At 42.9% G+C, this 288,358-nt stretch overlaps 2 protein-coding genes, 2 long non-coding RNA genes and 1 pseudogene across 7 annotated transcripts; 2 read left to right on the top strand and 3 right to left on the bottom strand.

Annotated features, from left to right (window-relative positions):
- Positions 1-26,882: 26,882 nt before the first annotated feature.
- On the bottom strand, positions 26,883-146,497 carry LOC136794648 (uncharacterized). Of its 2 annotated transcripts, none has more exons than XR_010841723.1 (3): positions 146,368-146,497; positions 145,199-145,357; positions 26,883-27,190 (listed from the first exon to the last, which is right to left on the bottom strand). It is a non-coding gene; the product is annotated as an uncharacterized lncRNA (long non-coding RNA). The 2 variants fall into 2 exon arrangements; XR_010841724.1 differs by lacking the exon at positions 26,883-27,190 and adding an exon at positions 144,291-144,436.
- KLF4 (KLF transcription factor 4) lies at positions 35,358-40,087 on the top strand. 2 transcript variants are annotated; one of them, XM_059073400.2, is made up of 5 exons: positions 35,358-35,842; positions 35,955-36,075; positions 36,727-37,717; positions 37,808-37,972; positions 39,013-40,087. In XM_059073400.2, the coding sequence occupies exons 1-5, from the start codon at positions 35,838-35,840 to the stop codon at positions 39,186-39,188; spliced, it is 1,458 nt and encodes a 485-aa protein (XP_058929383.1). In that variant the 5' UTR covers positions 35,358-35,837; the 3' UTR covers positions 39,189-40,087. The 2 variants fall into 2 exon arrangements, with proteins under 2 accessions (XP_058929383.1, XP_058929382.1); XM_059073399.2 differs by having other exon boundaries at positions 35,649-35,842; positions 36,727-37,972.
- LOC131762046 (small nucleolar RNA SNORA70) lies at positions 72,089-72,230 on the bottom strand (annotated as a pseudogene).
- Positions 146,498-158,654: 12,157 nt separating the features above from the next.
- RAD23B (RAD23 homolog B, nucleotide excision repair protein) lies at positions 158,655-204,192 on the bottom strand. 2 transcript variants are annotated; one of them, XM_059073401.2, is made up of 10 exons: positions 203,384-204,192; positions 189,937-190,018; positions 186,770-186,849; positions 183,379-183,647; positions 178,268-178,323; positions 171,764-171,891; positions 168,147-168,279; positions 166,661-166,788; positions 164,920-165,090; positions 158,655-160,010 (listed from the first exon to the last, which is right to left on the bottom strand). In XM_059073401.2, exons 1-10 carry the CDS (start codon positions 203,447-203,449, stop codon positions 159,897-159,899), a joined length of 1,227 nt encoding a protein of 408 aa, XP_058929384.1. In that variant the 5' UTR covers positions 203,450-204,192; the 3' UTR covers positions 158,655-159,896. The 2 variants fall into 2 exon arrangements, with proteins under 2 accessions (XP_058929384.1, XP_066897111.1); XM_067041010.1 differs by lacking the exon at positions 203,384-204,192 and adding an exon at positions 196,087-196,167.
- Positions 204,182-234,134, top strand: LOC131762007 (uncharacterized). Its single transcript, XR_010841896.1, has 3 exons — positions 204,182-204,362; positions 231,599-231,713; positions 234,062-234,134. It is a non-coding gene; the product is annotated as an uncharacterized lncRNA (long non-coding RNA).
- The last annotated feature ends 54,224 nt before the right edge of the window (positions 234,135-288,358 follow it).

The raw sequence follows: 288,358 nt of genomic DNA on the forward strand, positions 1-288,358 counted from the left end.
CACCTGAGTGCAGTGGTTTGTGGAAATAGCCAGAGTTTGGGGGTCCACACATCTGGCTTCAGTCCTATTTCACCCATCACTTTCCTTAAGCAACTCCCCTTCCCCTCTCTGTGCCTCAGTTTCCTCATCTGTAATCGGAGGGACAATGAGAGTAATGATTTTCAAACTGCAAGTTTTAATCCAATGATATGTAATGAAACCAACATTTTTTAAAAGGGAAATAGAAGAGTTTAGAATATAAAATATCTGGGTACATTGCAGTTAATAGGTAAGTACTGCCTTGTGAAACTTATTTCATCTATCGACATGCCTGTGCTGAGATCAAAACACAATTTATTTCTCACTGTGGATTACTGTTTTTTAAAAAAAGTTCAAAACATACTATGTTTAGTTTTCAAGGCCAGTAGCAGAGACAGACCCACTAATAGGTCCATTCTACTCCTGGCCTAATTGCCAATTTCCCATTGTTTGCCTGCAGGCTGAGTCCGGCTCCAAGTGAACCCATGATTTGGCTCATGAATATATAGACCTAATCCCCTAAGTCAAAGAGGGTGGGCCCAGAAGGTCTGCACCAGGACCCCTCCTCCCCAAATGACAGGACTTTCCTTACCTCTCATGGTGCACGTTAGCTGGGCTTGTTTTTTGAACTTTGTATAAATGGAATCACAGTATGAACCCTAACTGTGGACACGATGACCTAGAAAGGAGATGCTCAACGCTGCATTTATTGTCTAGCATGACATCAGCCAGAAAGCATTGCGAAAATAATATTATGATTATTGAGTGAAGGCCTGTTCACTCCGGTCTTAGAGCCAGACTCTGCCAGACTCTGTGCTGACTTAAAAACATTCAAATTCATGCTCACAAGGTCTATGGGATTGGAGGTGTAGGTTACGACCCGCATTTTTTAGGAAAGGAAACTGAGGCAAAGGGAAGTTGCAGATGTGGCACCCGCAAGGTCATGGAATCTGCAAATGGCCATGGCAAGGTTGGAACCTTTATCTGTCCGCCTACAGTCCTTTCCATTACACACTTTTTCCACAGGGCTGAGATGCTTCGCAACAAAGTAGCTTGGAAACTGCGCAGAACCAGTCCATTGTACAAGGAACCGAGTCCTCCCCTGCCTGGCTCTCACCACACTTGGAGGAATCGAGTTCGTTTACATTTCTAAGGAAGCAATCAAACTACCCTTCACAAGCCAGGGAGTTCCAGAAGGCCTGAATTAGCCGAGGGGTTTAATTTGGGGACATTCTTACTACACAAAATTTCTTCCAGAACATTTGGTCCTTTGGGACTTCCTCAAATTGCCAACGATTAGACAGAAAATTCCATCTCCCTCTCCCTGGTTGCTTCATAGTATCGGACATTTCCTCTACCTTACCTACAAGTAGATTTCCTACTTTGGCAACTCCTTACTATCCGGAGAAATTTGGATGTTTTTGTTTTGGTGTTTCCTTTTTTTAACAAATACAACTACATTTCACTACTTCCTTGGTGAAGCCACAGTCTAACCAATGAGATTGGTTAGCAATTGTTCAGTATACCCAATAGAGGATAAAGGGATCCATGTATCAATTTTCTTCATATTAAGAGATTTTAAGAGTTGTTTTATTTTTTTTTACGTTAGCCATCCTGATTACAACATACCTATTACTCCAGAATTCCAAGGAAATTAGTCAGGCCTTAAATTAAACTTTAACCTTGTTTCAAATTAAAAATACAATTTGCCACATTAGTTTCATATGTTTCTATTTCCTGGCCTCAAAAACACTAAGAGCTCCTTGACTACAGTAGTTGAAATCCTACTTAGCACTCAATAACCGACATACCTTCCCCCACCCCCAGGCAAGGCTACAAGAATGGTCCCTTTGCTCCCATAATGCTTCATAAAATAGAAGTTTGTGCCTCCAACCCTTCCCACCACCGCCCCCAAACCCTGAACTCTCCCCAGGGCAATAACCACATTGTATTTATATTTGTCCTGATATTTACGCCCTGCTCAGGAAGGATCAGGTTCCCAGCATACAGTAAGCCTTCACTGTACGTCATTGCATTGAGTCAATTTCTAAGTAAACTTTTTATTGAAGTATAATGTGCATATGAAAAGGCGCATGATCATAAGCCTTTGAATGTTCACAAAGTGAAAGAATATATATTCAGCCCCCCAGAGTCTGGCACCATGACCCTTCCTCCCCCAAAGACAAGACTTTCCCGACCTCTAACACCATACATTAACTTTGCTTGTTTTCTTGCATGTTGTATAAATGGAATCACTATGTGACCTCTCTTGGTTTGGGCTTATTGTATTAAACATCATGCTTGTGAGATTTAACCATGTCGTTTTGCAGAGCGCTGGTTAATCTATTCTCATTTGCTGCACAGCATTCCACTGTGGTTGTGCAGTTATTTATTTATCCATTCTACTGTTGATGGACACTTTGTTTCTAATTTGGAGCTCTTATGAATAGAGTTGCTATGAACATTCTTGGATATTTTTCTGTTAAGTATTTACCTAGGAGTCCTATTGTTTAGCTTTGGTGGATGCTGCCAAACAGTTTTTAAGGTGATTGTGGAAACTGACAAGCTGCCTCTAAAATTTATATGGAGGGGACACGGGTTAATGCCCTGGTCCGGGAGGATCCCACATGCTGTGGAGCGGCTGGGCCCGTGAGCCATGGCCACTGAGCCTGCGCGTCCGGAGCCTGTGCTCCGCAACGGGAGGCCACAACAGTGAGAGGCCAGCGTACCGCAAAAGAAAACAAAACAAAACAGGGTAGTTTGGGCACAAATAGGCCAATAGCTTGAAAGAGAGCATTCAGAAATAGATTCACAAATATATGTTACTTGATTTATGATAGAGGTAACATTGCCATGCAGAGGGGAAAGAACCATGTTTTCAATAAATGGTGCCAGATCAATTGGATAAACACATGAAAAAGAATGTTTAACCACACATTAAAATCAATTCCAGATGGATTATAGATCTAAATGTTAAAAGGAAAACAATAAGTTTTAAATATATATATATAAAATTCACTAGAATATGAATATGACTTGAAGTAGGCAAAAATTTCCTATAAATAAGACATAAAAAGCGCTAATCATAAAGGAAAATTTTGATAAATTGGACTACTTTAAAAATAAGAATGGTTCCTCAGAAGAGACCATTAGGGATTGAAAGCACAGAACTGATTGAGAAAGAAACTTGCAAAAACATACCCAGCAAAGGACTTGTAAACAATGTATACAGAACTCCTACATGTCAATGACAAAAAGAGAACCAATAGAAAAATGTGCAGAAGGGGAAGGAGAAGGAAGAAAAGGAGAAACTTGAATGGGCACTTTATACACACACACACACACACACACACACACACACACACACACACACACACACACACACACACTATGGCCAAATGGCCAATAAACATATGTAAAGGTGCAGAAGGGAAATGCAAATTAAAACTACCAAGAGACACTTCTGGACTCTTGAGAAAAGGGCTAAAATGGAAAGTCAGGTGACAGCCAGTGTTGGCAAGAATATGGAGTAACCAAGCTCTCCTACACTGCTGGGGCTAGGTAGTAAATACTGGTCCGTCCACTGAATTTTTACCAGGGTCTGCACCAACTTTTCCCTCCTCCCTGGTCCCAGAAGAGTGGATTGGAGTGGGCCAGTGTGGCTGGAAAGCATGTACCAACCTCTATTTATTCCTTTTCTTCGTTCTGTCCACTCACCCAGGTATCACGCACTCCCTAAGCTGTATTTTCCACTTGGCCCTTCGCTAGAACCTGTGTGCACCGTTAGGAATAAGATTCATTTCTGGGACTTCCCTGGTGGCACGGTGGTTAAGAACCTGCCTGACAATGCAAGGGACGCAGGTTCGAGCCCTGGTCCGGGAAGATCCCACATGCAACGGAGCAGCTAAGCCCGTGCACCACAACTACTGAGCCTGTGCTCTAGAGCCCACGCGCTGCAACTACTGAAACCTGTGCGCCTAGAGCCCGTGCTCTGCAAAAAGAGAAGCCACTGCAGTGAGAAGCCCGCGCACCGCAACAAAGAGTAGCCCCCGCTCGCCACAACTAGAGAAAGCCTGCGCACACTAACGAAGACCCAATGCAGCCATAAATAAATAAATAAATTAATTAAATTTAATTTAAAAAAAAAAGATTCATTTCTGACCAGGCTGGCCTCCCTCACGAACTCCTGGAGAAACAAACAGGCACATACTACAAACAACATGTAATTCTTATCTCATCCAAAGACCCAAAGCTTTCTGATGCCTCTTAAATATGTCCCCAAAATGAATTCCTAGAACTCAAGGTTATGCTCATTTTTATTTCCATACAGGTTCAAGCTGCAAAATCATCCTCCTGAAAGTTTGGATCAACTTTCACTCCCACAAGAGGCGGACACATGTCCCATTTATCAACACGATCAGTGAAAAATAGTATCTTGTTTCATTTATCTCTTTGATCACTAATAAAGCTGAACTTCAAAAATCTGTTTATTGGTCACTTTTATTTCTTCTTTTGTAATTAGCAGTTCACATATTTTGTCCGTGCTGTCATTAAATTTTTCATATAATTCTGAAAGAAGGCTCCATGTAGCAAGGATAGTAACTTTTCAGTGTTACAGACACTGCAGATATTTTCCCCAATATTTCGTGTTTCCCCTTTAATTTTATTTATAGGTTTTTTTTCCTACACAAATGAATTTGAAATGTTTATATAGCAAAAAATCTGTCCATCTGTTATAACTTCTGTATTTTTGCAAAGTACTTAGGAAAGCTCTTTCTATTTCAAAATTATAAAAATGGTTATACATTTTTCTAATATGGTTACATCTGTTAGCTTTAAATACTTAAATCACTTGGAGCTTATTTTGCAGAGGTTAGGGCTCCAGTCCTGTGGGGGGGGGGTAAATTTTTTTTCATGAATGGCAGCCAGTAGTTTCAGCACCATTTATTGAAGAATGCATACTTTTCCCTACTCATTTGTCTGGTTTTGGATGATATAGTTGAATAGTGAGGTTCACTGTCAGAAGTATCTCCTTGGCTGTCCAGGTGGCAGGTTGACCCCGAGCAGCCGGAATGGAGGTGTGGACCAGTACGAGGCTCAGTTGCGGCAACAGTGTAGGAGAACAGCTGAGCACCGGAATTACAACAGGCACAGGGGGAGGTGAGGAGGGGGAATTGACTGCCCTTGTCCCCTCCCTCTGGTCCCCTGTAATCACCTCATCTAGCTGCCTTTCCCCACCTGTAAGCTTTATCAACTGTCAGGCGAGGGAATAATTAATCCCAGTAGCTAATCTTGGGGAATCTGGAATCAGGTTCCTGCATTTAAATCCTGACTTCAAAACGTACACCAGCCTTGTGATCTCAAGCAAGCGTCCCTCAGCCTTCCCACCTGTGACGTGGGGATCATAGTAACACCTACTGCAGAGCACATCAAGGAGATTTCAAGGAACTAAGTCATATGCGGCTCTTAGCCCGGCGGCTGGCACAGACTGAGCTCCTGTAGGCAACGTCGCTATCACCTGGTTTTCAAGGGAAGTTGTGACCATCAGTTTCCTCAGTAGAACAAAACTTCAGTCCTCCCTTTGCATGGGTCTGAGCCTGAGCAGAGCAGTTAGGGGGATGGGTGGAACTGGCAAGCTGATGGGAAGGTTTCCAGGTCAAGTGGTTGAAGGCACTTGTCTAGAAAATGTTTTCTTTAGGGAGCCTCTATACTTTAAGGTATACTTATGTAATAAAGCCCACAAACAAAGGGCTACCATTAGTAAAATACATTAACATATTAATTAAGGTTGACATGTATTCCCCCACTCCCACCCCACTTTTTTTTTTTTTTTTAAATATTTATTTTATTTATTTTTGGCTGCATTGGGTCTTCACTGCTGAGCTCGGGCTTCCTCTAGTTGTGGTGAGTGGGGGCTACTCTTTGTTGCGGTGCGTGGTCTTCTCATTGTGGTGGCTTCTCTTGTTGCGGAGCACGGACTCTAGGTGCGCGGGCTTCAGTAGTTGTGGCTCGTGGGCTCAGTAGTTGTGGCTCGCAGGCTTAGTTGCTCCGTGGCATGTGGGATCTTCCCAGACCAGGGCTCGAACCCATGTCCCCTGCATTGGCAGGTGGATTCTTAACCACTGCGCCACCAGGGAAGCCCTCCCACCCCACTTTTAAACACAACTGTTTATTTGTTTTTGTTAAGCTTTGGTCAGAAGCGGAGTCAGAAGTGTTTGTCTTTCCTTCTCTACAGCTGTTGTCTTAGAGAATGAGACAACAGCTGTAGTTGATTGACTCCATCATAGGCAGACCTTTAAAAATTATTTCATATAATGCTCTGGAATGTATCTGAGGTTGTTATTATCATCCCCAAGGTCCAGACAAGGAAAGGGAGTTTCCCAGAAGTGAGGAGGTAACTTGCATGCAGCCGCCATTACTAAGGACCAAGATGCAACCCAGGTCTCCACTAACTCCAGCACCCAAGCTCTAAACCCAACGATGAACACATGGGCGTTGAGCTGGAATTTTGGAGGCTGGGAAGTCCAGCTTGGCAGAGGGGAGAAATTACTTTCTGAAGGATTTAGTGCCTCCTATTTATTTATAAAATGGTCATGCCTGGAAGGACTTCGGAAGGCATCTATCCAGAGTCTTCATCGTGTAGATGGAGAAACTGGAGCCCAGAACAAGATGTGTCCAAGCCGACTCCACGTGGAGTTCTCTGCCGAGTCCTGGGTCTCCTCACCCTGTGCAGTACTTGTAATCTCCACGTGGCCTCAAGATCGAAGGGGAGACGTGCTTGGTGCTGCACAGCCTGCATGTCACCCTGGCCCAAAGAAGCTTGCAAATCAGCAAGAGAGAGGATTCATGCCCACAAATAAACACCATGAGTAAGAGAGTGAAAAGCACTTTGGGGTCTTTGGAGCACTTTATCCCTCTGATCAGAATCAGGGAAGACTTCTTGGAGGAGGTTGTGGGAGAGCTGGGTCTGCAGCAGAAATGACAGTAAGGACATTGCAAATGGAGAAGGGACTACTAATAATGTAAGCTGACATTTATTGAGCCACAGCATACAGATTCTATGCTAAACACTTTACACTTATTAACTCGTTTAAATCCCACAACGACACTATAAGGTGGGTACAGTAATCATCCCCATTTTAGAGAAGAGGAAATTAAGACACATAAAGGATAGATGACTTGCCCATGGACATATGGCTGGGAATTGACAGGTTCCAGAATGAGAATACCAGCTGGAGTGACTCCTCATTTCTTTTTCTTTTTATTCATTTGTTTATTTACTTATTTATTTATTAACTTTTTGGCTGCATTGGGTCTTAGTGGCAGCATGCGAGGTCTTTCGTTGCGGCATGCAGGCTCTTTGTTGGGGTGCACAGACTTCTCTCTAGTTGCAGCACGGGGGCTCCAGAGCATGCAGGCTCGTTAGTTGCGGTACACAGGCTCTCTAGTTGTGGCGCGCGGGCTCAGTAGTTGCGGCGCGCAGGCTCATTTGCCCCGCGGCATGTGGGATCTTAGTTCCCCAATCAGGGATCAAAACGGAGTCCCTTACATTTCAAGACAGATTCTTAACCACTGGACCACCAGGGAAGTCCCACCCCTCATTTCTTGATGCCTGAGGGGAGGACCCAGGGGCAAACATTGGGAAGAGGACATAGGATGAGAGAATAGGAGATAGATTCTTTTTCTAGCACAAGTCAACTTCCAATTGACCCTCAGCTTTTCCACGCCATCTGGGGCCTCCTGAGATAGGCAAGGAGTACTCAGTTAATGAGGGTCAGCACCCAGACCCATTGGCCTCTCTGGACCTTCCAGAAGCTACCAGGGCTGAGCAAAGGGACTCTGGTTGAAGGGCCACAGAAGCTGTCTGGCTCACTCTGGGGCCACAATGTCCAAGACCCCATCCTGACTGATCTTACACCAGCCCCAGGGGTTTTCCAAATGCCAACCATAGCTATGGCTCAGCCCACCTGGAGACAGTGGGGTTCAGAGGCAAGAGCAAAGTACACAGCAGCAGCCCAAGTCCAGCTGTAAGAGCTGTGTGACCTTGGGCCAGCTCTGACCCTGGCTGGGCTTCAGGGAGCACCTGGGGGGGAAGGAACAGCCTGACCTCACAGGCTTGTTAGAAGGAATCTGTGAAGCCAGTTGGATGAGGGCCCGCACAATGCCTGGCGCCCATAGGTGCTCAATAAATGCTAACTTCTTGCCCTTGACCTTGAGGCTCCTCATCTTCTTGGAGCAGGCTAAAAGTTGGATAGACTCACCCCATTACTCAGTTCCTTGTCATCCCTTAAAACAGATCCACAGGCCCTCTGAGTGTTGACATTGTGACTGCTAATCACTGCTAGAACAGGAGACAACGGCCACAGACATGGGAGGTGACAAAGGTCTCAGAACCTGTATATATTCATTCATCAGCATCACCCTGCTCTGAAGTGACAGCAGCCTTCCTTGGACAGCACCCTCTTCTTCAGGGGGGGGGGAGATTTCTTCAACTCTCCACCACCCCAGACCTTCTCAAGGTGCTATTTGAGCTTCGTTCATCCATTAACTGCTCATGAACACCTATCCAATATTCTGGACATAACTCAAAGGCGAATGGGAAAGCAACCCAAGTGTCCATTGATAGACGATGGCTAAACAAAATATGCTGTATACATACAATGGAATATTATTCAGCCTTAAAAAAGAATGAAATTCGGACACATGCTATAATACAGATGAACCTTTATGAAGACAGTAGGCTCTGTGAAACAATCCTAACACAAGAGGACAAATATTGTACGATTCCACTTAGGTGGGGTACCTAGAGTAGTCAGATTCATAGATACGGAAAGTCGGAGTTACCAGGGGCTGAGAAGAGGGGAGAATGGGGGGTTAGTGTTTAGTGGGTATAGAGTTTCAGTCTGAGAAGACGATAAAGATCTGAAGATGGATGGTGGTGATGGTTGCAGAACAATGTGGATGCACTTAATGCTCCTGGACTGCACACTTAAAAATGGTTAAAATGGTTTTACATCAATAAATATACGTCTACAGCATCCTTTAAAAAGTGGTTAAAATGGAAGTTTTATGTTATATATACTTTATTACAATTTTTTAAAAAATGTGAATGGATTAAAAAACTGTGGTACATCCAGACAATGGACTATTATTCAGTGCTAAAAAGAAATAAACTATCAAGCCATGAAAAGGCAGGGAGAAAGCTTAAATGCATATTATTATGTGAAAGAAGACAATCTGAAAGCCTACATACTGTATGACTCCAACTACAGGTACAAGACATTCTGGAAAAGGCAAAACTGTGGAGATACAGGAAAAGAATCAATGGTTGCCAGGGCTTGGGGGAGGGGAGAAGGATGAATAGGTGGCGTGCAGAGGATTTGTAGGGCAGTGAAAATACTCTGTATGATACCATAATGATGGATACATGTCATCCTACATTTATGCAAACTCACAGAATGTACAACTCCAAGAGGGAACCCTGATGTAAACTATGGACTTTGGGCGATAACGATGTGTCCAAGTTGTTTCATCGATTGTAACAAATGTACAACTCTGGTGGGGATTTTGATAATGGGGGAGGCTGTGTGTACAGGAGGCTCATGGGAAATCTCTGTACCTTCCCCTCAATTTTACTGTGAACTAAAACTAGTCTAAAAACAGTCTTCACAAAAAAAGAGGGCAGGGTGCAAATGGAGTCTCCTGTCCCCAGAGATCTCTTTGTCTGGTTGAGGACACAGAGAGACAAACCAGCAGTTACAAAGCCACGTGTTAAGAGATCTCAAAAACGTCGGCAGCCTCGGGCATCTCGGACTGCCCTTTCTCCAGCCCAGAGGGTAGAAGATTCTCCAGAGGCAGTGAGTCCCTTCCCCGTGGGGAGGCCTGCAGCCTGGGTGTGGCCATCTCAGTGGGTCCCCTGACCCTCACTGGAGAAGTCCCTTCAGGTAAAGCTTGCAGGCCACTAGGCCCAACCGCTCCTGCCCTCACAAAGCACATCAACTTCAGCTGCTCTATTCGAATTCATTCTGGTAAGTGAGCTTGGCCTTCACAGAAATGAATGTTGTGGACCCAGCACTCTCCGAATGACCTGCCCGCTGCTCCTGAATCTCTAACCCAGCCCGGCTCCCTGTTACTCGGCTCTCCTCTTTCTACCCCACCTGCCCTACCTTCTTCCTGGAGCTGTCGTTACAGCCACCTTGACTTCTGTTACCCACTTCCAGGGCCCTAGGCTGCATGGGTGTCAGAGGGCAGCTATCCTCTCACTCAGGTCAGTCCTAGGACTGGAGTTAGAGGTGACAGTGAGATGCCCTAAAGCATTAGGACAAGGATAAGCAAAGCTGAAAAGAGCCAGGATGGCTCTTCCAGAACAAAGCTAAATTTGATTCAGGATAAAGACATCTAAAGAAGGAATGTGCCCTTCAGAAGCGGCTGGATGCAAGAAGGGAAGGCATGTCAGCCTGAAGGTACAGGAAAAGCAAAGTCATTCATTCATTCATTCATTTACTCAACAAATAGTTTCTAAGCCCTTATCATGTGCCAGGCACTGCTCTAAGCATGAAGATGCAGACTAAAGGAAACACACAGGAGTCCTGCTCTTGTGTAGCCGACATTCTAGGGACACAATAAAAAAGATAACTGAGACAAAGAAAAGATACCGCAGATGGTGCCAGGAAAGAGCTCGGCAAGGGGAATGGAGATTTCCAGGTGCGGGAAGAAAAGACTACAATATTTTAAAGGCCAGTTATGCTGATAAATTGGTACTTGAGCAGACTTGAAATTAGAGAGTCTGCTATTTGGGCGTCTGCAAGAGCATTCTAGCGAGAGGACATTGCAGGTGCAAAAGACCTGAGATGGGAGGAGGCCAGGAGTGCTGGAGGAGCTGCAGGGAGGCCAGTGCTGGAAGGGAGTTTGCAGGTGAGGAGCAGGAGACAAGGTCAGGAAGGAAACGGTGCGCTGGATTGTCTCAGGCCTGGTGGAACACAGCAAAGACTTGGTGAGACACACAGGTAGGTCCCAGCGCTGTTCAGTGGCGAGGGAGGCTCACCAGTGCACTCTGAGCCTTTTCCTCCCAGTGGCAGGATGGATGCACTGGGCTCTCAGGGGCCGATACCTTTAAAGAGTAAAGACCCATAACTGGCCTCCTACTTGGATTCCTGGTCATACCCTGGTCTCCTACAGACAGGTCTTCTAGAGGGAGAGAACCTGGGTGTTGTCCTCATGGTGACACTTCTACTTTTCATTGTAAGTCAATATATTATATGGTTTGGTATGCTATGTTATGGTATAAGGTAAACCAATATGATATAATACACATCCCTATCTTGGAGCTTGTATAACGTGACTCTAGCTCCTAGAGTTGAAGCAGCCCTGCAGGGGGTGTGTGTGGGGGGGGGGGGAGATGGACTAATCCAGTCTCTAAACCTGCCAGACTCCTGGACTAGGCCCCAAGGCCACAATGTCCCCTCCACGGCTGTGCCATTTTGTGAGGCTGCCTGACAGCCAGTCAGCTGCCTTTCTCTTGGTACTAGTCTGATCTCACCACTCAACTTTTGATCCAAACCACTGAGCCTCACCCAGCCTCAGTTTATTCAACTGTAGAATGGGCATGATACTTCCAATCTCCAAGGTTGGCTGTAGGAACCAAATGAGATAAAACAACCTACAGCCAGTAAGGCTCCTGGCTTCCCATCTCACCCTTCCTGCCCTGACCCAGACTCTCACCCCTCTTTTGCTGGGCCACTCCCAGCAGCACCTCCCCAGCCTCTCAGCTTTCAACCGTCAGCACACTGTAGACAGATATGATGCTCCAAACTCCTTTAGCTGCATCTGGGAGCCCTCACTCTCTACCCCTGACCTATAAAGACAGTATTCATCCTTCACCCAATGGGATGTGCATCTTTGCCTTTGTACATCTCCCTCTGGTTAGAACGCCCTTCCTCTTCTCTACCTGATGAGGTACCAGGCATCCTTCAAGTTCTAGCTGCAATGCCACCTCTCCGTTAAAGCCTCCCCAGCTCTTTCTGCCTGGTCAGTTATCTCTCCTGTCTTCCCACAGCACCCTATGCTTTCCTCTATCATAGCACTTACTGCTACACTGGCTTTAACTACCTGGGTTTTAATTTTTTATCCTGATTAAAGCACAAGCTTCTTAAAAAAAAAAAAAAAAAAAGCACAAGCTCCTTGAGGACAAAGAGAGATCATCTTCTCTTACGCCATATTTCACCAAATTTTGTCTGCCAACAAATTTTTAGATTCACCACTGTTTTACGTACCATTAAGAAACAAAGAAGGGCTTGCCAATTACCTCTTGACACCTTGCCTTCTTATTACTTGGAATTTCTATTTTATGCTTAGTGAAAGAATTCTTCAGAACTTAGAAAGAGTTTCGATATCATTTATTACCTCTGTGCATATTACATGTATTTGTCTATGAAATCAATTGGTTGAGGCATTAATGCTTCCATTGTGACTAGTACCTGTCCAACAGCAATTGGAAGAGACATTGATTGTAACAACTATCCCAGTTTTAAAGATGTTAAAAAATGAGAAAAAAAAAAAGTGTCCTAACCACCCTCCCAATGCGTGGGGCTCGGGTTCGATCCCTGGTCAGGGAAGTAGATCCCACACGCATGCCGCAACTAAGAGTTCACATGCCGCAACTAAAGATTCCATATGCTGCAACTAAAAAGATCCCGCATGCCGCAACAAAGATCCCGTGTGCCACAACTAAAACCCAATGCAGCCAAATAAATAAATATTTAAAAAACAAACAAACAAACAAACAAAATGTGTCCTAAACGCAAGGAAATACAGATTATGCCTTTCTCCTAGACGAGTATCTGGCACCCACTGGATGTTCAATCAATGCAGGCTTGCTATTGCTTTGTGACATGACCCAGGCCAATCTACAGTGAGAGTGGTCATTTCTGTATTGCCCTGAGTGTCTCACATGTGTCCAAGCCATCTGGAAGGATGGGCTGGCACCCAGGCTGTGCTGCAGGAGGTCATTTAGGGAGGAGCTGGAGGCGGGGGGACAGCCTCGTTGGAGGTACTGGTTTCCCGGTGGACGAGAGGACCAGGGATGGGGTTTTGCTGGGCAGAGAGGAGGTGGATGTGAAGTCCTTCAAACCCCTACAAGTTCAGCAGGGTCAGGCTGGGACTATGAAATTTGGAGCACAAAACCTTAGTTGTTAGAAGTATGTTTTTATTTATGTATAAATGTTTGGACCCCATATCCAGAAATAACAGTAAATCTTGGGCTCTGCCCTCTGTCTCCTGCTGCCCCACTCTCTCTAAGTGATGTACAAGCTGGAAAAGGGACTCTGTTTTTTGGATAGCGAGAGACGGGGAAACAGAAAGTTATAACCTAAGGAAAATAATAACGCATTAGGGCCAGAAATGCCCCTACTGTGTCTCCACGTGAATGTAATTTTGTCTGAAGAAGTTGAACTGAATTTTATCTGGCTGATCTTGAATGTGCAACGCACACACACATATAGAATTTATGCGAGGGAGAGAAAGAAAGACCCCTGTTGCTTGGCGTCATATTTTAAGCTTAGATAAACTTGGGAGGCTGTTCTCAAGCCTCTGACATTTGGCTACCCAGAGCCTCACTCTGTGCATGGACGAGCTTGTCAAAATTCAAGCGGGTTCGGTCAGCCCAGATACTTGACGTCACACAGAATAGGAGAGGTGGGGGGAAGAGGCTTGACTGTGTCCTGCGAAGAGGCCTGGATGCAAAGGCAGGGCCATCCCATGCCTGCTGGGTGACACCAGCATGTATAAAATGGGGCCTGTGGACTTCCCTGGTGGCGCAGTGGTTAAGAATCCACCTGCCAATGCAGGGGACACGGGTTCAAACCTTGGTCCAGGAAGATCCCACATGGCACGGAGCAACTAAGCCTGTGCACCACAACTACCGAAGCCTGCATGCCACAACTACTGAAGCCCGTGCACCGAGAGCCCATGCTCTGCAACAAGAGAAGCCACCGCGATGAGAAGCCCGCGCACCGCAACGAAGAGTAGCCCCCGCTCGCTGCAACTAGAGAAACCCACACACAGCAACAAAGACCCAACGCAGCCAAAAGAAGAAATAAATTAAATAAATAAATTTTTTAAAAAATAAAAAATAGGGCTTCCCTGGTGGCGCAGTGGTTGAGAATCCGCCTGCCGATGCAGGAGACACGGGTTCGTGCCCCGGTCCGGGAAGATCCCACGTGCCGCGGAGCGGCTGGGCCCGTGAGCCATGGCCGCTGAGCCTGCGCGTCCGGAGCCTGTGCTCCGCAACGGGAGAGGCCACAACAGTGAGAGGCCCGCGTACCGAAAAAAAAAAAAAATAAATAAAAAAATAAAAAAATAAAATAAAAAAAAATAATAAAATGGGGCCTGTGAAGCCTCCCCTATGGGCAGGGGTGAGAGTTCACCAGGCATTTAACAACTCATATGGCAGGGAAACTGCAATGGGTTCTCAGTGGTCCCCACAGTGACTGGAGTTAACCCTTTAGTTGCTGGATCATTAGGAAGGACCAGAGGACAGTGTGGTGAGGGACACTCAGGACAGTTGCTATTTATTTACAATATTGATATAATATCGTAACAAGCCATTTGACTGTACCTGTGTGCATCATATGACTGGCAGCCTGTCTGTGAAGATTAAATGAGATCAGCAGATGAATGAATAAGTGAGTGCATGAGTGTGAGTGACTGGGCACCACGCACTGTGCTCATGAGTCAAGAATGCTCTCATCGGGCTTCCCTGGTGGCGTGATGGTTGAGAGTCCACCTGCCGATGCAGGGGACGCGGGTTCGTGACCCGGTCCGGGAAGATCCCACATGCCGCGGAGCGGCTGGACCCGTGAGCCATGGCCACTGAGCCTGCGCTCCGCAACGGGAGAGACCACAACAGTGAGAGGCCCGCGTACCGCAAAAAAAAAAAAAAAAAGAATGCTCTCATCCAGTAAATATTTCTTGGACATCTACAATGTGCCAGTTTTCATGCCAGGTGCTGAGGATGAAAAGCTGATTCAGAAGGAACCCTTCTTTGGAGAGTCCTTCTTGCGGCAATAAGTGATGGGTGGGAAGGGCATCTCCTGTGGAGGCAAGACACAGAGGCAAAAACAAAAGAAAGCAAAAGCAAGCAAGCAAACAAACAAACAAAAAACAGCTTATCTTGTTCTGGAAGCAACAAGTTGTCGTTGTGTGCAGTATAAAGTTTGAGGCTGGAAGCATCTAGAGATGGGGCTCCTGGAAGCATAACTAAGGGCCAGCCTCATGAGGGTTGAACACTGCTGGGTAGGAGAGTGAAGGACGGGCAGCGGCAGGTAATTTTCACACTGAAATAATCACTAAGCAGCAGTGTGAAGCCTGGCATCCAAGGGCTGAGACTGGAGGCAGGGAGGCCACTTGGGGAGCTATTGCAATAATCCAGGTAAATGATGATGCACTGGGAAAATAAATTAAAACTATTAAGTTTGGGGTTTTTTTAAGTGGAAGAGTGAGAGAGAGAGAAATAGGGCCCAAACCTGATCGGCAAACCTAGTGAAGAGAAAGTAATATATTACAGAAGTAGAGTCAATATTTTATGATAACTTTGTATGGAGTGTAATCTATCAAATTACTATGTTGCACACCTAATATACTATTATAATATTGTATATTATGTAATATACAATATTGTAACATAATATTGTAAGTCAACTACAATTTTAAAAAAGAAGTGGAAAAAGGAAACATACTTAGAGGGTAAGGTTAGCAGGACAGGAAGTCAGGGAGAAGGAGTAGCCAAGGAAACTCCCAGGTTCCTGCACTGAGTTAACCAGAGGTGACAGTGTTACCAAGACCAGAACCAGGGAACAGGCAGGTTTGAGAGGAAGATATGGGGGACGGTTAAACTGGAGGAATCTAGATCATCCAAGAGGAGAGCTTCAGTAAGCAGGTTTTCCTTCTAGTCCCAGAGGTTTTCCCAAGGTTTGCTTTGGCTCACACTCTCCAAGCCCTGGGACAAGAAAGATAATTCTATGGATTCCAGTCACTTTACCATCATCCTCGTTTAAATGAGCTGACACCTTGTAGTTTCAAAACTTGGCTAAGGATTCTGCCCAGCCTTTCCTCTTTCCCCTTGAGTACTGAGGTGTAGCCTACATACAGAAAAGGGCACAAACCGGAAGTGTACAGCTCAACAAGCATGCCCTTTGGACTCTATTAAAGACTTTAAAAATACTCACAAACAGACACACACACACACACACACACACACACACACACACACACACACACACACACACAAATATGAAAATAGAGGTCAGCCTCCTCTCTAAGAACTTTCATTTCAGAATGAGGGGCTTTGAGCAGGCATGGCCATGACAACATCTCAAGCCCAAACACCCTGCTTTGCATGGAATATAAGATCCTCTGGCATCTGACCCCTGCCCACTTCTTCTCCCTCATCTCCTGCCAACACCACCACCATCCCCTTCCCAAATCCAGCCCCGGCCTCGCTGAGCCTTAGCGTCCTGGATACCGACCTCTCACCCATCCATCCACACCTACTATACTGCTCTTGCCTTTTCCCACTTCCTCCAGGTCCATCCAGCAAATTACCTCTTGGGTTTTCAGGCTCATTCCAATGCTTGCTCTTCCGTGAAGGCTTCCTTTTGTATTCTCCTATCCCCACCCCTACTGCAGCTCATTTCTATCGCTACTTCTTTTTTGATTTTTCTTCCTTCCTTCCTTGCTGCGTTGGGTCTTCATTGCTGTGCACGGGCTTTCTCTAGTTGCAGTGAGAAGGGGCTACTCTTCGTTTCAGTGTACGGGCTTCTCATTGCGGTGTCTTCTCTTGTTGCAGAGCACAGGATCTAGGGGCGCGGGCTTCAGTAGTTGTGGCGCACGGGCTTGGCTGCTCCACGGCATGTGGGATCTTCCCGGACCAGGGATCAAACCCATGTCCCCTCCATTGGCAGGCGTATTCTTAACCACGGCACCACCAGGGAAGTCCCCTTTTTTGATTTCTAAACTCTATCAGCACAATTCCATGGTTGTCTCTCCGGACTGAGGTTGAGTACACCTTAACTCTATTTGGATGCCATTACCATCACTGAGCTCTCAAAAAATGTCTGTCTTGACTTGTGATTGCCAAAGGGGAGGGGGTGGGAGAGGGATGGACTGGGAGTTTGGGATTAGCAGACGCAAACTATTAAATATAGGATGGATAAACAACAGGGTCCTACTGTATAGCACAGGGAACTATATTCAATATCCTGTGATAAACCATAATGGAAAAGAATATGAAAAAGAATGTATATATATATATATATATATGTATGTATGTATGTATGTATGTATAACTGAGTCATTTTGCTGTACAGCAGAAATTAACACAACTTTCTAAATCAACTATACTCGGGACTTCCCTGTGGCGCAGTGGTTAAGAATCTGCCTGCCAATGCAGGGAACACGGGTTCCAGCCCTGCTCCAGGAAGATCCCACACGCCACGGAGCAGCTAAGCCCCTGAGCCACAACTACTGAGCCTGTGAGCCACAACTACTGAGCCTGCATGTGCCTAGAGCCCGGGCTCCACAACAAGAGAAGCCACTGCAATGAGAAGCCCATGCACAGCAACAAAGAGTAGCCCTCACTCGCCACAACTAGAGAAAGCCCACAAGCAGCAACCAAGCCCTAACGCAGCTGAAAAGATAAAAAAATAAATAAATAAATGAACTATACTAAAATAAAATATATATTTTTTAATGTCTCTTTTGAAGAAAGGAAGGAAGGAAAGACTAGAAGGATGGAGGGAGGGGAAAAGGGAGGGAGGGAAGAACCAAGGAAGGATGGAATATATGAGATAATTCACTTTTATTCTCAGTTCCGAGCCTGACAAAAATGTGTTGGCTACGGAAGAACAGGAATCAGAGGCCCAGGCTGGAGTCTGAACTCTACAACTGACCAACTGTGGACCATGAACAAGCCAGTTAACCCCTCTTCCTGATTCCTTCCACTCTGCAAATGTCCGTGATCCTCAAGCCAGGAGTTTCAAGTCATAATAAACAGTATGTTAGTGATCTCATTTCTCTATTTCCACCATCTTTCATTCGGTCTCCACTCATGTGAATAGAGACTGATGCAAAACATATTTCTTTTCATTTCTACCCTCTGAAATGTAAAACTGAGACAGAGAGGGAGAGAAACAAGAGATGCTGAATTCTTTCTACATGTGATACAATAAAGTTAAATAATATGGGTTTTTACTGTCCTATAAGGGAGCCAGATCAATAGCTTGGTTGGCAACTCCACACTGGCCCCCTCTCTTTCTCCACAAGGGCAGCAAGATGCGTACATTCTCAAGGGCAAACTGGCCAACCATTCCACATCAGTCATTCTCTTTAATGAGGCTCCTCCATCAGACCCCATTCTCCTGTACACAATCCATTTTATTAAATGGCCACAGCTGCAATTAGGAGTGGGCGAATCCAGGCATGTGTTTGGGTTCGAGATGTGTCTTGTGTGATGTTTCAAATACTTTGGGTTTGGCAAAAGTCAAGACACATTCTGTCAAGTTCTTTTTCCCCTTCGTTTTTTTAAGCCCGTGTGGATTCGAGAGAAATGTGGTCCATCTGATTCTCATTCATTTTTGCCTAACTCAACAAAAAACTGTCTCAGAAGAGCTAGAAAAGGTCCAAGTAGCAAATCCAGCCTCTTTCACCAAAGCCTTCTTAGAATCTCTGTCTCTCCACCCCCAACATTTTGACATTCTCCAAGCAGGCCAAGCATTTTCATTTCTTTGTGCTGTTGCACTTGCTCCCTGGAGCCTGGAATGTGCTTCCCTTTTACCCCCTCCTCTGCCCATTGATTCCTCCTCCCCAAGCCCAGTCCAAAGATGGTCTCCTTCATGAAGGTTTTCTCCATCATCCAACTTGCAAATAATCACGCGGTCCTCTGAGCTCCTGCAGGACTTCACCGGGAGCCCTAACTAGCGCTCTGTTCGGTTCTGCTTTGTGTTACATTTGGTTGTTGAACCAGGTAAGTCAAACCCTCACCGCTGTCCACCTGGGTGTGAAGCCCTTGACCTTAATTAAAGGCCTTCACAAGGAATGGCAGACAAAAACTGGCATTTGTGGGAAAGCTGTTGCCCCAAACATTAATTATTGTGTCTATCAATGTCCCTAGGTGGGCTTCCAGGTGAGAAGTGAACTTGAGGCTTGAGGACCGGAAATCACAATGGGCTTTTTCCTCTACGATAATGAGAGCTATGAAATTCAGCTTGTTCTCTTTTTCTCTCGGCTGCCAGGAAGCTAAGAAGCAGATCTGATGTTCAGTCCTAGCAACCGTATCACGTGCCAGCTTCCTTCTTTTTTTCGTGGACCTGGTTTTCTATTTCTACATTATTAGCGTATAAAGGAAAAGAAAAACCGGCATTCATTGTGAGTCACTTCAAAGTCTCTGTAGAGTGGCTAAGCAAAAGTAAAAGTAATAAAGAGCTATTCGTGATGATTTCACCTGCAGAATGGATCTAGGATTTAGGAAAAGGTTTTGCTTTTAGTCTTAGGGTTTTCAAAAAATATTTGAATCGTTTACCAGGTCCAGTATTAGTTAATATCAAATCCGTTTTTTAACTTAAAAATTAATTAAATTTAATTGTTAAAAACAGGACTGTTTACAATTCTGACGTCCCCCGGAACACAGCCCATGTCATTCACATTCTTCTCTGAATCCTCCTTCATATGGTAGAACGCACTGTACGTAACTGGCATTTGGCAAATATCTATTAAGTGGATGAGGAAAAAATTCTCCCAGGTGAATTTAGAAGCCAGAGAAGGAGCTGTGGGCCCTGTATCTCTAGACAAACCTGGGTTCAAAGCCCAGCTCTGGTTGACCACGCAGCCCTGGAACGGGCAGTGACTTGGATCCATCTGAATCCCAGTTTCTTCATCCGTAAAATGAGGCTTTAACCACTTCTCTTTCAGGGTTATTTTGAGGATTAATTCAGACATGAGATGCCTAACACTGAAAATTCCCTTCCTTTTAGTTACATGCGCTCGTGGGCAGAAAGAAACATTGTATTTTAACATTTCATTTATTTATTTATTTATTTAGGCCACGCCGTGAGGTTTGCAGGATCTTAGTTCCCCGACCAGGGACTGAACATGCACCCTGCAGTGAAATTGCTAAGTCCTAACCACTGGGCCACTAGGGAATTCCCCGTCGTATGTTTTAAACAGGCAACTCACCACCACCAGACGCTGCACTGCTGGGGAACACAAGAGGAGGTATGTGGGCGAATGTCATTAGCTGGATAATGCATGCTCTTCAGAACCACAGAAATGGTAAAATCTTAGATACAAAATAGAATCCAAGCCCGTAGCCTTCTTCCAAAGGAGGCAGCGGCCCTTGCTAGTCATAGAAATCAGCAGTTTAGACAGAAGAGATTCTGCTCAATCACTAAATGTGAGACATGAGTGATAGAAGAAATAAGTAAACTTTTTGTTTTTAACATCTAAATTGCCCTGATAAACAAGGTCCTACTGTATAGCATAGGGAACTATATTCAATACCCTGTGATAAACCATAATGGAAAAGGATATGAAAGAGAATGTATATATATATATATATGTGTGTGTGTATAACTGAATCACTTTGCTGTACAGTAGAAACTAACAGAACATTGTAAATCAACTATACTTCAATAAAATAAATCTTTTAAAAATACAAAAAATGGAAGAAAGAAATTGCCCTAGAATTGTTGTGGAATGGTTTTCATCGAAATGGAATACAAGTATCACTGATAGGACTCAAGGTGATTTTATATGGCATATGGAGAAACATTTATTATTTTAATCATTATGCATTTATTGTACGATGTGTTATAAAACATTAGCACAGCCAAACTGTGATATTGCACAGATTATTATGAAGTGTACTTTGAAGTTTTAAATTTTTTTTTTTTTTTTTTTTTTTTTTTTTGCTTTTTTTTTTTTGCGGTATGCGGGCCTCTCACTGTTGTGGCCTCTCCCGTTGCGGAGCACAGGCTCCGGACGCGCAGGCCTAGCAGCCATGGCTCACGGGCTTAGTTGCTCCGCGGCATGTGGGATCTTCCCGGACCAGGGCACGAACCCGTGTCTCCTACATCGGCAGGCGGATTTTCAACCACTGCGCCACCAGGGAAGCCCTAAAATATTTTTTAAATGAGTGGATTTGAAGAAAAAGTGATCATATCATGACTGGTAGAACCTATCTATGCCAAAAAAATTTAACATAGTTCTAGAATTACTGCAAGTATAGAAAACACAACTTTAACCTGTGGGTCGTGAACAACTGTTAGACTTAAGGGCAGTCATGACACCGGGCCCCTCAGTTTTTGTCCCCAAATGACTTTCCAAAGATTCCCAATCCCATCTACACACTCTACTTCGGCCCCACTGGATTTCACACCAGTCCACCTACACACCCTGTGCTCTCCCACCTCCATGCCTTGTTTTGCCTGGACACACCTTGTCTTCTCTCTCCACCAGGCCAACCTCAAGCGGAATCAATCTCTCTCTCCTCTGGTCTCCTGCACAGTCTTGTGCACGATGTTTGCTATTATGACCTCGGCACCTTGTGTTACAGTTTCTTTCAGGGGTGGTCCTAGGCAATGCCTTGGGTTTTTTAAATTATTTTTTCCTTTATTGAAATATAGCTGACGTGCCACATTATGTCAGTTTCAGGTGTACTACATGGTGATTTGACATTTGCATACATTATGAAATGATCGCCACAATAAGTCTAGTAACTATCTGTCCCATACAAAGTTATCACAGTAGTATTGACCGTACTCCTTATGCTGTATATTACAACGCTGTGGCTTACTTATTTTATAACTGGAGGTTTGTCCCGCTTGATCCCCTTCACCTATTTTTCCCAGCACCCCCCTCCTATTCTCGTATCTATGAGTCTTTTTGTTTTGTTTGTTTTGTGTTTTAGATTCCACATAGGCAATATCTTGTTTGTCTACATGCCTCAAGTCCCTAGCCTAGACCATTAAACAACTTTAAAATATTAATAACTTAGAAATACCATTGAGGCATGCTAGGCTTAGAAATTTAAAGGCATAAATACTTGTCTTAATCATCGGGGATCGTAGGCCACAAGGAGAACATGACTTTCCTCTCCCCACTGCAGCCCTTGTACACCCCAACTAGACCAGTTCCCCTTTTATAAGCTCCCCTGCACAGTGTCTTCTCTTTCATAGCAGTGTTTGCGGTTTGCTATTATTTTTTGTGATTATTTGGTTAATGTCTTTTCCCGGCAATAGACTGTAAGCTTCCTGTGGGCAGGATCACATCTACCCGTGTTCACCATTGGCCTTTCAATCAATGCTCAGCACTGAGCCAGACACATAGCTGGTACTCCCTAAATATCAGTCATATGAATGAATGAGCTTTTCTCCCTACACACACACACACACACACACACACACACACACACACAGGCTTCTAGCACCTACATTGTTGTATAGATCACTGTGTAGGCAGATGGTTGACACAGACCAGTGTAAACTCTCCTGTTTGTTTTTCGGACAGACTACAGTGGAAACATGATGCTTGCCAACTAGAAGGGGAGAAATTCAAAATGGTAAACGGAGCGTTCTCGCTCACGGGGCTCGATGAGGGCTTCACAAACAACAGGGGAGCCAAAATAAATGTGTCAAAAGTCTACTCCAGCAATAGAGAATTGATCATGTCCTTTCAAGAATTTTCCCAGCCAGCAAGAATAAAAAGACTTTGAAGAGGACTCAGGAAACCAGGGAATATATTATCTGTGCCGACAGCTTCTCAGAACTGGGAGGACACTGGGACCGTAGAAAGAAAGAAGAAGGAAGAATTGGTGTCCTACTAAAAGGAAGGCAAAGCCACTCTAAGAATTGCTTTTGTCCAGCCAGACAACAGATTTTCTAAAACGATCAAAGCTACTTTACCAGCTCGGTTTTCAGCAGAGTTGCAGGGAGGGTGAAGAAGAAGAAATGTCTCAGCCTTGAGAGCTAGCAGATTTGTTGCTTTTTCCCTTTCTTACTTGAGAATATCTAGGCTGATGCCATCCAGACAAAGTCAAGAATGGACCCAACCATCCAGATTAATCCTGATACTTTGGAGTCACAAGGGACTGGCTCCACTCCCTCCTTCTTGTGACAGATGAAGAGCCCAACGTGCAGACGGAGCCAGTGATTGACCCCAGCTCACGCGAGCGTGAACTAGAGGCCAGACTGCCCAGTTTCGTGGTCAGGCTCACGTCCCTGCCCACCTTGCTCTGTGGCTGCCCCAGACCATACACCAAGCCTCTTCCTGCCCCCAGCCCGCGTGCCAAACATAGCTGATTGGCTGCAAGCTTTGCTTTCAGATCAGCCAGTTGAGGGCCATGTTTTAGCTCGTCTGTGGTCTTTATCAAAGTGTTTTTTCTATCCCGCAGGCATTCCTGAGGCATCCGCACTCAGTGCCACCTTGTAAACAAGCAGTGAGCCTCTTGGTACTATCTTTTCTTGAATATCTACTGGTTTCAGGCAACCTAAAGTAATCAGGTCCCAGTGGTCTGGAATACCAGACAACATATGTTGACTGGTCCTGGAGCTCCCTGAGGGCAAGAACCATTTTTTACTTATTGGTGCAGCTGCAATGCCAAGGCTAGTGTCTGGCTCACGGCAGGATGGCAAAATGGGAGGATATCCAAAAATTGCACAGAATCTGAAATTGAAGCCAGAAAGAACTGTGTTAGAATCCTTGGCCAGAAGCTTACAAAGATGCCCGACCTCTGGGGGCTTCAATCTTCTCATCTGTAAACGAACACAAATACCAACTACCTAACAGAATTGCTACAAGGACAGAAGATGATCTGCGTAGAGCATCAAGCACACGGGATGCTCCCTCAGTAGCCCTTACAATGATGTCCTTCATCACCGTAGATGCAAGGAAAAGATGAAGTAAGGCAAATTTTTGTTTTTCGGCTGCGCTGTGAGGCATGCGGGAACTTTAGTTCCCCAACCAGGGATGGAACCCATGCCCCCTGCACTGGGAGTGCAGAGTCTTAACCACTGGACTGCCGGGGAAGTCCCGTAAGGCAGATTTTTAAGTTGGTTCTTTTCTAGAAGCAAGAAATAAAGAAAAGGAAACAACAAATGCCATTACCCAGCCTGTGAGTGGTCAGACTTTCCTCTGCTCTTTATTGTCTGAGCTTAGGGCCCTGCTTTAAAGCCAGCCTTGCCTTATCCCAGCTTCTGCTTCATCTCCCACTGAAGTCATGACGCTGGGCTCGCTCTGTCTATTGACACAGAGAGCCTGTGAGTCATAAATTCAACAGGATGACTTTGCTGCAGTGTGATTGACTGGAAAATGTTCCCTCATCTGAAAAACTTTTTTCAAGCAAATGGACATGCTTATTTTTGCAACATGGAGCGCAAGCTCTGTTGTTTATTTGACGTTGGTCTCTGTGACATTCCAGCTGGGCATGGGAGGGCTCACGACCTGCCTTGCAAAGTGACATATATTTTTCCTTCTCCTTCTTCCTCGCTGCTGACTGTTATATCTAAAGCAAACAGTCGCAGCACAATAGTTAGACTGCACTTCAACTTGGTGTTTACTTGACATTTACACACAGGCCATGCTGGAGAGTTCAGTCATTCCAGTACGGGGGCCCAGGCAGCAAGCACTGGATTCCACTTGTGCTCAACCCCAAGCAACACAATCCTGAACCAGCTAGATGACGTCTTGAGAAGTGCTTGTGCGGCTGGGTTCTACTCTTATGGCTGAGTTAGTCTATGTTAGGGGAGGAGGTGTCAGAAGGTCCTCAGCCATCCCAGAAAACATCTCCTTGATCCAGGCAGGGCAGATGGGTCTTGCTAATACCACCCCACCTCCCTTTAAGGCCAGCGCACACACTGTCTCCTCATTCACTCTAAGACAGATCTAATTTAGTCGCCAGTGCGAAATCTCCTCAGGACTGGGAACAGATTACTCATTCGATTAACTTCATCTCCAGTTCATCCATTTCCTTCTCTGTGTAATGGAATGAATGATACCTACCTCACCGGATTATTGAGGGCACACATAGGCAAAGTACCTGAGGCAGGTTGAAGTGCTTAGAAGGTGCACTGAAAATGTCGGTTCCCATGCCCTCCTGAGGTCTGTGCTTCTGGTTGCAGGAGGGAAAGGGGCTCAGGGAAGGGCAAGTTATGGGGGTTCCTGTCAGTGCAGTCTGATGCAGGGAGGGAGGCTGGGACTTGCCTGGGAGCCAGGACACGTGTTCTAGGGTCCCAACTCTGCCAGTGTGTGGCACGGACAGTCACCTCTGCTCCCTAGGCCTCTGATTCCATACGTGCAAAGTAGAAGCCTCTGATTACATTCAAATATTGTCCGATTTCCACACCCACAAAATCTGGAGGCAGTCCAAACAAACTGCCCTACAAGGTTGACTAGCCCCAAAGCTGATATATGGAGGTGCCAGTATTTCAAAGGAGTAGCAGGGAACTATACTCAGTATTTTGTAATAACCTATAATGAAAAAGAATCTGAAAAAGAATATATATATATATATACACATATATATAATACTGAATCACTTTGCTGTACACCTGAAACTAACACAACACTGTAAATCAACTATACTTCAATGAAAAATAAATAAAAAGAAATGAACTTATTTACAAAACAGAAACAGACTCACAGACTTCAAAAACAAACTTATGGTTACCAAAGGGGAAAGTGGGGGGGGAGGGATAAATTAGGAGTTTGGGATTAACAGATACACACTACTATATATAAACTAGATAACCAACAAGGACCTACTGTAGGGCACAGGGAACTGTACTCAGTACTCTGTAATAACCTATATGGGAAAAGAATCTGAAAAAGAATGGATATATGTATAGCTGAAGCACTTTCCTGTACACCTGAAACTAATACATTGTAAATCAACTATACTCCAGTATAAAATAAACATTAAATTTTAAAAACAAACAAACAGAAAACATAATACATACATACATAAAGGAGTAGCAAGAGAATAAGATGGTAATACTCAGTGCTGGGCAGCATGTAGTACCTTCACACCTGGCTAATGTGAATGGAAATGCTGATGGGAATGTAAATTGATGGGAATGTAAATTTTTTGAGAAGCAATTTGATAACAGGCGATAATGTTAACCTAGTAAAACAATCTGTATAAATTGAGCCTAAGGAAATAAGCGAATACATCTAAGGGTGCACAAGGAAGTTCTGGAATAGTGAAATATTGGAAACAATCTACATGACCATCAAAGGGAGACTGATTAAATACCAATATTAGGAACTACTAGGATGTGTTTAAAAAATAAGGTGTATCTATGCATTAACATGTACAGCTGTCTGTGGTACAGTGCTAAGAGAAAATAAAAGCAAATTTACAAAGCTGTGTGCAAATGATAATTGGTATTTAAAAAATAAATTTTAATATTTCTATAGATGCATAAAAATCCTGAATATTTGTACACCAAACCGCTAATCATAGTCATATCTGGATTAGCAGGATGTGGATTCATTTTTCTTGGAACCACATTTTTTTGTTTTGTTTTGTTTTGTTTTGCAGTACGCGGGCCTCTCACTGTCGTGGCCTCTCCCGTTGCGGAGCACAGGCTCCGGACGCACAGGCTCAGAGGCCACGGCTCACGGGCCCAGCCACTCCGCGGCTTGTGGGATCTTCCCGGACCGGGGCACGAACCCATGTCCCCTGCATCGGCAGGTGGACTCTCAACCACTGCGCCACCAGGGAAGCCCTTGGAACCACATTTATTGATTGATTTTTTTAAGTAAGCAAGCATTAATTTTTTAAATAAATGTATTTATTTATTTTTGGCTGTGTTGGGTCTTCGTTGCTGCACGCGGGCTTTCTCTAGTTGCGGTGAGCAGGGTCTACACTTCGTTGCGGTGCACGGGCTTCTCATTGAGATGGCTTCTTTTGTTGCGGAGCATGGGCTCTAAGTGCACGGGCTTCAGTAGTTGTGGTGCGTGGGCTCAGTAATTGTGGCTCACGGGCTCTAGAACTCAGGTTCAGTAGTTGTGGCGCATGGGCTTAGTTGCTCCGCGGCATGTGGGATCTTCCCGGGCCAGGGCTCGAATCCGTGTTCCCTGCATTGGCAGGTGGATTCTCAATCACTGCGCCACCAGGGAAGTCCTGCAAGCATTAATTTTTGAAATCAGAAAAAAAAACTACTTTAAAAAAAATAAAAGGAGCAAAGGATTTTTTATTAAACATAGTGTATTCAACAAAATACACTATGTATTCTGAGTCTCCTTCTGATGCCTTGTTCAGATGACAGTAAAGGAATTGAAAAGGCAAAACCTACCAGGACAAAGAGAATGGGAGCTGGGAAGCAATGGACATACAGTCACAAACTTAGATCAGAGGAAGTGAAAAACGAGGCACGCTGATTCCAAGCTGCAAGACCCTTGGAAGGCTCAGGATGTGGAGACACCAAGTGACTCAGAAAGTAAGGTGCATGTGGGGATGGAAACAGGACTATTGATAAAGCCTATATAAGTAGCTGTTGGAAAATCCATTAATCTATCCATCCATCCATCCATCCATCCATTCACCCACCTACCCACTAATCCATCCATTCATCCATCCAAGTAGTCAAGCCCTAAGATTCCCCCGCTACCCGATGCAACAGGATGACTACTTTTCCCCCAACTTGAGAAGAAGATTAGAGCTTTATTCACTGGGGAAACTGATCTAAGAACTCTGGATGGAGGGAAGCCCTGCACAGCTGAGGACAGGAGCAAACAAGGATGACAAAAGGTCAGGCCAAATAAGGAGAAGTGATGCCATAGGCCTCTTTCCCCACGTGGGCTCCAAGAACACTGGCTGCCTCACTTACTTAGCTCCACAACCCTGGGCTAGTCAGTTTTGTTTGAAACTGTAAAATGGGGTTCACTTGTTAAACAAATATGTATTGAGCACCTACTATGGGCCGGCAAACTGCATTACATTCTGGAATAAGAATAAGTCAGCCAGGGCCCTTGTCCCTTGAAGCCTGCATTTCTAGCGCATCTCCAGCAGTGCCGACCTCAGAAAGCGCCCAGCGCAGTATCTGGTACCATGTCTGATAGTCGTGATGTTAATTATTACTTTGAATGTCCCCACTTCTTCTGATATCTGGAGGGAGACCATGGCAGACCCTTCCAGTACTCCCAGGAAAGACAAGCTTAGAACTTTGCCAAGATTGTTTACCAGTATATAACTCTCCGGTGGTGAATTTGACTTTGAAACTCCCTGCTTTCCAACCTAAGTCTTGACTGGCTTATGAAGGGTCAAGATCACTGTCTTTCTAGATCCGATACAGCCCAAAAAAGGCCTTTGCAAGTCATGGCACGAATCCAAAAAGTGTGATCCCCAAGTTAATTTATACCTGGCCCTACTTAAAACAGTGTCTTTGTGAGGTTTTAGGTGAGCTTGGTCCTTAGTTGTTGCATCTGCCATGATGCTGGGATATCTGGTATAGGGGGGTGGGTAGAATTTGGGGAAAAAGCATTTTGGTCTTCAAACCAAGATACTGCATCATCTCCCAGTGTTGGGTACAACAGAACCAATTTCAAGCTTATCAAATGGGGATAACTGTGTCAGGTTTCATTGCTAGAGTGTAGAGGCTAACACTGATGGTGCCTTTCACACCCAGTGTCTCAGTGCTCACAACAGCTTTGTGAGGCAGGTACACTCATAGCCCCATTTCACAGACAAGGAAAGTAGAGGGCGGCTAGATGACATGCCCAAGTTCATCCAACTAGTAAGAGGCAGCACAGGGCCTGGAATCCAGATTCTTGGGTGGCCGTCCCAGCCATCTCCCGCTGCGTGTCTGCACTTTCATCCCAAGTTTTTCCTTCATCCCCCGTAAGCCAATGAATTCTGCCAAGACCTCTCCTTCACTGAGTTGAAGCAAGAGGGGGCAAAGAATCAAACTCAGATAATGATACTCTAATCCGCACTCACAAGGACCAAAGATACTGTCTTGCCTTTAAAGAAACCCAAAAGAGTCTCTATTTTAATGGAAAACCGAGTTTGCTGAATGAAACACAGAACATTGAAATTCAAAAGTTCAGTGTTTCCCATAAACACTTGACTCTCAAAGCTTTGTTGGGTAAGTGTAGCAATCCGAAAAATTCATCAGTAACTGACAACACAGACTGAGTGAGTCTCTGCATAGATTACCTTGTTGAATCTCTATTATGATGCTGGAAATTCCTCTAAGATTAGGTAACTCTTCTAGGGCTTTCTCTTTCAAGAAGCTTCTGATCATCCCTTGATATAAGAAAAGGCTGTGTCTAGATTTGAGCTAGCAACTTTGAAAAATACATCAAGCACAATATGAGATATTTGAGGGCTGCCAGAAATGTATTTTGACCTTTTTTCTTTAAACACTGACACTGGCCATCCTCCCAGCACTCTTCCCACCAGCCAGTATATTAAAATTCATTAACAAACACAATGTTTGTGAGAAAGAGTGAACCGCAGGATAATCAAATATATTGTTATTATTATTTTTAAATCATTTCCTTGGCCAGGAGAACATAATGTCAAATTGGCAAAAATAACCTATCCTCTTGTCTGGCCCACAAACTGGGAAGAAAATTAAACACAGAATTGTTTGTTTCTTGTTTTCATTTCTCAGGGTGTGAAACACTCATTTTCAAACACTCAAAATCCCTACACTTTCCATAGTGCAAAAATTTGACTTCCATTCTGATTTAAACCAGGGAACCGTGTTTTCCTCAGAAGGGCGACATTGTACTGGTCGAAGAATCTGAGGTACAGAAACTTTTTTTTCATTCAGTTTTCCTGAGATACAATTGCCATGCAGCCCATGGAGGCTTTTAAATTAAGGAGATAGACTCCTCCAGAGTATAATAATGTTTTGCTTCCCTTTTCAATGCTAATTTTCCCTGGGGAAATTCTTTACCAGGCCAGGAAAATTTGGTGAACCAAGTCAAGGAGAAAATTTCAGGAACAGGTTTCTCTGCTGATTTGCCTTCTTTCCTGATTCATTTACTTTAAAAGCTAGATTTCTTTCCAAAAGCATATAGTATCAGGATTCTTCTTGTGGCCTTGAAAACAATCATAGTTGATAAAAGATGGTAAATGTTAGACCCTAATAATTTGTTAAGATAAATATTACTATTATGTATCTTACTCTTAAAAGATATTACACTGTACTTAGACATTTAAAAGTAAACAATCTAAAAAGAGATTTGGGTTTTTGTTTGTTTGTATCCTCTTAACATCTCAGAACAAGCTGAGGACACTGAGTTTAACATATTGCTGTCAGACTAGTTCAAGTCTTTAAGATAATCCCATTAGGTGTAGAATTTCTTTTTAAATAGCTTAAAGAATGTATGGGCCTCACATTTTGGGGCTAAGAATGTAGCTTAAGTGATCAAATCTAAAGGTTCATGAAAAAGATTTTAATTAAATTTCTGAGAATTGATTTTTTTAACGTCTGCGATTCATTCTCTGCTCTAAAAACTTCAAAACCCAATGTTTGGGTTTTGAAAGGCAATGGATTTGGCCCCAGGAAAGAGTGGACACTTTCTCTGTCTGGTTTTGGTTTGGCTTTCGGTTATTTTTGTTTGTGTTTTCTAGTTTGTTTTATTACAATGCCTTGGCCTGGGCTGTTCCCTCGCTTTTTGTCCAACTGTTTTGAGAACAGAATTATGAAGGACTTTATTTTCTGTCTCCTTCATATTTTTCAAAGAAGAGAAGTGGGTGGAAGAAAAGAAGGGACTGGAAAGCAGAGGACTGAGCCAGTGAACTCTCCACCAAGAGACACGGGTTACTGACAAGATAAGGGCAGGGCTCAGGGCAGGGCTCCCAGTTGAATCCTTTTACCAAAGCAGCTTTGCTGGCTCCCTTCATGCTACAATGTATACGCGCTGGGCATTTGTCCTAAAGACGCCCCAGTGGAACGGGAGCCACAAACAAGTAGCCAGGTAACTGTAGTCCGCTGGGTAAGTAGCATAGAGCTAATGGCCACATGGCTTTATCAGAGCTCAGAGGAAAGAGGATGAATCTAGACAGGGACTAACAGACCAAGGGACAATTAAGAGGAGCTCAGGAGTTTGAGGCCCTTGAGATCCCGAGGGGAGAAAAGGCATTTCAGACGAGAAAACGGAGGAAAAGGCACATTGTGTATTCAGAGACTTGAGAGAGCATCCAGTTGAAGTTGAGGGAGGGTGGGACCAGAGTCTGGAGATGATCCTGTTAGTCTGTTAGCCAGAGTAGGAAGTTTGGTATATCAGCCTAAGGAGTTTGGTTTTGCTCCTTTAGGCAAAGGGGAGCTGATGGAGGGCAGCTGGGCAGAAATGGAACTGGTGGTGATTTGAACAAACTCGATTACATCTGGCAGGGAAATTCCAGGGGGACTATGTTTTTTTTTGGGGGGGGCACGTGGCATGTGGGGTATCTTAGTTCCCTGCCCAGGGATCCAACCCGAGCCCCCTGCAGTGGAAGCACGGAGTCTTAACCACTGGACCACCAGGGAAGTCCCTCTAGGGGGACTATGGGGGAGGTGGAAGAAGAGGACAACAGTTTGGAGGCTTACAGCAGTAATTAAAAGTGATAAATGAGGAGGGCTTGAACCAAGGCAGCCCAACTTGATCGTAGGAGGATAACAGAGATATTTAGGAATAGAAATGGTTGAACTCTGGGGATGCCTGGATGCCTGGTCAAAGAAAATGAGGCAGGAGTGGAGGGGAATCTAGGTTTCTAGCTTGGGAAGCGGGGGAAGGGTGATGAAATAAGGTGGGGAAAATTATGGTACGAGTCTGAGTGGATTGAGGTTCTTGACCCAAAAGGGGATTAATGAGCATACAGTTGAGAGCTGAAAGGGAAGTCCTGCACTAAATACCTTACTTGGATGATCCCATTTATAATCCTCTTTATTTTAAGCAGTAGATACTATTAATATCCCCATTTTGTAGGAGAAAAAACAGGGAAAGTGAGGTCAAGGAACTTGCCTAGCTAGAAAGCAGCAGAGCCAGAACACGAACCCAGGAAATCTAGTGTTACAGCCCACTTTCTTAACCTCTGCACAAGACTGAGATGGAAAAGAGGCTGAGAGTTTACCAGGACATGGGAGTCACTCAGAGGCTGAGAAAAGCTTTGCCACCTTGAGAAAGTTGCAAGACCCTCTCCCAGTTATTTATCCGCAGGGATTTCATTTCAAAGCAATGGTTGCTTAAAAGCATCTCTTGCTTTCACCTTCTGAAAAAGCAGCTTTTCCTGAGTTCTGTGGCGTTTATGCACAGACACCAGGCCAGGGTGCTGCCAGGTACCCAGATCCAGTGTCCAATTCTGGCTGCAGAGTCCTTCCCTTGAAACATTATGTAGCCTCTTCAATCTATCACATCCCTCCATGGCTCCTCATTAACCCCTTGGCACTAATGGTTTCCATCACATCTTCTGCCAACTAATGCAATTTCTGCCGGAAAAAAAATCTATTTTATAACTCCAAGGACATTAAGAATTAACTTCCATACCACAAAACTTGTAGTATCAGTTTGCTGAAATAAAGTCACCAGTAAGTATTTAATTCTCCTTTAAAGGGTGTCTTCCATTATTATTTCAGAGTGCAATTTAGTCATCAAACGTTTACTCAGCCTCATGTTTATAAATTATATAGGGCAGGGATTTAACTCTTCTGGACCTACCTGTTCTGAAGAGGAGAGGGAGGGTCATAACCCTGTCACAATGGGCACCTGCCTTGAAAGGAGATGATTTGTGGACTTGAAGTTCCTTACCTCTTTTAGAAATCTGGAGCAAATCTAGAGATTTCCCTTTATGATGCAATCAGAGGAATAACCAGAAAGTCGCCTGCCACAAAGAGACACTGGCTTCCCTCCTCCACAAAGCTGTTTGGAAACTACAAGTTGGTCTTTTTAATTGAGTTTCAGAATCTTCTCTTGATTATATGACACAATAATAGTGGTTTTCCAATTCATCTGTGTAATATTGTTTTTTCATTGCGGTGGTTACTTCTGTCGAAGGGGAAGGGCTACTGCCTTAGATAAATGGGAGAAAAGCAGAAAACTCCTCATGCACTGGCTACCTAAATAGGAAATTCCAAGTCCTGACAAACATTTACATCATGAAGGTGATGGCTGCCAATCAAGGCTTATCCAAGTTCGATGCAGTTTAGGAACCTTGGCCTTGATGGTAAAGTGGATAACTTCTCCATGCAATCCTCAAGTCCTAGTATCCCAGGAAATGTTTGCCATCACAATGAAAGAACAGCGGGAGGAGGTAGCAGGTATCTTTCTTTCTTGGTTCCTCCTTTTGAAAAGGGCAGTATTTTCAGAGTTAAAGTAACTAGCTGGCTCCTACGGGGTGGGGTTGAAACCCTCCAGGCCGCGGGAGGAGGTTGGGGGGGGTGGGTTCCTGCCAAAGCATGCCCTTCCCCCAGCTGCAGGATCTCGCAGCCATTGGCCAAAGCCGGGCTGGAGGATGGAAGTCATCCTTCAAGGGCTTCCAACTCTCCGAACTGAGCGGGATTCCGGGCCTTGGCATAAAGGGTCGAGTGGATTCATTCGGTGAGCGATGCATTCCAAGAATGCTTCTGTGGTTGGCAAGGAGTGGAAAAATCAAGGATAACAAATATTCTGAGGAAACCTAATAGGTACCAGGATCGCAGGACTCAAACAAACAAGGTGACAACGACTTAAAGTACGAGGTAACTGGATCTCGATGAGGGTGAGCGCACACTGCCCAGGTCAGGGGCTTCGATCCTTTTCCCGGCCCGCCTCCTACCTTTTCTCTCCTGGGCTGACGCCCGGACAGGACCGGCCGCGTTTACTGACGAGGGGGCTCAGTGGAGAGGGCGGGCGGAGCCCTATGCTCGCCTGAATCCAAACAAAACACCTCGCAAGCCTACGTTTAGAAAGCGATACCGAACACCACGCTCACGTTTAAAAAAAAAAAAACAAAAAACGGCGCTGTTCGCAGAGAAGATGAGGACGAAAACATTTCCCGGCTGGAAAATTACTGATCACTAACTAAGGGGGAGTGGGGGAGGGGAGGCAGTTACAAGACTGAAATAACGACCGCCGTTTCCTCTTCTCTACCCTGCGGGCAGCCACCGCTGCCGCGAGCTCCGTGTGCCCTTTTCGGGAATCGGGGTCCCAGCGCACCGTTCCACTTTCTGGCACAGGGACACTTTCTTTCCAGCTAAGTCCCTTTCGGTGGGTTTGACCGCTCAGAGCCTAAGCCAAGGGAGAATTGCCGTTTGACCTTTCCCTCGCCATTTCACCTCTCTCTGACTCAGTTTTCTCATCCATAAAGTGGAAAGGAGAGTTGCGTGACTTGCAAAGTGCTTTGAGATTCCAGCTTGAAAGGTGTGCCCACGCCTCACGCCCTTCTCCTCTCCCCCACCTCACAAAGTGACTCTTGAGCCCTTTCACTCCCTTGCTCGCTCCTTCAAATATCAAAACTGTAGCTCCATTTCCAATTCCGGCCTCTTTCCGCCCTTTCCAGGCGGGGTCCGGCCTTCTCAGGCTCCCGGTCCCATCTACGCAGCCCTGGGCACCCGCCTCCTCTCTGTTCCTCCACCCCATCCGGCAGAAGAGCCCGCGAAGAACCGTGCGAGGCAAGGCCAAGCGCCCGCACTGGAGCTCGGGCCCTAGAGCCGCGGTCCTGAGTGCGTATAAGAGGGACCCGAGCTGGAGGAGTCACGCGGATAATCGCGCTCTTCTCTAGAGCGCAGACAGCTCGACGAGCGCGTCCCGGGACTGGGGTGGGGGCGCGTTACCGTCCCCCTTCGCCCCTACCGGCCTTCTCGACCGTGGGCTTCCAACCCAAGGAGCCGCCCGTGGCGACACCGACCGTCCTGGTCTTGCGGCAACCGGACCCGCGCCCCGTACCCAGAGCCCCACGCGGGCCCGCTGCCGCCACCGCCGCCGGCGTCAGCGCGGCTCCTGCCCGCCAGCTGCCGGGCTGGCGTCACGGCCCGGCGGGCCCCGCCCGCGCCCCTCCCTCCTCCCCGCCCCCACGTGCGCCGAGTTTGTTTATTTAGCTGCCACGGCAACGCGCGGGGGGGCAGCGGGAGGGAGGAGAGAAGAAAGGGAGGGGGCGGGGCCTGGCGGTGGGCCCCGGCACACAGCGGGTAGGAGGCGGGGGGGAGGGCGGGAGCCAAGAAGTTATAAGTAAGGAGCGCGCCGGCGGGCGCCGGCAGTTCCCCGGCCCGAGAGAACGAGCGCGGCTGCGGGCGCGCGGGGAGCAGAGGCGGTGGCGGGCGGCGGCGGCCCCGGGAGCCGCCAAGTGCCCCTCCCCGCCCCTCCGGCCCCCCACCCAGCCACCCGCCCGCGGCCAGCGCCCATGGCCGCGAGCGCCCCGCGCAGCCCCCCGGACTCCGCGCCCCGCGCCGCCGCCCAGTTCGCAGATCCGCGCCACCGCGGCCAGTCTCACCTGGCGGCGCCGCCCGCCAGCCACCCCGGCCACAGCCCCAGCGCCCACGGCGATAGCCGCGGCGACCGCGACAGCGGTGGCGGACGCTGCTGAGTCGAAGAGAGCGCAACCCGGCCACCGGACCTACTTTTACTCGCCTTGCTGATTGTCTATCTTTATGAGTTTACAACTTTTCTAAGAACTTTTGTATACAAAAGAACTTTTTTTAAAAAGACATCTCTCTTTTATATTTAATCCAAAGAAGAAGGATCTAGGGCAATTTGGGGTTTTGGCTTCGTTTCTAAGTCCTTTTTTTTCCCTCCTCGTTGACTTTGGGGTTCGGGTACCCCACTGCTTCGGACTCCCGAGGATCTTCTGGGGCCCCACATTAATGAGGTAGGTGCGGCGCGGGGCGCAGGGAGGGGCGAGGGCCGGTGGGACGCGCCCGAGTGGCAGTCGTGAGTGGCCCCTGACTCCTGCCTCCGTGTGCTCCCCACCCGGCCCGCAGGCAGCCACCTGGCGAGTCTGACATGGCTGTCAGCGACGCACTGCTCCCGTCCTTCTCCACGTTCGCGTCCGGCCCGGCGGGAAGGGAGAAGACACTGCGTCCAGCAGGTGCTCCGAATAACGTGAGTGTTGCTCCGGGCCTTTGGGATCCTCCGGTGGGCTTCGTTGGGTGGGGTGGGGACGGGCGGAGCCCTGGGGTCACCGAGAACCACCGGACGACGGGATTGGAGTGGCCACCGCACGGGCTCCGCAGTCTTCCCGGGATGGCTTCCGCGCCGTTGTCGCAGCTGTACATGCGTGTGGTCCCGACGCTGTGGAGCCGCCGGGGGTGCACGCCGAGTCCGCACATATCCCGGAGCGTGCAAGCGTCAGGGCGGGAGGTGTCTGTGTACCCAGACGCTGGCTGGGCCAGAGTGAGCTTGGCGCGTAGGCGTCCCCTTGGCGAGGGCGCACCGAGAGAGCCTCGGTGTCCCAATTCCGGGGCGGCGGGAGCGTCCCCAGGATCTGGCGGGGGAGGGACCCAGGCTGGCGAGTTGCGGCGCTGGCTAACACGCAATCGGGCAGACACAACATAACATCCTCCATATCGACACACCGCCTCTCCTCGGACCCGGGTGTGGGCCATGACTGCAGCGCTGGCACCCGTAGTCCCGGGGCACTTCCTGCCTGCCCGGTTCCCGTGTCTAGGCGGTGTAGGCGCGGCGGGCCCACCACTACATTGGGTGGTAGTTAGGGACAGCACTGACGGTCTCTCTCGCGTCCTGTCTCCGCAGCGCTGGCGGGAGGAGCTCTCCCACATGAAGCGACTTCCCCCGGTGCTTCCCGGCCGCCCCTACGACCTGGCGGCGGCGACCGTGGCCACTGACCTGGAGAGTGGCGGAGTCGGCGCGGCTTGCGGCAGCAGCAACCCGGCTCTCTTACCCCGGAGGGAGACGGAGGAGTTCAATGATCTCCTGGACCTGGACTTTATCCTCTCCAACTCGCTGTCCCATCAGGAGTCAGTGGCCGCCACTGTGTCCTCGTCGGCATCAGCCTCATCCTCGTCCTCCCCGTCGAGCAGCGGTCCTGCCAGTGCGCCCTCCACCTGCAGTTTCAGCTATCCAATCCGGGCCGGGGGCGACCCGGGCGTGGCGCCGGGCAGCACGGGTGGCGGCCTCCTCTACGGCCGGGAGTCTGCACCCCCTCCGACAGCTCCCTTCAACCTGGCGGACATCAACGACGTGAGCCCCTCCGGCGGCTTCGTGGCCGAGCTCCTGCGGCCCGAATTGGACCCAGTGTACATTCCACCGCAGCAGCCGCAGCCGCCAGGTGGCGGGCTGATGGGCAAGTTTGTGTTGAAGGCGTCGCTGAGTGCCCCTGGCAGCGAGTACGGCAGCCCGTCGGTCATCAGTGTTAGCAAAGGCAGCCCGGACGGCAGCCACCCGGTGGTGGTGGCGCCCTACAGCGGCGGGCCGCCGCGCATGTGTCCCAAGATCAAGCAAGAGGCTGTGTCTTCGTGTACCGTCGGTCGGTCCCTAGATGCCCACTTAGGCACTGGACCCCCTCTCAGCAATGGCCACCGGCCTCCTGCGCACGACTTTCCCTTGGGGCGGCAGCTCCCCAGCAGGACTACCCCGACCCTGGGTGCCGAGGAACTGCTGAGCAGCAGGGACTGTCATCCTGCCCTGCCGCTACCCCCCGGCTTCCATCCCCACCCGGGGCCCAACTACCCTCCCTTCCTGCCCGACCAGTTGCAGCCGCAGGTCCCACCGCTCCATTACCAAGGTCAGTCCCAGGGATTCATAGTTGGGGCTGGGGAGCCCCGCCCTGGCGGGGCACACGGGATGACGCTGACCCCACCTTCTTCACCCCTAGAGCTCATGCCACCCGGTTCCTGCATGCCGGAGGAGCCCAAGCCAAAGAGGGGGAGAAGGTCGTGGCCCCGGAAAAGGACGGCCACTCACACTTGTGATTACGCAGGCTGCGGCAAAACCTACACGAAGAGTTCTCATCTCAAGGCACACCTGCGAACCCACACAGGTAGGAGGCCAGAAACCGCGGAAAGGAGGGGGGCTGGGGTCCAGCCTCATCGGCTGACTACGGACACTCCTCAGGGCCTCCCTTGGGATGTGGGGCGCAGTCTATCTCCTCCATCTCCTGGATCACAGGAGAGAAAGCAAACCGGCGCCTACTGTTTTGCTCAGGAGCCTTTTGCTGGGCGGATGGTATCAGTACTTGAAAATGCAGTTTTGTTAGGCCTTTGAAAGGCAGGGAGATTCCAGGCTGCATGTGGGCCTCTTCTAGCTTGAGCAAACCATTGCCCTTGTAATCAAGAAATTATACTTTGCAAAAAAAAAAAAAAGAAAAGAAAAAAAAGAAAAAGAAAAGGAGAGAAATTATACTTTGCAGTGCAAAAGCATGGTATTTTTTTAAATTAGTTTTTTGTTTTCTAGGCTATTTTTATTGATTTTTCCTTTCCCAGTTTCACCCCTCCCCCTTTCTAGTCCTAACAATTAGGTTTTATTTAAATCCCAAGGACTTAATGGTTAGGCTTGCTGAGATTCTGGTTTAAGATCGTCACCGCAAAGAATTTGTTTGTGGATGTAACTAGGTATATAAGGTCACTAAGGCATAGCAGTCGTGAATAATGTTGGTACAGGAAAAGTAGTAGCCTCCTGTCACTTTTTGTAACCAATTATAGTGGGATAGGATATTACTGATTTGGACTGGGAGAGGCACTAGCAGCCGTAATTTCTAAATTCATTCCCTCCACAGCGATATCTTAGCTCAAAAGAATGAAAACGTTAGTCCAACAGAAGTATAGGTTTAAGTGGTCTTTGTTTTCCGTGATAAGCTATCTAACTTCCCCTAAAAAAAAAAACAAGAGCAAAATATTCCTATATTCCTGCTTTACGATCTAAAATTTAATCTGACCTTAAGAGGTACAAAGATGTTCCCGGATCCTTTCGGAATGGGGTGCTTGAGGAGTTGGTTGAATGTTCGGCCTCTATAGCTTAAAAAAACGGCCAGTTCTTAATGCTTTCACAATCGCTTCCAGTGGCTTTATTTTCCTTTTCCAGGTGAGAAACCTTACCACTGTGACTGGGACGGCTGTGGGTGGAAGTTCGCCCGCTCAGATGAACTCACCAGACACTACCGCAAACACACCGGGCACCGCCCCTTCCAGTGCCAGAAGTGCGACCGGGCATTTTCGAGGTCGGACCACCTCGCCTTACACATGAAGAGGCACTTTTAAATTTCCCCAAACAGTGGATATGACCCACACTGCCAGACGAGCATTCAGTATTTTTTTTTACCTTTCACACTGTCTTCCCGGTGAGGGGAAGAACCCAGCTGGAAAGCACTACAATCATGGTCAAGTTCCCAACAAGTCAACTTGTGAATGGATAATCAGAAGACATGAGGAAACCAAATGACAAAGAACAGATGAGGTCTGTGACTGGATCTTCTATCATTCCAATTCTAAATCCAACTTGAATATATATTCCTGGACTTACAAAACGCCAAGGGGGTGACTGGAAGTTGTGGATATCAGGGTATAAATCAGATCCGTGAGTTGGGGGGAGGGGAAGACCAGAATCCCTTGAATTGTTGCGATGCAATATAAGTATAAAGATCACCTTGTATTCTCTTTGCCTTCTAAAAGCCATTATTACGATCTCAGAAGAAGAGGAAGAAATTCAGGTACAGAAAATATGTTTTAATAGCCTAAACGATGGTGCTTGGTGAGTCTTGGTTCTAAAGGTACCAAATGAGGCCAAAGTTCTCAAACTGCTGCATACTTTGACAAGGAAAATCTATTTTTGTCTTCCGATCTACATTTATGACCTAAGTCAGGTAAATACACCTGGTTTACTTTAACCTTTTTTATGCAGACAGTCTGTTATGCACTGTGGTTTCAGATGTGCAATAATTTGTACAATGGTTTATTCCCAAGTATGCCTTAAGCAGAACAAATGTTTTTTTCTATATAATTCCTTGCCTTAATAAATATGTAATATAAATTTAAGCAAACTTCTATTTTGTATATTTGTAAACTACAAAGTAAAAAAAATGAACATTTTGTGGAGTTTGTATTTTGCATACTCAAGGTGAGAATTAAGTTTTAAATAAACCTATAATATTTTATCTGAACACTGTTTTTGGTTTTTGTTTTTCCCCTTGAAAAGCACATAACAGAAATTGCAGTTTAAACCCAGTGGGTAGGCATGTGAAAAGCACACCAAAAATCCAACTTTATCTCGACAGATTAAAAGAAAAGACTTTTTAAAGACTAAAACTTACCTGGTTCAGGTTCCTCTTTCAAATGTACTTTAACATTCATGAAAGCAGTTTCCCTACCTATGAACTTCCAGGTAGAAATGGCTCAATAATTCTTAAGTTTGCTCAGTTTAATATAAGGGTAGTTATACATGTTCACATTTTAAAAGATCTTTGTGGTTTGTCTTTAAAATTAAATGAAAATATAAAAATCTCTCTTTCGAGGCCTGCCTTTGCACTCAGAACAATTTATGTAACAAAAGAACCTCCCTACAGCGGGAAAACTCCAAAGAACGTGGTTCCACAGTGCCCTCCTGAGGATTAAAGGATTCACTTAGCTTTGTGTAACAGATACATTACTTTTAGTTATAGCCCCCAAAGAGGGCAGAACCAAACTTCCTAGCAGATTTTTAAAACTTCATCAGCCCTCTGAAGATAAGCCAGCCCCATTGTTTCAGCTGACTGAAACTAAGGAGGCCAAAAATGACTCAGTCACAAAACCAAGTGTAAAGTAAATTCAAGTAGATTTTCAATGGTGTTTTTGTAGGTTGGTAGCATATTTCTCAAATTATTAAAGCTTAAAACTTTGCGGTGGATACCCAAGAATCTGAAGTTCATTTGTGGCTGTCACAACATGGAAAAAGTATTTGTGACACTTGTTGACACTATATTTGTAATGGCAATGTGGGTGACTTAATTAACATTGTCAAGCAGACAGAAGCTGACTGACATTTTCTTTACACTGCTTATTACCTATCCATTATAGCTAGTGTTCAGAGGTGTGTTTGCACTGTGGGTACATTTTATAAATGGAATGAAAAATAGAAATTCATAAGAGACTCATGGGGGATCAACAGAAAGTATTTTCCTTGGCTTTTAAGAGTCCAGCATGACTGGAAAACATGGCATGTGTCTTAGCTTAAAAGAAAACAGGTGCATCAATAGGATGGAATTTGATGTGGCCAAGAGCATATTCAAAGCATATTTAATGACATGAAAAATGCTCATGGTATGTTAAGTGGAAAAAGCAGGATATAAGACTAAACAGTATGATTCCAATTGTATAAGTTCAAATGTGTGTGTGCATTGAAGGAGAGAGAAGGAATCGAAAATTAAGAGAAAAGACTGGAAGGAAACACCAAAATATTAATACTGGTTTTCTCAGATTAAATTTTCTAGTTTCCAAATATTCTCAAATAAGTGTCTATTTTAAATGGAGAAACTTTTTTAAAAGAGTACTGGTTCAATTAAAAGCTATTTACTTTAAAAAGTGCAATTAAAGCTATTTAAACAAAAAGCCTACATTCTAATACATTTTTTTTGTATTAAATTGTGGTTCCTGCTCTTGGAATCCACCTTTCCCTTATACAGAGGTTTCTGGCACATAGTTTATGTATGGAAAGTGTTTATAAAAAAGTTCTACCGTTTCCATATTCACTAGGTGCCTATCATATCAGGTAGAAGAAACGTCATTCATAAAATATCAAGACATTTTAAATGTATTCAAATTTTTCTGATGTCATAGGGAAACATCACTTGCATTAACTTTTTCTAACCTGAATAAGAAAGCTTCGGCATCTAAAATGAGGAAGATTTTCCAAAAATGTAACAGGACAAAACTATTCAAGATGCACAAATAGCTAAACTATTTACTTTAGTACCTATCAGTTCTGAGCTCCTAGGTGTACTGTCATTACTGCATTACAGAGCCATTTATACTGTATAATAAAGAGTACCTAATAATTGAGATGCCTGCTTATTACATTTTTCTCATGACATTTAATTTTATATGTCCTAGATTTTAACTTGTGCGTACACACACACAGGATTAACAACGGTGTTTCCTACACATCAACAGACTTTGTCTCTCTCTTTTCCAACAAAGTGCCTTTTCCAGCAAAATATTCTTTCAATCTGAGAACCTGTTTGACTCCTACCGTCTTGTTTGGGTTTGTTAAAACAAAACAGGAACCTTCACCATCTCAAGTAGGATAGTTGGGGATTAATCCTCTTCCTTTCAAAAACTGTTCCAGTTTTTAGAAATAAGCAATGTTATTTCATATTTGGAGATTCACGATTTTTACATATAATTTCTTTATGTATAAGAAAGTCCAGGTAAGTCAGTCTTTATGCTATGGAAGCAAGTCTGCAGGGAAAATACTAAAACAAGCCGTGGTGGTACCCGCTGTACTTTGATCTATGGGGATATCTAAATTTAGCAGCCTATGTAGCCACCTGTTCTATGATACGTTCTGGTTTCTGAAGCTCCATGCAGCACAATAAGAATTTGTAGTTATTCTCTCTCTTTCTCCCCACCTTCACCCTTCTCCCTCTCTTATAAAACGCATAGACACCATCCAGACCTACATAAACCTTTTTTGTGTGTTTATTATTTTGTCATTTTATTTATTATTATATATTAACCTTTTATGTATTTTATTTCCTTGTCTTAGCACCTTTTACACGCTATTGTATAGTGACATGTTTTTATAGCGATAAGCTGAAGCTATGTACTTCCTAAAGGTCGTTTATGAAACTATCATTCACTGTTCACATGCAGAGTACTCAGTCAGTAATATTTCATACAAAACCACCAAGAACTCTCTACATAATGAATGCTGTGGAATATATCACGGAATGTTCTCCTTGTGAAAATGCAGAGAATACAGTTGCAATCAGAATGTTGAATAAAGTTTTTTTTTTTCACATTAAGTGAAACTAAAATGAAAGTTGAGAACAGACACCCTTTGGAAGGCTTTACCTTAAACAAAAAAGTAAATTTTGAGTAAATTTCTCACCTTCTCCTAAAAAGCTAACAAATTCTTAAATCCTTCTGAAGTACCTAGGGGTTCAATGCCCTGGTCACAGTCAAAACACAAAGGAAACCAACTGCTAAAATGTTAGCATAAACACAGAAAATCTTTCAGGCTGGTCTCTAGGCTACCATAGCCAGCTGACTTAGTTGAGGGGGAGGAAGTACACGGGGTAGGAATATCAGTCAAATTGCTTCTCTGGAAATATGCACATCGGGAGCCTATCTTTTTCATTGTTTTCCACGATGCCAGTGCTATAATATCACTTTTTCGAATTGCTTCAGTCTTCTCAACACCCTAAATGAGTCAGCATGTTGCAACCCGTCTTCCCAAATGTCCTGTGCCACTTGTTCTTAAAGGAAAAGGAGGAAATAAATAGAAATCTAATTTAATAGCAACGACAGGAAATAAATTCACACTTCCAGAATCCCTTTGACATGTGAGTATACCTCCTAGAACATTTTTCATTGATACAACACAATAATTATAATGATATCCCAGAGTATGAGGGCCATTTGCTATCCTTTTGTGTTTCTTTTCATGTCTATGTTACATGTCATCATCTAAACAATAAGAAACGAGAAGTAGCTCTTTACGGAGAGATAGATAAATAGACGGATAGATGAAGCCACAGGTGGAGATTTGACAATTATCTAAAATCAATTAGGACAAACAGTCAACCATGTCCAGTTCAAGGTATCTGAGGCCAGGAGGTCGAGTGGGGTTACAACACCTATCTCACCTATAATATTTGAATCTGTACTAATTGGCACTAAATAACATATTACTGAATGGTGGTCAGATCATCATGACACAAAGCCAATGCACTCAGGCACTTTACCCTGCATACCCCCTTAAAAGCTAAAATGGATAAATAACTTCACAGGGAAATTGAAGGAACTCTTAGATACACTTGCTGAAAGCCAAGGAGATACGTGAATTGCTGCAAACCGTAAGCAGAGCCTCTTAGACATGACACATGGAAGGGATTTTTTTCAGTAAAGACAAGCATACCTCTTTGCTGATCGGGTCACTTTTTGCTGGTGTATAGTCACCCCTTACTTCTGCACAAGTCTGTGAGGTCGATGAAGCATTTACACACTCCATTACCTCAATTAAGCCTCACAACAAAAGGTAGGGGTGGGATTTCCCTCTCTCGTCCCCATTTTATGGAGGAGGAAACCGAGGTTCCCTTCACCGATTGGTGTTTTGTTTTTGTTTCTCATTCTTGCTGACATACTCAAAGTACTCCTCTTCTATTGCTTTTGTCCTCAGTCTGCTGGGCAAGTAGGGCTACAGGCAAATGGATACACCCCATTTCAGAAGGATTTACTAACATCCACGTTCTTCCAGTAAACCTGTTTAGAAGTTAAAAGCCCCAGACTTTCCGTCTTCCAGTTAATGTGCTATTTCCTCTGTCAAGGTAGACAAGATGCGGAAGTTTCCTGCAGAAGTTTTCTGAGCTGGTCACTATGCCATGAATATGATCTATACTTTTAGTTTGAGGTGGAAGAAAAGCACCTCTTTCTGTCCCAGCACACAGCTCTCCTGGTCAAACAGATCTGGTCAAGCCCCTCCCCTACTCCTTACCTTCCCAAGGTCCCTAGGGCGTAGTGGATAAAGAGTTAAATTGTGGTCCTCAGCTATCTGTCCAGTATCATCTCCTTAAGTACCCAATCACACCTTAAGGGTACCAGCCATGCAAAACTACTCTGGACCCCCCAACGCACTATGCCTGCTTCAGCCTTTGAGCCTTTGCTGGCAGATGTTGGTCTCTGCTGCTTCTGGAAAGATCCATATTCCCCTGACAAGCACTTATATAACCTTCATAGCGAGTTCTTAATAAGCCCTCCCAACCCCTCGATCTAGATTTTTTGTTAAAATCATATCCTGGACTTCCCTGGTGGCGCAGTGGTTAAGAATCCGCCTGCCAATGCAGGGGACACGGGTTCCAGCCCTGGTCCGGGAAGATTCCCACATGCCGCGGAGCAACTAAGCCCGTGCGCCACAACTACTGAAGCCTGCGTGCCTAGAGCCCGTGAGCCACAACTACTGAGCCCACGTGCCACAACTACTGAAGCCTGAGCGCCTAGAGCCCGTGCTCTGCAGCAAGAGAAGCCACTGCAGTGAGAGGCCCGCACACCGCAACGAAGAGTAGCCCCAGCTCACTGCAACTGGAGAAAGCCCGTGTGCAGCAACAAAGACCCAAGGCAGCCAAAAATAAATAAATTAATTAATTTTAAAAAATCATATCCATATAGATTACAAGATTTTATGCACACCACTATATATAAAGTAGATAACCAACAAGGACCCACTCTATAGCACCAGGAGCTATATCTAGATCTTGTAATAACCTATAATGGAAAAGGATCTAAAAAAGAATATATATACATGTATATATATCACACATACAAACTTATATATATAAAATGTGTATATATATAACTGAATCACTTTGCTGTATACCTGAAACTAACACAACATTGTAAATCAACTATATTTCAATAAGAATTTTTTTAAAAAAAGGCTTTATGGGTTTGGCTCCCCCAACAGACACGAGCTCCTGAAGGGTACTGAGAGCTTTCCTTCTTTGCCCTTGAATACCCACAGTTACTGGATCTAACTGATACAACTAATCGTTTATTGAATATTTAGCCCAAATCCTGGCATTTCTTCTTAGAGGACTCCTCCTTGCCAGGTGATTTTCAGCGTTGATTCTGGAAAGAATTTTCTTCATATGGGCGGGGGTTGATGTGTATTAGGGGAGGCAGATGGGTGTCAGGTGACCCACTGGAAGCAGTTAGGGGACAACTGGGCATGGCCTTCAGGAAGCCAGAATTTGGGAAAGGGAAATATTTTATTCTTCCCTTTGGAAAACCCATTTGTGCCTCCCTTCAAGGGCAAAAATATAAGTGTACTGTGAACATATGACAAAGTGTGAAGGTTTTTTTGTTGTTGAAAAAAACACCCTTTAAAAGCTTCAAGAAGGCACTTTCCATTCTAGGATCCTGGGTGGGCAGGCTAGTCTGCCCGAATGAGGAAGGGTCACCTATTCTTCAAGTTTGCTGCTCTTCAAGCTTGAGACTCTCCTTGCTGCCTGGATGACAGAAATTTTCTGACTTCTGAACATGTCTAAACTGTTCTAGAAAACTGACTCTAGAAAACAGTGCATGGAATTGACAAATGCCCCTGCCTTTGAGGCATTGTTACCGCCTCACAGATGAATGAGTAACAGATGGCAGGCACTGAAAAAAAGTTACACAGGCTGTCTGAGCAGGAAAGGGTCTTCAAGACCTTTTAACTCAAGGAGAAAACTGAGGCCTGGATAAAAGACTGGACTTGCCCAAGGTCACATCAGGTGGGGATCTGAATACCAGCCAGGGCCTAGGTCTCGCTTAACAAGCCAACTGGCTGATGGTTCTATCCTGAGAACCCAAGGGAACATTAGGGACTAATACAGATTTTTTTAAGACACATGCAAAAGGATGGTTTCAAAAGGAAAGTTCTAAATTCAATGTGATGTTGTGCTCCAATGTCCAAAACAGTGTTTCATTGATCTCTATTGTGCTTCTATTATAGTATTGTGTTACCAGCTAAAACAAGGCCTATTCACTTACCTCGGTGCCCCTCTAGGGAAAACATAGGAAAAAAAGTAAAAATATCATTCTGGCTTTGTTCTGCTTTCTATTTCCATGCAACTTCATTCAAACATATATAATCTGTTCAACACCTACCTTAACAGCAACTGTGCAAAGAGTGACGGAACCAAAAATGAATAAGAATATATAAATATGCCTGTCTACAGATTTTTTTTCCTAATGCAATTGCTCTGCTAAGGGTATAAAGTGTAAGTTAAATGAAAATCAGCATCCTAACTCAGTAAAACTTGTTTACTTGTCTTGGAAAAGTGATCGGATAGTTCTTTGAGAGACTCAACCACATTGATTACAACCACATGAACCATTTTTTTCCCTTCAGTTTTCTTGATTGCTTATTATTTTAGATACCTCCAACTTGTTTATCAGGCGCATGTCAAAGCATGTTAAAACGTGTTATTCAGGTTCAGCGTGAAGGATTTAGCCTTATTTGACAAGATATCACAAACTTCTGTTGAAATGAATGATTTGAGTAAAATGGAGCTTAACCTGCAAACCCAGGTAACTTGGGTTTCTATAGATTGGAGATTGCATATCTAGACCGGGGGAGCAACCTGATTTTGCTTTAAGCACAATTAACTTTATGGCTAGGCAGCATAACTGACTTCATAGGCTATTTTGGTGCCAGGTGCCAAAGCTTGTAGAAAACGGGGAGGCTTTGGGATCCTAAGGGATTCTTTGCATTAAAGACTTTGTTAGGCAAAACCGCTCTGGCGTGGGAGTCTGATTTGCAATTTGTGCCTTTGTAAAAGGATTGAGATCCCTATTGTTTAATGTTTGGATCTCAATTTGCATTTGGAAGCACATGACCTCTTCTAGGTTTAGAGTTTTTTATTTTCATTTTCTTGTTCTGATATACAATCAATACTGCCTGTGAAAAAACTGATAAAACTGCACGGCCAAATGTTTGCACTCATTAAAGAAGTCAGGTAGATTGGTTTTCTCTGTGAATGGTGGAGTCTACCTGGGCTCCAGCAATAGTGAGCCAGTAATCTATTTAGCAACTGACAAATAACTCATAGGTATAGGTAAACAAACATTTTCACTTATTATATCCTTAATTAGAATGCATGGCACTTTGTTAAAAAACAAACAAACAAACAAAAAAAATCACTACAGAGGTCTGACCAGACAGTGGATCTACAAAATGAAATGAAAGAAAAAAATCCTCTGACCACCTCAGGACATATCTGAATACATCCATCCAATGTCTTCCTTTATAAAGAAAGGTTTGAGAAAAATTATTTTAGGTTTGTGATAACAAAATTCTCAGCTGTACATGATACTTAACTACCTGTCCTTTGGTAAACAATTTTTTTTTTTTTTTTTTTTGCGGTATGCGGGCCTCTCACTGTTGTGGCCTCTCCCGTTGCGGAGCCCAGGCTCCGGACGCACAGGCCTAGCGGCCATGGCTCACGGGCTTAGTTGCTCCGCGGCATGTGGGATCTTCCCGGACCAGGGCACGAACCCGTGTCTCCTGCATCGGCAGGCGGATTCTCAACCACTGCGCCACCAGGGAAGCCCGGTAAACAATTTTTAACATTTGCTTTGACAGTGTTCCCAGATTGGCCACATAAAACTTGGAATAGAAATTGCATGAGGAGGGACTTCCCAGGTGGCACAGTGGTTAAGAATCCACCTGCCAATGCAGGGGACACAGGTTCGAGCCTTGATCCGGGAAGATCCCACATGCTGCGGAGCAACTCTGCCCGTGTGCCAGAACTACTGAAGCCTGCATGCCTAGAGCCCGTGCTCCGCAACAAGAGAAGCCACTGCAATGAGAAGTTCTTTCACAGCAACAAAGAGTAGCCCCAACTAGAGAAAGCCCGATCACAGCAACAAAGACCCAACGCAGCCAAAAATAAATAAATAAATAAATTTGTATATTAAAAAAAAAGAAATTGCGTGAGGAGGAACAATTTCTTAGATTGTGGGTTTAGGAAGTATGGTTTATTTGTTTGTTTTCTTCATCCTTTGTCTTTGCCATTGACCACAGGAAAACATTTCTTGCATGTTTGGAGGAAGGTCCTGGGAACTCGGAGTTGCTAGTTGAGCAAGCTGGAGGGAGAAGGAAAGCATTCACATTCATGGAGCACCTATGGCATGTCAAGGACTTTGCTAGATGTTTAGGGATTTGTGATTATGCCCATTTTGTGGTGGAGAAGACTGAGGCCCAGAGGAGGCAAGTGACTTACCCAAGGCCACACAGCTGTGATGGGAAGTCAGATCTACCCGATTCCTAAGCTCGGGCTCTTTCTGCCACATCACGTCACCTCCCCGGTAAACTCAAGTTAACTTCATTTTGGGGTTTTTCTGTTCCTCACCTCTTTGGAATGTGTTTGTTTTTTAAACTAAACAGGGGTTAATTTGGTGCACAGGAAGCTATAAGGACAAGACTGACCTAATCTACCCTTCTTTCTAATAGAAACAAGTAATCTTATCTGTCATTCCATTAAAAATACACCACATTCTTCTGTGCTCCAGTTTGGATAATGACTCAAGAAAAGGTAGTCCATTTTTACATTATAGCACCACCACAGCCTCTATAAAATCATCAAAAGTGAATAAGCCATGTTTTCTTCCTGGGTATTTCATTCACTGATTCCAAAGTACTTCACACATGTATTCATTCTATTAGAATAAAGAACTAGCAGCCCTTTTGATAGTTGGGTCAACTGGAGGTTAGCCTAATAGAGTATCTTTTGCTGAAGACTATACACTCTGAGGCCCCCTTGAATGGAGAATGCCCAAGAGGAAGTCAGCCAAAAGGAGTGGCATGCTGGAGTGTTGTACTTTGAGCCCACATTCTCAGCCACATCCCATGGGAAACGCTCTCTCTCTGCCATCTTCCAAAACGCTCTGCCAACATTCTCCTAATGTTCCCAGTATCTGAAGAGAATCCCTTTTCCCCTAAACGGGACCTCAACCTAAAATAGATCTGGGTCTGTGCCTCGGGGAATGGACAAGTGACTCAGAGGACCATTTCAGATCTTGGAAGCAGGGAAGTCTCTTCAGAGCACAGGAGCACAGTCTGGGAGCTGGTTAGTACTCAAGGAACAAATGAATAACAGAGCTAGAAGGAGTTCCAAGAAACATTTCACCTGAAGTCTCCTTTGCACTCACGAAGAATCTGAGGCCCCCAAGTCTCCCACAGTTATGCTGCTGCAGAACCTCATTCCAGCCTAAGACTTTTCCAGACCCTTCTCAGCCTGTATCAGGCCATAGACTGACTTGCTAAGCAAGACCCAGAGGTCCCCAAACCTTTTTTTTTTTGGCTGTGCGGCATGTGGGATCCTAGTTCCCCGACCACAGATGGAACCCGTGCACCCTGCAGTGGAAGCACGGAGTCCTAACCATTGGACCGCCAAGGAATTCCCAAGGGGTCCCCAAACCTTAAGTGTAGATGGTAAATGGACAGATTTTTAATGTGTGTGATTCAGCACCCAGGGTGGCAGAAGGAAAAAGAGTCTCAACTAAAAGAATGTGTTGATTTGGCACATTTCCTACATTTGGGTTTTGTTTTGTTCCTGTTTTATTTTTCTCCCTTAGCTAATTCATGTCATCTGAGTTAGGTTTACATACAAATCTTTCTGTCCAGCAGTACGGCATTGGTTAAGTAAGCCCTAGTTCTCCTTAGAATAGACTACCATGCTCCACTAAAATTATCTGGTAAACGGTAATAAATAAGGGCTAACCTTTATTAAGGTTTACTATATGCTGTCCCTATACTCAGCATTCGACATGTATTTTTCTCATTTAGTCCCCTCAATAACCCTATGAGGCAGACATTATTATTCTCCACATTTGAAGGATGAGGATCTGAGGCAAAGAGAGCTTAGGGAACATGCCAGGAATCACAAAACCAGTGAGTGGTGAAGCTGGAATTAAACCAGATTCTACCCAGTCCCAAGCTCTCAAGCCATATACTCTTCATATGCAGAAGAATGTTCAGGAGAAGTTAACTGCAGGGGGAGACACCTATATAGTATGACCCAACTTGGTAAAAATATATCTACGTTTATGTGTTTGGGGGTATATTTGCATTGGGACAGTTATAGAAGGACTGCTCAAACGTCAGTTCCTTAGAGCAGGCTTCCCTGACCATACTAAAAGAGCGCTCCCTTTCTGTCCCTGGTATTATCTTTTAATGTGCTTGATTTTTCCTCAGGGCACTTAGCATTACCTGAGATGTAACATGTACCAGATACATTTATTGTCTAGCTCCCTTACAGAAGTAGGGGTAACAATGCCTAACAAACTGCCTGGCATGCAGTAAGTGCTTAATATTTGTTGACTAGAACAAATGTACTAAACCCTTAATGGTTTTTTTGTTGTTGTTTTTTCTCCTCATTTTTTAATTCCACCTGGTCACAATGGCAGCTCTGAAACTAACATATGCACCTTTTACTATTTGGCAAATATTTCTCCAACAAATATAAGATTATTTTAGTTTTTTGTTTTTTTAAAACATCTTTATTGGAGTATAATTGCTTTACAATGGCGTGTTAGTTTCTGCTGTATAACAAAGTGAATCAGTTATACATATATCCCCATATCCCCTCCCTCTTGCGTCTCCCTCCCTCCCACCCTCCCTATCCCACCCCTCTAGGTGGTCACAAAGCACCTAGCTGATCTCCCTGTGCTATGAGGCTGCTTCCCACTAGCGACCTATTTTACATTTGTAAACCCTTAATGTTGATGGTTATTTTTTTCTCCTTCGTGCTGTCAAACAGAAACAATTTAGATTCTTGATACTTAAATGGATTTGATTTTTTAGAATGTTTCCTCCGAAATCCTATGAGTAAAAAAGAAAAAAAAAAAAGCACATTCCAAGTAAAGGGTAAGAACCTAAAACGGTTTACTTGAAAATGCAAAATGATCTCCTCCATGCTGGACATATACTTTCTCAAGAGCAGAAAGTTCTTTGCAGAAGAGGAGATCATTGGAAATCCACTTAGGTGAACTCGCCTTGAGTCAAATGAGATTCATTAATGTTTCAATTGCTAATCCATTTAGTGTCCTATTCACCCAGATCTGGTGGTTTTAGAAAGAAAACCCTTCCAGTCACTAGGCTCAATTGAGCAACAGCAAAAGACAATTGACTGCAGATGAAGGGATTGATCGGAAGTGTTTGCGATGAATGCAAGACCACCTATCTGGCCCGTGTGAAAATGAAGGGAACATTTGAAATGAGCTGATATGAGTTGGGCAGGTTTTATCCCCAAAATAAAGTCTCTCCTTTCTCCTCCCAAAAGGATTAGGCCTGTGAATGGGAGTCTTGTCTTCAAGTCCCATGGCCTTGACCTTCCTTTGTATTGTTCTACTCACTTTCAACCACGGGCGGTAGTGGTTTGTGATGTTTTTCATTCTCAGCCATGTCCTTCTGAAAGGGGACTTTTACCCCATCAGCAGCTTCAAGAACCATCTACAAGTCAGGAGCACAGTATCCCTGCATTCCAGGCAGAGGAGGGGGCTGCTTTGGCTCTCTCCCTTCCTCTTCCCCAAACAGAATCCAGCTCCTATATAAAATTCATAAATTCTTGGCAGGAAAGAAATCCTCCCATTGGAAGGAACAGATGTTCTACAAGTAACTTTTGCCATCATGACTCTGTTCCTAATATCATAGTTTTAAAGTGTGGGGGGATGTTAATTTTTTTTAAAATGTCAACATGTTCTGGGCAGCTTTTCCATCTCCATCTGTGGCATACACATCACCAATCCTCCCACCGCCCCCTTTTAAAATTTCCAGAGACTAGTTGGGAATTGGAAAGATATTAAAAAGTGAAAGCGGAAAATTCAATTCAACAAGTATGTTAGTGTATAACCTAATGCAAAGTAATATGATATTTCCCTCCCAGTTGTAAATCTCAGATACATTCTTTTTCTCCTCGTCTTAGACCTTGGAGGGGTCTGCAAGATTTTTAACCGGCAAAATGACCAATTAACATTCAGGGGTTATTACTGGTAATAGAATTCCTTGAGAGTAACCTATTCATAACATTCCCTTTCTAAAGAAAGCCTCAATTGGGGCTTCAAATTCGGGAGGCTACCAGGCCATTTTCACTTTGTTATCACTTCGTTAAACTGCCCACCTTAAATGCCTGTATCGCAGGTGACCGCGGAGAAGGGTCACGGTCGGTGGATGCCTCTAACCTCGCCTGGAAATAACTGGAAAGCGCGACCCGACCTCGGTCCGAGGCGGGGTCCCCTCCCCAGGGACAGCGATGCCCTCTTGCAGCTGCTTTGGCGAGGGCCAGAGCGCCTGCTGGCTGTGGCCTGGCCCCAAACACGCCCGACCACGTTTGAGCTCAAAGTCAGAATTCGGTGAGCGGACTGGGTGGGGTGTGGAATCCGCAGGGCAGGAAAGGAAGGTGACAGCGTGGGCGGGGTGGGGAAGCAGCGGCCCGACATTCAAATGTGCCGGCCATCCTCCCGCCGCTCTCGGTCCGGTTTTCCTCTTTCTCTGCCCGGTCGGAGCCAGTCGGATCTAAATCCCCAGATCCCCGGCGGGCCCGTGCCGGGACCGCCCGAGTCCACCCCGGAAGACGCGGCCCCCGCAAATGCTCCGTGCGCAAGTGGAGGTGTGAGTGAGTGCGCGTATGGCAGGGCGCCAGGGGGTGTCCTTGTGGACCCCGATCGGCTTCGTTGGCATCCCCTGCGGGAAGGTTGGTCCGCGCTAGGGGGCCGGGTCTGGCGGGGGCCGAGGTAGGGGCGAGAGCGGCGCACGAGGGCGCGGCTGCCCCAGGGCGTCCGTAGCTGGAGGCAGGCGTAGCGCAGCGCGCGGTCTGCAGTGCCCCCAGCCGGCCGGCCTGGCTCAAGACGGCACCCGGCCGCAGGTCCCGGAGCTGCGCCGCGCCTCACCTCTGCGTTCGAGACTCACCCCTCTTCCTCCCTGCTGAGGCTGACCCAGTGTTAAGAAATTGAAAATCAAGTCGAGGTGGATTCTCAGCCTGATTCTATCATTTACTGGCTTCCTACTCCCGGGAGCTCTGGACGTCTGCCTCCCTTTGGCTAATGTGCGTAATATACCAGACAAAGTTTATGAAATACAGAGAGCGTGTCTGGTATATAGTAAGTCCTAGGTAAATGGCGATCACCACCACCACCATCATCGTCATCATCATTAGCTGGCTAGGCTTTGGAAGGGGGTCTCACTGACGTCTCTGCTCTTCTATGGTGGGTCTGAGGGGAGGACAGGGAGAGAGGGTTTCTGCCTCCCCTCTGAAGTGGAGAAGGAACCTAAGCACCCAGCTGGGGGCCAGCTTTGCTGTGCCTTCAACTCCACCTGTAAATGTGGACTCAGCCGGCCTCTCTTTGAACTCACATCCTCATTGCAGAACAGGAATAATCATACCCAACTCACAGACTTGTTTCAAGACAAGAAATGCAGAGCTCCTGGTACATAGTCAGTGCTCAGAAAGCCTCACCCCTCCACGCCTTCCCCGTGGCCCCCAGCCAGCAGGTCCCAGGACACTTGTACCTGCAGCACATGGTAGGTGCAGTGCAAGCCCCTTTCCGCTACTTACTAGCAGTCCGCCTGCGCAGTCTCTTTCCTAACACATGGTAGGTGCTCAGTGCAAGCCCCGCCCACCCTCAGCTATCAGTCAGTATGCCATTTATTGAGTCCTTACTCTGTAGGTCTTCTATCCTCGTCTGACTGGGACAGCTTGGGCTGCAGGAGGCTTTAACTCCGAGGTCCTTCTCTTTCACGTCCCCTGGAAACCCTCTCCTCCAGATGCCTCAGATCCCTTCCGGAAATTAGTAGTGTTGGAAATAATAAGAACACACACCCCTGATCTTGGAGTAATGGAATGTACAGTCAGAGGACCTGGCTGTCAAGAGCAGCCCTACCAGTTCCTGTCTTTATCTTGTAAACTCTCTGAATCTCAGTTACCTCATCTTTTAAAAATGAGGCAATAACACCTTCTGGGGTGGACCAGTGTGAGGGTCAATGGATACATGTGTATAAAAGCACCAAGCACGAGCTTCCCTGGTGACCCAGTGGTTGGGAGTCCACCTGCCAATGCAGGGGACACGGGTTTGAGCCCTGATCCAGGAAGATCCTACATGCCGCAGAGCAACTAAGCCCGTGTGCCACAGCTACTGAGCCTGTGCTCTAGAGCCCGCGAGCCACAACTACTAAAGCCCACATTGCAACAGGAGAAGCCGCTGCAATGGGGTGCCCGCGCACCACAGCTAGGGGTACCCCCGCTTGCCACAGCTGGTGAGGGCCCACACGCAGCAGCGAGGACCCAACACAGCCAAATATAAATAAGTAAAAAAAAAAAAAGCACCAAGCACACAGTAAGTATTCAGTAAATGCTAATTTATTATTTGTTTCAAGCGCAAAGCAGGCGCCCAGTGAATATTTGTTGGACTGAACTGGGCTTTACCCTTTTCTGAGTTCTACACCTAGGAAAGCTTCCCTTTGAGCTTTCTCCCTGTCCTTGGCCTTGTCAAATGTCATGTCCTGTGACTTGCTGCTTGTGACCTCTTTCTAGAGGTTGGTACTTTGCATGTAGGAAGAGTGATGGATCTTTCCAGAGTTCAAAGCCTAGTATTGCTGAGATAAAATTCAACATGGAAATCTCATATATTTGTTTTGTTTTTCGTGGCCAGTGTGCCTTTATCTGGGGGATGAGGGTAGAGCGTTAGTTAAAGTCATCCTGAGGGGAATTCTCTGGTGGCGCAGTGGTTAAGAATCCACCTGCCAATGCAGGGGACACGGGTTCGAGCCCTGGTCCAGGAAGATCCCACATGCTGCGGAGCAACTAAGCCCGTGCGCCATAACTACTGAGGCTGCGCCCTAGAGCCCGTGAGCCACAGCTACTGAGTCCGCGTGCCACAACTACTGGAGTCTGCGCGCCTAGAGCCCGTGCTCCGCAACAAAGAGAAGCCATCGTAATGAGAAGCCTGCGCACCGCAACCAAGAGTAGCCCCTGCTAGCCGCAACTAGAGAAAGCCCACGCGCAGCAACTAAGACCCAATGCAGCCATAAATAAATAAAGTAACAATTAAGAAAAAGAAGTCATTCGGAATTGTCTGAGCGTTTGTATAACCATATTTTCTGCCAGCCATTCACATGTGATTGATTTTGTGGGACTGTGTGATAAGATGCCAGCAACGTCAGGGTCCCGTCCCTGTGACTTCTCTAGCTCTTGAATATGACAGACTCCAAATGGGAAAACAAACCAACCAGTGTCCAATCTTTAAATGGGCCTTAGCAGTCACAGGGCATTTCTGTGTCTGTTACATCCATATAATCCTCAGTACAGCCCATTTTCCAGATGAACCTCTTTGAGGCAGATGACTGGCTCAGTGCTCCTTTCTATGACACAGACTTGCCTCTGAGTCCTGCCTCATCTCCATGCTGCTCTCCCAGGCTATGACGCGGGGCTTTTCACGGGCCATCTGAACAAGCGTTCTTGGAGACACTTTAGAAATGCTAGGGCATGAACTTTATTAATACAGAGCACTAAACAAATCAGAGAGTTTCCCCATAGTATGACAAGGTATGAGACAGCTGTTACTTTACCAAAACTATTCATTATGGGGCTGTTTGTTTAAAGGTTACCCTGGTGGCTTGGGGACAGTGCCTTTTGCTCTCTGACTCACAGGAAGCAAAAATAAGTTACTATCAGGTGATGGTCATACGTAGAAGCCAAGCTAATAATGAGAAGGTTTGTCATCCCCAGGAGCAAGGCGGTTAGCTTAACTTTTCAAACTGTTAAGTGCCAGTCAGTTCAAAATTTAAGATTTTCTTTGTGTCATACTTGGTTCTTGAAAATCTATTCAAACATTTGCTGAGTAATTCCAGTGTGCCAATTTCTGTGCTTGGAAACACACAAAGGGATATTCTGTGGTCTCTGTCATCCAGTGTATCACAGTCTGGAAAGAAAGATGCATATATGAAGTGCATCCAATTGTCACCTCATCTGTGAAGTGGGGATAATCACAGTACCTGCTTCTTGGGGGTTTATGAGGCCAGGCCGTGGAAAGCACAAGTGAGAAGCAGTTGCTGAGACCCCAACCCAAGGCAGGCTCTTATATACATAGAGGTTGTATTAGCTCCATTTTCAGACAAAAAAAAAATGAGGCTCTGAGAGTGGAAGAGATTTGCTGGTTCACAGCACAGCCAGGATTCAGATTCAAAGATTTAATTCAAAGCAACTTTGTATTTCCCTTCCAGGCCAGGGCAACTCCTCAAAGAGCCTTTGCAGAGCCTTCTCTTTAACTGGTCTCCGTATACTGTGGAACTTAAAGGTTGCCCAAGTGTTTGCTAGCTCTTTGGCTTATGAGATTTCTTGACCATGTCAAATGCATTCCCCGTCCTCCACTCTATTTCAGTTTTCCACAGAGAAGTATGCCTTCCTGTCTCTATTTGTATTTATCCTAGAAGTTTACATGCAATGACTTTCTTCACTCCCTCCCAAAAGGATGAAATTTATTTAATACACAAATATATCAGTGATCTCACGTTCTTTGAGGACAAGTTTTTTTATGTGTTTGTTTTCTTATTCAGCTTTACTGAGGTATTACTGTATACCCCCAAACTTCATTTTTTTCTTTTTCTCCTTTTAAAAAATTTTTAGTTATTTATTATTTATTTGGCTGTATTGGGTCTTCGTTGCAGCACGTGGGCTCTTCATTGTGGCTAGAGGGCTCTCTAATTGTGGTGCGTGGGCTCCAGAGCTCTGAGGCTCAGTAGTTGTGGCGCACTGAGCCCACGGCATGTGGGATCTTAGTTCCCCAACCAGGGATCGAACGCACGTCCCCTGCATTGGCAGGCGGATTCTTAACCACTGGACCACCAGGGAAATCCCTGCATTTGTTTAATGTGTACAGTTTGATGAGTTTGGACATATGCATGCACCCATGATTCCACCTCCACAGTGAACGTCATAAACATATCCATCACCTCTAAAAGTTTCCTTGTGTCCCTTTGTGTTTGTGTGTGTGTGTTTGTTGTTGTAATAAGAACACTGAACATGAGATCTACCCTCTTAACAGATGTTTAAGTACACAACACCGTATTATTAATTATAGGCACTATGTTGTATAACAGATCTTTAGAACTTATTCATCTTGCATAACTGAAATTTTATACCCACTGAGCAATAATTCCCTATTTCCTCCTCCCTGCCCCCAGCCCTTGGCAACCACCAATCTATTTTCTGCTTCTATGAGCTTGACTATTTTAGACACCTCACAGAAGTGGAATCAAGCAGTACTTTTCTCCTGTGATTGGCTTATTCCACTTAGCATAATGTCCTCCAGGTTCATCCATGTTTTCTGAAACGGTAAGATTTCCTTCTTTTTGTGTTTAAGGCTGAATAATATTCCACTGATTTATCTTTATATTTTATCTTTATATTTTTCTTTATCCATTCACTTGTTGATGGACACTGGGTTATTTCCATATCTTGACCATTGTGAATAATGCTGCAATGAGCATGGGAGTGAAGATATCTCTTTGAGATCCTGATTTCAGTTCTTTCAGATATACACCAAGAAGTGGAATTCCTGTATCATATGGTAGTTCTATTTTTAATTTTTTGAGGACTCTCTGTACTGTTTTCCTATTGACTGCATTATTTTACATTCTCATCAATAGTATACAAGGAGGGGGGGTTCCCTGGTGGCGCAGTGGTTGAGAATCTGCCTGCCAATGCAGGGGACACAGGTTCGATCCCTGGTCTGGGAAGATCCCACATGTCGTGGAGCAACTAAGACCGTGAATCACACCACTGAGCCTGTGCTCTAGAGCCCGTGAGCCACAACTACTGAGCACATGTGCCGCAACTACTGAAGCCTGCATGCCTAGAGCCTGTGCTTCACAATGAGAGAAGCCACGGTAATGAGAAGCCCGTGCACCTCAGTGAAGAGTAGCCCCTGCTTGCTGCAACTAGAGAAAGCCCGCATGCAGCGACAAAGACCCAACACAGTCAAAAATAAATAAATAAAATAAATTTTATAAAAACGGTATACAAGGGGCTTCCCTGGTGGCGCAGTGGTTGAGAGTCCGCCTGCCGATGCAGGGGACACGGGTTCGTGCCCCGGTCCGGGAGGATCCCACATGCCGCGGAGCGGCTGGGCCCGTGAGCCATGGCCGCTGAGCCGGTGCGTCCGGAGCCTGTGCTCCGCAATGGGAGAGGCCACAGCAGTGAGAGGCCCGCATACCAAAAAAAAAAAAAAAAAAAAAAAAAAAAAAACGGTATACAAGGGTTCCAATTTCTTCCCATCCTTACCAACATTTATTATTATTATTTTTTATAATAGCCAATCCTAACAGGTGTCAGGTAATATCTTATTGTGGTTCCGATTAGTGACGTTGAGCACCTTACCTAGAGCCATATATATGTCTTCTTTGGAAACACGTGTATTCAAGTCCTCTGCCCATTTAAAAAATTGGGGTATTTGGTTTTTGCTATTGAGTTTTATGAGTTCCCTGTGTATTTTGGATATTAACCCCTTATCAGATAAATGGTTTGCAAATATTTTCTCCATTTTCACTCTGTTGATCGTTTCCTTCACTGTGCAGAAGTTTTTAATGTAGTCATGATATAATCCCGTGTGTCTATTTTGTTGCCTGAGCTTTTGATGTCATACCTGAGAAATCACTGCCAAGGCCAATGTCAGGAAGATTTTCCCCAATGTTTTCTTCTAGGAGTTTACGGTTTCAGATCTTACATTTAAGTCTTTAATCCATTTTGAGTTGATTTTTGTGTATGGTGTAATATTGGGGTTCTGTTTCTTTCTTTCTTTTTTTTTTTTTTTTTTTTTTTTTTTTTGCATGCATGTTGATATCCAGTTTTCCTAACAGGATTTGTTGAAGAGACTATCCTTTCCCCACTGTGTATTCTTGGCACGCTTGTCGAAGATCAGTTAACTATACATGCATGGTTTATTTCTGGGCTCTCTATTCTATTTTATTGGTCTATATGTCTGTCTTAATGCCAGTACCATACAGTTTTAATTATTATAGCTTTGTACTATATTTCAAAATCAGAACGTGTAATGTCTCCAGCTTTGTTTTTCTCAACATTACTTTAGCTATTCTGGGTCTTTGGTGGTTCCACTGAATTTTAGGATTTTTTAAAATTTCTGTTAAAAACACCATTGGGGTTTTGATGGGGATGGCATTGAATCTGCAGATCACTTTGAGTAGTATGGACATTTTATCAATACAGTCTTTCAATGTATAAACATGGGATATCTTTCCATTTATTTTTGTCTTCTTTGATTTCTTACATTAATGTTTTATAGTTTTTAGTGTACAAGTCTTTCATCTTCTTGGTAAGTTAATTCCTAAGTTGTTTTTTAGGTTTTTATTTTTTAATTTTTAGTATTTTTTCTTTTTGATGCTATTGTAAGAGGGATTGTTTTCTTGACTTGTTTTCAGATAGTTTGTTTCTGTACAGAACACAGGTGATTTTTTTTTTTTTTTTTTTTTTTTTTTTTTTTTTTTTTTTTGCGGTATGCGGGCCTCTCACTGTTGTGGCCTCTCCCGTTGCGGAGCACAGGCTCCGGACGCACAGGCTCAGCGGCCATGGCTAACGGGCTTCGTTGCTCCGCGGCATGTGGGATCTTCCCGGACCAGGGCACGAACCCGTGTCTCCTGCATCGGCAGGCGGATTCTCAACCACTGCGCCACCAGGGAAGCCCCACAGGTGATTTTTGTGTGTTGATTTTCTATCCTGCAACTTTACTTAATTTGTTTATTAGTTCTAACAGATTTTTAGTGGAGTCTTCAGGGATTTCTATTTATAAGATCATGTCATCTGCAAACAGACATCTTACTTCTTCCTTTTATATTTGGATGACTTTTATTCCTTTTTTTTTTTTTTTTCTTCTGTTTTTGCCTAATTGCTCTGGCTAGGACATCCAGTACTATGTTAAATAGAAATGACAAGAGTGGGTATCCTTGTCTTACTCTTGATCTTGGAGGAAATGCTTTCAGTTTTTCCATTGTTGAGCGCAATGTTAGCCGTAGGCTTGTCATATATGTTTTTTATTATGTTTAGGTACATTCCTTCTGTACCTAGTTTATTGAATATTTTTATCATGAAAAAGTATTTTTTTCAAATGCTTTTGCATCTACTGAAATTATTATATATTTTAATCCCTCGTTCTGTTAATGTGGTTTATCACATTTATTGATTTGCGTATATTGAACCATTCTTGCACCCCAGGGATAAATCTCACTTGATCACGGTGTATGATCCTTTTAATAAGCTGTTGAACTTGTTTGCTACTTTTTTTTTTTTTTTTTTTTTTGCGGTACGCGGGCCTCTCACTGTTGTGGCCTCTCCCGTCGCGGAGCACAGGCCCCGGACGCGCAGGCTCAGCGGCCATGGTTCACGGGCCCCGACGCTCCGCGGCATGTGGGATCCTCCCGGACCGGGGCACGAACCCGTGTCCCCTGCATCGGCAGGCGGACTCTCAACCACTGCGCCACCAGGGAAGCCCTGTTTGCTACTATTTTAAAAATAAATTTATTTATTTCATTTATTTTATTTTTGGCTGTGTTGGGTCTTCATTGTTGCACGTGGGCTTTCTCTAGTCGTGGCGAGCAGGGACTACCATCTTTGTTGTGGTACATGGGCTTCTCATTGTGGTGGCTTCTCTTGTTGTGGAGCACAGGCTCTAGGCGCACAGGTTTCAGTAGTTGTGGCATGCAGGCTCAGTAGTTGTAGCTCACAGGCTTAGTTGCTCCACGGCATGTGGGATCTTCCTGGATCAGGGCTTGAACCCCTGCATTGGCAGGCAGATTCTTAACCACTGCACCACCAAGGAAGCCCTGGTTTGCTACTATTTTGTTGTGGTTTTTGCATCTATGTTCAGGGATATTGGCTTGTAATTTTCTTTTCTTATAGTGTCCTTATCTGGCTTTGATATCAGAGTAGTCCTAGCCTTGTACAATGAGTTTGGAAGTGTTCCCTCCTTTTCAGTTTTTTGGAAGTGTTTGAGAAGTATTGGCATTAATTCTTTCACTGTTTTGTAGAATTCACCAGTGAAGCCATTTGGTCCTGGGATTTTCTTTGTTGGGAGGTTTTTGATTATTGCTTCAGTCTTCCTAGTCATTATTGATTTGTTCACATTTTCTATTTCTTCATGTTTCTAGGAATTTATCCATTTCTTCCAGGTTATCCAATTTGTTGGCATATAATTGTTCATAGTAGTTGCTCATGATCCTTTGGTTTCTGTCATCAGTTGTAATATCTCCTATTTTATTTCTATTTTTTAACAAATTCGAGTCTTCTCTCTCTTTTTTTCTTAGTCTAGCTAAAGGTTTGTCAATTTTGTTGATTTAACTTTTCAAAAAAAACCTCAGTTTTGTTGAGCTTTTCTATTGTTTTTCTATACTCTATTTCCTTTATTTCTGCTCAAATCTTTATAATTTCCTTCCTTCTGCTAACTTTGGGCTTTATGTGTCCTTCTTTTTCTCATTCCTTTAGGTGAAAAGTTAGGTTGCTTATTTGAGATATTTCTTCTTTTTTAATGCAGGTGTTTATTGCTATAAACTTCCCTCTTAGTACTGTTTTGCTGCATCCTATAAGTTCTGGTATGTTGTGTTTTTATTTCCATTTATCTCAAGATATTTTTTGATTTCCCTTTTGATTTCTTCTTTGACCCATTGGTTGTTAGGGGTGTATTGTTTAATTTCCACATATTTTTGAATTTTCCAATTTTCTTCCTATTATTGATTTCTAGTTTCATATTGTGGTGGTTGGAAAAAATACTTTATATGATTCCAGTCTTCTCACATTTTTAAGACTTTTGTGGCCTAACATGATCTATTCTGGATAATGTTATGAGTGCTCTTGAGAAGAATATGTATTCTGCTGCTTTTGGGTGAAAAGTTCTGTATATGTCTGACATCACTCCTAACAAACAAATATATGAGCAAATAAAGAGAAGAACTTTTATTACCTACTGTCTTTTAAATGCATAAGCTCAAAAGCATTCTCAACACACACCCCTATGTTCATAGAAGCACTATTTACAACAGTCAAGACATGGAAACAACCTAAATGTCCATCAACATATGAAAGGATAAAGCAGATGAATGGATAAAGAATGGAATATTACTCAGCCAGAAAAAAGAATGAAATAACGCCATTTGCAGCAACATGGATGGACCTAGAGATTATCGTACTAAGTGAAGTAAGTCAGAAAGAGAAAGACAAATACCATATGATATCACTTATATGTGGAATCTAAAATACGACACAAATGAACATATTTACGAAACAAAAACAGACTCACAGACATAGAGAACAGACTTGTGGTTGCCAAGCGGGAGGGTGGTGGGGGAGGGAAGGACTGGGGATTTGGGATTAGCAAAGGCAAACTATTATATATAAGATGGATAAACAACAAGGTCCTACTGTATAGCAGAGGGAACTATATTCAGTATTCTTTGATAAACCATAATGGAAAAGAATATTAAAAAGAAAGTAGATATATGTATAACTGAGTCACTTTGCTGTACAGCAGAAATTAACACAACATTGTAAATCAACTATACTTCAATAAATTTTTTTAAGAAAAGCATTCTCAGAGGAAAACGTTAATAAAGAAACTAATATAAATTGAAGGTCTTTTATCATTTAATTCTCACAAATCCCTGGATAGGAGGTATTATCCCAATTCTAGAACTCGGGAAGCTGAGACTTAGGCAGCATAACAAGCCTGCGATTCCAGTCTCTGCTTTATATCATAGTCACCCCAGGAATTTTAAACAAATATAGAGACCCCTGGGCTGCCTGGTGTCCCAGAGAATGAACTCTCCTGAGTGTGTGGCATGCTCTCCTGTTGTTCTGCAGGCAAACCTACACCAGTCATTCCAGTTACTGTGGCTCAGACTCTACTCCACTACCCTCCAGTTATTAATGTTAGAATAGAGGAGACAAAAGATGGGAAAATAATGACACTACCATTCTTACCTCTATTTGCCTTTTGCAACTGTGCGAGTTTGGCATTTCACAAACTCAAACGTAGGAGGGACTTGACTTACCTTGATTCATTGCTGTATCAGCATCTAGAACAGTGCCTGGCATGGAGTGGATGCTTAATAAATATTCGGAAAGAATGGGTGAATGACTAAGGACACCAATGTAGGAGAAGTCAGGTGATTCAGCAGGTTGTCACTGATCAAATCAAGCCCTCCTGCTACCGTGCCACAGCCTAGTGCACAGCTGAAAGGCTGTTGCTTCCTAAAATTAGCCCCCGACTGCTGACTATTGCTGATGGTGGCAGCTATTGAATAAAAAGGTGATGTGTTAAATGTGAGATGATCTGAAAACTTCAGGACTTGGAGCAGTAACCATTGTCCTGGTATGCCATTTAAGAAATAGTGTTGAAACCAGCAAGCGGCTTTCAGGTTTGCCCAGGTAACACAGTTGTTTGGGCTTTCTTTACAAAATGCCAAGCAGGCTGATCATCATAAATATGTCATTCTCTGCCTGATCATGTATCGCATGCCTGCTTGGGTAGCAGAATAAAAAAACTGGCAGCTCTGGGTCAAATCTCTACTTAGTCAGAGTAGCCATGGAACCTTGTGGAATTCACCAAACCACTTTCAATCTCATGTCTGTACTTTTTTGATGGGCAATTCGAGGGACAAAAGGAGACAACCAATGGGAAGTATCAGTGCACACCTGGCTGTTTTGCTATGAACTTTGGAGCATATTTGAGAAGCTCTACGTGACCCTCTCAAACGTCTCCAAAACACTGGCCCCCAAAGGCCCATGGTTCCCACTCTCTTCCTCATGGTACTGTGGTTAAAGAAATCCAACACTGGAAGCCTAGACACAAGTGCTGACAGATTTACTTGCTAAGGATGGGACCTTGGTTAGGTTACTTAACCTGGCTAAGCCTCAGTTTCATCATCTGTAAAATGGGGGAAGACAATAGGGCTTGTTAAAAGTAAGACTACTAATAAGAATTAAATGGGATAATTCATTGTCTGCCTCATAGCAAGCATTCCATAAATGTTGGCTATTTTTATCACCATTATCAATTGGGTCCAATTTCCTGGGTGTTGGGAGAAAGAATGCAAGCTGAGGTTCCATTACTAAATAATGCTCATAATGCCATCTCAGAGAAGAGATTGCTGGAGTGAAATGCTTCAGGCCTCCGATGTTTGACGGTTTCCGGCTCTAGCTCATGCAGTCACTGGCCCCGTGACCTCGGGATCTAAGGCAAGCCCCTCCCCGTCTTTTGGCCTTGGTCTCCCACCCACCATCCCCATACTGCTCATTAAAGGAACCGGTCTAGGTCTCTAACAGCGCCGAGCATGCTCTCTGCTACAATTTGGAGAACCTCATAAAAAAGATTCTTCATTTCTCTCCTATCCTATTCCAATTCCTTGCCCTGAAAGCAGGAAAGAATCCAAATTAACCTTACCATGGCTGCAAGCTGCGAATTCCAAGCACCAAACCTGGCACCTTGAGACAAGACTCCATACAGCCAAAACCTAATATAAAGTGACTGACAAAACTTGACATATGTACAATCTAGCAGGCAAAGTCCTGTACGGAAATATGTGTAACTGATCATTGAAGTTGAACGGTGTTGAATGTCCCCAACCTTAGGAAATACGCACTGAAGTACTTAGGGGTAAAAGGCCATCATGCATGTAACTTCATCTCAAACAGTAAAATCTTAACAATAGGTGAATCTGGGTAAAGGGTATGTGAGGTGACTTGTACTTTATTTTTTTTGGTAACTTTTGTAAGTTGGAAATTATTTCCAAATAAAAATTAAAAAATAAAAGCCTAACAATGGGGGATGTAATGTATAAAATGATAAATATAATTAACACTCCTTTATGTTATTTATGAAAGTTATGAAGAGAGTAAATCCTGAGAAGGTAACACAACATTGTAAAGCAACTATACTCCAACAAAAATTAATTAATAATAAAAATAATATGCCCCAGTTTATTCATTCATCTCTTCCTAAACATGTGGATAATTTCTCTTTTTCAACTATCAAAAACAATGCTACAGTGAAAAATACAAAAAAAAAAAAGAGAGAAAATCCTGGAGGGTGGGGAGGGAAGGCAGCCATCAAGGAGCCAAGGAATGAGAGGAGAAAAAGACATGGAGCATGTGAGCGTAAAATGCTTCCCCAAAACACACCCTGAAAGGCAGGGGAGAACCAGGGTACTAACTGTAGCATGGGCTATGTTAAGGAGTACTGAACTGAGATGAGAGAGACGGAGCATGGAAAATGATGGGCGGGTTGAATTTGAAGACACAAAAGAAGAAATTAAAATGGGGAAAGATGGGAAAATGCATACAGACGGTCCTCGACTTAGGATGGTCCAACTTACAATTTTTCCACTTTACGATGGTGCAAAAGTGATACACATTCGGTAGAAAGCGTACTTCGAATTTTGATCTTTTCCTGGGCTAGCGATATGCGGTACAATGTTCTCTCATGATGCCGGGCAGCAGCAGCCACAGCTCCTAGTCAGCCACGTGATCACAGAGGGGAAAAAAGATACATTTACAACCATTCGGTAACCACACAACCATTCTGTTTTTCACTTTCAGTACAGTATTCAATAAGTTACATGAGATATTCAACACTTTATTATAAAATAGGCTTTGTGTGAGATGATTTTGCCCAACTGTAGGCTAACGGAAGTGTTCTGAGCCATTTCAGGTAGGCAAGGCTAAGCTATAATGGCTAGGTGTATTAAATGCATTTTCAACTTACTTACAATGGGTTATTGGGGCATGACCCCATCGTGAGTCAAGGAAGATCTGTAGACAGACAGAGAAATCAGTCTCATATAAAAAGGCACCTACTTCCCCTCCATAATCAGATGTGATAGATGAACCCAGCACTGTGCAACCAACTAACAGATAAGGGAACGTGTCTCCTTCTAAGATTTTCTAATGTGAGAACAAAATGCTGGAATGAGGATATCATGAGTTTGCAACCCCCAGTGAATCAACGGATCTAGGCATTGAGCATCAATGTCTGCTAACATCAGAAAAGGAATGAAAGCAAGAAATCATGTGTCCTCTGATGAAAGAATGCAACGCCACCCATAGGATTGCTAAAGGGATCACTCCTGTGTCTGATCAAGCCTTTGGGTCCAGCTGTCACTTTGGAGGGAATACAGAGGACAGAGGGAAATGCTGAGCTGCACCCAGAGCGTTCAACTGGCCAAATTCAGACTGAGAAACTTTATAGGTCAACCTGTAGAGTTCTTCAATATATAAAGTGTATGGAAAGGAAAGAATGAATGGGAAACCCATAGATTAAAATAGACTTTAGAGATAGAGCAAGATTTTTTAAAAAGGTAAAACTACTATAATGTTTAGATACGCCTAATTGGATGATAAATTCAAGCAAGTAACTACTCTAAAAATCAAGAATTGTGGTTACTTTGGAGGGAGGGCTTGGCTATGAATAGAATGAGGCATGTAGAGGGCTTCTTGAGGTTCTGGCAAAGTTCTACTTCTTGACTTGGGTGAAGTTTGAAAAGATCTGTGCCTTATAATAAGAATTCACTCAGCTATACATTTGTGTGGCTTGCTCTACTTGAGCTCTATGTTACAAGGTTAAAAATATCAGAGGCAGCATTCTCCAGTTTACATGCAGGTAGCTTTAAGCTCTGGCATCCAAAGCAACAGTCAAGGAGTCAATGACTGTGATCCTTCAAAAACCCTCACCATTTCACAGGTGTTGTCTTTTCTCACAGCGTCACCAGGAAGGAGAATGTGTAGCCTGACACAGAGAAATAAGGGATTTGGAATGAGACAGACCTAGGCTAAAGCCTGCTGTGTCTGCACTTTTTACTTGTTGCTTTCTACTTTATAGCCCCAATGTTGTGTAAATTCCCCAATCCCACAGAGCTTCAATTTCCTCATGTATCAAATCAGGATAAAATATGGTGAGGATTAAATAAATGTGGGCAGAAATTAACACACCTTTGTAAAGCAATTATACTCCAATAAAGATGTTTAAAAAATTAAAAATAAAAAATAATAAAAAAATAAAAGTAAAACTAGATAAATGTAGGCAATGGTATACAGCAGATGCTCAGCTGAGGCTATTACTATACTTATTCCTATGAGTAATAATAAAGAATAGGTTGGCAGAGTTCTAGGACCTGAAGTGTGTTTGCGTGCACTGCCGTGTTGGGCAGCCTTTCTAATTGTTCTCACACTTGCTCCAAGTCCAGTGGTCTTGCTCTAAGGCTCCTGTGGCCTGCCTTACGCAGGAGGACAGGCCCATGCAGGGAAGCTCTGGGTCACACCTTCGAGTGCTGGGAGCATGTGACCCTCTTTGGGGTATCCTTCCCTGGAGACCTTACATAGAGAATCTATGTAATCCATGTAAGGGTGAATCAATCCATGAGTGACCCTCTCAGTGATAAAGTCAATGACAAAAACTCCTTCATCAACTATTGCTTCCCTATCTGAGGTTCTGAACTTGGGGGGGGGGTGTAGGCTCATCTGCAGGAAGACTTCTACTCTCCAGGCTCCATCGTTAGCCAACACTCCACAGGACCACATGCCACAGGACCTGTCCGACACTCCACCTTCCTAAAGACAAGTCTGGGTGACATCCTCCTCCTCCAGGGGACATTTGGCAATGTCTGGAGATTTTTGTTATTGTTGTCATAACTGGGAAGAGGCTACTGGCAGCTAGTGGGGAGACCAGGGATGCTGCTAAACATTCCACAGATTCTCGCAGCAAAGAATTCTTGGGTCCAAAGTGTCAATACTGCCAAGGTTGAGAAACCCAATCTAGAGGGAGATGGGCAAGGAGGCTGCGACCTGGAGGGTCTGCCCGGGCAACCTGGCATGTGCCCAATGTACAGACGGAATGCTTGAGGCTATGAAAGGTTATAGGACTTGCTCAAAGTCATTGAGCTGTCAGAGAGACGGTTTTCTTTTCTTTTTTGTTAAGTATCTCATTGTGATTTATTTTTTAATTTTTAAATTTTTTTGAATTTTATTTATTTTTTATACAGCAGTTCTTATTAGTTATCTATTTTTTATATATTAGTGTATATATGTCAATCCCAATCAGGGAGATAGTTTTCTGACTCTAAGGCTCATTCTGTTTAGAGATCCGCCTCAAGGTTTCCTGATAATTAGGGTTTATGGGAACCCTTTAAAATAAGACCTCTAAAGGACAAGGTGAGCCACAAGAAGGAGGTGATGGTTTCCCCCTGCCTTGTGAGTTGTTCATAGCACAGACTTTCAGTGGTTGCCTATTCTTGACTCTGAGATGATCCGGTGTGGCTCCTTAGCCAGGCACACAAGCCCTTTCAAGTTCAGGCCCCATTCAGTCCTCCAATCTTACATCACAATCCTCCCGCCTCACATTTACTCTTTCAGAGTTTCCTCCACACCCCACATTCTTACTCACAGCCATGCCTTTGTTCACTTGTTTGCCAAATGTGGTACCCATTCTACCAGATGATTTCAGGTGGATAAAAGGATGACCGTTTTTCACTTGAATACCTAGGTATTTATTTTTATGTGTATTAGGAAAAAACAAACTAGCAAGCAACCCCACAACATAGTGTTTCCCTTATTTTTTTTAATTTTTAAAATTTTTTACATTTTTTAATTGAAGTATAGTTGACTTACAATATTATATTAGTTTCAGGTGTATGACAAGGTGATTTTATATTTTTATAGATTATGCACCATTCAAAGTTATTATAATATTATTGACTATATTCCCTTGTGCTGTACACGACATCCCTGCGACTTATTTATTTTATAACTGGTAGTTTGCACCTCTTAATCCCCTGCACCTACTTCATCCATCCCCAACCTCTCCCCTCTGGCAGTCACTAGTTTGTTCTCTGTATCTGTGAGTCTGTTTTGTTACATTTGTGTTTTGTTCTTTAGGCTCCACATATAAGTGAAAACATACAGTATTTGTCTTTTTCTGTCTGACTTACTTCATTTAGCATAATACTCTCCAGGTCCATCCATGTTGTCGCAAATGGCAAGAATCATTCTTTTTTATGGCTAATATTCGTGTCCGTGTGTGTGTGTGTCTGTGTGTGTGTGTACACATATATATATGTCACATCTTCTTTATTCATTCATCTGGCAATGTAGTACATCCTTTTTTTCCATAAATTTATTTATTTTATTTATTTTATTTTTGGCTGCGTTGGGTCTTCGTTGCTGCGCACAGACTTTCTCTAGTTGTGGCGAACAGGGGCTACTCTTCATTGCGGTACAACGGGCTTCTCATTGCGGTGGCTTCGCTTGTTGCAGAGCACAGGCTCTAGGCACATGGGTTTTAGTAGTTGTGGCACACGGGCTCAGTAGTTGTGGCTCGGGGGCTCTAGAACGCAGGCTCAGTAGTTGTGGCGCATGGGCTTAGTTGCTCCGTGGTATGTGGGATCTTCCCATAGCAGGGCTCAAACCCACGTCCTCTGCATTGGCAGGTGGATTCTCAACCACTGCACCACCAGGGAAGTCCTAGTGCATCCTTTTTAACTACGTGCATTTAAGAAATAGTTGATTAAAAATATTATCTAGATATTGGATAGGTGGTAGTCAGAGGAAGTACAGATCGTGAAAGTGATGTACACACGCCTGAAATAGGTCTTTACTCTTTCTCCGTCTTGATGCCTTTCCTCTGCCTGGTCCTCCTGTCTTCCCAGCTTGCCTCCTTCTCTCCTCAGCCTTGGCACCCTTTGCCCCGCAGATGCCTACTCCTGCTTGAAAACCCAGCTCAGGTTTTCATTCCTACAGAAGCTTCTCTGACCCCCACCCCCTCTTCGAGCCTAGGCTGGGTCAAGCATTTCCTCTGTGAATTCCAGGAGACTGGGACACCTAGCTACGTGAACCCTGGAGTAAAACTGCCTGGCAGTGCGGGACAGAGTGGATGCTCTGAGGAGTCATCGTCATTGAATGGCGCACACAAAGCACTGCTTTTCACCATGAGGCTGCTGTCTGGGGTTCAGCCTGTCCTGAGAAACGAGCTCTTGATCAAAACAAAACCTTAGCAACAAGCCAGGGCTTGGGAGCAATTCGACTTCATCTCCACGTTCACCTTGGACAGGCACCAACCACCGTGTGCTGTTGGACCCCCAACCTGGTCTGTCCGGGCCATCGCTGTGTGCCAGGAAGTCTCTGAACTCGGCACCGGGAGACCTGGATCTGTTTGCATTTGGCCAAATCAGTTTTCCTCTCTGAGCTTCAGTTTCCCCTTCTGTAAAGTGGGAGAGGGGAGTAAAACCCACCTCCCAAGGTGGCTGTGAGTTTTGCCCTGAGTGAACAGCTGCAGAACTACTTTGGAAACCATAAAACACTTGTGAATGAATGGAAAGGGTTGTTATTTTTAAACTCATAAATGAGGCCAGCCTGGTGCTCTGGGGTTTTCAGTATGATGCTGTGTAACTAGAAGAACCGGATTGCACGGTCCTGTATCTGTACCTACATGCGTACACACACGCACACACCCTGATTACAGAAGGTGGCTTTGAGGCCTCTCGGAGATCCAGCACATGCAAGTAGCTCAGAGAGGACAATTAGGACTCTACAGCTTGGAAGGGCAAAGCCTGAGAGGAGAGACACATGATCAAAATCCAGAAACAGTTTCTTCCCTTCTGACAGTCAACAGCACTTGCTTGAGCAGCTCTTGTGAGCCAGGCCCTGGCAACAGGGAGATACAGAATATGTCTCTGCCCTCAACAAGCATCTATTTCAGCAGGGAGGACCTGCTGTGAATAAGCCATTCCATGCCCAGCGATGGCAGTAGGATTCACGGCACCCAGGGTACCACAGGAATTCCCAGATGTAGCCCCCAAATCCTGGGGTGCCAGAGCTCCCTACAAGGCAGATGAGAAAGCTGTTTTAAGATGAAGGAAATGAAATACTACCTTACTAATCATTTTATACATGAGTTACAAAGAAATATAGAACGTCTTTATTTTCCAGAGGTGTTTTTTTTTTTTAATTTTTATTTATTTATTTATTTTTGACAAGAAAGTAGGGTTTATTGGTGGGCATGGATAGGGAGGGGGCAGCTCCAAGGCTCTCACGAGTGCAGGGCCTGCCATTTGTCCGGGGGCCACGATTAGGGATGTACTTGACCCCACAGCCATCTGGGATGAGCCGCTTTTCTGCCACCATGTTTTCAAATTCATCTGCATTAAACTTAGTAAATCCCCACTTCCTGGAGACGTGGATCTTCTGGCGGCCAGGGAACTTGAACTTGGCCCTGCGGAGGGCCTCAATCACATGCTCCTTGTTCTGCAGCTTGGTGCGGATGGACATTATGACCTGGCCAGTGTGGGCCCTGGCCACTGCGCCCTGGGGCTTTCCAAAGGCACCACGCACACCTGTCTGGAGCCTAGACTGGGGACAGCGTGCCAGTCATTAATGTCCACTGGAAAGGGCTGTCTCCAGGGTCCCTTAGGGCAACCCATACAGGCAACAGGCTGCATACACTACCGAGGAAGCTTCTGTTTGCAGCCATTGCGCACCGGGCCCCCATGGGGAAAAGAGCTGCAAATCCAGAGGTGTTTTAAAATCGCCTAAGTGTTTGGGTAGAGCAACAGATTGGCAGCATAAAGGCACAGCTAAATCATGAGCCCAGCTTAGGGCTGGAGCTGCGTCTCCTGCTTCCCAGCATCACCCCGGGTTGAGCAGAGTGTTCTGCACAATGATCTAAGCTACCAAGAAATTCAGAGTCGACATCAGCACAGTCTGACAGTCAGCAAACACTGCCTGTCAAGTGCTAGGCAGGGCCTGGGGGTTGGAGGAGGATGAGAGCGTGTATGCAGCGAAGAGTCAGGAAGGCAGACTGTGATGATGCCTGATGCCAGGACTGCCTCTGCCTGGGTCGAGAGCCAGAAGGGAGAACTGCACAGAGGAGGCCATCCACGCCAGTGATGAAACCAGCTCCATTCCCACCAACCATGACCGCTTCTGAAGCACATCCTTGGGGCCACCAACCAAGGCCCAGAAGAGCCAGTGCCTGATTCCATGACTGCGGCTCCCTACAGTTCACACCCTCCCAAATCTTTGAGCAACTCCAGACCACGGACCAATTCCTCTCCATCTCTAAAGCCCTGGCACGATGTAGGGACACAGAAAATGGTTGTTGAATGAATGAAAGGTTAGAAGATTATTCCATATCCATAGAAGACCACATGCCCTGAAACCCTGTATCTCAAGAGTTACACGTGGCTCTAATTTAGAACTCAGTTAATTTATTTGAGCATTTCTGTTGGGCACCTCCGCATTTTCTTTTTTAATAAACGTATTTATTTATTTATTTTTGGCTACATTGGGTCTTTGTTGCTGCACGCGGGCTTTCTCTAGTTGTGGCGAGAGGGGCCTACTCTTCATTGTGGTGCATGGGCTTCTCATTGTGGTGGCTTCTCTTGTTGCAGAGCATGGGCTCTAGGCCCGTGGCCTTCAGTAGTTGTGGCACGTGGGCTCAGTAGTTGTGGCGCATAGGCTTAGCTGCCCCGCGGCATGTGGGATCTTCCCGGACCAGGGCTTGAACCCGTGTCCCCTGCATTGGCAGGAGGATTCTTAACCCCTGCCCCACCAGGGAAGTCCCTGCATTTTCTTATTAAAATTATTACTAGTATTAGGAGGCAAAATGCATACAAAACATTTATACACTATATATGTAAATTATGAAATATAGTTTAAAAATGAATACCTGTAGTCTACCACCCAAGTTGAGAATAGAGCATTTCTAGTACTGCTGCATTCACCTGGGTGAGCCTTTCCTAACTCACCCTCTTGCAGACTGTCACAGACCTCTCATGGCATTTCTGTTGAACTTTCTGTTCCTTATTCCCTTTGTTTTATAATGACTTCACTCCCAATGAATAAGAAACAATCTATTACTTAGTTTATTTTGTTTTGCTTGGTTTGCTCTTCATGAAAAGGTGTCCTACTCCATCAAATCCTACACAGCGTGCTTTCTTTACTCATTAATTCCATGTCATTGCATATGGCTATAACTCATAATGCCCCTTGTGTGAATATATGGTCATTGTTATTCACTCACCTGTGGATGGACATTATGCCTGTTTCCAGTTATTGGCCCTTATTTCCAAGGCTGCTGTGAACATTCTGTGTGTAATTTCTGGTGTACGCAAGCAGGCTTCACCTAGGGTATAGACCAAGAAGTGGATTGCTGGGTTGTAAGGTTCTGACTCGGCCCAGACTATCCTCTAGTCTGGCCCCCATGACCCCCGCCAAGCCCACCCCTCTGTGTTCCATTCCCAGAACGCTGATTTGCCACGTACTGATCCTGTTCCCTCTCCTCTCTTTTTATTTATTTATTTTATTTTATTTTATTTTATTATTTTTTTGGCGGTACGCGGGCCTCTCACTGCTGTGGCCTCTCCCGTTGCGGAGCACAGGCTCCGGACGCGCAGGCTCAGCAGCCATGGCTCACGGGCCCAGCCGCTCCGCGGCATGTGGGATCCTCCCGGACCGGGGCACGAACCCGTGTCCCCTGCATCGGCAGGCGGACTCTCAACCACTGCGCCACCAGGGAAGCCCTCTCTTTTAAAAAAAATATTTATTTATTTATTTTTGGCTGCGTTGGGTCCTCGCTGCGTGCAGGCTTTCTCTAGTTGCAGCGAGCAGGGGCCACTCTTCGTTGTGGTGCGTGGGCTTCTCATTGCGGTGGCCTCTCTTGTTGCAGAGCATGGGCTCCAGGCGCGTGGGCTTCAGTAGGTGTGGCGCACGGGCTTAGCTGCTCCATGGCATGCGAGATCCTCCCGGACCAGGGCTCGAACCCGTGTCCCCCGCATTGGCAGGCGAACTCCTAACCACTGCGCCACCAGGGAAGCCCTCCTCTCTTCTCTTTGAAGTCCAGCTCAAAGCTCCACCTCTCGGGCGGCCTGACAGCCAGTCTCCCCTGCATCTCTGCATGCTTCATTTGGGCTGAGGGAGGAAATATTCAACGCTAAGCCCCACTCTACTGTCTCCTGGTGTTGGGATTTAAAAATATGTTTTCATCTCTCCCAAGCTCAGATCTGCATCCCTAAAACAGAAGGGAAATGCTACTACTCCTGAATGTTTACTGGGGCCAGGCTTCCATTTCTTACAGTCATTGGGCAATTAATACACTGTGGTGTCAGGTTGTGGTTAGGATCTTATATAAGCTTTGGAATGAGATCATCCTGGGCTTGAGGATTAAATGAGTCAATGTATATAAAAGACTTAGCACAACGCCTGGCACATCGAAGATGTGGAGTAATTTCCAGCCATTGTTAATACGCCCTGATGAAGGAGTCACTATTTTTATTCCCAATTTACAGACAGGGAAACCGAGGCACAGAGAGATGATACAGTTTGCCCAAGGTATATGGTCAAGTTAAGATTTGAACTCTGACAACAAGCCCAAGCCCCTAACTGCAGTTTGAAGGTGAGGGGCTAAAAACAAAGCATTAAAATCAGAAAGCATTTTCTCCGTTTTTGCCTGCTGGATATTTGGCCAAATCACTTTGACTTGTGCCCGAAACTCTATTTTTCTCTCTCTGATGATAGAAAGTTTCAGATGGAAAAGACTGGCCGTTTTTGCATCTGGCACCTTCCCGGGATAGCTGGGGCAAAAGGATGTATTTAAAAATGATCAGAATGGTTCATTATGAGGGAATCTCCTTGCTAGGAGCTATTGCTTCTCTCTCTGTCTTTCTCTCACCTAGAAAACTCCCAAGTTTATGAAGTAATAAGCCTAAACTGTAAACATGTTTTTCAATTCACTACCATCTGTCTGGTGAGTCATAACGCTCCTTGAAAATGAGGTGTGAAAGAGGACCATCCCGACAATGACAAGTTTAAACTTTAGGTTTTAAAGTTGTAAACTGGTAACTGGAAGTCTTCAGACCATTTAGGTCCTTTGAAGAATAAACAACCTGCCCTGTGCTTCTCTGGCCCGTTCACCCAGGTACCCCAAGCACTTCGCTTGTCAACAGGATTTGGTGTTCTTTCAACTTTGCACTAAGAGGCAAGGATTTTATTGTATGCCTTTTTTTTTTTTTAAGATGAACTCTTTTTTTTGAAGTCTTTGTTGAATTCATTATAATATTGTTTCTATATTATGTTTTGTTTCGGGTTTTTTTTTTGGCTGCAAGGCATTTGGGATCTTAGCTCCCCAACCAGGGATCGAACTCGCACCCCTGCATTGGAAGGCAAAGTCTTAACCACTGGACTGCCAGGGAAGCCCCTGAACTTTTTTTAAAAAATAAATTTATTTATTTATTTATTTTTGGTTGCGTTGGGTCTTTGTTGCTGCATGCGGGCTTTCTCTAGTTGTGGCGAGTGGGACCTCCTCTTTGTTTCGGTGCGAGGGCTTCTCACTGCAGTGGCTTCCGTTGTTGCGGAGCACGGGCTCTAGGCACGTGGGCTTCAGTAGTTGTGGTTCGCGGGCTCAGTAGTTGTGGTTCGCAGGCTCTAGAGAGGCTCAGTAGTTGTGGCACCTGGGCTTAGTTGCTCTGTGGCATGTGGGATCTTCCCGGACCAGGGATCAAACCCTGCATTGGCAGGCGGATTCTTAACCACTGCACCACCAGGGAAGTCCCTACGTCATTTTTAACTGTGATAAAGTACACATAAAATGTACCGTCTTAACCATCTCAAAGCATACAGTTCAGTGGTGTTAAGTACATTCACATTGTTGTGCAAGCGACACTACCATCCATCTCCAGAACTTCTTCATCTTCTCAGACTGAAACGCTGTACTCATTAAACACTAAGTCTCCATTTCCCTTTCCTCCCAGACCCTCATAACCACCACTCTGCTTTCCGTCTCTATGTATTTGACTATTGTAGGTACCTCACAGAAGTGGAATCACACATTATTTGTCTTTTTGTGACTGGTTTGTTTCACTTAGGATAATGTCCACAAGTTCATCCATGTTGTAGCATGTGTCAGAATTTCCTTGCTTTTAAAGGCTGAATAAAATTCCATTGTATGTACAGACCACATTTGGTTTATCTACTCATCCACTAACGGACATTTAAGTTGCTTCCATCTTTTGGCTACCATGAATAATGCTGCTATGAACATGGGTGCACAAATATCTGTTTAAGACCTTGACTTCAGTTCTTTGGGGTATATACCCGAGAGTGGAATTGCTGGATCCTATGGTAACTCTATATTTAATTTTTTTGAAGAGCTATCATACTGTCTTCCATAGTGGCTGCCCCTCTTTACACTCCTACTAACAGTGTACAAGGGTTCCAGTTTCTCTAGGTTCTCATCAACACTGTTATTTTCTGGTTTTTTTTTTTTTTTTTTTTTGCAGGGGTGGGGTTGTTTTGTTTTGATGGCAGCCATCCTGATGGGTGTGAGGTAGTATCTCATTGTGGTTTTGAAGTCATTAAGTCTTTGTTACCTCTTGTATTAGTCCAGGACCTCCATGAAGTAGGTGCTAAGGTGGGATTAGACATGGAGGGATTTTATTAGGAAAAACACCTGTGAGGAGAAACCAGGAGGGTGCAGTGGGAGGCTGAGGAAGCTGGGAGGGGTGGGGGGATGTGAGGAAGGGAAAAGAGTTGTCTACATGCTATCTTAAGAGGTGGAACAAGGGTGGACACAAGTCTGACCCCAGTGAAGGAGACAAGGATGGAAGCTTGTGTAGACCTATCTCTACTATCACGCATCTACACTATCTAAGGAAGATTCAGCAGGGCTGTGAGGAATCCTTGAACCAATGTCACCTCACAGAAGAGTCCTGTATCTCCCAGGAACAGGGCTGCCTTGGTATGCCTGTTGCCCTCAGTGAACGGTTGAGAGCCACCTGTGGCAGATGCAGCCAGTACAAACACAGTGATGGATTTCAGAGCAGCACTGGGTCAGTGACGGCCAGTTACTCTCTCTGTAGTTGGAAGTCTAAGTGAAATGAGGTCATACAGGAGTAGGGTGGGCCCCTAATCCAATATGACTGGCGTCATATAAAAAGGAGGAATTTGGACCGGGACATGCACACAGGAAGAATGCCATAGAGATGGGTGATGCTTCTACAAGCCAAAAGACGTCAAAGACTAGCAAACTGCCAGAAGCCAGGCGAGAGACATGGAACGGTTTCTCCCTCAGAGCCCTCAGAAGGAACCAACCCTGCCGACACTTTAATCTTGTACTTGTAGTCTTCAGTACTAGGAGACAATACATTTCTGTTGTTTAAGCCATTTGGTTTCTGGTATTTTGTACAGCAGCCCTAGCAAACTAATATAGGAGAGGACGAAACAGGTTATCACGATCATCACGTAGGCTATTTACTGTTTAAGGAGCATCTATACCACTATAATGATTACATTAAAGAAAATTATGTTACTAGAAAAAAAATAGTTGCTTATCAGGAGATTATTCTGATGTGGCAATACACAAATGTCTTCAAACAGCTGGTACCTTGTAAAAAGAGGCTCTTGTAAACAGGATATTCCTGTTGGCATGGAACTGCATATTTGCTTAGAAAAACAGTGCCCTATTTCTGCAACAATCAACCAATGCAAACAAGGAAATATAGCTGGAGAAATAAGAAAATGTATACATCATAGAAAATCCCCTGGACATGAACGTAGACAAGACCAGCTGAAGAGTGACAAAAGATGTCTGGCAAACTTAGAAGCTTGCCCTTTGAAACGTCTGACATTCCCCTGGAAAAGTCACGCTCAGGTACTATGAAAAGAAAAAGCATAGGATGTCAAAGCGGGAAGGGAGCTTAGGGATAATCTAATCTATCTACCTAATTGTACTGGTTGAAGAAATGGAAGCCCAGAGAGGGGAAGGGACTTGTCCAGGGTCACACAGCCAGCTGGGACTCCTGAACTCAGCTCTTCTGTCTCCAAGTTCACAAGTCCTTCCCTCTCTGCCATCCTTTCTTTCATTCTTCCACATCTCTCCCTGTGCTTGCTTCCTTACTGGGTTGTTTGAGTGCATCAGAAAAAAAAAAAAATCACGTTCTACCTGGCAAGTGAACCCTCCTCACTGCTCTCGTTATCCCTGGGATTTTGGCAGGGCTGGCTTTATGCTCTCTCCCACTGACCTGGGAATGCCTGAGAATTATTCCAAGTTATGTCAGTAGAGCTGACAGGCAGGGTGATATCCTGATTTATTGCCCCAGGGGGGCAAGGAATCGAATGCCCAGCAAAGTCCTTTCTCCCTGGCTCTCTCCATCCCCATGAAGACATCCAAGGAGACACTTTACCTTGTGACAGGTAGGAGGGGAGGTGCTGGGGGCAACCACACCACAGCATCCAGCACATACCACACAACAGACTGAGCTCTTACAACACACAGCAACAAAGCCCCCGGAGGAAAGAGGCAAGCTCCTGAGGAGTCCAGACGTGGGGAAATGTTTAGAGGGAGAGAGAATGGGCTTCAAACCCTTGGGTTTGAATCTGTCTCTGTCTTAACCTTGGGCAGGTTCCTGAATTTCTCTAAGCTTCCTTTTCAATGCGTGAACACGGGGTGTTCGGAGGATTTGATGAGATGATGCACCGAAAATGCTGGGTCCCGTGCTTACTGCTGACGCGTGGTTGTCCACGTGGCTCTTTTTAGATGAACGGCTGCTTGTCTAGGTTTCTGATCACTTCCACTCGGGAACTTTGGGGACCAAGAAGACCAAGACTAGTGGCATCTGACAGGCTCGTCGTGCCAGCCTCCTGAGGAGTCTCTCTGCCTCAATTCTCTCCTCTCCTCCCCACTCCACCTGCCCTCCCAAGGGATCTCGATGAAGGCCCAGTCTGTTCATGTTCTTTCCTCCACAAGAACCTCCTACGGCTGCCCTTCATTTCCAGGATCAAATCCAAACTCCGGACTTTGGACACGAGTCCACCATCGGCTGCACCTGGCAACCCACCATGTTCGAGCCTCCCGAGATTGCCTGCCGCCCTCTAGACACCTGCTGCTTTTTCACCCCTCCACGTCTTTGCACAAACCTCCCTTGCCTCCTGGCCCACCCTTCCTCCCCTTCTTGATCTAGCCTGGTGGTTCCCAAAGCGTGGCCCCTGGACCACAGGGACCACCGCATCACCAGGGAGCTTGTGAGAGATGCAGATCCTTGGGCCCCACCTCAGACCTACGGAATCAGAAACACTGAGCATGGGAACCAGCAATGTGGGTCTCACCAAGTCCTCCTGGGGATTCTGATGCACCATTACGTTTGAGAACCGCTGACTAGTGAAAGCGGACTCAACTAAGATCAGGTGTTGCTTTTTTTTTTTTTTTTTTTTTTTTTTCTGTGGTATGCGGGCCTCACTGTTGTGGCCTCTCCCGTTGCGGAGCACAGGCTCCGGACGCGCAGGCTCAGCGGCCATGGCTCACGGGCCCAGCCGCTCCGCGGCATGTGGGATCTTCCCGGACCGGGGCACGAACCCGCGTCCCCTGCATCGGCAGGCGGACTCCCAACCACTGCGCCACCAGGGAAGCCCAGGTGTTGCTTTTTAAGGATGTCCTTCCCAACTCCCTGTCACCCTCTGCAGAGGGAATGCTTCCTTCTTCAAAGCTCCTCGAAGTGGTCACTGAACACACCTCTTAGCGCTGCTGATCACCTCCAGTGTCTGTAATTGTTCCCTCTTAACACTTATGTTCCCACATTAGCCAGGAGAGCCTTGAGGTCAGGGACCTGGTCACACAAGTCTGTGTCTGCCCCAGTGCCCAGCGTAGGGCCAAAGACACGTGATGAATGTGTCCCTGAACCTTCATGGCCTGAAGATCTGTAAAACTTATATTTGCCTACTTTTTTTTTTTTTTTTTTTTTTTTGCCTACATTTATAAAGCACATCAAACCCTAGAACCCTGGACCAATTTCAGGAGCATGGGACAAGGCCTCTAGGAGGGTTTCTCATACTCATTAATCGGTGATTCGTGAACTTTGCCTCTCTACCTTCCCCACATTCAATCCCTATCCTCCCCTCCCCCACCCCGCAAATAGCCAGAAAGTCATTGCCATCTCCTATATTTTATTCATGTACTTGTGCATTTTATTTCCTCATATACTTGTGCCAGGTTAGTTTTTTTTTTTATCTTAATTTTTAATTGTGGTAAAATACACATAACATAAAATTTACCATCTTAACCATTTTTAAGTGCACAGTTCAGTGTTGAGTATATTCACTTCAGTTGAGTATATTCACTTCTGTGACAGTTTTAAGAGCGAAAAAATAATGATTTCAATTACTAGGAAACAAGGGAATTCCAATGGTTAGGACTCCGTGCTTTCATTGCCAAGGGCCCGGGTTCGATCCCTGCTCAGGGAACTAAGATCCCACAAGCCGTGCAGCACAGCCAAAAAATAAGATGAAATGAAATGAAATGAAATAATAAAATAAAATTAAACAATATTCTGCCTTTATTTGAAAAATAAATTAAAATAAATTACTAGGAAACAAGCAAAACTGGCAATCCAAAAATATTCTCACATCCATACTGAGATCTAGAACTCTCTGAGAGGTGTCCACACCCCATTTTGAGAATAACAGTCACAGCTAACATTTATTGAACGCTTAGTAAGTTCCAGGCACTATGCTAATTGCTTTCAAGCATCTCTTATCTAATAGCTACACCAAATCTAGGAGGCAAATATTATGATCATCTCCATACTACAGAAGAAGAAACTAATACATAGAGAAAAAGAGTAATTTTGCTAATGAGCTGTGGATCTTTGGATCCAGACCTCAGGGCTGCTGTGCTGAAGCACCTGGCAGTGCCCAAAGCCTAGGTCCCAGCCTTCTAGAAATACCAAAGCCTCTCAAGTGTACAGCGGTTCCCCTTGACTTCCAGATTCATTCTCAGCTAGTTGGTCTTTGCATCTGTAGACCATGAATGACCCATGCGATCTTCTCTCCAGTCAGGTCATTTCACTACCATTCAGGCTCAGCCTTTGCTTAGCCTCATGGAATCACAGTCCCTTACTTGAAACGGGACCAGAGCTGGAATCCTCAGACTGTCACCACTTGGCACCTCTGTGGCCTAAGACAATTGGATTCTCTTGCTAAGCCTCAGCTCTTTCCCTCGTAAACTGGGAATCATCTAGCATCACAATCTCCTACCTAAAACCCTCCAGGCCAGCTGTGTCTCAGAGCTCAGCATCTCAGAGTTTCAGATTTTAGAAAGGTGACAAGCATACACACTGTGTATTATATAACACCCCTTTGGAGTCTGCAACACAAAATCAAACACACTACTATTTTTGCAGCAAGAGTCTAAATAATACGGGATAAAGACCCGTATTATTTCAAATTAGATTCCACCACTAAAGAAGTTACAAAAGTGTTTTCATTTTTTAAGCTTTTTGGATTTTGGAATGGAGATTATGGATTTGTACCTGCCTCAGAGGGTTTCCACAAGGACTAAATACACTCGAAGTACATGCAAATACTTTTTTTTTTTTTTTTCCCTCACTGTTGTGGCTTCTCCCGTTGCGGAGCACAGGCTCCGGACGCGCAGGCTCAGCGGCCATGGCTCACAGGCCCAGCCACTCCACCGCATGTGGGATCTTCCCAGACCGGGGCACGAACCCGTGTCCCCTGCATCGGCAGGCGGACTCTTAACCACTGCACCACCAGGGAAGCCCTAGAAAAGCAGTCTTTTGATCTCATCCTCCAGCTTGGAAACGTCAACTTGTACGCCCTCCAGTCAGCTGGCCTGTACCATTTTTCAGGGCTTTTGGAGGTAAGCTAGGGTGCTTTCTGGCAAAAGCATGGTCACATGTAACCCAAGTTTTTTTCGGAAAGATGAACACGATCACTCTCCTACCAGAAACCCAAAACAGCCCTCTCTTGCTGACAAATGTTTGAGGGAGGGTGAACCAAGAGGTGATAAGCCAGCTGGGCTAATCTCTTAGCCTTCTGGGGATCGGCCAACCCTAGGCCCCTTCAGGGTCTAGCACTTGCCAGCAATCAGGGTATGTGACACACCATGTGCGGGGGATAGCTTTGGAGTACACAGAAATGTGGTGAGGTCAGAGGCAAGGCATCCGTTGAGGACCTACGTCAGTGCGCAGAGTGATGTTGTTGCCCTGATGACGATATTGCCCCACGGAATGGGAAAGGCTCTTCCCTGATCTAAGCCATTATTATGTGGGTCCTATTCTGGCCACAGACACCACGTGTGTAGTCAGGCCTCTGTTGTTATTTCAGCCTCCGGGGTGAAAACACCCGAACCGTGGAATCTTTTTTGTTCCTGGCTCCTGTTCAAACTGCGCAGACTCTGGATTCACCACTGTTTGTCTCCGCCAATCACTGCAGCAGGCAGAAGGGCCTCCTGAGGTACATCTACTCTCCTGCATCCTGTGATTCTGGCTGATTCACAGCTGGCACCCCTGCCGCCATTTTGGCAGAGGCCCAAGGCCTAGAAAATGAAGGAATCTGGCAACCGCTGGGGACGTAGCCCTGCCGGGTGAGGCTGGTGGAGGGAACATCGTGCTGGAGGGAGGTGGGGCCTGAGTCGCGCTGGCCGGCCTGCGTTAGACGCGGAGGTGGGGAAGGAGAGGCTGCCGAGGGGGCTGGGGGGCAGCCGGCGCCGGCCTTAGCTGCTTGCGCCCCTCGTGGCGCCCGCAGGAACTGCAGACCGAGGTCCGGGCTTACTGTTACTGTTGATTTCAGCAGCTTTGATGATGCCTGGGCTGGCCTCTTCGGAGGAATGTAGACCTGTCTGCACCCGAAAACCAAAACCGAGTCCAAGGGGCGTGGCCGCTGGCGGAGAGGCCCCACCTCACTTGGGCGGACACCGGCGGCTGGAACTAGGCCTGGCAGAGGGGGCCCAGGTGGTGGCTCCCAGCTCAGGGCCAGCCACGCTGCTTTCCCACGTGGGCAGGCGTTCGCTTCCCTAGAACGAGCGGACTCCAGGAAGGGGGGAAGTCTCCCCAAGAGAGGAAAGCTGGGGACTTTTCCCTCTGTGTGCAGCGTCCTGCCCCAGGAAGCAGCTGCTCCAAAAAGCCCAAGTGGGGCTTTCGCAGGGATTCTAAGGATTAGTCGTGAGATACTCAGAATCATTAGAACCCATGAGTGTGATCCCTGGTTTAAAGCCCTCCCAAGACTCCCATCACCGACCACAGGCCTGCCCAATACTAGCCACTAGGAGTGTGTGGCTCTTGAATACTCGAAATGTACTCCCAATCCATCAGAGTTCAAAGAATCAGTATGAAAAAAGTAATTATTTTATTAATAAAAACGTTTGTACCCTGAGCTAAATAAAATATATTAAAGCTAATTTTACCTTTTTGTTTCACTAAAAAAATGTGGCTACTAGAGAATTTAATTACACTCATGGCTCAGGTTGTATTTCTATAGTCCAACATGCCAAGCTTCTTTCCTGCCTCAGGGCCTTTGTACTTGCTCTTCTCTCTGACTAGAATGATTTTCTTCCAGCAGGACACCCTTCTTTCTCCTTATTCAGATCTCAATTCAAAGTTCTCATACCTAACTGCTAAACAGTCCCCCCTATCCTCCTTTCATCATATTATCCAGTCGTATTGTCTTCACAGCACATAACACTCTTTTCATATTGTGTTTACTGTTCCCCCCAACCCCCATCCCCCCAAAAAAGAAAACAACCCAGTGTCTCTTCATCCTTAGAACAGAAGCTCCTTGAGAGCTGAGACTTTGAACAGCCTGGTCACAGTGGTCTCCTCGGCGCCCGCAGTAAATATTTATTGAGTGAATGTTGAGAGGGAGATATCCTTCAGGTGCCTTTGTTTGCCTTCAAGATGGCCAAAGCCAAAATTCTCATCTGTGTGTCTTAAATAGACACTCTCATTGCTCCTTTGTTTTGCCTTTTCTGCTTACTTGTCCTGGGAAATGGAAAAGCAAATTTGAATTTGCATTTCTGTCATAGTGTTTTCCTTTGCTGGTTTACAGTTGAGCTTCAAGGTTAAGAGTTCAGGATTTAGGTACACGGGGTACTAGTTTTGGTTCTACTCATCAGTTCTGTGACCCTGGATGGGTCACTGTCTACCTTGGAGCCCCAGTGCCCCCTAAGCGCTGATCTCTAAGGGGCCTTCCTGCCCCAATGTGAGGATTTGGGTGTTTGGATTTAGGCCCCTGCGAAGGGCGCTTCATCATGTCCTGCACTCCAAAGCCACTTTGCTGGCACTGCAGTCTCCATTAACCAACTAGCCAGAGTGCTTGGGGCAAGAGGTGTCCTGGTTCATTTAACTTCCTGGCTAAGTGTCAACTAACAAAAATATCCTTACTGAAAATATGAATAGTATATGAATCCATTTTCCAGCTCTAGGAAGTTACTTCGTTAAATACAATGACATATTCTTAGAAAGTATTAAGGAGGCATTGCTGTTTCCCTCTCAAATTTAAAACTAAGTACTGGGGCTGAGTCCAAGAGACCTTTGGAGGTCCCAGCTGTGTGACTTCAGGCAAGGCATGGCCTTAACCTTCAGGGCATCTGTTTTCTTGTGAGGGTGATAGTACCTAGCTTCCAGGGATGTTATGAGGATGAAAGGAGACCCATATAAAGTGCTTAGCAAGGTGTCTGGCGTGTAGCAAGTTCTCAGTATTTATTATTATTGTGTGCAATGTCTCTCACCACTGCAATGTACTGAGCCCTACACTTAATAAAGGAAGGGCAAGTGCCAGGACAGAGCTGGCCTCCAGTCCTGACCTGCCCCTGAAATACTCTGGGGCCCTGGGTGAGCCCCACCACTCCCAGGCCTCAGTTTCCTCTTAGGTAAGATGAGGCATCTGGTTAATCTGTGATTTCCACGCAGGTGCTGGAAGCAGCCGGGCTCGGGATGCCCTGGGGTCTTTGCTTCGGGCAAGCTTGAGTCTCCGCCCTGCTCTGGAAGGTGGAGCCCTTCTGGCTGGCCCAGCTCCTTTCACGGACCTCCCAGCCACTCCGCCCCAGCCCCCTGCCCCCAAAAGTGGTCCTGTGACGCCCTCTGGAGGAAGCAAGGCTCCCTTTCCTCTGCGGCCAAGTGCTTGGCCTCGAATCCCGGGCCCCAGCTGCAGACTTGTTCTCTTGAGAAAAGTGTTGAGCCTGCAAATGCACGCCAGCTCGGGGAGATGTAGACTGTTCTTTCTAATCTTGCCTCTCAGGCCCTGCCTGGGCCTCCTCTCTGGGCTCCCTGCCTCCAGACTCCCTCACCGATGCCCTTCTAGGCTGCCCCTGCCTAAAACCCTTCAAGGCTTCCGGTGCAAAGCTCCCCCCAGGAAGCCCAAGGCCCACTGGGATGGCAACTCACACACAGCTCCACACTCACTTTCACAGCGATCCCTCTCCAGGACTAATTGATCAATTAGGTATTGCAGATGTAGCTACAGAAAGATTTATTTCCAGAGCCTCTCTTTCTATATAGAGGTACAATCACCAAAAATGATAAAAACAAGAAGGCTGGGCTTCCCTGGTGGCGCAGTGGTTGCGAGTCCACCTGCCGATGCAGGGGACGCGGGTTCGTGCCCCGGTCCGGGAAGATCCCACATGCAGCGGAGCGGCTGGGCCCGTGAGCCGTGGCCGCTGAGCCTGCGCGTCTGGAGCCTGTGCTCCGCAACGGGAGAGGCCACAACAGTGAGAGGCCCGCGTACCGCAAAAAAAACCCAAAAACAAACAAATAAAAAAAACAAGAAGGCTACCACGTTTAATACATGTGTAATTAATTGTCTACAAAATGTAACTTTATGTCAACTGTCTTTGCAGCTGGCCTCATAGCTAGATGTACCTCATATTTAATATGCAGTGTGGGTGAATTTTAACATGCATGATATGGTGTGAGGACGGGGCCTTGGAAAATAACCACGCCTGGGGCCTCCAAGGTCTAACACCATCCCTGTCCTTCACACCCCCTGCTGTAGCCATTCTGAAGCTCTTGCTGTTCCTCCCGCAGGCTCACTTTCCCTGGATTCCAGGCCTTTGCACCTGCAGCTCTCCTGCTTGGAATGCCCTCTCTTTTCCGTCCGCACCCCTCACCCTCTCCACCTTGCCTGGCTGACTCCCATGAATCCCTCAACACACATCTCAGGAGCCATTTCCTCTGATGAGCTTTCTGATACCCAGGCAGAACCCCTACTACAAGCTCCCTTTGGCTCACGTCTGTGAGAAGAACATGGCAGGAAGGCCCAATACCAGCATCTTTTGCCGCCCCACTTGTATCTACATTGGCCCTGACTACCCCGAGGACCTGAAGTGGGTCCGATTCTTCCCTGTGTCTCTAGCACCTGGCTCAGTGCCTGAGTCATAGTATCCTCTCATTGAATGATGTCTGGTGGATGGACAAGGAAAAGGGTGATGGATGGATGGATGGATGGGTGGATGGGTGGATGGATGGGTCAATATATGGAAAGTTCCAGCATTTTAGTGTAGGAAAGGAGATCCATCATCTGGTGTCTGAATTTCTTCCTGGGCATCCCTGCCAACTGACACTTTAGGCTTTGCTGGGTGTTTTCAGAGGGCAGGAAACATTTGGCCTCACCACTCAGTCTGTGATCTTGGTCATGTTGCTTTCCTTCTCTAAGTTTGTCTTTTCATCTGTAAAATAGCCTCATAACACCTAGATCATAGGACCACATGGGGTTAAATAAGATGACTTACCTAAATTGTAAGGTCATTTTCACACCTGACATTATTATTGCTTTGGTTCAAATTCCATTCAGAAGCTTACAAGCAGCTTCTTCCTCAAGTTGATCCAAAACTTTCTTCCCCATACTGCACCGGCTCAGTGACCACTCTGGAGTCTTGCATGCTGAGGAGGGCCAGACCATTTTAGTGGCAAGCCTGGTCAGTGGCACTGATGTAGCAAGGGACAGAAAAAGCAGCAGCACTGCACATTCCTTGAGCCGACTGCCCTCTCCTGCCTGAGCACTGGACCAAAGGCACCAAAGAACCAGCCTCCAAGTTTAATGATATCCTGGGGTTGCAATCAGTGATCTCCAGAATGTGGCCAACTCTAGATAGTTGGACAATACTTGCCAGAGAAAAACAACAACAAGCAAATTTCAAGATGAAGAAAAAAAGACAGAGAAGGAAATTTTAGACTAAAAAATGCAGAAAAGACACAGCAATCAAATGTTATGCATGGATTTTGTCTGCATCTTGATTGGAACAAACCAACTATTTTTTAAAAACAGTGAAGCAATCAAGCAATGTAAATACTGGATGGTACTAAGAAATTGTTCTTAATTTTTTCGGTGCAATTATGGTATTCTGTGTGTGTTTAATTCTTATCTTCTGGAGGTATCCACTGGAATATTTATGAATGAAATCATTTGAGATTTGGTTCAAAATGATCCTATATGTATGGAGAGTGGGATATGGGGAATGCATGAAGGTATAGATAAAATAAATTTGCCTAGGGCTTCCCAGGTGGCACAGTGGTTAAGAATCTGCCTGCCAATGAGGGGGACACGGGTTCGAGCCCTGGTCCGGGGAAGATCCCACATGCCGGGGAGCAACCAAGCCCGTGTGCTACAACTCAGCCTGTGCTCTAGAGCCCGAGAGCCACAACTACTAAAGCCCTCGAGCCTAGAGCCCGTGCTCCACAACAAGAGAAGCCACTGCAATGAGAAGCCCGTGCAACCCAACGAAGACTGAATGAAGCCAAAAGTAAATAAATTAATTAATTTTTTTTAAAAAATAAAAAAAATAAATTTGCCTATGAATTGATACATGCTATAGCTGGGTCCATGGAGGTTTATTATACTGTTCTTTCTAGTTTTGTGTATGTTTGAGATTTTCCATAATAAATAGTTTTTAAAAACTTCATGAACTATTCTGATTCCTGGAGACACCTTGAATTCAGCTTTGGTGTGAATGCCTATATAACCCTTCTTTGAGGGTGAGAGATGGAAGGAGTCAAGTCCTGGGCGTGGTGGGAGGAACAGAAAGGATGAGCGCCGAGCACCACGCTACCTACCTCAGTGGTTAGCTCCTGCCTGGCACCATGTTTGAGCCCCCGCAACATGCCAGCCTCTGTCCTAAGCCCTCTTCATTCCCTCATCTCAATTCACCCTATAGGGAAGGCGTTTTCCTCACAGGCAAGAAAGCTGAGAGCCAAGGAGGTCACGTAACTTGCCCTAAATCACAAAGCTCCAAAGAGTCCAAGTTCTCTCAGGGGAGTAGGGGGACAAAAAGGAAATACAACAGTAAAATGAGGGAGAAAAGAAACAAAAGACATGGGATCCATGAATAGTTCCATCAACCCAGGAAAGCAGTGAAGGAAGTTCCCAGGTAACAAGAGGCCTGGAGAGGCAAGACCAGATTGGAGCAAGAGAATGAGAAGTCTCAAGAGAGGAGTTTCTGGAAACACTTGAAGGAACACCCTCTTTTATTACATAGAGGTTACATTATATGTGATGTTATATTTCTTGCAAAGAGTGTAAGAAATTATTAATTTAAAAGTTCAGCAGAGGGCTTCCCTGGTGGCGCAGTGGTTGAGAATCCGCCTGCCGATGCAGGGGTTGCAGGTTCGTGCCCCGGTCCGGGAAGATCCCACATGCCGCGGAGCGGCTGGGCCCGTGAGCCGTGGCCGCTGAGCCTGCGCGTCCGGAGCCTGTGCTCCGCAATGGGAGAGGCCACAACAGTGAGAGGCCCGCGTACCGCCAAAAAAAAAAAAAAAAAAAAAAAAAAGTTCAGCAGAAAACATTTTTTGCAAATGTTCTAGAATAAAATATGAGGACATTAAAAAATGTTGTAAAATAAAAATATTCTAGGAAAAAATACATAATTTGGGGGGGTAAATCTTTGAGTTGGGAAGGTACGTGCTCACAAAACTAAAAATCATTTTTTTAAAATGGGCTTGGTAGATTCAACTATATGAAAACTGATATTTTTCCTTTGCATGGCAAAAAATACCATAACAAATTTAAAACATTTGAAAATTGTTTTATGGAAACAATTGGCAATTGGAAAGATTATCTGAACACATAAATCAATAAAGGGCTAATTTCAGTAATATACATAATGTAAGCAGTGCTAAAATTTAATAAGTAGACCAAAAAGCCAATAAAAAACTGGCAAAGAACTTGGACAGACGAGTCACAGAAAAGGAAAATGTGCTTAGAAATATATGAAACGATGCTCACCCTTACACCTAAGAGAAATGTGAATTAAAACTATAGTGAAAAAAAAAAAAAAAACTATAGTGAGACACTTTGAGATTCATAAGGACTAAATTGTTTGATAACACCCCCAGGTGGCAAAAAGTGTGGAGCAAAGGCACTCTTATGGATTGCTGTAGGGAGTGTAAATTGCTCCAGCTTCCATGGACAGTCCTTTGACAACATCTATCAAAATTAAAAATGTATATCTTGTTTGGAAAATTAAGTTATTTGTCTTTTATTGTTGAGTTGCAAGAGTTATTTATATATTCTGGATACTAGACTCTTATCAGATATATAATCTACAAATATTTTGTCCCATTCTGTGTGCTGTCTTTTCACTCTCTTGATGGTGTCCTTTGAAGTACAAAAGTTTTAAATTTTGATGAAGTCCAACTTATTTGTTTTTTCCTCTGGTTGTTTGTGCTCTTTGTGTCATATCTAAGAAATTATCACTTAATCCAAGGTCACAAAGATATATGCTTATGCTTTCTTCTAAGTATTTTGTAATTTTAGCTCTTATAGTTAGGTCTTTGGTTCACTTTGGGTTAATTTTTTGTATATGGTGTGAGGCAGGGGTCCAAATTCATTCTTTTGCTGTTTGATTTTTTAACTTTTTTTTTTTTTTTTGTGGTACGCAGGCCTCTCACTGTTGTGGCCTCTCCCGTTGCGGAGCACAGGCTCCTGATGCGCAGGCTCAGAGGCAATGGCTCACGGGCCCAGCCGCTCCGCGGCATGTGGGATCTTCCCGGACCCAGGCACGAACCCGTGTCTCCCACATTGGCAGGCGGATTCTCAACCACTGCGCCACCAGGGAAGCCCTGATTTTTTAACTTTTAGAATCAACCTGTACTCAAAATATGGCACACTTAATCATGATTACTGAACCTGGACCAAATACATTCAACCTGAAAATATGAAGTAAAAGTGCCCTGGGAGGGGACTTCCCTGGTGGTCCAGTGGTTAAGACTCCACGCTCCACTGCAGGGGCGCGGGTTTGATCCCTGGTCAGCCCATAGGCCAAGTGGGCGTGGCTGGGGTGGGGAGTGCCTGTGGGGTGGGAAGTGCCCTGGGAGCAATCAGCACACCTAGCACCCAGATCTTGGTTTTGAATGCCATTCTCCAAGAAAAGGAATCAGAGCTCCTTGGAGAAATGTTGGTTATCGGACTGGGGTAAAGATATACAAAATGAGTCTGAAGTATCTTGTAGTGCCAGAAAGTAAGGGAGTGCTCAAACAGCAATAACAACCATGATGGGGGTATGTCAAAGGGACACAGGAGGAGCCAACTGAAAGAGCTCCCAGGGGCCAAAGCTGGAGCAATTTGAGCAAGAAATAAAGTAGCAGTGAATTATAAACCAAAGTGTAAAATAAATATCTATGAGTCCATACTGATATAAATAAATGACTGAATAAATAAACAAATAAATAGGAGAGAAGAGACAAATATTCTATGCAGTAGAATTCCAAATAAATTTTATAGTTACTCCATCCTAAAGGAGGAGGAAACGTAACTCCCATTCCTTAAGTGTGGGCTGTGTATAGTGACTTCCTTATATATAGTACAGTGTTGAGTGGGGAAAATATGTTTATACACATTAAAAAATTTCTTTTCTACCAGAGCAGTGAATCAAAATGAAATATTTTTATAGTGCAAAAAACATAGACTTTGAAGCTAGACAGACCAGGTTCAGATTTTCACTCTTCCCCTTGCTCACCCAGATGCTGATTGGGTCTTTTAATCTCTAGATATATCACTGAATCACTGCTCTAAACACCACTACATATAATGTAAGCTCCTTTTGTTTGTTCTTTTCATTGATGTATCATCAGTACCTAGAATAAGACCTGGTAGAGAGAAAGTGATTAATAAATGTGTTTAAAAGAACTACTCTCTGAACCTGAGTCTTGGTTTCCTCACCTGTGAAATGGGTATATTTTAAATATATACATTGCAGGGTTGTCATAAAGACTGAAAGAAATCCTATGTGCCAAAGCCCTTTGTGGACTCTGCAACTTTATATAAATTTAAGGGGAGCTGAAGAGGATAAGGAAATAGCTTGGTGGGTGGTTTCTGATACCTCCTGAGGTTATGTTCATCTGGTTACCCCTTAGAATACTGTTTTCCTCTCTAGATTTTTTTCTTTAACAGATCAAATTTACTTATCTATTAAATTGTTTTTCTATTGCTGCATAACAAATTATCACAATGTAGCAGCTTAAAACAACACCCAATATTATTTCATGGTTTTCCCAGGTCAGGAGTCAAGGTGTTGTCTGACTTGTGTTCTTATCTGAAGGCTGGACTAAGGGATGATCTGCTTCTAAAATCCCTTAGGTTGTTAGCAGAATCCACTTCCCTGTGACTGTAGAATTCATAGCATCCTGCTTCTTCAAAGCCAGCAATGAAGAAAGAGAGGGAGAGGGATAGGGAGAGGGAAAGACAGAAAGAGATTGGGAAAGGCTTTGCTGGTTGGAGTGTCTGGGTCAGGCCCACCCAGGACATTCTTCTTTTTGCTTCACTCAAAGTCAACTGATTAGGGACCTTAATTACATCTGCAAAAGCTCACCACCTTTGCCATGTAACACAATGTAATCACAGGAATGCTATCTCATCACCTTTATCATATTCCATTGGTTGGAAGCAGATCACAGGTCCTACCCAACTCAAGGGGTGGGATTATACTGGGCATAACACCAGAGGGGCCATCTCAGAATGATAGCTACACTCTTTATATCAATGATAACTCTGGTTTAGGTCAGAATGTCTATATTGCAAATTTACAATGTAATGTGTCAGAGAAGACCAATAAGCTGTTTGGGACCTCAACGTTATAGTACCTGAGAACAGGTACTAAGCGCCTTGGACCTGGGCCAAGAAAACATGGTTCTGGGTCCAACTCCATTGCAGCAAAATGGATGAGTTCCTTCCTCTCTAAGCCTCACTTTCTTATCTGACTTATGGAGATAGTTATAGTCATGTCCACCTTCCAGGGTCAGTATGAGAATTTCTAGATTGGAGCTCTTGTAAACATGTACTACCAGCTCCCCACCACCTCAGCAGTCACACTCTATCACTCTTAGTCACATGGCTGTCTCATCTCATACGCCCCCCCATCTCACAGAGTCATACGATAGGCCTCGGTAACTTATCCCATCCCTCAAAGCCACCTAAGGGCCTTGGTTCTTAGGTACCTCCCACCCTGTGCAGTGGTTATGCCACCATATGCAATTCCACCTTTGCATCAACACAGGCACATGGATTTAACACATGACTACCCCCTAAGGAGAGAGAGAGAAAAAAAAGCAAAGAAGAAAAGCATGACCTTTTAAGGGAAAATGAGCACAGCATACACTTGTCAACTTGAATGTGAATTCCTATCCTTCTGACAGCCACCAAAGCAAGAACAAAGAGCTGCACTCAACCTGACTAAAGCTTATCATGCTTTTACTCCCTCTGAATTTATGATGACATTTGGTCCAGAGTGGCATAGAACCAGCTTTAATGCCTGCTGTAAAACTTCACCCACATGACCCCATCCATTAAAAGGAGGCTGAAGCCTGAATGGCAGCAGATGAAAGACCAGGGCCTTCAGGGGTGACTCTGGCTTTCTCTGCTGCATCGCTTTGCCACCACAGTGGCTTTTGCTGCCCTGGGTATTACCCCTCTTCCTGTTTTCGGTTTTTTGGGTTTTTTTTAGTAATATATATTTAACATGAAATTTACCATTTTAACAATTTTTAAGCATATAGTTCAGTGACATTAAGTACATCCACACTGTTGTCCAACCATCACATGTATCTATCGCCAAAATTTTTCATGTTCTCAACTTCCCACACTCTGCACTTATTAAACAATAACTCCCCAAACTTTGTCCCTGCAATACCTATTCTCCTTTTTGTCTCTATAAATTTGACTATCGAGATAGCCTCATCCACCAGAGGGCAGAGAGCAGAAGCAAGAAGAACTAGAATCCTGCAGCCTGTGGAATGAAAACCATATTCACAGAAAGACAGACAAAATGAAAAGGCAGAGGGCTATATACCAGATGAAGAAACAAGATAAAACCCCAGAAAAACAACTAAATGAAGTGGAGATAGGCAACCTTCCAGAAAAAGAATTCAGAATAATGATAGTGAAAATGATCCAAGACCTCAGAAAAAGAATGGAGGCAAAGATCAAGGAGATGCAAGAAATGTTTAACAAAGACCTAGAAGAATTAAAGAACAGACACCTAGAATAATTAAAGAACAAACAAACAGAGATGAACAATACAATAACTGAAATGAAAAATACATTAGAAGGAATCAATAGCAGAATAACTGAGGCAGAAGAACAGATAAGTGACCTGGAAGACAGAATGGTGGAATTCACTGCTGTGGAACAGAACAAAGAATAAAGAATGAAAAGAAATGAAGACAGCTTGAGACCTCTGGGACAACATTAATTGCAACAATATTTGCATTTTAGGTGTCCCAGAAGGAGAAGAGAGAGAGAAAGGACCTGAGAAAATATTTGAAGAGATTATAGTTGAAAACTTCCCTAACACGGGAAAGGAAATAGCCACCAAAGTCCAAGAAGCGCAGAGAGTCACAGGCAGGATAAACCCAAGGAGAAACATGCCAAGACACATAGTAATCAAACTGACAAAAATTAAAGACAAAGTAAAATTATTAAATGCAAGAAGGGAAAAATGACAACATACAAGGGGACTCCCATAAGGTTAACAGCTGATTTCTCAGCAGAAACTCTATAAGCCTGAAGGGAGTGACATGATACATTTAAAGTGATGAAAGGGAAGAAACTACAACCAAAATTATTCTACCTGGCAAAGATCTCATTCAGATTAGACAGAGAAATCAAAAGCTTTAAAGACAAGCAAAAGTTGAGAGAATTCAGCACCACCAAACCAGCTCTACAACAAATGCTAAAGGAACTTCTCTAAGTAGGAGACACAAGAGAAGAAAAGGACCACAAAAACAAACCCAAAACAATTAAGAAAATGATAATAAGGAACATACATATCGATAATTACCTTAAATGTGAATGGATTAAATCCTCCAACCAAAAGACACAGGTTTGCTGAATGGATACAAAAACAAGAGCCATATATATACTGTCCACAAGAGACCCACTTCAGACCTAGGGACACATACAGACTGAAGGTGAGGGGATGGAAAAAGATATTCTATGCAAATGGAAATCAAAGGAAAGCTGGAGTAGCAATACTCATATCAGACAAAGTAGACTTTAAAATAAAGAATGTTACAAGAGACAAGGAAGGACACTACATAATGATCAAGGGATCAATACAAGAAGATATAACAATTATAAATATATATAGGAGCACCTCATAGGAGGTGCACATAGGAGCACATAGGAGCACCTCAATACATAAGGCAACTGCTAACAGCTATAAAAGGGGAAATAGAAAGTAACACCAAAATAGTGGGGGACTTTAACACTTCACTTACACCAAAGGACAGATCATCCAGGCAGAAAATTAATAAGGAAACACAAGCTTTAAATGATACAACAGACCAGAGAGATTTAACTGATATTTATAGGACATTCCATCTGAAAACAGCAAATTACACTTTCTTCTCAAGTGCACAAGGAACATTCTCCAGGATAGATCACATCTGGGGTCACAAATCAAATCTTGGTAAATTGAAGAAAACTGAAATCATATCAAGCATCTTTTCCGAACACAATGCTGTGAGTTAGAAATAAATTACAGGGGACAAAACGTAAAAAACACAAACACATGGAGGCTAAACAATACATTACTAAATAACCAAGAGATCACTGAAGAACTCAAAGAGGAAATCAAAAAATACCTAGAGACAAATGACAATGAAAATACGATGATCCACAATCTATGGGAAACTGGAACCTGGCCCTGAACCAAGATGGCAGAGTAGAAGGACGTGCTCTCACTCCCTCTTGTGAGAACACCAGAATCACAGCTAGCTGCTGGACAACCATCAACAAGAAGATACTGGAACTCACCACCAAAAAAGATACCCCACATCCAAAGACAAAGGAGAAGCCACAATGAGAAGGTAGGAGGGGTGAAATCACAGTAAAATCAAATCCCATAACTGCTGGGTGGGTGGCTCACAGACTGAAGAAGACTTATACCACAGAAGGCCACCCACTGGAGTGAAGGTTCTGAGCCCCACATCAGGCTTCCCAACCTGGGATCTGGCAATGGGAGGAGGAATTCCTAGAGAATCAGACTTTGAAGGCTAGTGGGATTTTATTGCAGGACTTCAACAGGACTGGGGAAAACAGAGACTCCACTCTTGGAGGGCACACACAAAGTAGTGTGTGCATCAGGACCCAGGGGAAGGAGCAGTGACCCCAGGGGAGACTGAACCAGACCTACCTGCTAGTGTTGGAGGGTCTCCTGCAGAGGCAGGGGGTGGCTATGGCTCACTGTGGGGACAAGGACACTGGCAGCAGAAGTTCTGGGAAGCACTCCTTGGCATTAGCCCTCCCTGAGTCCACCATTAGTCCCACCAAAGAGCACAGGTAGGCTCCAGTGTTGCGTTGCCTCAGGCCAAACAACTAACAGGGAGGGAACCCAGCCCCACCCATCAGTAGTCAAGCAGATTACAGTTTTACTGAGCTCTGCCCACCAGAGCAACAGTCAGCTCTACCCACCACCAGTCCCTCCCATCAGGAAACTTGCACAAGCCTCTTAGATAGCCTCATCCACCAAAGGGCAGAAAGCAGAAGCAAGAGGAACTACAATCCTGCAGCCTGTGGAACAAAAACCACATTCACAGAAAGATAGACAAGATGAAAAGGCAGAGGGGTATGTACCAGATGAAGGAATAAGACAAAACCCCAGAAAAATAACTAAATGAAGTGGAGATAGAAAACCTTACAGAAAAGGAATTCAGAATAGTGATAGTGAAGATGATCCAGGACCTCGGAAAAAGAATGGAGACAAAGAACGAGAAGATGCAAGAAATGTTTAACAAAGACCTAGAAGAATTAAAGAACAAACAAACAGAGATGAACACTACAATAACTGATATGAAAAATACACTAGAAGGAATCAATAGCAAAATAACTGAGGCAGAAGAAAGGATAAGTGACCTGGAAGACAGAATGGCAGAATTCACTGCTGTGGAACAGAATAAAGAAAAAAGAATGAAAAGAAATGAAGACAGCATAACATACCTCTGCGACAACATTAAGCACAACAACATTCGCATTTTAGGTGCCCTAGAGGAGAAGAGAGAGAGAAAGGACCCAAGAAAATATTTGAAGAGATTATAGTCGAAAACTTACCTAACAAGGGAAAGGAATTAGCCACCCAAGTCCAGAAAGCGCAGAGTCCCATGCCAGATAAACCCAAGGAGAAACATGCCAAGACACATAGAAATCAAATTGGCAAAAATTAAAGACAAAGAAAAATTATTGAAAGCAGCAAGGGAAAAAAAAAAAAGTAATATACAAGGGAACTGCCATAAGGTTTACAGCTGATTTCTCAGCAGAAACTCTACTAGCCAGAAGGCAGTGGCATGATATACTTAAAGTGATGAAAGGGAAGAACCTACAACCAAGATTACTCTACCCAGCAAGGATCTCATTCAGATTTGTGGAGAAATCAAAAACTTTACAGACAAGCAAAAGCTAAGAGAATTCAGCACCACCAAACCAGATCCACAACAAATACTAAAGGAACTTCTCTAAGTGGGAAACACAAGAGAAGAAAAGGACCTACAAAAACAAACCCAAAACAATTAAGAAAATGATAATAGGAACATACATATTGATAATTACCTTACACGTGAATGAATTCAATGTTCCAACCAAAAGACACAGGCTCACTGAATGGATACAAAACAAGACCCATATATATGCTGTCTATAAGAGACCCACTTCAGACCTAGGGACACATTCACACTGAAAGTGAGGGGATGGAAAAAGATATTCTATGCAAATGGAAATCAAAAGAATGCTGGAGTAGGAAAACTCATATCAGATAAAATAGACTTTAAAATAAAGAATATTACAAGAGACAGGGAAGGACACTACATAATGATCAAGGGATCAATCCAAGAAGAAGATATAACAATTACAAATATATATGCACCCAACATAGGAGCACCTCAATACATAAGGCAACAGCTAACAGCTATAAAAGGGGAAATCGACAGTAACACAATAATAGTGGGGGACTTTAACACCTCACTTATCAATGGACAGATCATCCAAAATGAAAATAAATAAGGAGACAGAAGCTTTAAATGACAAAATAGACCCGATAGATTTAACTGATATTTATAGGACATTCCATCCAAAAACAGCAGATTACACTTTCTTCTCAAGTGTGCATGGAATATTTTCCATGATAAATCACATCTTAGGTCACAAATCAAGGCTCAGTAAATTTAAGAAACTTGAAATCATATCAAGCATCTTTTCTGACCACAACACTATGAGATTAGAAATCAATTACAGGGGAAAAACCGTAAAAAACAAAAACACATGGAAACTAAACAATATGTTACTAAATAACTAAGAGATCACTGAAGAAATCAAAGAGGAAATCAAAAATACCTAGAAACAAATGACAATGAAAACATGACGTTCCAAAACCTATGGGATGCAGCAAAAGCAGGTCTAAGAGGGAAGCTTATAGCTATAAAAGCCTCCTTCAAGAAACAAGAAAAATCTCAAATAAATAATCTAACCTTACACCTAAAGGAACTAGAGAAAGAAGAACAAACAAAACGCAAAGTTCGCAGAAGGAAAGAAATCATAAAGATCAGAGCAGAAATAAATGAAATAGAAACAAAGAAAACAATAGCAAAGATCAATAAAACTAAAAGCTGGTTCTTTGAGAAGATAAACAAAATTGATAAACCATTAGCCAGACTCATCAGGAAAAAGAGGCAGAGGACTCAAATCAATAAAATTAGAAATGAAAAAGGAGAAGTTACAACAGATACCGCAGAAATACAAAGCATCCTAAGAGACTACTACAAGCAACTCTATGTCAATAAAATGGACAAATTCTTAGAAAGGTATAACCTTCCAAGACTGAACCAGGAAGAAATAGAAAATATGAACAGACCATTCACAAGTAATGAAATTGAAACTGTGATTAAAAATCTTCCAACAAACAAAAGTCCAGGGCCAGATAGCTTCACAGGTGAATTCTACTAAACATTTAGAGAAGAGCTAACATCTGTGCTTCTCAAACTCTTCCAAATAATTGCAGAGGATGGAACACTCCCAAACTCATTGTATAAGGACACCATCACCCTGATACCAAACCCAGACAAAGATACTACAAAAAAAGAAAATTACAGACCAATATCACTGATGAATATAGATGCAAAAATCCTCATCAAAATACTAGCAAACAGAATCCAAGAACACATGAAAAGGATCACACACCATGATCAAGTGGGATTTATCCCAGGGATGCAAGGATTCTTCAATATATGCAAATCAATCAATGTGAGACACCATATTAACAATTTGAAGAGTAAAAACCATATGATCATCTCAATAGATGCAGAAAAATCTTTTGACAAAATTCAACACCTATTTATGATAAAAACTCTGCAGAAAGTGGGCATAGAGGGAACCTACCTCAACATAATAAAGGCCATATATGACAAATCCACAGCAAACATCATTCTCAATGGTGAAAAACTGAAAGCATTTCCTCTAAGATCAGGAACAAGACAAGGATGTCCACTATCGCCACTATTATTCAAGACAGTATTGGAAGTCCTAGCCACGGCAATCAGAGAAGAGAAAGAAATAAAAGGAATACAAATCGGAAAAGAAGTAAAAGTGTCCCTGTTTGCAGATGACATGATACTATACATAGATAATCCTTAAAAACTACTAGAAAACTAGTAGCCACCAGAAAACTACTAACAACCAGAAAACTACTAGTGCTAATCAATGAATTTGGTAAAGTCGTAGGATATCAAATTAATACACAGAATCTCCTGCATTTCTATACACTAACAACAAATATCAGAAAGAGAAATTAAGGAAACAATCCCATTCACCACTGCAACAAAAGAACAAAATACCTAGGAATAAACCTACGTAAGGAGGTAAAAGACCTGTTTTCAGAAAACTCTAAGACACTGAAGACATGAAAGAAATCAAAGATGTCACAAACAGATGGCAAGATATACCATGTTGTTGGATTACAAGAATCAATATCGTGAAAATGACTACCATACCCAAAGCAATCTACAGATTCAATGCATTCCTTATCAAATTACCAATGGCATTTTTTATGGAACTAGCATAAAAAAATCTTAAAATTTGTATGGAGACACAAAAACCCCGAATAGCCAAAGCCGTCTTCAGGGAAAAAAACGGACCTGGAGGAATCAGACTCCCTGACTTCAGACTATACTACAAAGCTACAGTAATTGAGACAATATGGTCCTGGCCCCAAAAAAGAAATATAGATCAATGGAACAGAATAGAAAGCCCAGAGATAAACCCATGCACCTATGGTCAACTAATCTATGACAAAGGAGGCAAGGATATACAATGGAGAAAAGACAGTCTCTTCAATAAGTGGTGCTGGGAAAACTGGACAACTACATGTAAAAGAATGAAATTAGAACACTCCCTAACACCATACACAAAAATAAACTCAAAATAGATTAGAGACCTAAATGTAAGACCAGACACTATAAAACTCTTAGAGGAAAACATAGGAAGAACACTCTTTGACATAAATCACAGCAAGATCTTTTTTTGATCCACCTCCTAAAGTAATGGAAATAAAAACAAAAATAAACAAATGGGACCTAATGAAAATTAAATGCTTTTGCACAGCAAAGGAAACCATAAACAAGACAAAAAGACAACCCACAGAGTGGGAGAAAATATTTGCAAATGAATCAATGGACAAAGGATTAATCTCCAAAATATATTAACAGCTCATGCAGCTCAATATTAAAAACCAAACAAACCAATCCAAAAATGGGCAGAAGACCTAAATAGACATTTCTCCAAAGAAGACATACAGATGGCCAAGAAGCACATGAAAAGCTGCTCAACATCACTAAGCATTAGAGAAATGCAAGTCAAAACTACAATGAGGGGGCTTCCCTGGTGGCGCAGTGGTTGAGAATCCGCCTGCCGATGCAGGGGACACGGGTTCGTGCCCTGGTCCGGGAAGATCCCACATGCCGCGGAGCGGCTGGGCCCGTGAGCCATGGCCGCTGAGCCTGCGCGTCCGGAGCCTGTGCTCCGCAACGGGAGAGGCCACAACAGTGAGAGGCCCGCGTATCGCAAAAAAAAAAAAAAAAAAACTACAATGAGGTATCAACTCACACCGATCAGAATGGCCATCATCAGAAAATCTACAAACAACAAATGCTGGAGAGGGTGTGGAGAAAAAGGAACCCTCTTGCACTGTGGGTGGGAATGTAAATTGATACAGCCACTATGGAGAACAGTATGGAGGTTCCTTAAAAAACTATAAATAGAACATATAACCAGCGAAAACCATAATTCAGAAAGACACATGCACCGCAATGTTCACTGCAGCACTATTTACAATAGCCATGTCATGGAAATAACCTAAATGCCCATTGACAGACGAATGGATAAAGAAGATGTGCTACATATATACAATGGAATATTACTCAGCCATAAAAAGGAATGAAATTGGGTCATTTGTAAAGAAGTGGATGGACCTAGAGGCTGTTATACAGAGTGAAGTAAGTCAGGAAGAGAAACAAATATCATATATTAACATATATATGTGGAATCTAGAAAAATGGTACAGAAGAACTGGTTTGCAAGGCTGAAATAGAGACACAGATGTAGAGAACAAACGTATGGACACCAAGGGGGGAAAGCGGCGGGTGGTGGTGGTGGTGGTGTGATGAATTGGGAGATTGGGATTGACATATATACACTAATAGGTATAAAATAGATAACTAATAAGAACCTGCTGTATAAAAAACAATAATAAAATTCAAAATAAAAAAAGAAAAGAAAATGATGCTGGAACAGGATGAAAGACTTTCCCAGGGACACAAGAACCAAAAATTTACATTTTATAAGTTGCAATACATGTTTTTACTCATGTTTAAAAATACAGCTCGGGCTTCCCTGGTGGCGCAGTGGTTGAGAATCCGCCTGCCGATGCAGGGGACACGGGTTCGTGCCCCGGTCCGGGAAGATCCCACATGCCGCGGAGTGGCTGGGCCCGTGAGCCATGGCCGCTGAGCCTGTGCGTCCAGAGGCTGCGCTCCGCAATGGGAGAGGCCACAACAGTGAGAGGCCCGCGTACCACAAAAAAAAAAAAAAAAAAAAAAAATACAGCTCGAATAAGACTAGAGAAATAAAGCAAAGTAGAAAAAATATTTGACTATCTGAGATATCTCATGCAAGTGGAATCGTACAATACGTCTTGCATATTTCATTTAGCACAATGTCTTCAAGGTTCTGCCATGTTGTAGCATGCATCCGAATTTCATTCCTTTCTAAGGTTGAACAATACTGCATTGTATGGATATACCACATTTTGTTGATCCATTCATCTGACCATGAACATTTTTGTTCCTTGCACATTTTCACTATTGCCATGAATACTGGTATATAAATATCCATTCAAGTCTCTGTTCAATTCTTTTAGGTATATACCCAGAAGTGGAACTGCTGGGTCATATGGTAATTCTATGTTAAATTTTTGATGAACTGCCATTCTGTTTTCCACAGCAGCTGCACTATTTTATATTCTTGCCAGCAATGCACAAGGGTTCCAATTTCTCCACATCCTTGCCAACACTTGTTACTTTCTGGGTGTTTTGCTTGTTTGTTTTTCTTTTTGTTGTTGCTATTTTTTGTAATCACCATCCTAGTGGATGTGAAGTGGTATCACATTGTGGTTCTGATTTGCATTTGCGCCACCCCTCTTCACTCAGTCAAAATATGGTCCCACTGCTTTGGCTGAGCCTCTTTGCTGGGGGCAGCCTGCTCACTGGGCTTGTCTTGGTGTGCTAGGGACACAGGCCTTCCTTTAGATATCAGGCTACCCCTAAGGCCAGGTCTAGACCAGAGAGTCTGCGATTTGATAAGCAGCACTTCCCTCCTCTGCAGGTCAACTTCAGACACCAGGTCCCAATCTTGTCTTGGACAGCTTGGATCAGAGGCTCTTGCCAGATGTGGAAATACCCAACCAGCCTTTCCTCAGGCCAGCCTCACATGGATCCAGGCATCTGTCTACAGGTGAAAGGGGGCTGGCAGCAGCCAAGGTTTCAGTGTTCAGCCTCTGAAGGAACGTGAGGGCCAGCAGGCAGCACAGCTCCACAGAGCAATGGCCTCTGAGTGCTGTTTTCAACTGGGCTGCCATTATGCCATTTGGAGCTGAGATGGAAAACTTGGATAAATTTCCTTCATGCTCTGAAGCCACAAGAATTTATATTGGTCAGAAGTCATATATTATGGAGCCCTGTTTGGGGACACAGAATTCCAGAGTATATTTTTGGCAAATTTGATGTATCCTTGATCTGTAGTTGCTAAGAAACAGCAATTTGTATAAGTTATACAGTGACAACATTTTCCAAACCTAAGTCTGGCAAGAATGAGTGTATTTATTGGGACATAGAATATTTGAAATTGGAACTGAACCAAAACTGCTCAGAGGTATGGACTCCCTAGAAATGCATGAAACACTAAGTTCACAAACAAAATGTGATTCAGGGTGATTGATTTCTCCATACTCGCAGACTTGAGCATAGGAGTGAGCTACTGTACAGAGCACAAATTATATTTTTTAAAATTTTATTTATTTTTTTATACAGCAGGTTCTTATTAGTCATCCATTTTATACACATCAGTGTATACATGTCAATCCCAATCTCCCAATTCATCACACCACCAGGCCCACCCCTGCCTCTTTCCCCCCTTGGTGTCCATATGTTTGTCCTCTACATCTGTGTCTCAATTTCTGCCCTGCAAATTGGTTCATCTGTACCATTTTTCTAGGTTCCACATATATGCGTTTATACAATATTTGTTTTTCTCTTTCTGACTTACTTCACTCTGTATGACAGTCTCTAGATATATCCATTTCTCTACAAATGACCCAACTTCGTTCCTTTTTATGGCTGAGTAATATTCCATCGTATATATGTACCACATCTTCTGAATCCATTTGTCTGTCGATGGGCACTTAGGTTGCTTCCATGACCTGGATATTGTAAATAGTGCTGCAATGAACATTGGGATGCATGTGTCTTTTTGAATTATGGTTTTCTCTGAGTATATGCCCAGTAGTGGGATTGCTGGGTCTTATGGTAATTCTATTTTTAGTTTTTTAAGGAACCTCCATACTATTCTCCATAGTGGCTGAATCAATTTACATTCCCACCCACAGTGCAAGAGGGTTCCCCTTTCTCCACACCCTCTCCAGCATTTGTTGTTTGTAGATTTTCTGATGATGGCCATTCTGATCGGTGTGAGTTGATACCTCATTGTAGGTTTGACTTGCATTTCTCTAACGCTTAGTGATGTTGAGCAGCTTTTCATGTGCTTCTTGGCCATCTGTATGTCTTCTTTGGAGAAATGTCTATTTAGGTCTGCCCATTTTTGGATTGGTTTGTTTGGTTTTTAATATTGAGCTGCATGAGCTATTAATATATTTTGGAGATTAATCCTTTGTCCATTGATTCATTTGCAAATATTTTCTCCCACTCTGTGGGTTGTCTTTTTGTCTTGTTTATGGTTTCCTTTGCTGTGCAAAAGCTTTTAATTTTCATTAGGTCACATCTGTTTATTTTTGTTTTTATTTCCATTACTTTAGGAGGTGGATCAAAAAAAGATCTTGCTGTGATTTATGTCAAAGAGTGTTCTTCCTATGTTTTCCTCTAAGAGTTTTATAGTGTCTGGTCTTACATTTAGGTCTCTAATCCATTTTGAGTTTATTTTTGTGTATGGTGTTAGGGAGTGTTCTAATTTCATTCTTTTACACGTAGTTGTCCAGTTTTCCCAGCACCACTTATTGAAGAGACTGTCTTTTCTCCATTGTATATCCTTGCCTCCTTTGTCATAGATTAGTTGACCATAGGTGCGTGGGTTTATCTCTGGGCTTTCTATTCTGTTCCATTGATCTATATTTCTTTTTTGGGGCCAGGACCATATTGTCTCAATTACTGTAGCTTTGTAGTATAGTCTGAAGTCAGGGAGTCTGATTCCTCCAGGTCCGTTTTTTTCCCTGAAGACGGCTTTGGCTATTCGGGGTTTTTGTGTCTCCATACAAATTTTAAGATTTTTTTATGCTAGTTCCATAAAAATGCCATCGGTAATTTGATAGGGATTGCATTGAATCTGTAGATTGCTTTGGGTAGTATAGTCATTTTCACAATATTGGTTCTTCCAATCCAAGAACATGGTATACCTCTCCATCTGTTGGTATCATCTTTAATTTTTTTCATCAGTGTCTTACAGTTTTCTGCATACAGGTCTTTTGTCTCTTTAGGTAGGTTTATTCCTAGGTATGTTATTCTTTTTGTTGCAATGGCAAATTGGAGTGTTTCCTTAATTTCTCTTTCAGGTTCTTCATCATTAATGTATAGGAATGCAAGAGATTTCTGTGCATTAATTTTGTATCCTAAAACTTTACCAAATTCATTGATTAGCTCTAGTAGTTTTCTGGTGGCATCCTTAGCATTTTCTATGTATAGTATCATGTCATCTGCAAACAGTGTCAGTTTTACTTCTTCTTTTCTGATTTGTATTCCTTTTATTTCTTTTTCTTCTCTGATTGCCGTGGCTAGGACTTCCAATACTGTCTTGAATAATAGTGGTGAGAGTGGACATCCTTGTCTTGTTCCTGATCTTAGAGGAAATGCTTTCAGTTTTTCACCATTGAGAATGATGTTTGCTGTGGATTTGTCATATATGGCCTTTATTATGTTGAGGTAGGTCCCCTTTATGCCCCCTTTCTGGAGAGTTTTTATCATAAATAGGTGTTGAATTTTGTCAAAAGATTTTTCTGCATCTGTTGAGATGATCATATGGTTTTTATTCTTCAAATTGTTAATATGGTGTCTCACATTGATTGATTTGCATATATTGAAGAATCCTTGCATCTCTGGGATAAATCCCACTTGATCATAGTGTGTGATCCTTTTAATGTGTTCTTGGATTCTGTTTGCTAGTATTTTGTTGAGGATTTTTGCATCTATATACATCAGTGATATTGGTCTGTAATTTTCTTTTTTTGTAGTATCTTTGTCTGGGTTTGGTATCAGGGTGATGGTGTCCTTATACAATGAGTTTGGGAGTGTTTCTTCTTCTGCAAGTTTTTGGAAGAGTTTGAGAAGCATGGATGTTAGCTCTTCTCTAAATGTTTAGTAGAATTCACCTGTGAAGCTACGTGGCCCTGGACTTTTGTTTGTTGGAAGATTTTTTTTTTTTTGCTGTACACAGGCCTCTCACTGTTGTGGCCTCTCCCGTTGTGGAGCACAGGCTCCGGATGCGCAGGCTCAGTGGCCATGGCTCACAGGCCCAGCCACTCTGCGACATGTGGGATCCTCCTGGACCGGGGCACGAACCCGTGTCCCCTGCATCAGCAGACAGACTCTCAACCACTGTGCCACCAGGGAAGCCCAATTGCATAATATTATTATATTACCTAGTAACTTACTATTTTCAGTGAATATATACTTGAGATTTTTCCAAGTCTGAACATATTTGATTTCTCATTATTAATTGTTGTTGTACTTTATGGCTGCATAGCACTCTGTGACCTGCAGATACTGTGGTGGACTTAGCAACTCTCCAATAGCCAGCCATTTAAGCTATTCCTAGATATTCATTATTATAAGCAATGCTGTGATGAAATATTTAATTATGCTATTTAGAACACATGTGCAAGTGTTTCTTTAGGATGACTATTTAAAGGTGGTATCCAAAAATGATGAAGGAATTTCCTAGGCAGTTTTCAAGTTGCCTGTTGGGGTGTGGTTACCTTGATCTTGGCTGCAGATGAACTGTTTATGTACAAGGGAGGCCCTGATGAACAGAGCAGAGGTGGTAGACCCTAATGCCTATAGGGACCAGGTATTAAATTAAATGAGGTGAGCCAGTGAGTGTAAGACAGTCAGGAGAGGTGCGGAACATGGTGACCAGCAGACCACTATGCCCCTGTGTCTGGGGTGGCCTCTACTCAGCTCTAGCCAACTCTTGGAGTACAGGAATGAAGACTTGGTATTGCCAGATGTTCCATAAGAACCTGGATTTTTTTTAATAATATAAATTTTATTTAATTTATTTTTTTATATAGCAGGTTCTTATTACTTATCTATTTTATACATATTAGTGTATATATGTCAACCCCAATCTCCCAGTTCATCCCACCCCCTGACACTTTCCCCCCTTGGTGTCCATACTTTTGAAGAACATGGATTTCTTAAATGTGAAATCTTCAGGTTTTTAAATGTTGGCACTAATTCCATTAAAATTATTTTTTATTTTTTGGCCGAGCTGTGTGGCTTGTGGGATCTTAGTTCCCCAACCAGGGATTGAACCCAGGCCCTCGGCAGTGAAAGCGCCGAGTCCTAACCACTGGACCGCCAGGGAATTCCCTACTAATTCCATTTTTTAGAAAACACTGTGAGGGCAGAAACAGAACAAAAGAAAAACAACCCACATTTGCAGACCAGATTCAGCGGTCTGTGGGCATCGGACTCCTAGGGGGTAGGTACGTGGGGAATGGCTTCTCTGGACCCAATTTTGACCAGTGGGAATGGATCATCTGGTGCCGTCATCTTGGCAGAGAGCATCTCTCCTCCAGGCAGCCGGAGACGGAGTGGGCTGGGGGGCAGAGCTCTGCAAAGGGCTCAGAAGTCGGGGAGACAGCGCTCAAGCAGTTCAGAAAATGCTACAGACTGGCTTCTGGGAAGAAGCTCTGAGGAGCAGATTTCAACTCAGCCTAGAAGAAAACAGTAACAAGCAGAGCTGTCTAGAGCTTGAAGAGGTGCTTTGTGCATAATGAGTGTCCCCTCCAGAGAGTGGACAGAGAGAGGCTGGCAATCCACCTGATGGGAAATTGCAGCTGAGATTCTGGCTTAGATGTCGGCTGGAACAGAGGACAATTAAAATTCTCGTCAGTCTTGAGATCACCATTTAGATTTAAACTGAAGAGTTACTTAATGAGACCTTACAGGGTGTGAGAAGAAGAGACAAGGGCCTACATTTGTAGAGCGCCTACTAAGTGCCACACAGGCTGTGCTGGCACTTCACAGACAACATCAAATCCAGGCCTCCCAACAATCCTTCCAGGCTAGCATTAAGCTCATTTTGCTGATGAAGAAAATGAGACTCAGAGCTAAGTGACTTGTCCAAGGTCACGCGGCCAGGAAGTGGTGGGGCCAGGCCTCCAACACTGGTCCTTCTGGCTCAGAATTCAGTGCTTTTCCCACCATGGTTCTCTATTTTATTTATACCATGTAGGAAAGAGTTTAAAACAATGATAACCAGCCATCCAAGTGCACAGTGCTCTGTTGCTTACAAAGCTCTTCTACATTCATTTTTGCACGTTCCCAGTGAACTCTGTGCCTCAGACTCACATGCCTGCATCTCTGCTATCCTTAAACATTTGCTCCATACCATCAGCCAGTAAAACCAGGAGAGCCTAAACCTAACCCTAACCCTACACCAGTGCCATTTCTACTTCTGGGCCACAGCAAAGATAGTCTCAAAATTGGCTCTCAAATGCCCTTGCAGTATAGTTACAATTTTTTTTCCTTTTTCCCTTTTAAATATTTTTTTTTCCTTTTTAAAAAAATTTAGATATATTTGCCATATTAGTTTCAGGTGTACAACAGAATGATTTGATATTTGCTTACATTGTGATGTGATAGCCACAATAAGTCTAGATAACATCCATCGTTATACATGGTTACAATTTTATTTATTTATTTGCCCTTGCAGTATAAAGGTGACAATCACAATGTTAATTTCCAGTTTTCAGGGAAATCTCTACCTTCATTTTTAGAGCATTCTACTTCTGCACACAGAGGCATCCAATCTTGGGGGAGAGTATTTGGCTGCAGGTAACAGAAATATAACCACAGAGGTTTAACAACCAAGAGGTCTCATGTTCTTAGCATATTAGGAAATTTGGAAGCAGCAGCCCAAGATGGAGCAGTGAGTCCGTGATGCCATCAGGAACTCAGGCTTCTCCCATCTTCCTGCTCTGTCATACGTAGCACCTAGCCCTCTTTCTCAGGCTCAAAGACAGCTGTAGCGCCTCCAGGCCTTCATCCTAGTTTCAGGCAGGAAGTGGAGGAGGATTAAAAGGCAAAAAGCATGGGCTTCCCTGGTGGCGCAGTGGTTGAGAGTCCGCCTGCCAATGCAGGGGACACGGGTTCCTGCCTCGGTCCGGGAAGATCCCACATGCCGCGGAGCAGCTGGGCCCATGAGCCATGGCTGCTGAGCCTGCGTGTCTGGAGCCTGTGCTCCGCAACGGGAGAGGCCGCAGCAGTGAAATGCCCGTGTATTCTCTGGAAGTCCCACTCACTGGCCTCACTGGCCATGCTTTGCGCATAAGTACCTGGGAAACCGAGTTTGTTTCAGCTGAGCATGTTGCTACCTACCCCTAATAATTAGGGTTTTGTTAGTAAGGAAACTGTGAGACTAGATGGATATTGGGTAGGCGCCTAGCAGTGTCTGCCACATTGAATGTGTTTTTTCCCAGATTATAGGTATTTGTTTACAAAATACTTTCTTTACTTTAGTAATAATCTAGGGTCATATCAGCTTGAAAACTGAGGCAATTCATGGGATCAACCTACCAAAAGCTACAGAATCCACAGAATATAAAGGGATTAGGACTTTTGGAGCTATCCCACTGGTCCATTATCATCTGGTTGAGGAGTGGAGGCTCAGAGCAGCTGAGGGGCTATTTTGGAGACCGTGATGGATGGCCTTCCAACCCATGACTCCCAGTCTGGTCCAGTTCCCTCTCTGCTTTCTGGCTTTTTCTTTTTTCTTTTTTAAAAATATTTTCATTGTAACATAAAACACAAACACAGGGAACCACACAAATCAAATTATTGTCTAATTAATTATAATAAAAGGATCCCTGCCTGAGTCAAGGAAAGAAGAACTCTGTTGCAATCTCCTTCCTCTCCCCATAAAAAAAAATTTGTGCATTGTTTATATCACCCCCAGGTATTTTTTAAAAGTGTTACCACCCACGTGTGCCTCCCAAGATTTAGTTTAGCTAGACCATTTGAAAAACGGGATGTGTCTCTTAAATGTTTTTGAATCTATATGCTTCTCCTCCATCTCATTCATTTTATTACAACTTCTCACTTGATGAAGCCAGGCTTTCTGACCCATAGAGTTCCCAGAGTTTTGCTGATTGTACGCTCTTGGTGTAGTTCTTCGTGTTTTTCTATCCTTTGTATTTCCTGGAAATTTCCTAATCCAGACATGGGATCGGGTTTAATCCTTTCAGCAAGATTATCAGCAGCATAGGTCGAGATTATAGGAGGCATGTCAATTCTACTGTCTCTTTATGTGACCTTGGCAGTGGTTGATGTCTATGTTTCTTCTCAGTCTTATATGAGAAATGCAGAGTCTGTAGTGACTAAAGCCTTTTGGTACTTATGTATTCCTCTCTCCCTTCTCCCAGCGGATCCCTGAAGTTTGGGGATGTACTTGTGCAAAAGTATATGGGCTCCTCTGCCTCTCTGGAGACTTGTGAGGCCCCTGTGCTGGTGAAGTGGGCTTAGGATGGATGCCCACCTCTCAGTCCCACTTGGTTCTTACTGAGGTAAAGGAGGATCCACTGCACATGTGGGAACACTGGTTACTGGAGGGTCCGAAGTCATGTAATGCTGGACTATGGGACACATACTGGGAATGGGGCAGGCTGCAAACTGTGGGTAGGATCACAGCAGCTGCTTATATGGGAGGGCCCTGACACATGTGAGTGTTGTGATAATGAGCACTGATTGAGAAAACCACACTCATCACCTATGCCAAGGCCATTTCGCCAGCAAAATCCTGTGATCATGGATTGAACCAGATGAAGACTAAGGACTCATGCCTGTCCTCACCCCTCAGGCACCCAGCCATGACCGAGCCCTACAACATCATCACCTGAGTCAGGACAGAGTGATGACAATGAAAATGGGAGCCAGACCAGCCAGCAATACCTTCTTTCCTTCCACAGGCCATCACTCATATGGGCAGACTCTCCTGCTTCCCCACTGTCCCCACTGGTAGGCAAAGGATGGGAAGAAGACCCTCCAGGGCACAGAATCAGGTGGGAGGAGGAAAGAGAGAGAACACACAAAGAGGGAGTATTGGAACTGTGAACGGTGCTTGAGATGGTGTTCTTGAAGTTGAATGGATGTTTATCTACCTTCTTGGCTGTGACAGAGGTAGCAGCTCCCCTGGAAGCCCAGCTCTGTGGTGGTGCTCTGGGAACCACTTCAGCCCAGAGCCTGCCTTTCAACCCTATCCATTATTTGAAATTGAAATATCAATTATTTCTTCCACACATATTGCTTTTTACTTAAAATAGCTAAGGCATTTCTTTTTACAACAAAATCTGTACAGATACAACTGGATTAGATAAAAACTGATGGATAGGACTGAGCCTATGTAATTTTCCCATTACCAATTAGGAATGTGAACTTGTCAAAAGATTCATGGAAGAATAAAGAAGCTATGTTTTTCTGAGGAAAAATTTTTCTATCTTTCCTGATCCTGAAATTCTACTTTAGTTGTGCATACATTCCAAAGAAATAATAATCAGTTCAGCCAAGCACCTAGAACAAAAACGTCAAATCTTCTTTGTGCTTGCTGCCATTTTGCATCCTGCGCTCACAACAGACATTACTAATCAATCATGTACTCTTTTCCCTTGAGGCTACATAGCATTTCTAATAGATTAGATAGGGAAGAAAGACTAAAACTGTTTAGCTACAATTGCCTTAGAACAGAGATGAATTCAAAAGTGCCATAAAATTTTTAAAATCTCTCTCTCTCTCTTTTAACATTTTTTAAAATGGGTTTTTTCTTGTTTCTTTTTACTGAATGACTGTTATGTGCAAGGAAGGCTTTATGTTATATGCTTTAGAGGAATTTTTTTAAGTTTTTTTTTTCAATTTTATTCTTTTAATTTTTTTTCTGCTTGCATCAACTTTTTTTTTTTACCATCTTTATTGGAGTATAATTGCTTTACAATGTTGTGTTAGTTTCTGCTGTACAACAAAGTGAATCAGTTATATGTATACATATATCCCCATGTCCCCCACCCCTTGCATCCCCCTTGCACTCTCCCTATCCTACCCCTCTAGGTGGTCACAAAGCACCAAGCTGATCTCCCTGTGCTATGCAGCTGCAAAAAAAGTATTTCAAGGATTCAGTCTCAGGAAACTTCTAAACCACTGGAAGTAGAGTCATGGACACAATATGAAAGGATAACATGAAGATGTACCTCACGTGTTATGAGGAATAAATGTTTCCTGCTGGGAGTTTGTAGGGCAGAGTCTTATAGAATATGTGAGCTTTAAATATGTGGCAGACAGAAGGAGTGGTGGAAGGGATTCTAGGTGGGAAGAAACTATAGGCAAATGCAGAGAAGTCAAAGCAAAGGTCAGGGTGAGCAGAGAGGAGAGCAGGTGGTATTATCTGGCTGGGTAAACAAGAGAAAGTGATAGGGAGTAAGAAGAATTGAGAACAGAACTGAGGTTTGCAAGGCAAGATGGCATTAGATTGCCGAGGCCTTGAATGCCTGGCTCAGGGGTTAGGGCCTCACTCACTCAGCAGAGGGAAGCCAAGCAGGAGGGTTTGGAGTGGGAGACTGGTAGGCCAGAGCTCCACCTAGGGACACGGACCTTGTTGCAAGGGTGAAAGATGCATTAATATGAGAGGCCAGAAGGAGGACAGGCCATCGAGGAGGCTGCTGGAAAAGTCCTTGTGTATCAGCCAAGGTCCAACCAGGAGACAAGCCACATCTATAACTTCAAAATTTAATATAAAGAACTTTTTAAAAATTGTGGTAAATTATATATAACCTCAAATTTGCCATTTTAACCATCTTTTAAGTGTACAGTTCAGTGGCACTAAGTACATTCACATTGTTGTGTAACCGTCACCACCATCCACCTCCAGAATATTTTCATCTTCCCAAATGGAAACCTACCCATTAATCAATCACTCCACTTTCTTCTCCCCTCCCAGCCCCTGGTAATCACTATGCTATATTCTGTCTCTATGGATTTGACTACTTGAGATATCTATATAATTATAAAGGACTTTTAACCAGTAAAATATAGTTAATTATTAAAAGGGATAAAAGAGGGCTCTAAAGAATACAGAAGTAGCAAAAGCGGAGAGCAGTTCCTACCTCTGAAGTTGAGAGAGAGTGGACAAGGAAAGAATCAGAACTCAGAAGGACTCCTCTTCCCACCAACCATTCCCCGCTTCAAGGCTGAGATTCAAATATCTGGAGAGCACATGGCTGCCACAGGATTCTGTAACCTACTGGTGGCAAAGAGACTTGTCACAAGCTAGTGTAAAAGAGTAGCCTTCCAGGTGGCAGAGAAAGTTACCAGGAGGTACAGTACAGGCACGAGTCAGTCAACAGCCTCCCAGCAGAAGCCATGATGTAGTTTTTTAGTGTTACCATCCACGTGTGCACCCCAAGAATTAGTTTAGTCAAGTTCATTTAAAAAATTTGATGTGATTATTTTCTATTTTTATTTATTTAAAAATTTTTGTTGACATATAATTGACCTACAGCACCATGTTAGTTCCAAGTGCATAACATAAGGATTTGATATTTCTATACATTACAAAAGGATCACCACCATAAATCTAGTTATCATCTATCACCATACAAAGTTATTACAATATTATTGACTATACTCCCCATGCTGTACATTTCATCCCCATGATTCATTTATTTCAGGACTAGAAAGTTATACCTCTTAATCTCCCTCACCTATTATTACATATTATACCCCTTTCCCCTCTAGTGACTACCTATTTGCTCTGTATGTAAGTAAAATCACACATTTGTCTTTCTCTGCCTGACTTATTTCACTTAGCATAATGCTATCTTAGCACTCTCCCGCTTGATGTGATGATTTGATATATGTATATATTGTGAAATAATTACCATAATGAGATTAGTTAACACATCCACATAGTTACCTTTTTTTTTTTTTGAGGGAGTGAAAACTTTTAAGGTCTGCCCTCTTAGAAACTTTCAAGTATACAATACAGTACTGTTAACTATAGTCACCGTGCTATATAATAGACCCCATAATTTATTCATCTTATAACTGGAACTTTGCACATTTTGACCACTTTCACCAATTTCCCCCCCACCCCCCACCCCACCCCTAGAAACCACCAATCTACTCTCTGTCTCTATGCGTTTGGTTTTTTAAGACTACATATATAAATGAGATCATATAATATTTTTCTTTCCCTGTCTGAATTATTTCACTTAGCATAATGCTCTCAAAGTCCACACTGTTGCAAATGGTAAGATTTCCTTCTTTTTTATGTCTGAATAATATTCCATTTTGCTTATATGTGTATACATATTTTTTTCATAGTTTCTTTATCCATTCATCCATTGATGGATGGTTGTTTCCAATTCTTGGCTATCGTAAATAATGATGTCACGAACATGGAGGTGCAGTTATCTTTGTGAGATAGTGATTTCATTTATTTTGGATCAATACCCAGAAGTGGGATCTCTGAATCATATAGTAGCTCTATTTTTAACTTTATGAGGAACCTCCATACTGTTTTCCATTGTGGCTGTGTCCATTTACATCCCTACCAACAGTGTACATCCTCCACATCCTCGCCAGCATTTGTTAGCTCTTGTCTTTTTGATCGGAGGCATTCTAACAGGTGTGAGGTGGTATCTCACTGTGGTTTTGATCTGCATTTCCCTGATGATTAGTGATGTTGTGTGTCTTTTCATGTACCATTTGGCCATTTGCATATCTTCTTTGGAAAAATGTCTATTTGGGTCCTTTGCCCATTATTAAATCAGGTTATTTGCTTTTTCTGCTGTTGAATTATACAAGTTCCTTACAAATTTTGGATGTTAACCCCTTATCAGATATTTGATTTGTAAATACATTCTCCCATCCCATAGGTTATCTTTTCATTTTGTTGACTGTTTTTTGCTGTTTGCTGTAGTCCCCGTTGTTTATTTTTGCTTTTGTTGCTTCTGCTTTTGTTGTCGTATCCAGAAAATTACTGCCAAGACCCATGTCAAGGAACTTGTGCCATATGTTTTCTTCTGGGAGTTTTATGGTTTCAGGTCTTGTATTTAAGTCTTTAACCCATTTTGAGTTAATTTTTGTAAATGATGTAAGATAGGGGTTTAGTTTCATTCTTTTGCATGTGGATATAGAGCTTTGCCAACATTATTTATTGAAGAGACTATCCTTTCCTTATTGAATATTCTTGGTTCCCCTGTTGAACATTAGTTGACTGTATATGTGTGGGTTTATTTCTGGGCTCTTGATTCTGTTCCATTGGTCTATGTGTCTATTTTTAAGCCAGTACCATAATATTTTGATTGCAATAGCTTTATAGTATAGTTTGATATCAGGAAGTATGATGCCTCCAGCTTTGTTCTTCCTTCTCAAGAATGCTTTTGCTATTCAGGGTCTTTTGCCGTTCCATACTAATTTTAGGATTGTTTGTTCTATTTCTGTGAAAAATGTCATTGGAATTTTGATAGGGATTGCGTTGAATCTATAGATTGGGATGGTATGGACATTTTAACAACATTAATTATTCTGGCCCATGCACAGGAGATGTCTTTCCATTTATTTGTGTCTTCTTCAGTTTCTTTTGTCAGCCATATAGTTTTTACAGTGAGGACTAGATTTTAAGAAGGCTCTTAAGCACTGGTTCTTAAACTTGGCTAAACACTAGAATCACCTGGCCAGCTTCAATTTATATACATGCCTGAGTCTCACCCTCAGAAATTCTGATTTAATTGGTTCAGGGTAAGGCCTGAGTATTGAGATTTCTAAAATCTCCCCCAGGTAGTTCTAATGGGTAGCCAGAGAGCCCAGATCAGAAGTTACAGGTGAGTGGCCTGAGGGCCAAATCCAATCAGCACATCTGTTTGGTTTGGCCCACGTTTTAAATTTGTTCCACTGACAACATTTTAAAATGGAAATTTCATATATATGCACAAACAAAAACCTATATTTCCTGCTTCTCTTGAAAAATCAGAAAATCTGGTGCATGCAGCCCAATTCCTACGTGGCCACAATGGATGGATACTGAGGAGCTGTTGCCTCCTGTAATGGTCCTTCAGAAGCCCAGTCCACCCCCACTACTGCCTCACCCTGTGGACATTTGGGTTTGTCAACCCAGATTGGACTCTAGAAGCACCCATTGGACCTTCTCCCTTGGATTCTGTCTTTGGCTGTGCTGCTTGGCTGGAAGAGAAACATTTCTTTCCAAAATCTGGTTTTAGATTTTCAAATTGCAAAACAGCCAGTATGTTGTAAATCTGGGTATCATGCCCATACATCTTAATCATCAATATGTTACATCCTGTACAGCACTGTTTTACAAGAGTTCTTGGATGTCCCAAGACAAATTATGATCCTTCTTAGAAAACCATGTGAACTACTTGGTGAATCCAACACCTGGTCAGTTTTGGCATTTCAAATTAATGCCTCTATCTCATCATTCACTTCCAGGCATCAAGTGTTTGTATTTGCAGGTAGAATAGCAATGCTTTATGCATTCAGGGTTCTGCACAGTTTAAAAAGCACCTCCCCGGGCATTCTTTCATAGGATCTTCACGGTAAACTGAACAAAAGCAAATATATTATCCTCAGTTATTGACAAGAAAAACAAGGCTCAATGAGGGTAAGTGACTTTCTCAAGCTGACCTGGCCTGTTATTCAGGACTCTTGACGTTTTACTGATTCCTAACCCTGAACTTCCTACTCACCCACGCTGACTCTAAAAAATGTTCCTCTAAGAAATCCCATGAGAACTGCGATCTCTCACCGCAAGATGCCGAGCTGGAAAACACAAGGTGGAAATGTTCCCTCCTTAGGTCACATCTACTTTTCACCTCATACCGTTCAAGTTAGATTGCTCTTGGAAAAGCCTTGATTTATCAGAAAACAAAAGTTAGTAAAGGGTGCTTGGTACAATGGAAAGAACATGGACTCTAGAGTCCTACAGACCTGTGTTCCAAGAGTCCCTAAACCTCACCTCCCATCAGCTCAGTCAAGGAGAAACCAGATGTACACAATTGGTTAAGCATAGATCAGAGCCAAGAGGAACAAGAGGAGCAGAATCCTGGGGGGGAAGGCAAAGATGTTAAAACAAACAAAGAAAAAGCAAGAGGACCGTTCGATGTAAAGGAAAGACAGGCAAGCAGAAAGCGAAAGACAACCTCGATGTCTAGCTTAGGTGGGTTTAGAAGCGCAGGAGGCTACTTGAAGGGAAAGTACAGAACAGTTTTTTACCATCTTTGGGACTTAGTGTGTATGCGTAATAGTCTTCTGGGGCCCCTCTGGTATCAGTCTGTCCCTTCCTACTCTCCCTTTCACTAGGAGAACAGTTGAGGTATTATGCTTGCTTAATCAAGCTCACTCTTGCTGTAAGGATGTACAGTACAATGAGGTGGAAATGGGAGAAGAGATATCCGGTTTTGTGTCCAAGAACATTTTTACTAATTATACGTCTGGGCTTGAGGGAGTACAAAAGGGTCAGTGGAACTCACCATTTCCATTGTATCTGCCCTTCTTTTTGTCCATCATCTCTCACCTGGACCACTGTATCAGCCTTGCTGCCTCTCCCCATCCTCCATGCTACAGCTAAGAGAAGTGGTCTCATCCTTGCCCGTATATTGGACTCATCTGTGAAGTTAAAGTAATAGATGAGGGAGGCTGGGTCCTATTTGGGAATGGTTAGGTAACGCCAGTTACAGAGTTTAGACTTTACCCTGCAAGTAGTTTCAGAAGATTATTTTAGCACAGCAGCCCTCAACCTTGACTCTAAATTAGAATCAGCTGAGGAACATTTGAGACTCTCCATACTGGACCACACCCCAGAGCAATTACATTAGAGTCCCTGGGGGTGCCATCAAGGCATCAGTGGGTGAAAGCTTCCCAGATGATCTCAGTTGCATCAAGGACGAGAACCACCGTCCAGACTCCAGTCTGGGCAGATTGGAGGAAGCAGGGAAGGTAGGTTAAAGGCTGATACAGTGGTTATGGTGAGGGGTGATAAGGCAGGAGCCAGGGCAAAAGTGGTAGAAACAGGAAAGGAAGGTTATGATCTAGGTTAAAGGAGGAGATGACTAGGATAGGCAGGACAGGAGAGGCATCAAGGATGATTTCCAAGGACTTCCCTGGCAGTCCAGTGGTTAAGACTCTGTGCTTCCACTGCAGGGGGTGCAGGTTCAATCCCTGGTCAGGGAACTAAGACCCCACATGCCATCCTCAGAAAAAGAGGATGATTTCCAGTGTTCTGTTTGGTCAAGTGGTTGAATGTGGCATCGTTACCGGAACCAGGAAGACTGGGAGAGAAGCAAGAGTCAGGGGGCAGGGAGGAGATGCTGAATGTGATAGGACTGTGGGACACTCAGGAGATGTTGAATTTATGTCGAAAGTTTAGAGGTGATGCCCGAGGACAAGAGTACATGGATCTTCCCTGGACCAGGAGAATAGTTTGAGAAGCCTTAGCATCTAGGTGCTATTTGAAACCACGGGTGTTGATGAACGGCCAGGGGAGAAGGTAGCGCCGAAGTTGAGAACATCAGGCAAATGGGAAAGAATTAATGAAGGAATAACATTAAACAAACAAAAATGGTGACTGAGGCTAAGGCCAAGGGTTTTTATCCCCTAGCATCCTGGAGGTTATGACAGAGAAGAGGTGAACGCACAATGGCTTCCCTAAATTGGCTCCCAGCTGAAGCTTCTATCATGCCTAAAATACTGCGCAAATATTTTAAGAGATGCAGTCCCTGCCCCTACCCCACCGCGTGCCTGAGCCTGAGTTAGGAGTGGCATCTGAGTTGAGAAAATAAATCTGGGGGCAACATCCTCTTGTTCTTGTCAGGTGGGCATCCAGAATCCCAGTTCATCTCATAGTCCTGAAATCGGGAAGGAGTTCAACGTTATTTCACAGATTTGAAAACTGAGGTTCAGAGGATGGAAATGCCCTGTCAAGGTGCCACAGCTGGTTGGTGGCAGGATCAAGGAGTCAGAATCCAGGTCCCCTGGGAAGCAGTCAGCAGCTTCCTTCATTGCAGGTTTAGACATTGAGTCTCATCGTTGCAAAGCTCAGCACAGCGCTCAGCGTCTACCCAGGCACTCAGTGCGTCCAAGGCCATTTATAAGGAATTAATTTATAAGGCAGTTATTAGGAAGGCAAGAAGGTGCCAAGGGTCATCAGCTTGAAAGCACTCATGTGGGCATGATACTTGCTGAGAGGAGAATAAAGCCTGCTATCAAGAGTATTTCCTTGGATAATTAATTTGTCCACAGGTTGTTCGAACAACTATCAACAGACTCTAGCTAAGAAATGCCATCATAGTCTGGGATCAGGAAAATTGCTATGTAGGAGAAAGAGCAACGGAGAGAGAGAGTAGGTCATGCCCAGGTCTGCCATCTCTCAGTTTCCCGAGCTAAACATGTTCCCTTTCTGGGTTGCCTATAAATGATGAGGTCAGACTAAGTAATCTTTGAGATCCTTCAAAACCAATGACTTGGTTTATGCGTTGCCTTTCTCCAGATGCCCATGAGATAGCTACTGTAGATTCCTTCCCAAACATGGAAGGATGACTTCTCTTTGCCCAATGCCCGGCTCCCTCCTCCAGGTGGAATTAATTAGCTAGCAAGCCTTGATGTGGGGAAAAAAGAATTCCATTCTCATGTTATATTTGTTAGAAACACATTTCCATATAAGCACATACATCTGTCTTTGTGCGTGCACTGAAAGCTGCTTCTGCTGACAGTTTCTTGGAGAGTTCAGAGAGCCTCTTTTTCCAGTATTCACCTCGCTCAGGAGTGAGGGTTTTGAAACCCAATCAGTCTAGTAAACTTCGTGGTATTGGGGTGCACATATCTCCCTTTTTAGCTTATAAGGTGCTTTCCCATAAATTATGTCATTGGGTCCTCACCACAGCCCTACAAGGTAGGTAGTGTGGGTGTAATTATTACCATCTTATTGGTGAGGCATCTGAGGTTAGGAGAGGTTAAGTGACTTGGTCAAGATAACGCAATGGTCGCTGGCACCAGTCAAGGTATCTTGACCCCACAGCCAACCAACCCTCTTACCGTTACTCATTCATTCATTCATTCAACCATCTGACATGCATTTACTAAGCAGCTCACATGAACCCAGTACTGTGATGGGCTCTGAAAATACAAAGATGCGTTGGCAGATCTATGAAGCATTAATGGCAACGCAAGTGCTGTGCTTTGGGAGGAGACAGGAGAAAGAAACTAACTCTGCCTGGAGAAACCTTCCCAGAGAAGCAGATGTAGAGAGTTTTCAGAGAAATAAAGCGGGAGAGTTCCTCTCACTGTGAGGAAAAGGAAGGGCTGACATGTCCAGGGGACACTGAAAAGTTCCATGTGGCTGAAGACTGGGGTATGGGGGGGACACAGTGGTGAAGGCTACCTGGCTTTCTGAGTGGAGCTGAGCTTGATGCAGTAAGTGATGAGCAGTCAGTGAACGGAAATTCCCGATTTTCCTGCTTGGTTAAGGATGCGTCAGCTGCTGTCTGATACACAGTGACCTGCGTGGTCCCATTGTCTCCTCCTCCCCACACACAGCTGACGTGACCCAGTTATTCCTGAGCATTGTTTAATCTCAGTATAGCTTCCATAAGAGGCAAAAAAGGGGAGTAGGAGACAGGGAGAAGAGAGATGCTTGAGCAATTCCAGAGGCCCACGTGGGCTTCATATTCTCAGGGAAGCCTTTGCCGTCCTCACAGGCGAGGGGGAGTAGGTTCTCCACACACCGTGTGAGCACAGGTCTAGGCCTGGATGGGAGTGAGTCAGTGGCCTGGGGGTTGGCAGGGTTGGAAGGCAGCGGGGTAGCTGGTGGTGAGCATGGGTGGAGGGGATCCCGGGAGGGTATTCTTCCGGTCAGAGGGCTTTGCCAGATCCTAAGGATCCCTCCAATCATCAAAACTCCCCAGATTTCCTCCTGTCCCCAAAAAGACAAGGGCAGAAAAAAGGGCCTAGTCAAATATGAAAGGTGAAGGGGAATTCCCTGGTGGTCCAGTGGTTAAGATCCCATGCTTCTACTGCAGGGGGCGCAGTTCCATCCCTGGTCAGGGAACCAAGATCCCACCTGCCGTGCAGTGCGGCCAAAAAAAAAAAAAAAAAATTAATTAATAAAATATGGAAGGTGAAGAGAAAACCATTGCAACTCTTGTGTTTCCAGCCTTCATTTATAGTCAGCAACAAGAACTTCCAACCACAAATACACATACACTGCCTAGGATTTGCACAGCCCCTTACAATTTATGTGTTTACGCTTTACCATCCAAAGTGGAGCCCTTGAGAGTGGACACTTGGACATCAGCTATAAACTGAAATGGTCTGGGACACACCGTGATGTATGGTCATACTAGATATTTCCAAATCCAGTGGTTCACTAAACCCTCACGGCCTGGAGGTGGATCTTACTATTTTCATTTTACGGTCGAGGAGAAACCTGTGTTTCCTGTTAGCTGACTCTATCTAGGTGGGGTGCTGCCAGGGATGGAAGAGGCAGCTGGTCCAGCAGAGGCTGGGTGGGGTCAGCAGCTCCCTTGCCCAGCTCTTCGTGGGCAGCGGGGACTGCGTCATAAGAGGGAAAGTGCCAGGTGGAGCCAGAAAGGAGGCCTCTATAGGTATGTGCTGGGAATAAGTCAGGTCTTGCCTTCCGCTCTTGTACGATTGCCTCATTTAATTTTGCCATTTTAGCCCTGCAAGGAGATCATATTTGGCTAAGGAGGAAAACAAGGTTCAGACAAATCAAGTAACGTGTCTAAAGTCACAGAGGTGTTACGTGAGGGGCTGAGATTCAAATCCAAACTCCCTTTCCATCATACTGTGCTGCCTCCATATTGGTCTCCTGGGATGCAGGTTATCAAGGAGGTCTGTGTTGGGTGGTGGTAGCTATTTCCCCATGTTCTTGTCTGCCCCCTTTAGTAATCAAGTACAACTTTAGCCTTCAGGCACGTATCGAAATAGGCTTTGAATCTAGCCAGTAGGAAATGTACATGGAAAGAGCCAGCAAACAAACCATCTTCCACTCAACTTCTCCCCTCCGGCAGGGAAGCTGCTTGAACAGACAGGTTCTGCAGAAACTGAGCAAGAAGGCAAAGAAGTGGGTTACAGAGGTTATCTCTGGTTGGTTGGTTGGTTGGTTGCAGTCCAGGACTACCGCTGGGACTGAGAAAGCTGGAGTTGCCAATGTATAGGGCACAGCCCCCTGGCTCTATCTCTGTGCTCCTGGGATACTGTGGTTTGTTTCTTATCCTGTCCTCATGCCAGCAAACTCCAAGAAGTCTTCTGGCAGCCCGCTCACTGCCTCTCTTCCCGAGTGACAGGGCAAGGGGCCCAGGAGCCATCACCCTGTCCTGCCCATGAACAGCAACTTGCACACAAGGCAATGGGAGTCGGGAATGTAAATTCTCTTCAAGCTACTCCCCTATTTCATAACATGAGTCTCCATGGTAGAGTTACATCATCCTGGATGGCTTGTCCAGGTGGCTGCGGGAACTTGCCAACTTGTCTCTAGAACACTGTGAGCCCTATTAGGTTCCTGTTTGTCTGAAATGTTCCTCTCCCGTCTTGTGAGGCAACGCCTAACGCAGTCCATTCCCTTGCTACTCAAAGTGTGGACTGAAGCTCAGGTGCATTAGTAGCACCTGGGAGCTTGTCAGTAACGCACACTCTCGGGTCCCACCCTCGACCAGCTAAGTCAGACTCTGCCTTTACCAAGACGATAAAGTTTGCAAAGAACTGCTCGAGAGGTCCATGAAAGTTCAATTCCAAACCCCCATCACCTCTTAAAATAAGTTTCATGTAATGGAGGATTGAAGATGATGGCCAAGTGCTACATGATACTATTAAAATGTTGCAGAGCACTCCTCTACTCGGGCTGTGAAAAGTTCTTTGAGTGCTAGTTAGATTAGTAAAACTGGCCTAGCCAAAAAAAAAAATGTACTAAGTCTGCCTTGAAAGCCAAGGCTCAATTATTGCTAGTGGCTGCATGGAACTCTGTGTTGAGGATGGTTTGGGTTAGGCTCAGAGCCTGAGTTTAGGTTGAGTGGAAACGAGCTGTGATGGATTAGCTGTGTCTGCCCTGCACCAAGGGGGTCGAGGTGGCCACATGTGTCCCGTACCTGCCCTCCCTGTCCCAGGCGCTCAGTCTCATTTATCTCTCTCAGCAGTTTCCCCACTTAACCCCTGGCATTTCCAGTAACTCCTGGGGGACTGAGAACTGGATGTCTCTCCAGACCTGACCATTTGGGAGAAAGACTAAATCCAACACCTGCTCACAGCCCCACGGACAGTGACCCTTTGTTTTGACCTCCTTCTACCCCATGGTCCCAGCTACATTTCTACAGGAAGAGAGCACGAATGTGACCCTGAAATGGGCTCCCCTGTTCTGTTTGATCCACTTTTCTCCATGCAAAGACTGGGGGAACTATGGTCTTCTTACCACAGGGTCTGGGACTTCTCACGAGTCCTGGAAACTCATCCAAGTCACAGGGGCATTACCCTAAGCACCAAGTTTGCTCAGAACACACTGTTCAAGGATTTAGACACAGTCACCTTCAGCCTCAATCTGTCCTGCTCAGCCCAGTACCTAATGGGAGTGAGGATAGTGACCAGCTAGTAGGAAACCTTATGACCTAGGAGTTTATTAGTAAGGATGCCTGAGGCCAATCATGGGGCCCAATAACCTGCCCTCATTTCCTTCTTGGACAGAGTTAGCTGCCTCAACTCTCAGTCCTCTGGATCAATAACTCTTTTCTTTTCTTTGAAAATGAGCACTGATGAGGCTTCAAAAACAGAACCTGAGGACACCAAGACCTCTTCCCTCAGGCTGTCCCAAGTTCCCTGCCTTTCCACAGCTGCCTAAAAAATGGGAATCAATATGTATTGAGTGCCTATTAAGTGCTATGCAATTTCATATAGTTTATCTCACTTACACTTACAACAATCCTACACGGTGAATGTCATTATCTAAATTTATAGACAGGTTACGTGACCTGTCCAAGGTCACCCAGCTGGTAAGTGGTGGAACTACAGTCCAAACCAAATCCTATTTGGCTCCCAAACTGGCATGCCTCCCATGTTCACAATGTCTGCAGTGAGGTTCAATGATCTCCTTGTTGCCAGATCCAATGGTGACTTTAGTCCTCATTGTACTTGATGTTTTAGCTGGCTTATGTCCTCTCTGAAACACTGTCTTCTCTTGGCTACTATGAACTCTTACTTGCTGATGTTCCTCCTGCCTCACTGGCTGTTCCTCTTCAGTCTCCTTTTCAGATTCTCTGTTTTCTGCTTAATCTCCCCACGTTAAAGGACCCAGGACTCAATCCTGGGTTCTTCTCTTCTCCATTTACACTCTGCCTGGGTGATGCCACCAATCTCCTGAATAAAATACCATCCAAGTACGGAGGTTTCCAAACCTGCAATTCTTGTCCTGACTTCTCTCTGGAAGTCCAGACTCACACAATCAACTCTCTGTTTGACATTTCTACTTAGACAGCTAAAAGGATGAGTAATTTTCCCCTGAAAAATTTGCTTCTCCTCCAATTTTTCTCATCAAAGGAAACAGCACCAAGTTACCCAAGCCAAAAATCTAGGAAATATCTTTGATTCCTCTGTTCTCCTACAGCCCATGCCCAATCGTTCAGCAAGTCCTATGACCTCTACCTCCATAGGATACCCCAACATCCACTCCTCTCCTTCTTCACTGCCAACACCCTAACCAAACCCCTGAGCATGTCTTGCCTGGATCACAGCAATACCCTTGGAACTGACATTCCTGCTTCCAATCTTCCTGCAGTCCATTTGCCACAGAGCAGCCAGAGAACCTTTCCTAAAACATAAATCTGATCAAGTCACTTTCTTACTTAAACACCTTCCGGTGATTTTTCCATCTCACTTTGAATAAATTCCAAAATCCTTGTCCTCCCTCACAGAGCCCTGCCTGATCTGACCTTATCTCACGCTGCTTTCACCCTCACCCACTCTCCAGCCACACTCGCCTCCCTTCATATCTCACACCCACCAAATGGGCTTCTGCCCAAGAGCGTTTGAACAGGCTGCCCACTCTCCAGAATATTCTTCCCCTGAGCTCCCCAGGTTGGTACCTTCTTGCCATCAGCTGAAGAGCTACCTCCTCAGAGAAGGCTTCCTTGACCACCAGCCTAAAGGAACCACACAGTCAGCGACTATCACAGCCCTGAATTTGAATTCTCTGCATAGCGCTTATTACTATCTGGTTGTTTCTTGTTTAGGTATTTGTTCCTTTGTTGTCTTCAATTCCTCATTATAAACTGGGATCCAAGACCTTCGCTGTCTTGTTCACCATCGTATATCCAGTGCCCAGAATGGTGTCTAGCACATAGGAAGCTCTCCATAAATACCTATTAAGTGAATGGATGAATGAATGACCAAGGAGACAAAGTGCTGTTGTTTCTAATTCAGAGAGACAAAGCCATCCGGCAGCCTTTGGAGAGATAAGAGCATGGCGAGCTAGCCTAGCATGGCTCACACACATCAGAGCCATATTCTTTAGAGGTGAGGCACTGGTCTGGGGGTGCTGTGAACTTCCTTCACATCTTCAGGGACAAAGCCCATAGTCAGAGTTTACTTCCTTTCCTTTCTTCTCCTCCTTTTTTGTTGATTATAAAATGATATTTAAAAAGCTACCACAATCCCATCACCCTAACAAAGAAATTCTTTTCACATATGCATATTTCCTTCAAGTCTTTTTCCATGAGCAGAAGTAGTTTTCACAAAATTGCAATCATAGAATATATACTATTTAGTGGGGTGTTTTGTTTTGCATTTTCCATTGTGTCATAAATGTTTTCCTGGTTACTCCAGATCTACATATTTTTCTATAATATTAATAATAGCTGGCATATATTGAGGGTCTCTGCCACTATATTATATGATTCAAACATTATCAAGGATTGTCTCATTTTATCCTCACAATAACCTTATAAGATAGATACTATTAGTATTTCCATTCTACAGATGAGGACACTGGAACACAGAGAAGTTAAATAATTTGTCTGAGGTAGCATAGCCAAGAAGTGGCATTCTGATTCCAGAGGCTGAGCTCTTCCCATTTTGTTTTAGTGTCAAGTGGAAGTTACTTTATCATTCTCTGGCTATTGGATATTCAGTTCTTTAGCTGTATAATAGGGATAATAATAGTACCTCCTTCATAGGGTTGCAGTTTTTAGGATAAAGTAAGAAAAATGTGTTGAGTATAAGCATAGACAATTCATAGAATTCAAGCAGCCAACAAAAGAATTAAAAGACATTCCACTTTGCTAGTAACTAGCAAAATGAATATTAAAGGAATAATGAAAGGTCAATATCAAATATTGGCAAAGATTTGGGGACGGGAGCACATTCACACATTGTTGGTGGGAAAAGAAACTGGTGAAGATTTTTTGAATTGCAACTTGGCAGTTGCAAGAAAAAGCATAACCTGGAATCTGGAAATTCTTCTTTGAAGCATCTTCCCTGACAAAATATCTGCCCATGGGCATAAGAACACTCATAGTAGGATTATTGATAATATTCACTGTATACCACCTAAATATCTAGCAAAAAATAGAATGATTAAACTATGATACATCTGCACAATGTAGTAGACTACCATTAAAAAAGAAGTGCATAGGGCTTCCCTGGTGGCACAGTGGTTGAGAGTCCGCCTGCCGATGCAGGGGACACGGGTTCGTGCCCCGGTCCGGGAAGATCCCACATGCCGTGGAGCGGCTGGGCCCGTGAGCCATGGCCGCTGAGCCTGTGCGTCCGGAGCCTGTGCTCCGCAACGGGAGAGGCCACAGCAGTGAGAGGCCCGCATACCACAAAAAAAAAAAAAAAAAAAAAAAAAAAAAAAAAAAAGGAAAGAAATCCTGACATATGCTACAACATGGATAAACCTTGAGGACATTATGCTAAATGAAATAAGGCCATCACAAAAGACAAATATAATGCTTCTACTTATATGATGCTATGGACTGAATGTGTCTCTGCTAAATTTTCATGTTGAAACCTAACCCCCAATGTGATGGTGTTGGAGGTGGGGCCTTTGGGAGATAATTAGGTCATGAGGGTGGAACCCTCACGAATGGGATTAGCGCTCTTATAAAAGAGACCCCAGAAAGTTCCCTTGCCCCTTCTACCATTGAGGGCACAGCAAAAAGACAGCCATCTATGAACGAGGAAGCAGCTCTCATCAGACACCTAATCTGCTGGCATCTTGATCTTGGACTTCCAGCCTCCAGCACTGTGAGAAATAAATTTCTGTTGTTTATAACCTTCTCAATCTATGGTATTTTGTTAGAGTAGCTCAAATGGACTGAGACATATGAGGTACTCAGAGTAGTCACAATCACAGGTAGATACAGAAAATAGAACAGTGGTTACCAGGAGCTAGGGGGAGGGAGGAATGGGGGGTTATTGTTTAAAGGATCTATAGTCCCAGCTTTGCAAGATGACAAGGGTTCTGGAGGTGGATGGTGGTGACGGTTGCACAACAATATACATGTACTTAATACCACTGAACTGTATACTGGTTACAGTTAAATGGTTAAAATAGAAAAGAATTTTATACATAAAAAAGGTATATGCAAGATACATATACATACATATGACTTTACATGTAAACAAAGAGGATGAGGAGAATGTACACAAAACTGTTGATGCAGGTTGAGGAGAAAGGAAGGTATGAAGATGTAATGTTAAAGAGGGAATTTCATTTTTTTCTATTTTATATCATTCTAATTTTTTGCATTGAGAATGTATTGGAAATGGATATTCACACAACGATTCCGTCTGTCCTTGGCTATGTCAAGTGACCAGCTCAACTGCATTATTCTGTACTTCCGTCCTCCACCAGTGCCTAGGAAGGGCACAGTCCACTGTAGATTCCAATGTGGAAATTTATGATAAGGTTTTAAATTCATACTGCAGGATAAATTGCTACAGTGAAGCTGGCACACGAGAAGAAGGGATTTTTTGACTTTGAATTGAGAAGTGGGTGGGGAAATGGAGTGTGAAACACTCTGCACGGCCTCTCCTTCCTTCCTCTTCTTTCCAGGTCTTTGTCTGTTGGGCTCCTTTAGTTTGATCGGTGGCTGGGGCATGCTAAACTCTTGCTGGGTGGATTGGAGATGGAACACTCGGTTACACAGTAACTAACAATAAATGGCTGTTGAACGAAGGACAGAGCAGTGAGAGAAACTAAAGGAATTATTTCAAAGGAACCAAGCGGTACACAACGCCATCCCCTGGGGACTAAACATGAGGGTGTTACCTTGGTTACCAGGGTGTAGCTGGGCCATTCTATTCTATGTCATGATGGGGATGTCAGGTGGGGAGAAGGCATTGTCTCCTGCTATCCTGAGGGAGGATATCAGGAAAGTCAGGTTAAGGGTCTCTCGTCTTAGAGGTGATGTTGGCTGCTGTTTGGTGCTTTCTGCCTGGTGGTATACAACGGGCTTTGTTACTAAAGTGTCAAACATCTACCCAAAACGGTTGTGATGACTTAACCAACCTGTCTGGATTCTTAGAAACCTTCCCACAGGATCAGCTACATCATTTACAGGTGGTAGTGCACAATGAAAATGTGAGGCCCCTTGTTCAAAAAATATTAAGCATTTCAAGAAGGTGACATCAGAGATTAGGGCAGGGGCCTTCTGAGCAAGAGGCCCGGTGAGAATGCCCGGGTCTCAGGCCCAGGAAATTGCCCCGCCATCCACATAAACACACACTCAGTCCCCCCATCCTTCTCTGAACCTCAGTCTCTCATGGTCTAATTCCTCCCACACAGTTTCCTTAAGCCACCCCCTCAGTCCAGCGTCCCCTCACCTCCCTGACTTGAGGAATTCCATCATCCTCACGTCGTAGAGTTCTGACTCTTAGCTCTTGCATCTTGCAAACTCTGGAACCCCAGTTTCACCAGTTGTTGCCAGAAGTGCTCCTCTACCTGTTTTCTGAATCAGTCCTGTCAGCTGGGATGGGGAAGGGGGTGGGGAGATTTGGAATGCTCTAATTATAGTTTGAAGTCCCCAACAGAGAAAGCTTTCACTAGTTCCTTCTGAATTACCTGAGGGCAACACCCCTCCAAGGAAACCATTAACCTTCTTCCAAAGGGAACAGTCTCATCTCATAGGATGAATATATATTTCATCTATTAAGAAAATATTAACCCTTTTCCTCGTAACGCTATAGCCCCGGCATTATTGTGCTCCAAGGAACTTCCTTGGCCTACTTTTATTACAAAGAGCCCCACGTTAGCTGAATTTTTTTTATCTGACTGGGATATCTGGAACTATTCTAAGTAGTTCCTCTCTGATTCCCCAATTTTTTCTTTGACGGAAAGAGGAAGCTGAGTTTCTGTCATCCCACTACATCTCAGCAGGTCAGAGAGAGGAAGACGGTAAGCCTGATTCTTAGGGGCTATCTCTGGGTGGGTAAAAAAAAATCCATAATACGTGACAATTCCTTATTTATGGTTTTGATTAATCCTACTCTAGGGATCCTTTGTTACCACCCCCTGTCCTTCTCCACACCTACATGCTTCCTTTCTGGAGGAGCAGGGAACTTCACCGGGCTCTAAACTTACACTGACAGAGTCAGTGGACCCATGACGCTGCTACAAAATTCTTTTATCCAGTCCTTGCATCTTTGCGGCTTGAGCCTTTCAAAAATATTTTGCTGGGACTTCCCTGACGGTCCAGTGGTTAGGACTCTGTGCTTCCACTGCAGGGGGTCCGGGTTCGATTCCTGGTTGGGGAACTAGGATCCTGCATGCTGTATGGTGCAGCCAAAAAAAATTTTTTCCTCCTCTCACACCCCAGACTTTTCCCAAAGTCGCTCATCCTACAGAACTTTGTCTCCTTCTCTACCCAGGGAATGCCTGATTCTCTCCATCTCAAAGTACCACTGTATTTTTGCTTATCTTCTTTCTTTCCCTTTCCCTGAGCTCTGAACCCCTTCCATCTCCTTCAAAACTCTGTCCCATTGACTTCCCTCTTTTCCTGCCTCTGACCCTCAATTATTCCTCCTCTGGGTCCCTTCTCTGGGTTCAAAAATCTCCCATATTGAAATGACTTTCCCTTCACCCTGCCTTGCCCTTAAGTTTTCATCATATCTCTTTCTTTCACTTCACAGCCAAATAAATTGAACAAATATCCCTCACGCCCTGTCTCTACTTCCTCACCTCCCACACATCCTCAACCCCCAGCAACCTGGTTTTCTCCTGACCTCTCCACTGGAACTGCTTTGACAAAGGTCAATAGCGTCCTTTTGCCGAAGTCCCAGTGGGTGCTTTCCAGTCCTTGTCTCCCTTGACCTCTCTGAGAGTCTCATGTTAATCACCCCCATATTCTTCAGGAAACTCATTTCCCTGGGTCTCCACACCTTTCTCTCAAGGTCCTCCCCCTACCTTCTTGGCATCTTACTCTTTTTCATGGTTAAATCATCCTCTCGTGATGACAATAGAGAGACAACACCAGTAATTAGAGGTAGTCCATGAAACATGGGGTCCCAGGGATGTTGCTTACTGGGAATAAGAGAGAATCCCACAAATTGTGAACCAAGAGCTTGGCAAACCCAGCACAGAGGTGCCTCAGGAGCTAAGGATGGTGTGTCCAGGTGCTTAAGTACTATGGAAAATGAGGCATGTCTTTTCCTTCTCCAAGCTGCCTTTCAAGTTCCCAGACTCCTTCCTACCAGGGTAGAGATATCCGAAATAGACGCATAGCCCCAGCACTCAGATGCCATCTGGCTCCATGACACTGAATAAATGCAAACAACCCAGCCTTCCAACTCTGAGGAGGATCACGGGTGATGAATGCCTGAGGTGCAGTCTCTCCCTTCACGCACTAAAAGAACATTACTCTAGCAATTCTTGCCCCCTCTCTCCTACAGGATCAGTTTTTCACTCTCCACTGGCACATTCCCATCAGCATAAAAACATGCCTCTCTTCTTCCATCTTTGAAAAAAAGAATTTCCCCGTCTCCCTTCCTCTTTGCTCCCCCTGTGCAGGCAAAGCTCCTTGCAAGAACCATCCATACTTGCTGTCTTCCATTTCTCTTTTCCCATTCTCTCTTAAACCAACCCTAATTAGACTTCCTCTCCAGTTGCCCCAGCAAAAAACATTCTTATCACTAACATCTTCCATGTTGCAAATTTCAGTGGTCACTTCTCATTCCTTCTGTTATTTAACCTATCAGTGGCATTGGACATAGTTATTTATTCCCTCCTCCTTGATATATATATTTTTTACTTGGCTTTTGGGTCACCTGTCTCTCATTTTCCACCTCCTACCTCCCCAATATCTCCTTCTTAGTCTCTTGATTCTGTCCACCCCCCCACGCCCCCCTCCCCACCACCTTGGAATGGCCTCAGGGCCTAGTACTTTTTCTTTTCCTTTCCTCTATCTACACTCACTCCTTGGTGATCTAATTTTCAATTTTATCTCTAAGCTAATCATTCCCACATGTTTCTCTTCAGCCCAGATTCCTCGGCAAACCTTTTGACATCTCTCCTTGAGCATCTAATAGACTTCTCAAATTCAAGATGACCAAAATGAGCTGCTCTTCTTCCAGTCTGCTCCACCCACAGATTTCCCCAATTCGGTTGACAGGAACCCCATCCTTCAACAGCTCAAGCTAAAAATCCTGGAGTCAACCTTGATGCCTCCCTTCCTCTCACACTCCACATTCATACATCAGAACTGCTGTTGGCTCCACCTTCACAAGATATCAAGAATTTAACCACACTCCCCCTCCAGTACTATCACCTTGGTCCAAGCCTCCATCATCTCTCACTTGAATTATTAACTAGCCTCTCATCTAGTCTCCCTGATACTACCTTATCTCTACCTTTGCCCTCTTCTTTTTCAAAACAAAAATTTATTTATTTTTGGCTGTGCTGGGTCTTCTTTTCTGAGCGTGGGCTTTCTCTAGTTGCGGCGACTGGGAGCCACTCTTCATCGCGGTGCGCGGGCCTCTCACTGTCGCGGCCTCTCTTGTTGCGGAGCGCAAGCTCCAGATGCGCAGGCTCAGTCGTTGTGGCTCACGGGCCTAGTTGCTCCGCGGCATGTGGGATCTTCCCAGACCAGGGCTTGAACCCATGTCCCCTGCATTGGCAGGCAGACTCTCAACCACTGCGCCACCAGGGAAGCCCCGCCCTCTTCTGCTTAGTCTATTCGCAAAACAGAATCAGAGTGATCCAACATCTCTCCAATTCCCCCTCCCACCTCCAGCTTCTGGTAACCACCATTCTGCTCTCTGTTTCTTTGAGTTCGGCTTTTTTAGGCTTCACGTATAAGTTAAATCGTACAGTATTTGTCTTTGTCTGACTTATCTCTGACTTAGCATAATGCCCTCAAAATGCATTCATGTTGTCAAAATGGCAGAATGTCCTTCTTTCTCATGGCTGATTTCCTTTGACTATATATCCAGAATTGGGATTGCTGGGTCATATGGTAGCTCTATTTTTAATTTTTTGAGGAACTTCCATACTGTTTTCCATTGTGGCTATACCAATTTACATTCCCACCAACAGCCAACAAGTTTTTCTTTTTCTCTATATCCTTGCCAATACCTGTTATCTGTCATCTTTTTTGAGAATAGCCATTCTAACAGGTGTGAGGTGATAGCTCATTGTGGTTTTGATTTGCATTTCCCTGATGATTACTGATGTTGAACACCTTTTCATGTACCTCTTGGTCATTTGTATATCTTCTTTGGAAAAATGTCTATTCAATTTTCTGCCCATTTTTTCCATTGGATTGTTTTTATTTGTCTTCTGTTATTAAGTTGTATGAATTTATTTTTTATGTTTTAGATATTAACCCCTTATCTGATATATGTTTTGCAAATGTTTTCTCCCGTTCTGTCGATTTTTTCATTTGTTGATAGTTTATTTTTTTGTGCAGAAGCTTTTTAGTTTGATGTAGTCCTGCTTGTTGATAGTCAAAGCAGACCTGAGAACGAACAACAAAGCCAGAGGCATCATACTTTCTGATTTCAAACTATATTATGAAGCTGTTTAAATTAAAACAGTATAGTACTAGCATAAAAATAGACACATAGACCAATGGAACAAGATAGAGAGACAAGAAATAAACCCCTGCACATAAGGTCAACTAATATTTGACAAGGGAGCCAAGAATACTCAATGGGGAAAGGATAGTCTCTTCAATAAATGGTGCTGAGAAAACTGGATAACCACATGCAGAAAAATGAAAACAGGCCGCTAACACCACCCAAAAATTAACTTGAAATGGATTAAAGACTTAAACATAAAATCTGAAACCATAAAACTCCAAGAAGAAAACAGGGGGAAAGCTCCTTGACATTGGTCTTGTCAATAATTTTCTGGCTATGACACCAAAAGCACAAACACCAAAAGCAAAAATCAACAAGTGGACCTACATCAAGCTAAAAACCTTGTGCACAGCAAGAGAATAAGCCTCTTAAACGTGAATTCATCCATCTTTTATCTAGGCAGTTTCACACTCAGATCCTCCCCACATTCCAGAGCAGTATCCATGTCCAATATTAGCAGCAGTGCATCCATAAACATTCAGAGTATTTGGACTCAGTTGCCTTTTGATTTGAGGACATAGGCCAGGAAATCTGAAGACATAGTTCCCTGAGGCCTAGATGAAGTCAGTTTTGAGAGCACATATTGATGGCACTGAGAACCAGGTCTCAAGTGACAGAGGCACCCACATGTTCTTTAGTAACTGTATCTGTGAAATGTCCTCTAAAGCATGGGGCTTAGAGCAAGGCACTCTCAGGGGGTGAAACTGCATCTGCTGATGGAACACAGAGGAAAATACTGGGGGTCCAGGGCCTATGGCTGGCCATTCCTGCTTCCCAGTCTGTAAAACAGGCAGAAAGATCATTCCCTTCCCTCTGCTCTGGGTAAACTGTCTAAGGATCGACATGGTAGTACTGTGAAAGCTCTGAGCCTTTGGAAAATCGCTTCTCCTTGAGGGGCATGAAGAGTGCTGGTGCTGCGACCAAACTAGTGGCTACCAGTGGGGAGGGGGGTGCAGTCTAGGGGTGGGAAAGTGGGAGGTACAAACTATTAGCTGTAAGGTAGGCTCAAGGATGTATTGTACAACACAGGGAATATAGCCAATATTTTGTAATAACTGTAAATGGAAAGTAACCTTTAAAATTGTATTTAATTTTTTTTAATTTTTAAAGAGTGCTTATGCTTCGGTTTCATGGTACTGTGCTGTGTCTTTCAGCTCCAAACCCATGCTTCTCCACTCTTCTTTATGATGCTCAGGCTGGGAGCCTGCAAACCTCATTTCTGCTTTGCCAGTTGGTTCTGCAGATAAGTCCTGTCCATAGGGGGCGCTAGTGGGAAGGGACTTGCTCTTTCCTGTCTGCCTCCTGACCCTGTGAGTCACCCAGCCTTGCTTCTGCAGACCAGCCCCACCCACACAGTGGCTGTTCCTCCTGTAGCAGCCCCTGAATCTCGGCTGCATTTTTCCAACGCTCGCAGGTCCAGTTTCATCGTGTCCACCTTGGACATGTCAGCGCCAGCTGGCTGGCACCCCCTGCTCAGAGATCTGCATTGCAGCTCCATGGGGTCTCTCTTCTGAGTTCTTAAGTTTTGGGTCTTTTTGTTTTTGTTTTGTTTTGTTTTTGTTTGGGGCCATGCCACATGGCTTTCAGGGTCTCAGTTCCCTGACCAGGGATTGAACTCGTGCCCTCGGCAGTGAACATGTCAAGTCCTAACCACTGGACCACCAGGGAAATCCCCCTGAGTTTTTAAGTTTTAATAATTACAGCATCTTCCCTTTCTTCCCTCCACTCTAGATTTCACGCTTGTAGTTGCTTCCTGCAATTGCTACTCTGTAATTCCTTAGAGTTTTTCTTTTTACTTTTTCAATTACCTAGTTATCAATTCTTTGTGTTAAATGCACTCTTCACATGTCTGAGGTATTGTTACGGATTAAACATGTTCCCTCTCCCTTCAAATTCATATATTGAAATCCTAATTTCCAATGTGATGGTATTAGGAGTGGGGTCTTTGGAAGATGATCAGGTCATGAGGGTTGAGTCCTCATCTGTGGGATTAGTACCCTTATAAAAGAGTCCCCACAGAGCTCCCTAACCCCTCTGCCAGGAAACAAGCCCTCAGGAGACATGGAATCTGTCAGCACCTTGATCTTGGCCTACCCAGCCTCCTGAACTGTAAGAAATAAACATTCGTTGTTTAAGCCACCCATTCTACGGCATTTTGTTATAGCAGACCATGTGGCTTCTGTCTCCCATTTGGGCCCTGACTGGAGCAGGTTTAAATCCCAGCCTAACTCTTCCTAGCCGTGCAATTGTATTAGTCAACTTGGGTCAGGTTATGCTGTGGTAACAAAATAACCCAAATCACAGTGGCTTACAATAGAAATTTGTTGTGTACTCATGCATATGCTGGCCATTCTTGGCCACGGTCCTGGGATCCCGGCTGAAGGAGCAGCCCCCATCAGGGATGTTGCCATTTCTGCAGCATAGGAATAAAGGAAGATGATGGGACCAGGTAAGAGTACTTTGGCTTGGAAATTGCATGTGTCATTTCTTCCTGCATTTCATTGGCTAAAGCAAGTCACATGGACAAGTCTGACATCAATGGGGCAGAAAGTGCCATCCTCCATAAGGGGGGGGGTTCTATAAGGGAAACGTTCAAATGTTTTAAACAATAATACATTCAACCTATCACAGTGATCTTGAGCATCCCCAGGTAGTAGGATGGGCTGTTCTAGTAGCACTGAGCCCTGTGGCACCATGGGGTTGCCGTGTGTGTGCGTGCGTGTGCGTGAGCTAAAACAGCCTAAAGCACTGTCCCCTGGAAGCTGGCTTCTGCAGTGTGTCCCTCCCCTGAGGGTGACACTGAAGGGAGACAGCCTCCCTTTCTGAGAAATGGCCTGGGGACCTAGCATCAGCGGCAGCAATCAGCGATGCATGCCTCAACTCTTACTGAGAACTTCCACGCGATGCTGGACCAAGAGAGAGCGGTGACAGGTGGCAGTGCTGGAGACGGCCTGGTAGCCACCTGAGCACTCAGCCCTCCCTGCGACCCACACATAGAGGCGGGCACTGGTGGCCCTGCTCCCTGTAGGTGGCAGTAAGGATGCCCCAGGGCTGCCACTGGGGTCAAAACCCCACTTCTGGGATTTTGAATTTACCAGAATAGGGAAACCAGGAAGTAGGGTGGGAAGCAGTCTTGGAATCATTCCATTTGAATTTTAAAAGAAATCTGACTTTATTTGTAACTCCAGCTGTTAAAGTGGTAAGTTTCAGTTATTTGTTCTAGTTATCTTTCATATTGAAATTAGATTTTTTTCTCAGTACATAAATAACATGATGATTTTTAATAATTAGAACTATTCATATAAATATCTGGACAAAGAAAAGTCACCTAAAACCTCCCACTCTGAGCTCACCACTGTTAATGTTTGTGATCAGCTGTCTTGCACCTCTTTATGCATTCATATATACACACGGATAGATATAAATTTCCATAAATGAGGAGGTATTGTTACTTTTTAAAATCATCAACCCCTTCCACTGCCATCCCCTACTCCATACATGCCCTGCCAGTGATCTTTTTTCCCAGCCTGGTACGTGTCCTTCTCCTCCACACCCATACACTCCTATACAGTTTGTTATCTATGGCCACGCTCTATTGGTCTTTGTCTTAGAAAGTGAGATCACCCATTTCCTTGCATCTTCTCTCTGTCATCAGTACTCTTGGAAATCCCTCCAAGGTCACCTGGAAGGGCTCCAACTCTTCTTAAATGGCTGCTTAATATTCCACGGCAAAAAACTGCGTTAAGTTGGAATTTCTCCACCCACTTTCTCCAAGGACTCTGATCCTTGCAGATGTGGAAGAATTCTGAAGATGCACTGGGAAGAGTGTGGTACAGGGGGAGACCAGGAATTTGAGACTGAGGACCTAGTTTTCTTAGTACCAGCTGAGACTAAACTAGGAAGATTATGGCAAAAGAGCCTTTTAAATGATGACGAAGTCGCTGCTGCTGATGGCCATTATTTGCATTTATTGGTTTTGACTTTCTTACTAACTTTATTGGTTGTTTTCTAAGTTTATTTTTTCAATACTGAAGGCCTTCCCATGTTTCAAAATATCAAAACGTATACAGGGCACACATGGAAAGTCCCCTTCCTGCTCCTGTCTCCCAGCCGCCTGGTTCCCCACCCCAGAGAAGACCACTGTTACTGGCTTCTCATATATGTACTTTACAAATTATAAATAATTTTGATTTTCTTTATTCCATTTAGTCCTCCACCACACAAAGCAGTAGACAGATCCCAGCCCGTGTTACACATGAGGAAGCAGAGGCCAAAATTCAGAGACTAAGCACTACCTGGCCCCGGGACCCCCATGGAACGGACCCCAGGTCTACTTGGCTGGCTTTCTATGCACCAAATGAGCTCACCTGGTGGCTCAAGGAAAGGGAGCTGATCAGAAACCCTTCTCTAGGGACTTCCCTGGTGGTCCAGTGGTTAAGACTCCAAGCTTCCACTACAGGGAGCATGGGTTCGATCCCTGGTCAGGGAGCTAAGATCCCACAGGCCACATGGTGTGGCCAAAAAATAAATAAATAAGAGGAACCCGTCTCTAGAACGAGCACTCACCCATCTCACTGACTGATCACTTCAGCAAGCCTGCATTTTCCTCCCCAGAGGCTTTTTTCTTTTCCTTGCCACAGAGCTGACTCCCTAAGCAGCCGGATGTGGCCGAGCCAAAGACTGTCCCGCCCACGTTCTTGCAGCTGGAGCTTCTGGGAAGGCCAGTGCTTGTGCAGCTGGGCCTCCTGTACCTTCACTCTCTCTGCCCGTGGCTGCCCCCAGGGCCTCAGGACAGAGGCTGCCTGTTCATGTGTCTGTTTTGCTTCCTCTGCTGGGAAGCTTTTCCTGATGCCCCTTGATTAAAATCCCCTGATACTTGGTTTAGAAAGAGCACCTGGGTGTTCCTGGCTTCATTCACCTGGTCATCACAACAAGCTCACAGGACGGGCACAAGGAAGCTGAGGGTGGCTCAGAGACGCCAAGTGACCAGCCTAAGACACCACAGCATGCACATGGCCCCGCTGGGACTTAAACCAAGGCTTTCTCCTGCCAGTTCCCATGCCTGGTCTGGTACACCAGGCCACCTCCATGGACCACCCATGTCCTTGGCTTCTGCCTCTCGTGTGCAGGCAAGATTATGCGGAGGTCTCAGGCTTGGGGGTCAACAGAAGGGCGTCGAGGCCCGGCTTGGCACTTGCCAGCTCTATCATTTAGGGCACATTCCCAATCACTCTAAACTCTGTGCAGTTGAAACATGGAGATGCTAAGACAAATCCTAAGGCCCTTGTGAGGTCACAGCATGAAACGAGAACATGAGGCCATGCACATAGCACACACTCATCTCAGGGCTTGGTTGGAGGTGAGCAGTAAAGGCTGTCGATGATGATTTTAAAACTCACTTACCGGGGAATTCCCTGGTGGTCCAATGGTTAGGACTCGGGGCCTTCACTGCTGTGGCCCAGGTTCAATCCCTGGTCGGAGAACTAATATCCGGCAAGCTGCATGGTGCAGCCCAAACAAAACAAAACAAAAAACAAAAAACTCACTTATTAGATCCAGTTCTCCTCCCTTGCTCCTGGAAGACAGAGGCCTAGACTCCCCAGTCTTTGAGTTTGGGGAACTGTTTGGCACAGGACGGTTGACATTTTGAGCTGGGCCATGAAGGATGACTAGTCAGACAAACAAGGGAGAGGCTGCCAAAACCGGCAGGTGTGAGAGTGCTGGGGTTTTCCAAAAATGATGGCTTCCCATGTGTCTGGACCTTGCAGGTGGCCTGAGGGGACACAGGGAGAGCTAAGCCTAGAGAGGTTAAAAGGGACCAGTACAAGGGGAATAGATAACAAAATTGGCTGATGGCTTGGGGTGGGTCCATGATGGGGGTCAAACCAGACCTCGTAGTCTAAGGCTATTTTAAGCAGGATGGAGAAAACCCCAGAACTTTCTGAGTGCTTCCAGCTACCCCACAACTGATTGGCAGCAAGAACAATATTTTTGTTGTTGGATGAACTCATCTTTTTCTCTTCCCAACTGCAAGCTCCTTATGGATAATTCTGTTTCCCCTAGATTTACCCATCTATGCTTCCCACTGCTAGGAAAATTTCAGATAAAGATGATCCCTTATGAATTTGGGAGGAGACACACTTAGGAATGTTCAATTGTAAAATCAGAAAGGTTTTGATTATTGGGATGAAGGAAGGATCAGACTAAAATAAGAAAAAACAAAACAAACAGAAAGCTGCCTCTTAGCATGGCCTGTCTGCAACACAGCAAAACAGATCGATAAGTTTCTTACTAAAACTGTGGGGAGAAAAATTCTCTAAAGTTTATATTGAACAAGAGATGGTACATAGAAAAGAATAGCATAGTACACGTAATTTCCAATTGTACACATACAACGTGCACCAGCACTTGCTTTGTTTGATATGCCATCTTCATTGTTTTATTTTCATGAACACATTTATAAGCATAACCTAGTTTCCCCAGGCCTTGCCAGCCTGTGGGTAGTCTTGGGGTTACACTGAACAGTAATAACTCAAGTTTTTCAGTTTATGCCTGTGGTAAGCAAAATAATGCCTCCCCTCCCCCTGCCCAGCTGTCCACGTCCTAATCTCCAGAAACTGTGAATATGTTAGTCATATGGCAAAGGGGAATTAAGGATGATAATCAGGGACTTCCCTAGTGGTCCAGTGGCTGAGACTCCCTGCTCCCAATGCAGGGGGCCCGGGTTCGATCCCTGGTCAGGGAACTAGATCCCACATGCCGCAACTAAGAGTTCGCATGCTGCGAATAAAGATACTGCATGCTGCAATGAAGATCTCGCAGGCGGCAACGAAGGTCTTGGGTGCGGCAACTAAGAACTGGCACAGCCAAATAAATAATTTTTTTTAAAAAGGATGCTAATCAGCTGACCTTAGGATAAGGAGATAATCCAGGTAGGCCCAGTGTAATCACAAGGGTCCAGATAAGAGGGAGACAGAAGTGTCAGCTGAAGGAGGAGATGTGATGATGGAAGCAGAGGCCTGAGTGATGTGGCCACAAGCCAAGGAATGTGGGCGGCCTTTAGAAGATGGAAAAGGCAAGGAAACAGATTCTCCCTTGACATCTCCAGAGAGAAGCACAGCCCAGCCAACACCTTGATTTTAGCCCTGTGAGACCTTCCGACCTCCAGAACGGTAAGATATTAAATCCGTGTTGTTCTAAGCTGCTAATTTTGTGGGGGTTTGTTGCAGCTGAAATGGGAAACTGATATAATGCCCTTAACTTGCTGACTCAGGAGCTGAGCCCTCTCCACCCACCCCCAGGTCTCACTGTTTATTCTGGACAGGCGTCCCTGGCTGACTCATGAGAACTCGTAAGAACATCCTGCACATTCTTTCACTCCAGCTCCTTTGGTGATGTGTGATGCCTCTGTTACCTTTGGGCCATGCTATCTACTGCCACAGGGGCCCTCTGAGAGCGCCCAGGCCTGTCCCCAGGGGATCACCTTGCAGGACACACAGAGCATAAGATGCTTGCGTTTCCAAAGCGGCACTCCGTCCCTGCTGTCCTCAGCACTTCAAACCACACATTGTCCATGAAGCAGCTGAGGGAATTCTCCTTCCCCCACTTCGTCTCTTACCTGGGCATCTGGTCTCACGGAAGTGTTGCCCATGACCCTGTACAATACCTTCAGCTGGCATCCCTATCCCCTCAGGGGGTGGTCTCTGGGGAAGGATCAGGATCTACCATCCCACCCTGGCCATCTGTCCCATCCTGGCTCTCCCAAGGCTGTCGCTGCAACTTGCCCTTCTCCTTCAGCTGAACACCCTTCCCCTACACGTGAACTTCCCGCACACACACCCACTCTTGCCAGACGTGCCCGGATGTACTTTCATCCCCGCTAAAGCCACAGGGACCCCCTTCCACGACCACAAAAGAACTTCAGCTTTATCTCCCTCACCTGCTCCCTAACCCATGGTTCTAGAACCCTGAGTCCCTCCACAGTGAACTTGGCCACCATGGGGGTTTTCAGGACCTTGGTCTGCCAGCATTGCATGAGCCACTGCCCAGGTGGCTGACAGCACAGTGGGGGGGTGGGGGAGGGGGGAGGGGGAAGAGGAGGGGTCTCCTGCAAGCTGGGCCAGAACCCACCAATCAGACCCTGTCTCTGCAGCTGAGTCTCTCATGGAGCTCATTTGCATCATTTAGTTCAATATTTACTGAGCCAACCTCATTTTCTGGGCCGTCTCCGTGGCCGACAGCTGGGAAGGCTGCAATTACGGCATTACACGCACGCAGGGAAGCTACCGCGAGCGCACACGGAGACGCAGCTTCCAAACAAACGCAGCCCTGGAGAGCCCCCGCCTCGTCTACCCCAGATCTCTGCAGCTGGAGTTCTGCCTGGGCCACATCTGCAAGCCAGCTACACCCGGTCACAGCCGACAACCACAGCGACCACAGCAACAGGAACAGTAACGGTGACTTTTTATTAAACTAATCCTAATAGTTGACCTGGGCTGGGCCTTAGGTGCAGGCCCTGGGCTAAATTCCCTCTGTGGAATTTCTCACTTAATCCTCACAGCCGACCTGGGAGGCAATGAACCAGTGAGGACTGTTTCAGGCCATCATTGAGACAGAATGAGACTTTGTTAGCCCAGGAGGAGCCCCGGCTTCAGGCACAGCTGGGCTCAAGATGAGAAAGACATCATCAAGACTCAGTTTTTCTCCAAGTAACTGCTGACCTCACTCAAGTAGGCTCCCGGCTGCGGCAACGCCAGCCCTACCCTTACCCAGGCCCAGGGGGTTCGAAGTCTGAGCTCATCCGCCAGGGTCCTGAGACTCACTTGGGCTGGACAGGTAGGGAAATTTACTATTCAAGGGAAGCCCTCCGTGGAGCAAGGGGAGGACAGGGAAGGATCTGGGGCAGACAGGCAAAGGGCTGGCACACTGGTCCACAGCTCACTGAACCTCCCCTGGAATGCAGGTTCCTTCAGGGCAGGGACCCATCATGTTCACTCCCCAGTGCCTAGAAGCATCTACACGTGAGAGGCTTTCAGTAAATATCCACTGATTGAGGCTGACCCCTGCTCCTTGAGGGACTGGAACATATCTGAGGGTTAGTTTCGACAGCCATTGTGTGGATAAAAATAGCCATTCAAGTTGGATTGTGATGATTAAATGAGAAAATGTAAGTAAACGTGCCTAAAAATACAGACGACACATAGGGGCTCCATAGAGGATTGTAGACTTTACAAACTCATCCGTTTCCCAGTTGTACCTGGCCATGGTAATCTGACCCAGGTGGACAATGATTTCCTATAGACTACTTGTGTCTCCTGATACAATAAAGTAGCTTTAAAAAATAATAGCACTGGGGCGGGGGGCGCGGTGCGTGGAGAGAAACAGGTGAGGGAGATTAAGAGGCACAAACTTTCAGTTACAAAATAAATGAGTCACAAGGATGAAATGTAGGGAATATAGTCAATAATTAATTATGTAATATCTTTGTATGGTGACAGATGGTAACTAGACTTATGGTGATCATTTTGAAATGTACAGAAATATCAAACCACTATGTTGTGTACCGGGAAACCAACATAGTGTTGTAGGCCAATTTTACTTCAAAAACAACAAAGAGGGCTTCCCTGGTGGCGCAGTGGTTGAGAATCCGCCTGCCGATGCAGGGGACACGGGTTCGTGCCCCGGTCCGGGAAGATCCCACATGCCGCGGAGCAACTAAGCCCGTGAGCCATGGCCGCTAGGCCTGCGCGTCCGGAGCCTGTGCTTCACAACGGGAGAGGCCACAACAGTGAGAGGCCCGCGTACCGCAAAAAAAAAAAAAAAAAAAAAAAAACAACAAAGAAACTCATATAAAAAGCGATCAGATTTGTGGTTACCACCACAGGCTGGGGTGGGTAGGAGGACTGGATGAAGGCAGTGAAAACGTACAAACTTCCAGTTATAAGATAAATAAGGACTAGAGATGTAATGTACAGCGTGATAAATATAATGAACACTGCTGTCTGTTACATATGAAAGTTGCTAAGACAGTAGATCCTAAGAGTTCTCACCACAAAGAAAAAAATGTTTCCTGTCTTTAATTTTACATCTGTATGAGATGACAAGGTTCACTAAACTTAATGTGATAATCATTTCATATGCATGTAAGTCAAATCACTATGTTGTACATCTTAAACTTGTAAGTGCGATATATGTCATTTGTGTCAATAAGACCGAAAGAAAAAAATAATAGCACGAATCATTTCTTTAGCATGCTTTGCCATTTACAATGCACCTTTACAATAATGATCCCATTTGATTCTCTCTAAACATCCATGTGGATGAGACAGTAACAACTGATGTTTGTTGAGAGTTTATCCACGCCAGGCTTGGTTCTAGATGCTGTGCATTTATTAATTCCCTTCATCTTCACAAAAGCCCTATAAAGTGGATGTTACCTCCCCATGTCACAGGTGAGGAAAGTGAGGGCCAGAGACGTTAAGTAACATGACAGTGGTCACACAGCCAATAAGCAGCAGAGACCCAAATCATCTGTCTTCAGCCCACCATCTTTAACCACTAAGCACCATGCTGTTTTAGTGAGTTCCATGAGAAAACTGGATCTGGAATAATGCAAAGGCCTCACAAGTAGTAAGCAGCAAAGCTGGGAAGAGAGTGCAATAATCTGTATTTTCCCCACTTCCCAGCCAGTAAAGCTCAGTCTCTTTCATTCCATAGTATAAAGGCAGTGTGCTCAGAGCGCCACAGCTTTCAGTGGGCAGCTGCCAGGGGCTCTGGACCCAGAGAAGACACACAGCAGGCACCTAGGAGGTCTGTGAGGTAGCTGAGTGCTGGGGGGATGTGAGAATAGGGATCCCCTACTTAACTCCTCTTTGCTTCACGCCAGACCTCAGAGCCAGTGAGCCCGGGGGTGGGCGGGTGAGAGAGGCAGAGGTGAGCTGGCTGGGAGCTCCGGGAGGGCAGGGCCAAGCCCCCAGCAGCTCTGGGCGCCTTGGTACAGCCCCTGCCCCCCACATACACACCGGAGAGAACCAGGAAACGTCGTAAGGGCCAAAGCAAAACAAGCACGTCACTGAGTTGGGCCCGGAGGGAGTTTTCTCCACATGCCAGCAGAGAAGAGACACTCACAAAGAAAGCAGTGAGCTAGTCAGAATGCCACATTCTGGGGCTGCCCCCCCACACACACACACCTGGGGCAGCAAGCGGCACCTGAACGGTTTAAGGCCACCAAACCTCTGTGGGAACAGCAGGCAGTAGGGCAGACAGGTCAAAAGTTTACACCTAAGAGTTCAAATCTCAGGGATGCGAAATGCAAGGTGGTATCTCAGATTGGATCTTGGAACTGTAAAATGACATTAGTGGAAATGCACATCAAGCCAGTGATTTTGTCAACAGTAAAGTGCTAATTTCTCCGCTGTGACAAATGTACCATGGTTGTGTAAGATGTTAACAACAGGGAACACAGGAGCTCTCTGCATTATCGTTTTCTGAAAATTTTAAATTACTCCAAAAAAGTTTTATTAAACGTTTAAAAAAATTCTCCAGAGGGAATCTCAACTCCATTGCATGCTATGCAACCTTGACTAAATCATTTACGCTTTTCGTGCCTCAGTTTCTTCATCTGGGCACAGAAACATGAGGATAATGATGGTGCCCGCCTTAGAGTATAAAGGGCACTTAGCCTCATCCGGCTCCGTAAATACTCAATAAACATGGGCTATTATTAAATCCACACAGTCTGCCTTCACACACAAACTATCGATTCGTTCCGGGGTTGTGGAAGACACGGGGAGCCCGCTCCCAATGCCCCTTCGTGGAAGGACTTGCTGCCGAACTGCAGAGAGAAGCCCTTCCTGGGGCAGCCGCCGCACCTGTTGACCGAGTGATGGGGGAGGGGAGGGCAGCACAAAGGCCCAGCCACTTCAGCCAGATGTGTGACAGCTCTGCCCAGCCAGGCTGGCTCCAGGTCTCCCCACGGACTGGCAGAGGCTTTGTCAGGCCTGCTTCGCAGCTGCCTCCCTCCTCGGCCCAGTTAGGTGCTGGTCCCCAACAAACCTCTTGCCCCCTCAACTCCACTGCAGTTTTTGCTTCCCGAGAAACTTACCTGCGGCAGCTGGTTCTGAGAGTGGTCCAAGAAAGCAGGTGGTTAGATGGTACTTGGGACTGCATCACTCCCCTCTCAGCTGGCAAGGAGGACCCCATCCCTGGTGGCAGGTGAAGCACAGGCAGGCCCGAGCACAAGGTTGATGCACGGACGGTGTACCTGTGGGTGGAGTGTGCAGGCAGGCCATGAATGTACTGGACATTTTTTTTTTTTTTTTTTTTTTTTTTTTTTTTTGCGGTAAGCGGGCCTCTCACTGTTGTGGCCTCTCCCGTTGCGGAGCACAGGCTCCGGACGCGCAGGCTCAGAGGCCATGGCTCACGGGCCCAGCCGCTCCGCGGCATGTGGGATCTTCCCGGACCGGGGCACGAACCCGTGTCCCCTGCATCGGCAGGCGGACTCTCAACCACTGCGCCACCAGGGAAGCCCTGTACTGGACATTTGAAAGGGACGCTGGGGTGCGGAGCAATAGTAACCCTGCAGATACCTGTATTAAACGGCCATGGCTAAGTACTATTGATACTCCCACTGAAAGATAATGCAGGGCTTCCCTGGTGGCGCAGTGGTTGAGAATCCGCCTGCCGATGCAGGGGTCACGGGTTCGTGCCCTGGTCCGGGAAGATCCCACATGCCACGGAGCAACTAAGCCCGTGAGCCATGGCCGCTAGGCCTGCACGTCCGGAGCCTGTGCTCCGCAACGGGAGAGGCCACAGCAGTGAGAGGCCCGCATACCACAAAAAAAAAAAAAAAAAAAAAAAAGAAAGATAATGCACAGCTGAGGCCTAGTGGCAGCCAGTGGAAAGCCAGGAATGGAAGCCACAGGGCCTCTTTAATTGCATACAAGGAAAGTTTCATCTTTTATCCAGGGCAAGCCCACAAGTCCAAGACGTCATAGTCTAAGTGGGTGAACTTCAAAGACAGTTAACTGCCTACCAGGGAAAGCCCAGTGAGGGCAAGGTAAAGTCCTGGGATCCCGACCAATGGGATAGGGACATCTCGGGAGAGGCCACTGAATGTGTCAGTTCCCCAGACTCCACTGAACCCTCCGAGCCGGAAGCCTGCTGCAGCCAGCCCCTGCCCCCAAGACGTACAGAGGCCCCTTCCTACAAGGCAACATACGCTCCTCAGAGCCCACCTCTGCCCGTCTGGAATCTCCTTGAAGAAATCCTTACCTTCCCTGAGGTTAAAATGACGCTCATATTCCTTTTATTAGTGTTTTTTTTCTCCCCAGCATCCAAAATCTTTTTCATAACAAGGCAGGATCTGGGGTTAGTTTCTGTAGCCTTGGCTGGCCCGTTGGCCTCCGGGCGGGCCTTCTTGAACTCCTGGCTGTGCGGGTTCCCGGGCCTTGCCCAAAGGCCTGTGCACTTCTCGGCCCTTGAGAGGACCAGAGAGCGGGACGGGCCACACCCCGGGGGGCGGGTGCGGCGCCAGCGGGCGGCGGTGAGGACGGCGCCCCTCCCCATCCTCATCCCGGGGGTGCGGCTCCGGCGCGGCTGCCCCCGCGCGGCGCAGACCTTCAGCGTGGGCGCCTCCGGACACGCCCAGCCTCCTTTATAGCCCAGCAACCACAGCTGTTTGTTTTCCCCGGCGCGCGAACTTCATCTTCCGGATCATCCAGGACAGGGACAGAGGCGAGGCGGTGCGACTCATGCACAACCTCTTTAGCACAAACTGGTTGAAGGTGGAGGTGTTTCCTCCGGACCAGAAACCGTGCAGCTCTACGAACAGCCTCTGTAGATGTCCTGGGCTCCGTGTACCGAAAGTTTTGGGCCTCCTTGTGGTGGATATCGACTCCCATGATGGCGCCTCCTGCTCAGACAGGTCCCTAAAATGTCCTTTTATTTGTTTCCAGTTTTCCCTTTCACATTTAGGTCTTAATCAACCAAAGACAACTGAAGACACGCATACATATGACTTTATTTTTGTCCAGATAGAAGCCAGTCTCCCCAGCAGCATTTACTAAATATTCCATCCTTCGTCCACTGATACTTGGTGTTAACTTACCTCGCATATGAGGCTCGCCTGTATTCCTAGATCTGCTTCAGGATTTCCGGCTTTCTAACGTTTGCTTTGTCCTGTGCTGCTTCTTGGGCTATGGCTTTGTAGTGCATCTTAATCACTGCTAAGTGAGGTAGGTGTAAACAAGAATTATTATCATGACAGATGAGGGCACTCAGGCTTGGAATATTGGAGTTGGCCAAGATCACAGGGCTAGTAAGTGGCCACATGAGGATTCAAACCCACGTCTGCATTATTTCAAAGACTGGCATCTTTCCACTCCACAAGGCTGTCCTCAGAGTTGTCTCTTTCCCAGGGAGCAGAAAGGGTTGGTTGCGATGGTGGTTTGAGTGCACTGGCGTCATGCTCCCTGCCTCAAAGGAGGTCATGTTCCGTCCCAGAAGCAACTTACATTTCCTTTGGCTCCTGGAACCAGAGAGAAGCCACATTATCTGCCACTGTTGTCTTCCCTTGGGAGCACCCAGCAGGGCAAAGAGGACCAGTCCCGAGCTCAGGACCCAGAGAAACAGCCTCCACTTTAGTGGGTAGTTGGCTTCCTGCTTCTTGTACTGTGGCTCTAAGGAAGGGCTGAGAAGCCATAGAGTCTTCATTTCTTTGAAAATAGATCTGACCACATCTGTCTCCTCTGCTAAAACCAAAATAAACAAATGACACTACGCTCCCGCCCCCAGCAAGAAAAAACAAAACCTACAGTGGTTCCCCAAGGAAGCAATAGGGTACAGACTTGTTTTTTCTTTCTGTGTTTCTTTTTAGGCAATGACCCTATTTTTTCCTAGAACAGAACAATATACAGAAGCCTCAAAAGTAAAACATTAAAGTGTAGCTTTAGAGGCAGGTGGTCTGTTCAGCCTCCTCCTTGTGCCTGGCATACAGTAGGTGCTCAGTAAATACTGATGGCTGCAGGGGCCTCTGGCTTAAGAATCCACATGGTTAAGAGAGGGCCATCGCTCCAGCTGGAGAGTGGCACATGGACAGGTCAAGACCAGACAGCAGGGAGCAGGGAGCTTCAGGTGGTGTCCGCCTGGGATGTCTCCCTCTCAGCCCCTTGGAGAAGCCTCTGTGTGGATGGGTTTTGAAGGAGAATAGGCTGATTCTCCTAAAGGGAGGGTCTTCTCCACCCCAACCCTGCTTCATGTACAGTAATATAAATCTGAAGGAGAAAAAAAACCCCACCTGACTCCAAATCCTAAGAGCTTTCCCTGGCTGCTCCCTCTGGGTGTGCCATAGGAGGGCAAAGGTACAAGAGCATGTCCGATGAAGAAAACCCCAGTCTCCCCAGCTCCCATGCTCGTACAGACAAAATCAGCATAAAGGGGGACATGGGGGGTGGCTTGGAGACAGGTCCCCATCCTCCCTGGGCTATGTTCTAGTTATGTCACCCTCTCTGAGCCTCAGCTTCTCGTCTGCATGGCAGGATTAAATGAGTCAATGTAGATAAAGCCTAGTGCCCACAGTCCTGTAGGTTTAGTTCCCCACCCCCCCAGCACAGAGCACCCCAGCGTTCCTCTGGGCAACAGAGGGCCAGTGTGGGCTGGCTTTTCTAGACCAGCATTTTCCCCCTCCCTCCCCTGAGCCAGATTCCCCACAGGTGCCTTCAACTCTTCCACGATGCAGAGGTGCTGGTTCCCCCTCATGGGCCCAGCTCTTCCCCAGCCTGCACTCCCACCTGAAACACTGCTGGCTCTCCCTCACCACAAGGGGGCGTATCAGGGCACGGTGGAGAGCATTTTCCGTTATTTCCATTCCCCTTCCCAACCTGTTCTGTCAGGTCCTGGCACTTCCCCATCACTCAGGTAGGTGGACTTTGCATTTTACTTTCCCTCTCCTGTGCCAGACCAGTCTCCCTTCCTCCCTAAACCTGTAGCCAGGGCTTCAAAGCACAATTCCTTCCAGTTCCCTGTTAGCTGAGTGCCGAGCGTCTACTGCTGCTGATTGATACGGCAAGTTTTGTTTTGGGCTTTGACATGGTCCATAAAACAAACATGCACATAAGCAATTATGGTCAGATATGCAGTCAGTGCACTACATGTTCAGAGAGTAGAACAAGTGAGCAGTCCTCTGCTGGCTCCTGGGCAGGAGAGCCTTCCCAGCGCATGTAACACTGAAGTGGGTTTTAAAGGTGGAGTAGGAGTCCAGATGAGAAGAGAGGACTATGGGAGAATTTCTAGGCAGAGTGACCAGCATGTGTAAGTACGTCCAGCTGTGGAAAGGCCTGGGTCATGGAATCGTGTGGTATGGGGTGGAGAGGGAGGGAGACGGGCTGAAGGCATATGCTGAAGCAAGCCTGTAAAGGGCGCTGAAAGCCAGAGAGAGGAGTTCAGAGTTCATTACCCTGAAAGCAGGAATGGAGGGCATTATGGCGGAGGGGCACCAAACAAGCTCCAGGTATCAATTTCCCAACCGTATCTGCAGCAGACAGGAGGAAACCTTTCACCAGCAACCCAGTGACCATCCCAAGTAGTGTTTTGGGGGTCATTTAACAAGTCTGAAGTGGAAAAACCATCAGTTCTCAAACTTTCCAGCCTTAGGACCTCTTCTCCCTCTTAAAAATTGAGAAACCCAAGAGGTTTTGTTCATGTGGGTTGCATCTATCAATATTTATTTGATTAGATATTGAGAAATTTTTTAAGTTAATTCATTTGAAATAAACCTAGTATATGTTGAAGTGTTTTTTAATCTTTATGAAAAATAATTATTGTTAAAGGAATTAATGACAGGAATGGTGTTGTATTTGATTTTTGCAAATCTCTGTTATCTGACTTCATAGAAGACAGCTGGATTTCCACATCTGCTCCTTCATTCCATCTGTTGTGATATCACATGCCATGCAGCCTCTGGGAAACTCCACTATACACCTATGAGAGACTGGGAGTGAAAACAGCAAGCAGAGTCAGTGTTATTATGAAAATAGTTCTTATCTCATAGACCCCTCCTGCAAGTGGTCTTCAAGTCACATTTTAAGAACTGCTAGGCAAATCATCAGAGGAGCAAACAGCTGTCAGAACAGCAAGGAGGGACTTTAAAAAAAAAAAATCACAGGAAGGAAAAAGACTTAATTCAGGGGATATGAAGAGGCAGGGATGAAAGCAAGGCAATGTCACCTAGGATGACACAGGTTTGCCTCCTGGCTCTGCCACTAAGTAACTGTGTAGCTTTGGCCTGACTGACCTCAGTTAACCCATCTGTAAAATGGCAATAATGCTAGTATAAGTAAAGCATGCAGCACAGAGTGAGACATTTGGACTTCTAAAGGTTAGCTCCCTCCTCTTGGGCCAAAAGAGGACTTTGTGAAAACAGCTTTGGTTCAGCAGCTAAGAGATACATGTAAGTCTGGGATAGGCTGTTTCTGCTTCTGTAACGTGGGTCAGATGTGAACTCCAAAACGCAAAGGCACCTTGAAAACTTTGGTACTATTAGCACAGCTGCTCAATCCAAAGCCACAGTGCAATGTGGCTGTCAAACCAGCAAGCTCAAATTCAGGTTGCATAAATGGAGACACCATGCACAGAACAAGGGAGGTGAGAGCTCCTCTAGTACTGGGTTGGCCAAAAAGTTCGTTTGGTTAGTGAATATGTTGTTCAGTAAAGTTCTTCGTGAAAATGAAAAATGTCTTTTATTTTTACTTAAAACTGAACAAACTTTTTGGCCAACCCAATACTTTGCACTGCTCAGACCCTCCCTCAAGTATTGTGTGTTCATCAGGATGGGCAAAGCACTCTGTGTAACTCATTCCAAGCGAGGGATTTTTTTCAGCATGGAGAAGACTTGGCCAGAGGAGGGGAGGTGAGACACAATCACTCTTCTAAAAGACCTGAGAGGTTGGCACACTGGCTCAGTGTGACCCCCCCAGAAATGAATTAGGCCCTGAGGATGGCCTATCCGGACAGGCAGAGGGGAGAGGGGAGCTTGACAATCCTTAGAGTGTAGGAAGTCTGAGCTGGCAGTAGTGAGGGCCACATCACTAGAAGTGTTCAAGTGGAGGCTGGAGATGAGGCATGAAAGAGGCCCTGTGCTTGGTCACTGGGTGGCACCTATGGGCCCTTCCCAGTCTGATTTCCTGTGCCTCTGGCACCTCAGAGACTGTCAGAGGAAATCAAAAGGGAACACTGAGAGTCCCTAGGGGTGGGTGCAAGGGGGCAGTGGGCATTCCGCCAGGCACTTTTGCTGGGTTCTCTGCCAAATTTGATCCAGAGATGAGATGCAGCTGCTAATTCCTTGGCCTAGAAATGGACAGGAGAAAATTGAGCATTGCTCAGAAAGTTCCTAGACATTAAAGCTTTCTGTGCCTGAAATGCCAATGTTTGCACCGTGCTGCCCAGCTGATGGGGAAGCCCCCCAGCCCCTTGGGAATGTGAGGTGCCAACAGTGAAGGAGGGAGGATCAAGGCACCCAGAGATCAAAAAGGCACACTCAGCACCATTGAAAATAACTCAGTCACTCTCTCAGTCCTTTAGGGGCCAAGCCTCATCATTGCAGAAAGGCAGAGAACTTCTCCCAGCCTTCAGGACAGGCAGTCTGCAGCCACATTAAACAGTCTTGGCCTTGGGAAAGATGTTCACCAATCCACTCTCTAATCTGACCCCTACTAGCAAGCTGTGAGGCAGGCTCTGCTTTACAGATGAGGAAATCAGGACACATGGCCGAAGTCACACAGCTGGCATGGGGTGTGAAGACAGAAATCCAGGCCTAAGTCCAAACCAAACCCTGACCCCCAAGACCCTCTGACCTGGCCCCAGCATGGGATTCTTGGGACTGCAGCTGTTGCTCTGCTCTCCATTTAAGTCTCAGATGTAGGCCCATTTGGAATTTGTCAACAGAATCCCGCTGTCCCTACAACCAGCCAGCTCACTGTATTATGTGTCAGGTCTTCAGAATCTGGTGCCAAGGTCCCCGGGCTGAGGAAAGAAAAACAGAGCAGACTTTGGGACTCTGTTCATTGTCCCTCAGCTTCTTAGTCGGCTTTTAGAACTGAAGGGATGGCCGACAGGGTAAGGAGAGCCTGGAGCCCTAGTAAGGATGACAAAGGTTGTCCCAACTATTTGTTCATTGCCTGTTTGTCCATTCAAAACTGACCAGGCATCTCTGCCCTTCACTTGTTCTGGGGGTACAGAGCTTAAAGGCACAGGCATTGCCTTTAAAGAGCTTGTCAAGTGTTCTCTCATTCACTGTACCGTTTAATGGGAGACACTAATAGACACTTTCAATTCAGGGTTTTCACTTTTATGGTAGATACATAACGTACAAGTGGCTGAGGGATTAGAGAAAAGAGGTCTCTGGCCCAAACTGAAGGGAAAAGGGGGTCGTGGGCAAGCTTCCTGAAAGAGGGGTCTCGTATGGTTTTGAACAGAGGAATCGGCAAGATAAAAGCGGTAAGAACAATTGCAAACCAAGTGCCTGCCTGGCTTTAGGCAATTGCTCATTAGTTACTGAATGTATGAATCAGGGTAGTAGCATGTGCCAAGACAAAGACACCGGACAGCGCAATCCTTGGGGGGTAACCATGACTAGTCTAGCATGTGGGCTGCACTCCTGTCCATTAGTCTGTCTGCTCCTCCTGCAGTCTCCCTGACCACCACTAGCACCTGAAACACACTTAGGCAGCTGAGTGCCTAAGAAGATCGGTTACACACAGAGATGACTGACAAATAAGTAAACACACTGAGCATAATGGGGGCTAAGTCTCTTCACTGTCCAAGAAAGGAGTTATAAATAATGAAAGGGAGAAGTTAGAATGAACCTTGTGGTGCTGGACTAGAATTAAAGGTACCAGTGTGACTGGTCAGAATGGCCATCATCAAGTCTACAGATAATAAATGCTGGAGGGGGTGTGGAAAAAAGGGAACCTTCCTACACTGCTGGTGGGAAAGTAAATTGGTGCAGCCACTATGGAAAACTGTATGGAGTTTCCTTAAAAAACTAAAAACAGAGTTGCTGTATGATCCAGCAATCCCACTTCTGGGTATATATCTGGAGAAAACTCTAATTCAAAAAGATACATTGGGGCTTCCCTGGTGGCGCAGTGGTTGAGAGTCTCCCTGCCAATGCAGGGGACACGGGTTTGAGCCCTGGTCTGGGAGGATCCCACATGCCGCGGAGCAACTGGGCCTGTGAGCCACAACGACTGAGCCTGCGTGTCTGGAGCCTGTGCTCCACAACAAGAGAGGCCGCAACAGTGAGAGGCCCACGCACCGCGATGAAGAGTGGTCCCCGCTCGCCACAACTAGAGAAAGCGCTCGCACAGAAACGAAGACCCAACACAGCCAAAAATGAATAAATAAATAAAAATTAGGGAAAAAAAAAGATACATGCACGCCAATGTTCATAGCAGCACTATCTACAACAGCAAAACATGGAAGCAACCTAAATGTCCAACAGAAGAATGGATAAAGATGTGCTACCATGTATACAATGGAATATTACTCAGCCATAAAAAAGAATGAAATAATGCCATTTGCAGTAACATGGATGGGCCTAGAGATGCTATTATATACTGTAGTTTGGAAAAGAAATAGTAGAATGGAAAAATATACAAAAAAGAATATATAAAATATATTACATATATATAAAACTGAGTCATTTTGCGGTACACCAGAAACAACATTGTAAATCAACTATACTCCAATAAAATAAATAAAGGGAGATGACAACTTGTTAGGAAAAAAAGGTGCCAGTGTGAACTCAGGTGTTCAATACCCATATATAGATATAGGAATACAGATGTAATGTTTGTGTATTTATTTTCTATGCATCTACTGAAATGCTTGGGAGCAGTGAGACTGCAGTAGCAATGAGCACACCTAGAACAAAGTTTTGGTTTCTAAATACAATCTACTTGAATTGGAACAGAGCTTGTTGGAGAAATGGTGAATTCCAGGGCTGGTGCATAGAAAGTACAAGAGCCTGAAATATATTACTGTGCCAGAAAATAAGGAAGTAATCAAAAGAGATAAAGACATGCCAAACACAGAAGTTAGCTTTAAGAACTACAACAAAGGGACAATTAGAGCATCAGTATAATGAGTTATAAAAATGCATGACTCGAGTCTAGTCATGAGGAAACACCAAACATAAATTGAGGGACGCGGTATAAAACAAGTGCCCTGTAATCTTAAAAAAAAAAAAAAAAAAAGAGTTAAGCTCATAAAGATCAAGGAAGGACCGAGAAAGAGTACAGATTTGGGCTTCCCTAGTGGCGCAGTGGTTGAGATTCTGCCTGCGGATGCAGGGGACGCGGGTTCGTGCCCCGGTCCCGGAAGATCCCACATGCCACGGAGCGGCTGGGCCCGGGAGCCATGGCCACTGAGCCTGCGCGTCCAGAGCCTGTGCTCTGCGGCGGGAGAGGCCACAACAGTGAGAGGCCCACAAGAGTACGGATTGAAGGAGACCAACTAAATGCAGTGTATTATTCTGGATTGAAGTCTTCTGCTATGGAGGACATTACTAGGACAACTGCAAAACTTAAATGGGTTTGGGGAAGGAGGGGGTGTGGGTAATTGGGAGCTTTTTGTGCTGTTCTCACAACTTTTCTGGAAGTCTGAGATTGTGTAAGGATGAAAAAATTAAGGCTTTTTGCAAAAATGCAAACATGGTATAAAAATTGTAACACCAAAATTTAAGATACAAAAATATTTTACAATTAAACAATTCGTGAAAAGATTTCTCTCTCCTTCATAATTTCCTTAGAAGTGGAGATAATATAAAAATTAGCTTAAATGATGTCAAACAAGCAGAAGCAGGCCTTACTGACAAAAAAGAAATCTGAAAATGAAACAAAACACAACCCACAAAATGCCCCCACCTAAATAAACTAAAATGCTAAAAAGTTGGGGGAAAAAAAAATCAACTCCAGGGTCCATAAAATCACCCAACAAAAAGAAAAATAAAAAATTATAACCTCAAGCTGTTCTCAGGCATAGCCCTACCAGTCCCATTCATTCTCATCTAATTTTTAACCAATTTTGAGATAATTTATCACATGTTCTTCTAATCTGCTACTGTTGGCAAATAAAACCCAGTTGGCTTCTATGATTTACAATTTTGGACTTTGTTATAGAGATGGAAGCTGTCAATAACAAAACTCAGGATCCATATCAAATATCCTTTGAGCCTTAAGGTGGTAATTCAACAAGCAGTAAGCAATCCAGGCAGACACATATACGCTTGAAGTGTGGAAGGTCCTGGACAGGAAGCCCATCTACAGCTAGTACAAGTGTAGGATAGAGGTGCTCAATATTTTCATCACAGAAAACCTAATTGTTATAACAAAACATTGGAGAAAAAGGGTGAGGCTGCTCGGGGCGAGGGTTGGAGGCCAGCTTCCCCAGGCACCCTGAAGACCACCTCATGGTCTGGAGAGAAATACTATCTACAAATATCTATAACTCATTCTGAGCCAGGTGAGAAGGGAGGATCAGTCAGAATGGAAAATACGTTCTGAGTGAGACATGAGGCACAAGTCTGGATTGAAGATTTTCGAATCTGTGCTCCTAGAAGACAAGGTATGCTGCACCTGTTGAAGGATCCATTACTATTCAAACGGTCTCTGAGATAGTATATCAAGCTCAATGGCAGAGACCGTGTTTCCATTCACTTTGGAATCCACAGCACCACACATGAAGCAAATCTGTCATCGCTGACGTTTCTTTGGTCCTCCTCACCTCCTCTCCACAGTGCAAACCCTCCTTGTGGGGCCACTTTCCATGTCAACTATATGATAGGGAAGGCCTTTTATAACCGATTTGTCACTATCAGTGTCTCTGTGGTTCCCCAACCTTTAGTGCACAGTGCTGGATCTCTTGCCTGCCAAGTCCAAGCCTTCTCCTGCCTCGTCACTGCTCCTCCCATCCCCAAACTATCCACACGCAGTTCTGGAAACTAGTCAGTCACCCAACACGTCCAACTGCTATATCCCTACCTCCAAGGTTCCATCTACTCTCTTCCAGCTGTGGTTAAGATCCTTTTTCGAATTGCCCCAACTCTGATCCGAGGGCGCACGGATTCCCAGATGCATTCATTTGACTTTTCTGTTCTGGTTGATTCATCACTATGCCAAGTGCTTTTGACAGCGCTTAATGCTGAATTAACTTATCTTAATAAAGAGAAAGACATAGCATAGAACAGCAAAGAATAATTTTAGACACCGCATACATGCCAAACGAGCACACCAGGCACACGGTGTGCTCCTCCCTTTGATAATGAATATATGGGGGTGATGCCACCCCTCTGGAAAGAACCCACGAGGGTCACAAGCAAAGCAAACTGAAGCTAAGACCTCAAGAGGCCAAGAATGCCAAACAGAGGGGGGAAAGCATCATAATTTAACTCATGATGGACCTGGTTGCAATTTAAAACAGGGGTGGCAAGCTTTTTCTATAAAGGGCCAGATAATAATTCTTTAGGTTTTGCTGGCCATAGTCTTTGTTGCAACTATTCAACGGCAAACCTCTTCAGCACAAAGGTAGCTGCTTATAGACAATATGTAAATAAATGAGCGTGCCTGTGTTTCAATAAAACTATTTATAGACACTGGAATTTGAATCAATTTTCATGTCATAAAATCCTTTTCACAAAAACAACAAAACCAAAAAACATTTAAAAATGTAAAGGCCATTCTTAGCTCATGGCTCATACAACAGACGGTGAGCCAGATTTGGCTCAAGGGGCTGCAGTTTGCCAGCCCCTGGCTTAGAACAAAGTGGAACAAAATGGACACTGGGACGTCAATTGGAAGGACACATTGTACCTGAGACGCACAGCTAGGGAACTCACCAGAACACAGACGTGGGTCAGGAAAGACTCCCCGAAACTGCTTACTTTTGGTTGAATATTTTGTAGCTATCTTAGGCTGGCTGATACAAGAAAAGAAGTATGGCAAATGGGGAACTCACTGAAATCTCTAAAAGCTCTCATGAACTTTGATTACATTCTATCAAGTATCCCACCTCTGTGTTGATGTTTCAGCTGAGAACACTAACAGGAGCCCCAATAAAATCGACCTAGTGCCTGGCCTCCTACACACACTGTTCACCAATTACTGAAGAAAACAGAAGGATCAGTGATAGAGGCACCGTCAACTTACAATCTAAGATTCCATATGGTAAAATCATTTAAAAAAATGAGAAATGCCATGTTGGATATATTGAAAATATTTTATAATTACTTCTCTAGAATCCTAGCCATCTAATACACGAAGAAATTGTATGGTGGAACACTTCAGTATTTTTTTTTTTGCGCGGTACGCGGGCCTCTCACCTCTGTGTCCTCTCCCATTGTGGAGCACAGGCTCCGGACGCGCAGGCTCAGCGGCCACGGCTCACGGGCCCAGCCGCTCCACAGCAGGTGGGATCTTCCCGGACCAGGGCACGAACCCATGTCCCCTGCATTGGCAGGCGGATTCTCAACTACTGCGCCACCAGGGAAGCCCCCTACTTCAGTATTTTTAAACAATGTAAAGACATATTTGACTAGGGGATGGCAATAAGAATTGAACAAATATAAACCTAAGCTTCCTCATTTTCCACAGAGTACCTCAACAATAAATATATTTCAGAAAATAGATGACAGAATACCTCAAATGCAAAATTCCAAAGTCATGTAGTCACTCAGATTAACCAAAACTGTTTGTAAATTAAAAGATAACTGCAAAAGGTCACAAAAAGCCTATTTCTTTCAGAGTGTCATGGGTGATTCTTTAAGCAGATAAAGAATGGTCAAAACTTGGCTTGAACTGTCTTCTGGTAATTATTAATCCCACTATTTGTAGTTTTGTTGTCCAAGGACAAAAGCTCCATGCGATCGATCACCTTCTGCTGTCACTTTCCAGAGAAAAGAGAGGTTGCTGCTGGTTTTTTCCCTTTTCCAGCTTTCACTATGCTCTAAGCAATTAAGTGGCAGATTAAATATCGTTAAAATAAAGTATCCCATTTTCTCACCAGAACTGCCACCCCTCTTCCCAACTCATTGTTCTGCCTTGAAAGATGAACAGATTTAGAAATCCTCATTTTATTCTGAGACATTTCTGCATAATCCATTATAAAACATACAGGTAATACAAAGTCCAAAGGCCCTGTTGTGTTTATGGAATAAACACGTGAAGATTAAACTACATGATAACACCATGGGGAGAAATCATGGTTTCATTTATTTTCATGAGATAGTTCATGAGTGCATGACGTAAAAGCTTAAAAATCGTCACCAAACTGTGCTAAGTATTATTAAGAGATTATGCAGGAAGAAATCTGTGCAAATTCATCTTCACTCAGTATCAGATAGTAGAAAAAAACATTTCTTTAAACAGTTTTTTTTATATTCAGGAAAACAGACTGAAAAACTGAACAAGTAGACACCTGCTCCCTCTTTATGATCAAATAACAATGACAATGAAGGAGATTCCAAAGAAAAAAGATGAGAGGAAAAAAATCCAAATAAAAGCCAACACTGCTATTAAGATTTTTCTTTTAATATGCCATGAGATATCTTGATTGTATATTTTCCAAAGTACTTTTCCAGCCGCATCTCCCAACCCTTCCAAAAGATTTCTCCAGTCTGTCCAATGCAATAAAGGATGCTAGATTATAGTTCTGTCCACCTTCACTTTTCGAAAGCAAATAATCCTAAATGACTTTAATGGTCATACATTCTTATCTAATAAGGAAAAACATTGACAAATATCAGAAACCCAGTTTTGAGACATTTGCACTAATTTTGAACTGAATCAGCATTTTGTGGGTTTTAAAAAAGGCAGCAGTTGGAATTCACGACTTGCTGACAAACACATTTCTGCTGAGGGAAGGGGAAGACAGGGATAGTGAATGCTGCATTTCTCCATTGGCCCCAAAGTGCTAATTCCACAACGGGATACATCAAAAGCAAACATGCAACTGTGGTTTTAAAACTTTTTACTGCAATATAACAATGAAGTAAACAGTAATTAGACACCTACCAATTTTCCCCCCAAAACAAACCAAAAAAATGTAAACAGGAAAATAACTCTGCCTATACTTGTACAGCTTCTCAAATCATTTTAGAAGGGTCTCACATTCAATGATCAAGAAATTTAAAATAGCAGTAATTATTTTCATTTTAAGAAAAGATTCCCCCTCTCCCCCCTCAACCCCAAGTATTTATCATGAAAGAATGGGCTTTCTTACACATTAATTTTATACTTATTTGAAGCAGCAACAATAACCATCAATAATTTGGCATTTCTGTTTACAGTTGCTCCAATTTTTTTTTTTTTAATTTAACAAAGCCATTATCCAGTGTTGCCATAAAATAGGGACTGTAGATTCTAGGTAGCAAAGATTCTTTCTGAAACCACTGTTAAGTCAAAGAAATATAAAGCAGGGCATTACACTAAATTTCTGGATCTAGTACACTAAAAAGAGTGAAACCTAGGAAAAGTTACCTACTGTTTTATAGAGGAAATAAAGACCTGCAAAAGCTGACTTTTGGTTGTATAATATTTTACACGCTGTGTGGATCTGCGGCATCTGCTAACTGAAGCAGACATGCACGGTATTTATCCCTGCCCTGTATCCTAGACCCCCCTCCCCATCCCCAAGAATCTACTACCTTATACCAAGTATTGTGGATATGAGCCCAAGTCATCCCAGACAATCCAGTGAACAAAGTTAGTGTAATGCACTGGTGTGAAGTGTGAGATAAAAAAAAGTCCCTTTCAATCTTCATCAAAGTTTTGCTGTAGAAGAAAATTGGCAGCCAAGTTCTCATTCTTCTCACAAGCAAAATATGCTTGTATCACAAGTCCTTCAGGAAATCCTAATGCCTTTAACTGGAAGAAAAGAAAGAAAACATATTATGGAGTCTAGCATAGCACTACTGACAGATCATCACTTGAAAACATACTATAAAGGACACAAAAAAGCTTGAGAATTTTACATGAATTCATCTCTATCTGAATATGGAGTCACTGTCCAATTCAAGGGGCTTGATAGAACCCAGGCCCTTTCCTGTAACCACCTACAAATTCTTTGTTCCTAGTTAAAGCTATTAGGCTAACAGATACTTTGGTAACACTCATTGGTATTAACACTAAAAATTAGCTTCTGTGGTGGTTTAAAAATAAATGACCTTACAGAAATCTGTAAATCAAGTGGCTTTCAGTACAGTAAGTGGTGAAGCTATGGATGAGAGCAACCAGAGGTTGCTAATTATTTGTAAAGAGAGCCACATCTTTCATTAGGGTCATACATTACTCTCAACCTCCTTGCCTTATGAAACACTTCATACTACAAAAATGGGTGGTCAATTATTAGTAATATTACATGATATATTTTTGAAATCAAGACATACGGTGTTCGATTTTTATTTGCTTAATTTTTATACCATTTTAAATGGTGATACGACCCATTTAATTTTTGTCTTCCTAGTCTATTAAAAATCACTTGTAACTCAGTAACTGCTGCTTTTAAAAGCCTTTAAACACTCAGGTCAACTGTCTAATTCCCTAGGTACCACACATTTGTCAGCCAAATGTTATTTATGAACCCCCTTCCTCAACTGTCTCAATCGTCTTGCACTAGACTATATCAAGAAATGACTTTTAAAAACTGGGCAAAAGTCCCGATTCAGCATGATTATATTCATCCATGAAAGGAGAAGAAACTCAAAAATGATTTTGTTACCTAGGTCTTGTCCAGATTAAAGCTGGGCTAGCTGAAGTAAAAGGTAGATAGGGCACGATCCAACTATATTGCTTCTACAAGACACACTTTAGATTCAAAGACACAAATATGCTGAAAGTAAAAGGATGGAAAAAGATATATACCATGCAAACAGTTACAAAAAGAGAGCTGAAGTGACTATATTAATATCAGACAAAACAGACTTTAAGATTAAAATTGTTACTAAAACAAAGAACATTTTATGATGATAAAACAATCAGAAAGACTTCATTATAAACATAGAGAACAACAGAGCCCCCAAATACATGAAACAAAAACTGACAGACTTGAAGGGAGAAATAACCAATTCAACAATAGTTGGAGACTTTAATATCCCCATGTTCTATAATGCATACGAGAAGGCAGAAGACTGACAAGGATATAGAAGACTTGAAAAATACTATAAACCAACCAGACCTAACAGACATTTAGAGAACACTTAACAACGGCAAATGATACATCCTTCTCAAGTATACACAGAACATTCTCCATAAAGACCATGTTAAGCCATAAAACAAGCCCCAATAAATTGAAAAGGATTTAAATTATGCAAATTATGTTATCTGACCACGATGGAATGAACTTCGAAATCAATAACAGAAGGAAATTTGGAAATTCATAAATGTGGAAACTGATACAATCCTAAACCTACAGATCAAAGAAAACAATGACAAAAGAAAATAGAAAATAGTTTGAGATGAATGAAAATAAAACCACAACACACTAAAACTTATGGGATGCTGCTGTAGCAGTGCTTGGAGGAAACCGTCTAGCTGTAAATATCTACAGGCATACCTCAGAGATACTGCAGGTTCGGTTACAGACCACTGCTATAAAGCGAATATCGCAATGAAGCGGGTCACACGAATTTTTGGTTTCCCAATGCATATGAAAGTTACGTTTACACTATACTGTAGTCTATTAAGTGTGCAGCAGCATCATGTCTAAAAAAAACAATGTACATACTTTAATTAAAAAATGCTTCATTGCCGAAAGATGCTAACCATCATCTGACAGCACAGGGTTGCCACAAACCTTCAATTTATAAAAAATGCAATTAACTGCAAAATACAACAAAGTAAAGTACAATAAAGAGGTATGCCTATGTATTAAGACAGATATAAAATCAATAATCTAAGCTTCAACCTTAAGAAACTAGGGGAAAAAAGAGGAAACTAAATCCAAGGCAAGCAGAAGGAGATAAAATAGAGACTAGAAAAAACACAGAATCAACAAAACCAAAAGTTCTCACTTTTTTTCTTTAAATCAACAACACTGACAAACCTTTACCTAAACTGACAGGGAAAATGAGGATTCAAATGACTAAAATCAAAAATAAATGTTGGAACATTACCACTTTTTATAGAAATGAAAACTATCAGGGAATACTGAGAACAATTAAGTTGTTGTATGCCAACAAACTAGATAACATATATGAAATAGACAAATTCCTAGAAAGACAAAAACCACCCCAATTGACTCAAGATAAAAAGGAAAAATCTGAATAGTCCTATGACAAGCAAAGAGATTGAATTAGTAGTCACAAAGCTTCCCCCAAAGCCAGGCCCAGATAACTTCACTGGTGAATTCTACCACTCTTTTAAAGAAAAATTAACACCAATTCTTCATAAACTCTTCCAAACAACAGAAGAGGAGGGAACTCATTCTGTAAGGCCAATATTACTCTGATACCAAAACCAGACAAAGACATCACAAAAAAACTACAGACCAATATTCCTTATGAATATAGATGCAGAAATCGTCAACAAAATATTAGCAGGTCAATTCCAGCAACGCCCCACGAATGCAAGGTTAGACCAACATACAAAAAAATCAATCAGCGTAATAAGGCATATTAACAGAAAAAGGGACACAACCACACGACCACCTCAATCAACACACAATTTGACAAAATCCCACACCCTTTGTGATAAAAATATCCAACACACTAGGAACAGAACTTCTTCAACCTGATAAAAGGAATCTAATGAAACGCACAGCTAACATCAAACTTAATGGTGAAAGACTAAACGTTTTATTTTCCTCTAAGATCTGGAACAAGATAAAGATGTTGGCTCTCGTCACTGCTATTCAACAGAGGCAGCTATTATACAGAGGCAGCTCTAGATAGGACAATTAAGCAAATATATATATATATAAAATGTAAATATTAATAATAAAGGACATCCAGATTGAAAAAGTAAAACTATGTCTACCTGCAAATGATATCCCACATATAGAAATCCTTAGGAACACACACACAAATTATCAGAATAAATGAGTTCAGAACGGTTGCAAGATACACAAAATTAAATTGTATTTCTATATAACTAGCAATGAACAATCCAAAAATGAAAGAAAAACAATTCTCTTTATAACAGCGTCATAAAGAATAAAAATACTTAGAAATAAATTTAGCAAAAGTATAAACTGAAGATTAAAGAAATTTCTGAAAGAAATTCAATATGGAAAGACATCCTATTCTGTGTTCATGGCTTGGTAAAGACTTAATATTGCTAACATGGCAATACTCCCCAAATTGATCTATAGAAAAAACCACAGTATCTAATCAAAATTCTAGCCAGTTTTCTTTTTGCAGAAATTGGACAAGCTAATCCTAAAATTGCTATGAAACTGCAAGGGAACCACAAGAGTCGAAACAATCTTGGGAAAGAAGAACAAATATGGAGCTCTCGCACTTCCAGATTTCAAAACTTACAAAGCCAGAGTAATCAAGACAATGAAGGATTGGCATAAGGATAAACATATAGAAAGGAACAGAATTGAAAGCCCAGAAATAAACCCTCACATTTATGGTCAACATATTTTCAACAAGGATGCCAAGACAATTTAATGGGGAAAGAACAGTATTTTCAATAAATGGTGCTGGGGCAACTGGATATACACAGGCAAAAGATATGAAGCTAGGCTCCTACACCTCACACCATAAACAAAAAGTAACTTGAAATGGATTATAGACATTTTACATTACATAAATGTAATAAGAGCTATAAAACTCTTTGGAGAAAATACAGGCTTAAATCTCTGGACCTTGGGTTAGGCAATGTTCTCTTCTATGACACCAAAAGCACAAGCAACAATAGAAAAAATTTCTCCAACACAGAAATCAAGATTTGATAACTGTAACCTCAAAAAAAAGCTGCTCTAGAACAAGTGAGGCAATTGTCTATTGTCACTTCTATTTATTTGAGGGGGAAAAAATAACACTGCAATATATAAGGTATCTTTTAAGAAATACATAGTTACAAACCTAACACCTGACATGTTTGTCATAAACAAAGACTAATTATAGTTCCAATGATTTTCTAAGTGTTAAGTTAAAATGCACTTTCTCTGATTTCCATCTCAAAACACTTTGTAAGATGAGACAGGGCAAGTACTATGATTCCCTATTAACAAATATTAACAATGGGGCCCAGAGAAAAATGAATGACTAGTCACAGTATCATAAAAACTAGGTTACTGCAGTGCCACAACCTGTATGGGCAGACATGATAAGGATGAAAAGAGAATCAGGATACCAGGTTCTGATGTTTACTATACATGTATTTTATGAAAATATTCATATACATATATATTTACATTTTAGAAACAACAGTGAAATAAAATTTGAAATATAAATCAAAAATGGATAATCTTGTATTGGGCATATACTTTAAGATCATTTTTTCTTATTGAATTCTAAAACATCAATGAAAATTTTAGTTTCTTGATCTATTGATAACTATTTCATGCTAGACTGGTATTCAGTGCTAGTCCCTTGGCTTCGCAAAGCACACAATGGAGAGCAGGACTGAGAGGAGACTGTCTCCACTGCAGTCCCTAGGTTAATAATGCTCTGTTTGGCTCTGTCCAGTAAACGCTATCTACGGTGATGGAAATACTCTGTATCTGGACTATCCAGTGCAGGAGCCACTAACCGCATGTGACTACTGAGCATCTGCACTGTGGCTTGTGTGACTAGGAACTGAATTTCTAAGTTTTACTGAAACTCACCCTTTCTATAGCTTCTTTTTCCTGAGGCGTTACTTGAATGTAGTTCATATGACCACTTCCAGCTTCTGCAATTCCTCCACTGCCACCTCCACTACCTCCTCCTTGACCACCAGCTTCTTGAACTGGTTCATTTAACATCTGAATAAAATGCTCCTGATGTTGGCTAATTTGCTGCAGTGATTTGAAGGACAGAGAAAAACAAGACATTGATATAAAGTATCTTCAGGAAAATAAGAATTCTAATACAAATAAGAGAAAGTTATAACTCTGCAACTGCATTATTTTAGAATGATTCTGGATTATTCAATCTTTGGAAGTATGTGATTTCTTGTACATTAAAGAAACTTCATATTTCTGAGGTAAACAGTGAAGAATTAAAAGAATCCAAATTCTCTTTCATAAACACTCCCACCCCCCCCCCATCATTGTTAAAAAACTACTTGATGGCTATAAGAAAAAAATAGAAGTTATATATATTTTATCCTCCACACTAGTAGGCAGTAGAATGCCTACTAGTATAACTAGTAAAACAGGGGTCCATGATCCCTGGGCCATGGACCGGTACTAGTCTGTGGCCTGTTAGGAACTGGGCTGCACAGCAGGAGATGAGCGGGCAGGCGGGCAAGAGAGCCAAGCTTTAACTGTATTTACAGCTGCTCCCCATTGCCTCCATTACCGCCTGAGCTCCACCCGTCAGCTCAGCAGAGGCATTAGATTCTCATAGGAGCGCAAACCCTACTGTGAACTGCTCATGCAAGCGATCTAGGCTGCGTGCTCCTTATGAGCATCTAATGCCTGATGATCTGAGGTGGAGCTGAGGCAGTGATGCTAGGGCTGGGGAGCAGCTGCAAATATAGATTATCGTTAGCAGAGAGGTTTGACCGCACACAGACCATAATAAATCGTTTGCAGACTCATATCAAAACCCTATCAGTGGGCTTCCCTGGTGGCGCAGTGGTTGAGAGTCTGCCTGCCGATGCAGGGGACACGGGTTCGTGCCCCGGTCCGGGAAGATGCCACATGCCGCGGAGCGGCTGGGCCCGTGAGCCGTGGCGCCTGAGCCTGCGCGTCCGGAGCCTGTGCTCCGCAACGGGAGAGGCCACAACAGTGATAGGCCCGCGTAATTCAACAACAAAAACAAAACAAAAAAACCCTATCAGTGAGTGGCAAGTGAAAACAAGCTCAGGGCTCCCACTGATTCTCCATTATGATGAGTTGTATAATTATTTCATTATATATTACAATGTAATAATAGGAGAAATAACGTGCACAATAAATGTAATGTGCTTGAATCATCCGGAAACCATCATCCCCCAACCCTGGTCCGTGGAAAAACTGTCTTCCACGAAACCGGTCCCTGGTGTCAAAAAGGTTGGGGACCGCTGCTATCCAAAACTCAAATATTTCATGACCTGAGCATTAAAATAAGCCCACAGGTATGTTTTCTATGAGGTAGTGCGCCACTAGTAATAAGCTTGGGAAAGAGAGACCTAGAGAGTTAAACATTTCTTTTTGTTAGAGTTTCTCAGATTCTTTAATAAAGTGTTTCCCAAACAAATATTTAACCCAATCCCCACCCCCCAATTCTTGTTTTATCAGTACATCTATCTATAGCATCTTCTACTGAGTGCAGCTTAGAAGAACAGTTTATAGACTTGGTGAAGAAGGGGTGCTCACGGACCTCTACAAAATGTGATACACTCTAAACCCATTTTTGGAAATTAACTGATTAAACAGTCACCTGTAGTAACTGAGGATTTTCTCGACCTATCTGTTGTAGCAATGCTGGAAGCAGGGAAGGATTCTGTTGAATAATTTGTCTCATCTGTTGAAACTGAGGCTGATTCCGTAAAAATTCAAGAGGGTGTCCTAAAATATACATGAACATTTTTAAACAAAAATAGCAATTACATATACAAACATAATCTAGACAGCAAACACTGTCAAGAAAAAATATGATTTGAATTCTCAGATGTATATAAAATGAAGTAAATAATGAAAACATCTTCAAACTGCACCAGCTCGCAAGTCTCATACTGCAGAAATTATTCCTATTAGCTAAGGTAGAGAGTACAGAACACTAAAAGAACAAAGTTTTCCTACAATTGCCCTGGGCACTCAATATTATCAAGTAACACTGAGAACTTGTGCCCTTCATGCATTCTATCAAAATAAAAAGTATTAAAAGTTGTTCCTGATGCTCAAAAGTTCCTAAGAAAAATATATACCAGGATTAAGAAACACAAAACACTTACCTACTTTAATTGCATACAAAAGAATTATGCTTTTGAGATTACTAAGAGTAATGAGAATTTTTTAGATGTACACTGTCATCTAAATTATTCAAGACAATCATTCAAATTAAAAATGGCCACATCATATGGCTACTTATTCTTCTTTGTGTTAACACCAGTTTTACAGAAGAAGAAATCGAGACTCAGAAACTAAGTTACCCAATAACTGCCACTGAATGGGACAGCACCCCAAATCTGAACCAAATCTGTGGCCTCCTCTTCTATTTCCATGCTGAATCTCAGGAAATGAGAGCCTATCCAAAGTGCTTGGGGATTTCTGTCAACCAGAGATGACTGCCATAATTAGAGCTAGGAAATACATAAAAGAATGGTCTCTTCAAAAGTAACAGTTTTAATTACTTTATCAATTTTACAGAAGAAATAATGAAAGAGAACATTAACTAATTCCTGGGACTACCACGGGCTCCAGGCTTTGCTTTCTAGTCAAACCTTTGCCAGTGGAAGAGTGGGTGCTGTAAAGACACCTGAATTCAAGCTCTGCTTTCACCTCTAGAGTTAAGATATTAAACCTCCCAGGTTTAATTTCCTTGGTTCTATAATAACCATTAAGATCCTACTGGCTGTGAAGACATTTACTGGGAGAGAAAGAGACAAGGTGAGCAAACCGTTCCAAACGGCTTCAGAATATAACACTAAATGCAAAATGGGAACCATCTCTTCCTTAGAATAAGCTAAACAGAATATGCCCTTTACCAAAACTTCAGTAATGATGTTTAATATAAGTGAGAATGTCTTTTATATCCACTTAGTATAATTTCTTCTGGGTCCTTCTCTAACACTTAATAGAGAATTTGTTTTAAGAGTTACTGAGATGCTCTGGGAATGAACCTCATCTCAAAAGTATTTCAGATTAAATTATTTTATACTAAAGGTTCAGGACCATTTCCTCCCCACTGAAAGATTCCACTTTACCTCCAGAACTTGTTGTTGTAGTCGTTGCTGTCGTAGTTGCTGCAGCTGCAGCCACTGAAGACTGAGGAGCCCCAGTACTCGCTGCTGGAGGGGGGTCAACCACAGCCTGACTTTCTCTATCTCCGGGAATTCCCTATAACACAATTTCCAAGCTTTAAAATAGCTCATCATTCAAAGTTAGTTAAATATTACACAGAGTAAGAGACTTATGAATCTATTTAATATCCTTGTCTAATTTCTGAAAGCATCAAACAGACGTCTGCTTCAATTAAATGTAAAGGATCAAGACATATCTGAAATCTTCACATATTCAAATTAGATTAGAAATGGCCTCAGTGTGGTATAGATAAACCCATACTACTATAACATACAGTAGCATTGTCCAACAGAACTTTCCATGATGATGGAACAGTTCTATATCTATGCTGTCCAATAAAATACCCATTAGCCCCAAGTAGCTACTGAGAACTTGAAATGTGGCTAATGGTACTAAGACACTTAAAATTTTAACTTACTTTTAATTTTCTTAATTTAAATAGCTACTTGTACTTAATAGTACTCAGCAGCTACCCTACTAGACAGTGTAGATCTAGGATATAAAGTAAATAATTTTGCAATTAAAAAAATAAATCATGAAATGTTTATCCAGCAACACGTTAACATCTAACACCAAAGTATCAGGCAAGACCCTAAACTTGCATAGAAGTAATGGTGTCTAATATTATAAGGCTAATTATTTAAATTTTCAAAATATCAACACAAATCTTATTAAAATTAGACATATCTGGCTTTTATGTTATATATCACTCTAGTTGATTTTTTTTTTTTTTTTGCGGTACGTGGGCCTCTCACTGCTGTGGCCTCTCCCGTTGCGGAGTGCAGGATGCGCAGGCTCGGCAGCCATGGCTCACGGGCCCAGCCGCTCTGCAACATGTGGGATCCTCCCGGACTGGGACACGAACCCGTGTCCCCTACAGCGGCAGGCGGACTCTCAACCACTGCGCCACCAGGTAAGCCCCTCTAGTTGATTTCTGAACCTCACAGAAATTTTCACCAGCTCAGCGACAGAATGGATTGTATTTTTAACCCTAGCCTTAAGATCATCCAAAGAGATTTTGAGGCACACATGGCAGTTGTGAAGTGATCGCTGGAAAAAAAGAGTCTAATGGAGACAGAGCAGGTGATGACAGCGGCCAAGTGAGGAGGATATGTCCTCTACTGATCCATGGTTCTGAGTGAGCATCATCCAGAAATGTATCATGTACAAAAACTTAAAATTGATTATTCAAAAATTACAAAAAGTAAAGGGAATTCCCTAGCGGTTCAGTGGTTAGGACTCTGCACTTTCACTGCTGAAGGCGCAGGTTCAATCCCTGGTCAGGGAGCTAAGATCCCACAAGCTGCATGGCATGGCCAAAAAAAAAAAAAAAAAAGTAAATAGGTACGAAAGAATCTTAAATAATTAAGTATTTAAGTAATGCTTTTTCTAAGTTTGTGGCATTTATCTTCTGAAGTTATTATAACTTAAAACTGCACTAAGATTTTTGGAACACCCCTATTTTGATAAGACTTCTCATATACAACTTATTAAAGTCTTTATGAAATCTTCATAGATTTTGGAAGGAGAATGAAGGAGAAAATATTGTATTTGAATATGAGATGGTAATAGTAATTGCTTCCATTTCCCAGTAAATCAGAAGCCAAAATCATAAACGTATGAAGAATGAACGGTAATAAACAGCAGGATAATGGCTGCCTATATTAGAAGTTTATTGCAGGCATTACAAACAAATGTTTTTCACAATCCACCAATTCAAACCCTTGGATGAGGAGCTATCAAGTGCTAACAAACTATACAGAGATTGAGGATCCAAAAGCCTCCATCAAATTCTCAAACAAGTTTGTTAAACTAAAAAGTTAATCACCACTGCTACAGATCTACCTCAAATTCTCACACATAGTATTTAGCCCTTTATTAGATCATTATTTCTCCTTTCCCATACACTCACCCTCACTTATACAGGAGTGTCAAAAACTAGTAACAGTTAAAGGTAGCCCCTTTTTTCCAGTCTATGAAACAAAGAGTAAATATATAAAACTTTAAACTGTTTCATTAACTTATCTCTCATCTATTCATTTGTATTTGATGCTAAATAGCAGCAACTGTGAAAAGTGATTCATTTTTTTATACCTCAAAATTTCAAATCTATTAGATCAAAATATTTGATATCATGAAATTTATGCAGAATTCCAAATCAGGTATAAATTAAAGCCATTCTATGAAAGGAAAGGCAATATTTTAAAATAATGTGTTTTTTTTGGGGGGGAGGAAAGAGCGGCAACCACAAACAGACCCACAGTAACTATCAATCCAGTATGATTCCTCAATTTCAAACAAAATAATTAAATGAATTGCCAGCATTTTAAAGACTCTCAAGAAGACGATGGGAAAAAGAATTCAAATGATAAAATGATATGCTAAGAAAAGGTTTTGTGAATCTCATGCAAATAAGTAGGCAAATGACTGGTGGAGGAGAAGCAGTTATCTGCTCATGACAGGGACTCTCCTGAAACTACGCTCTCAAAAGGAGTTTCTAACAGAAGTACAACTGGAAACAAAGGAATGGATTAAACTTGTGGATGGTATTCCCCAAAGAGTTAGGATCTGAGATGATATTTAAGGCAATTGAGACTTTTGATAATATTCCAACACACCAAAGAATTATAGAATAAAATGTTAAGACTAAAAAGTTAATCCAATGTTATTGCAAACTTCTACACTTTGCTTTTGACCCATGTCACATTTGTAAAACAGACATTCATTGCCATAAAATATCATGGGTTTCAGTCCATGCCCACAACAATCTATTTCTCAAAAACCTTTATTAGTAGAAAACAAAACCCAATAATTTATTCAAAATCCTCTCGACTGCTACTTACTATAAATAAGCTAACAATTCAAATGCCAATAGAACCAGTCGTAATTTCACACATTAAATTAAATGCATGATGCTGTCAGGTAATAGGGAATGGACAGGAAGACAGTGAATTAAGAGTCTACAACCTAAAATTTTTCCTAAACACTTGTGAAAATCTGGGATCCGAGTTGTCCAGATAAACCAGATTATCTGAACTTTTAAGTGAAATCTCCCAGTTTTTAAAAGCTGGCAACTAATTAAGAAATTTACACATAGTACAAAATTTGGCTTGGGCTTCCAACTTGAAACTTTTGCTGTAAATAGCACATCCAGGATTATGCTTGGCAGGCAAAAAAGCTACTAAAATGTTGGATTCAATTAGATTTAAAATCTGCCCCACCCCTACCCCTCTAACACAAAGCTGTCATCCTTTGAGGGTACTACTCCAAGTGGATAGCAAATTTTACAACCCATTTAGCCACGTTGTTTTCTAATTGAAAATCCTATCAAAATCTTTTAGAAGAGGTTACATTTTATTAACACAAAATGTTAACATACTAAGAAAAATAAAAGTATTATGTAAATTATCTAGCATACATCATTATTATCTTCTGAATTGTTACTGTCCCTTTAAAATCTCTGTTTCTTTGAGATTTTGTTCTTAAACAACTAGAACAAAGAAAGCAAACTGTTTCTCACCATTAAAAGATACTCCACTGCTCTGTCAGGGTTGTTGAAACTGGCTCTCAGGGCTGCAATTACTTGCTCTCGTTCGTAGCCCATTGACATGATCTCAGTTACCATATTCTCATAAGACTGACCTGTCACTAAAAAAAAGTGTGGGTGGAAGGGGAAAGAAAAAGAAAATTTAATAAACAATCTCCATGTAATCTGAGTGCATATATGTATACACTGTTTCAGGCACTACAGTGCCAGGAATACAAAGCTGAGTAACAGTTATCAACTACAACATATATGTGGTAGGTAGAATAATCCACCCCCTCCCATCCCTGGAAACTATAAATAAGTCAGGTTACAAGGCAAAAGGGAATTAAGGTTGCTAATCAGCTGACTTTAAGATAGGGAGATCATCCTGGATTACCTGGGTGGGTCTGATGTAATCATAAGGGTCCTTAAAAGTAGAAGTGAAGTAGATGAGAGGGTCAGAGAAATAGATGTAAGGAAGAGAGGACAAAAGCAGGGTCAGAGATGCTATGCTGTCACCTTTGATGACAGAGGAAAGGGATATGAGCCAAGGTATGTGGTCAGCCTCTAGAAGTTGGAAAGGACACAGAACAAATTCTCCCCTAGAGTCTCCAGAAAGGAATGCAGCTCTGATTTTAGCCCAGTGAGCTCCATATCAGACTTCTAACCTACAGTACTATAATAAGATAATAAATCTGTTGTTTTATACCACTAAATTGTGGTACAGAGCAGCAACGGAAAATACAGTATGTTTAATACACATAATAAAAATGTCAAGTACAAGTGTAGCACAAACATAGAAAAGAATTAGCAAGTCAGGGCAGGCAACCTGGAAGAAGAGATAGATGAACTGATTTTTGAGAACAAGTAGCAGGGACACTTCACGAAATCAACTGTGCTGTAATAAGTTGTTTTCCCTGGACACCTTTCGTTATCAAAGCAGAGAGGAAAAGGAGGTTGGAAGCTAGAAAGTTAGAATGTCCCATACTGTATAAAACTGGTACAATTATCCCTATAAGACATTTCCCACAGGATCTCTCCAACTCTGATTCACTCTTCATGGAAATGTCAGACAACACTGATTTAAAGAAAGCCAACTCTCTCCCACTAAACTTAAAGCTACCACACTTCTTGTCCATCTCCCACTCTTTCCTGCCCACCTAGTTATCTTGATCAGCAGTTAACTATGTCCTAGAATGTCATCCTAAAAACAAAAACATGCCTCCCTTGACTGCATCCCGACTCTCTTTCAGGGACTGGCCCACCCGTCTGCCCTCCTTCCTTCACAGCCATAGCTGTCTGTACATGCTGCGTCCACTTCTCACATTCTGCTCACTCCTCAACCAATACCAGCATGTGACTTTGGATCTCAAAGATTCCCCCTTCAACATGTCCCACCATTTATCATCTGCCTTCTCCACTTCAATTAGCAGCACCTCTATCCATCCAAGTGCTTGAACCAGAAACCTTGGTGATTTCAATTCCCTTTCGCCTCCTTCCGCATCGAATCCACTAGCATACCTGGTAGGTCCTATCTCTAAAATATAACCCAAACCTATTAAGCTTCCTCTTTCTCCCTGCCTTCACTCAAGACCAGTCCACAACAATCTCTGGTCTAGATTATGCCCTGCTTCCTCTCCCGCCCCCAAGCCTACAATCCATTCTTCAGCCAGTTGCAAAATGAGCTTTTAAGAAAGATTTAAACCTCATCTCATTTTGGGCTCCCAACCTCAACAACCCTGCACATGCCACAGTCCAACCAATCCATTTCTACTTGCTTCACAAGTCACAGCTTCTGCCCCAGAACCTTCACACACACCAAGCTTCTTTGATGGTGTTCCTTTACATGCTCCAGTTCTCAATTTAAATGCTACAGGCTCAGAGAGGTACTGCCTGACTAGCCTAAATATAAATGCCTTTTGTTCTTCTTTATGGAAGCCATTAATTTTTAAAATATCATTTATCATGATTTGCAATTTATTTTATGTTTCACTCTATTTTCTTTCCCCCCATCTGAACACAGGTTCAACCTTGCAAGGGAACATGCCATTTTTGCTTTATTGTTTCCCTGATATACAGGTGACAAAATCAGTTGAATGATTTTTTTCTGCAGAATTTTTTCTTATTTCATATAGTTTATTACACTAAAACTCTGGTCTATCTACCCCCAAAACCCAGTTTGAGAAATAATTGACATACATCACTGTATAAGTGTAAGACAGAGCATGATGGCTTGACTTATGTATATTGTGAAATGATTACAACAGGTTCAGCTAACATCCATCTTCTCATATGGATACAACAGAAAGAAAAAAATTTTTTCTCCTTGTGATGAGAACTCAGGATTTACTCTCAACAACTTTCCTATATGCCATACAGCAATGCTAGCTATCTGGTCACCATGTTGTACACTACATCCCTAGTATTTATCTTATAACTGAAGTTTGTACCTTTTGACCATCTTCTTCCAACTTCCTATCCTCCATCCTCTGCCTCTGGAAGCCACTTTGAGTTTGATGATTTGTTTTGTTGATTTGAAGAGTCTACATACAAGTGAGATCCTATAGGAGTTGTCTTTCTCTGACTTATTTCACTTAGCATAATACCTTCAAGGTCCATCCACGTTGCTGCAAATGGCAGAAGCTCCTCACTTTTTATTGTTGAGTAATACCCCATTATGTGTACACACACACACACACACACACACACCCCACCCCGCTTCTTCATCCATTCATCCATCGATGGACATTTAGGTTTGTTCCACGTCTTGGCTATTGTAAATAATGCTGTTATGAACATGGGGATGCAGGTATTTTTTCAAGTTACTGCTTTCATTTCCTTTAGATAGATTCCCAGAACTGGAACTGCTAGATCATATGGTAGTTCTATTTTTAATTTTTGAGGAACCACCATACTGTTTTCCATAGTAGCCGCACCAATTTACAATCCCACCAACAGTTTACAAGGGTTCCTTTTTTCCACATCCTCACCAGCATTTGCTATACCTTGCTGTCTTTTTGATGATGATGGCCATTTTAAAAGGCCTGAGGTGATATCTCATTGTGGTTTTAATTTGCATTTTCTTAACAACTAGTGATGTTAAGCATCTTTTTATATACTCATTGGTCTTTTGTATATCTTCTTTGGAAAAATGTTTATTCAAGTACTTTGCCCATTTTAAATTGTTTTTTTTTTTGCTATTGAGTTGTATGAGTTCCTTATATATCACGGATATTAACCTCTTATTATATACATGGTTTGCAAATATTTTTTCCCATTCCATAAGTTGCCTTTCTACTTTGTTGATGGCAAAATTTTCAATAAAGTTATCTAATAACTATGAAAGTAGAGCTTAAAAAACTAAGTATCACTGAGCAAATTCAGCATTTGATACCTTGTTTAGAGTAATGACTTTTCCCTACCTATTCCATAAAGTACTTATGCTACTTTTATCTTTTAAATTACCCACTGATATAATTCTAGCATAAATCACTCAGGTGCCAATACACTTTCAGTAATCTAGTTCCCAGAAACAGAAAATATTATCAATAATAAACAAAATTAAGAGTTGTGGAGTACCGTAACTGTATTATTTTAACATAGTGTTTCTCATTCAATTCTTATAAGAACTCTATAAGAAAGGTTTATTTTCCCTTCCTTTTAAAGACAATGAGGCTGAGGCTTAGAAAGATTAACAATTTGATCAACGGCTGTTAAGTCATGGTGCAGAGACACAAACACAAGTTGTCTAGACTCCAGAGCTCCCATGCCTCTCCTTGATGCAATGCCTCCTAAAATCATGCTTCTTAGTCAAGTTATAAAAACTCAAAAAGAAATGCCTACACTCAAGTTTGATACTCTTTAGATCCTGCAAGTATGAGGGAAATGACTCCTAGAAAAATAAGGGACAATGAACAACATGAGACAGAACTAATTAGACTGAAGAAGCAGTGATGAAGAACATTAGATGTCATTAAGAATGAGTTTGGGGGACTTCCCTGGTGGTCCAGTGGTTAAGAATCCACCTTCCAACGCAGGGGACATGGGTTCGATCCCTGGTTGGGGAACTAAGACCCCACAGGCCGCGGGGCAACTAAGCCTGTGTGACGCAACTACTGAGCTCACACACCACAACTAGAGAGAAGCCCACGCGCTGCAACAAAGAGCCCGCATGCTGCAATGAAAGATTCCGCATGCCGCAACTAAGACCCAACACAGCCAAAAACAAATAAACATTAAAAAAAAAAAAGTCTTAAAAAAAAAAAAAAAAAAGTCTTGTACTTATCTTCTGGGTTAGGAGGTGCTGTGAAAGGAACAACGACCTCATTTAGACTTGCCTTTTAGAAACTCCACTGTGGCAGGGAATAGACCAGTTAAAAGAGGGTAACAGAAGAGCATCAGTAAGGTAAGGACATGAACCAAGGCAATTAAGTGGCAGTAGAAACAAATATTCCAGAGACTTTAGGAAGGAGGATCAACAGGACTCCTGGCCTCACTGGGCCAAGAGAGGCAGAGGGTCAAGGCTGATGCCAATATTTTGGTAGACAGTGGACAATGATGCAAGCAAGAAGGGAACAAAGGAGAAGAATCAGATGGGGGAATTAAGAATTAATAAATTTGGAACCTAAGGAGCTTGTGGAGGTTATAGGTTTTCCAGCTGGTAGCTTAAAGAATGAGTCTGGGAAGTCAGAGGGAGATATGTACTAGAGTTTTAGTTTTGAGAATCCTTGTAGTACAGTTAACCCTTGAACAATATGGGTTTGAACTGTGTAGATCCACTAATAATCAGATAAGTCTATTCCTAGTACAGTGCTACATGATCCATAGTTGGTTGAATCTACAGATGCAGAACCATGGATACAGAGGCCTGACTGTAAAGTTATAGATGGATTTTTGACTACATGGGGTTGGCGCCCCTATCCCCTGTGTTGTTCAAGTGCCAACTGCAGATGCCTGGTATTTGCCATTCCCATTTCTGAACTTTGAACTATGATCTAGAGCAGAACCAAAGAAAACTCATACATTTAAAAGCCAGGTAAGATTGAAAGAATTAACCAAAAAGCCTGAGAAGGAATAGTCAGAGGTACAGTTCAAGAAAAGAGTGGTGTCACAGAAGTCAAAGAAGAAACATTTAAAGAAGCAAGGTATCAACATAAAGACTGGACAAATTAAGAGTAAAGGGATCCCGAGACCATACAGTTGAGAACTGCTGTTCTAAGAGATGCAAGGTGTAAAAGGTAAGACACCACCGCCAGAGACTACAGCAGGAGCAACTAGAGCTGTGGACTCCTGGGCTTCCGCCCAGCAGCATCAGTGCATTGCAACTGAAGCAGCAATGGCAACATCCACAGCCTCCGACAGCAGCAGGGGCACAGGCTAGCTGGTTTCAGCTCTGAGGCTGCAGAGCCCTTTACTCATCTCTGGGTAATCTTGAGCTGTTCCAGCACCTCTGTAACAATTTCCTAAGATTAAGCCTTTTCCTGTTTGAAATAGAGTGATTTCTGTTTTCCCGATTGTTGGACACTAACTCATATGAAGCAGAGTAATCCCAGAAAACAGTCTCTCAAAGATAGGAATGTGGGTTTGGTACATCCAGGTGATCTTAAGTTGATTAAACAACTATTTTGCCCCTATGTGCTATGGGAAATCAGCCAGCCATTTTCCATGGCAATGAGGGCACCATGGAGTTCACGTTCAATTAGGCCAGAGGGCCAATCCCACATCTTGTGAGATACTACTGCTGTTGGAACCTTGCTGCTGTAGTAGCTAAACAAGGAATCCAGAAGCCCATACTCTACTGAAGCTGCCATTCCCACCTGTTCCCCATCTTCTACCTCCCTACCATTTCCAGTAGTACAGAAGAGTACCAAAGGGCAGGAATGGGGTTGCCATCCAACAGACCAATAATGAGTACTTATAGCAGGCACTGTATCAGGTATAGTTACAATGGGAAAATGGGCAAAAAACCCCAAATTGATTTTGACAGATTAGGTGTGAAGGGAAGGATGGAAAGACATTATTCAACAGGTAAAACTGAAAGTCGGGATAAAAAGGCACTTTCACTGCAAGTACAATATAAGCAACAAGATGCAGATGGGGACCTATAAGGCTACAAGGTGGCATAAAGGCTGGAGGTGAATAAAGATGAAATGTGAGACAGATTTAGTAACATCTTATACTCATTTCAAAGATACTTTGTAAGAAACCTGTACACAGATCAAACTTTGTTAAAAGCTCATTTAAAACCCACACTTGGAAAATGGAAAATTATCTGCTTTAAGGAAAGAAGTATGCTTAACTCTAACAATACAATTTAAAGGACTCAATATATAAAACATTAACTTACAAAAGTCTTTAGTAACATCAACTGAATTATCTAAATTATTTAGCCGCTTGATTGTAAGCAACCATGAAAATGAACATTTTCATGATCTAGAAAAATGAAACTTAAACCTCCTCCCTGTCTCTTACAAGGTAGTTTACAATGTAGATACTTACCAAGTGCACTTGTTGCATCTTCAAAAAGGTTTGACCGAGAAGAATCACCTGATGTACTGTAAAATGTTTTTAGAAAAATTATGTATCAGAAAGTATGTAAAATTTACCTTAAAATTTAGTAGTTATCCAATTTGTAGAGATTCTTTGATTTTAATTAAATGTAGAAGTCTGGCTACAGTGTTCAAAAAGGCTTCCAGATTAAACCCCAAAGCTTTATCCATAACATTTACGGCATGGGAAAAATCTTCAATTTTAATACTCATTCTGTTCTGCAAATCTATCATTTAAAATGTCCAAAGATATAAAAGAACATCCTTACAGAGAGCTTTCCATTTAAGGAATACAAAAAAGATAACATAGAACTAATTCCCTGAAAGAATTTACAAGAAAAATTAAATAATCTGTATAAGTCAAGTCACAGTAAAAGAAATATCAAAAGCTGTATATGATAAACAGCACAGGCAGAAACTGCATTAGGCTGGAAAGGCCTGGGAAGTCTTTACATAGTAGAATTTCATTTAGGTCTTATAGTTAAGTTCTGAACACAGAAACTGCAAGGAAGTCTTCAGGTCAAGGAACGTAGCATAAACAAAAAGATGCAGAGGCAGGATAGACCCAAGCTGTAACCAAGTTTTAAGCCAGTTTAAAAGGACTAAGTTTTGTTAGGCAATCGCAGAAGATGAGTCTAGAAAACAAAGAAGACACAAACACAATAATGAAAGACCATAAAGAAAGAAAAATAAACTGAGGTTTACAAAAGTGGTAAAGACAGCAGTTAGCAGTTTTGAGTAAAACATACACACAACACAATACACACATATACCTCTGTCCCAATTTTAGAAACAAAACACAGTAGACGTCAGTTCTTAGAAAACCCTACAGCATAGTAAGAGTAATGGAAATACCTAAGTTTGAATTCATAAATTACTTTGTAAGCCTCAGTCAGTTCTTCACCAATACAATGAGGTCAACAATGGTACCCATGTATCCCCAAGTGCTGTGGGTAGGGTTACTGCTGTTAAAGTGCTCAGCAAAGTGCCTGGTATCATAACACTCAACATGATTGTTATGATTAAGACAATCCTTTGGTATAATTTTTAACATATCTTCATCAACTAGGTAGTAAAGTTAACATGTAAAAGGCAAAATTTCAAAAAGAACTATATACTACAGTTCTATACTATATATATAGGAAAGCAAATTCTCCTGCCTTAGACTTGACTTGTGTCTTGTTGTTGTGTGTTTGAACAATTACTGCATGTCAGCAGAACTACAACTGCCTCAATTTTTCCCAGAGATGCATAGTATTCCATTTAATTGAGCAAATCAAACTATTAAGACATTTTTTGTTTGGTTTCCAACCTTTAAATTCTTTCTGTAGTCAAATGTACTAATCATTCCTTTTATGACTTTTTTGGGTTAAGAGTATTTTCCCATGCTCTCCTCTAGTTTATGGTTTCACTTTTACATTAAATCTCTATCCATCTAAAATTTATTTTTATGAGTGTAAGATGTGATCCATCTTTTTTTACCTCCAGATGGCTAGACATGTATCCTAATAGCGTTTTCCCCACAATGGTCTGAAATTACATTTTTATCTTATATTAAGTCCCTGTATGTATTTTGGTCTGTTTCTAGACTACTATTTCACCAAGCAGTCTTTCTAGTTAAGAGCCATACTAAATTGTAATCATTACCATGCATAATACATTTTACTATCTGGTAGAATTAGACCCCTTTGTTACTGTTCTTTTATAGAACAATTTGTACTATTTTTGCACATTGTTTTAAAATTTCTTTTTAAACATTACAGATAAGACTGAGATACCGTTTAACCACCATTCAATCTTGATTCTGCCTCCACACTCCGCCCCTCCCCATCCGCAGAGGAAACCACTTTATCAGTTAGCGTGTTGTCCCTCTGCCACTGTTTTTCTACACATTAATATGCCACCCACAGAAAATAGGCAATGTTGTTATGTGGCTTTTGTTTGGTTTGTGGTTATTGCCTATACTGTTCTGCAATCTGCTATCTTCACTTGATAACAAAGCCTTGAAACCACATTTTTTTAATATGCATATATACTGCATACTTTAACTGGCCTGTAGTATTGGATATCAGAGCTCCTCAAACTTTAGGAAGCCTATGAATTCACCAGGAGAGCTGGTTAAAATACAGATTTCTAGGACCCACGCCCAGAAATTCTTATTTAGAGGTCTAGGGTGGAGCCTAACAATTAATTTCAAACAAACTCCCAGTGATGCTGATGTTGCCTATTCACTACCACACTTGAATAGCACAGTTCTCTAATACAAATAACATGTCAAGTCATGCCCTTACTAATGGATATTTAGGTTGGTTCCAATTTGTCCTCACTTACAAGCAATACAGTCCTTATGCACAAGTGCAGTTTCTCTAATGTAGGTATCAACAAGTGGAATTTGCACTGCAAAATGTGGTTTTTAAAGAACAAAACTGACCTAAAGAAACAAATACCCAATAATGAAATGTTAGGCCAGGGTAATAAACAAACTTTCTGACACTCCTCAAATTCATACCAGCATATCTCCTGATAATTATCTCACTGTGCTTTATAAGACACTAAATGTTTTATAGCACAAATGAAGAAACTAAGGCACATTTAAGCAGCTGCTTTTCTGAGCTTCCCTCATCCTTCCCTTTCTGTGCTATCCTCCTCTGAGGTGTATAATTTGGGGAAATAAGAGTATAGGGTTGGGCTTCCCTAGTGGTACAGTGGATAAGAATCCGCCTGCCAATGCAAGGGACATGGGTTCGAGCCCTGGCCTGGGAAGATCCCACATGCCGCTGGGCAACTAAGCCCGTGTGCCACAACTACTGAGCCTGCACTCTAGAGCCTGTGAGCCACAACTACTGAGCCCATGTGCCACAACTACTGAAGCCCACGTGCCACAACTACTGAAGCCCGCTCACCTAGAGCCCGTGCTCTGCAACAACAGAAGCCACCACAATGAGAAGCCTACACACTGCAACGAAGAGTAGCCCCCTCTCGCCGCAACTAGAGAAAGCCACACACGGCAACGAAGAACCAAAAGCAGCCAAAAATAAATAAATAAATTTATATATTTTTTAAAAAGGGTAAAAGGTTGGTGTACAAAGCCCAAGTAAGTAGGCAACTCCGGAGCCTGCTTTTCTGACCATCAACTCCTTTATGTCATCTCTATGGGTCTGAAAAGATAATCCTGACTCTTGAGAACAGATAAAACTGTACCCCCAAGAATAAATAAAAAGAACAGAGATAAGAAAAAAACTTGAATTGATATTAGCACATTCAAATGGATTGATCAATTTGGAAATTCTTACACTATGGACCTTTTTAAAAGGAGCTTAAAGCAATTAAGAAAATAAGATATACTGTACCAACTCAAGACATATTTAATTAAGTTTACAATGTTTAAATGACTTGGAAAACCAATTTGTGAAATTTATAAGTTCCCTCCCCTACACAGAAAAGATGTAACAGCCTTTTGATGCAATAGCATAGGCTGACTCTGGGTTGTCTCCCACTAGTTAAGGGTGATTGTATGCAATTCTAGCTGTATGTGGGAGAAGTACCAAATTAGGCAACAGTGTTTCAGAATGCCTAAAGCAAACTACAGCAGGCTGACATAGGGAAAATATTTTACTACCTGAACCTGTGTTCTCTTGGGGAATTAAAACCTTGAAAAGATGACCGAAGCAGCAACAAACTAGGTGACTCAAACCCCTCCCAACACGGTTGACTGAGTCAAAGAAACGGCACTCAAAGACAGAACACTAAAATGAAAGACGATGAGAAAGAATTCATGACTAAATTCTTTCTCATCATTTTATTTATCACAGACATCCTTCTATGTCAGTGTTTCCAAATGCTGCATAGTTTTCCACTGTGTCTGGTCCTGATTCCAGAACTCTACTGCCACTGAGGTCCTGAGTTGCACCAAAGTCAGAAAATACAAACCGCTTGCTTCAGTGCCAATACATACTGGACACAAAGCAACTCAGGCTCTCAGATAAAGAAGAGATTCCAGGCTTCCCTGGTGGCGCAGTGGTTGAGAGTCGGCCTGCCGATGCAGGGAACACGGGTTCGTGCCCCGGTCTGAGAGGATCCCACGTGCCGCGGAGCCCGTGAGCCATGGCCACTGAGCCTGCGCGTCCGGAGCCTGTGCTCTGCAGCGGGAGAGGCCACAGCAGTGAGAGGCCCGCGTACCACACACACACAAAAAAGAAGAGATTCCCATGTATTATTTCCAGCCAAGAGAACTGAAGCATTGTTTTGGTTATTTTATTTATCATTGGGGAAAAAAACCTTTGTCACAAACTACTCAATAATCCTAACTGCCAACTTCCCACAAGAACATTTTTTTTGCTCCCAAAATATCCCAGCACTTTTTCTTCTGTTCTAAAGATCTACATAGGCAAAAACTTAAATTTCTATACAACTTCACAAAGGTGTAGATACTTACTCAGCACATACTGTGTGCCATGTGCTATTTCATATCTTCTACACTTATTTCATTTAATCCTTATAACAACTCTGAGATAGGTCCTGCTGTCATCCACATTTTACAGATGAGGAAAAATCCAAAAATGTTAATTTCTTTTCTAAGGTTAAGACCTAACAAATGTTAGACCCAAACACAATACTATGTAGCAACTGGAAAAATTTACTGACGTGGAAGGATGTTTATGACAGATGTGACAATAGTCAAAGAATATAGGTCAAATATAATAATGACTGGGGGACAAATGTCAAGTTATTTATAATGTGTCAAGCTATAATATACTGTCAGATTATTTTATAATTCTTCTTCTTTTTGGTCATTTGTATTTCCTAGCTTTTCTACACAAAGTGAATAATGACTTTGACCCCTTTCCCTTCACCCTGGGAGAAAAAGAAAACAATGCAGAGTATACAAATTCAGATTACGGAACAGACACAAGCATACTGCTTTAGTCAGGGTTCAAAGTTTAGAAAAAGTTTAACATAGTAGATAGTTAGTTTGATCAAAACAATAGTCAAAATAAATACATTCATGAAGTCACTGTTATGAACATATTCCTATACAATTTCCTAGAATCCAGTTCTTACCTGTCAGTTGATGTTGGGCTAGCAGCCACTGGTGTTTCTGCTGGCTTTTCTGCAGGTTTCTCTTGTTTCATTGCACTAGCAGGTGCAGGTTCAGAAGATGCTGTCGTTGATGCTGGAGTGACAGATGCAGGTGTGGGAGTGGGAGCCAAAGAGGGGGCAGGGGTTGGGGCCTGAACCACAGCTGGTGCTGTGGAGGAACTAACTGTGGTAGTGGTGGCAGAATTTGATTGCTGAGTTGTAGCTGGTGCTGGTGTTGTCACTGCTTTGGGCTAAACACATTACAAATCAAAATAAAGCATTACGATAAAACACTGCATTATTACTTGATCTCTGGATGCTACAAACAAACATAACACTAATACAAGTTTGTAACTTGAAAATAATTTTGTAAGGTGACATAATGAGTGATCAATAGCAGCAATCTGAATCACTATTTATGTTATTCTTTCAAAGCTGATGAGAGCATATATATTAACTATCCACTTCCACTAGCTTTAGCCAATGGTTTCAGTCTTCGGATCATTATGAAATAGAACCAAAAGAAGCAAATATTTTAAAACATACAGAATGTGTATCCAGAAAAAGAACCACATAATCCCCCCTCAAAACTTCACAATTAGTTTCTTGGTTACAACTTCAAAGTATTTATCATCATTTGAAAGCAACAAAAATAACTTTCTTGAAATGAAAGTATAAACAGAAGTATAATTAATAAACATGCCAGATAGTCTGCTGTATTTTAGAGGGAAGAAAATCCCAATATTGACTACAAGCCAACAGGTATAAGTACAAAGAGATTAATGTAACTTTTGAGATGTATATACAGTTAAACCGACAAATAAAGGCCAAATAAAGTTATAACTGCATGCTCAGCACTTTCTGAACTAGAATCAGAGCCATAAACATTCCCACCAAGCAAAAAGCAATTACATATGGGTAAAAATCATATTATATGAGTTTTATTCTTCTCCTACAGCCTATCAATGCTCACTACCTGATTAGCTCATAACTCACCTAAGGTGAAAACGTAACTGATTTGATGGAAGGTGAGATTAAAGTTCAACATAATTTGCCCCAAGTATAAATCAACAAACTGTAAACGCAATGAGTGGATTTGTGCCTTGTTCTATTTGAGCTAGTATAGAGTGTACTAGAAAAAAGTGCCTTATGCAAGGCAGGGGGATGGGACTTATCTATCCTGCTTAACTCTTAGTTATGTTCTAAATAGTCAATGTTATTACTATAATACTAAAGGAAATAAAACCATAACAAATAAATGCCCAAATGTGTGGCTACCACATTTTCCACTATGTACTATGTATGATAAAACTAGACAAGGGAATACTATTCAGCCTTTAAAAGGACAGAAATTCTGGCACATGCTACAATGTGGATGAACCTTGAAGACATTATACTCAGGGAAATAAACAAGTCACAAAAGGACAAATACTGTATGATTCCACTTATACGAGGTATGAAGAGTAGTCAAATTCATAGAAAGGAGAACAGTGGTGTCAGGGGCTGGAGGGCAGGGGAAATGGTAGTTACGGTTTAACAGGTACAGAGTTTCAGTGTGGGAAAATGAAAAAACGTTTAGAAACAGATGGTGGTGATGGCTACACAACAATGTAATTGTATTTAATGCCAATGAACCAAACACTTAAAAATGGTTAAATCTGTAAATTTTGTGTTGTGTACCCACAATTTTTGAAAAAATTAGATGAGGCAAAGTTTCCTCATATGATTCTGTTCTGGTGTATTTAAAGTTTAACATTTAGTAAGTATTTAAATTGGCAAAATCAATATGGTTCTTAATAGATTAAAAAAAAATTAAGTCCAGTACATGTAAACTGTTTAGCTGCTTTTCATTTCTCACTACAAAAGTATGCCATAATTAAAATTTACTTGTTCACTAGGGGCAAGATGGGAATAAAGACGCAGACCTACTAGAGAATGGACTTGAGGATACTGGGAGGGGGAAGGGTAAGCTGGGACAAAGTGAGAAAGTGGCATGGACATATATACACTACCAAATGTAAAACAGATAGCTAGTGGGAAGCAGCCGCATAGCACAGGGAGATCAGCTCGGTGCTTTGTGACCACCTAGAGGGGTGGGATAGGGAGGGTGGGAGGGAGACGCAAGAGGGAAGAGATGTGGGGACACATGTATATGTATTACTGATTCACTTTGTTATAAAGCAGAAACTAACACACCATTGTAAAGCAATTATACTCCAATAAAGATGTTTAAAAAAATTTACTTGTGCAACTTTGTTTTCTACTGCATATATCAATTACTTTGAGACTTTAAAAAACTCACATTTATTCTTATTTTCAGTCTTTGACAAACTGGATTCCAATTACCTATTTAAACTTATTTTGGGTGCTACAAGTAACACTACTCTTCTGAGATTATTAGGAGTTTAGAGTTTAGGATCATAATTCAGTCCTAAAAGTATCATGAGCACCACCACTCCTCTATTTGTCTTAACTCTCTACTGCATGTTTATGATCTTTAAACAAGTATATAAATAAAACAAAAATCATGAAAGAATCCATATTCATTCTCTGCTTTAGAGAAAACCTTTTGACTTTCATTTCAGTCCAATAAATCACAAAAAAGTTCCTGTTAAAAACCTTCTCACAATAATCATTCCACCATTCTCTTAGCTGTCTTTTCCCTTTTTTAGTTTCTAAAAATCTATCCCGGGCTTCCCTGGTGGCTCAGTGGTTGAGAATCCGCCTGTGGATGCAGGGGACACAGGTTCGTGCCCCGGTTCGGGAAGATCCCACATGCCGGAGAGCGGCTGGGCCCGTGAGCCATGGCCGCTGGGCCTGTGCGTCTGGAGCCTGTGCTCCGCAACGGGAGAGGCCACAACAATGAGAGTACCACCAAAGAAAAAAAATAAAAATAAAAAAATATAAAAATCTATCCCATTGGCTAAGAAATATCACTGAATTTGTTAATCTATGTCTTTTTGGCCCTGAAGTATTTGTTAGGTATAGTACATCATTTAGCAAATCCTTTTAAGGCATTCTTATTAAAAAGTACAAAATAAGAAACATTTATTCAATTTCTGAGAATCACATTCTCTAATAATTAAACTAGTGATTTTACTAATCCAACAATACCTAATAATTTTTAACACGACACTTCACATATCAGTTGTTTTGACATATTTAAAATTATGCTCAAACTACAAATATATAAAACATACTAACTTTATAGTTGACTCAAAGCAAACTGTTAAAACCTTTAATTTAAGTGCATGCCAATATGGATGTGTATAAACTGTTTTCACTTGGAAGTGTAAAGCAAGACTTGGGATCATCTTTTTTTTATTTTTAAACTCACATGCATAAAGATATATACAACGAGGTTGAAACTTACTTTTGTCACCATAACTACCACGAAGTTTTTCTCATCAATTTTATATTCTTTTAGAGCAGTATCATCATTGAGGATTTTGCCTAGCACATTAAGAAAAAAACATTACTGAAGGCACCGTAACTTTGTCTTACACTAACTGAGGTTAAAACAATCACCAACATCAATTCTATCAATTAAAACTTTCCCCAAAGAAAAAGATTAACCAGTCAGCCAAGATAAACATAAGTGGATATATAATTAGTTAAGAAGGCATAAATAAGCATTTGACTAAAAGATAACAAACTCATATACTATATGTAGATATCTCAATCCCAGGCATTTCTTAAAAATTATTACTTATAATAAAAAAGACTTGCTGGGTAAGGAAACATTAACTACGTCCTGAGAAAGAGGAGATCATGAAGACAAATAAAGTTCAATTTTGAGATGCTCAAGGATTCCCCACCCCTTCCCCGGAATAACCTATAATCCCTCTTGATGGAAGGAAAAAAGAACGAACTGCCTGCTACCACAAATACTGGATACCTGCAACACAGAAATGTTCCACTGCTATAAAAATAAGATACTCATAGTGACCTGGTACACAGAAATGGTAAGATAATATAGAACTGAGTAAGGCACACAGACTATGTAAGCTTTTAGTCATGCAGAAGGACAAATGTGAGGTCAGGATAACTTCAGGCTTCCTTTTCCTTGAAATTCGTTTTCCATTTTTAAAAAGTTATTGAATCAAACGCTGCAAGCATGAAGACAAAAGGGAATAGTGTCTCTACTCTGCATAGGATTGAAAAAACAGGCCACGACTAGGAAGCAGAAATTCTAGTTTTATGTCTGCCACCAACTACCTACACCTCTTCAGCTTCTGATTCCTCATCACAGGGCTGGTGTTTCCTCTAAACCACCTCAGTTAAGAAAATACTTCAAAATCTCTACGTAGGAAGAGACAAGAATCCATGGGCAACTCAAGATCCACCTTACCGACATCTACAATGACAGTGCTCAGTATTTCTTCTCAAGAACAAAGAAAAGAATTTTCTCCACAAAATTCACATATCAAGTCTATTTTTAACACACATTTTCCTGGTTACTAGTGAGACTAATTTACAATTTCCTATTCATATCCTTTGTTGCTTTTTAATTGGGTCATCCTCTCCTTACTGATTTGTAAGAGCTCTTTATATAATCTGAATATTAATCTTTCTTCTCCTGTCGCTTATTTATAGTGTCTTTTGACATATAAGGCCTTCTGTATTCTTCAATTTGGGTATTTTATTTAAAAAACAGATAAACTGAAATTTAATTTCACAGGAATGATTCCAAGTACATTAATAAACATAATCAGTATAAATGGTTTCATTTCAATAGATTAAAAAAGATGCTCAGCTTGATGGGAAAACTGAAGAAACACGTGCAGAACAATAAAATTGGACCCCTATCTTGCACCACTCACAAAAATGAACTTGAAATGGATCAAAGACTTAAACATAAGGCCTGATACCATAAAACTCCTGGAAGAAAATGTAGGGAAGAAAGTCAGAGACTTTGGTCTTGGCAATAATTTTGGGGGCATGACGCCAAAAGCACAAAAAATAAAACAAACAAAAAAATGGACAAATGGGACTACACCAAACTCAAAAGCTCTGCACAGCAAAAGAAACAATTAACAAAATGAAAAGAATTCTACAGAATGGAACAAACTACAAAATTAGAGAACATTTTTGAAAAACATATATCAGATAAGGGGTTAATATCCAAAATACATAAAGAACTCAGTCAACTCAATAACAAAAAACTAAACAATCTGATTAAAAATCAGCAGAGTAAACCAATATTTCTCCAAAGAGGACATCAAAATAGTCAACAGACAGATGAAAAGATGGCCAACATCACTAAGCATCAGGGAAATGCAAATCAAAACGAGGTATTACCTCACACCTGTTAGAATAGTTATCATCAAGAAGACAAGAAACAAGAGGGGCTGGTGAGGTTGTGGTGAAAAAAGAATCCTTATACAGTGTTGGTGGGAATGTAAATTGGTCCAACCACTATGGAGAACAATATGGAAATTCCTTAAAAAATTAAAAATACATCTACCATATGATCCAGCAATTCCACTTTTGGGTATATACCCAAAGAAAATGAAAACAGGATTTTGACAAGACATATGCACTCCCATCTCTACAGCAGCACTATTCACAATAGCTAAGATATGGAAACAATCCAAAATGCCCATCAATGGATGAATGAATAAAAAAGACATGACCCATATACACAATATTATTCACCCATGAGAAAGAAGATATCCTGCCGTCTGTGACAACATGATGAACCTTGAGGACATTATGCTAAGTATGATATCACTTATATGTGGAATCTAAAAACCTAAACTTATAAAAAAGAGTATTTTACCTTGGTGGTTACCAAGGGTATGGGACGTGGGGGAGATAAGAGTGATGGTGTTTAAGAGTACGAACTTCTAGGGCTTCCCTGGTGGCGCAGTGGTTGAGAATCCGCCTGCCGATGCAGGGGACGCGGGTTCGTGCCCCGGTCCGGGAAGATCCCACATGCCGCAGAGCGGCTGGGCCCGTTAGCCATGGCCGCTGAGCCTGCGCTCCGCAACGGGAGAGGCCACAGCAGTGAGAGGCTTGCGTACCACCAAAAAAAAAAGAGTACGAACTTCTAATGAGTAGTAAATAAGCCACAGAGATCTAATGCACAGTATAATGAACACAGACAATAACACTGTACTGCTAATCATGTAATCTGATAAATATTGTTACACTGGTAATCATATTACAATATATTAGTGTAGCAGAGTAACACCCTGTACACCTTATACAATGTCACACAAATTCAATAAAAATTTTTTTAATTCAAAAAACAAAGCAAAACAAATACAGCCAGTTACATAATACTTACAAAAGATAAAACTAATAAGCAAAACTATCTAACATCACTGGATGGAGAAATATATAAAGCAAATGTGAAAAAAGAGAGGACTGAATATTAATAACATTCAAATGACTGTTCATTCTCTGCTTTTATCTGTACAATGTTTCTGACGATCAATTTGTATACACTACAGTTTGTAAGATGGCAATTTCTAAAACTAAAAGAATGTCAGTACACAAGAAAATGGCATATTAATTTCAGTATTTAATGCATACCTGCATAAATTAATTTTTGACCTGCTACAGGAAAGGCATCTTTACCCTTTTCAGATTCAATCTTCTCTTTCAGTGCTCTTACCTATAGGAAAAAATTTTTTAATTTTTGAAAAAGTCTAAACAAATGAAAATCCAGAATCTGAACAAGTGATGCAAGATAAAAATTTTATACATACTATTAATGACTCCAAAAACTTCAAAGATCATGTCTTTATAATATTACATCAAAAAGACCCATTATTAACAACCCGTACTACTAGGTACAATAAGTTTAAACTGTTCTACCATCTGTTCCACGTAGTTTTTTAAAAAAAGACTTTACCAGTTGACTTCATAAGTCTATTCAAAATAAAGGTTTCAAAAGCAGAAAGTTTTGATTCTCACTATAAAGTTTATGGGCTTATTTCTCACAGAGTAAGAAAGTAAAGAAAAGCTCTCTAATCTAAAAGGTCTAAGAAATAAAGTGGTCTTCTCCACAATAATAAAAAAAAAAGTTAAATGTGAATGTTAAAAGGCAAATTATTCACTTTAAAAGTGGCTAATGTTTCCTTATAATCACCTGAGGGAGCTTTATAAAGACTAATTAAAATATAATTTCTGAGGGTGGGTCTGGACATCAATATTTTTGAAAAGCTTTACAGTTGGTTTCAAAGTTCGGCCAAAGTGGAGAACCACTGTATTACTTCAATGATCTTGAACAAGTAGCTCAGTTTTCCTCAACATCAGTCTCATCTATAAAGAGGGACTGGAATACATGATCTTTATGGTCTTCCATCCCTAAAATTACATGACAACAGGTTCATTATGAAGTACTGATACTTAGAAAACGAGTATAATCAATTTCTGAAGTAGGGTAGCATAGGAGTAAAAAAAAAAAAAAAAAAAGGCAAGGAGACATAATGGAACTAAATTTCACTACTTTATATGACCAAGAATCAAAGAGGAAAATTCCATTTCCTTCAGTTCCCATTCTTCTAAAAACTGTCTGAATTGATAGCTCTGAGCTTTAAGTGGAAAACTGTCATGATAGGGATGCAAAAGGGAGGGTTCCTCGCCAAATCACATTGCTACTGTAAGTAGTAGCTGAAATCCAAAGCCAGCTCTTCTGACTCCAAGCTTTAGAGCAGAATATCTTGCAAATGCCACATAAATCACCCTTGCTATACTGATCTTCCTGAAGTGGGCCAGTAGCATCACTGTTATTCTGATATCCCCAAAGTGGAAATCCATCACAAGAATCTCAACCCGCTATATATATGATTAAGAGTGGGAAAAGAGGACAAGCAACAACAAAAAAACCCTCTAATCATTTTACTACTAAATAACATTGCTTCAAAAGAAATCAAAACTGTGATTAAAGAATACTAAGAACATAACAATGAGAACTCTACATAGCAATACCTATATGATGTGGCTAAAAAGTAATCACAGACTAACACTAAACATGTTTAGTATTAAACAAGAAGGAAAATTAATAAACTAAGCACACAACTCAAATAGAAATAACAAGACACATAAAAAAGGAAAAGTGCAAATAAAATAAATTAAGAGAAATGGTAGAAAATGGTTCTTGTGCCAACAGAAAAATGGACAAATGACAGGGGCAGGCAATTCACAATTATTCACCCAAAAAAAGAAAAGCTCAACATCATTAGTAACCAAAAGCACAAATTTTAATGTCAGACATCATTAATCCAATAGACAGTCATACTGGAAAAGACTGTCTTGAACAATTTTTGGTGTTAAGTGTGAAGAGACAACACTCTCAGAATGAGGGTATCAAATGATATAATGTTTTGTGGGCAATATGCCAGGACACTTTAACATTTTTCGGGCAGAGAGTGTGGGTGTGTGTGTGTGGATTCAACACAGCAAAACCACCTTGGGTCATGTGTCAAAGAAAATACGTGAACTTTTGTAGTATTTGAAGTATATCTCAATAAAGATTTAAAAAAATACCTTGTAGTACAATCCTGTTTACAACTGCATCAAAAAAAAAAAAGTAAGTAAGTGAACTAGACTTTGGAACCAGGTTCCCTGACCTGTCCAAACTTCTGGCATTGTTCCTTAACCTCAACCCAATGATCTTTACTTCCAATCCACTTAAGTCATCTACTCACAATTCAGGACACAGGCTGAATCTCACCATCCCCAAAATGCCCTTTGAAATGATAAGTGCCAATCTCCTATTCCCACCAGCTCTCTCAGTAACTCTTCACTACACCTGGTCTTGCATCTCATTACAACTTTGGTTCCTTGAGCCTCTACTTTCAATCATTCTGATCTTTACTGCAAGCTTTATTCAGCTTGGACAATAAAGCCACTGCTTCTATCACTTTCTTCCTAACATCACAGACTTGTTTGCCTTTCTGTTGCTCCTACCAGGCAAAACTCCACATCTGGACCAACACAGTTGAATCTGTCAGTACTCAAAATAAAATTTACTTCGTGTCATACTCTTCTACCTCACATAGCTAACACGTCTCACCTTTAATGTCTAACCAGCTGCCTATCCACATTTATATCCAGTCTTCTAAATGTTACTGGAGAAAAAGAACAACACCCCCAATCCTTCTGTTCCCCTGGTTAGCCCTCTCCTCCCTCCTCCAAGAGGTTATTTGAAACATGTACTCTCCTCTAAATCTGATTCCCAACACTCCCCACCAACCCCCCGCAGATGACCATTTTCTACCTCAAGGCACAGAAGACACCACAGGAACTCACACCCTCAACTTTCTGCTACCAAACTGACACATTTTTTGCATCCAGATCCACCTAATCTCAATCTTCTTCCCTACTAAATGAAAGCTATCCCTCTCTTCAAATCTAATTCCTGTTCTCCAGTACCTTGCTAAATTCATTGTTTCCTACTCCCCCACCCCGCCGAGTTTTATTTTCAACCTCTCCTTCAAAGCCAGTTCATTTCCATTCACACTTAAACAGACCCAATTCTCTATCATCTTAAACACACACAAAACCCCCCATAATCCATCTCCTGTCAGCTACCCTCTACTCCCCTTAGTCTCAAGTAATTTTCAAATAATTAACTGTACATTGTCTTTACTTACTCATAACCCCACACTTATTACTCCAGGGTGCAACACAACGCTGATAAACTGAAGCACAGACTTTGTTCTCATTTTGCAGCTTATTTTCTGCAGTAGTGCTATTCCCACAATCCCATTAAGACTGCCCTCACCAGTACCACTAAATTCAGCAACATCATCATCAGACACTTCTTAGTCCTTCTCTATAGTATTACTTGACCTCTCTGCCACATTTGACAGTACTGACCCATCTCTCCTTTTCGCACCGTCTTCCTTTGGCTTCCATACACTACACTCTTCTGGTTTTCCTCCTATCTCTTTGTTCACTCCTTTTTGAAATCCTCTTCCTTGGCCAGACCTTTAAGTGTTACTTAGGGTTATGCCCAAGACTGCCTTTTCTTCTACATAGACTTCTAGGATAATCCATTTCGTCTACTCCTAGTTTTAAGAACCATTCATATGTCATGTGTATCTCTAGCCCAGCTCTCTCCTGACTCTCTACTTGACACCTTCACTGGATGTCCCATAGGCATTTCAACCATAATGTAATTGCTGAAAGACCGTTTCTAGACTACTCTGTCTAAGTCTTCCCTAACCCAATCAAATTGAGCACACTTTAAAACAGCTATAAAGAAAGGCCTTCTTTCTGGATGTTGCAAAGAAGGAAAAGGTAGCAACTCTGCACGTGGTTTCTCTTGGAAAGGTTATGTCCAGCAGCCGATGTAGTTATGACTCCTCTGTGCTGAGCCCCATGCCAATTACTTCCAATAAGTCATCTCAACAGGATGGATCTAACACTGAGCACTATGATCCCAGTAAATAACCAGGCTTCTCCAAGGCTAACAAACATGAAGCAGGAACTAAACTTTCATTTTGCTGCTTATTTCCCCCCTAGATAAAGAATGGGAGTTTATCATTGATTCAGCTAGAGACAATGCATGGTTAACACTCAAGAAGTCAAATTTTTTCTAGCCACATACTTCTCTCTTATGAAATTGTGCATTTTAAAAGAAAAATATACTCAACATCTAATACTAAACATAGTTGACATGGCTTTTTTTTTTTCCCCAAAAGGGAGATAATCACTATGAAAAAGTGCCAACACAAAAGCACATCAGTTATCCTTTTTCATCCCGTTCCCTTGTGAGGTATTTGTCTCTTCCTTCTCCTATATTCCTAACATTAAATCATTTATCCAGTGGTTCCAACTTACCACCTAACTACTTCCCAATGTGAACACTATATTGCATCCCATGGCACTACCCTAGTTCAGGCCAACCACCATTAAAAGTAGTTCTTTCCACTCAACAAATTTAAATTGTATGTTTCAGATATAAAAATGTCTTATAAATCTTACCTCCATAGTACTATGATGTTTTGCACGTCAGTCTTCTTACACGTAACTTTTGCTTAAGATTTCTAGAACTACTGCTTGTTGATTAGGTTAGCAATTGAATATACATATAATAACCCAGCTTCCTCAATGCTACAGCGTATTTTCCTCATTACTGTTATAACAGCTCATGGGTGCTACATACTTACCATGTGTCAGGCACTATACAAAGAGCTTCACAATATTTATCTCATTTATTCTGTGCTAGATCTCTATTTGAATCCTGGCTAGTAACTCAGATGGACATTAGTATTTGAGAACAACAAATACTGTTGAGATTTGTAAACACTGTTGCAAGCATTTCTAAGGCAATCTGCCATCCTTTGATCCAATAATTCCACCTCTAAGAATCAATGCTAAAGAGATGTTCACACAAATACTTCAACGATATATGAACAAAATATGTGCAGTACACTACTGGTTTTAATACTGTAAACCCTAAACATCCATCAATGGTGAAATGGTAAAATACATTACTGCTCATACATCCATTTGAATACTTATGCAATACAATAAGAACGATGACTATATATGAAAGATATTCACAGAACGCATGCACATATAAATGATTGGATGAAATATTATCTTTAAGGGACAAAAGCTAGTTGCTAAGCAACTGATTTTTTAAAACATAGTGTTGTTGTGTTTATGTATTATATGTACTTTTTTTTTTTTAAAGACCAGAACCATATACAGAATCCAACGGTGGTTACTTAGACCAGGAGCCTAAAACCTTTCGTCCTTTTACTTTATACACTTTGCTTACTATAACAACCCTGGATTATTTTTAGTAATTTAAGAGGAAATTTAAATAGTTTAAAAGAAAAAAAAAAATCTCATCACACACCCAGCCGCCATTACTAATATTACACAAGTATATGCTGCAATTTAAGAGATCTCACTAAAAAAGAAAATTCTGGACAGTAGTTCTAACACTACATAGCCTAGCAAATTAAAAAATTAGTAAGAGCAAATAAGTTTTGGCAATTAAACCATTAGCAAAAGGAAACAGAGACCTAAACCCAAATATGTTTACAAAAGGATTTCACAGATTTATGCTATGGGCAAAGCTTTTTCCTTTTTGGTTCCTTGGGTGGTATCCTTCCATTTGAGAAACTGGTGCAGGCACCAAGGAGTATTTCCTGAATCTCTTCCACAAAGTCGGTTTCTGCTAATTCTAAAAACAGAATTGATTATGAAGATGTCAGTTGACATCCGTGCAACAGGAAAAATCTCCTCACTGGACCCAAGGAATGAAAAAAATGTGGCACAAGAGTTATTATTTTTTTTTAACTGAAAGAGTAAGACTACAGTATTAATAATATGTGGATAAACAATAAACAAAGGCAACCAATTCTCAAATTAGGGTTATGATCCAAAAGGCTACTTTTTAAAATATAATTTTCAATACAGAATTAATTTTCCCCCACAGAAACTATGGTATTCAGGCTCCTAAACCTACCTATTTACACCAATTTAATCTCTTCTATAATAAAATATATTCCTAACAGTATAGTTTCAACAATCAAAACAGACAGAGACTTTGAAGACTGAAAAGCTTTAGAAACTCCCAAGTTCCTTGTAAATTTTCAAGTTTCTATACAGGCAGGAAATGGATCTAACCTACTACAAAGAAGCCAGCTACCTCATTCAACCAGATGTGTGTGGCGGAGAGGGCGGAGGGAGAGACAAAGAACAATTTTTATCTACCTGCTGGAGTATCTAGGACCTATTCGTCCGTATTAGTCGTTTGTAGCTGGTCTACTTCCTCTGCTGGAATAGGAATATGTAATGTTAAAGGGTTTATAAAGTTCATTCTATTATAAAATTAGCTCTTTGAGACATTACACAAGGAATGTATTTATCCAAACTTATAGGGAACAGACATGGTGTCCTTCAGCAGGATTCACTGTTCTGCAGCAGGCTTAAATTTAGCACCTTTCCAAAGGCAACAGAAATGTTATACATTATCTATCAAATAATCTCAATTTCCAAGCTAAAAAAGGCAGAACACTGCTCTCAACACTGAAACTGCTGATTACATCAAGCTAAGAAAATGAGGATATCTCACTTATACAAACCTTGTTCAAAAAGGACAGTGAAAACACTGATCAAAATAACTGTAAATAGGACTTGTTAAAAAAGAAACTGCATAGATTTATTTCTGATTTCATAATTCACCAAAGGTTTTTCAGATCCATAATCTCATCTGATTTTCAGATCAACTCTATGAGGAAGGCAGGTAAATTATTATTACTCCCATTTTACTCACAAGAAAAGAGATTTAAGTACTATGCTCAAGGGCACAGGGCAACTACAAAGTGGGAGAAAACTCTTCTCTAGTTTAGGAATAGCATGATGTATTTGAAAGAGCAAAATGTTAAAAAAAAAAAAAAAAAAAAAAAGCAGACCCAACAGCTACTCTTAAGTTCTGATGTAAGGAAGAGGGAGAGATGGGGGAGTAGACAAATGTGGAGACAAGGAAGGGTTTTATTAAGACAAGGAAAATGCTTAGATACTCTAGAAATGGAAAAACTGGGCTTCCCTGGTGGCACAGTGGTTGGGAATCTGCCTGCCAATGCAGGGGGACACGGGTTCGAGCCCTGGTCCAGGAGGATCTCACGTGCTGCGGAGCAACTAAGCCCGTGCGCCATAACAGGAGAAGCCACTGCAGTGAAAAGCCCAAGCACCACAGACAAGAGTAGTCCCCTGCTCCCCGCAGCTAGGGAAAGCCCGCGCAGAGCAGCAAAGACCCAATGCAGAAATGAATGAATGAATGAATAAATAAATTTAGAAATGGAAAAATCAATGATGTAGAAAAAGAGAACTGATGGAGTGATGTCCTCCATAAACAACAAGAGTTTAGGATGCTGTGGAAAAGTGGATGGGATTGGCCTTAGATAGCACCATCTACAATACACAGCAATCTCCACAATAAAAGGAGGCTAGCAGGTAGGGAGCTCTAGTAGGATCTTGTAAAAGTTCTGCCCTGACTGCTTCTGTATTTTCAATAAAACCTAAATCCTAGGGTCACTGATTGTAAATAAAGAGAAGATGATATGAAATCTGCCTATGACAGTGGAAAAGTGAATAGTGAAATGTATGACAGTCACTACAAGGGCCTGATTACGATTATTGTTCAGGAATTTAAGTGAGACAAGTCTAGGTACCTGTGTGTTCGCCTCTAGCTGCACAGGTGCAAGCACAAACACAGACTTGAATTTAATCATATCTAAAGTTTTTCAAACAAGAACAATGGAGTGAGAGTGGGACCATGTCGTTAAGCACTGTCACTAAGCACTCTGTGTATCATCTCAAGCTCATATAACCTTCAAAACAATCCTGTGAGGTTAGTACTTCCATGGCTGTATTCTCTTTTTACAGATGAGGAAACAGGCACAAAATCGGGTAACTTGCCAAAGGTCACATCACACAGCAAGTACTAAGGCCAGGATTGAAACTTAGGCAGCCTGGCTCAAGAGACATGCTATACTTGACCCTCGCAAGGGAGTGATTATAGTCACTGACTCTACTTTAGCTGGGCAAAAGTGGAAGCAATAAAACGAGGGGAGGGCCAGTGAAAAGGCGTATGGATGGAATAGACTGTAAGTCTCATTAACATTGGAATCAGAGGGAAGTTAAAGTGGAATACTAAAAACAGATTACTGTGGATGGGGGAAAGAGCTAGTTACCAGTCATGAGTCTGAATAACTGAGGTAGAGTAGAAGGGAAGATCACTGGATGAGCGATTAAGGAACAGAAGGTCAGAGTATGGGTAAGACCATCATTCAGACAGTGAAACTACCAAGGCCACTGACTGTGTGACCCCAGGCAAGTTACTAATCATGCTGGTCTCCATTTCTTCTTTTTAAAACATACACCATTACATATTTTTCACAACTCTGGTGTGTGTGCGTGCGTGTGTGTTTTAAATGATGCCTACCATAGGCTGTGACGCTCAGAATTATTGTGATCATTTTCACGTTTCCCATTCATTCCTCAATCCACTAAATTCTGGCCCTAACACTCCATGGAGACTACTCATTAGGGTCACTAATGACCTCCAAGTTGCCAAAACCAGAAGTCATGTTTCTTGTTTTCATCTTACTTTTGATTTCTCAAGCAGTAGATACATTTGACCTTTTCCTCGTCTTTGAAACTTTTTTCTTCTCTTGGATTCCTCCTACCTCAAAGGATGCTCCTTAACTGACCTCTTCAGTACTCAATCTCCACATGTTATAGCACCCCAGGCTTCAGCCCTAAGCCCCATCCCACTACATTCTCACCAGGGTTCCTCAATTCCAGTAGCAGAGAAGTTAATTACACATAAGGGATAAACTAGGCACTCGGACTCAATTTTGCAAGGAATGGGCACTGAAAAAGACTGTGGCAAGATGATCTCATCCAGTCCAATGGATTGAGGTCAAACATATATGCTGCTTATTGTCATGTCTCTAATTCCAGCCCAAATTCTCCTTTGGGATGGAAATTCATAGCAAATCTCCTTGTCATTTCCACCTGAATGTTTAATAGGCATCTTAAACTTGAGTTTCCACCCCAACCCCTAAACCTGCCCCTCTCCCATCCCTCCACATCTCAGGAAAGAACACAGGTATTCACACAAGTTATACAACCAAAACCTATGTTTCATCTTTGATTTCTCAATTTTCCCCACTCCAATGTATCAAAAACTTCTTTCAAGTCTATCCGCCCCCCAATCATATCTCAAATCCCTCCGCCTCTCTTTGTATCTCCACTCCTACTCCCCAGGTCAAAGCCTTGACCCCTTAAGGCTGTTGTGCAAGCCTTCTAACTGGTCTTCCTACTATCTATTCTCCATACAGCAGTCAAAGTAACCTTTTCAAATCATAAAAGAAATAATTTTTCTCCTCTGCTTAAAAGCCCCCAAAGGCCTATTTTACATTGAAAACCTTCAGTTTATTACAAAGCCCTACAGGCCCTGGCCCCTTGCCTAACTCTAATCCCTTACCTCTCTTCTCCTTCAACTACCTGATCAACAATACAGGCCTTTTTTGATTCCCAAAACACACTCTTAAAGGTCTTTCCCTACAGAAAACACTCTCCCCATCTCTGAGTGCTTACTATTCAGATCTCAGTTTAAATGTCACCTTATTTAGAAAGGCCTTCTGTGACCAATTTAAAAGTAGCCACCCAGTCATGCACTATCAAATTACCTCACCCTATTTCAATTCTCTACATAACTCTTACCATTATCTGTTTCTTAAAATTTGCTTTTTGACTAATTTATTCCATTACAATGTACACACCATGAAAGCAAGACCTGATTTTTAGTAAGTATTCAACAAACATTAAATAAACCAACATGCAAACATTGAGGGATCACTGACTTGGCAATTCACCAAAAAATGTATTTAATTCATTCAAAAGATCTTTATTAAATGCCTACTGTGTGCCAAGTATAGAAAGAGCAAAGGTCTGATACAAACCATACCAGGTTTCCCAGGTACTACAGTATTTTGTTTTACCAATATGCCAAGAAACATTAGTGTTACCTCTGTGATATAGTGTTTTAATATGTTTACTACTTAATGTTTTAATAGTCTAGGGAACTTCCATAATAAGGTTCTTCAGCACAACTCTGTTAAAATACAATAAGCCACAATGGGAACAATTTGCTAATAAATGATGGCTAGCAAATCCCACGTACAAGACTAGTACTCAAGTAGTATTTTATAGCATAATCACCATTACACAAATATACCACAAAGTGAGGTTAATTCTTTGCAGATTACTGAATAGCATATTAGATATACTGTCTATAGAAATTTTAAACTACTGTATCTTCACAATTCTCTTATCAAAAACTTCCAATGTATACACGTAACTTTGATGTCACTTACATAATACAATCACATTTCAGCTTATGCATTTGAAGTCTCACCTGAAACTTACTGTTGGTTTTTTCCCCAGTTATTGTATGAGGAGACGAATTATTACTGTAATAATAAAAATCACTGTTTTGTAATGGTTAACACGAAAGGCAGTGCATGGTAATGGTCAAGTAAACGGTACAAAATGGCAAATGAATGTTAAGAAAGTTTCACTTGTTAAAAAAAAGGCAGGGGAGTGCTTTCAACATTCAAACACTAAAGCAAATACAAACACCTTAAAAACAAATGCTCTTGCTGTTTCTACTTTGTGCATCTACTCTATAGCTACTGACAGAGCTAAGACTATGTCAATATGGCTCCCAAGACAACCCAGACCATGTCCCCCATGTCTCTGTACTCCTCCAGTTCTGCCAGTCAAAGCTCACTGAACATTTACTGGTTGAGCAAATGATTCACTCCCATGATTCCTCTTATCTCTCAGTCCTTTCACTCATTTTTGCTCCTGCTCATCTCAAGCTCACAAGAGTTTCTATACCGGCCACCTCAACTTACTTAAGTTCCTTAAGGTTTCTTAGTTCCTTCTCGGTAAAAACAAAACCTTTGAGCAGCCAAAACAGAGGTCTTAGAAACCAAAATCTGTTCATTTTATGTGAATCTCCCTAGAGGTCTCAATAAAATCCTATTTTTTCCCCTTTACTTTACTTTAGATCTATTTCTAATATCCTTGGTTATCAGTTTTCACAAATTACAAACAGCACACTTACAGTCTCCCACTATTTATGTAATTTTCATTGCTTCTTTTCTTACTGGAATTTTCTTAAATACTGTATCAAAAATAAATATTTAATTAAAAATCACTATAAAGATGAAATTAAAATAGTTCTAACATTTTTCCCATTTTTAAAATTTAAGTCCATTAAAGTAAAAACCAACAAGTCGTTTTAATGTAAATGTTCCAGTATATCCAGATTAAGTGTTTTCATTTCTTGTCCCAGCCTAACAATGTTAGCTTTTATATTTACATAAATAGCAACAAAAAGCTGAAGAAGCAACTCTCTGTAACAACTGAGCTTTCTGAAAATATACCTCTAGAAGTATGTTTCATATAACTTAAATCCCCTTGGAAATACACTGGGAAAACAGCAAGTATGCTTAAGAATCTATACAAATACAATATTGGCTTTAAGATAAAGAATGTGTAAAATGCCTAAAGAGCTATACAAATCTTAGAGAACATAAATAATTCAGTGGAGCTGCAGAAAGTCACTGCATAACTTCAATAAATCCACAGATATTTACCAAAAAAAAAATCCTTTAGGTTTCAATAATCTTGGAATTAATTGTGAATATCAGCTGGTAAAGTTCCTGCAGCACCAACACTTGTCACCACAAAAATCCAAAGTCAATAACATTTTATGAAAAGTTCTGTCTGAAAACATTAAACAGCTGCATTTTAACTTTCATCCTTTAACTTCTAGGTATACACCAAGCAGTAAAGGAATACTCAGGAAGAATATGATTTTTGTTAGTAATAGCAATCCACAGGGTGTTGTCAATTACTTCTGAGAACACTGAATTTCTCACCTAAAATTGCTATCTCCTGCACCTTTAAGAATTTACCACACAGCATATTTACACATATAATTAAATATCTTGAACTAAAATCATTTAGTACCACAATCCCCAAAAGGTTGGGAACTACATTGTTTAAATAATTAAAGGTGTAGAAAACTTTAGATTAAATGATATAGGTAAAACATAACACTATACCCTCACTCAAAGGTACGGAGTGATTAATAATCGATTTCATTTACTGACCACCAATTAAATAATATTTAATCTTCACACCTTTGCAAAACAGGCACATAGCAAATAAGTTAGAGCCACACATGGGAGCTCAGGATTATTTAATTAACTAACACCAAGGCCCCAGATCTCCACCAAAATTGAATCACCTATTTTTAAAAATACAGATGGGCTGAAAGTTGCTGTTTTAAATACAGCCTTAAGACAACCTCAGTGGTGTACAGCATCACAATTCCAGAACACAAGAAATAAGTTTACACTGAATGGCATTTTTAGATCTTGGCAAAAAGTTGTACTGATTTCAACACAGTGGCTTTTTGCAGTCACAAATACACAGGACGACATGAGAATTTAACACGTGAACTTCTGAGGTGTTCAAGAGTTTACAGAAGAGATTCAAAGTTTTTATTTTCTTTTTTTCTCCCTTGAAAGGCTATTATTTGAGGGTTGGGTGCAGAGTTCCGACTCCGACAACTTCAAGACTTCTAACACAGGGAACTCATTAATCTAGAGTTAAGTTTGAGCCTGGATTTGAAGGGCTCTAATCCAACAAACTTCACCACCAAAGAGGGCTCAAAGGGCAATCTACACAGGGGTGTGGGTTGGGTGGCGGGAGAACTGCAGCGAAACGATTCAAGATATAGGCAAATAAAAGGGTCACCAATTCTGCGGCGAAGGGGGCAAAGAATGCATTTTCACTAACCCTCACCACTCGCCTCTCACTGTGCGGCAAACGGAATCTGATACTTTTTACTTAAGGCTCATTATCTCCGGTTAGCGCTTCCTAGACCTCAGCGCCTAACCAGGTCCACTCAGGGACAGTGGTGACGCCGACATCTCCCTCCCCCACCCGTGCACCCACCATCGGGGAGCCCGGTTCGACCGCCGAGGCAGCCCTGACCTCCCCTCCCCCTCTGGCCCCTCCGCCGAAAGCGCCCAGGTCGAGGCCTCCCGTGCCCCGCGGGCGTGTACTCCACGCCATCTGCCACCAGGGCTTCGGTGTCCGACCACTGCTTCTCCTTACTCCTGCCACAAAGCCCACAGCCAACTCTGAAGGTCCGGTGGGCCGCATGCCGCCGGGCCCCCGGGCCCTGCCCGCGCTCGGAGCCCGCAGGCCTCATCCAGCGCCCGGGGTCCAAGACCCCACTCGCCGGGCCCTCTAGGGTGTACCGAAGGTCTCCCCGCTCGGGCGCGCCGACGGGCCCCTCTAGAAGCTGAGGCCGGGGCCCCGCACACGGCCCCGCCGCACCGCCCCCAGCCCAGGCCCGGCGGGCGCCTCGCGCGCCTCCCCTGCCCGGTGCCGGGCCCCGCGCTCCCGCCGCACTCACCGTCTCGTCTGGGTCGATGTCGATCTTGAAGGTCTGCTGCTGGAGGGTCTTCAGGGTGACCAGCATGGTGCCGCCGCGCAGCTCCGCTGCCGGGCCTGCTCCGGGTGCTGGCCGCTGGGCGGGGTCTGTGGCCTGGCGGGGCCCCGGGGTCGCCCGCGCTCCTCGCACACTCGGGAGGAAGGCGGTGGGGGTGGGGGCTTGTCACATTCGCCCTGCAGAGCGGCCTCTCCCCCAGCCCCGGCCCCGGGCCGCGCCGCTGCCTCCGCGACTGCGGCCTTCCTCGCGAGCACGGGCCACCGTGCTTCCTCACGCGCCCGGCGCCAGCCACTGAGTCTGCAGGAAGCGCCAAGGGCTCTGCGAGAGCAGCAAAGAATCCGCTACCTCACCACAGGCTGGTGGCCGCCATCATCGTGACTCGCCGAGACGCGCCCCCTCCCCCACCCGAGAAACCTGGGGGATGGGGTCGGGCTGGCTGAACGCGCAGGCGTAGGGTGCGGCGAGGCTGTGCGCAGGCGCAGCCAAGAACTCCGCCCCGGAATTGGGGCGGGGCGGCGCGGATTACCTCTTTGGAATGTCGGCGGCCTGGATTGCGCGTGCGCAGGCGCAGTCAGTGGGCGTCTCGGGGTTCTCGGGGCTTCCATGGAGCGTCTGCGGCCGGGGCGTTCTCCAGCCCGCCGCTGCTCGGCCTACGTCCAGACTCCGCCCACGTCCAGGCTCCGCCCGGTTGTCTGAGTTGCGCAATCCGTAGCCGGGGAAGCGCTACGTGGAGACCGGACTGAGTGGATGCGGAGCCCTGGAGCTGGGGAACTAGAGGGCGGTAGGTCGGGGCGGGGTTTAAGTAAAAGGATTGTGACAGCCACAGTAGTGGGCCGGCGCTTGCAGGGCGCTTGCTGTGTGGCTGAATCCTTGTGCTGGCGAGTGATTCTTTTATTCTGAGAGCACTGACTCCACCGCTAGACTGCCTTGATGGACCTTGAGCGTAAGTACAAGGTCAAGTTATATCACTCCCCCGGGCAGAACTGTCCAGTGGTTCCTCATCTCACCCAGAGTAAAAGTCAAAGTTCTTAGAACTGGATACACAGCCCCTTCCTTTCACATCTTACTCTCACGGCTGGCCCTAGGCGTTGTTGGTGGTTGTTAGACAAACGCTCTCACCTGAGAGCCTACCTTCGCCCATGCTGTTTCCGCTCCGAGTCTTTTTTTCTCTAGCTACCTGGGTGGCTCGCTATCTCACCTCCTTCAAATCTTTGCTCAGATGTCGCCTTCTCAGAGAGGTCTACCCTAGATACCCGACTTAAAACAGCAACTTTCCTAGCTCCATTACCCTGGTGTTTTTCCTATAGCATTTATCATCTTCTAATTGCCATATAATGTACATATTTATTAGATTTATCATCTTTCTCCTTTCAGTAAATCACAGATAAGCTGCACAAAGGCAAGGACTTTGTTGTATCTCCTGATGTACCCCCAGCACGAAGAAACATGTAGTGCAGGCACAGTAAATATGATTTCGATTCCTCATCAGTAAGATGGGGATAATAATAGCATTCAACTTCATCGATTATTGGAGGGGGGTGTTGAATAATGTATGTAAAATCTTAGTACCAGGAACATAGCAAGCAGTCCCTAAGTAGATAGCTATTTGTAGTATGCCCATTTACAGATAAGAAAACCGAAGTATAGGGATGATGAGTAATGTACCTGAAGTCACCCACCTAGTAAGTGGTAGGTCCAGAATTTGAACCCAAGCAGAATGACTCCAGAGCCTGTGTTCCTAGGTGCCTGGCTATCCTGCCTCTTAATAGGGTTTGACTTAAAGTAGTTCAAGTATAAATTTACGGTTAGGTCACTAGCTGTGTGACTAATTGCAGATTACCTCTCTGGACTAGCATCCTCACTGATAAAATGTCACTGCTTGGTTTTCTGTGGATATAATGCTTCCATGGAACACCAGCCTCCCTCTCCACTAACCTGGTGTTGCCCCATTCACAGCACATATCTCCCTGTATTGTAATTCAGTATCTAACCTTCCGCCCTCTATCTTCCTGTATATCTACTGCTAGTTACCAGGTGATCTCATCCCGCCCCTTGTTTTGAAATACCTCCAGCCTGGACCTCTCCCCTTAGCTATAGATAGAGTTAGCCAATTGCCTACACAATATCTTCACTTGAAATATAGTAAGCCTCTGCAACTTGCCATGGCCAAACAGAACCATTGATTCCCTCTGGACCTCCCCTCCCTCTGAAACCTGCTCCTCTCCCAGTTTTCCCCCATCTTAGTTCATGGCACCACCATCTACCCAGATGCTCAGACCAAAAATCTAGTCATCATCCCTGATAAATCTCTTCCCTCTCTTCCTCCCCCCACCCCACCCCCGCCAACCACCACACCTAATCCATTATCAAGTCCTATCAAGTTTATTCTCCAAGTTATGTCCCCAATTCAGCCATTTCTCCCAATTCTACTTCTACAACCCTAGGCTAGTGCATCAATATCTTTCCCCTGCCTCCCAACTGGTCTCTCCACTTCTACTCTTTTTTCGACCTCCCCAGCAGAGTGGTCTTTTTCAAATATAAATCATGTCACATCTCTTCTTAATACCTAATTATACTTAAGAATAAAATTCAAACTCTTTACCTGGCCTTGGGGAGCTCACATGATCTGATACTTGCCAAACCCTCTGGCCTCATCTCTTTCCTTTCTCTCTCCCTCTCATTCACTGTCATTCCTTGAATAGGCCAAGCTGGTTCTCATCTCTGGGCCTTTGCAGCTGAGGTTACTTCAGCTTGAAACTCTCTTCCCAGATCTTTAATTGACTATCTCCTTTTCATCATTCAGGGTCCAAGTCATAATTTACTTCCTCACAGAGGACTTCTTCAACAACTTTTATAATATATAATAAACATACATTAACCCTTTAGGCAAAGCACCATTTGAGGCACTTTCCATGGGTAATCTCATCTGAGGCCCACAAAACTCCATGTGATAGTACAACAGTACCCTGGTTTAAAGTTTTTCATGGCTCTACCTGAAATTATCACTTTTTATTTGCTTGGCTGAATAGTACAGGTTGGACAGCCTGTATGCCTCCTCGTCATATGTAGGTGCGTTTGCAAGAGTCCCACCCTTCACATGACAAGCCCCCCAACGCAAAGGCCACCAAGATGAAGGTGCTTATGAGCAAGGCCTTGTAGGATAGGCCTTGGGCTTCTTCAAGAGCTATTGGGCCAAGATAAAAAGGCGGGAGGGAGTCATTGATTCCAAATACTTGGTAACAAGCCAGGGAATTTTGCTTGCATTTTTGGAAATCAGTCAAGTGATTTCAGGGAAGAAGATGAGCAGGCAGAGATGCAGCAGCTGCTGACTTAGAAAATACCAGGGTAAAAATGCCACACTCCAAGCCATTCATTCATCAAATAGTTCTTGAGACTCTCTCCATGCCAGGAACTGTTCTAGGTGCTGAGGATACAACAAGAAACAAAGTCCCTGCCCTCATGGAGTTTGTATTCTAGTGGGATAATAGATAAACAGATAATAAATCAAAGTTATCAATATTTATAGTATATGGGGTACTGATAAGTGCTTTAAAAAAAAAAGAACATTAAGGGCTTCCCTGGTGGCGCAGTGGTTGAGAATCTGCCTGCCAATGCAGGGGACATGGGTTCGAGCCCTGGTCTGGGAAGATCCCACATGCCGCAGAGCGGCTGGGCCCATGAGCCACAATTACTGAGCCTGTGCGTCTGGAGCCTGTGCTCCGCAACAAGAGAGGCTGCGATAGTGAGAGGCCCGCACACTGCAATGAAGAGTGGCCCCCGCTTGCCACAACTAGAGAAAGCCCTCACACAGAAACTAAGACCCAACACAGCCATAAATAAATAAAATTTAAAAAAAAAAAAAAAAAGAACATTAAGAAGATCAGTAGTACAGAGCCGAAATAGTATTGCTACAGCGAATGTGCCAGATTTTTTTCATTCCCCTCCCCCATCTTCTTACCCCTTTTTCACCCAGCAATTGGCCCCAAGAGGGCTGCCCTGTATGGGCTCTACCACAGTTGGCTTCCTGGGGAGTCCCAGCGGGAGATAGGACTAAGGGAGGAGAGTGAAGTTAGGCCATGTATTCCTCTTTGTGGTTGGCAACGCTCTTGATACAAGGTCATTGCTTCTGTATCCTGACCTTCCAGGTGACTCTCTCCTTCCAGTTTCTGGTACCTGCTCCCCACCTTGCCTCTTCAGGCCTAGAGGGCCCCTACGTCTCACTCCAGGGTGCTGTACTGTCCTTGTAGTGTCCCTATATGCTTCCCTACATGATTGTGAAGAGTCCCTTTAATTGAATCTCCACGAACTGAGTGGCTTAAAACAATCAAAACTTATTGTCTCACAGTTCTGGGGGCTAGGAGTCCAAAATTAAGGTGTTGGTAGGGCAGTGCTCTCTCTGACACCTGTCACGGTGAGTTCTTTGTTGCCTCTTCCTAGCTTCTGGTGGTTTGCCGGCAATCATTGGCATCCCTTGGCTTGCTGTACCACCTCAGTCTCTGCCTCCATCGTCATGTGACGTTCAACTCTTGTATGTCTGTCCCTGTGTGTCTCTTCTTATAAGGACACCCTTATAAGAATAGGAAAAACTCTATTGTTTCTCCTCTAATCACCGCTCGATTACTACTCTTAATATTTACTTCCGATCACCAAACGTGTGGGCTTTTTTCCCACACCAAGTAATTCCCCGGTTCTCTGCAGACACCAGCTGGGTGCCCTGCCGTTCAGTTCAGTTCTGACACTACCTGGAGTTAGCACCTGATCACACAAGTGAAGGGCTCAGTCCCACCAGACTCCCCCCACTTCAGATGCCAATTGCAAGTCCCAACTTGTCACCTGTACTTCAGACTGAGCAGCTATAAACTGGGGTTTCCACGACCCCCTCCTTGGGTTTGATCATTTGCTAGAACAGTTCACAGAGCTCAGGGGAACATGTTTACTAGTTTATTGTATGATAAAGGATATGATAAAGGATACTGATGACCAACCAGATGAAAAGATATATAGGGCGAGATCTGGAAGGGTCCCAAGTGCAGGAGCTTGTGTCCCTGTGGAGTTGGGGTGCCCCACCCTCCCGGCACATGGATACATTCACCAACCCAGAAGCTTTCCAAAATCTGTACTTTGGGGATTTTTACGGAGGCTTCATCATGCAGGGGTGATCAATTATTTACCTCAATTTCCAGCCTCTCTCTCTTCTCTGAAGAATGGGGGGTTGGGCTGAAAGTTACAACCTTCTAATCATGGCTTAGTCTCTCTGGTGACCAGCCCCCATCCAGGAGCCCACCAAGAGTCCCCTCATTACAACAAAAGACATTCCTGTTACTCAGGAAATTCCAAAGGGTTAGGAGCTCTGTGTCAGATACTGCTATCACTCAGGAAATTATAAGAGTTTTGGAGAGCCCTGTGTCAGGAACCAAGGTCAGAGACCAAATATTAGCAAGAACCAGGGGCAGAGACCAATATGTATATTTCTTATTATTTCATACCAGTCATATTGGATTAAGGACCCACCCTACTCCAGTATGACTTAATTTAACTAATTAAGTTGAATCTTTTGGAGGGGCACGGTTCAATCTGTAACAATACCTCATTTGAACGTGGTATATTTTTCTGCTGAGAGTCTGCCTGATATATGCATTAATCAAGGAAAGTCTTCCTGATAGTTGATGTTAGAGTAGAGAGAAGTGAGGAAGGCAGACATACAGCTGCTTAGTAGAATTAGAGGGGACTAAGTAGAGGGAACAACAATAATAGCCATAAATGTTTACACTCACATAGCATTTGTTACACGCAGATGCAAGGCCATGAGGTAGAAGCATCCTTGCCATATTGGAGAAATACCCAGGATGTTGGGTGAAGGAGCTGGGACAGCTGTGGGGAGAGAGTAGCTGATGCCATTCGAGGTGTAAAGGCAAGTGGGGCAATGAGCACAAAGCCACTGTAAAGGCTTTGTCTTTTATTCGGAGTAACTTGGAAAGTCATCGGAAGTTTTAAGGTGGAGGAGTGACAGGATCTGACTTAGGCTTTAAAAGGATTACTCTGATTGCTGCCTGGAGAACTTCTTGGTGTGGGCCGGGGGGACAGCAAGGATGGACACAAAGAGACCAGTTAGCAGGTTATTGCAACAATCCATAAGAGACTGGTGACTTGTGTTAGTGTGGAAACTTTACAAGTGGTAAGAAGTGGCTGGATTCTCAATTTATTGGAAATAGAGTTTACAGATTTTGCTGATGGGGTTGATGCGGGGTGTGAGAGAAAGAGGCTCACTACACATGAGTTTCACGTTAGGAAACTTCCTTGGAATTCTCTGGTCCTCCTGACTCAAGAGTGTCTGTCCTGACTGACGGTGTTCTGTATGGCATCACCCTATCCAGCAGATATTCTCTGAGCATCTCCTCTGTGCCAGGCATTGTGTTGGATATACAGTAATGGACAAAGACTGATTAGGGATCCTATTCAAAAAAATAGCAGTGTTTGACTTAAGCTCTTCCAAAGGCAAGGCGCATGGCTCCCATCTCTATTGGTTATAAAAGCTATTGGTGATTTATGATGTAAGCTTTATGTTAATAGAACCTCTTTCCAAGTTCTAGATGTTTATAGAGTGGTGCAAATATTTCCTTATTGTGATTAAAGTTTTCGACTCTTTATTAAAAGTATTTATTTTTGCAATTAAATATACTTTCTAAAACAATTTCAGCCCATAACAATTGAGCTTTGAAAATTTCTTCTGTCTTCTAGCTCTGCCTTCCTCATTTTCCACCCTGCCTCCCCCACCCCAAGTTTCTCAGCCCTGTGAGTCTCATTCATTGTTCAGTCACTAGGTCATTTCAGACACTGAAATGGAGTTATGAGTACAAGAAGTTTTTTTTGGTGGATATCAGTTGTGAAGAATACAAGGGAGGAAGCAGAATGCTTCAGAGCACAATGCTGATACGTTTGCTGTGAAAGGAAAGAGAGAAGGAAACATTGGGTAGAGGAAGACTCAGATTGTGATGTAGATCTGACAAAGTGTTAGCCAACCCAATGGGAGTAAATGGTGTGAAGATTACCTGTTAGAGCAGTCACTCTTTGGATGAAATTGCCAGACTCTGGTATCCCTACCATGTTCCCTACCAGCTAGAGGCTGCCCAGGAAGAGCTGTCAGCTAACTGTACTCCTCATAGCTAAGTTCTCACAGGTCATTTTTTTCTTGAAGGGCTATCCAGGCGATGCACTATTTTGGCTGAAATAGGCATCTGCTTGCACCATGTAAACCCGCTTCTCCATACACACTCAGGAAACAGCTGCTCCAGGGGCCCATTGAGCCTCTCTTACTAAAGGGAAACCTAAATGAAGTAGGACAGTGGGACAAACCCCGCATTCCATACTGGCAGTTGATCTCGGGGCCACTACTGGTACTCATCATTTCCCTCCTCCACTATCCATCCTAAATTCCCCTTGTTCTCATCAGTTACCTCTGCCGGTCTTGGTGCATTGCCTAGTGGTGTGACCCAAACCTTTATTCCTGAAGAGGATGAGCCTTTGGTGTTTCCACTCGTCTCAGGCCTGGGTTGCTGTACTTGTCCATTCATAGTCACAACTGGGCAAGGGAGTAGCAAGAGGCATCCAAGTCAATTCCACATGTATTCCTTCTCGTTCTGAGTATAAGGTGGTCCTACCTTCTCTCGCTGATAAAGATCAATTGCCTCTCCCAAGTTGATGACTCTTCTTGCTTTTTGGTCCCTTAATATAAGCAACAAAGCTTGTAGTTCAGTGGGACCATTGCTGTGTCCCCTGGCAAAATAGTCCCCCTTTGAGGACCAAGACTTCTAACACCACAGGTCCCAGAGTTGTGGGGACAGAAGAATCCTCAGTAGGTCCCTGGGAGTGGTAAATGGGAATGGGACCATTCCTGCTTCCCTGCCTTGATTCCTGGACCCAATTAGTCTTCCTGCTGGGGACACAGTGCCCTAGACTCTAGGCCTAGAGGGTACTTTTATTCAGTTTGTAGATTGCACCCTGGAGAATGAGATCCTGTTCTTACACAGTATTGCCCCTGAGATGGTGCTTCATCTGCACCATCAGCAGATCACTCTCTCAGGCTGGCGCTTCTGGGGAGGGTGGTATGTAATAAGACCAACATGTCCCATGACCATGGGACCACTCCCAAACTTCCTTCACTGTGAAGTGGGTCTCCTGGTTGCATGCTGTGATAGGTAGGGTTCTGGTCTATGGATCAGGCACTCTGTAAACTCCTGTAGAGTGGTACAGGCTGCAGCTCTGCTGGCAGGAAATGTAAACCTGTACTCAGAATAAATGTCTATTCCTGAGAGAACAAATTGCTTGGTCTTCCAGCGTGCATAGGGCCCAATGAAGTCAACTGGTCACCAAGGGACCAGTTGGTCCCTCAGAGAATAGCACCACATTGGGAATTCGGCAGGTTGGACATTCAGAGGTGATGGTGGCTAGGTTAGCCTTACAAGAGTTCATGCCAAAAGGCCATGCATAGTCTCCATCTCTGCCACCATGGTCACTCCACTCATCATGTTTCTACCCTTGCTTCCTATAGTCTATTCTAGATACAATAGCCATATTCTTTTAAAACATGGATCTGTTCACTCATGCTTAAAACCCTACCCTGGCTACCCACTTCAATCAGTAAAATCCCAAATCTTTACATTGCCCCCTCCCCCATCCTCTTCTTTACTTTTCTGACGTCATCAGCTACACAGGTTCAATTTGCTCCAGCCGCACTGGCCTCCTTGCTGTCCCTTGAGTTGAACAGGTTCACTCCTACCTGATCTTTTGTTCTCTCTTCCTGAAATACTCTTCTACAGATACCGGCCCTCTCCTTCACCTCCTCCAACCTTTGCTCAGATTTCACCTTCTCAATGAAACCTGCTCTAACCCCTTAATCACCCTGTGTAATATGACAAAATGCCCATTTCCCAGTCCAGCACTCCCTATACCCCTTACCCTGTTTCCTCCTCTTTTAACACAGTGCATTATTTATTCGTTATGTTTCTTGTTTAGTGTCTGTCTCCCCTGCTGGAACACAGGGATCTTTGTCTATTTTACTTACATTCTTTAAGCACCAGGAAGAGTGCCTGAAACAGAAAGAACTAAGCAATGAAAGAAAAATTTAGCCAGCCATCAAAAAAAAGCAAAGTAAAACAAGGTGATATTTGTTACATGTTACAATGAACATTTAAGGCTTAATAACCTCCAATAATATCAAAAAGTATATGGGAAAAATGTTTTTCATAGTTTGCTGGTGACTTTACTGTTTGTTACAACCTTTTGGAAAGCCACTTAGCATATAGATGGTTCTTAACTTCTGGAATTTCAACTCTTGTACACACTACATGAATACCTCTGAAACTACTTTTCTCAGCTTAGCTATCTAACTATGGTTTGAAAAGTTGATATAATGGTGCAGTCAGCTAGCCACTGGGGCAAAGGCTTAGCATTCACATGTTTTATGTTTAAACAGTATCATTTATGCAACCGAACATTCTTTTTTTTGAATTTTATTTTATTAATTTTTTTAATACAGCAGGTTCTTATTAGTTACCTGTATTACATGTATTAGTGTGTATACGTCAATCCCAATCTCCCAGTTCATCCCACCACTACGCCCCACAGCCCTGCTTTCCTCCCTTGGTGTCCATACGTTTGTCCTCTACATCTGTGTTTCTATTTCTGCCTTGCAAACTGGTTCATCTATACCATTTTTCTAGATTCCACATATATGTGTTAATAAACAATATTTGTTTTTCCCTTTCTAACTTACTTCACTCTGTATCACAGTCTCTAGGTCTATCCATGTCTCTACAAATGACCCAATTTCGTTCCTTTTTATGGTTGAGTAATATTCCATTGTATATATGTACCACATCTTCTGTATCCATTCATCTGCCAATAGGCATTTAGGTTGCTTCCATGACATGGCTATTGTAAATAGTGCTGCAATGAACATTGGGGGTGCATGTGTCTTTTTGAATTATGGTTTTCCCTGGGTATATGCCCAGAAGTGGGATTGCTGGGTCATATGGTAATTCTATTTTTAGTTTTTTTAGGAACCTCCAAATGGTTCTTCATAGTGGCTGTATCAATTTACATTCCCACCAGCAGTGCAAGAGGGTTCCTTTTTCTCCACACCCTCTCCAGCATTTGTTGTTTGTAGATTTTCTGATGATGCCCATTCTAACTGGTGTGAGGTGATACCTCATTGTAGTTTTGACTTGCATTTCTCTAATAATTAGTGATGTTGAGCAGCTTTTCATGTGCTTCTTGGCCATTTGTACATCTTCTTTGGAGAAGTGTCTATTTAAGTCTTCTGCCCATTTTTGTATTGGATTGTTTGTTTTTTTAATATTGAGCTACATGAGCTGTTTATATATTTTGGAGATTAATCCTTTGTTCATTCATTTGCAAATGTTTTCTGCCATTCTGAGGGTTGTCTTTTCATCTTGTTTATGGTTTCCTTTGCTGTACAAAAACTTCTAAGTTTTATTAGGTCCCATTTGTTTATTTTGGTTTTTATTTTCATTACTTTAGGAGGTGGGTCAAAAAAGATCTTGCTGTGATTTATGTCAAAGAGTGTTCTTCCTATGTTTTCCTCTATGGGTTTTATAGTATCTGGCCTTACATTTAGGTCTTTAATCCATTTTGAGTTTATTTTTGTGTATGGTGTTAGAGAGTGCTCTAATTTCACTCTTTTACATGTAGCTGTCCAGTTTTTCCAGCACCACTTATTGAAGAGGCTGTCTTTTCTCCATTGTATATCCTTGCCTCCTTTGTCATAGATTAGTTGACCCTAGGTGCGTGGGTTTACCTCTGGGCTTTCTGTCCTGTCCCATTGATCTATATTTCTGTTTTTGTGCCAGTACTATATTGTCTTGATTACTGTAGATTTGTAGTATAGTCTGAAGTCAGGAAGTCTGATTCCTCCAGGTCCGTTTTTTATCCCTCAAGATTGCTTTGGCTCTTCGGGGTCTTTTGTGTCTCCATACAAACTTTCAGATTTTTTGTTCTAGTTCTGTAAAAAATGCCATTGGTAATTTGGTAAGGTTTGCATTGAATCTGTAGATTGCTTTGGGTAATATAGTCATTTTCACAATATTGATTCTTCCAAGGTAAGAGCATGGTATATCTCTCCATCTGTTTGTATCATCTTTGATTTCTTTCATCAATGTCTTACAGTTTTCTGAGTACAGGTCTTTTACCTCCTTGGTAGGTATACCTCCTAGGTATTTTATTCTTTTTGTTGCAATGGTGAATGGGATCGTTTCCTTAATTTCTCTTTCTCATCTTTCGTTGTTAGTGTATAGGAATGCAAGAGATTTCTGTGCATTAATTTTGTATCCTGAAACTTTACCAGATTCATTGATTAACTCTAGTAGTTTTCTGGTGACATCTTTAGGGTTATCTATGTATAGTATCATGTCATCTGCAAACAGTGACAGTTTTACTTCTTTTCCAATTTCTTTTTTTTTTCATTTGAACTGATTTTCTCATTAATTTTGCAAGAGAGAGTAGAACAATTGTTAGCAACAAGTTGTGAAATAGATCTTTTGCTGAAGTTCAATATGTTTAAATAGTTTTGGTTCTTTTGTTTTTTCCCAGTTCAACATTCTTTTTCTTTCAGCAGGTTTTTTCATTACTAGCTAAAGCTGATTTTAATACATGATTTACTTAAAGTATACCTGGCTTGTCTTTTGAGCTAAAAAGCATAGCTGGCTTTTTGTTGAAATCACGTTTATGTGTTTTTTAGTTTATTGTCATTTATTCTCCAATATTTTGGGAAGCAATTATATGCCAGGCCCTACCTATGTCTGATGAGTCTCTGAATGTCTGCCCTCCGGAGGTTACTAAGAGAAATAAACAAGTCAAAGATCTCTGTTATGTGTGCTGGAATTGAGGTAGATTCCAGGAAGGCAGTAAGGTTTGATTGGCTCTTGATGGGGTAGGAGATAGACAGGCATCCAGCATCTTTTCAGCTCTCTGTCTATCTCTGTTTCACAGCTGGTTATCTAATCTATATATTGGTCAAGTGTTTTAAAAATTATATTAGAGTTATAATATTATCTTGTCATAAATGAAACTATGAATAAATTAATATAATCCTAAGGGCTTCTCTAAAGAAACTTCAGAGAATTAAAATTTTTTTTTCTACTTTAAATAGAAAGTATGGGTTCCTTTTCCCAGACCCATGTTTATTATTTGTGGTTTTGCAGTACCTGCGATACATGTGTTTTGCAGAGCTGTTGCACTATACATATTAATTAAGAAGAGTCCCAGGACCCAAAGTGTTTGAAACTTAGATAGTTGTCGCACTGATATATCTTTTCTTGCATATTCATTGTTGAGTGAAATTGGCTTTATGGTTTTAGCTTCTACTGGTATTCCCAGTCTGTCTCATTTCTTATTGAGTCTCCTTACTGCCAGTTCCAAATTATTATAAAGTAGTTGTAACCCATGTTGTAGTTTATGGGCTACATAAAATATGGGCTAAAAATAAAATAAAACCAAAAAATACGGGGGCTGTGAATAGGGTGTGCTCCTAAACATAGCAGAACTGTACCTCTTACCCTTCCTTGTAGCTTTCGTGATGAAACCACTGGCTCCGAGAAAGTGAGGAATGAAAAAGACTCTGCTGGTCGAAGTATAGGTTTTCGGCAGAAGGAAATAATTTGATTGTGTTGTTGCATTATATGACATTTTAAAAAGGTATCATATTCAGCTACTTATAAAAAGTGATTATAAGCCACTTAAAGATATATCACCTCTCATATTGGTATAAGAAACAGAGTAGAGTAAAAATTGACAGCCTGAGACTTTAGTATATACCCATCCAATTTAGGATCTGATGGCACAATAAAAGACTTTAATAATCTTTAATAGGGAAAAGTGTTAGCAGTGGAATAATTGGTTAGCTATGTAGAAACCATGATAGGTTGAATTGTGTCTCCCCAAAAGATATGTTTAAGTTCTAACCCCTAGTACTTGTGAATGTTACCATATTGGAAAGAGTCTTTATAGATATAATCCAGTTAAGATGAGGTCATGCTGGATTAGAGTGGACCCTAATCCAGCAACCGGTGGTGACCTGATAAGAAGAAGGAAATTTGGACACAGACACAGACAAAGAGAAGAATGCCATGTGACAATGGAAGCAGAGATTGGAGCGATGCTGCCATAATCCAAGGAATACCAGGAATTTTTAGCAACCATCAGAAATTAGGAAGAGAGGGCTTCCCTGGTGGCGCAGTGGTTGAGAGTCCGCCTGCCGATGCGGGGGACGCAGGTTCGTGCCCCGGTCCGGGAAGATCCCACATGCTGCGGAGCGGCTGGGCCCGTGAGCCATGGCCGCTGAGCCTGCGCGTCCGGAGCCTGTGCTCCGCAACGGGAGAGGCCACAGCGGTGAGAGGCCCACGTACGACCAAAAAAAAAAGAAATTAGGAAGAGGCAAGGAAGGATCTTCCCCTAGAGCCTTCAGAGAGAGCATAGCCCTGCCAACACCTTGATTTCAGATTTCTAGCCTCCAGAATTGTGAGGCAATACATTTCTATTGTTTTAGGCACCCAATTTGCTGTAATTTGTTACAGTAACCCTAGGAAACTAATACCAAAACTTCTAGGTACACTAACAACAATTTCAGATGGATTGATTAGTAAATATAAAAAGTCAGACTATGGAAACAGAATAAATAAGAAGCATATATTTGTCAAATTTCTGGTTGGCAGCAAATATCCAAGTTTAAAAAAATAGCCATAATGGATTGACTAGATAAAGATTTCATTATCTCATCATGTGGTAACAATGTAAACAGAATAAAAAGCATGCAACAAACTGAAAAATATTCCCAACATGTGACAAATTTAATAGCCTTAATATATAAATTACTCATACAAATTAAAAAGAAAAACATTACAATCCAATTAGGCAAAAGCACAAGTGGTTTATACAGAAAATTTGCAGGAAAAGTACATTTAGCCAGTAAATAATAATGTGGGCCATTGTTGTGTTTTTTTTAATATTTTTTTTGATGTGGACCATTTTTAAAGTCTTTATTGAATTTGTTACAATACTGCTTCTGTTTTATGTTTTGGTTTTTTGGTCACGAGGCATGTGAGATCTTAGCTCCCTGACCAGGGATCGAACCTGCACCCTCTACATTGGAAGGCAAAGTCTTAACCACTGGACCGCCATGGAAGTCCCATGGGCCATTGTTTATACAGTGCTTATTATGTGTTCAGGTCCTTTTCTAAATGCCTAATACATTAACTTTTAATCTTCACATCCATTATGAGATGACTCTGGTCAGGTTATTTAATCTTTCTGTGCCTTTCAGTTTCCCTCCTCTGTGAACATGTCTGAGAATTACTCCACCAAAGCTGCAAAGATGTGAGATTGCTAGGTCAACAGAGAATGTGGGTTTTCAATTTAATAGATCCTACCAAAATTCTATCCAAATAGCCATGTATATTCCTATCAACGTGGTTTGAGAGTACCAGTTTCCCCTGCCCCACAGCCAGCACTTCATAGGTTCTATAATTTTCTTTTTTGCCAATCTGATGGGCACATCACTCTTGCCTCTCAAGAATTTAAATACTATTCATCCTTAAAGACATGTTCTCTTTGAAGATTTCCTTCAACTGCTCAGTAAGTCATTTTTCCTTCCTCTCAACTCCCTCATCATTTTTATCTACTCATTCAACAAATATTTATTGAGCATTTACTGTATGTTCTAGTCACTGCAGTTAAAGCAATGGATAAATCAGGCAAAAATTTCTACCTTTATGGAGCTTACATTCTAAGGGGGAAGGCAGACAATAAAAATAAATAAAGTTAAATTTATAGAATATTAAATAGCGGTAAGAACAAAGAAAGCAGATGTGGGGGGTAAGAAGTATCAGAGTGGAAATAAGATTGAAATTTAAAATTTATTTATTTATTTATTTTTGGCTGCGTTGGGTCTTCATTGCTGTGCGCGGGTTTTCTCTAGTTGCGGTGAGCGGGGCCTAGTCTTTGTTGTGGTGCGTGAGCTTCTCATTGCGGTAGCTTCTCTTGTTGCAGAGCACGGGCTCTAGGTGCGCGGGCTTCCTTAGTTGTGGTACATGGACTCAGTAGTTGTGGCTCACGGTCTCTAGAGCGCAGGCTCAGTAGTTGTGGCGCATGGGCCTAGTTGCTCCGCAGCATGTGGGATCTTCCCGGACCAGGGCTCGAACCCGTGCATTGGCAGGCAGATTCTTAACCACTGCGCCACTAGGGAAGTCCAGGATTGAAATTTTAGATTCCGTGTCTGAGGGAAATCCTAGGGAAAGGTTACTTGTGCCTTTCTTATAACATTTATCACTTTCTGTTCTATATGTTTATTTTATTTATTTTATTGTGGCAAAATATACATAACATACAATTTACCATTTTAATCATTTAAAAACATATAGTTTAGTGACAATAAGTACTTTCATATTGTTGTGCAACCATCACCACTGTTCACCTCCAGAACTTTTCATCATCCCAGACTGAAACTCTTTACTGATTAAACTATAACTCTCCCTTCTGCCCTTGCCCCCCCGACTCCTCCCCCCATCCTTGTCCCTAGCGACCCTTTTACTTTCTGTCTATGAATTTGACTGTCCTAGGTAACTCATATAAATGGAACCATACAGTATTTGTCCTTCTGTGTTTGGTCTGCGTTTGGTTTATTTCACTTAGGATAATTTCTTCAACCTTCTTCCATGTTGTAGTATATATCAGAAATTCCTTTCTTTTTAAGTCCGAATAATATTCCATTATATGTACATAGCACATTTTGTTTATCCATTCATCTGCCCATGGACATTTGGATTGTTTACACTTTTGTCTGTTGTGAATAATGCTGTGAACATGGGTGTACAAATATCTGTTCAAATCTCTACTTTGAGTCCTTTTGGGTATATAACCAGAAGCAGAATTACTGGATCAAATGGTAATTGTGTGTTTGATTTTTTGAAGAACTGCCATACTGTTTTTCATTGTGGCTGCACCATTTTACATTATTACCAGCAATGTACAAGCGTTCCAACTTCTCCATATCCTTGTCAAAGCTTCTTTTAAATAATAGCCATCGTAATGGATTTGAATTGGTATCACATTGTTGTTTTGATTTGCATTTCTTTAGGGATGCTGAGCATCTTTTCATGTGCTTTTCAGCCATTTGTATATCCTTTTTTTTTTTTTTTTGCGGTACGTGGGCCTCTCACTGTTGTGGCCTCTCCTGTTGTGGAGCACAGGCTCCGGACACGCAGGCTCAGCAGCCGTGGCTCACGGGCCCAGCCGCTCCACGGCACGTGGGATCTTCCCGGACCGGGGCACGAACCCGTGTCCCCTGCATCGGCAGGTGGACTCTCAACCACTGCGCCACCAGGGAAGCCCTGTATATCTTCTTTGGAGAAACAGCTATTCAAGTCCTTTGCCCATTTTTGAATTGGGTTGTTTGTTTTTTTTGTTGTTGAGTTCTGGGTGTTCTCTATATATTCTGGATGTTATTCCCTTATCAGATATATAATCCATAAATATTTTCTCCTGTGAGTTGCCTTTTTATTTTAATAATAGTGTCTGTTTTAGTCCATTTGGGCTACTATAACAAAATTACCATAAACCAGGTAGTTTGTAAACAACAGAAATTTACTTTTCACCATTCTGGAGGCTGGGAAGTCAGAGATCAAGGTGCCAGCAGCTTCAGTGTCTGGTGAAGGCCCACTTCCTGGTTCATAGATGGCAATCTTCTTGCTGTGTCCTCACATGGCGGAAGGGATGAGGCAGCTCTCTGGAGTTCCTTTTATAAGGGCACTAATCTCATTCATGAGGGCTGTGCCCTCATGACCCAGTCACCTCCCAAACGCCCCACCTCCTAATACTGTCACCTTGGGGGTTAGGATTTCAACATAGGAATTTTGAGGGGACACAAACAGCAGTGTCCTTTGGTGCATAAAATTCTTAACTTTTATGAAGTCCAATTGGCCTATTTTTTCTTTTGTAGCTGTGCTTTTGGTGTCATATCCAAGAAATCATTGTCAAATCCAATGTCATGAAGTTTTCCTCAGTTCTAAAAGTTTTATAGTTTTAGAGCTTGCGTTTAGGTCTTTGATCCATTTTGAGTTAATTTTGTATATGGTGTTAGGTAAGAGTCCAGTTTCATTCTTTTGCACGTGGATATTAGTTGTTCATTTTTATTACATTTGCTAATTTTCCATATTGCAATAAGGCCTTCTGAGGACAACACTGTGTCTTATAATTCTTTATATCCCTTACAGTACCAGGCATTTAACTACAGCTTAATGCACTCTAAAACAATGCTTTGTTGTTTCTGACTATTGAATTGAATTGAAAATATTAGTCTGTTTGTACCCTAATTGTTAGGACCCAGCACATAATTGGCATTTTTTAAATGTTTATTAAAATAAGAATTAAATATATTCTTATTCTGAGAGATCTCATTGTCAAAGAAAGGTTATTTTTTCAATTAAGTGATATTGAGAGGATTGGAGAATGAGTAGAGTATTGTAAATGTTGTATTACATAGTATACATATGTAAAAGGAGGATGACATAAATAACAAAAAGTAATTTACATAGCCATCTTCAAAACAAATATTTCCACTTTGAAGAAGATGAATTAAAACTAGGAATTCACTATTTTTCTCTCCTTGAAATCTTTTTGAAATAATCCAGTTTTTTTGTTTTTTTTTTTTAAATAAGAGCTCTGGTAAATCAGGAAGGTGATGTGATAGTTACATGAAAGTGTTCCCAGTGAACCAGGCACATTGGTACTCAGGTCCTTGTGTAGTTCCCCTCTCATACTGAAGCAGGACTTTAGCCAATAGAATACCAAGAGTGGTACTGGACCATTTTGTATCTAAGCCTTTAAAAGTCCTGGTGGCTTCCTCTTTTACACTTGGAGGGAAGGAAAAAGAAATTTTTTTTTCTGTATCCAATTTAGGTCATTGACTGGGGCCCTGCCAATTAAACTGCCTAAAGACAGAGAGAAGAACAAAAGAATTTTATTAACACTTGCATTATGTGTATACTCAGTGATGAGTTGCTCAAAGGAGTGGCTAGAACTTGGGCTTATATGGCATCTTAGCAAAGAACAATAAATTTGTAGAGAAATGACAGGACAAAGGGAGATGGTTTTAGGCTTCCAAGGGTGACAAACTGTGGGAAGGTAAATATGTGGGGGAAGCTAATGGAGTGAAGTTGGTTTCTGCAGGTCCATATTGGTGTTGACTTTCCATCTTTTTCATGGCCATAAAACTTCCCTGGGAGAGGAAGTTATGGCAGCTCTCATTTCTCAGAAGTTTCTGCTTTTTGTCAGGTAAGGGAAGCTCCTGGAAGGTGTCTTTCTGCACTTGTCAATTCTCATTTGCCTCTAGCTCAAAATAATCCTTATGCCAATAGCATATTTTAGGGTGGCATATTCTGGCCCCTACACACTCTTGGAAGCTGGCCACCAAGTATGAAGTCCAACTACCGTGCTATAGAGAGAGGCCATGTAGAAAGACCTTGGAGGATGAGATACCCCTGAGGATGGAGAGAATGGCCATTTGGAGAAGCACCAAGGGGCCAGATATGTGAGAGAAGACATCATCTCGGATGTCCCCATGCCGCATAGCCGTCTGAGTGTAACTGCATGAGAGACCTAAAATGACACCAGGAGAAGAACTTCTCAGCTGAACCTGGTCAACACATAATGTCATTAGAGATCTTAATAAGTTAATGTTTTAAGCCATGAAATTTTGGGTTGATTGATACTTGGCTATCATTCTAGAAGCTATAAAGCATCTGGAAGTGGACTGACAGTAAACAAACGCAGGTAGACCTTCCTATATGTGTTCCAGGCTCAGAGCAAAGGCAATGCTATCAGGAGCCAGCCCTGAGATACAAAGAATTGGGTGGGGTTGGGAACTTAACAACCTTCACTTTGCTAGGCGTGCTGGCTAAGGGAGGGGTGTGCCATAGCCAGCTCCTGGATCGGGCACTAATGGGTTTGGTGGCTGCAGTGACCCTTCAGGTTGCCGTGGTAAATTGAGCATGTCATGACAAGTCCAGCATATCACCTCGCAGTAACCTCCTGCAATATCCCTAATGTCCAAGGACAGAAGCTGGCATGTTTGCCAATTTTTTAATGGTGGCAGGGAGGGCATCAAAGCAAAGAATTTAGAGAACTCCGTTTATCTTACTTGAGAGAGTTTCCAAACTGTCTCTAAGGAGGTGCGTAGCTGAAAATATTCCAAGAGCAAAGGTCAAGGCTTACTGAGATTGATCTCACCAAATGAAGCAGGATGTGAAAACAAACAAAAAACACAACAGGAGAGATTATTTAGCCAGTGTTATAATAACAGCTCTCACTTTAGTACCATTTACTATGTGCTGAAGGCCACTGCCCCAGTTCACTCACAACCTCATTAAAAATGGTGACAGAGGACGGCCAGGGTTTTCACTATTAACCACTGGTCCATATAAATGTGATAAAATGTGATAAAAGTGACCATTTCAAATCAGTGGGAGAAGAATGGATGTTTCAGTAATAGTAATCTTGTACTGCAGAAATTAGGCCAGTTACAGAAAGGGGTCAGTGCTCCAGCTAACTTCATTCACGAAAAAGAGCAGAATTAAAATGAAGACAAAAATAAACCATGTGCTATGTTAATATCTCTAAGTAATAGAGCATGCTTACAAATTGATAAGAAAAAGTCTAATAGAAAATTTGCCAAATGATATGGACAGGCAATAAACAAATATAAAACACAAGTGGTTAATATATACATTTTAAAAAATTACATTTTAACTCAACACAAGTGAAAAGAACGCTTGTTCTTTTTTTTTTTTTTTTTCGGTATGCAGGCCTGTCACTGCTGTGGCCTCTCCCGCCGTGGAGCACAGGCTCTGGACGTGCAGGCCCAGCAGCCACGGCCCATGGGCCCAGTCACTCTGCGGCATGCAGGATCTTCCCGGACTGGGGCATGAACCCGCGTCCCCTGCATAGGCAGGCGGACTCTGAACCACTGCACCACCAGGGGAGCCCAACACTTGTTCTTTTGATTGGATTGTTTGTTTTTTTGATATTGAGCTGCATGAGTTGTTTGTATATTTTGATTAATCCCTTGTCGGTCGCTTCATTTGCAAATATTTTCTCCCATTCTGTGGACTGTCTTTTCGTTTTGTTTATAGTTTCCTTGCTGTGCAAAAGCTTTTAAGTTTAATTAGGTCTCATTTATTTGTTTTTATTTTCATTACTCTAGGAGATGGATCCAAAAAATATTTCTGTGATTTATGTCAAAGAGTGTTCTGCCTATGTTTTCCTCTAAGAGCTTTATAGTGTTCAGTCTTACATTTAGGTCTTTAATCTATTTTGAGTTTATTTTTGTGTATGGTGTTAGGGAATGTTCTAATTTCATTCTTTTACATGTAGCTGTCCACTTTTCCCAGCACCATTTATTGAAGAGCCTGTCTTTTCTCCATTGTATATCCTTGACTCCTTTGTCATAGATTAGTTGACCATAGGTGCGTGAGTTTATCTCTGGGCTCTCTGTCCTGTTCCATTGATCTATATTTCTGTTTTTGTGCCAGTACCATACTGTTTTGATTACTGTAACTTTGTAGTATAGTCTGAAGTCAGAGGACCTGATTCCCACATCTCCATTTTTCTTTCTCAGGACATAATTTTTTGAAATAAAATGTCAGTACTCACTATTAGCAAAGATGAAAAGAGGTGGCCATTTTCTTATACTGTTTATAGACAAATGAATTGCAATATTCCTGGAAAGTTAAATGGCAGTAGGTAAAAAGATCTTTAAGATTTTTATAATTTTTCATATAATAACTCTACTTCTAGATATTAGTCCTAAGGAAAAATCAGAAATATGAACTCCCTTTTATAAACAAGATTTATATATCCTCATTAACTGCAATAATAAAAAACTAGAAGGTGGAAATAGCCCAACTGTTGATCACTTAGAAGAATGATTCAACAAATTACATTGTATACATTTGATGGAATTGCTTAATCATTGTAAATCATGATTTTGAAGCATATTTACTAACACAATAAAGTTCCACTTATTCATTTATTTGTTCATTCTACCAATATGTATTGAATAACTAACACGTGTCAGGCACTGTTATAGGTGCTGTGTTTTCATAATGAGCAGAACTCTCTTCTGGAACAACTGCTGTCCTGGAACATACATTCAGTGAGGACAGAAAATAATAAAGCAAACATATTATGTCAAGTGGCAATAAATGCCAAGAAGAAAAATAAAATCAGAGCAGAGGAGAGTTAATACTGTTAAAATATGACAGAATGATACAGTGTTAGGAACTTTTTATATATTATAATCCTGGTTTTGTAAAGAAATAAACAACCACCATTACCGCCACCACAATAAATATATGTACATAAAAACAGAACAATGACTTGAAGAAAAAAAGAATCAGAACATTCACAATGGTTAGCCCAGGGTAGTAAAATACCTTGTGGTTTTCTTTTTTATTAATTTTATTTTTAAAAAATATATTTTAATTAAAAAAATTTTATTAATTTTTGGTTGCATTGGGTCTTAATTGCTGTGCGCAGGCTTTCTCTAGTTGCGGTGAGCAGGGGCTACTCTTTGTTGCAGTGTGCAGGCTTCTCATTGCAATGGCTTCTCTTGTGGAGCACAGGCTCTAGGCATGCAGGCTTCAGTAGTTGCAGCATGCAATCTCAGTAATTGCAACACACGGGCCCTAGAGCACATGGGCTTCAGTAGTTGTGGTATGTGGGCTCAGTAGTTGTGGTGTACAGGCTGTAGAGTGCACAGGCTTCAGTAGTTGTGGCATGTGGGCTCAGTAGTTGCGGTGTGCGGGCTCTAGGGCACGTGGGCTTCAGTAGTTGTGGCATGTGGGCTCTAGAGTGCAGGCTCCGTAGTTGTGGTGCATGGGCTTAGTTGCTCTGCAGCATGTGGGATCTTCCTGGACCAGGAATCGAACCCGAGTCCCCTGCATTGGCAGGCAGACTCAACCGCTGCACCACCAGGGAAGTCCCACTTGTGGCTTTTAAATATGTTTTCATTTTTCCAAAATGTCAATAAAGAACTTTTATTTAGCATTAGAAAAGTAAACCACAACACAAATTATTTAAATATTTGTTGAGTTACGTTTAAAATGGAAATATTATATTTACATGTTTATTGTTAAGCTAACTGGCTTAGAAGAACACAACACTTGCTAAAACTCATAGAATATACAACACAGAGTGAACCCTAATTTGTGCCATGGACTTTGGGTGATAATGGCATGTCAGTGCAGTTTCATTGCTCATAAAGAGCATACCCTGTGGCACAGAGTGTCCACAATGCACGAGGTTGTGTGTGTGAGAGGACAGGGAATACATGCGAGCTCTCTGTGCTTTCCACTCAGTTTTGCTGTGAACCTACAACTACTATAAAAAAATTAAGTCTATTAATTTAAAAAAAAGAACACAGCAACCGTGATGATGTCAGGCATAGGATTTCTTTAAGGAGGGAATTTTGTAAATACCCTTTATCTTGGTAAATTTGGCATAAATTTGTCACACATCTTTCCCTCAGTCCAAGAAGTACGGTTTTTCAGTATCATGTGAAACGTTTACCACATTTATAAGGGTATTTATATTTATTTAAATACCAGGTCCGTCAGATTGAGGTACAAAACCAATGCCTATTTATTACTGAATAAGAAAGAGCTCTGATCACATGGGCTGGAATACCCGTATTGCTATAAGCAACATATTTTCTTTGTGAAGGAATGGAAGAAGGCTATATTATCAGAAGGTGGCCTGGAGAGCCTGAAATTAGAGGAATTAGGAACTAGTTTTATGATTTGATTATCTAAAGTGTTTCTCAAAGTATAAGTCCATTGACTACCTCCATCAGTCTCCCCAAGGATGTCCACTAAAATGGAAATTCTTAGACACTAACCTAGATTTACTGTATCAAAATCTCCAGAGTCTGCATTTTTAACAAACATCCAAGATGATATTTATGTGCATGGAAGTTTGGGAACCAGCAGTACTTGGTTCCAGTATAACCAGGAAAAAGGGTAGTGGTGCCCCTTTTCTACAATATGGGAGACTTTGCCAGTAGGAAATTAACAGGTCAAGGGTGTTGGTAAGACTGACTTTTCACTAAATCTACTGGTAGAGTACTGCTAATTTCAAACTCTGAGACTGCTTTTCTCTGGTTCCTTGGTGTTCTTAACTTCATTTGATCGCTGTCAAGTCACGGGAGAAAATCATTCTTTTTTCACTTCATATCACTGCCCAGATTTATTATATACTTTTTATATATTTTATAGAAGTGTAATTGCATACAGTGACAGTGACAATTTGATGAGTTTTGACAACTGCAGATATCCATGTAACCAGTACTCCAGCTGAGTATGCCATCATCCTAGGAGGTTCACTACGGTCTCTTCCATTCTATCGCTGCCCCTATCTATCCTGGCAACCACTATCATGATTTCTCTCCCCACAGATCAGTTTTGCCCGTTCTATAATTTCATAACATGATGTATTGACTATGGGCTAACTCCATAATTTTTATAAAAGACAGTGACACTCATTTTTCCAAGTTCTTTTAAGAGAAACCACTCTAGACAACCCTTAGAAAACTCCAACACATTTCATTTTGTGTTGGTAAAGGTAGAATACTAGAAGTGGAAGCCCGTGCACCACAACTACGGAGCCTGCACTCTAGAGCCCACGAGCCACAATTACTGAGCCCACATGCCACAACTACTGAAGCCCACGTGCCCTAGAGCCCGCACACCGCAACTACTGAGCCCACATGCCACAACTACTGAAGCCTGTGCACTCTAGAGCCTGTACACCACAACTACTGAGCCCACATACCACAACTACTGAATACTAGAATTACTAGAAGTATAAACAGTATGCCGCTGAGGACTTTAGAAACTGTTCTTCTGTAATTAGTTAGCTAGTTTTAAGCCTTGAGCCAGACATATTTCAACTAAAAGCACTCTGATAATAGGAGAGTATGCAGATGATCCAAATGGAATCAATTCTTCTGATCCAAAACAGTGATACCCCCGATCTCCTATAAAAATTTGGAGATCAGCTTACTAACATGCTATTAGTAATACTTAGGAAGAAGGAAGAATGTGTGGAGATAGGCAAATGAATGCCACTTGATCCATAGACTGTGGACCACCAAGTCTGATCCTGTATTAGCTTTCAAAATGGATCAGTAACATCTTCCCCAACCTTGGATTTCAACATATTCTTATCCACTTTTGTCTTTCCAGCCCCACAATTGCAGTCTTTTTCAGACCCTAAAAGAGAAATTTGAGAAATAGTACATCCTTTCTACCATCCATTATCATAATTCCCTTGTACCTGTAACACATTCTCTGGCCCTTGCCAGTTTTGCATGCTTTGATTCCTCCAGGATTTTAACATTCCTGCTACTCTTTGTATGGTTCTCTGTCACTCTGATCACTTGCCTCCATCTTTTTGAGTGTTCATTCTATATTCTAGTTTAAAGAGCTCTGTGCCATCTCTCTAATTTCTTTAAGAATATCCCCACCTCTTTTCTCTTCTTTGGAATTGCCCAAAGTCATGCTTCTAAGCACTTCCTGGTACTGTCTTCTTTTGGAAACGTGTGGAATTATGCCTATTTTAAAAGATATTTTGAAGTCTAGCTTCCTTAAGTCCTCTGTGCGCATTTTATCCAGCTCATCCTTGTCTTCCCTTGAAGATGACATGGCCACATTCTCCCAGGGTCTCATTCCTTCCACTCTAACAAATGGCTTCTTCCCATTGGTTGGAATCAGTTAGAGCATAGTTATTTTTATTCTTTCCTCTACCTTCTAGGATGTGAAGGCAAGTGAAAAACTGCTCTTATCTGAATGAGATATCCAGAATGTTATCCCCAGCGTGTGCGCTTTGCCAATTTTGTGGCTTTCCCCCATGTGGCTCAGCTCAGTTTCCATAAAAACATCACTTCTGTTCCTCTCTCCTTTCATCTTCATCCAAGCGTTCAGGGATTCCTCTGAATCTATTGTTATTACAGCCTACAATGCTGTTCCATCTCCTCTCAACAGGTCTTTTGTGCATAGCACACCCTTCTATCACTGTGTTCCCATGGACCTGTTCCATCCTGCCAACTCTCCTGGTATCTTTGAGGTCTTGTTTGTCACCCTGTGCTGTAATCTCAAGGTTACTATGTTCTGAGCATGATATCAGGACATCTGCTGCCTATTTTGTTTCTGATGTCCTTCCCAATCGTTTTCTCATGGAATCACTCGGCACCTCCCTCACTGTTGAAATTCTTCCCAGGCCTTCCTTCATGTCATCCATGGAGACCCATTTCAGTTTTATCTAGGTGTTTTTTTCTCCTTTCCCGTCTGTTTTCCATTTACAGCCCTTTTGGCCAGATGAGTTGGTCTCTGACTAAACACATTCTTTTCAGTCTTTGAAAAATGTTCTCCATTCTTAGTCAAATATCCTTCATTCCTACATTTGAAGCTGTGGCCCTGAAATGAAAATTTGCACCAAGTGTGTACCTGGCCATTCATTTTTAAAAAAAAAAAAAATTTAATTATTTACTTATTTAATTTTTGGCTGCATTGGGTCTTTGTTGCCGCTCGCGGACTTTCTCTAGTTGCGGCGAGCGGGGTCTACTCTTCGTTGCGGTGTGCGGCCCTCTCACTGCGGTGGCTTCTCTTGTTGCGGAGCATGGGCTCTAGGCCTGTGGACTTCAGTAGTTGTGGCACGCAGGCTCAGTAGTTGTGGCTCACGGGCTCTAGAGCCTAGGCTCAGTAGTTGTGGCACACAGACTTAGTTGCTCCACGGCATGTGGGATCTTCCTGGACCAGGGCTCAAACCCGTGTCCCCTGCACTGGCAGGCGGATTCTTAACCACTGTGCCACCAGGGAAGTCCCCTGGCCATTCATTTCTCATATCATGTTTTTGTTCTCCACATTTGTGCCCTAAGTCTTCTATGTTCCAAATTTCACAGCATCTTGAGATGCTTCCATCTCTATTTTGACGGCTTTTCATTTCCCTGTAACTTGGCAGTTGATAGTTTGACCAGCCTCAGCAGGCTCTGCCATATGCTAGATTCATATTCCATGAGATAACTCCTCTTCCTGCATGACTTAATTGTGTCAGTTCATAGATATTACCATATCCCTTGCTTGGAGCCCCCAAATTCCAGCATATGCCTTTTCCTCTGTAGCTTTACCATTCGTGTGTCTTTCTCCTCTGTGGGAAAGGAATATCAAAGGTGGTGTAGCGTAGTAGAAAGGAGACTTGCTCTGCTACTTATTACTGGGCAGCTAAAGGGAAGAAATAACTGGGAATTCCCTGGTGGTCCAGTGGTTAGGACTCCGTGCTTCCACTACAGGGGGCACAGTTTTGATCCCTGGTCGGGGAACTAGGATCCTGCATGCTGCACAGCACGGCCAAAAAAACCCGACAAATAACTAAAATAAGTGAACTTTCCAAGCCTCAGCTTCTTTATCCTTCAAGTAGTGATAGGATAATAACATTACTAGGTTATTATGATGATTTAATAAGATACTATACATGAGACCACTTTGTACGCTGAAAGGAGCGCAAATACAGGTTTTAAGAATAATCATTGGCGGGCTTCCCTGGTGGCGCAGTGGTTGAGAATCCGCCTGCTGATGCAGGGAACACGGGTTCGTGCCCCGGTCCGGGAAGATCCCGCATGCCGCGGAGCGGCTGGGCCCGTGAGCCATGGCCGCTGAGCCTGCGCGTCCGGAGCCTGTGCTCCGCAACGGGAGAGGCCACAACGGTGAGAGGCCCGCGTACCGCAAAAAAAAAAAAAAAGAATAATCATTGGGTAATTCAACCTGCAGAGCACATGCATCAGCCATGAGAGGTTGCTCAATATTTGCTCCAACCCTGTATTAACTCAAATATTGAGTGCCTCCTAGAGAGTTCTCAGCCAGGAAGAAACTGAATTTAGGAGTACGTCCTTTCCCCAGAGGGTTAACATGGGCATCGTGGTAGCCTATGCACTGCTCACAAACGTCTGTGCCGTGTCTTGTTTTTTGGATTTTAACACCATCCTGCACAAGTGTTCCTGAGCATCCCAGAGGTCATCCCAGTGGTGTGCAAGAATCTGCTTATTTTCTAGAACCCCAGGCAGTTTGGACCTCTAGCTCATGCAGGATCTACCCTAAGCTAACTTCATCTGGGAACTGGCCACAGTACCCCTTCTCCACCCTAACCATGATGGGATGGCATGGCTCTCTAGTTAGTTTGTTGGACAATTATAAGAACAACTAACCATGATAATAGCACCTACAGGTCTCATGTTTTGAATACCTACCATGTGTCACATAGTCTGCTAGGCTCTCAATATACATCAATGTTTTTCAACCATTTAAAAAAAAGTTATTGTTCCCCTAAGGAGCCTTTTTAGACATGTTTTTCTTAGTATCCCCTCCATGCAATTTTTTTTTTTTTTTTTTTTTTTGCGGTATGCGGGCCTCTCACTGTTGTGGCCTCTCCCGTTGTGGAGCACAGGCTCCGGACGCGCAGGCTCAGCAGCCATGGCTCACGGGCCCAGCCGCTCCGCGGCATGTGGGATCCTCCCGGACCGGGGCACGAACCCGCGTCCCTTGCATCGGCAGGCGGACTCTCAACCACTGCGCCACCAGGGAAGCCCCCCTCCATGCAATTTTAATACCAAAGTCTTACTGTATTTGTTTAGGCACTATATGTATGTCAGTATTGTCTGTGCTTTATATGTAAAAAGAGAGATTTTTTTCACCCTCTCCCCTGAGAACAAATTTTCACCCCTTTGGGAATGATGTTACCTCCCATAGAGAATGCATTTTAAAAAATATATATAATAGGTATATATGTGTATATATATATGTATTTATTTTTCCCCTTCCTGTAATCATTCCCCAAATAATTTCTGAACTGTTTGCTCAATCTCTGAAACTGTTTGTTGCACAACTATTGACCCCAGGGAAAGAAAGCTTGATGTAGAAGTAACAGAAAACACTCCATTTGAGGTAAGGCTGCATTTTCCATGTAGAGCCCAGCCCCCTGGTCAAGCCTGCACAGACTCTAGCTTGAGGCAATCCTGTGGTCTCTCTCGACACACACTCATTTCTTTGTGACCTCCTCCCCCAGGATCTTGAATGGGATGCTAGACGTTGCTCATGAGAAACCCGAGGAGGATACTAAAAAGACAGCTCCAGTTTTCCTGCTGCCTGCTGCCAAGTTTCTTGAGGGCCCAGCTGTTGGGGTAAGATTTTGTAGAATTTTTATTTATTTATTTTTATTATATTTTAGAATTTATATATAATTATATATGAGTTATATATAATTATATGTAGAAATTCAAAAATTATATATATGTATAAAAACCTCTGAGATTTCAGATGCTGTCTTAGTTTTCTGTAGTGTCAAAGGGCTAGAAAATGTGGAAATGGGGGAAGGTAGTGGTGGAAGGATGGATGGGTGAAAGAAAGAAGGAGAGAGAGGAAAGGAGAGGAGGGAGGACTAGAGGGCTGGGGGTGGGAAGAAAGAGAAGAGAAAGAAAAGGGGAGTGAGGGAAAATGTACTGGAAAGAGCAAGGGCCTTGGGATCAGACAACTAGCTTGTTACTTTGTGACCTTGGGAAAGTTACTTTAACACTCTAGGTCATTAATACTTGCTTTCTAAGATCTGTGTTCCTATGTACGATATCTGGCATATACAAGGTGCTCAACTGTGTAAGCATTATTATTCCACATACACGTACATGTAATAAAAGGAATTAGAATCAAATAAATTTGCCAGTCCAGTTTTCTCATCTTAGAAAAGGCTTATGCATGCCAGTACAAATGGGTACAGCCACAAGGCATTCTGTGACCTCAGGAGCAAAGGCTGATGGAAGAGGAGCCTTTGGGAGTTTTCTGAGGGACCCAATAAATAGCACTTCTTTTCCCCATTCCGTTTTTAAACCAGTGAGAAATAAGAGAAAGGGTGGAGGCCAATATACGGCCCTCATTATGATCAATGCTACTTTACAGAGCATAGTTTCTATCTTTGAGCAAGTGGGGTTCTTAATACCAAACTCCAGAATTTGACCAACTTGCTCATCAGCCTCAGGCAATACCTGAATATGGCAGACTTCCCCATGTGGAGAGAGATGCCCCCTGTGGGTGGCTTCTAAGAAAAGGAACAGAAGCAGGAGCTAGGCCATGCATGATTTCTTTCTCCTTCTAAACTCACCAACCAGCGAAGTCAGTTCACCTTCCGCAGGCAAGGAATGTGTCAGGAAGCGGCAGAGGCCGGGTGTGGTATGCTAATGATGTCCCTCCACTTGGACAGGATTAATCGGGGGTGGTGAGGGTAGTGGTGGGAGTGTGAGCTTCCCACCCTCCAACCAGCTCTCAAGGTCAGCAATGGGGTGTTTGCAGAACTGGGAGAATTAATGAGACTCTACAACTGGCTCCGGAGTGGGAGGAGGGGACACTGTAGTGTGCTCCAAAATGTTTAACGATTAGCTCTCTAGAAAAAAAATTATATCCATTTATAAATTTTACTGATGTAAATGGTGTGCAGCACACCATTTAGAAATAATAATAAAATATACAATGCTCTTTATTTTAAATTCCATATAGCCATTGATTCGCACTGAATGTCTTCATTGATTTTTGCTGAACTCTTGTATCCATAGCCAACCTGTGGTTGCAATTCAACTATGATTTGACAAGTGGAGTAATTTCCACCATCCAGATACCAATAGATATAAACAACTCACGAGCATAGAAAATAGTAAAATTTAGTAAGGTTATTAAGAAGGGATGAGTTTTAAGTATTTATGGCCTTTGTTTTTAATGTAAGTTAATTTTAAGTTTATACAATTTAAATTTTAATAATGACAGTGTTTAACAGTACAATTTGTAGAAAGCCTAAAAATGTATCAGTTGGCACACCACCAAGGAACATCCCACAGTTCTAATTATGTTTTTTACAGGTGTGGCAAGTTACAGTTTAATCCCCACTTAAGGAGATATTTGGGTAGCCACCTGGAGTGAGGGGTGGGCTGGCTGCAGGGATCTCCAGGCAGGAAGAATGACATCCACCAGGGGGCAGTGTGCTTCCAGGTGGTCCCTCATATAGGGAGCCAGACCTCAGCCTCCAGTTACTAGAGGAAGAAGGATAAGGGCCACATCTGGGGGCAGAAGGCTGAGACTCAGGGCTTCTTTCTGGGTGTTGACCCGGGGAGCAATCAGGAAAGCAAAACAGAAGTCCTGAGGTGCCATGGGAGAAGGAGTGAGGGGAGAAGCCTCCTGCTGCCTGTATCCATCTGGTGACAGGGCAGCAAGGCCCATTCCAGACCCCACTCTCTCCGGGTGGGGGGGTTGGGGGGGGTGGAGACTCACCCAGGACAGAGGATGAACTTGGGCTCAGGAGTGTGAGTGGAACAGAGCTTAAATTACCCCAAATGGGGCTCAGGGCCTGTAGTTGAGAGGGCCAGGGAGGGGAGACCAATACTAGAAGCGAAGCAGAATTTTCTAGTCAGTTAAACAATTTGGAGCCTTGGAGGACTCAAGCAGGATCACAAAAATCCAGTTTCCAGACTGTTCTCTTTCCTGCACACAGGGTCTGTGGTTGAGTTTTTAAGCAAGATCAAGTTACAAAGCGCCACACACCTATCCACAGGGGCTCTGATGTGGTAAGTACTTTATATGTGATTTTTCCTTTTTCCATTTTGTATGCTTTTGGTCACTTTCTGGAAAGCCCATTTCAGGCTTAAATGCCTCTTTCAGGAGCTTGGAAGTTCAATGTCTTGGTGACTTAGTTTTTCCTACATAAGATAAATCCTGCCACCTTAACAAAGCAAAAGCAAAATTGGTACCTGAAAAAATCGCATTTTCATATCAGTTTGGGCAGAATTGTCCCTAAAATGTTATAGACTATCCAAATCATTTATATAAAATAAGTTTTTGTTTGTTTCTCTACACTCACATGTTGGGAGATTCAGTTTGCTTACTTGTTTTATTTATGAAGGTTTAGCTTCGTATTGAAACTTGAAAGCCAAGGATTTCAAAAGAGTTGTGCTTGTCTCTTTGCTTGTTTCAGGCATAAATTGCTCCCAGGCCGCAGGATAAAAGTCACTTCATAACTGGTGTATGGGCCTTAGGTCAATAGAAGATCACCAAATTTAGTTTGAGACAATATGTGATTTCATCTTAGATTGGTATTTTTAATAGTTTATGAACATAGTGGTTTACTAGCAAAAATGAGAAAATGGCAAAATTTTGGTGATTAACGTCTATCATAAATTAGCGTTGCAGAAGGAGGAGCGAGAGAATGGTCGTGTCCCAAGTCTCGGGCGAGTTCCTGGGACAGGCCACTAAGTGAGGGTCCTTGGTCTCGCATAGGAAAGAATTCAAGAGCGAGCCAAAGTAAAGTGAAAACAGGTCTATTAGGGAGAGACGTATTCCACAGGCATAATGCCAGCCGTATCAGAAAGTGAGAGCGGCCCCGGGATATGGAGTTGTTAGCGTGTATGGGCTGGGTAATTTCATATGCTAAGGAGTGGGAGGAATATTCTAACATATTTTGGGGAAGGGGTGGGGACTTCAGAAATTGGGCCACGCCTACTTCTTGGCCTTTTAAGGTCAGCCTCAGAGCTGCCATGGTGCCTGTGGGTGTGTCTTTTAGCTGATGTGTTACAGTGAGCAGATGCTCAGGCTCAAGGTCTCCTGGAGGTCGAATCTTCTGCCATCTTGGGCCTGGTCGGTTTTTACCAGTCTTTGTCGTATCCCGTTTTTCTCAATGGCTGTGTCATTCTTTTAACGGTTGTGCCTGCCCCCATTCGTTCCTGTCTCATTCGTTCAAGTTGTTAAATAATTTATTACAAAAAGTGTTTAAAGATTATCATGTTTCATATAGAATGAGAAAAAAGATAGCTAAAATTAATAAACAGAGTCACAGAGTGTATACTGTTTTCAAACTTAAACATGTTTTTACAGTGCATAATTTTAAACATGTGCAGATGTAGAGAGTGTAATGAACCCCCAAATTTTGTTAACTTGTTTCATCTATAGCCTTACACCCCATCAGCATAGCATTTCATCTCTAAACATAGAACTTAAAAAAAATACCACTATTACATTTAAAAAATAGTTATTAAAAAACCCATAGTATCTTTCAATAACTGGTCATTGTTCAGATCTCCTCAGTTCTATGCCCATGTATGCATGCTTAGACTTACAACGGCAATACAATACACTGCAATTGGTTAATATTTCTCTTAAGTTTCTTTTAATCTATAGGTTCTTTCATCTATTTTTTAACACTTTATTTGTTAAAGATAACATTTTTCTTTTACTTAATATATCACAAACATTTCCCCATTATTCTTCAAGGCTTCATAATATTCCACTGTGTGGATGTTCCAGAGTTTATTTCCACAATCCTCTATTGTTGGATAATTAATTGTTTCCAATATTTTTCATATATTCAATCTATTGCACTCAACACCCTAACATACATTTTTGAAGAACTGCTTGATTGTTTCTTTAAGAAAAATTTCTAGTTGAAAGAATCAAACTTTCTCTCTCCCATTGCTTTTCCCAGTGGCTTACTTTACTTCTAAAGTACAAGAATGGACCTGCTGTTGAATTTGCTATAAATTTATACTTTCCAAAAATCGAGGTTTCCTGCAATAAATTTTGAAATCGTTTCTTACTGTACTGGTAAGGCTCAGGATTATGTAAACAAGGTCTCTCATTACAGAGGGTCAGGGAGAGATTTATGGCAAGATGACTACACAGGTGTTCACAGTCAAAGAGCAGGTTAGACTGGAAGGTGTCGTATGTCCTCAATGACCCATCCCTCTGGCTTGATGAGTCACTTTAGTTTGAACTGAAAATGTCACTCTGTTTTACATGATTGATGAAAAACCTGGAGCATGTAAATACAATGCCTTGGAAAATGTGTTCATTCCTTCTTTGATGGCTGTGCTGGAACTGTAAGGTTACAAGAAAGTCTAGTTTCCAGGAAGGAATGTGAGCAGTTGTTATTGCCACAGGTTAAGATTCCTCAACTTCCTTTGAAAGCTCTCAGGAATTCAGTGTGGGGTTGGATGAATGAAAAGGGGGTGGGGGTAAAGATAAAACCAGATCAGCCATGAATCAATAACTATTGAAGTAGGTGGTGGGTACCTGGTGATTCATTCTGCTGTTTTCCCCCATTTGGGATATGTATGGAAGCGCATGTCTATAATAAAAATTTAGAAAGTTTCTCAGAGTAATATGGCCAACACGTGGCCATGTGCCCCTGCTTGGCTCTTTGGGGCTCCAAGTACAGCCCTTGAAGCAAGCTTGAATGAATAAGATTTCACGATAAATTATTGTAATGTTGTTTTTATGTTTCTAAAGTAATAACAGTCCTTGGAGAGATTTCAAACTATATTCCATGCAAGTGTGTGCCACCATTCACTTTTATTTCATGAAATAAATGAATCATACAGGAATATTTTACAAGGGAAATTATCATAGCCCCTTGCCAATGATGCTGGAAGATTCTGTCTTATACCCTTTGTTAAGGAGACCACTCTTGAGAAGAAACAAAACAAAACAAAACTTCACAATCAGGAAATTCTACCTTCTGTATAATCTGGTTTATAAATATTCTATGGTGTTCCAAATTGGGATTCATGAGATAATACTGATTTTTTTTTTCTTTTAAACTTCTTTAGAAAGTCAGGGATTCCAGAGGCCCTCATACACAGTGGGATATCACCAAGAGTAGCTGTAGGAAATCGGGTGTCTAACATTTTAATTATAGAATTAATTCCAAGTCCTGGTGGAATAAATTTTGGACATAAAGACTGCTTGCATTAGTTATACAGATATTTGACCTATTAGATGCCTCCTCATAGTAGGCTAAGGACTAAGTGCTGAAAATGCCAAGTCAAATCACTTAACCAACCTCAGTGGTGATTCTCTGACATACAGAGAAGAGGGAAATTTTGGTTTATGAGTCAGAAACCACTAGCCAGCAGCAGATCGTTGATTTTTTGTGTCCCCACACCCTGACAATGAAACTAGAAAGCTATAATCCTTAATGGGCATAACTTAGATCTTGGATATAAAAGACCTCATTTCATAAAATAATAAAGATTTTATCCCTTCAAGGGATTCCACATTTTATGCATGAGGAAACAAAGGATGAACGAAGCTTATAAACTCAAGATTAGATTGAAATCATGGTCGGTTCTGATTTGATTCCATTAAGTGACAAAACCTAAAATTCACTGTGGTGACTTGTTTCAGGAAATAAGAGAACATCTTATATTCTCTGTGAAAAAAATACATTCTATTCTATCTGCTCTCAACAACTGTTGTTTCTCACTAATACCAAAGTACACAATATCATTTCCATTTAGAATGTGTCTAGAACTAAGTTACAGTACGGCGATGAACAGAAGCCAGCTTGTATCAGCTCTGGCTACACATCTCTTCTGCAACATCACGTGAGTGACTTGAAATCAGACATGGTGGGAGTATTTCCACCACAGACATAGGCAAACACTTCAACCAGGAATTTTTTTTTTTTTTTTAAATTTGGAAAGCCAGTTTGCCAGTATACCACTTGTTAAACTGTAGATGCTCAGTAGTCAGGGCTTTAATATTTATAGTTTCAACCTATTTCCAGGTGACCATGAAGGCACATTACATTCTGCTAGGGCACTGATCACATCCAGAATCCTCAATATGGTTCTGCATGACCTGCCCCTTGCCTGCTTCTTAAGCTTCGTCTTAGCCACCCTTTTACTCACTCCCAGCTCTTCAGACCCACAGACATGCTTTCATTCCTTTGCAAACTCCTTGCTCCTTCCCAGCACTTGGCCTTTCTACAGTGTTCTCTGTGCCCCAACCCACTTGCTCCTAGTGAACACTTTCAGCACTTCTGGTCATAGCTGAGCTTCTGACTTCCCTGGCTCTAAGTCTATGTCAGGTACCAGAGTTGAAAGCTTTCCTTGTACTCTAAACCTTAGTTTTATAAACCAGACTGCGGTTTGAAACTCTATAACTATCTATGATTGTTTGATTCAGGGTCACCTCCTTCACTGGACAGTGACTCCTATGGGAATTGGGTCTGTATCTGTTTTCCCATTATGAGATTTCCCTACTAACTAGTAGGCATAGGGTCTTTTCAATATATATATTTTAAAAATAGTCCAAAGGTTCAGAAAAATTTAGAGAATGACATAAGAAACACCTGTGTACTCATCAATGCGCTTTAACAAATCTCAACATTTTGCCAGAATTGTTTCACCTTTTTTTTTTTTTTTTTTTTTGCGTTACGCGGGCCTCACTGTTGTGGCCTCTCCCGTTGCGGAGCACAGGCTCCGGACGCGCAGGCTCAGCGGCCATGGCTCACGGGCTCAGCCGCTCCGCGGCATCTGGGATCCTCCCGGACCGGGGCACGAACCCGTATCCCCTGCATCGGCAGGCGGATTCTCAACCACTGCGCCACCAGGGAAGCCCATGTTTCACCTTTTTTTAAAGAACAAAAACATTGGTATTCTAATTAAAACCTTTGCGAATTTCTCTCCATCCCATAGCCCTCCTTTCCACTCTGGAGAAAACCCTTATCAGGAAGATGGTGTGCATCCCTCCTCTTTAAGAACGAGCCATAATTTGCACGGAAAGGGCCCATCTACATGCCTATTTAGACAAGACGGTACTCATCTTTGCTGGCATATGTGGTGGCTGGAAGTGAGCAAAAGGCCGTTACTAGTGAGCATTTATGAATAGCATGGTCCTTAGAAGAACTATTTGATGCCCTATTTGGTTTAGGATTTCCCAGTACGTAGTATGAGTCAATCATTTTATACTGTCTTTTAAAACTCTTATAATTTGTTTAAAGCTGTCGAAGTTCTGACATTAGCTTGATTGTTAGACACTTTAAGCTTCGTTAACGTAAGGCGGAATGAGGGAGTGTTGAGTAGTGAAGAGCATGGGCTGCAGAGGCGAAGTCTTTATGAGCCGTGTGATCAGAGCAGTGTAATCCCTGAGCATCATCGTGGGCCTCACTGGAAACTGGCTAGAAATGCACATTCCCGGCTCCCACCCCAGACCTGCTGAGTCAGAAACTCAAGGGCAGGGTGGGGAGTGGGGGCAGCAGTCTGTTTTAACAAGCCCTCCAGGTGATTCTGGTACACACTGATACAGGGCAAGGAATTTAAGCCCTCTGAGCCTCACTTTACTTACCTTTATTTTGCAATAGAAATAATAACAATAATATTGATGACACAAGACCTTTGTGAGGATTAAATATTAGTTAACACTTATTGAGCACTTCTCCTGCTATCAGGCACTATTCTTAGCACTTCCCATATTTGATCTCTTTTCATCCTTAAATTAACTTCATCACAAATAAAAAGAGATTAGAAAAGTACCTGACACCTAGCAAGCACTCAATAATTGTTAGTATCATACTATTATTGTTACCTTTTTGAGTTGTCAAGATTAAATGAGATGATGTAAGTGCTGAGCACAACATCTGATATATAACATGTGCTTAAAGGGTGTTAACTACTTGCCTATAAAAGCATTTGTCTGAGTACACATTATTTACAGGGGTCTTTATAGGAAGTGGAATATAGTCTAAAAAGATAATTGACAGGGAATCTCCCAATGGGAATAAACACCATTATAGACAAAATTTTATAAATCACATTTCAGCATTTCTTTTTCTGATTTGCCATAAGTCAAGGAAGCCAAAGACAGCTCTTTGAACTAATTGGGAAGGCCAAGAGGGTAATTAACTGCTCTCTAATTAAGCTGGTAATAGCCGCCCTCTATTGGAGAGATTAAAAGCCAGAGAATCCCTGCCAGCGAGGACTTTGGAAGACAGGCCGCTCTCCGCTCTCCGTGATAACAGCCTTGAAGTTTTGACCCTACAAAATAGCTCAGAGAGATTTGGCTGTCTGCTGGGGTCCAGGAAAAAGAGGAAAGTCCAGCTGGATGGAGAACAGTTAAAGGTTTGTCAGGAAGTGTTCACTTGTATTTGGGCATTTGCATTTGTTTTAAAATCTTGCTCTGAACTGTGCCTTCTAAATTTAAAAAGTCACTAGTAATTGCTTTGCAGTTTTATATAAATTGCTGTCTATTAGAAAAGGACCAGTGCACTCTACCTTGTCTGCTGTGAATGGGAAGCCAAGCAATGGAAGCCTTTCCTATTTGCTCTGTCTTCCCCAGCTAAACTGACCACTCCTCCTTGTGTGCCCCAAACATCATTGGCTTCTCCTCTGTTGGCACCTGGTATGCATGGAAGTGCTTGTCTTTTTCTTGGTCTAGACCAGTACTGTCCAGCTACATTTGTGATGTTAAGTTTTCTTAAGCAGTAGACCCTTGACCACAGGGGGTTAATCTGTGTATAACTTAAGAGTCTGGCCCTCCCTTTTTAAGGTTCCTTGGCATCTGTGGATTCAACCAACCACAGACCATGTAATACTGTTTTACTTACTATTGAAAAAAATCCATGTATACATGGACACACCCAGTTCGAACCTGCGTTGTGCAAGGCTCAACTGTAGACACTTTAAAAAAGTAAAAAGTAACAGGCAGAATTAGTTTTAATAATATATTTTTTGAAACTGATGTATCCTGAATATTATAAATTTGCTATGTATTTAATACATGAATATTAATAGATATTTCACAGGTTTTTTGGGGGTATTAGCTCTTTGAAATCCAGTGTGCATGCTTCATTTACAGCATATCACAATTTGTATTAGCCATGTTTGAGTGCTCCATAGCCACATGTGGCAGGGGCTCCTGTCTTGGACAGTGGGGTTAGAGGATGAGCAACTGAAAGGCAGCATCTAATCTATCGTGTACCCACGGTGCTTTGGGCAGTGCATGAGACATAGTTGCTGTTCCATAAGTGAGCATGGGAGGCAGAATTCTAAGGCCACCCCAGTGACCCTTGCCTTTGTATCATCCGTTCCTCTTTGAGTGTGCGCGGAGCATATGAAAATGATGAGACATCAGTCTAGTGGTTAGGGTATGTTATATGGCAAAAGGGAAACTCTCTTGGATGGGCCTGTTCTAACCAGGCGAGTCTGTTAGGAGAAGAGTTTTCTGCAACTGGTAGCAAAGGAAGACATCAGAGAGAAACATTCCTGCTGGCCTGGAAGAATACATACAGCTATGTAGTGAACTGCCAGTGGAAAGGAGCAGCCTCTGGAAGCTGAGACAGATCCCCAGATAACAAACCAGCAAGAAAACAGGGACCTCAGTCCTGCAGCCACAAAGAACTGAATTCTACCAAACACTAGTGAGCTTGTGAGAGGACTCTGAGCCCCAGATGAGGACTGCAGCTGACACTTGGATTTTAGCCTTGTGAGACCCTGAGCAGAGAACCTACCCACGCAGTGCCCTGATTTCAGCCCCATAGAACTGTGAACTAAGACAGAAGTGGTGTTTTAAGCCAACAAGTTTGTTGTAATTTGTTACACAGCAATAGAAAACTAATACAGTAAATAAATGTCATAATTCAGCCACCATCATCCAGTTGGGGACAATGTGTCTAAACTTTAGGCATAGTCCCTAAGAGGAAATAGTGACTGCTGAACATTAGATTTGAAAATCAAACCAGTATCATTATGGCAACATATTTATCTTAACCATGCCAGGGCATCAGGAGTGGGACATTTGAGTTATTCTCTCTTTCCCAGTGCTGTTTGCATTAGAGGGAGGAGCTAACTGAGAGGCAAAAAAAGACAAAGCCTCTGGAAATAAGTTCGATATACTCATCCTGTAAAGGAGTAATTATTGATTAAGCAGAGACAAATATGAAAAAAAAAATGATAATAATAATCATAGCTCACATTTGCTGGGTTTATACTCTATGCCAGGCATGTCACCCTTTGTTTCACTATATCTTCAGCACAGCCCCAGAGTCGGAAACTGTTACTAACTTCATTTTATGGATGTGGAAACTAAGTATAGAGGTAGGAAGAGATTTAGCTGCATAATCAGGCAATAAATGTGATTAGAAAGGAAGCAGAAGAAAAGGTATTCTTGGATGAAGCACTCTTCAGAACAGATTAGCCTGACTCCCAGATGCAGCTCTTTCTCTGGGATGGCAGAGAGCTTTATTTCTTCTCTGTTAACAGTCTCTTTTTATGCCCCTTTCTTCAAACAAGATGCATTTCCCAAGTGGTCCTTGATCTCTGCATTCAGTCTTTCTACTTTCTCCTTTGGAGACATCATTGAATCCTATGACTCCCAAAATTATCTCTGGTCCTGACTTTGAAAGGCACGTCATGGACCATGCTGTTCTTCTGAGTTCCAACCCTCCAGTCACATTACCTGGATGTCTCACCCACCTCTCAAGTTCAGCCTGTTCAACAAAGTAGAGTTCATCATTCTGGTCTGAAAACCAGCTCTCCTCTCCAATACTCCGACCCTGCCAATAATTCCATAATCACTGACCAATCCACAAGGCTCCGGCCCCCAAAGACTGTTCAGCTGCTCTCATCTCCATTCCCTTTCCAGAATGTTTACTCAGCCATTCCTTCTTCATTCTTCAACCTCCTGAACCATTTAGTCCACTGACCTCCTTTACTTCCTTCCTTATCCGGCTTTGGTTCCATATCGCATCAATTCAGTCACTCTTACCAGAGCCCAAATTTCTTTGCTGCTCTATTTTTCATCATTTCTCTTTGACATAACGTGATCCTAACCATCTTGTTTCTCTTCAGCTGGGAGGCTGAGCAGTAGTGAAAAACTTGCACGGAGGGAAGATAAAAGTAAAATAGAATCCTCTATTCCAGTTTTCATTGAGGCCCGAAGACCAAGGATGCCAAATACTATCATACTCCAAGGCAAATCATTTGGCCCACCTATTCATGACTTGTGAAGAAAGTGGGTGGAAACAGGTTTTATGAGTTTTATCTTTCACTTACCTTGAGCTGTGAGTTCTTCCTATCTGACACTCCCTCCCCTCCCCTCCCCTCCCACACCTTAGCCATGTGGGAGCTTCACAGGCATCTTTGATAGGTATCTTTTGAAGCTTGGGGGACACAGACAGGCATTAGATTCATGCCTAGGGAAGAAAGTCTTTAATGAGGGGCTGACTGAAATGAACTGTGTCAGTACAGCCAAGGGCTGCATTTAGGAAATAACCACATTCTGGTCTATGCCAGGCCAAAGCTGCATTTTTCCAGGGACCAAATGTGAAACCCACAGAAGGAATGTGAGTCTGGGTTGTTTAAAAGGAATTCTGACCCAAAGGACTTCCTGCAGTCAATGAGATGTCCTCAGCAAAAAGGGGTTGGAGGTTCTACTAGATAGACAAGCAGAGAGGGATTGTAGGTGGCTGGTTAGAGGAGAGGCACTGCCTGAGCCAAAGGAATTCCAACTGGAAGGGTCCAGCAGGAGGGTGTCTGGGGAGGCCACAGATACTCGAATGAGAGAATAAATGCCAGCTTAAAACAGCAGCCAGAACCAGAGGGAAGCTACACCAACTTATATTTGTGTCAATCAAAGAAGGCCTTCCTTCCCCTTACCTTCCTGCTGTCTCTGCTCCCATCTTGGAAGACCTTTTGGTAGCCAAGTGGTGGGACATCAGAGAGGGGTTGGGAGAAGTAGCACTAATGGGGAAGTAGAGGTGAAACCTCGTTTCCCACCGCAGGCCCTTTGTTCTAAAGCATATCCAAGCTTGCAGTGAAGTTTGGAGTTTTGTTGCAATAGTTCTGGGCATATTAATTTATAAACTGAAGCTGTAATTTGGGGATGAAGTGACCAGAGGACATTTTATTATCTGAGATGATCAGAGAGTTAGAAGACCTTCCCAATATTTCATCTGGAAGGTAAGGAAGAGCTGGCTCAAAAAAGAGAATTCAAATGGGCAGTTGGGGGTGAAGAATAAAATTGTTTTCTCTTTGCACCCTAGGAGTCCATCTTGCTCAGTGAGATCATTCAATTATATCATTGAAATAATCTCAATCCGAAGCTAGGTTGAGACCTTCAAGCCATAGCAGTATAGCATTATTTTCTGGTGGACACACCATCCTATTCTCTGCGAAGTTACCTTGAGCCTCTCTACCTTCCTTGATCCCTGAGCTTCACACTGTCCCCTTACTCTCAGATGATCTTGCCTCAGTCTTGGCAGAAAGAGCAGAATTCATCAGAAGGGAGGAAACTCTTCATTTCTTCTGCATCGCCAAATGAAGCTTAGAACTGTACTTAGAGTATTAATTGTTAATTAACTCATATATTGTAAGTATGTAAAGGATGGTTCCACTATTTGACAATCGTATATTCTCTTAGGCAGGTAGACTCTTTTTCCCATAATCTTATTTTCAGTATTGGTTTGCTTATCATCTCATTTTCATATATTGTAAAAATAAACCTTGAGCTTAATTTGAAATTTAGAAAACTTTTTCTGTTCACACCAAAACTTATGAGACAATCTAAAGTCAAGTTTTAATTTATATGTATTGCATTCTGCAAAATATGTTCACAAGATTACCATTTGTATGGTATTTTATAATATTTGAAATAGGGCATTTCATGCCTTTGCCATTACCCTCAGAGAGCTTTTCTAGTCTCAATTCTCTTATTCCATCTAATTACAATTTCATTTTAAAAGCAGTTGGGAACATATATACCCTGAGCATTTAAATATGCTACATTTAATGTATCTAATGAGTTTTTAATTCCAATATAACTACCAAAATGATTGAAAAACTGAGTTGCTAATGGAAGCGTGCTTCTCTATACAAGTCATTTACATTATCTAAAGGAATTTTAAGTTCATTATAGAAAATTTAAAAATCACAGGAAAATATAAAGACTAAAATAAAAATTAGCCATAATCACAGCACTACTTCCCCACCCATTCTGGAGATCTTTTAGACTTTTCTGTTTTTCAAACTGGGTGTAATAATGCACACATATTTCAAAACCCTGCTGTTTTCCCACTGAACGTTCTATGCAGGCCATTTTTTTTCCTGTGCTATTTAATACTATCTAACAATCTAATTTTGGTGACCAAATTGTATTCCATCATATTATAATCTGTTATAATTTATTATATTATAATGCATGTTATATTTAATATTAAAATATACAATCTGGTTCTGTTATAATTTATTTAATAATTCCCAGCTTGCTTATTTCTAGAAATAGAAAAATATGGTATATACTTTGCTTCTGACGTGTTCAGTTTTGATACTTCATCCCACCATCAATAACCTTAACTTAAACTTTGCCAAATTGTAGACTTCATAGTCTGCAAACAATTGTAGTCCTGTTTTAAATTCAGCAAAAATTAAAAGACCACCAAAGGTTTTAGGTTGCTGAAACTGCAATCTCCTCTCAGGGTCTCTCTTTTCCCCATTTCCTTTACTTCCTAACTCCTTTTACCCAGTTTTTTCCTCTGTTGAATTCTTCATACTCCTTCCTCTGTCTCTCTTCAACGTGAAGTTTATTTTTATTGGATTTTTCCTGCTAAATGCTCATTGTAGAAAAAAGTCAGGTATTGCACATAAGGCTTGTAGGCCTTATGTTTGCCTACATATCATACATTTACCTGCATATCACGGGTGGAACCATCTAGGGAGTGATTCATATATACCATGTTCATCCCACTGATGAATCAGAATGTTGTCTTTTAAACTTACCCAAATGAGCAGTGGACTTGTCACGTGGTCCCAAATGCTCTAATATACAATAACTAACACACTCCCTTACTGAAGATAGACCTTCAAGGAAAGCCAAAACATAAGCAGAAGTTCTCTTAATAAGAATGAAATCAGAGCAAGGAGTTTGGGATTAGACATTTAGAATATTTGGTGGCCACAGGCTGAGGCAGCCTTATGTATGCATCATTATAATTAAGATTAGTTGTGGGGTTAGGGTTAGACTGAGGGACAGAAATCGTGACTGAGAAAATCATCAAGGAAATGAGTGCCATCTTGAAGTGTCTCTGTGAGATAGCCAGTTGGATGTGTTAAATCCCTCTGCTTTACTGGGCATGGTGTACCCTTCTATTAGAGACTTCTGCACTGATGACTTGCTCCTTTCTTCGCTCTCTTTCCTTCCTCCTGGTCATCTATGACTCTTGCTTTCTTGGTCCTCCTCCTATGCCTAATTATTCTTTCCCTGTCTGTTTGCTGTGCCGACTCTTAGTTCTTGCATCTCTGTAGTGACATGTTTATACAAAGTCTGTCCTGGGCCTTGGGGTAGTCATTAATGTGGCTCCTGATGTCAGCACTCCTCTCTTTCCAGACACATGTTTGGATGACAATTACTGCCTTCCTTGTGGTTGGGTGGGGCTGTGTGAGGAGTTCTGGCCTTTGAATTATGAGCAGGAGCGGTATCTGTCACTTCTGGGCTACAACAGTTAACTGCCAGTATGCGACCCATCTTTCCACCTGCTACAGAGACCAACAGTGTTCCAGGTGGGTGGTTGTTCATCAGTCCAAATCCCAGAGTGAGATGACACTGAATAGCATTCCTGGTCAACTCTTGACATAAAGAACGGATGAGAGGGGCTTCCCTGGTGGCGCAGTGGTTGAGAATCCGCCTGCCGATGTAGGGGACACGGGTTCGTGCCCCGGTCCGGGAGGATCCCACATGCCGCAGAGCGGCTGGGCCCGTGAGCCATGGCCACTGAGCCTGTGCGTCCGGAGCCTGTGCTCCACAACAGGAGAGGCCACAACAGTGAGAGGCCCATGTACTGCAAAAAAAAAAAAAAGAAGAAGAAGAATGGATGAGAAATAAACCTGTGAGGTATTAAGTCATTGAGATTTTGGGATTATTTGTTCTACAGCATAATCTAGCTCTACCCTGACTGAAATAACCTATTTTTTTTTTTTCTTTAAACTCTTCACCTTAGCCCCTGATGAGTTTATCCAAGATTGTGGCTTAACTTTATCCTCTAATCAAATGAATTCCAAATCTACTGAACTGAACTTAATTGATCACCTGAGCTCAGGACCTAGTTTTCTAGTTATCTTGTAACACTCTCAGTGTCCACAGGAACCTCAGCCTGAATGTTCTGCAGGTATCTCAAACTCTCCATGCCCCCAAGCAAACTTACCATCTTCTTTCCTTCGATGGCCGATGGCCGCTTCTCCTCTATTGCAAATAACATTATCTTCTATGATTCATTCAGTCAGCATCTGAACCTGGAAATGTGCAAATTTCCTCCTCATGAGTGAGGTGGGGCCGGCCTTACCAGTAGAAAGTTCAAAAGGCAAAAAGACCAAGCTCAAACACAAAATCCAGGAACCAGAGGCACAATAGAGTTGTATCCATTCAAGTGCCTGGAAATTGTCTTTCTTAAATTCTTCCTAGTACACGAGTGAGGTTCTCATTTTCCTTTTCAGACCACGTGGGTTGACTTTCTCTTCCATTGGTTTGCTGAAAGCAAAAACAATCATCTTCTCCATCAGTCACCTAACAATGAGATTATTCTTTTTCTCTTTCCTTTTCTTCTTTCTTTCTTTTTTTTAAATTAAAAGGACACTTGTAACAACAGGACTAGTCTCTGTCAAGTAAATTGGCTGCTGCAGGCTTCGTAAACTATGGTGGACTTACCAAGCATCATCTTCTTGTCTCCACTGCATAGTTGATGAGGAGCTGGCATTTAGCCCCTGAACGCAGCCAAGAAAGGGAAATCTAGGCTGATGTTCGGATGGTGAGGTAATATCAAATCTGTGGTCCCTAAACCCAATGTCTCCACCCCAGGTTCATTATGTGTGTTTTATGCCAATTGCAGATCTGGAAGACTGCCACTCCAGATGTCACTAGGCCATTTATTTATTCATCAAACCAGGCCCATGATCCATTTGTTCCTCCAATCCAGCAAAAAAGGAAAGGGTGATGAAATCAGTCTTTGGCTACATTGCAGGAATCAGGAATATATTTGGGATTGGCTGCCATCGTTGCACTTTAGGTTATAATCACAAGAGGAGGACAGGGAACTGAGAGTAAAGTACTATCCAAAGAACAGAGAGACAGGAAAACAATCCATGCTGGTTCTTCCCTTTGCTAAGGCAGTTCCTCATTATCTCTGTAGGTTGAGAACCAAGGCCATTTCTTTGGTAAGAGGGGGCTGGGTGGATACGCCATACCAAGCACTTACAGAGGGAAACACTGATATTTTGTGGGAGCCTCTGTATGAAGTCAAAGCTTCAGAACCAAGCATGTGGAGTGTTGTGGGGTGGGATTGAAGGAGAGTCAACCAGGGTCAAGCTGCTAGTGTTGCTATTGAGAAGACAATGCCATTCTCATCCCTACTGCTTCGTGACTAGTTTTCTCTCTCCTATCTGCAGTTTTTTTTTTTTTTTTTGAGATATTGAGTATAGTTCCCTGTGTTATACAGTAGGTCCTTTTGGTTATTGGTAGCTCTATTTTTAAATTTTTATTTTATTTTTGGCTGCGCTGCGTGGCTTGTGGGATCTCAGTTCCCTGACCAGAGATTGAACCTGGGCCATGTCAGTGAAAGCCTGGAATCCCAACCATTAGGCCACTAGAGAACTCCTCTCTTGTCTGCAATCTGAAGCTTGAATGGAATTATTTCTGAGAACTACCATGAAGAAGGGGGTGGATTTGGTTGGACTGTTTCTTGTGTGATTTATCACACAGTCTCCTTATTTAATTGTGGTGCCTCACTCTGTTGTCAGCTGTGTCTGATGTTCCCAAGTCCAGACACCTCTGCACAACATGTCCAGGGGACAGCGCTGAGGTTCCACTTGGGCAGCGATTGTGGCTGCCTGGCCACAAAGCGCTGGTGAAGGGTTGGAGGGATAGCTCACTCCTTACAAAACTTGCGGTCAGTTGTCCTGCTTTCAGACCCACTCAGCATTTCTTCATTGGGAGGCATCTGGCATCCTCAAATCCTGAGACTTTCTGGGGATTCTGAGGCATGAACTGGTGTGTTTCTGGTTAACTCCTCCTCCCGTACCTCCTTTCCTTTCCCTCCTTGGGTTTCCATTTCCAAAATATTGTGGCTGACTATAATCCGCTGTCATCTCCTTTTCTCTTTTCTTTGTTTTTGTAGTGTCATGTTTTCTTTTAACTTTTACTGTCATTTTAGAGGGGTTTGGGAAGGGGAAGGTAAATTTGTGTGTATAATCTTTCATGTTTACTGGAAGTCTATTCACTTATTCTTTCTTCCAGTTTTTCTTATGTCTCTCAGAGCTCTCTTGAATGTATCTTGAACCCAATAGGTACTTGATACAAATCAAAGCACTTGTAATATGACAAAGTGGCTTCCCTGACCCATGGGGACAAAAGGCAGGGATTAAAATTACCCTGCATGAAGATTTCTGAAAACAGCAGGTAACGCAGTATCTATCCAGATTTCTTGTTTTTAGCTCATTCAAAAACTTGTGAACATCTTGCTCAAATTTAGGTACTGGGACGTGGATAAAATGATTAGAAATCTTAGAGCATCTCCTGGTGAATTTCTTTTGTATTTCTTCATATGACACATGGTAGTTCAATCACTAGTGTAAGTTGAACTTTTGCTATAGTCTGGAGTGAGAGAGGAGTAGCTGTCTTTTTATAGTGAAAAAACAGCTGTGCCATCATTGCATACGCTAAGGAGAGGGAGGAAAATTTGTCAGGGGTTCCTGTTTGTCACTGGCAAGAACAGTGAGATGCCGGGGCAGCACATTATTCCAGAGGTGCAGATTCTTCTGTCAGTTTACAAGAATTGACTTAGCTTTATCCACGAGGATCCTGATGGAGGGTCTGAAATTTCTCTTCTGACCTGCCAAAGCCTGGCCTTTTGCACAGAACATTACATGATGCCAACAGATAGTTTCCAGAGAGGAATTGGGAATTAAGTGGAGCTCTGGTTGCGGATGATTCTTTTTCATGCCTAGCTACCCAAACAAAGAGACTGAGGCAGAAGCCAAATCCGCAAGTGAACACACACAGTGGAATCGGTGCATGGGAATGTAGGGGCTCTGGCTGATTAAACTGCTGCCAGAGCGCCAGGGGGCAATTTCTCTACGCCTCCCGTCTTGTATTTTGGCAGCTCTCTCTTCCCGACCCGCACCGTCCCCCTCCCCACATCCTCTGATCCATTTGCACTGTTGTTTGGAAGGAGCCCAATGCACACAGATTGGCAGTGCTGTAATTGGTGCTTTCCTTACCTCTGCCTCTTTTCTCCCTGCATTTGATCATTCTGATAATGACAGCTTATTTCTTCCCCCTTTACCACCGGGAAACAAAAAGAAACTCTTGAAAGAGTCGCAGAGTTATATTTCAGTTTTCTGATGTATACTGCTATGGGAAATAAAATTCACATTTAAAAATGTTTTCCCACTTCTGTTCCCCTCGTCCTCCCCCCTCCCCCAAACAGTCAACACTGATGGGAAACTTTAATGTTGAGAATTGATTTTTCCCCTCAGAAGGTGTTGTGATTACAGTGGCAGCATCCTTGAGAGTTGGCTTGTCAAAATATTGACGATCTTTTTTAAGACCTTCATCGTTGTCATCATAATTGGTGCCTCCGTTTGTTAGACTCTGTTTATTTATGTGCATTTTATTTCAAGCGATATTTCTTAGGATAATATTCACAAGGGTTTGGGGCTCCTGGAATGAAAAGCGTTATATAAACCGAAATGCTTACCCCCTGGCAAAAGGTAATCTCCATTGCACACATCACCTGGTTAGGACAGCTCACATTTGCACAGTGTTTTGTAGTTAAGAAGGGATGTTCATGTGTACTATTTCATGTAATCCCCGTGATAACGCTGTGAAGAACACATAAGGGATGGTCAGGCTCCAGGAATCATCCCACCGTGCCATGCCGCCAGGCGTGTGTGATTCTGTACCTGGTGTACTGCTAGCTTTTCACAGGTGTTGTCGTGCAGCGCTAGAGAAGCTGTGTCCCAGGTGCTTCAGTTTTGGAGAAGGGTTGGATTTATAGAGGCACAAATGAGCACAAAATAATTAGAGGAATTTTTTCATTTTCTCGTGTCTCCTAAGGAGGAAAACTGAGCAGATAATTAATTACAGGATCTCTTTGGCAGACTGGGTAAGAGGGGAAACCTGTGGGTACTGCAAAATTAGTAGAATTGATTCCATCACAATAGTATAAACAGTTAAGGATACGTATAATTAGGGCACTAGCTCTAATACAAATTGAGTATATCGTGTGATTTACCATAGATTAGGATATGACTCGTGAGTGACAATTATGCACTATTTAAGCCTGTGGCAAAAGATTTAAAAGCCTTTTTTTTTCCCCACTGGGACACACACAGCCTTTGAACTGAGATTTTGTAAGAGAGCATTTCAAGGCAGTAAACAATTCCTCTAGAAGAGCATCCTTCTAGAAAAGAAGACCAAGCAATACTGTAATAACTGTGGGTGTGATTTGATTCCTTCAGAGGTCTTAACTAGAAGCTTCGTTCTTGAAGGAATGCCTTAAATGCAAAACTGTCAATAAACACAGCTATAAATGGCCACATAATGCTGTGGAAAAAAAATACAGGCTTTTGGGAAGAGCACAGGCCTTGGACAAGCTTGAACTGAGCTTGACTCCTAGATCCTCCATGGACCAATTATACAACCTTGGGCAAACCTTGATTTCTGTGAGCCTCTGTTTCTCCATGTGAATATCCATGGATTAAAAATGCCTCTTTTATAAAATAGTTGTGAGGATCAAGTGGGATAAAGCAGGCAGCGTGCCTAGCATGGAGAAGCAGCTCCACAAAAGGTGGCCATTCTTCTTGTGGTTTGATGTCCCTCCCCTTCTCCAGGGAACCTAAGCACCTTTGGGTCAGAGACTCAGTTCAGCTCCTTTTTTTGTTCCTTTGAAACCCCGCATTACAAAGTCCCTCAGAAAGGCTTTAATTGGGCTGCATTTAGTCTTTATTCATCACAGCCTTGCTTCCAACTCACATCCTGATTGATCAGTTGGCTCTAATGGACGAGTTTTAGGAAGGGCTGTTTAAAAAGCACTGTATTGGCTGATAACATAACAGCTGACACTTGGTCCAGAATCTGTTTTGTTTAAATGACTGTACACAGGAATCAACTTTTCATTTCCCATACGACAAAGGAAAAAGGATTATAGCTTACACACTGTAAATCACTTAAATATCCTTCGCCTACAGCTTCTGGAATCATATTTAAGGAATGTGGGGGGAACGAATGCACTTTCTGGAATCTGAAGTGAGACTCACACTTGCCCTGCATTCCTTTTTCTTTCCATTACACTCTCCATGGGACCTGGTGAAGGGACCAGTGTCTAGAGGTGTCGACTGGCCATCGTCCTTCCACACATGAAGCCTCTCACATAAATAGACCAGAAGAAGGAGCTGTAACCGATTTGAGAGTGAGCTAGTATATTGGTCGAAAACTTCTTGTTGGAAAACAGAAATCCGAACAAGCCAACGCAGGCAAAATAGGAAATTTATTGGCTCAGATGATTTGGAAATTCAGGGATGATGCTGATTTTAGATGCCAGGTTTTCAACCTGGTTATTGATGCCAGGTATCAATACCAATGAAAAAGAGGTATTCTGATTACTCTGGCAGAAGAGTCTTGGGGAGGACTCCACTCAGATTTGCTTTGCTGGACTAGTAAAGAAAATTGCACTATTGCATGTCACCTTCTATTACACACTACAGAAAGCATGTGGTAACTGGTATTACTTCTATTTTATTTTCTGCTTTTGTCTTCCTTTCCCTCCGTTTTTGTGGCCTGGGTATAGATCCTTAAATCTCCTTAAATACGTTATATGCTTTCTATTTCTACTTCACGAATCATTGCTCTGCTTATATCACATGCCCATCTTTGAACCGTTCACCATGACCAGAAGAATGAGCATGTGCATTTGTCAGCCGGGGCTGCCTGACCACTCTTGAGTTGAGGGGAGGGTGGCATCACTATTCACAGTTGCATTAGGACCACGTGACCAGGGGAGGATGCAGGGCAGAGACAGACAATGTGTGTCTACTGTACCCATCCCCGTGTTCTACGTTTTCTGTTGAGAAATGTCATTGTTATGCCTAAACTGATTCCGTCTGCCTAATTCCTTTCCTCTTCCGCCAGCTGGTCAGAATCTTTTAATGATTCTCCGTCAATAAGAGGCAACAGTTAAACCCTTCAATGTTCTTGAGAAGTTGCATTATTTCATAGCCTTTACACATTTAACAGTGAGAAAATCCCCATTTCCATTACATTTTCCCAGGCAGAATTTCTAAATCTTTTGTCATCTTCTTAGATCTTCTAGACAGTGTTTTCTTTCTTTCCTGCCTTTTTTCTAGTTCAGGATTCCAAATGGAGCTGATGTGAAAGATATAGTGTAGGATATTGGTAAAAAATATATATATATATGAATTTCTGGGTCAGCTGACTTGTGTTCAAATCCCACTTCAACCACTAGACCAGCAGTGGTTGGGGAAATGCAAGTAAAAATGCTCTTTTTTTCATTTATTGTATCGGCAAAATTTTAAAATGTTGATATAATATACACCTGTTTTTTTCCCTGCCTTGCATCAGTTCCTTCTGTTCTATGGCAACAATACCACATATATTTTGCATCCATCCCTATCCGAATCCAGATCTGCTCCTGGACTGCTCAGTTGGATGAGCCAATAAATCTCCTTTTTCGTTTAAGCCACTTCGGGTCAGTTACCTATTACTTGAAACTGAACTGCACTTGGCATAATTGAGAATTTCCGTTTCTTGCGAAGGTATGGGGAAGGTATTGGCCAGGCATCTGGTAGCAGATTGACTCTATGGGGCCCCTTCCTGCCATGCCAGTTGTATCAGGAGCGACTATAGCTTTATCCAGGAAGCCTCCTGTAAGTCTTTTGTAGAGACTATAGAAAGCCGTCACACTGAAGGCTGTCTGATGAATGGGACTCACGTCGGACGAGAGTGGATCTGAGCCACGCAAGAGATGTACCGTATCACTGTGTGGGGGCCACTGCACATCCTCGAGGTTTCTCAGCCCACTTTTCACTCCAGCTGGTGTTGTAGCAACTAGCTTTGTGCAAACATCCTGACAGCGCCTCACTTCATCTGTATCATGTCTTCCTGCCCTGGGACTTCTCCAATGCTGCGCCGTGAGATGGCTATGGAAACCCACGCAGGCACGTGGAACCTGAAAGGGCAGGGGAGTTAAAGCCAATGGGCATCTCTTTTCTAATGGGGGATGAGAGCTGGTGGATAAACGAGGCATATTCGACGTGGCTCTCAGAGGGTCTTACTGGCTCAAGCCCTAGTAACACAGAGTGACCAACTTGATAGTATACTCTGGTATTGTCATTCCCTCTTGACCTCACTTTTCCGGATCATTTCCCAAATAAACTGCTCACGCACAAGACCTCGTCTCAGGCTCTATTTTTGAAGGAGAATCCAGAATCACCACAATTCTAATGAGAGTCCTAAATGCAATCCAAGTCTCCTCAGGTCTTACCTGCATAAATAGGTAGAGTGGAGCTCAGCATGGGGAATGACCAAAATTTTTTGTCTTTGCCCCAAACTGCATGAGTCTACAGACACTGATCTCAAATTCTTTTTCTCTGGCTTAAATAATCAATGTGCACCAATGGAAAAGCCCCTCAGTGGCCACATTCCAGTACTGTCACTGATCCCAGGGCATTGGGTGACAGCACTGTCTGTTCTCCAAGTGATACCCAAGGTGCCGACCCCAACTCTGTAGCTCCCAAGTGGCTCTGCACTGCCTTGAATCTTCTCTGTATTGGATCCAAACAGCCATGAAGAGAAGATTCCTCTTCCCATCTGGGTCACACTTAATTCCCCAGGTCTAATACACTGGGAGCAATATTCTCATGTCTCCTTTGGTTTCTGCCTGCAGCTGTGAGAGGTCTAACCAGACCCATAGTTCATGGGCTGGGCCAGGGAGCGATGTACAAGGCAGATCCCAAATCTTTCATCTTCATTGCTCTCGGACACTTTTCAAAGCTCCACTCGCTATTTCCCAATAACCCCATAATTCAGAAAGGCCCTTCCTCAGTGGTTGTTCAGTGATGGCCTGTCCCCTTCTTTGACTCATCAGGATGGTCTGAAACTCAGCAGTGGATATATCTTAGGCGCAAATGAGAGTCCTGCCACTTTTCCTCCCACAATATTATCCTGAGAAAATGAACTTCACAGCGAAAACACCAACATTTAAATAGAGTGGAACGTGAACAAAATCCTTCTTGTTATAGACCGTGATTCCAAATGTGACTTAAGGATTTCCAGGCCTCACTAGCCTCTGATTACCAAAGAAGGTCATATTTCCTTTTATGATCTAAAGTAAAATGACCCTAAGTCCTCATCCTTTGAAGATCCTTCCTCTGCTGAGTTTTCCTACCAACTGAATTCTGGGCGTCAAGAGGACACTCACATGCTCTACATATCTGTTCTCTGGTCGTGTTTGTCAGCCATTCACCCCTGAGGTGACCTGCTTCTCCGGGATGCCTTGATCTCTGTATAGATTTGCAAGAGCCGAAGGGGCCTATGACCTGGATTTAATCAATTTGGTAACACAGCTCTTCATTATTTTTTTTTTATATATGTGAAAGAATACATGGTCACCCAAAAAAGTTTGAGGTGGGGGACAATTTGCTACTCTCATATAACTCACCACTGTGTTACACTGAAAGCAAGTCTCAGACCACATCTGCCACACAGCAGACGTTCACTAGCAAGCAGGCACAAAACAGCTCACACTGTCATTCTGGAAGCTTGATGAAGTCACAGCCTCTATCTGGCCTTTTGGATGGTCTGATGAACACCTTGCATAAACTTCTGTTCACTGGAGACAAAAGCCAAGACCGCAGAGGCAGGATTCTGTCACCCTTTCAGTCAATATCCGACAACAAGGACATTCCACATCAATGGCCACACACCGGTGATGCATATGGAACCTTTAACAATTAAGTCTTCCGAGGGTTGTAGGCTGCCCAGCTCTCTGGATTCTGACACCCTGCTCGTGTAGAGAGGGTAGAGATATTTTAACTAGTCCACATATTAAGAACACTTTTTTTTTTTTTAACATCCTTAGAAACATCTTTACTATAAATGTTCTTTTTTTTAACGTTTTTAAATTGAAATATATTTGACAAAAAATCCTTTTAATTTCACTAAAAGGAGCCCATTTCTGATATCTGTTATGCTGATCAACAGGACACCATTTTCCACAATAAAGACCATCCCCAAACCTCAAAGTCTGAGGCCCCCAATCTCTTGGATTCCACAGACTGACCACTGGACCCAATAGTTGGATGTTTTTCAAACTGCAAATTGTGACCCATTAACAGCTCATGATATGAATTCAGTGGGACATGACCGGCATTAAAAACAATGACATAGAATATATAGAAATATCAGCATTATACATAATAAGGACAGGTGTTGCTTTATGAAACTTGTTTGTTAGATTTGTGGCATACGTTCACTGGAATACTATGTAAAATATAAAATATCTTTTTAAATGTCTTTTTTTTTTTTAATCAGAAAAGTTGAAAACACTCAAATGGTTCAAAATACATTTCACAAGGTTGGTGTTAATTTACTCCTTAAATACCGCCGGTGGTCCTGCTCTAGATTCACATTTAGGCAAAACATTTCTCACCCTCTTCAAGGGCATGGTTCTGGCTGAAGATACCCACTTACATCACTGGACAGAATACTTGGCATCTCGATCTGCGGCATCAGCATTCAGATTTATGGTGACTTCACTGCAGTGGCCAAGGACAATGGGTGGGGACTCGCTTTATATTTATATAACTACAGAGCCAATCCTGGTCATTTTCCAAGAACAAAAGGAATCAGTTCCAGAAATTCTGAGAGCTTTCTCAGCCTCCCCAAACTAGAAGCTGCCAGCAACCTCCCAATGGCAGTTCCAGCAAAGAAAAAAGAGACTCTGTCTTTCCTAGGTACAAGCATCATGCCTGCCTCACAGATAGTCTGTATTCTGAACACATACCCTGAACCAGATGTTTTCCTTTATATCAAATAAATTGAAAAGAATGGTTGAAGCTTTTCTGATGATTGCATTGCCTCCTTCTCTGCTTGCAAATGGTAACTAGTGTAGAGCGGAAAATCTGTCATCGGCAACCGAGTTCTGTTGTGTTTTTAAGGACTTTCTTAGAGAAAGGTAGCACTACCCCAAGGAGGGACTTCTAGCTTTCGACAGCATTTCTATTAGCTAAGGCATCAGTGCTCCAAGATCCTGCATAAGAAGTGAAAGATGGAGTTTGCAGGGATGCATATATGTCTACATGATTCTTTGAACTTAAACTCAAATTTCTTTGAGCTTAGTAATATGACAAAAATGTACAGTATTGGCTGCTAATATTAAATTATAAATGTATGTATATATGTGCATGAAAGATAGTTGGAGAATATGACGTGTTAAAAGGGATGCATGAAAAGCCAGTTTGTTCTACTGGTGGAAGAGTCCAATGGAAGGACATACCATCAGTTTACTGAGAGGAAAACATGCCTGATAATGAGCGCAAACTGCTGAGAGAAGGAGCTCCCCAAGGATGGCACATAGTCAGAGAAACCAGAGGGAAAGGCATTTGTGATGCCTGGAGCAGAAGTCTGGGAGTCAAATGATCTACGGGGTGTAGATTATTTGACTCTGGGTTAGGGTGTACGCAAAGGCACTTGTCTGAGAGAAGCAGAAATAATGCAATTTTACGATGAGGGAGCCTGTGAACCAGTGACACAGGAAGTGACTCAGAAGTTAGCGGGGATGAGTCATGTCAAGCTGTGGTTCCAGAACTGAGGGGAGAGCTTGAAAGTACTAATGAAGCACTTCACACTTAGGGCAGAGGGTGGATAATGGGAGTCCTCATTGAGCACATCGCTGCAGTGTGAGAAATAACCTATTGAAAAGCCCAGTCTTCTGTTCCAGCAAACAAAATAGTCTAGTTCTTCCAAAGACCTCACAACTGACACCTTTTTTTTTTTTTTTTCAAAATCAGGAAAATGTAAGAAACATCTGTCTTTTGTAGTTTGCAGTTTTTGATGTCTGCCTTCATAAAAAATGAAAGTGAAGTTCCAAACTTAAGTACATTTTAGTTTCTTCAACGTACAGTGTGCAGCAAATAATGCAACACATTTCCTTAGAAATGTGTTTATCCTTAGACACGTGTGGTCCACCCCTGTTGTGCTGGATGCTGAGTGAGTCAGGCGGAGGGCAGGGAAATAGTGTCAAGAGGCGTGATAATAGAGGTCAGGGGCAGCCCTAGGCACTGGACCGTCTGCCTTCACATCCAGCTCTGTACTTTCATCCACTGGAAATCTAGGGCAGGGCCACCTGGAGTTTAATTATTTAAATTGGCTGACCTGTGCAGGCTCCCAACCCCCATGTGATTTCTCGGATCTCTGCTAGTTTTATCTAAGATGTATAGAGATTAAGAATATAGGCTGTGGTCCTGGGCTGGGCCCAAATTCTGACTCTGCCCCTTAGCAGCTGTGAGACCTTGGGGCAGTTAAGCAACCTTTCTATGCCTCAGTGTCTTCAGTTGTGAAATGGGAATAATGACAGTACCTACATCATTTTAGGGTTTTTGTGAGTCTAGAGTTGTTCATGAGGACACACTAAGTCCTTTTTAGTTATTATTATTATACTTAAGAGAAGCATTATAGTTCAGGGGTTCAAGCAAGAAGTCAGAGCCAGACTGTTCAGATCTGAATCCTGGCTGTGTGGCCTTAGGCAAGTTCGTCACTTTCTCTGTTGCCTGTTTTCTCATTTGTAAAAACAAGGCTAATAAGTATACCTGCTTCACTGGAGCTGAGCAAGAATTACATGAATTAATATGTTTAAAGTTCCTAGAACAGTGCCTGGCGTATCATACATAAATGTTTGGCACTATTATGATTTTATGTATTTATTTATTTATCTCCAGCTAGCCCTGGGCCTGGGCCATCCTAGGTATTCATTAAGAGGCTATTGAACACATGAATGAATGAGTACATGTAGTCTAATTCAATGGCCTGCAGTATAGATATTGGCTGTCTGTAACATTCCAAATTTGCCAAATGCACTTGGACTCGTCTGCATCACACACACCTTTAGATGGAATTTAAACATTGTCTCCAGCTTCCTCTCCAGTTCTGCCCTGTGGTGCTCAGTGCTAAAAGGGAGAGGCTATATGACATGGGGCCATGACAGCCTCGGGGAGCATCTCTCCGTTTCTCCATCGGTACACTAGGGAATCATTATAACATCCCCAAAGTCTGGAAATCCAAGGACCCAAATTAATTATAGACACAAGTCAAATTACTCTCCATCCCTTTCTCCGTGAATATTTCTGGTGGAGAGCAGTCCTCACTGTCATTTGCTGGGGAAGTGGACAGTCCCCAAGAGCAGCCGAGCTCCCCATTAAGCCAGAGCCCATCTATCTGCTGCCTGGGTGGCAGCGGCAGTTCCACCCCTTCATAAACATCAAGACACGAAATAATGGAATGTTTAGTCTGAGTAATACATTAAGGAAATCAATTAGGCCCACATGCAACTTTCTAAGATTTTAATTACAGTACTTAGGGTACCACACTAGAGCAGTTTGTCAGGAACATAATTTGTTAATGAATAACAACCGACACAGTGAATTAGTTGGGATTGTAATTAGCTTTTGCTAGCCATCCATTGGAACCCTGATCAAAAGGCAGTCGGCGAAAGAGGGAGAAATCAGTTGTAAATGATAACGTCGACAGCTCTATCTGGGGTGTCTCCCTGATGCTGGCGTACCCAGAGGGGCCTGGCTAAGCCCATGGGCAGATTTTAACTCAAGTGAGGTCAAGGAGCAGAATCTGCCTCACCTACGAGCTTGTTAGAAATGCAGACTCTTGGGGCCCCACCCCAGACCTATCCAACCTGCGTTTTAAGACACCCAGGTGACTTACGAGCATATATATATATATATTTTTTAAAAATAAATTTATTTATTTATTTATTTTTGGCTGCATTGGGACTTTGTTGCTGTGCGCAGGCTTCCTCTAGTTGCGGCGAGCAGGGGCTAATCTTGGTTGCGGTGCGTGGGCCTCTCATTGCGGTGTCTTCTCTTGTTGCGGAGCATGGGCTCTCGGCGCTTGGGCTCAGTAGTTGTGACACACGGGCTTAGTTGCTCCGCAGCACGTGGGATCTTCCCGGACCAGGGCTCAAACCCATGTTCCCTGCATTGGCAGGTGGCTCTTAACCACTGCGCCATCAGGGAAGTTCTTATGAGCATATTGAAGTTTGAGAAGCACTGTCAGAGTACAAAGAGCACAGGTTCAAAATCAAACAGATCTTACAGTAACTCCTGACACTAACGCACTCACTAGAGATGCATCTTTGGGCAATTGCTAAGTCACTTTGAGCCTTCCTTATCTGTAAGTTGGACCTACTAATGCCTGTACTGCAGGGTCCTTGTACTGACTAGCAATAGCATGTGTGTGCGCCTAGCACATAGCAGGTGAACAATGAATGAGGGTGTAGGAGAAACTCAGCAAGGTTTCCCGAGGCCTGGGCCTGACTGCACATTGTCCTCTGACCTGGGTCACTTATGTGAGTCACACCTTCATCTCTCCAATCTTCCCATTCCACAATGGGGAAGGACTAGGAGAAAAGAGATAAAATATTACAAATAAGTTAAAACAATAGAGGAAATATTTTAAAGATAAAATAATGAAAATAGTAAAATTAGCCAAAGAGTATGCTAGACTTAGATTAAATCGGTTTTGTTTGACCAAATAAGAAAATGTGGATTGGTAATATGAAACACCTGGGAGAGTGAAGAGCCCAGATTGCTGTGTCTTCCCACGGGAGGGAGAATCCTGAGGAAGGAGGTAGCCATGAACAATCCTCCCAAGATGGGGTTCATGCAGCAATTTGGAGAGCTGAGATCCATAGATGAGGATCAGTGTTTTAGGAAACACCTTTGACACACTATACACAATGGGTATGTTCTTGATAGAGCATGCAAACTTAAAAATATGTACGTCAAAGCAGTTTCCTCATTAGAAAATTTCCCTCTAAGCTTCCTCACCCGGCTCAAGAGAGTGTTAGAAGGAACCCTTACCTAATCTGATTATTAGACCATGTGCTCAAACTCAAGGATTATCTCTGTGTCATGGCTCATACAGAAGATGGCAGTATTCTTACAGCACATTGTGGGTAGACCGAAGGGGTTCCAGGGGCACCTATGTGGGACAAGGTGAAAAAAAATCATTTTTCTTTTACATCATGGAATTACAAGAAAAATTTTAAATTGAGAAAGATATTGGATATTAGATTTGCATAAAACATCCAAACTGAGCACTGTCAATTTTCAAAATGAGGAAATAAATGAGTTTGCTTCTAGAAATGTAACTTTTTAATATCAAGTTTGATGCTTGAAATGGCTGAACTCAATTCCTGATCAAAAGTTTTTAATAACGATCTCTTCAAATTTTGGTTATTCACCTTCAGTGAGAAACTTTGCATGAGGAGGTCATAAAAAGTTATTTAACCATTGTTTTACAACTATTTCAAAATTTGTAGTACTTGAAATTATATTTAGGGACTATAGCAGCCCATCCTTTTATTGACAGACTTAATATTGAAATTTCTTGTGATAATACAAATGTTTTTAAATTTAATTGAACTTTTTCATATCTAGTACTTCCAAATATTAAAGTGCAAAACTCTCACACATCACAAGAGCAGTCATCATTGACAGGACACATCAATAACAAATGGGCAGAAGTCCCAAGTGTATGGGAAGGCCACCACCAGGAGCTCAACCTTCCTGGTCTACTGTCTCTCAACATAGACATATGGCACCCTGGGCTATGCACCATGCTCCTTGGGCATCAGGAATACAAACTCCCCCAGAAGCTCCATGGGCCACTTGTCCATGATGGGCAGTCTGGGCTCCATGCTTAGTTGCTGGCATGACTGTCTACGTCGAAGGGCTCCTGCTAAGCTCTGCTCAGAATGTTGAGGCTGACCATTTATGCTCAGTGGTTGGTGCTCAATATACTTCTGCCTGTAGGGACTGTGGGATGTACAGATGAGTCCTGCTTATCTGGAACCCCCCTCTGTAGAGCCCCAAATAAGGCTGCTCATGACCAGAGTTGACCTGCCTGGGGTTTCCTGCAGCTCCCAAAGGCTTGGGGGTTTAAGGTCTTGTGGCACATCTGGAACCCATTCATGGCACTGCAACTTGGCCCATTGGGAAGCTCTGGATTACTCAGGGGCAGGGACCAAGCCATCCTCTTTCTCTTTTACTTCTTGAATCTATGCATGATACGCTCTCCTGCACCTTCCTCTTTTACTTCCTACTCCAAGGATTGGTTGAATGATTGGGGTCTTTCTCTACTGTGTTGGAGGAGACTTGGCCATCTCCAGCTGGATTTAATTTCTCCCCAATGACAACCTGACCTTGTCTACTGTTCTCGTCTCACAAGAAGATGCCTGGAATACTCAGCACTAGGCTTGGGATCAAATGTGGTCCTTTTAGTGCTTTGACTAGCTCCACTTCTTCTGGTAGTGTGGTTCAGTGTGGTTTTTCTTTACGTGGCAGTGATTAACATCCTACCCTTGAGTTTGGGGAATAGAAGAGACAGAGATTCATGAGTGGGAAGCAAGGGGCTTCAGGCCTCCCCTGCATTCTTTGTTCTCTTACAAGGGCTTTGCTTTGGAGCCTCAAGCACTTAGATAGCTATAAATAAATTCTATAGTTTCTTACCCATTTGGTCACTGAAAATTAAACAGGATGTTGTATTGGAAGTTTCAATTGATACAATGCCATACAACGTAAAGGAGAGTCTAGGCCATGTGAAGAAATTACAGAGAAGTTAAGTTGAAAAACACAGCTCACCAAACCCCCAGCCATATCAAGGATATAATGTTAGAAGAGTGGAAAGTTAGAGAAATTTATGAGGATTTCCCTTGAGAGTTGTGGCTGTGCTGTGAGTCCTCCTTCCCCATCCAAGGAAAAGGGTTGAAGGGAGCTCCCCCGCTCATCTTGTCAAGGGAGAGGAGTTTCATTGGGACCAGAGAGCAGTTAGGGAAACACACAGGCCCATTGTCTGGTCCCACACCACTGTGCCCGCCCAGGATGTCAGAGGATGAAACCTGGGCTATTAGCTGATGTAGCAGCAAAGCAAAAGAGAACTGCTCCTGCTTGGGGATTGGTCTTCACTCCTAGATTTTGGGCAAAGACAAGATGGTTTATCTGGCAACTCTGGGTGGGGTCATCTGGTATGCTGTCCAACAGAGTCACCGAGGTGAGAGAAGTACCCTTCAATAGAGGCTAAGTCGAAGTTGTGCTTCTGGATTCCTAGAGGTAGAGGAGAGAGTGAGCAATACTAGACCAGAGGGCTTTTGCCTGGGTCAAGGGCATGGCCTGTGAGAGCTCATCAGTGAACTGCCCCAGAAAACAACTTTAATATCAGTCCATCTCTAGGGCTTAACCTGCTTATGATAGGCAGGTAAAACATTCCTGCCACTCTTACTTTTTTTTCCTACCCCGTATCCCCACCTGATCTTTCCTTACCCCAACCTTGAGGGGATCAGAAACTGCCGTTGACAAGCTGGGGGAAGGGAGTCTTGGCAGTGGGAGGAGCTATCACACTCCTTCCCCTTCCTCCAGTCCCTGCCCTCCCTGGGAAGCAGGGGAAAGTCTTTCCTTCAAATGAGGAGGTAACTTTGATTAGTATTACAGGAGGCTGGTCTTTGTAATCACAGGGTTTATACTGTGTTTGCAGCTCAAAGTGGTTGTCAAACTTTTGATCAGAAATTGATCCAAATATCACGAGACTGCCTGAGTTTTTAGCCCACTGAATACAATTTGAAGGGAAACAGAAATAAAGTTGCCATCAGATTACATTCCATGAGTGGATTGAAGGCGTATCATACATTAATGTTTGGCACTATTATGATTTTATGTATTTATGTGTTTATTTATTTATCTCCAGCTAGCCTTGGGCCTGGCCCATCCAAGATGCCACTTACCATTCCTTATAGCATGATTCTGGTCAGGGAGCTCTGTTGGGATCAAGAGCTCATTGGAGCAAATCTAGCGTGAACCTTCAATGTAGAGTCACAGAATGTCAGGCTTGGAAGGAAGCTTGAAGTCATCTGTTCTAAATGACCTCCTGCTATTTTGAGCCCCTCTGCCATACCCCTGCCCAGTGCTCATCCCACCTGTGTTTGAACGTCTGCAGAAATAAGAGGATGTGCATCCTCTCAAGACAGTCCATCCCATTTTGTAACAGCACTTCTCATTTTGTTGTTTCTTTTGCTGCACAGAAGTTTTATAGTGTGATGTAGTCCCACTTGTTTATTTTTGCTTTTGTTGCCTTTGCTTTTGGAGTCAAATCCAGAAAATCACTGCCAAGACCAATGTCAAGGAGCTTCTCCCCTATGCTTTCTTTAGGAGTTTTATGGTTTCAGGTCTTATGTTTTAAGTCTGTAATCCATTTCAAGTTGATTTTTGTGAGTGGTGTAAGATAGGGGTCCAATTTCATTCTTCTTCATGTGATTATCCAGTTTTCCTAGCACCATTTGTTGACAAGATTATCCTGTCCCCTTTGAGTATTCTTGGCTCCCTTGTCAAATATTAGTTGATCGTATATGCAAAGGTTTATTTCTGGGCTCTTGGATCTGTTCCATTGGCCTATGTATCTATTTTTATGCCTATACCATACTACTTTAATTGCTATACCTTTGTGATATAGTTTGAAATCAGGAAGTGTGATGTGGACGTTTAGGAGACATTGATTGTGGAGGGCTGATGTTCTGAGCCTTGGATGATGTGTATTTACTCAGGTCTCTGGGAAACTTCCCTGGGTCCCCAAACCTCTGCTCCCATATTGGTGCTCACCTCATACTGTATGGGGATTTTTCTATATGTCTGTGAGCACCCTGAGGGCAGGGATCATCTTGTTCATTGTTAAATTCACCAAGCTCAGTATTTGAAGAGAAACGGGTACCAATAAATTAGTTCCCTTTCCCATCACTGCCTAATCTGTAGCCTTTGCTGGGCCCACTTCCAGCTGTTCCCATTCAGTCTTATCAGGAGAACTCTGGTCCTTTGAATAGATCGATTATCCTTTCTTTGCTGCAAGCTTCATTCCTAGGTTTGTCTCTCCAGTTCTAAAAACACTTTGATTTTTTTAAACTATACTGAAAAGAGGAAGAAAATGACTTTCTAAAGTCAGGTATTCGGGCTCTGGGTCAGTTGGGAAAGAAACAGATGAGTTCTGATATATCATATGAAACTCTGTCCATAAAAATCAAACCGTCCTATTTCTGATATTTCTGCCTCATTCAATGACATTGTTTTCTTTGGAAAAATAGAATATTTATAATTCAGACTCTGGGCAGAGGAGTGAGATGGCTTGGATCTAGAGATAAGGGGCAATTTACTGCTGGCCAGCTGCCGCCCTTGCCACCTAACAAATATAGGTTTAAATGAAAGCATCATAGGCCCACTTCTACCTCTGTTCCAGAAGAGAACTATTTATTTTGAGCCACAGGTTTTCCTCTCTTTAATGCCATTTTTGAAAAATGATGTGTACTTTCGTCACACTATGTGCTTCCTCTGTCCCTCCTACCCAGCCTCTCTGCCTTAGGAGATAAACCACTCATTAGGTTATTTATAGCCTCCACCTGTTCTCTTGACCCCGGGTTTTCCCTCCATCCTTTTCAATTCAACCCCCACACCACATATTTCCCAAAGTTCAGCTCTGGCCTCCAGGTCAAGAGCTCCCATGGCTCACCAAACAAGGGCCAAATACTTGAGCATGGCCTTGTAGGCCCTCTGCCTTTTGTTCCTTCCTGTTGTGTTCTTTCTGCTCCAGCCAGTTTCACCAGCAGCTGCTTTGACAACGTACCCTCCTTTTCTAGAGCACCCTGTTTCTTCCCTTTGAACATGTCTTCTCTCTAGTTCCGCACGCTCTGCTCTCCTCGTCTTCCGAAGCCCAGACTGGCATTACCTTCTCCTTGAAGATTTCCCCGGTCTCTCTTGCTGAAAGTGGGATGTCTCTCTTCGCAGGGTTGTTGAAAGGATTGAACAAGATTATGCAAAGAAGTAGAATGGCGGTTGCCAGGGGCCGAGGGGAAGGGAAAATGGGCAGTTGTTCCTAATGGGCAAAAAGTTTCAGTTATGCAAGGTGAATAATTTGTAGAGATCTGCTGTACAACATTGTGCCCGTAGTCAACAATACTGTTGTACACCTAAAGGTTTGTTAAAAGGGTAGATCTCACATTAAGTGTTGTTAACAATACTGTTGTACACCTAAAGATTTGTTAAAAGGGTAGATCTCACATTAAGTGTTGTTACCACAATAAAATGAAAAGATTATGCACATGGGTACGCAAAGTGAAATGCCTAGCAAATACTAGACACACAGTATTTTTTTTTTCCTTTCTACGTTTTTTAATTCTTCGAATTCCAAGAGTATTTATTTCTCCTAGGGCAGCAAAGTTATTCTTCTTTACCTTGTATCATAGTTATGTGGGTGTATATCTTAATTGTTATATATCTCAGTGAGAGAAAACAAGGAGCAGATTTTGATGTCTGACATCTGTTTTTGAGAGCTACCTCCAAAGCTCAGTAGCTGCGTGGTCTTGAGTAAGTTGCTCAGTTTCTTTAAGACTCAGTTTTATCATCTGTTAGGAAAAGAAAAAAAAAGAAAAATAACAACTATCTCTCTGGTCCTATGGATGGATTAAATGTGACAATACACGTAAAAATGGTGACAGATAACATGGCAGCTCAGAGTCTTACTGTGGTTTCTTTTCTCCTTTGAGGGCAATGACTACAATGTCTACATGTTTATAACCCTAAGGCACAGAGCGTGTAGCCTTGTGCATAGTCACGGCTCAGTAAATGCTTCCTGAATGAATGAATGAATAAGTGAGTGAAAGGAAGGAAGGAAAGAAGGGAGGAGGAAAGAGAAAAGATACGAAAGGGTTAGCTTACTTATATCTTCTTTGTAATACAAAACTTATGATGGTTTCAACTCAAAGACAAGTATCTCCAGAGAGAATAGGGATATTTCCTCTTTGTCTTAATCCTGTGCAACATTTTTAGTGACAGCAGCAATCTTTATATTTGGAAGGGAGAACTGTTTAAAGTTCCCTAACTTTTGGAAGCCAATAGTTGATATACCAGCAGTGCCACGTCTGTTAAAGAAAAAAAGTATTCTGACATTTGTTAAAATGGTAAGAAAGACTTTATTCAAGGCTTGTACAATAAGGGTGAACTCTATTGCGATAGAGGAGAAAGATCAAGCTCAACTTTGAATATAAGAACAAATGGGGATTGATAGCCAAGGAGCAGAATGAAGGGGTCAGTGGATAAAAAATTACTAAGAAGAGACACCAAGGGTAGGGGAACTCTTGCTAAACTGACCTATTAGGATTCTTGCTAAAGGAAGGCCAAGAACTTAGACGTCAAAGGTGGGGAATGGGGAACTTGATCAGATACCAAGGGTCGGGGGATTCTCAGTAAACTGACTTAGCAGGATTCTTACTAAGACTGGGTAGGCCGACTGAAGACAGGATGGGGGCCAAGATCAAGGCCTAGTTGAGAACAGTGCTCTGAGGAGCCTGGCTAAGGTTGACCACTATGCCATCATCAAGTTCCCCCTCACCACCGAGTCAGCCATGAATAAAATAGAAGACAACAACACACTGGTGTTCATTGTGGACGTCAAGGCCAACAAGCACCAAATTAAACAGGCTGTGAAGAAGCTCTATGACATTGACCTGGCTAAGGTCAACGCCCTGAGCAGGCCTGATGGAGAGAAGAAGGCATATGTTCGACTGGCTCCTGACTATGATGCTTTGGATGTTGCCAACAAAATTGGGATCATCTAAACTGAGTCCAGCTGGCTAATTCTAAATATAAAAGTTTTCACTAAAAAAAAAAAAAAGCCTGGGGAAAGCCGTCTGCCCTACTCTCACTGAGGAAAGCAGGAGTGGGGCAGGTGTGCTGCCTTAGAAGTCATGAAAGTTTGGCAAAATGTTATAAACATTCCTGTCTCTGGGTTTTCATCTGTGAGACGGACATGACACCACTTTTCATCCCAACTATCTTAGTGGGTATATTAGTTGCCTGTGGCTACTGTAACAAATTGCCACAAACATGCTGATTAAAAACAACAGAGGGCTTCCCTGGTGGCACAGTGGTTGAGAACCTGCCTGCCGATGCCGGGGACACGGGGTTCGTGCCCCAGTCCGGGAGGATCCCACATGCCGTGGAGCTGCTGGGCCCATGAGCCATGGCCGCTGGGCCTGCATGTCCAGAGCCTGTGCTCCGCGGCAGGAGAGTCCATGGCAGTAAGAGGGCCGTGTACCACAAAAAACAACAACAACAACAGAAATGTACTCTCTCACAGTTCTGTAGGTCTGAAGTCTGAAATTTGTGTCACTGGGGCAAAATCAAAGTCAGTAAGGCCAAACTCCTTCTGAAGGCCCTAGGGGAGAATCTGTTCCCTGGCTCTTCCAGTATCTGCTGCCTGCTGGCATTTCTGGGCTTGAGGCCACATTATTCCAGTCTCTGCCTCCCTCTTCACACGGCCTTCTCTTCTTTGGTCTGTTGCTAATCTTTCTCTGCTTCCCTCTTATATGAATACATACTATATTAGTCTGCTTGGGCTGCCATACAAAGTATCATAGACTGTGTGGCTTAAACAACAGAAATGTATGTCTCATAGTTCTGGAGGCTGGAAAGTGCAAAATTAAGGTGATGGCCAATTTTGTTCCTGGTTAGAGTTCTCTTTCTGGCTTGCAGACAGCCACCTTCTCTCTGTGTCATCACATTTTTGGGGGGGTAGGGAGAGAAAGCTCTTCCTCTTTTATATGGCCACCAATCCTCCCAGATTAGGGCCCCACCCTCATGACCTCATTTAACCTTAATTACCTCTTAAAAGTCCTGTCTCCAAATATAGTCACATTGGAGGTTGGGGCTTCAACATATGAATTTTAGGGGTATACAATTCAGTCCATAGTGCATGTGATTGCATTTAGGATAATCCAAGATGATCTATCCATCTCAAGATACTTAACCTAATCACATCCATAGAAACCCTTTTTCTAAATAAGGCAGTATTTACAGGTACCAGGATTAGGACCTTGTGTCTTTGGGTGGCCACTATTCAGCCTACCACTGGTCAGCCAAATGGGTCATAAGAGCCTGGATAAAAGGCTTGGAGGTCCTTCAAGGTTTTAATGGAATCCAGAGCATTATAGATTTATTCACAATAAAATAACCCTCACGATTATTTCAAAGTTTGATCATTCTAGAGTTTTGTTACATTGAAGTTTGTGGTGTACATAGTGACTGGGAACCTTCACTTGGCCTTTAGTCCTTTCCACTTGGATATTTAATAAGCAATAAAATTTAACATAATCATCGTTTTCCTCCCATCAGACTTAGTCACCTCCTATCCCTCCACATGTCAGCCAACAGCAATGCATCCATCCAACAGCTCAAGCCAAAAGCCTAGGAGAGCTCCATTCCTCTCTTTTCCCCGTCTTTTAAATCCAATTGTGATTTTTAGCAAACAGTGTGGCATGGGACCCACCAATCAGAACAGAGTCAGGCAGCAGAGCTGTCCAAGGGGGTCTCTACCATGCCAGGCATTGATACTTTAGTTTTTGGTTCTAGGGGAAGTCTGAGGGTGTTAGGGTGCTGAAGTGGGGCACCACTTGGGGGCTTTTGGCAGTGACTGTTTACCAACTAGTATAGAATATTTCAATATTTTGGTCACTGGGTGGGCTATCTAGGGACTTAGCAGTGAAACAGCAGCCCTTCCCGTATCCAACTTATCAAGTCCGGTCGCCTCTACATCCAAAACATGTCTTAAGTCCAGCTACTTCTATCCACCTCAATGGCTTCTACTCTAGAACTGGGCACCATCTTTTTTTTTTTTTTTTTTTGCTCTGCACTTCACTCCATATTATATAAAACCCCAACACAATAATCCTTTGCAATTGTTTCCAGACTCAGATGGGCCAAAGGGTGGGAGGAGGGAGGAGAGCAGCAAAGCTGGGAAGCTGGTGCTCAAGGGGCAGATCGGGATGCAGTGCGCGGGCACCATCTTCTCTTGCCTGAACTTCTGCAGTAGGCCGCTAGGGTTTCCCTGATCCCAAACATGCGCCTCCCTATAGTCCATTCTTCAAAGAATAGCCAGAATGATCTTTTAAGAATATAAATTATATCATGTAATTCTGCTGAAAGTGAATTCCCTTGTATGTAGCACACTATGCAAACTTCTTATCCTGACCTAGAAGGACTTCATTGTTCAGCCTTTGCCTCTCTCCTCTGACCTTATCTTCTCTACTCTCTTTCACTCTCCCAGTAGCCTTCTTCCCATATCTTTTTTTCCTCCCCTCACGACCTTGGCACTGGCAATTCTTTCTTGAATACTATTCCTGCCTAGATCTTTGCATGGCTGTCTCCTCATTCAGGGTCCAAGTCAAGAGTCAGTTGTCACCCTTCTCCATTTGTTATAATAAAATTAGATTTGTGCAATGCCTTTTGTTTATTCACTCAAACTTTTATTGAGTTTTATCACTATGACCTTGGCACTCTGCTAGGTACCAAGGATACATGAACAAATAAGACCAAGTTGTTTTCCTTAAGGGCCTTAGTCTAGTGAGAGAGCCAGAAAAATAATTTCAAAGACATCAAGTTATTTACGGTACAATGCAAAAATGAGCTGTAATGGAAGTCTTGCAGGAGCACAGAGAAGGATGTAACTATTAATAACTGTGCCTGGGGGAATCAAGGAAGGTTTTAGAGAGTAACTGACTTTACCTGGATAATTACAGTGGAGAATCCTTATTTTAGAGTGAATGAAACTGAACTAAATTATACTGTTCAATTTAAGACCTAAGATTAATCTGTGTTTGGTAAATATTTAAACAGGAGGTATTCCTGATTCTCATATACAATTTTAATGGGCATTAAGTATAAGCAGAGTAGATTTCTTTACTTTTTTTGTCCATAAGGGGGAAAAGTGCTTCTTGTTTAGCTGACTTTAAACAAAGATTGATGGAGCAAGTAATATTAGGAGTGGAGACCTTTGAGTTGATGGAGCTCTAGCTTTTCCAGTTGAAATGAGGTGAGTGGAAAGTCATGGTCACACAGCTGACCTTTTTTTTTTTTTTTTTTTTTTTTTTTTTTTTTTTTTTTTTTTTTTTGCGGTATGCGGGCCTCTCACTGTTGTGGTCTCTCCCGTTGTGGAGCACAGGCTCCAGACGCGTAGGCTCAGCAGCCATGGCTCACTGGCCCAGCCGCTCCGCGGCATATGGGATCTTCCAGACCGGGGCACGAACCCGTGTCTCCTGCATCGGCAGGCGGACTCTCAACCACTGCGCCACCAGGGAAGCCCTGACCTGTTTTTCTATCTCTGAAATAAACTTGATCAAGTGGATCCCTTAACACCTGGGTAAAGGACATTCCAAATTGCCCTTTGCATTTCCCAGAAAGGTGGATGTCTCTTCCTTTTTTTCAGCTTTATTGAGGTATAACTGATACATAACATCCTGTAAGCTTAAGGTATACAATGTGACGATTTGATACACTTACATATTGCAAAATGGTTACTACAATGAGGTTACTTAACACATCTATAAACTCACATATTTAGGGGTGTGTGTGTGTGTGTGTGTGTGTGTGTGTGGTGAGAACATTTAAGATCTCCTTTTAGCAACTTTTAAGTATATAATACAGTATTGTTAACTATAGTCACCATGCTATGCATTACATTTCCAAAACTTACTCATCTTGTAACTGGAAGTTTGTACCCTCGGACAGACATCTCCCCATTTTGAGCACCTCCCAGCCCTGGCAACCACCACTCTATTCTGTTTCTGTGAGTTTGGCTTTTTAAAATTCCACATATAAGTGAGATCATACAGTATTTGTCTTTGTCTGACTTATTTCACTTAGCATAATGCCCTTAAGGTCCATCCATGTTGTTGCAAATGGCAGAATTTCCTTCTTTTTCATGGCTGAGTAATATTCGTGCGTGTGTGTGTGACATTTTATTTATCCATTTATCCATTGATGGACGCCTAGGTTGTTTCCATGTCTTGGCTATTGTGAATAATGCTGCAATGAACATGGAAGTGCAGGCATCTCTTTGCGATCGTGATTTTATTTTATTGGGCATATTTCCTAAACAATCTTTGTAGAGATAGGAGAAAAGAGAAAATGTCCAAACTCACAATTTTCACTTCAAATTTACTATAACTATCACAAGCACATGTTTTTTTCTCTTATTCATTTCCTCCCTAATAGTCATCAGAATTTGTAATTACATATTAATTTTTGGATTTTTTGTTGAACATCTGTGTCTCTGCTGTATTGAAAACTCCATGAGGGAGGACATTTCTATGGTCCACTGCTGGATCTCCATACTGAGAACCTAGCATATAGTTGGTGCTCAAAACATATTTATTCAAAAAATGAATAAATGAATAATCCGGATAATTTGAGTAAAAGCCTAAAAGAAGATAATTGGAGAATTCACACAAATTAAAGGATAATTGGGGTCATAGGGACACCTCCTCAGGGGAAAATCAACCTGTCGTAGTTCATAGAGATACTTCAGTTGAATGTGAATTCCAGGTCCCCAACCATTCTGATATTTTCTGCCAAAGGGATAATTTAAATTGGACTCATGGGGCAGGAGGTGCTCAAAATTGTAGATAATGAAAATACCATTTATTTGCTCACTTAGCAAGTATTCTTTGCTTCTAATAGAAGGGGAGAAGGGCTCTTCATTCTTATATCTAACAGAAAATATTCATATTTGTTGAATATACTCAAGAAGAATATTCTTTAGGGTTAACTTAAGTAAACGGGTAAAGTTGGTATAGTTTGGGAATACATCATTTAAAAAGCAGTTTAAATTTGGTGACTAGGTCATTGAGCAAATAGGCTTCTTTTTACTCCCTTGGGCATCAAGCTCTATCTGCCTTTGGTGGAAGAGGCTTTCAATGTCTCTGCCATTGAAAAAGGGGAATTATTCACCCAGACTGTTTGGATGCAGCTCAATAAAGTCTCCTGGCAAGTCTGACCCATGGTCTCCCATCCTGGTGTTATGAAGTGACTTGATGTAGTCTGATTGTGTACAAGTCTTAGGCCCATTTTGATAGAAAATGAGAGCTGAAAAGTGTTTCTTGGTGTGATAGCTAGGTGCCCCCCCCCCAAGATTCCTGCCCCCTGGTGGATAAGTCCTATATCATTCCTCCTCCCCTCTATTCCCCCCTCCATCTAAGTGGGACCTGTGAATATGTTGGAATGTCACTCCCATGATTAGGTTACTAATGAGTCAAAAGGCAGGTTATTCTGGGTGGGCCTGATCTAATCAGGTGAACTCATCAGAGAAGGTAAAACATCAGGGAGCTCATACAGCATCACAATCATGTTGTGAACTGCCTATGGAGGGGACCCATGTAGCGAAGATGTGGGAGTGACCTCTCAAAGCTGAAAATGACCCCAGGTCAGCAGCCCATAGCCAACAAGAACTACAGGACCTCAGTCCTGCAACTAGGAGGAACCAAATTCTGCTAACAACCTGAATGAGCTTGGAAAAAACCCCAAGCTGCGGATGAGAATGTAGCCCCAGCTGACACCTCGATTTCAGCCTTGTGAGAGCCTGAGAAGAGGACCCAGCTAACCATCCGGACTCCTGTCCCGGGGAAACTATGAAATAATACGTCTCTCCTATTTTTAAGCCTCTAAATTTATGGTGATTTATTATGCAGTAACATAGAATAGAAAAAGAATGCATTTGGTTCATTGCAACAAGGGGGACAGAACAAAATGGGGAATCTTGGAGGGTCTCAGTAAGGAGGTTATGGAAGGGCTGGTCCTAGAATCTGGGTTTACGTTGGGTGATTTGGGCAAGAGTTCAAGAAGCATGGTTTCGCTCTGGTTTGGGTGCTATCAGAAAGAAGGAGGGACTATTCTGTGGTTGAGTAGCCTAGTAAGTTTTATCTCTGAGGTGAGAAGAACATAGTGGGGGCTAAAGCTGGAATGGATGAAGAGGCCCCAGTCACTCCATTAGCAGGGTAAGCGGGATGCTTGGCCATTTTTGTGGTTTGGACGGCGCTCCTATCTTTGTGCTCAGACACGGTTCCAGAGTGGCTTTTTTTTTTTTTTTGTCTCACCCACCACAGTCAGAGTGGCCCTGTTTGTGTTCAACAGGAGAACAGCATGGATTTCCTGTTAGAGCCAGGCCAGCTCTGAGCTGACAGCCATCAGGGCTGCCCTGGGGTGGGTGGCTGAGTTAGAATCAATTTCACTAATACGTTTGGGTTTTTTTTAAGATATGGCAATGTTAGTTAACTAATTAATATTTTGGAAGGGAGTGGAAAGGTCTTTATATTATAATTTTTTACAGCCTTATTCAGGTATAATTGATGTATAAAAAACTGCACATATCTGCACATATTTAATGTATACAATTTGATGAGTTTGGACATATGCAAATTCTGCTAGATGTACATACATTTACTAACTAAATGCTTATAAGCAAGCTATTACACCTCCCCGTCTGCCACCAAAATCATATGATCTGTTCTGTAAGCTTAAGGAAGTCTGCTCTTAGGTGCTCAATCAACACTTTGCATCAAAGTTTCATTTGATGTAAAGGCAGTGCTCCTGTCACCCATAGAGCTGGCATTAGGCAGAATCTTTGAGAATTCATTGCTGAACATGGAACCACTTAAGAGATTTAGCTCAGGGCAATATATCCCTAATATATGCCTAACGTAATATCCCTAATATAATATCCCTAAGATTAAAGGTTATCTGCCTCACTGGATTCTCCTACCCTATTCGTGCAAAGGTAGGAAGTGTCTCTAAAATATTATTAGTCAATACATATATATTCTATAACTATAATTTCACCAGTGAGAGCCGATTTGTAATACTCATGTTGTTTCATAAAACTCATTTTTGATGTCCAGTATGCTAAGTTGCAAAGAACTTGTTTTTGATTGAGATAGGCTACTCTTGATGAATGAGTATCTGGATTAGAATGCCATTTGACCACCCCCGAACTTTGCACACTTCAGTATACTATCAGTTTCTGGGCTAGACCTTGATCCAGTGGTTCTCATCCTTGACCACCTATTGGCGTCACCTGGAAGAAATTTTAAAACCATTGATGCTGATGCTGCACCTGCAGACCAAGTATATCAGATCCTCTGGAGGTGTCATCCAGGCACTGGTGGTTTTTTTTTTTTTTTTTTTTTTTTTTTGTCATCCAGGCACTGGTGTTTTTAAAGATGCCCAGGTGACTTCAGCATGCAGCCCAGGTCAAGAAAAAAAAAAAAAAAAAAAAAAAGAACTACTGGCTTAATCCAAAAATGTAATAACACCACACTGTCTGAGGTGTTCTTTTTTGTTTTTTTTGTTGTTGTTGTTGTTTGTGGTACACGGGCCTCTCACTGCTGTGGCCTCTCCCGTTGCGGAGCACAGGCTCCGGACGCGCAGGCTCAGCGGCCATGGCTCACGGGCCCAGCAGCTCCGCGGCATGTGAGATCTTCCCGGACCGGGGCACAAACCCGTGTCCCCTACATCGGCAGGCGGACTCTCAACCACTGCGCCACCAGGGAAGCCCTGAGCTGAGGTATTTTAAAGTAAATTATGGATATCTTAGAACATGGCTGCCCATTAGAATTACTTGGGGAACATTAAAAAAAAAAAAAAAAAAAGATGCTTGGACCTAACCCCAGACCGATTAAATCATAATCTGTGGGTGAGAGGCCTGCGCACTGCTATCATAAACATTTCCAAGTGACTCTAATTGCAACCAGGTGCAGGTCCGTTGTGATGGAAGATGCATGACAACTGCAGGCAGCCGGAACGTAGGAGCCTCACGAGGAGAAAAACTTCCGAGGCCCTCCCACTTGTGTGATTCGAGGGGCACTGCCCATGGTTCTCAGGGGCCGGTTTAGCTCCCCTGAAGACTCCCAGACTCTGGGCATCAGGGGAACCCGGCAGTCTTCAGATGCCAACTCCCCTTCTCTCCTGAAGGCTCCCAGACCCAGTTCACATCCTCTCATCCCAGACCTCCTTTAAAGTCATGAATCCACGTCTGCCCCCCTCACCCCTGCCCAGGCCGCGTGAAGTCCTCATTCTCCTTGTGGGCAGGGAACGAGGTCACCTGGATTTTCCCCTGCCGACTATGGCATCAATTCTGTAGCTGTCTCTACCCGACCTGGAACGTGGGGTGTCGGGCTGTAAAGATCACCATCCCGTCATTGTTCCTTTACATCCTGTGTACTGAGGCCCTTCGAATGGACCCCATCTGTCTGCGGTCTATAAGAGAATGACCAAAGGTGGTGTCCCGGGCATTGGCAGCACCTCTAGAACTGCCCCAGCCTCCTCTTGTTTGCTCATTTCTCCTTTTCTCAAGTCCTCTTAGGTTTGTTCCCCTTCCCACCCACTGCTTTTTTTTTTTTTTTTTTTTTAACCTTACTTGTGGGATCTTAGTTCCTCAACTAGGAACTGAACCAGGGCCCTCGGCAGTGAAAGCACGGAGTCCTAACCACTGGACTGCCAGGGAATTCCCTTTTCCCCTTTTTAATCCTTTATGTTCGCTCTGGCTTCCACCTACCCCTTTGATTGGATGACAGGAGGAAGCATTATGTGGTCGTTAAGAAAGACGGATTTTGAAATCACATCCTCCTGGGTTTGAATGCACCACTTATTTCCTTGGTCAACTGCTTGGCCTCTCAGAGCCTGAGTTTCATCTGTTAAGAAAAAGGTCAAAGATACCAATTTCATAGGGTTATTGTACAGATTAGTTAAAATGCTTAAAGGAGGCCTAGGACAGAACTTGGCATACAGTCAGAGGTAATAAAGAGCATCTACTGTTATTACTGCTGATATTATCGAGCTTGGGACTTCCAAGCTGGATATAGCTTGACTCTGGCCTCCTTCTAGAAGCATAGTTTTCAACCTTGGCTTTACTCTGGAATTGCCTAAGGAAGGCTAAAGAAAATCCTGGGGCCAGGGCCTCACCCCCGAGATTCTGACACAGTCATCTTGGGGTGTGGCTGGGTCTTGAGTGTTTTAAAAGCTGGTTCTAATGTACAGCCAAGGATGAGGACCAGAGCAATGGTTCTCAAAGTGTAGACCCAGGACCTGGAACATCAGCAGCGTCTGGGAGCTTGTTAGAAATGCAGATTCTCCGCCCTCCTGAATCAGTATCTCTGGGCGTGGGACCCAGTGATCTGTGTTTTAAGGAGCCCTCCAGTGGATTTGGATACCCTACTGGGTTTGAGATTCCCTGTCATAGAGGATTTGCCCTCATCCACATAAGCCTCTGCTGGCTATCTTTGGTGGCGGTGGGGAAGACCTCTCTTTGTGGAGATCTTACCTACCAGCAGTGGCATTGCTTCTGAGTTTCACTCTGCTTGTTTGCAGACTGAATTTAAAGCTGGGCCATCAGTTAAACAAGATGGGCACATGTATAACTGGATTTACCAAGGAGAATGCACATATGCACACTCTCACATTCATCTGGCATATTTTTCAGTAAACAGTAGCATCAGACAGTTATGCCTTATGCATTGTTTTAAATAAAACAGAGGAACTTACCAGCTTTATTTTCATTGCATTTCATTTTTCTTGGTATTTAAGAGCACTAAAAGGGACACTGACATCTTAAAGCAGACATTAAAGATACCCGTTTTTGCGACCTGACCTTGGCTGATTTGCCCGTCCACCATGAGCAGCTTCTTTTTTGTTGAATGTTCATGGTTTCCAATGATTAGAGGTCAGTGAAATCAGTAGGTCTCCTCCTCTAAACCTCACTTCTAGGTGATGTGTTACAACACTAGCAAGTCTTGGACCAAATTCAACCACATGTAACAACAACAAAATAATAAAGAAAGAAACAAACAAAAAACACCCCCAACACAATAATGAAAAACAGACACAAAGACTGGTCAATGTGCTTTGTAAGCCCACTGAAGTGTGGACCCTCTGTCCTTGGGGTTCTCCAACCTAGAAGGTTCACTTTGAGGCGAAAATGCCACAAGGCTCTGCTCATTGGCTAAACTTCTCCAGCATCCCTGGCATTTTGGGTGTTGGACTTTCCTGGGCATTGTAGGATATTAAGCAACCCTGGACCCAGGCGCTGAATTCTGCTAGCCATCCTCCCCATCCACTACCCCTTAATCACTGTGATAACCCCAAAAGGCAGCCCATTTCCAAACCTCTGTGATCCTCTGATAAATGTAAGGGTGATGGGATCAAATGGAGTTCTTGACCTAGAGTATCACTCCAAAGGTGTAAAGTATTACTCCCAAGGTTGCTGGGTTTTGATACCAGACTTTTCAAAATATCTGTTAATGCAAGGCAGAATGATTCTTGAATAGCTTGCATTTCACTGATGAAACATTATTTCTAATATTCCTTATGCTAATTAACAAGCTCGATATGCAGCTTCAGATAGTGGTATTTAAAGCAAGCACTTGTCACGGTGCTTGTAGCAGGCACTGGAGTTGGAGTGCGGGCTCCTGATTAGGGTCTTTCAAATGCTAACCAGCTACCTCTGCAATATGGATTCGTGATTAGGGTACTTCGCATATTAATTAACCGTTTCTAGGGTATAGACTACTTTTAATTTATACCTCACATTTCTCCTATCTATGCTGAAGCATGTTAATGTAAATTACAGATAAGGTTCTATACCTCAGAAGGGAAACCTCTTATATGGTAGATGTGGAAATTAGCACATGTCTGGTGAGTGATCCAACAGTACATGTCAGAAGGCTTTGGAAAGTACATTGCTATTGACCCAAGGGTATAGTGACCAACTGTCCTGATTTGCCAGAACTCAGGGGTTTCCCTGGATGTGAGGCTGTCTGTGCAAAAACAGGACAGTCCAGGGCAAACTGAGAGTCTATCACCCTACCACTAACTCTGCCTCTAGAAATTTCTCCTAAGGTAAAGAGTCTGGAAAGATTACTTATAATACATGTTATTTGTGAAAAGTGCAAATTTGGAAACAGTTTACAGAATTAGCATAAGGAAATTTGTTGAATAAATTCTTGTATATCCATCAGATAGAGTATTATAGTTCTGAAAAACCTATGTTCTCTGTATTACCTCAGGCTGCCATAACAAAATACCAAGGACTATGGGGCTTAAACAACAGACATTTATTTTCTCACACTTTTGGAAGCTAGAGGTCCCAGATCAATATCTAGCTGGGTCGATTTCTGGTGAGGGCTCTCTCCCTGGTTTGCAGATGGCTGCCTTCTTGCTGTGTCCTCACAAGGCAGAGAGAGGGAGCCAGCTCTCTGGTGTCTCTTCTTATAAAGGCACAAATCCCACTGGATTTGGGCCCCACTTTACAACCTCATTTGACCTTAATTACTTCTTTACTCCAAATACAGTCACATTGGGGGTTAGGGCATCAACACACAAATGTTGAGGGGATAGAATTCAGTCCATAGCATTCTCAAAGACCACTTGTGGGAAAGAGGAGATGTTCACAATGTTCAATGCTCATTGAAGCCCCCAAACTGTATATGGTATGATTCAGATATTGTCTAAAAAAACAAATTAGAAGAACATATATGTGTCTAAAGGAAGACAAGAAGACTTTATAGCATGTTAAAAAATGGAAATAAAGTTGCTTTTAACTTTCTTTATACTTTCTATTAAAAAGTTTTCCCTCTTTTTTGTATTTCAGAATTTCAAAAGGTAAACATACGATACTTTTTAAAAAGAAAATTGTAGTTAAAAAATACAGACTCTGGTTAGATTGCTGCCAGACCAGGAGAGAATGGGTATGACGCCAGTTAGGGAGATGAAGCCTAGATTGGGGGTAACTGGAAAAGAACAAATGACGAGGGAATCTGTAACATTTGTGTCAACCTGAGTTGGATATTCCTTGTCTAATTTGGTAAGTTGAGCCTTGCTGACTATGTGAATGGGTAGTAGTTAAGCACCCAGGATGGGAACTGACCACCATGGTTGGAGATCCAGCCCTTCGGCTTGCTGGCCAGCTGTCCTTGGGCAGGCTTCTCTGTCTCAGTTGTATGTGAGAAAGGAATAATGGTAACGCCTGCCACATTGCTCATTGTGAGGTTAGAGTGAGTTATTACATGAAAGGCCTTAGGAAGTTATTGCCAAGCAGAAAGGTGTCCAATAAATCAGCTATTGTTGTAATTGTTATCTTTCTTCTAAGAATTCCTGGCTTTGCTCCTCAGGCAATGCTTAGAAATTCATTTTGCATCGTGGCTTTGGACAACATTCCCTCTGTTTGGAAGGGGTTTGTTAATTGTTAGACTCGTTAGATTTGACAAACAAAAACACAGGACACCTAGGTAAATCTGAATTTCAGATAAACAACAAATCATTTTTTTCGTCTAAATGTATTCAGATATTGCCTTGGGAAGACTTATGCTAAAAAATGATTCACTGTTTATCTGAAATTCAAATTTAACTGGCTGTCCTGTATTTTATCTAGCAATCCTAATTATTATAGATATGACAACAACATTGAAAAATGCAACAATGAAGCTTTCTTAATCAGAGCCATTTAAGCCAAGCCCACCCCTGCTGAACTCCTGGTTCTGGCAATGCCTTTACAGTGAGGAGCGTGTGAAATAACCTGTCTGTTGGCTCTAGCTTGGCCTGTGGTACATGGTACATGCATAATAAATCTGGCAGGAGAGCCTGCCCCTCACTAGCCTTGTGACTTTAGGGGGAAATTACATAATCTCTTTAAGTCCAATGTCCTTAAATGCAAAATGGGGCTAGTGATAAGAAGACCTGCTTCATTGTGAGAATTAAATAAAATGAGATAATTCCCAGCCCATGGGAAGTGTGGCTTCCGGGGATGAATGTGACAATGTGATGGTTGATTTCAGAGCACAGCAGCAGGGTGCTGGGTGGATGCCAGTCCGTTAGTGGAGAAGTGGGAGGTGCCTTCTCAGGGCTGCCACAGTTGTATATCCCCATGATCTTTCTTGCCTGGAGAAGCAGTAAAGACAGCAGGCAACTAACTGGTCTGCACTTCACTTCCCCCACTCAAATCTGGCATGAGCTCATCAAATTGGCAGAACCTAATTTGTATGGCAAACCCTAGCTGCAAGCGAGCCATGGATCTGTAATGTCTATTTCCAGCCTCTTCTGAATGGGAAGGCGCACCGGGAGTGGGAATGGATGCTGAGGGCATTGGATGCTGCTCAACCCAACAAAATATCATGAAGTGTAGGTTGCTGTAAAGGTAGCTGTCTGGATCAAGAATGAGTTATCCAACTTCTGTTCTCGAGGACTCAGCATCGTCTCTCTTACTGCTAGGGTACTCTTTGTGTTTGAGACCAACCTTGATTCTTCTCTTCCCCCACCTTCTACCTTCTTCTTCCCTAGGGGCCAGTCTCAATCGTGACCCCCATTCTAGGGTACAAGCCTTGCTTATTGGTTGTCAGACTTCCCAGGGTTACCTTCCTGAATTTCTAAGCATTGCCTCTCCTGAATCCCTTGTCTTTGTGTTCTACTGTCAAATAACTATCCTCTGCTCTTTGAAGTCTATTGCACTTTTTCTTATCACCTGGAGCCCATCTGTGCTGGGCTCGCCAACCTCTGACATCCCAGATGAACCTGGTTCAATTTGCCACCCCCATGGTTTTCCCCATCCTGCTGTGGTTAAGGGTTACAAGAGAGAAAAAGTCCTCAGGGACCAAATCCAAGCCATGGGAATTTAAAGCCACGCAAAGCGTGAGCCCACTATAGCCTGCGTGTTCCGGGGTATACGGGGCAACGAGAGCATCTCAGCTCCCGGGTCCACCCTGTCAGCCAATCGCTCTGCATATTAAACTGATCCTGAACTCTTCAGGACCAGCGGCCACACCATTTGTTAAAATCACAATGCATCCCTCTGCTGCCAAAGATGGAACTGTAATTTCCCCCTCCTCCCAAAATAAATACTTTGCATGTTTCTGAAAAACTTTAGCAATTAGCTTGTACCATCACCTCTAATTAGCCACTGGGAAACACAGTTGAGGTAATAAAGCTTACCAAAGGGGAAGCATGAATAAGCACCAGATTCTAAATCTACTGGGGAAGTGACCCTGATGAATGATTTAATAGTCACTGTAATGTAGTTTTTACAGGTTTGTTGTACACACACCACAGAGAACATATTAAGTGGGTCTGAGCCATAAGAGAGTCTTAATGATTAATTTGCCATATGCTCCTGAAAATCTCATGTTTTTGACAAACAATACACATATACTCTTTTTCTCATTAATAAAACTACCAAGAAAATCCACTTTTCTTTCCATCTCACTAATGACTCCTTCTAACTCTCATGAATATCTAGGGATTGGTCTTTTTTTAAAAAAAATTATATCTAAATTCCCATGGAAGTTAGTCAGGCATCGCTATTTACTCTTATGTATTTGATTTCAATTGTTGGCAGTTGCTTTTTAATCTTTTTTATTGGCTAGTCCACAGTGACATCATGGGGAAGATTATTGTTATTCCTTTTTATTTACAGAGTCAATGCTCCTGCTGGGTTAAGTGACATGCTCTGAGACCTCTACAAGGGGGGGGGGGTCTACATTAGAGCCCAGCCTTCAGATTCTCAACATGTCTTGTGCAGAAAGACGGGAAGCAGAAAATCCACTACTGTGAATGCAAAACCCGACCAGGAGTAGGGAGCCCTGCCTCTGAGCAAGACTATCATATCTCTGAAACTCAGTTTCCAGATCTATAAAATTGGCTTGTCATGGGACATTGTTGTGAGGCTCCAATAAAATAGTGGATATAGAAAGATTTGGGGGTTGTGCATACCTAAGGGATTGCAGTGTCACCAGAAGGAGAGGCTTCCTTTTCCCTGTCCCCTTCTCCTGTAGGGTGGCTGGTGGCTTGGTCTCTGGGCAGTCTGAGTGGGGGGATCATTGCCCAAGGCTCTCTGCTGCTGGACACAGAGTTGGCCACGATGAGGATGCCACTGCCTTTCTCCATCTGGCTCAGATACCAGAGCACTCAGCTTTCTTCAAAGCGAAGGCATATTGGCTCCCAGTGAACGTTCAAGCAGGTCTTTACCAAGCAGGGGTTTCTGGTGATTACTTCAACATCTTACAGAGAGTGGGGCAGGGATAGGTGGGTTTGGAGAGCAGGTCTCAGTCTGGCTGCATTGCCCGCTCCTATCACAGAAGGGATGAAGCCTCGCTGCCTAGGAGGCTGGGGTGAGGATGAGGGTGTGCTCACATGGAGGCTATCCAGGCTGTGGACCTTCCCTCTGCTTCTAGCAAATCTCTCCCTGTAACTCACGACTTGTTGCAATGATCCCCCTTGCTTCCCTCTTCACCGTGCTGCTTCCTAAACAAATAATTAGTCCCTTCTCCATCTTTCCTGATGTCTGGCACATTTTACATGGTCCTGAAAAATTTCCACCATTAGCTTGTACCATCACTTCTAATTGGCCACTGGCAAACACAGTTGAGTTAATGAACGTCAATGGCCAGGTTCTCCTCTAGCCCAGGTAGCACTTTTGTTCAAATCAGAAAAAGGAGTCCCATTTGAGCTGGGCACACTGCTTGGGATGTAGGCAGTCCCTTTGCCCAGAAGGAAAAAGGTGTCCCTTTCTTCCAGTGGGTGCGGTACTGACAAAGCACATGGTTTGGCCTGCAGAAAGTAGGCTGTATTTCAGTACCCGCTAGCCAAGGGCTTTTGTGCAGTGCACACATTGGACAACCATACATGGAGGCCCTATCAATGGCTTTTATGCTGCTATACAGCTGGGGCTGAGAGAGGGTGGGCTCTTTGTCCGAGTCAGGTTGCTCTCCTTGCCCCTCACAACACACAGGAGGGGGAAGTGTGCTTGGATTATATGAATAGAAGTGTAGTGGGTTGAATCGTGACCCCCAAAAAGATAGGTCCAAGTCCTAATCCATGGAACCTGTGAATATGGCCTTATTTGGGAAAAAAAGTTCTTTCAGATGTAGTTATAACTTAAGGATCTTGAGATGAGATCATCCTGGATTGCCTGGGGGGAGGGGCAAGCTTAATCCAATGATAGCTGTCCTTATAAGAGTAAGGCAGAGGGACATCTGACAGACAGATGAGGGGGATGTATGGAGAAACACAGGAAGAAGGCCGTGTGAGGATGGAGACAGAGATGGGGGTTATGCGGCTACACATCAAGGAAAATCAGGTGACACCAATAGCTACCAGAAGCAGGAAGAGGCAAGGAATGGCCCACCCCCCACTCCCCCCAGAGACTCCAGAAGGAGTACAGCTCTGCCAGTGCATTGATTTCAAACTTCTGGGCTCCAGAACTGTGAGAGAGTGGATTTCTGTTATTTGAAGCCACCTAGATTGTGGTCGTTTGTTGGCAGCCCTAGGAAACTAATACAGGGGTGAGGGTGGGGATTGAAGGGGAGACTCGACAAGGGTTTTCCTTCCCAAGCTGTGACTGGTTCTCTCCTGCAGTATCAGAAACCAAGCACATTTTACTCTGCGTGGACTTCTTCCCTTCCTTCTGACCCCGGCTGTTTGCAGCTTTATAAAAGAAATGATTTCTCACTATAACATAACCATCTTGAAAACTCACACTGCTTTTATTGGGTTAAACAACAGAAAAGGCTTAACTCTTGCTCGTCTTAATTTTATACAAGAAATTAATATTTCTCCTACTAACATACTCTCTTATGGACTCGTGCCACGGCCTTATTTTGCTTTAAAAATAGTGTTTTCCATCCCTGGCCTAAGTTATATCCAAACCACCTTCCTTTAACTTGCCCGTGGCAGTGAGAGAGAGGAATCTCAACCCACCCTCTGCCAGTTCTTAAGCACTTGTAACCCATTATTTCCCCTCCAGGCTCTGGGGTTCTCAAAAGCCTGCTCTGAGTATTATTAAGTTCCGTGCCATCCGACACAGTACGTGGCATGTGGCAGAAGCGCAGGAAATGCTTGTTAACTAGGGTGACCAACCAGTTTTCCCAGGACGGAAGGGTTTCTTGGGCTGTTAGGCTTTCGGTGTTAAGACCAGAACAGTCCTGGGAAAACCAGAATGGACAATTGGTCACCCTAGTTAATTGAACAAATGAATGAACTGACCTGAACCCGTTGTTCTGGGGACATCAAGACGTGGGCAAATTGCCCAATGTAAGGTTATTTGGTCCCAGTCTGCACCCCACCTCCTTGCTGGGTCTCCAAGCTGCCTGCCCAGGGGCCTTCCTTCCTGGGGATCCCCCTCCTCAGGCTAATACCGCACGCAGGCACCCATTCCGACCGTGTCCCAGGGGCCCTCTGCTAGCGTTCCCCACCTGTAGTTCCAGTTCTCCTGTCACTTGACTATTTTGTTCTCTGAATTCTTTCCTAGCTGGTTGTTCTCCTCCTGCTACTTCAATATTGAAGTCGCTAGGCTTCTGTCCTTGGTTCATTCCCAGAGAGTTCATGGATGACCCCAGGAACTAAAATTAAAATAAAACAAAAACCAAAAAGAGCGCCGTGGATGTCATCACCAACTCCTCTTTCACACCCAGCATCCAGCATTCCATCTATCGAGAAGTTCTGCCGATTCCCTCTTCTGAATAAACATTAAATCAGTTCTCTTCTCTCTACCCCCATGGTTGCCGCCATATGCCAGAAACTTATCATTCTTTGTCTTTTGCTTAGACTTCCCATTTCTAATCTTAACCTTTCCAGTGGATCCTTTTCATTGCTCCAGAGTGACTGTTCTAACATTGCAAATATGACTACATTCCTTCCTTGATTAAAAGATGCCAGTGTCTCCCTGAGCTCCATAGGATCAAATCCCAGCTCTCTTAGACTAGCACATGGGACCTTCCTGACCTGCCCCTATCCAACCGTTTGGCTTCATCTGTCCCTCTTGCCCATCTCGGATCCCGCATTCCTGTCTCCGTGAACCGGTCCTGTTCCCTCTATGACCAGTCCCTTGGATCTACATGTCCTTCCCCTCTGTCTGCTGCCCTCCCATCCTCTTCTACCTGGTGCCTCCTGCCAGACCTTCCAAAATCAGCCTGCAGGTTGCCTCCATGACCCTGTTAAGCTGGGTGAGACACCTCCATCGTGCCACGCCAGCAACATGTTTACCGCTCTCAGGATGCTCACGCACCTGCTGGTCCCCATCGCTGGAGGGGGAGCAACCCAAGTGCAGGGCAACTTCAGTCCCCTTTATCTTCTCTCTCCACAGCACTTGGCACAGTGTAGGTGCTTGTACTGGGTTGAATAGTGTGTCCCCCCCCCCCCACGCCCCCACCAAATTCATGTCCACCTGGAACCTCAGCATGTGACTTTATTTGAAAAGAAAGTCTTTGCTGATGTAATTAGTTGAGGTCATACTGTATTAGGGTGGGTCTCTAATTCATATGACTAGTGTCCTTATAAGAAGAAGAAAGGACACACAGAGACACAGAAACACACAGAGAAGATGGCCATGTGATAGCAGAGGTAGAGGTTAGAGTGATGCAGCTACAAGCCAGGGGTCACCAAGGATTGCTGGCATCCTCCAGCTGCTAGGAGACCTTCCCTAGAACCTTTTAAGGGAGTGTGGCCCTGTGGCCCTGCTGACATCTTGATTTTTGACTTCTGGCATCCAGAACTGTGAGGGAATAAAGTTCTATTGTTTTTAGCCACCTAGTTTGTGGTACTTTGTTTCAGCAGCCCCAGGAGTCTGATACAGCGCCCAGCATATTTGGTTGGCTCAGTGAATAATCTAACCCCTCCTCCTTCCTCACAGCCATTGGGAAAGACCTCTGGCAACTCTGGGTTGGAATGTCCTGGTGACCTTCTGATCGGTACGCTAGTTAAGTAGAACAGTGCCGTGAGCTTAGGACTCCAAATGGATCCCATGTTTGTTAGACGGATTTTCAGAGATTCTTTTTTTTCTCATGACCCAACTGCAAGGTTAGCTGGATCTTGGTGCTAAAAAAGGTCACCTCTGCCCTGAGCAAAGCTTTTGTGCAAGGCTCTGCTGGGGCACCTAAAAGGACCTTGATTCGGGGTATCATTGAGTTCACAGAGTAAGCCACATGCCTGTTTTTGCCCCTGCTTGCTAATAAATGAGAGTCTAGGTGGCACAATTCTACCCGACACTGCTTTCATTATAGCATAGAGACCTGCAGCCCAGAGACCTCGTGCGTGTACACGCTGAATGACAAAATTGGCTCAGGTCAGTTCTAACCAAGAAGGTCGTAGAAAGAACTCCTGTTTCTGAATAAGACAAATTTGGACTACAATCCCAGCTCCATCACTGACTGCCTGAATCACCTATGATGTGGCTTCAGAGGGTGGTAACAGCAGTCTGGGCCGCCTTGTCGGGTTATTGCTATAATTGAGATCAAGCGTGTGAAAGGCTTTGGGTGTCACAGATGTTCCCCGCGATCCGGCGACGTGTATGCAGTCGCACAGCTGAGGGGCAAGGTGCCGTCTGGGGTCTCGGCTCTGGGGACAAGCTCTTTCCCCTGAAATGGAGACAGTAGCCTCTAATGAGGGTCTGGAGCCTTAATTAGGAATCTGGGATGTACCACCTTATGCACGCTCATATACATTTTCTACTTTTATCCTCACAAGATCTTTTTATTTAAAAATTCTTATCCTCATTAAAAAGTTAGTTTTGGAAATGAGGCTCAAAAAAGGGGGGTACAGCACCTCACAACACTCGAGAGCAACGGGTCTCAACCTTGGCTGCATGTGAGAGCTTTGAAAAGTCCCCGTGCCCTGGCCCCCCCGCAGACCAGTGAAACCAGCACGTCTGGCACTGGGACCCAGGCAACAGGACTTTATAAAACTCCCTGCGTGGCTCCAAAATGCAGCCAAGTTTGAAGATCTGTTCTCTTAAGAGTTTACAAGTCAGTTTCTCCCAAATGAAGTGATTTGAACTTTTACTCTCCTGTAAAGACAGCAGAGTAGATGTCACCGTCCCCACTCTGAAG

The sequence above is a fragment of the Kogia breviceps genome, chromosome 8, assembly GCF_026419965.1.
Source record: "Kogia breviceps isolate mKogBre1 chromosome 8, mKogBre1 haplotype 1, whole genome shotgun sequence".
Classification (NCBI taxonomy): domain Eukaryota; kingdom Metazoa; phylum Chordata; class Mammalia; order Artiodactyla; family Physeteridae; genus Kogia; species Kogia breviceps.

What these genes read in the sequence shown, in the direction of transcription:
- KLF4 (XM_059073399.2), top strand. An exon ending in CAGCAGGTGCTCCGAATAAC is followed by an intron (nt 36,076 to 36,726) that starts GTGAGTGTTGCT and finishes CTGTCTCCGCAG; the next exon opens with CGCTGGCGGGAGGAGCTCTC. An exon ending in ACACCTGCGAACCCACACAG is followed by an intron (nt 37,973 to 39,012) that starts GTAGGAGGCCAG and finishes TTCCTTTTCCAG; the next exon opens with GTGAGAAACCTTACCACTGT.
- RAD23B (XM_059073401.2), bottom strand. Translation starts at nt 203,449, where the DNA reads ATGCTGGTCACCCTGAAGACCCTCCAGCAGCAGACCTTCAAGATCGAC. An exon ending in ACATCGACCCAGACGAGACG is followed by an intron (nt 190,019 to 203,383) that starts GTGAGTGCGGCG and finishes TTTTTCCTATAG; the next exon opens with GTAAGAGCACTGAAAGAGAA. An exon ending in AAAATCCTCAGTTACTACAG is followed by an intron (nt 165,091 to 166,660) that starts GTGACTGTTTAA and finishes AAATCACTGCAG; the next exon opens with CAAATTAGCCAACATCAGGA.